The sequence below is a fragment of the Ambystoma mexicanum genome, chromosome 4q, assembly GCF_040938575.1.
Source record: "Ambystoma mexicanum isolate Mex_15411 chromosome 4q, UKY_AmexF1_1, whole genome shotgun sequence".
Classification (NCBI taxonomy): Eukaryota; Metazoa; Chordata; class Amphibia; order Caudata; family Ambystomatidae; genus Ambystoma; species Ambystoma mexicanum.
The window spans coordinates 880,543,511-880,831,868 of record NC_090928.1 but is presented as its reverse complement, the minus strand read 5'-3'; the positions used below and the strand labels follow the sequence as shown (position 1 = coordinate 880,831,868).

The 288,358-nt window shown below is 45.2% G+C and overlaps 1 protein-coding gene and 1 long non-coding RNA gene across 3 annotated transcripts; one reads left to right on the top strand and one right to left on the bottom strand.

Moving 5' to 3' along the window:
* Nucleotides 1–109,834: 109,834 nt before the first annotated feature.
* On the bottom strand, nucleotides 109,835–255,975 carry LOC138468053 (uncharacterized). 2 transcript variants are annotated; one of them, XR_011268190.1, is made up of 4 exons: nucleotides 255,426–255,975; nucleotides 225,951–226,066; nucleotides 218,588–218,831; nucleotides 109,835–110,715 (listed from the first exon to the last, which is right to left on the bottom strand). It is a non-coding gene; the product is annotated as an uncharacterized lncRNA (long non-coding RNA). The 2 variants fall into 2 exon arrangements; XR_011268191.1 differs by lacking the exon at nucleotides 218,588–218,831 and having other exon boundaries at nucleotides 255,426–255,969.
* A 1,518-nt stretch (nucleotides 255,976–257,493) lies between these two features.
* Nucleotides 257,494–264,810, top strand: SIX3 (SIX homeobox 3). Its single transcript, XM_069608449.1, has 2 exons — nucleotides 257,494–259,202; nucleotides 263,319–264,810. Exons 1-2 carry the CDS (start codon nucleotides 258,460–258,462, stop codon nucleotides 263,515–263,517), a joined length of 942 nt encoding a protein of 313 aa, XP_069464550.1. The 5' UTR covers nucleotides 257,494–258,459; the 3' UTR covers nucleotides 263,518–264,810.
* Nucleotides 264,811–288,358: the final 23,548 nt, after the last annotated feature.

The window sequence follows — 288,358 nt, the reverse complement described above, 5'->3', positions numbered from 1 at the left end:
CATTGCCCTTATCTCCCGTCCTCTTCCTCTGCCTCTCGCGTTCCTCCTGCTCCAGTTGCCTAATCAGCACACTCCGTGTCTCCCTCAGTTCCGCCAGCTTTTCCTCTAACGCCGCCTCCTATGCCCTTATCATCCTTCCGTCTTCTGTTGTACCTACCTCACATTTTCCTTGCGCTCCTCCCTCCTCTTCCTTTCCCACCTTGCTGACCGCTTCTTCCTCTTCTTCTGTTAGTTTCCCCCGTAGTTTCACTAACACTTGTGCAGCTATCCATTCATCTGGTCCTATACTTGCAAAGTACATGTGTGTCTTTTGCGCACTCCCTGTGCTCACCTGTGCCTGCTGTGCATCTGCGGCGCTCCCCACACCCCACCCCTTTTGGTAACTATATGCTGGTGCGTACGGCGGTGGGCTGAAAGTGGGGTTTGAATAGCCTTCTGCAGCTGTCAACTGTGATCGCGCCGTTTCTCTTAATTCTCTCATTGGGTACTGCCCTTCTGTTTCCTTCTTTATCTCCTTATTTATAGATGTCTCACCCTCGCTTTCCTGTTTTACCTCTGCTACTGGGTATGGTCCCTCTGATTCTTTCTCGCTCTCCTCCGTGCTGGGAGGTGCTGGAGGCACGCTACACCCGCCCTCTTCTTTCACCTTCTCCTGCTTCACTCCCTGCATTGTTAACATCCCCGTTACCCCAGGCACGCATCCCTGAAACAATTTCCAGAGATCGAAAACTTCTAGGTGGTTTGTTAGCTTCTTTCCTTTATATGTGTTGTGGAGATATGCTAGCAGTGAGTGTTGTGTGTACATATCAAAACTGCCATTGGGCGGCCATGGTGTTCTTATTTTGTTGTCTGTCCCTTGTGTCCATTCAATACTGTATTTGACTATTTTGTCTCTATGCGGTGTTAGTGTAGCGCATATGTGCTGAAGTGGTGTTGTTAGTGTGCTGGCCCTATACCCTGCCCCATTCCATAATACACAGACATTATTAAAACTTGACCTCCTCACCACCGTTACCTGGCCCCGTAAACTGGGGTCTTCCGACTTTACGCTGCAAAGAAAGCAATTGTATTACAATACAGTTGTGCTGGGCGCCACCGCCCTTCTTTCCTTTACTATAGCGCACCTTCCTTATGCCTCTCTTTCCAATGCTTGGTCCCCCTTCGGCCCGTGGCGCGCGAAGCCCCCTACGACTTTGCATCCTGCACAGCGTGCTGTTGAGCTGCCCCGCCTTTCCTGCGCCACTGCTACTCGGCGCACCTCCAATTGTAATTTCAGCTCCTCCCCCTTTCCCCTCTCGTTCCACCGAAAACAACGTCCCTGTTCCTCCTGTTCCCCCTTCCTCTCTCCCACTGTTTCCCACCACCTCCCAGAGCTATCCCTTTATTGAGGCAGGCCGGCGTTCTCCGTGCGCGGCCGCCCCTCCACTTCACTCTTTCCCTTCACCGCGTGCCCCCGATCCGGTCGTAATTCAGGAAACACTGCGTAGTCCTATGCAACTCTGTGGGTGACATCACCAGTTCTAAGACAGTTGGGTACAGGTACGACCCTGCAATACTTCACACATCAACCGCCATTCAATTGCCAAAATCTTTGGACACACTGTAAAGCCACCCGCCACCCTCGTTACAGTTCCTCCCACCACCCACATAACTTTACATTGCTGGTTGCGTGTGCCAAACTCACATCGGCTTTCGTCTGCCGGTGCTGTTGGGCTGCGGGTACCCCTCCTCAAGTCGGCTCCCGACGGCCACTCTCCGGATTGCGCAGTCCGGTTGTCTCGCAGTTCTGTGATGGTCCTGTAGTCCTCGAAAGGGGGTAACGGCGGAGGGTGCATTGTTGTTGGGCCATCTTGGCGCTGGCTGCGCATACCTTTTACCTCTCCCCAAGTGTCAGGTCTCAACAGATCTCAGCAGTGCCTCCAACTTATCGGGGTGATTTCCCGGGGGTCGGCAGGGCCGTCCGCTGACCTCCGGGGTTAGGGAGGCCCCAACTCCTCCCGCAGTACCCAGTGAGTATGAGACACACGCAAGAGCAAGACGTTACTGCTGTTCATTAGACAAAACGGCAGGGATAGGTTCTGGGATCACAGGTCATCCGGGAACGCTTCTCACAAGAGTGGGCTCGCAAGCCCTTTTTCTGCTTGCGTGACATGCGTCACATGGGAAAACTTCCACCAAAACCTAACGCCACCTCGGGTTGGCTCCCGAGTGATAGGATTAGTATACACACATATAGGAACGTTAGTAATTGGTAGAGAAGAGGTCAGGTGGTACACTTGGGTCGTTCCTGAAAATTGTTACAACAGAATGGTTACATAGGGAAGGTTAGTGATTGGCTAGGTTGTGATGCCGTCAGTGGTTAGCCCCGTACCCTGGTTGGTTCATCCATGAGCCCCCAAGCCTGGGACCATTGTTGTTCCCAGCTCACGATGTACCTGGTGTTAGAAACAATGTATGAATATGTGTCAGTGGTGGACAATGGACAGGTCTGCCATTTGCTGCAGGAGCTCTTCTTTCTCACCGCTGTCAGTGTTCAATTTGTCACCTCATTGTTGCAGTTTGTGTCCAAAACGTGAGACCCCAGAGTTTCCCTGGTCCTTGGTATTTGGCAATGCATCAGGTCGGCCTAGTCACATGTTGTGAGAATGTGGCTGGAGCAGATTTATGAGCATTTGTTTTGTATTTCGGCTGTGAGGGGCAGTTAGCTGTGGTAGGTGTAACCTTGGCGCAGGGCGCGTGGCGTGTAGTTGCAACTTCGTGGCCTTGGCTGCGAGGCCCTCGTCAGGGTTCGTTCTGCACGATCAGCGTGTTGCAGCTCTGTCTGAGCTGCTCTGGGCCTGTGGCTCTGGTTTTGCAGCCTACTCTGGTGCTGAGGCCTACTCTGGCCTTGTCTATGGATGGGGGCATATGACTCACGACACGGGGGTCGCACAGGTGACATGGGTCCTTATGTATAGGTGTCTTATGTCACTGTGGATTTAGTAGCAAGGAAGCATTTGCAAGCATGTGCACAAGTTCTTCTTGCGTCTTGCGTTTCCGCAGTAATGTAGCTTAGCCTATGTGAAAAATAACAACGATGCATTAATGAATGTGGCGGTCCCCTATGTCATGGTGCTGAGTATGTTCTTCGTGTGGATTGGTGTGGGTATGACCAGTGTGCATGGTGGCACATGTGTTACCGTCCGTTGGCTATGTCGTCATGGCATCTCTAACGATGGTGGTTTTCATTGTTGCTGTTTAATCAATCTGATCCATATGATCGATGCCGGCGTCACCTAAGGTTCTGACATGTGGTTTGATTAACGGGCAGTTACTCTGGCCGTGTGGGGTGCAGCCACAGTGGATGTTGATGTCCGTGGCATCTGTGAGTGGGTTGAATTCCTCTCATGGTGGGTGCTTTGGTTGTGACGTTCAAGGCCATGGTCTGTTTGAGAATCGGGGGAAGGGAACGTCCCATTTTCCCTCTTCAGTTTATATAGCCCAGGTAAAGTAGTACCAGGGAAAGTAGTTCCAGGCCTGCCAAACCCAAAACACTAGACTGCATGGCTTGGTTCTTAAAATTAGACTGTGTGGGTGCTTCCATGTTGGATTTAAAGGCCCATGTACATAAATGGGACCTAGTTTGAACAGCCTACATATGAGCCTGGTGCCAAAGGTGCCAGGACTGGCTCCAGGAGCCCTTTTGCCATGGTTTTAAGATCCTCAGGGTTCTGGTGGGAGCCTGCTTGTGGCACAACTTGTGCCCCCTCACAGTGGTCATGACAGCACTCCTCTCCAAGGCCCCTCTCATGGTATCCTTCCTATCCGGTCCAGGTTTGGTGGGGTTATTCCGGTGAAACCTCTTAATCAGACATGGTGCGTGAATATGTTCACTTGGTTCCCAAGTTCTGTCTTGAGGCGCGTACCCTTTCCAGTCCACTAAATAGTATAGCTAGATCTGATACGTTTCGAATCGAGGATGTTTTTAACTTCAAATTCAAGCTCTCGATCAACTAGCACAGGTTTTGATGGTGTTAAGACTCGGGTTCCTGGTTGTACAGGTTTTACAAGTGACACATGGAACACCAGATGAATTTGCATGCTTGATGGTAAGGATAACTTGACGGCCACCGGATTTATCACCGATTCGATGATATAGGGTCCTAGATATCTTGGACGAAAGGTCCAGGTCCCTTTTATGGGCACATGTTTTGATGCCAACCAGACTTTTTTTTGTCTGTCTTTGGCTTGCGGTAAATGTTCATTTGCCCTTTTGAAGGCTTGGGTTATGCTTGTGTGTAGAGTCTTTACCGCTGGCATTTCCAAGTTCATGGGGCAGTCTAGTTCAGAGGTACATGGATGTCTTCCGTATATTGTGTAGAACAGGCTTTGTCCCGTGCAGGTGTGTATGGAGCTATTGTATGCGTATTCCGCTATCCATAACAAGTCTTTCCAATTCTCTTCCACTTGATGGAGCATGCAACGTAGATACTGTTCTAATGTCTGATTTGTTCTTTCTGTTTGTCCATTCGTTTGGGGGTGATGGCTAGTGGATAATCGAACATCAATTTGTGCCATGGTACAACATTTCCTCCAGAAGTTGAATACAAATTGCCTTCCACGGTCTGAGATTAGGACTGAGTGGAAACCATGCAGTTTTATAATCTGTTCAAGAAATGCTTTTGCCAGACCGGTAGCGTTAGGAAGTCCTTTCAATGGAATGAAATGTGCCATTTTAGAGAACAGGTCTACAACCACCAGAATGGTATTGAAACCTTGACAGGGAGGTAAGTACGTAATAAAATCAAGAGAAAGAGTATGCCAGGGAGCCGGTGGAATATCCAGTGGTTGTAGGAGGCCAGCTGGTTTCTGTTTTTGTGATTTATTCTGTGCACATATCCCACAGGATAGAAAAAATCGAGCAATGTCCTTACGCCAGGTTGGCCACCAATAATTCCGTTTAACCTTGGCTAGAGTCTCAGCAATCCCGGGATGGCCTTCGATCAGGTAATCATGATAACCAGAAATGACCAATTCTTGCAGATCTTTACTTGGTAGATATAGATGTTCCCTGAAGTAGGGTAATCCATCCAGAACCGTGTGATGTTCATTTTGGGAATTCCATTTCTGCAAGATCTCGGGGTTCATTAAGGTTCAAATCTTATCTTGAAGTTCACTCAGAGTCAATGTGGTGGTGAGTCCCAGTAGTTTATCACTTGGGATGATGACAACAGGGTGCAGGGTACTGTTCGTTTTCTCTTCAACACCCATATGAGACAAGGCATTGGCCTTCCCATTCCGAACTCCTGGTCGGTATGTTATTATATAATCGTATTCTGTGAAGAATAGAGCCCACCACAACTGTCATGACTATTGGGCTTTTGCTGACTTTAGGTATGGAAGGTTTCGGTAATCTGTGATTACTGTGATGGTAAGTCTGGCACCTAATAGATACTGCCGCCAGGCTTTGAAGGCTGATTTTATTGCCAACACTTATTTGTCTGTAATTGCATAGTTAAGTTCTGGTGGTGAGAATGTACGTGACCACAAGACCACAGGGTGTAATTGGCTGTCTCTGGATGTCTTTGAGAGAGAACGGCTCCCATAGCTATGCTGGAAGCATCAGTTTGCACTACATAGGGGATATCAGGGCGAGGATGTCGTAAAATTGGCACAGAGGTGAATCTTTTCTTGAGTTCTAGAAAAGCTTGTTCCACCTCTTCAGTGCATTGGAATTTTTTGTTCTTTCTCAGTAACGATGTGATTGGGTGGACTATCCGTGAGAAATCTGTAATAAATCGTTGATAAAAATTTGCAAGGCTGAGCATGCTTTGGGTTCCTTTAAGTGAAGAAGGTGACGGCCAATTGGCATCTACTTTGTGTAAATCCATCTTGACTCCCTTTGGCGAGAGAACAAAACCAAGGATCTCAACTTCGGTGACATGGAAGAAGCATTTCTCGAGTTTAGCGTACAGTTTGTGCTGGTGAAGTTTTGCAAGGACTGAGCGAACATGTTCCTCATGCTCTCTTTCAGAGGGAGAATACACCAGGATGTTGTCAATATAGATCAGGGGACAGACATCAATGAATTCCCGTAATACATAATTCATGGAGTATTGGAACACTGCGGGAGCGTTGCACAGCCCGAAAGGCATTACCTGATATTCATACAGGCCATACTTCGTGCGAAACGAGGTTTTCCATTCATCCCCTTTCTTAACATGTACAAGGTGGTATGCTCCTCTGAGGTCTAGTTTGGTGTACATTCGGGCATCCTTGACTTGGTCCAACAGTTCCAGTATAAGGGGCAAAAGGTAGCGTTTTTTTACTGTGATTTGATTAAGTGCACGGTAATCAATGCAAGTCCTCAAATCTCCTTCCTTCTTGGGTACAGGCTGTCGGTGACTTTGGCGGGCGGTTAAACCCATTAGCCAGGTATTGATCCAGATAGGACTTCAAGTGGACATTTCCGGTTTCCGCAAGTGCATAATTTCGACCACAAGGAACCTGTGTACCAGGTATCGGGTCGATCTGACAGTCATAGGGCCTACGTGGTGCCCTGTTCCTTCTGAAAAACATCTTGATAATCCTGATATTCTTTTGGTAAGGTGTCCATTGGTTCCACGATCCCCGATGCTATTCCTTGAACAGATTTCAGGTTTGGCTGTGGTATAGATTTCGGGTAGCAAGCGTGGGCACATTAGTCAGAAAAGGTCAGTCTCTTTGCACGCCAGTCTATGTGGGGATTGTGAGTTACTAACAATGGCATCCCTAACATCAACAGGAACTGAGGAGCTTTGATGAGGTCAAACATGATTGCTTCTTGATGTCCGTCCTGACACAGAAGGGTTAATTCTTTTGTGCATTGGGTTACTGGTCCCGAAGCAATTACTGTACCGTCAACAGTAGTTACCTTTTCAATTGTTTGTTTTGTGCATAAGGGAAGTCCCATTTCTGTTGCCAGATCTCGATCTATGTAATTACCAACTGCTCCACTGTCTATATATGCCTCTATGGCATGCATCCGAGACGGTCGTTGGTGATTGATCAAGGATACTGGTAGGGCAAAATGTGAGGTCTGTGACTCATCCTTCTCGCTCGACAAGTGGACCTCTACGCTTGCTGGGCCTGGTAGTTTTCTGAATCCTTTCCACCATCTTCTTTCTCTTTAGTGCCTACCACCTTCCTTGGAGGTTTCACCGGGCATTCTTTGAGGTAGTATCCAATTTACCACACTATAGGCATAACTGTAGCTGTCTCCTCTTGTCTCTTTCATCCTTGGTTAAAGGGGGTCGTACTCCTTCAATCTGCATGGGTTCTGTGGTATTTTCTGATGGACGTTGAACATTATCTTTTGAACATATGTACATGGCACGATTTTCGAGTCTACTTCGGTCTGTTCTTCAATCCTGTAATCTGTGGTCCAACTGAACTACCAGGTTGATAAACTCTGTACAGTCTTTAGGTGGGTCTACCACTTGAGCAAGGTCATCCTTCAGGTCTCCTCGTAGGCCCAATGAAACAATGTGGTTCTTTTATCTTCTGACCACCCCGCTTCTATAAGCAGTCTATTAAAGGTGGCAATATAAGTCAGCAAATCTCGATTCCCTTGGCGGAGGGACAGGAGTTCTTTAACAAGGGCTTGTCCATGCAAGTGTTGAGCAAATAACTTTTCCATCTCCTGTTGAAAACCCCTGAAGTCCTGCAGTAAATGGTCATCGCGGCTCACTAAAGGTACCGACCAGTCTGCGGCACTTCCCCTCAAATATGATAACACAAAGGCCACCCTTGCCTGGTCATTTGGGAAAGCCACAGGGCTACAAAGAGGCGGCACTGGTTCATGAATGTTGCGTACCTTCTGGGGGCTCCATTAAACCGTTCTGGTGGTGCCAGGGATACTGCTCCCGGCAACGTTATCTGTACTGAATTGACTGATGATGGTGTAGCAACGGATGGCGTGAATCTGGGCAATGGAACCTGCCCCGTCTGTGTTTGTAGTAGCTGTTTGCTTAGTTCATTAGTACAGTCTTTTGTGACTATTAACTCTCGTCTTAAGGCATTGGTTTCCTGTCGGGCTGCGTGTACCTCGGTGCGTAATTTTCCAACAAGCTGGGCTAACTGATCAGTTTCAGATGTCTCCATGACGCCCAGGTGGATAAGGTGTCAGGTTTATCTAGGTTGATCGAACGATCCCCTCCTTCCTCCTCACCTGAATCGTCTGTGGACCTCTCTTGTAGTTCCGGTCTCTTCCCAGAACGTCTTCGGGTCTGTACTTTCTCAGTCCTCTTTACTTCTTTCTTTTGACGTAAGTAGGGGCGAGCTCCCTGGGATGCCACACTGTCAGGTAACTAGATAACACGAACAGCGGGGACTCCTGGGAGCCAGCCCCTGAGCAGGGAAAAAGCCCAAAGGGGCAGAAAAAACCCTGCAGGAGATGTTCTGATGAAGGATAGAGTTGAAAGCGTAGTCCAGGAGAATATTCTTTCAGCGGAGGATGGCTCGATGGGATGGTCAAATGGAGTATCACCAGAAGGCAGACGAGACGCCAAAATATCAGCTGTGATAAGTGCACCAATTGAAGCCAGGAGGGCGCACAATAAACTCCAGATAGTAAGGAAGTACCAGGAGGTAAGGATATGGCAACAAGGGCGAGGGAAAAACAGACTGAAAGTCAGAAGGGCAATGGAACGGAGAGAGAGAGAGAGAGACCAGTACAGCCGTACGGATCGAGACAGCAACGGGATTCCAAACGGGAGGCCAAAGGGAGACGAGACACAGGGAAGGAACACAGGAGAGAAAACACACGGAGGAAAGGTTCACTAGCGTTACCTTCAAGACGCAGAGTAACAGTGAAGGTGCAACGCGAGGAACGCCAGAATGAGCCGGCAGTAGTAAACGCCGGCGGCCATCTTGGAAAACACTAGAGCGGTGCTCCCAGACGGCCGTCAGACGTGGTGGAACTGTTAATGGCGTCTCCATAAGGAAAAGAAACGCCGCCCGACTGAAGTCATGACAGTATGCCCTCTTCTACACGGGGGGCCCCCGGGCTTGCCTGGATATAGTCTGTGAAACTTTCTAATGAGTCGAGAGGCGTGAATGTGTCTCACAGGCTCCCATGTCCGTTCTTCGATGGGATAACCCTTCCAGTGGACCAAATATTGTAGAATACCGTGATGGTAACGGGAATCTACCAGATGTGACACCTCATATTCAGCAGGTTCAGACGACACATCCTGGGATCGTCTCTTGGATCTTCTCTTATATGGATCCAGAAGATAGGGCTTCAAAAGAGAGGTATGGAACACGGGATGCACCTGTTTAAGAGAGGGAGGCAACTGAAGGCGAAATGCAACAGGATTTACCTTCTTTATGATTCGAAAAGGTCCAATATATCTTGGTGCGAATTTCCCTAAGTGTGTCCAGCGAGGTAGAAATTTAGTGGCCAACCAAACCTTATCCCCTTCCGACCAAGAAGGTGCAGCCTTCCTCTTTTTGTCAGCCCATACCTTGTAGGTATGACGACTAGCGTCCAAGGTTTTACTGGCTAGTGCATGAGTGTCATTGAGTTCCTTCAGAAGGTGGTCAAGAGCGGGAATCTTTGAGGGTTGAATCTCTGCCAATGGCAGATGTTTCGGATGATAACCAAAGGTGCAAAAAAAAGGAGACATTTTAATGGCTGAATGTTTGGTATTGTTATAAGTGAACTCAGCCATAGGGAGAAAGACATTCCAGTCATCTTGTTTTCTGCTACAGAAACATCGAAGATATTGCTCCAGCGTGTGATTGAGCCTTTCCGTTTGTCCGTTACTTTGAGGATGGAACCCAGATGAAAGGGCTCGTTGAATCCCTATTTGTTTGCAGAGGATACCCCAAAATTGGGAAGTGAATTGAGGACCTCGATCCGACACCACGGTCTCTGGCAGGCCATGAAGTCGCACAATCTCTTTCAGAAAGGTCTTAGCTGTTTCAGGAGCAGTAGGTAATGCTCTCAAGGGGGTGAAGTGAGCCAGTTTGCTTAGAGAATCCACAGTCACCATGATGACGGTGTTCCCTTCAGAATTAGGTAGGTCCACGATAAAGTCTGTAGACACGTGGGTCCATGGTTGTTTGGGTGCAGGTTCCTGTTGCAGAAGACCTAAGGGTTTGGATGAGTGATACTTATTGGTTGCACATATGGCACAGGTAGATACATAGGAATGTACGTCTTGGTTCCAACCCGGCCACCAAAACAGTCTGGACACCAGATCCTTGGTGGCACGAATGCCCTTATGACCGGCCATGGGTGAATCATGACACCATGAAAGGGCCAGTCGTTGGTGTCTTTTGTTGGATAGGTACAAGGCTTGACCTTTGAAAAGAATCCCTTTTCTTTCTTCCAATTTAGAGGCTACTTCAGTCTTCATCGGTACACTGTATTGTTCACACTGGACTTCGCGTAAAAAAGTATTTGCCACAGTCCGAATTTCTTTGCCAGCTAACAATAATTCGTGGCTGGAACTTGCCTCATTGTCTGACCCATGACTGCGTGACAGAGCATCCGCTAAAATATTCAGTTTGCCTGGCAGATAGGTGATCACAAAGTCAAACTGAGAGAAAAAATAAGCCCAACGGGCATGTCTAGCATTGCGACATTCCATCTGTTGAAGTATTCGAAGGTTACTGTGGTCGGTACGGACTGTAAACTTATGCATGGCACCTTGAAGAAGATGACGCCATTCTTCAAAGGCGTGTTTGATAGCTAGCAACTCCCTTTCGATGACTGAGTAATTTCTTTCGCTGGGTGTCAGAGTCTTCGAATAATAAGCCACAGGATGTTCAAGTCCGTCCTTCCCTTTTTGCAAGAGAGCGGCTCCTATGGCTCCACCTGAGGCGTCCGTTTCCACAACGAAGGGAAAAAGTTGATCCGGTTGTACCAATATGGGAGCCGAGGTAAATGCTTCCTTTAGAGCTTGGAAAGCAGAATCCGCTTCCTGTGTCCAAATGAAGACAACTCCTTTCTTCAAGAGTGATGTGATAGGAAGAACCCTGTTGGAGAAACCTGAGATAAACTGGCGATAGAAATTGGCCAGACCGAGAAAACGCTGAACTTCCTTAACGTTTCTTGGAGCAGACCAATGGGTGATTGCTTGTATCTTGCAAGGATCCATACGAATACCCTCATGGGAGAGGATAAAACCCAAATAAGACACCGAACAGGCCTCGAAGACACACTTCTCAGGTTTAACCAGTAGCTTGTTTTCCCGTAGACGTTCTAGCACTTGTCTGACGAGTCTTCTATGTTCAGGAAGAGAGGAAGAGTAAATGAGGATGTCATCCAAGTATACCACCACTGAAGAGAATAGGAGATCGGCAAACAATTTATCCATAAAGCGCTGGAATATAGCAGGGGCGTTTACCAAACCAAAAGGCATGACTCGATATTCGAAATGCCCTAGTGGAGTCCTAAATGCCGTCTTCCATTCATCACCCTGTCTTATACGGAGCAGGTGGTACGCACCCCTGAGATCCAATTTTGTGAAGACAGATGCGCCTTGGACAGCTTCTAATATCTCTTTGATTAACGGCATAGGGTAACGGTCCTTTATGGTAAGGCGATTTAGGCCCCGGTAGTCAATACAAGGACGGAGTTCCGAAGACCCCTTCTTCGGGATGAAGAATAGTGATGCTCCAGCGGGTGATCTGGACTCCTGAATAAGCCCGTTCTGTAGATTACAGTCTAGATATTCCTTAAGAGCTTTCCGCTCGGGTAAGGATAGGGGAAACATCCTTCCAAAAGGAACAGACGCATCTGGTAGGATTTCAATGGTGCAGTCTTCTCTTCTGTGAGGAGGAAGGGAGTGGGGTTGCTGGTCCATAAAGACCTCTGCATACTCCTGGTAATGTTCCGGTACTTGATGGAGTGACGCTGCCAGCATGGAGTCAAGGGAGTATTTATAGTTTAGGCATTCATTAAGACAAAGTTGCGACTGAAACTGGATAGTATTGTTTGACCAATCGATCTTCGGGTTATGTTTACGCAGCCACGGAATCCCCAGGATGATCGGGAAATGCGCTGCTTTAATGAGGTCGAATGTCATTTCCTCCTGATGTTGGAACAATTCGACCCTAAGAGGTAGAGTCTCTTGAGTAACAGGTCCTGAGGACAGAGGCTGGCCATCCACCCCTTCGACAGGAATGGGTAGATTCTTTGGGACAATGGGCACGTCATTCTCCTGAGCCCAGGATACATCGATGAAATTCCCTGCTGCCCCACAGTCCAGCATGGCTAAAGCCTCCCAGAAGGTAGAAGAATCCCGGGACAGTTTAACCTGAAATATCATCAGACGATTATCTTCACGGGGAAGAGAAGATAAAGTGTTAGTACAGGGATTCGTCCCAGCACCCCCGAACCTATCCCTGTTTAGGTTCGGGGTGTATCGTTTCCCGGTCGGCGTGGAGGAACCTCTGGGCAGTTTCGGAGCAAATGTTTGCTAGAACCGCAATACATGCAGAGACCTAGTTCCCTTCTTCTCTTTTTTTCTTCGGCTGTTAAAGGTCCTCGGGTGGTACCTATTTGCATCGGTTCTTCCACAGTAGAAGAGGTTGAATGTTCCCTGGAAGGATTTGGGGAGAAGGTTAGAGGAGAAGGTCGTGGACGTCTTCTTTCTTGTCTTCTTTCTCTCAACCTATACTCAATCTGAAGAGCGAGAGATACAAGTTCCTGAAACGTCTGAGGTCGTGCAATACGTGCCAGTTCATCCTTTATCTCTTCTTGTAAGCCGCGCCGAAACAAAGTCTGTTGAGCAGTCTCGGGCCATCCGACATCTGTGGCAAGCTGCATGAAGGAGGTAACATAGGACTGTACGTCGTGCGTACCCTGTCTGATATCGATGATTGCTTCATACGAGGCATACTGTACCTCGGGTCGTTCAAAGCGAGACTTAAAGAGCTGAACAAACTGATCATAATGAGCGGTAGCTGGATCAGCCTGTAATACCAACGGTGAAGCCCATGCCAAGGCACTTCCCGTTAAGTTAGACACTAAGAAACCCACCTTAGCCCTGGTGGTCTCATACGTACGAGGGCGGAAGGTGAAATATAACTGACAGGCATCCAGGAATACCTTTAAAGTCTTTGGATCTCCGTTGAATTTCCCGCAAGGTAAAGGGAGGGGAGGAAGATCTCCACGAGCATCCTCACGAGCTGCTACCTGTTGTCGCAGGGACTGATTTTCGGACCGGAGTGATTGCACTTCTATGGTAAGCCCCTGAATGGCTGCCACCAATTCTTGGTACTGCTCGAGAGAAGCCATGGAGGTAGTCGGGCGTTGACTCTGTCAGGTTTATCTAGGTTGATCGAACGATCCCCTCCTTCCTCCTCACCTGAATCGTCTGTGGACCTCTCTTGTAGTTCCGGTCTCTTCCCAGAACGTCTTCGGGTCTGTACTTTCTCAGTCCTCTTTACTTCTTTCTTTTGACGTAAGTAGGGGCGAGCTCCCTGGGATGCCACACTGTCAGGTAACTAGATAACACGAACAGCGGGGACTCCTGGGAGCCAGCCCCTGAGCAGGGAAAAAGCCCAAAGGGGCAGAAAAAACCCTGCAGGAGATGTTCTGATGAAGGATAGAGTTGAAAGCGTAGTCCAGGAGAATATTCTTTCAGCGGAGGATGGCTCGATGGGATGGTCAAATGGAGTATCACCAGAAGGCAGACGAGACGCCAAAATATCAGCTGTGATAAGTGCACCAATTGAAGCCAGGAGGGCGCACAATAAACTCCAGATAGTAAGGAAGTACCAGGAGGTAAGGATATGGCAACAAGGGCGAGGGAAAAACAGACTGAAAGTCAGAAGGGCAATGGAACGGAGAGAGAGAGAGAGAGACCAGTACAGCCGTACGGATCGAGACAGCAACGGGATTCCAAACGGGAGGCCAAAGGGAGACGAGACACAGGGAAGGAACACAGGAGAGAAAACACACGGAGGAAAGGTTCACTAGCGTTACCTTCAAGACGCAGAGTAACAGTGAAGGTGCAACGCGAGGAACGCCAGAATGAGCCGGCAGTAGTAAACGCCGGCGGCCATCTTGGAAAACACTAGAGCGGTGCTCCCAGACGGCCGTCAGACGTGGTGGAACTGTTAATGGCGTCTCCATAAGGAAAAGAAACGCCGCCCGACTGAAGTCATGACATAAGGTTTAAAGGCTTTGTGTTCTATTACACTCACCTGATATCCCTGGGGGCGTCTGGAAGGTTCTGAGATCTGGAACCCTAGATGTTGTTGGCGAGCTGCCCGAGTTGCTTCACTGCTGTAGTATGCCTTCCTTGGGCCCAGGCCTGCTCTCACCCCAAATCTGCTGGCAGGCAGGTAGGTTTGTGAATTGTAAGTCTTTGTTCTATTTATGGTGGGAATTCGTTAATGTCTTTATCTCATTCTTTTCGGGTGTGAAGGTCTTGATGCTGGCATGCCTGATGGAGAGTCACGTTTCTAGGTATTGTCTTTTGTAGCTAACCTTTGTTTTCTTCTTCTTCTCCTCACAGGCCGTTGTGGTGCTGCGAGTGGATGAGAGCGCGATGAAAAACAGGCCCCCGGAATCCGTTAAGGTAGTACAGCGCTGTGCGGTTGTTTAATATTGAAAGCGTACCTGAATATGTCTCTTTTCCTTTGCAGATGTTTCTGCGGTGCTCCGGATGGAAGCATGTCGTAACGCAATGGAATTCAAGTAAGACTGATGGAATTAGATGTTTTGTAATCGCGCATTCTAATATTGTTTTTCCCTTTCTCGTTATTGGAGGTCGCATTGTTCGAACAGCAGCTGTGGTAGCGGTTCGCCAGAAGTCCTTAAGCTAGTACTCACAGGTGAATGATGTTTCATCTTCTCTCAGTTTCCACAGATTGCAGCCTAGTTGAGATGCTGAGTGCTGGATAGCGTTTTCTCATGTAAGACAGAATAATCTTGTTCTTGTTCTTGCAGGATTACAGGAAGATGCTGAAGACCAGGAGCTGGACACGGTGAGCGTCACGCTGCTGGTTGCTGAATAACACAAAGCATGTTCTGCAGTCATGGTGTGGTTTACATAGCCCAGGTAAAGTAGTACCAGGGAAAGTAGTTCCAGGCCTGCCACACCCAAAACACTAGACCGCATGGCTTGGTTCTTAGAACTAGACTGTGTGGGTGCTTCCATGTTGGATTTAAAGGCCCATGTACATAAATGGCACCTAGTTTGAACAGCCTTTCCTTCCTTCCTACATATGAGCCTGGTGCCAAAGGCGCCAGGATTGGCTCCAGGAGCCCTTTTGCAGTGGTTTTAAGACCCTCAGGGTACTGGTGGGACCCGCTTGTGGCACAACTTGTTACCCTCACAGTGGTCATGACATCTTATTTATATCACACTCATACAAAAGTGGTTCAGAGTGCGACCAAGGGCGGGGTACAGGGGAGAATATTACTAAACCCAGTGACATTAAGAACGCGCAAGTGCATGGAAAAGGGGAAAAGGGGCAACGTGCATGGAGCGGGAGGTGTTGAAAGTGCGGAACAGAGGAGAGAACAGATTAAATGATAAGTGGAATAAATAAATAAATACATGCAGTGAAAATGGTAGTGCAGCCAGACAAGTGGCAAGTGCATGATGAGTCAGATAGGTTATATCTGATAAGTGCAGAAGAAGAGTGGGGGACGGTATGGAAACAGAATACAGATGCCGGTGCCGAGGGTGGCGCAGTGCAGGATGGAGGCAGGGTAAGCAGGTACCTGGGCCCGAAGGAGAGAGGGTGGCCAGGTGCACAAAGACAAGAGAGAGAAACAGATCAGCAGGGGAGAAGAGTGGCAAAGGCAGAGGCAAAAATGCGGGTTTTAAGATGATGCCAGAACTGGAGATGGTTCTCCTCAAGTTTCAGGGTGGTCGACGCTACCTTGTTAACAACTGGAACAATTACTGGGCCACTTAGAGACTGTGCTGAGGCCTGGGACCTGCGCGATGCCAAAATAGCTTCTGACTACACTGACTCTCTAGAGTGTTGAGAAGCCATGCTTGTCCCCCAGCTGGATTGTTGGTGAGAAACATTGCTCAATCTGTCTTCCTCGTCATCTTCCACTTCCCCCTCCGCAAAATCTTTTCCATTCAGGTACACTTGGCTTAGACCCTCCCCTGCGGTCTCCTAATTAACCACCCCTGCTTCTACCCAAGCTTGGAGGCTGGTCAGTAGCTCAGGTTTATTAACCTTAGACCTGTGGGGAAGTCCCCTCTCTTGACATCGGACATGCAGGATATCCCTAGTCATACATTTTACAGTCTCTATGTCAAGATCCATGATTATTACAAATGCTTAGCAGTGTCTAAATGTTGCCTGCAAAAGTACTTTTATCATTGAGTGACTAAGCTGTACTCATAGTTCCAACTAGATCCCACTGCTGCCACCAATGTGACAGGGCACTCGTGGTCCAGGGATGAATATCGGTTTCTAAACCATCAATCAGCCCCACACCTCTATTACACCAGAAGGGATCCGAACATATTGGAAACTAAAGCAAATTATAAACCTCCTTGTCCAATTTTGGTAACGTGGATGGAACAGCAGCCTTATCTCTGCAAGGCTGTGGATCGTTGGTTAGTTGCAACACAGTGAAAATATAATTATCACCCAATGATAAAAGAGACTGTCCAGTCAAGGTTCTATAAAAGTATCTACTTTATTATTATTCAACAGACATTTCTAGCACACTACAAAATACAACCCACCCTGTAAAGGAATGCAGAGGACAGACAGTTTCAAGAAGGAAAAGGGATGCACTCTGGATACAGGATACTTGGTTTCAGCACAAAGGGATCAATGGGTCATAAAATGTCACTAGGGGCCTTCAGTGAAGGACCAGGGGGGCCACACCACAATGTACCTTGTGCTTGTAGATGTTCTTGGTGCTCAACAGTGTAGAGTTGGTTTCAGGGTGCTTTGCAGCTTCTACGACAGAGTTCAAGACGGGAGACAGCTGTGAGTATCAGGCGGCAGGCAGTTCGGCAAGTGAGGTTGGACGGACAACTGCAGGCTGACTTACACAGCAGCTCAAGGTCAGGAATCATCTCAGTGCTGGTCGGTGGGTTTGAAACACTGGCCGAGGCATCTCGGGCAGCATTAGACACTGCTGCGTAACAACAGTCATCGGTGCAGTCGGTTGCAGCTCAAGGGGCTCGACTGCCTCAAAAATGTTCTTTAAGGAGGACACTGGTTGATGCTTGTTGATGCACTCCTCCTAGCTTCTTCACTGGGCTTGTGTTGTCCTTTAAGGCAGATGGCCCAAAGCTGAGAAGAGTGTTGCAGGCACCAGCCTTGTCCTGTGTTTGGTCCAAAGAATCTCTGGCACTTCCCACATGTGTGCGGGCTGGGTACCAGTTCTGTAGCTGCTGGAGGGTCCTCTGAATTCAGTATCTCCATCTGTTCCGTGGGAGATGATTAGAGGAGTGATCTTGCTTCCCTCTTTGGAAATCCTGCCCTTCCTTCACTGGCAGAATCTGTGGGGCAGACTGTGCCTTCAACCAGAGTTCAAATGAGTCATCCTTGTTACTCCTTGCAAAGTCTTCAGATGATCTGCCCAAAAGAGGGAATAAGCCCTCTTTTAAAGCCAAATGTGCCAGAATAATTATTGTGGGCTAAGCCTACCTTAATGAACCAATCCTGAGACCCCACCAACAAACACCATTATGCATGAGGTCGTAACCAGGGTGTTCCTGGTTTCCCAAAATAATGCAGTTTTTGCTGTGTGTGGCCTCTATAGAAAAAATAATGTCACAGAGGCATGTATATCTCTTCACTGGCTTCCCATCAAACCTAATATCACCTATAAGGTCTTGCTTCTCACTCACAAGTGCCTTACTGATAAAGCATCAGTATATATATGTGAAGGATCATATTAAGCACTGTTTTATTTCCCACACACTTTGCTTCAGGAATTCCAACAGACGTGAACTACTCAGACTTAAGCAAACTTGCTTTGGTGGCACCAGCTTTGATTCCATTGTCCCTCGCCTGTGGAACCTTCTCACTACCTCTCTTCTTCTTTGTTCTGAAGTACTCTCCTTTAAGAGATCTCTTAAAACATTTCTGTTTAATTCTAATGTTCTGGTGTCCTTCTGTCTCTGACTCTACACTGTCTTGCAGCGCACTGAAGCCCTTGGGCGAGTTGCGCCTTACAAAAGTTATATAAAATAACAATAATAGTCTCGGGACCAGTCTGAATTGGGGACAGGTATGGTCACACACACTCATTTTGATGACCCTACCTAATTTTAAAGGGGCTTACCCAAGCACTGAGAACACACAACCTATAGATTTCACTGGAGGTGCAGAGAAGATGCACCAGTTCAACCTGCGCTATTGGGCACAGAATACACTTTATGACCTTTATGACTTTGGGGGTAGTGATAGAGATGCACTATCAATACCACTGGTCTTAGGCCATATGTGGCAAGGTCTATTTAATGTATTTACTTATTGCACTGAAATAACGCAATCAGCCAGTTCCTTTGCCAAAGGTAGACTCACCAGAAGATGTACTTGAACGACCAGTCTATCGCCTTGAGAAACCTAAGATGAGGACACCGAAGATAAACTCTGTCGCGTCTAAGGTATGTATAAATCAAACCATGTCTGTGGACACATGCCAGAGGCACGGCTCCCCATCCATGCACTCTAGAATGCAGCTATGGTTATGTCAAATCCCGCTTCACAGCTCAAATAGCCATACACACTGAAACCCCTGATGTGCCTCAACACCTCTGCCATTAGTATACAGAGACAACCTAGGTATAAATTCAGTCTAGCTGGGCACACGTCGAGCCTCCTGCACTAGCACTCTATCTTAAACCTCCGACAGGCACCTGCCCACATGCCTGACCGCTGGGTTGCTTACTGGGGCCTAGCCAGCCCTCCTAAATCCTAACCTGGCAGAATGCACAGATGCATCTTAAATTAACCTCTTAGACTGTTACCATACATGGACTTCAGACTCCAACGTCGTTCAAACCAAAAAGCATGTTGAGGCCATACAAATGGGGAAATGGCGCTATATAAATGACAACTACAATACAATACATTTTGCACATACTTCCAGATGGGAGAACACAGGAGGGAGTTTGTGACCAGATATTTCCATGCGCTTCCCATGTACATCATTACTCAATTAGTGCGTGATTTTCATGAATGCAGAACACTGGATTGGGTAATTGAGCAAGTAACCAGGATATATGAGGTCCAGAAACCCACTGAAAATAGAAATACCCCAAAAAACCAAAACCATCTACTACACCTGCCTTTGCAAATGTGGCAAAGGTGAGAACTACCCCTCCTCTGGACCTAAAGACAGAGGACCTAAACATATTCCTCCTGCCAACAAACAGAATGAAAGGATAAGAGTACCGAGGGCTGTGGTCCAATCAAACGGTAGTCATACCGGAGTCCAGAACAATGATCCCCCTGACCCTACCACCTATGTAAGCCCTAGATATAAGGGTACAAAATGAATCATGGGGTGTGTATACACTCCCCTGGCACAAAGGGGGGCTCAACCAGGAAAGAACTTCCATGGGAAACTTCCCTCTAAACTTCCCTCAGGAGAGAAGTACTACTCCACTTCCCAACTTGAACGTTTTCCACAGGTACCCTCAGAATCAGAATAATTCTCCTCTTTCTCCCCGGTTCAAGGACAATAGTTCCCTGAACCAGGGAGAATCAGGATGGAAAATTATGGGGGACATTTCCCATACCCGAGCTACTATGGGAGAAGGGACAGTTACCCTTTTCGGGAGCAGCAAAGGTATGAATCGAGACCGCCCTACAATCCAGAAAAACTCTCACAGTTGGAATGACAGGTCCAGCAACTGACTGATAACATGGGGAGCATGCTGAGGGCTCAGTCAAACACACAACCTAACCCTTCTTCCCAGAATTCCCCAACACCTGGATCTGGTGCCTCGGGGGGAATATGATGGAAATAAATGCCTGACAAGCAACATGTTCCCGATGAGGGGGCCCGGGTAGAGGGAAGATGCCAAGCTCTAGAGGAAGATCCCTTTCTCACAAGGACAGAACCTGTGGGCAGCTCTTGGCCTGAAAGTGAATATTCTATCCCCAGGAAGTTAGAGCCCAAAGAGCAAATGGTAAGTAGGAGAAGTCAAAGAAGCACCCACTTTGTGGAGAAACAGTTTGTGGCGAAACACAAGCTAATCCCCTTGAATGGGGGGGTCCCTTCCAAAGAAAGATTTGTCCCAAATGACCCTGAGTTGGACAGGGCAAGTTGGGAGATTGACCCAGATCTAGAAATTCATAGACCCCTAACAATGTGAGCCAGATAATACTGTAAATGAAAAGCTATCCTCCCCCAAAAAGGTTCTGAGAACTGTCTCCAGGTAAAGGGGGACAGCAAAAAATCAAGGGAGAAAGAGGATTCCCCCACTGACACCAATTGCTAAATGTTTAAATATTCTTACAGATTCCTGATCTCCAACAGTGAAAATTGCCCCAAGATCATACAGTGTCGGAGTTAAAAATCAAGAAAATTACCATGGAGCTGGCAAATAACTCACACTTCCTTTGCGCCTTGAGGACAAAGAGTGCCGATTTTATGCCCCAGTCAAGGTGCAGGTTCAGTGTGAATTATCAGCTCTGCTGAATACTGGATCCTAAACCACCCTCATGTCCAAAAAAGCCTTTGACCCGCTAAACTCAGGAAGGGGAAGGGTTACCAAATTCCCCTCATACCTCTTTCCAGACAACTCATAAATGTTGATGGGAATAACATTCCCGTTGAAGGGATGGCCGATATGGAAATCAAAATTGGACGACATTGGTTAAAGTATCTTTTGATAGTCGTGACTCCAGAGGGCACACCTTGTTTACTGGGGAACAATCTCCTTCGGAGGTCATCACCTCCAATCAACTGTATAACCAAGGTCCTCTGAACCCAGACTAACCGGCCTGTGAAACAAAAAATGAGTACCAATTATGTAAGCTTGAATGGAACTGCCATTTAATTGAATGACCGTCCTAGAAATGGAATTGCGTGTCCAGATTAATCAGGTCCCAGACATCACCATCATCTCTGTAGGAGAACATATTGGTGATCGGAACCCTTCTCCATTCTTCAAAATCACCCTTCCTCCAGGTTTTAAGGGTCATTCAACACTGAAAAGGAACACCCTGAAATTTTACACTAGTCCAAAGTCAGAAGAGACACTGAGCCCCATGTAAAAAGGCGATGAACAACCAACTCAAAGTCTGATGGACATTCAGAAAAAGGGCAAACAGTTGGTTTTCTCCTTTCAGATAAATGAGGGGGAGGAGCCTGTGCTCGCTAGAGTATACTTGAATAATGGAAGAAGCTTCATCAGTAAAGGATTATTCAGGAAACTCAGAAAAGATCAGACCATTCCCAAATTTAAATTGATTGTTAAATGGGAAGTAGGTCTGGAAACCCCAAACTCCAAACACATCCTGACTAGCAGTTGTATGCTAAAAAATGTCATTGGTAACAAAAGCATAGAACATAATTGTTGGGTCATCAGAGATTTCCCTTCCACCTTTTCTTTGGGTAGTGACATTCTCAACCGATTCACAATCAATTTGGATCTAATAGTGTAGTAACGACTGGGGAGGGTGGTAACCCTATGGGATTTGACAATACTGAGAAAGCATTCTGGTCAGGTCACTTGCTGCCTTATGCAGTTGAAGTTCAAGTGTGAGAAGAGGTTACCATCCCAAGGCAGGTGCGACAATTCACAATTGCCCTCAAAGTGAAGCAAGGACAGAACCTCAAACATCAGTACGCCTATATACATTTAAATTCCCATATCCAGCAACAAGGTTTGTATTTACATCCAACACTTCTAGTAGATCTAGAACTGGACAAAATTCAAATATTAGTAGATAGCAGCAACCGTCAAAGTATCACTTTGGGCGCAGACACCTTTATTGGAATGGCAATTGATGCACAACATTATTCTATTAATTTAGGTAATGAAATCAACAGACCAATTCCAAACAACTGTTTCGACACCCGCAACAGTATTCCTCCAGAAAAGATTTTTTACCAGGCATGGAGAGGAATTTCTTGGTGTACTCTTCCTGCCCTTATGGGGTGGAAGAGGTGACCTGTGACATCAGGAGGCATGAGGTAATATTCAGTGTCAATAACAATTACCTGGAATCCATGGAACCTCCTGTCCAGGTTAGCACCATAAAAATATATCTCGCCACCCAACTAGAGAATACCGCCAAAATTGCCAAGTCTGAGGACTTTCCAGGTTTCAAGCAGATGCAACAAATCCATCTGGCTGATGCCTGTGAGACTGAGGAGCAAAGACAAAAGCTGAAACAGGCATTCCTGGACTTCCAGGATATCTCTTCTGTGGACTCATTTGACTGTGGATGCAAATCTATTCATTCAGCCATCATACCCATCGACCCAGAGATGGCTCCAGTATGTGTTAAGCAATACTGGTTTCTTCTCATATCCATGGAGTCACTCACAGAGATTATTAAGAAATTATAATCCTGTGCGATAATTTGTCCGATCCACAGTACCTTTAACAACTCGGTACTGGGGATCTAAAACCAAACGGCCAATCGAGACCATGTGCAGACCCGATGGAGTGGAACAAACGGTCCACATGTCAAGATGCCCACTTCCCTACATTGATCAAGAACTGGCAAAAAATCAAGGGTCAAAAGTGTACATGGCCACTGTTACTGGACAGTACCTATGAGCATGGAAGAGCAATACAAGCTTGCCTTTACCTTTGTTGGGCTCAGCAAAATACGTGGATCCAAAACCCCTTTGGCTACATAAACTCTGTAAATGTTTCCAACGTCTTGCTGCATAAGCCCATGCCCGATTTGGCCGAAAGGGGAAACCTGGCTTATGAGATGATGTTCTGTTCAAGAGCTCAACTGTGGAGGAACATATAGCAGACATATGGTATGTTCTAAACCAGTTGCAGAAAGCTGGAGTGAAACTGTCCTTTTAGAAGGCACAATGGCTTAAGACCCGAGTGAACGTTTTAGGGCTCAAAATCACCCCTGACAGTCTCAATCCCCAGGCAAAGAAGGTGGAAGAATTATTGAAATTGAACAACCCCACTACTCTGCGAGAATTAAGAAGTCATCTTGGACTCACTAATTATAGTCGAAAGTTCATTGAAGACTACACATAGGTCACTCAACCTTTGGTCCATTTATTAATGGCCAGAGTCAAGAGAGAGTGGGGTCCTGGACAATCCAAGGCAGTTAAACAACTGAAATGAAGCCTTTCCCAAGCTCTTTGTTCTTGGCTTACACTATCAAGAATAAGGAGTTCTTCTTGGAGATGGGGTTTTGAGATACTTGCCTAACAGTGGTATTGTACCAAAAGCATTGTTGTTCTCTGTGGAGGAAAAATTCAGTGACTGAAAAAAGGCACTCCTGGCGAAGGTGTCAGCATTGAAGAATTACCATCCGTTCATCCAGGAAGAAGCAAATCATCGCAGAAACTCCTCACCAATCGCTGCCATATTTGCAAAGTGACCGAATCCAGGCTGGGAAGTTCCAGAATTACTTCCTGGATATTGTCCATGCAAGGCTCTCCTGTGGAGGTTAGATATGGCCAATACAAGACGAGTCCTCTAGCGCAAGGATTGGCTGACTTGCATGATTGTGCTCAAGAAAACTGTTGCAAGGATGAAAGTCTAATGATCAAAAACAATATTGCGGCATACTTGTTTCTTTGTTTATTTATTTGTAATGCGCACCAGACATAGGGGTATCAAGAATTTATAGCTTGGTTACATTGCTGTACAATGATTTACATGTATATACAGGGGACATAATACATTTACATAATATATTTACATGTACATACAGAGGACATAATACAGGTAAAAGTAGAGGCAAATGCGAGTAGCAGCAATTTACGAAATGAGGTTGAATGGAGGGAGGGGCAGATAGGTAGGCAGAGGTTGGTTAGCAATCATTTTCCTTTATCCAGTGAAAGTAGTTGCGTCTAAAATGTGGGTAGGTTTGGTCTGCCCTTAAGGAAAGTGGGAGAGAGTTCCAATGTTGGGTGGCTTTCACCTGTAAGCTGTTACCTCCAGTTTTGGAGCGTTTAAATCTTGGTGAGGAGGTTGGAGTTAGCTGTTCTGGTGGGTCTGTTGGGGGAGTAACTTCCCCATACAAGGTCTATGAAGAAGACATGTGTCAAGGGATACCCACAGTTTATGTGGGTGGGTGCTCTTACCATGTTGGTAATAACAGGGAAAAAGAACTAGTGGCTGACATTGGGAATGCCTGGGTGAATGATACTCTGCCCTCTGCTGGTTTCAAAATAGAATCCTGAACTAGTCAGTTGGCAGAGTTGTTGGCTGTTTACTAAGCCATCCTCGCTGCAGTGCACCACCAATTCAAAGTGCTGGTCATAATCACTGACTCTGATTATGAGATCAGGAATGGTTTGTTAAACACCTGATTAACTGCAAGAATTGAGGCATGCTTTGTGCCAGCAACAAACTATTAAAGCATGGCAAACTGATCCAGTCGATTGATGAACTGGTGACCTCTAATGAGATGACCAACTATTGGAAGAAGATAAGAGGTCATTCCAAAATAGAGTGTCCAGATAAGACTGGGAATGACCTGGCTGACCAGTTGGCTTAAACCAGAGCTCTGCAGGGGGATTTTATAGAAATGGAATCCCTGCTGGGTGAAATCCAAGTTGCTGCTGTCACCAGGCCACAAACAGGTGCCAACAGTGATCTCTCGACTGCCCAGTGGAGTAAAGATACACCAGATGCAGATTTGATCACTGCACAGAAAGAGGACCCATTTATTCTAAATTTCTATCAACACATTGAAGACCCTGTGAGTTTTCCTCTAACAGAATCAGATTATGCTGATAAAGAGGATCTCCTGATGTTGATGAAGTTTTCCACGATGTTGCGGATCCAAGACTGTTTGCTGGTAAGGAGAGCCTTTTCTGGATGCGACCAGTGGGCATTACCTACCTCATTCTGAATTCTGATGTTGAACCACACCCATAATGTGGCCACTGCTGGTCATAGGTTCTGTCATACAACATTGAAAATCTTGTGTGAGGTTGCCTACTGGTCCCACATGGGCAAGGATCTTGACATTCTTTTAGGCGGTGTCTTGTGTGTGCTGAGTTTCAACACAGTTCACTCACACACAGCGCTCCCTTAAAGAAAAGGTGAATGATACTGCCTTGGTCAGATTTGCAAGTCAATTTCATTCTCTCCTCTTGTGGAACCAAGTACATGCTGATGGTAACATGCTTGTAGAATGTCTTCCTGCCCCTAATTGTCAGTCAGAGACAGCTGCCACACTAACGATCAGCCACATCTTCTCTCATTTTAGCATCCTGCAAAGGATTGACTCAGTCTGAGGAAGTAATTTTACCAGTGAGGTAATGGAACAGATGTGGGAGATTCTAGGAGTAAAAAGAAAACTCTACATTGCCTACCATCTGGCTTTGAACGGGGGGAGAGAGGGGTTGAGAGAACCTCCGGCATGCTTTTGCTTATGCTCATGGCAATTTAGAGAAGTCGACTGAAGGAATGAAACCATACAATGATTCAAAGACCATGAAGGAGTACGAGGTAGGCAAAAACATTTACCTGTACAAGTTGCAGAGGAATCAGACAGAGGAATGGAAATTCCTTCTGCCTTGGTGTGAGAGCTTTAAAAATGTATATAAAATGTCACCTGTGGCCTATAAGCACTGCATCCCAAAAAGAGAACACACCGAAGAGAAATGGGTCCATATCACTCAGTTGAAAAGCTGTCATCCCAGACAAGCTTTACAACTGATTGAGGAGCCTAATGAAGGTAGAACCGAGGAATCATCTGAGGAGTGAAAGGTAAGAATGAAAACCCCTGATGGAAAATAAAAAAGGTATACAGGGAGTAATTTAATTAAAACTCATTAAAAATGTGGAAGGAATATGGTTTGGAAAATGTGGTGAAGGTCATATAATTCTATTAAATGTTTAACTTATATATATGTGATGCAGTCCCATAATTGTCTGTAATGTATTCCGGAGAAATAAGTTTGTAAAAAATGGTGAACATCTCTTTTTATTCCTATCTATAGAAAACTAATCTCATTCCCTTCCCACCGTAGGATCCGAAGTACAGTCCAGGGAGAACCCCAGGGACTCAGGAAGAAATGAGGAAACAAAAGAGAGGGAGTGGTTCCATGACCATACACCAGAACAGAAAATTAAGGAGGCCAGAGTGCCCACTCCCTAAGGAAGGAAAAAGAGCAGGACGTGATCCATGGAAAAAGAACTGGAAAACAAAATCTCACTCTTCCCTGCTCTGTCCCAGAAGGGAAACAATAGACATGAGCAGGGGTGAGGGGCCTTCTGGGATACATTTCACCAAAAATAAAAGGAAATCCCATTGGGCCTAAACAGTACAGACATGGAAATGCACAGAAACATACTGCCACCCAGCCAATGTACCTTGTGAATTCAAATCAATATACTCCTGCAATGGAGGCTGGAGCCAGATTGCAGATAGGAAAGGCGCATTGTTGGTTGAAAGACAAAACACAACATTTTTCATTGAATCTGCCACAAATTAAAATACTGTGCAATCTGAAAATTATGAGTACAAACTGGGCCTCACATGTGAAATTCAAAGCCATGTTATCATCTTTTGTTTCATGTCACTAAGGCACTCTTTTCAACACAGAAACTGACATTGTGTTAAATGGAAAGGTGTGTGCATTTTGCAGTGTGTAATGAATACCTGGAGTAAAAAGGTCCCATTTGCCAAAAACAATGTGTGCCTATCATCTTGGGAGATAAATGTTGGTTGTTTTATGCAAGTATATGGAAACTGTTCAAAGGCCTCATGGACAATTAAATACTATGTTTAAAGTGCAGTTTGTGCATGGGGAGAAAGGATGTGTTTAGACAAAATGACATTTCTAATGTGATGTGAAGGCAAAGGCAAAGCCACCTTTCTCCATTCCTGGCTTTGCTCAGGCTCCCCATCTGAAAGACAATTGCTTTGTGCATTCCAGGACCAAGCAGAAGGGCTTGGTTTATGCATGACAGGAATTTACTTTTGTGCTGCATCAACAGAAAGTCCACACTTCATGGGCTACACTTTGCAAAATCCCCCAAAAATTCACACAAATTGTGTGGACTATCCCTTGCCTGACTGGGGGATGGCTTGCCATTAAGAGTGCCACATGATGTCAGAGACCCATCTGGCTTGAGAGATAAAATCTCTTTGGCATCCATTCACTTTGCTCTTTTGACTTCATGGGAACGATTAAGTATTTCACTCATGACTAAATTAACATTGCAGCACACAGACCTGGACCATGTGGTTTCAAGGAAATGAAAGTAAGAAACTTAAACTGTGAGATGAAAGTCAGAATTATATGTATGTAATTAGGTGACCATATGTTTATATAAGGAATTACATTTTACCCAATAACCTTTTTTATCTAAATTTGAGTTTTGGAAATCATGTAACAATCAAAATTGGGTTTCTAGTGTCCCGAAAATGTTATGAAGTCGAAAGTTGGGGAGCTGGTGGTTTATTAAATTAGATATATGGGTAGAACATTTCACGTTCATAACTTTTATTATTTGAGTGTAATGGCGATAAAACACAGCTTGCATGAGCAATATATCCTGCAAAATGGGAGACATTCCAGGACACCATCATGATTAGGGGTAAATAAATATCCAGCTATTATGATGTGTATTTGTACATTTTACATTTTTGTCATGTTGTGACTTTTTGGGTGACAAATCTGAAAAGTTTGAATGTTAACTCTGGTGGGTGGATTCATCTTTTGAATCAATTCCACTTCAGAACTCCAAGGGCTTATCAGCAGAGAGGTTTTGAACCTTAGAGGGGGAGAGGACTGTGAAGGTCCAATGGAAATTCAAGGCTAATAAGTTAACACCCCCTGATGCACAAGCCAGAGAGGAGAGCACTGCCTAAAAATAGATCTTGAAGGAGACTTGCCTTAAGACCATCTAGATGACACAGCTGCTTGACATTACCTGGTCTGGAAAGGCCTAAAAAATGCTTCATGATTAGCTGCCTGGGAAGATAGCAATTGAGAAAGACAAATGAAGCTGGGATTTTGGCATGGAGAGCAGGAACAGAAGGTTGAATGCTGGAGACTAACTTTGACTGAAGACCCTGACCAGATTTCTGTGCGTCTCCAAAATAGAGTCCTGAAACATTGGTGTCTATTCCTGAGTGCCAAAAACAGGGAGATCCAATGTAAGTAACTTAATCTAGACAAAACTCTGTTTCCCTTTCAAGTGGGTTGGGGGAAAACTGTGTAGCCACTTAGCATATATTATTGAATATTAATGTATTAACTCCTATATAGATGAACACAGGGGGAGTTCAAAACCTCTGCCCTCTTTCCTAGCAGAAGGTTAAGTTATAGTATTTTAAAGTAATTGGGTACATCTATTTTTCCTGTCAACCCCAGAGACTTCTCTGAAAAGGGGTGTCCTTGTCCAAAATAAAATTCCTAACTCTTTCCCCACTCCCCAGACCTTGCCTTTAAACAGAGGGGAGCTGAATATAACTAAAGCCTGGGGTGTTGGTGCTAGGCAGAGAAGTGATTTGCCAAGTGAAACCAAGTGTAATTCTCCATTGGAAAATGCACACTCTTTCCTTAGAGTGTGTAAGTGACCCTGATAGCAGAACAATTTTGTATTACTTTGGGGTGAAGAAGGAAGAAGGGTTCTTTCGATCAAAACTAGTCTCAAAATTCTGTGTGATTTCAAAACTGCTAACATGTTTGAGTGCACAAGGAAACACAATGTGCAAAGCACTGCATGTGTGAATTTGCCTTTGAACATCGAAACAGTTGAAATTGTTTTAAATTTAAACCTTATCAATTAATGTTCTAGTAATGTGCCTAGGTATAATTTAATTTTGACATATAAGGGGTTTGTGGGAAAACAGCCTGGTTCTTGGCTCATTGTTGGCACATGGGTAGAGATCTACATGGCTCTATAAGCGTCATATATACCGCTAGCTGTACAAAAATAATCAATATACTGTGGGTCATCTTGATTGGGGCGAAGGAACTCCCCATGTTAGGCGTGGTCTCTCATATATTGTTACCCAGTGATGTCATTGTGTGATGGCATCAGTGAAGTAATTTGTTATGTCATCAGTTTGCCTAGGGGCAGATATGTGTGAAATAACTGCATCGCAAAAGCAAGAGTCTCAAAGGTGCGAAGCTGACTTGTTCACATTTTGAGATTCTGAAATTATTTTTTGTCATTTGTCCCCTGCTTTGTGTTTACAACCGCTGAAGCCCATAATTTTGAACAAGGGGAGCAGGGAACACAGCCACAAGCCCCCCTCCCGCTGTGCCGTGTTTCGGGCTTCTGCCGTTTTTTCACTATGCTGAATGTTCACAAAATGTGCATTCAGCTTGTTTTTCATCATTTTCGTCCAAACCGCTTTTGGGCTATGCAATGAGGAGCTCATAATAAAGGTGACATAGCTTCCAAGGCCTGCTGAATTTCAGGCATAGAGACAGAGACTGAGTATGGGGCAGAGCACGAAGAGGAGAAAGATAAGAGACTGGATTAAGTAAGAGAGAGGCATAGAGAGAGTAGAGAGAGCGAGAGACACTGATTGCGGGTGTGAGAGAGAAGGGTAGATAGATAAGAGACATGTAGAGGGAGAGGGAAAGAAAGTGAGAGGGGGAGAGGGATTGAGAGAGATGAGATGAAAACAAAGACAGAGTGCAGGAAGAAAGGAGAAGGAGCAGTAGATAAGACACAGAATGGAGATAAACAGGGAGAGAGGGTGGGGAAGAAAGAACAGGAAGATATAGAGAGGGGAAGAGGTAGATATTGAATGAAGGTCAAGAAAGAAGTGCACATTGATAAGAGGGTGAGAATAGACAGAAATCAAGAGCAGTGGTGATAGAGAGTGAGTGTGTGGGTGAGAGAGAATGGGAGATATATAAGTGAATTTATGATGATACAGAGCTGCGAGCAGAGCCAGAGACAACATGAAAAGGGGTATTTAGCTCCGAGATAGAAAATGATAGAGACAAAGGGGGGAGGGTTTGAAAGAAAATGAGTCTAATAGATAGTTGTCAAAATAGAGGGAATAGAAGTGAGAGAGAGCGATAAAGAGAGAGAGAAATTAATTTGACACTTTTGCGGAATGTGATTAACATCCTCTGATATAACCAGACCTGAGTGGATGTGGCTTGCAATAACTCCTAGAGGGACCTGAAAGTGGATGGGAGACACAATTTCTAAACACCTTACTGAAGGATGCCTACGTTTAATATTGGGCACTCACACTGCTGCCTACCCAGAAATATGGATCAGATTTGATGCATGAATTTAAACCAAAAATATTGTTCTGACAATAATATTTACAATTTCATATGTATTACTCCCAGGTTCTTCACACCATTGTTTTGATGGAAATCATGTCATAAAGCATGCCCTTCTTGCATATGCATATTTTCATGGTTTCTGCAATTATTTTTAGATTGAAAACATTTGAATCCCACAAGGGTGAATGCCAACAGTCACATATTTATCACAAAATCCACCAACATACATACATTCATATCTAAAAAGATATTTGTATATATTTGGGCCTCACTTGTTCTATCATGTTACTGAAAAGCAGAGCGACCAGCTCAGGAGATTTCACTGATTGGAAAATTAAAGTTAGTCCTAGTCAATGTTGTGTTCCAGAGGTTCTGCTTGACATGTCTTGTCTTGCCCCGCACACCCTTTTCCACTCAGAGACCAGCCAGATAGACATATGCTAGTGTTTTTGTATGGGTTCTGGTTGTATTTTAACTTTGAATTCAGTGTTATGCTGTAACCTGCAATTCTTGTGTCAAGATGTTTAACCCAAGCACAATATAACCAAGTCTTGCTGCTCATTGATGTAAAGTCAAGTGACTGGAGGCGTTCCCAACGGTTTGAGGATTCTGGCCAATATACAGTCAGATTTGTTGAGACAGTAAGGCTTGATGCCTCCCATATGAGGGGTTCCTGCGGCAAGACCCACGACCAGCGAGTGGACGAGTGGGGTCAGAGCAGGCAGCCCAGGTTCTGCCTTATGCACTGCCGGTCCTCGTCCTTCTGGTGCCCGCCAATGGCATGGTGCTCAATAAAAGTCGGGGCTGACTGGGAGGGGGCATGCTGGGGGTGGCCACTGGACTTTCACAAGCTTTTGCGGGCCAGGTGAAGGCTCAGCAGTGGGGTGAGCTGCCATTTAAGTTTTGCATGACGAGGAATACAGCATTGCCTCCTCCTTTGTGATCCTGCTGCTAAGTTGCCCCACTGGACAGCCTGCTCATAGACTGTTTTCCCTCCCACCCACCCTACATTTCAGGGTTTACATGCAGGTGGTGGTGGTCTAATGGGACTGTGAATTGCCCTATTCGGGAACCCCTGTGCCTGGGGTGGGCCAGTGAGGTGGGCTAACCATCACTTGCCAGAAGGCTATGGACCACTTGTGGTCAAGGGGGGCAGGGGAGCAGGATCAGGAGGCATTTGGTGTAGGTCCAGGGTCTTGGGCCACCTGGTATTGCCCCCCAAAGGTCAGTAATGGCTCCAGTGTATGCCAATACATTTAAGTTGTATTTTGACACAGCCAATGTTTCAGATAAAGGTGAAAGTCACTTGAAAGAATATTTCAGATATATAGATGATTTATTTGATATTTGGCATGGTACAGAAGGTGAAATACAGTCTTTTATTTACCTATATTAATTAATTACATCCAAGTATTCAATTTATGACGTCTGAAAACCAGAAGAGAATTCAATTTCTCGATGGTGAAATTTACTCAATGGATGACTAATTGGAAATGACTCTGTATTTGACTGATAGGAACAGCTTATTATTGGCCAATGGTTTTCACCCTAAGAGGACAATATAAAACATCCTGTTTAGTCAATGTATAGATTATAGAAGAACTGATGATGAGTTTAGACAGAAAAGTCAATCACTGAAGGATACGTTTGTAACACAGAAATATTCATCCAATGTACTTGAAGAATCTCCTGTGAAGGTACAACAAATGCAGAGAGGTGACTTATTTCAGGTTAAAGAAAAAAGTAGGAACCTAATTTGGTTTATGTTACTGCTTATTCTATTAAAAATAAAAAGAACAATTAGAAAAGGTTGTAAGTTAGACCCAGTACTTGATAGACATTTTCCAAATCCACCTGTTTTGTCCTACAAGAAGAGTGACTCATTACAGAATCATTTGGTTAAGGCAGGCATTCAAGAAACGACAAATGGTATACATAGGTTGAAAGGTACACAACCATGTGGTCATTGCCAGCATTGCATTAACATTATGAAGGGGAATGTGTTAAGGTATCAATTTTCTGGTAAACCAACTAAGTTACAAAATTCATGCACTTGTGGTTCTAAGGAAGGGGTTTATGGAATATGATGTCCATGTGGGCTTTTTTATGTGGGCATGACAAAAAGAAAGGGACGGTTGCCTGGACCAAACATTAATCAAATGTGAGGTTGAAGTCTCCTGTTGCTGAATAGAGGTGAGACATACTGTCACCCAAATAAGATGTATTATCTTGGAACAAGTGAAACAACCATTAAGAGGAGGTGATTTAATGACTTTGCTTTTGAAGAAAGAGATTGTTTTGGTTTGAAAATTGGATGCTTTGACCCCCCAGGGGCATGAACATTAAATGAGATTTAACTCCATATTTAAGATCATAGTGGGTTTGCCTTTAAGTTTAAAGGTTATACCCCTGCTCGTCAACAGTATTTAATGAGATGTGGTCCATATACACCTAGGAGTGGAATTACATATAGATTGACCTCTTTAGCTGCTTTATGAGCTAGGTTTGTGATAATCTGGGTTAGTTTATGAGTGTCATTATTCAGAAACGTCTTAGTGGAGTGTGTCCTGGGAAGATTTATAATGGAGTAATTTTGATTTGTTGAGTGTATAGAGGATAATTTGCAGTGAGGTATATTGTCTGATGGTGGTTTCCAATTCAAGTCCTTTTCTCATTTGGGTGTGAGATTTGATTTTTATTTTTTGAAGTTGCATCACACGTTACAGCTTGAGTTTTAATTGTTGTGGTTTTATACTATTTTTTCACAGTGCTACCGCAATGTATTTCTTGAATGATATATAACAGGTCTAAGAGGTAGGGAGAGATTTGTTCTCTCATTACTCAGGACATGGAATGGACCACAGATGAGGTAATTCATTGGTGACATATGTGGATAGTAATATTGATGGATACATTCACACTGGAGTGCTATGTGCATTGAGAATGATTGCAGGTACACTGATAGTTCCTGTTTCCTTTTTTTCATATGTTGTTCATTTTTGATGTTAGGTAGAACCTCACTAGTTGGATGTCTGAAAGACGTTTTGGGAGAGAGTATGTTAGTGACATTATTAGTTTTCCTATAGGTAGTTTACCCTAGCTTGTTTATTACGGGTTGACTGTTTCAGGTATAATATATGTTTTGCCTTGAAGATTGAATTATTCAAAGATAGCACCAAGGTTAGTGATATGTAGTTTGGATGATACATTTTTCCGAGAACTAAAAAGTGTTTTTTTTTTACAATGAGAAAAGCTTATGAGAACATTAAACTAACACTCTTTATGTATCATTTGTTAGAAAGGTAGTATAAATTCTCCTGAAGATGGGAGATAGGTCCTTAAATGCATTGAGATGTTCACAGGGATTCAAGTGGAACTTACATTTGGACAGTGTTTTTTTCAATAAAAATATAATTGAGAAATTGAATTCTTGAATTGTTTTGCTCTAAGTTTCAAATTTTCAATGTACCATTACACATGTTAATTTGATTGTATGATTTTTAGGAGTTACGAGAAATGTACACTTTTTGAATCATTATTGATGTGGAACTATGTACTGTAATTAATACAATTCGATGTGTGAGTATTAATATATGACATTGTATCCAAATTTATTTTTGAATCATAACTTATATTAAAAAAAGATTATACATATGTTTGATTTAAATTACTATATGAACAATTAAGATTGATTTTCATGAACTAATTTAATAGTATTGGAGGCTAAATTTCATGCAGGCTTTTTTTGCCCGATATGAGTGTGTCTGGGATCCTCCTGCTTGCTAGGAGGAATTTGTTTTTGTTTCTATCACCTCCCAAAAGGCACACACTCCCATCACACACTGCATGAGTGCAGAGGGAGCCACCCATCAGCAAATTGCTGTCATCCGGGACTGATATCTATTGATTGATATTGCTTTTTTTAAAAAAATTCAGTTTTATTAAAGTTTTTTAAGGTCGCAACATAAAAGAAACAAGAATACAACCAATGGGATACATACAAAGTCAATCACAACCCCCAACCCCCACTTCCCCATCCCTATTCCACACCTGGGAGTTCTAAATAACAATAATATCGGCAGGGTCCAACACAAGAGTTTATGATACATTGCGTATAAAGGGTAGACAACATATGAACGCTCGAAACGCGGGGCCCCACAGTTTAGGAAATGGGTCCTCTGTATCATCTGGCCCCCTCAATCAGATGGTGGTGATGTTTCAAGGGACGTGGCAAGGTCCTGCGGTGTGTCTCACATTGTCCATGTCCCTCAGGTTGCTCTCCCGTATTTGTCAAGGAAGGGAAGCCACAGGCCCTCAATATTAGTTTTAGATTCATCGATCAGGTGGGTCAAGAATTCCATATCGTATATGGACCGCAGTTTGGAGACCCACTCTCTTTCCCTGGGAGAGCGGGGTGACTTCCACTTTTGGGCCCAACAGGATCTGGCGGCGACTAGCATAACCTGCACCATATGATCGTGTCTCACCCTTGGACCTCACTCCTCCTCAGTACCAAACACCTTCAGCCAGGGGGATTTCCCGAAATAGGTTCTACATTGGAGGTCACGTGCATGGTGCATTGTAAATTGCAAGTTTGCTGCAATTTTACGAGTTTTCTCCCAAGGGGTTTAAAATTGTTAAAAAAGACAAGTTTCCCTTCATTTCAAGGGCCCTGTTTGAGATTGTCAGCTAAACTTGCAGCTCATAGATTGCTTGACTGTCAGATGTTGTAAGCTGACAGGACTCCTGGGATCTTGTAAGCATCCCTGTTCCTTGGTTTACAGGATGAACTTTCACGTTTTCTTCGCACATGGGATTTACTCGAAGATGGTGCTCCCCTCTGAGAGAAATGCCGAGCTGCATGTAAAATTCTGCAAGGAATGGCTTTTAAACTCACACACAATACATTGTACTTGCCATTTTCTATATGTAATGTGCTTCTTTAATCTCACAGTTGCAAAAGTAATGAGTATCACTCCTGGATTGTCCATATGTATAGGACAGTTATATGACAAAACCATGTTCAGACTCTTAAAATCTAGTAGGCACTTCTCTCTGCATACTGTCATTTGGGTGAGGAAAAACAAAAAGGAAGTTCTTTTATTTCTTACAAGTGCAAGAAGCTTGTTTTCAATTAAGATTTCTGGAGCACAGTCTCATGTTCCATAAATATATTATACATGCTGCCATCTCTTTAAGTAAAAGTGCAGCTTTCCATGGATTTAGTAAAACACCATTGTCAGCCATGTGTCTTTCTTTTACTTGCTGAAATGCACTGCACATATAACTTCGCTCTTTTGATCTCCCCAGCATATGTCTCCTTCATTTGAGATTTAGGCCTGTCTTTAGCTCAATAGGCCTCATGTTCGACATCACCATTTCTGTGCTGGCTTTGGACTTTGATGGGACTTTACAAATCACTCTGGCCTCTTTATTTCGGGCATTCAGGGGTAATATTTCACCCCACATGATGATTGAATGTCATAAATTGCAAAAGCTGAGAATAGACTGATTCGGTATTTTTGTACACTGTTTGGAATCATTAACTGGTGAGAGCTTCTGTTATTACCTTATAGAAGGAAGAGTGACTTTAGTCTTGATCAGAATTGGCTTATTTATTAAATACGTGAATTTGTAGTCTAGATTATCTCAATCTTTTATGATTATTATAACTATTACAACTATGAAATGTTTGTTTTAACATTTTTTCTTTTATTTTATCAAATGTGTGTATTGTCATATTGAATGTTTTCTTTTTCTTTTCTTTTTTCTTTTAATGTTTTGATATGTTTGCATAAGGTTTAAATAAACAAAATACAATTAAAAATATATTTTTTTTAAATAGAAGACAAAAACAAGGGCTGCATTTCCGAAAGACAATAACTTCCTGGTGGGGGATACCGGGGATTGGATGGAAGGGCATCCACAACAGACTATCCGAACTGATCGGTTTCAGGGACCCACCGGAATATCTGATAATACACTTAGGGGAAAGTGATTTTACGAGCATGGGAAGCGGTCAATTGCAGAGGGACATATGTGAATCTCTGAACAGCACATCCCACTTCGGGAGGCATACTGAGATATTCATGTCAGAGGTGGTTCCCAGGAAAAAATGGCATCGGGCAGAGTGCAGAACTTAAGTGGAAACATCTAGGAGGATGTCAAATAAGGCGCTGGAGAAATTGTGCAGGAGCACTGGGTTAAACTTTATCAGGCACGGTTTGTCCCAGAACAACCCCAACCTTTTCTACCATGACGGGGTACATCTATCACGAAAGGGATTAGAGGTCTTTATAGACAGCATATTCAAGGATCTATCAGAATGGGGTTGTTTATAAAGGTACTTTTGGGGGGAGCCAGAGCTGTCGGGGACCCACTAAGGTGTGGTGGCACTTGTCAGAGGAGAGAATGCCATTTGGATTGATAAGGGGCACCAGCCAAGACTGGAAGGAAAGAAATCTGGAGAGGCAAACGTCCTGCTTGCAAAACGCCAAAAGGGATGTGCCAGCAGAGCTCAAGGGAGAGTTGAGAGGCCACTGTTGAAGATCGGAGAAGAGCTATTTGAGGACGTGACACGGCTTGTGATGGCCATTCGCTCTCCTTGAACATGAGGAGTCCAAAAGAACAACTTTGAGTTTTGATTTGAGTTCTGGTCAGGGGGTAGCAAATAAATGCGAGTCCAAAGGGCAGGGGCGGCGGGCCAGGTACAGGGAGAGAGGAAAAAGCAGAAGGTATGAAATAAGCAGCAGGGAGGCAGGCAGAGACCCAGCCTCCCATGTACTCCAGACACAATCAAAGGAGAGCAAGGGGAAGGCACCCACATAAAAAGGGTGGCCACAGTACAGAGAACACTTCTCGAGACAAGCACATCCTTAATGGATAAGCTTGTTGGAAAGCGGCCGGATAACAAATCTTGTTACTCACCCCAACAGAAATACGTAAAGGGGGGGGGTTACAGACGAGGAGAGCGAAAAAACTCTGGTAGCAAAACGGTACCCAGGAAAGTCGTTCGCAGCACCTGTCAGAGGAGAGAATGTCATTTGGGTTGATAAGGGGCACCAGCCAGGAATGGAAAGAAAGAAATCTGGAGGGGCAAACATCCAGCTTGCAAAACGCCAAAAGGGACGTGCCAGCAGAGCTCTAGGGACAGCGGGGAGGCCACTGTTGAGGATCGTGAAGAGCCCTGGAGGATGCAACATGGCTGGTGGTGGGCATTAGCTCTCCCAGAACACGAGGTATCCAAAAGCACACCTTTGAGTTTTGACTTGATTTCTGTTTGTAAATAATAAAGTCTACCGCCAAATTATAATGTCCTACTTCCATTGTTACCTGTTTTGTGTTGAGGACGAGTCCTCTTTCTATTGCACTAGTTGTGGGTTGAGACCCACGTGTTTGGGGGCGGGGTTACAGCCAGCTTGTCAGTTCGCGCTGAAATAAAGATTAAGCTAGACGCACCTTCTTGCCTCCGCGTCTCATTATATTATCCTGCCTTATTTGATCTGACACATTGATAATATTGATTTATCTGCATGCCTGAGCGATGCCAGTGCACATATAGCAATGGAGACAAGGATCTTTGCATCTGCAACGAGGTCTGGATAGTGCGGGAGCCACATCGTTCACCCCCAGAGCGCTCGTCATAAGAGCATCCGGAACTCATTACAGGTATTTTGCCTGCAACTCACGTGTGAATTACAACCCGCCGCGAGTAAGGAGGAAGCTCGTCTCGCGTAGATCGAATTTCCACAAGGGACAAAGTCAGCTGGGCCCACAATAAACGCAACGCGTATCACACATGCAAAGGGAGACAATAAACACGCACGTGGCATTACTGCTACGCGATTGTTCTGAATTGAAAATGTTCAGCTTTATAAAGCATTGTGACATTTTCAAGCTGCCTATCAGGGACTACATTGCAGTTTAAGGCCAGATCACAGGCAACAGCACCTGATAAACTAACAGATTCAACACCCAATTGCTAATTTACTGCCACACCTCCAAGGCTGGCATAAAAATGCCTGAAGCCATCGCAGATAGTGGGATCATGAGCCCATCATCCAGCTCTATGCCACGCCACACCACATCCAAAGAAGATGGTGGCTCTGAATCACTTCAACTGCAAGCCGTGCAGACTTTTGACATGGCAAACACCAGCAGTATAGCACCCAGATGGGCCAGGTGGCTCAAGGAACTGCACATCTACATTGATGCCTCAGGTGTGAGGGTAGAACACTGTCTACGAGGCATCCCGCTACACTTGCTAGGTCTGGTTGTACGAGACATTGTGTTTGAAATGCCAGAATCCAATACAGACACATTTCAAGGTATTATTGACTCATTAAACACCTACTTCGCACCTTTAGGAAATGTAGACAACGAACAACACATTTTTCATACGTCCAACCAAGAAAGTGGTGAAAACATGGACAATTTCATGATGAGGCTAAGTAAAAGGGCAAAATACTGTGATTTTGACAGATATTCGACAGAAGAAGCACTAAAGTCACACTCCATTGCCGGCTGCGAATCTCATGGCTTCAGAAAGAAGTTACTCCAGAAGAGCAGAACACTGGAAGAAATATTACACTTAGCACGAGCTGACTCTGCTCTAGCATTACAATTACAGACTGAATCTCTAGGAAACATTAAGATCACTCAATCAGCCTCAACTGCAACAGTAGGTCCTATCAGAACGACAAGGGATGCAACAGAACAGAAGAAGTGGTACAGGTAGGGTTTCAAATTTCCACATGTTGGCCCATGCCCAGCCATTGGTCACAACTGTGACAAATGCGGAGGTGAAAACCATTTTCAGTCTGTCTGCAGGAATATTAATTTCTTCCAACCAACTGAATCAAGCAGAGACACATGGAGACAAGATGGCCAGAGTTCAAGGCGGGAAAGCCCAAGGCCCTGCATGCAACACTCGCCTACCACCACCAGGCGCCAGTCTCACAGCACATCACGTGAACCGCCTCATGATGACAGGCGGCGGGAAGAAAGAAGAGACAACCCCAGCAATCACAGAATCAGATATGATTCACAAAGACGACATTCAAGATTCGATACCTGGATGACTCCCCTCGCAGGAGACTCGAGTCACACTCATCTTCCTCCAGTGGAGACTGCAAAAGGGGTTATGTTCAAGCCATTGCCAACAGCATAGCTGCAGAATACAGCTCCACGTTACTTCTACAATTGAATGGACAGGCTTGGGTAAACTAAAGGATAAACAGATCAAAATACACATAAACCCACATGTTCATCCAACGTTGCAACACTACAGAGGCATTCCCCTTAACATCCAAAAACACATTGAAGATGAAATTCAGTCACTATTGCAACAGGACATCATCGAACCAGCATTGGGACCGACACCCTGGGTATCCCCGATCCTACCGGTACCCAAGAAGGACAACAAGGACAGCATTCGAATATGCGTGGACATGAGGCCTCTGAACGTAGCCATAGAACGAGAGCGTCATCTTGCCCCCAGAATGACTAATATGATGCACTTACTCCACACGGCCAAAGTATTTTCAAAATTCGACTTAAACGTGGGTTATCACCAACTAGACTTGCACCTTGCTTCAAGATATATCACCACATTTTCAACACACCTTGGCTTATTTAGATGTAAAAGACTCAGCTTTGGGGTGTCATCAGTAGTGGAAATCTTTCAAAATGAGATCCACCAGGTAATTAAGCACATTCCGAATTGTTTAAGTTACAGTGATGACATTTTGATCTTTGGCACCACTCAAGACATTCATGATGACACCCTAAGAAGAGCCTGCTTGGCCCTTGAAAATGCCCATCTCACACTCAATCCCGACAAATGTGAAATTAGCAAATCCACCCTGAACTTCTTTGGCCACATTTTCTCGAGAGATGGTCTACAACCAGACCCCAAAAAAGTTCAAGCATTAGTGGAGATTCCCACACCCACCTCTGTATCAGCAATTTGCTCATTCCTTGGCATGGCAAGCTATTGCACGCGATACATACAAGACTTTGCGTCAGTGAGTAAGCCACTCTGACTATTCACGGGAAAACATCATGACTTCCAGTGGTCCAGCGCATGTGATGATGCTTTTCAGGAAATAAAAGAATGCATTGCAGCATCATCATGCATGGCTTACTACGAACCTGACCTTAACACTGAATTGACAGCGGAGGCGAGCCCAGTGGGGCTGGGAACAATATTAGCGCAATCCAATCCAGGCGCATCCCCATACTCCCCAAGAAGAATCGTGGCCTACCAAGCCGCAGCCTATCCACCACGGAATGCGCATACTCTCAACCTGAAAAGAAAAGCCTGGCAGTAGTATGGGCATGCAAACATTACCACCTGTTTCTCTATGGACAACCATTCCCCATAATCACCGATCACCAGGCTCTTACCACCATTTATGGCAAGCCAACAGATAGAATGCCACCACGCATTGCCAGGTGGGGGATAAGATTACAGGAGTACTCCTTTAAAATCTTGCACCACCCGGGAAAGGACAACAACCCAGCGGATTTCTTATCGAGACACCCTCTGTCCGCTCAAGATGAGCGACAGTCAAACAAAGCTAAACAATTTCTAGACTACCTGGTAATCAGGGCACTCCCCAAATCCATCTCCACAGCTCAAATATTCAAAGCGAAGGAAAAGGACCACCTACTTCAGACAATACAGGCATGCCTGAGATCGAACCAGTGGCATAGCAAACGAAAGGGAGACCAAACCCTAACAACAGGCGAGGAACAACATTTCCGCACATTCAAACTTATTCGACACACCTTGTCAACGTCACCAGAGGGTCTACTATGAAAAGAAAACAGGATTGTAATTCCATCTATGCTGCAAGGCCAAGAACTAGCCATCGCACATGCAGGCCACAGGGGCATAGTGTCAACCAAGCGACAGCTCAGGACCAAGGTGTGGTTCCCATCAATGGACGAAGCAGTAGAGCAACTACTAGGAAAATGACTCGCATGTCAATCAGTGGCCCCACGCACACTGCCAGAGCCCATTAAACCCTCCTAATGCCTTTACAAGTGTGGGATGAAGTAGCCATTGACATGTTTGGACCCTTAGCAAATGGCAAATACGCAGTGGTCATCATTGACGAAATGTCACGCTTCCCTAAAGTGCACCTCATCCACTCCACCAGCACAGACGCAGTTATACCAACCCTGGACAAGACATTTGCAGACTATGGCACTCCATCCATATTAAAGTCGGACAATGGACCACCTTTCAGTGGAAATGACTTTGCCATGTTCGCAGAACACCTAGGCTTCCAGCACCGCAGGATCATGCTGTTATGGCCACAAGCCAATGGAATGGCAGAGAGGTTCATGGGAAACCTCAAACACACCCTCCAGGTATGCTCCATCACCAATGGCTCATTCATGCAAGCTATTTGTACACTGCTACATGAATATAGAAATACACCTCATGTCTCGACAGGTGAATGCCCGTTGGTGCTAATATTTGGGTGCGTCATAAGAACCACGTTGCCACACAAGCCGCAAGCCCTGCTAAACCCTATATATGTTGACTGCGCGAGAACCAAGGACAGAGAAAGTAAGACAAGAATTACAGAGTATGCAGACACTCGCAGACAAGCAAGGCCAAGCTCCATTCAGATAGGAGATTGAGTCTTGGTGCAACATAGCCAAAACACCTATGACACACCTGCCTTCAAACCTGAAACAATGACCGTAATGCACATTCACGGCTCAATGATTGTGGGATGTATTAACCAACTTGTTTTGAAATTACAAGTTTGTTTTAAACCAAGAAAAAATGTAACAGAATGACATTGAATTTAAGCCTACCTAAAAGCAATCCAACCAGTCCAACAGCTTCCCCCACGGAGGCCAGGCATCTCCCTTCTGCTTCACTCCACCAGGAAATCAAACCTCTGTGATGATTAGATCAGGCGAGGAGAATTTGGGGCTGCAGGGGAAGGAGACAATGGACATCCTCTGGCTGAAAGGAAATGCGAAGTGTGAAGAGTCATAAATGGCCGGGCCCCGAAGGAACTGGGAGGAGACTGCTTCTGAGCTGCCAGGAGAAGAAGGAGGTGGAGACAAACCACAATTTGTTGCTTCACAAAGGCCAAAAGCACATTTTTAAAAGACTGATAAATTACTGTGTAAAATTGTAAAAAATATGAAAAACACAGATTTGTGAATCTAATTTTTGGCGGCACGTTTTAAGAGGTGCCAGAACTCTGTGAGATGTTCTGGGAAGTAACCGCGGAAAATATGGTTTTACACCAAATGTATTTATGCCAAAAGCATGAAACTTCATCCACTTATGCTCATTTTCAATGCGCACATTTGTACATATTTTCTGATAAACTAGATATTGTGCTCTGGACAAAAAGGGCGAAATTCTGTAAAAAGCAGACACAAGATCTTACAGCAACGAAGTTTGGAGGAGTATCTGCTACACAAAACATGTAATCTATATATGTTATTGTTATAGCGATTGCACACATGTAAATATGTATTTTACAAAAGTAGATTTTATGTTCAAAGAGACAAGGGGAGGATTCTCTGACTCATAAACCCACATCATCATGGTGACACCCTGTTTTTTCCTCCAATCAAGGGAGAGAAGGGACTCCAGCCAATCGCATGCCTAAGGGGCATGCTTAGGATAAGCCAGCATACACCCATTTTATCATAAGCATAAATAGAGACAGCTCAGACTGAAAAAGACAGACAGATTCACCCACTAACCAATTGCTGGTGGAGCACCCTGCTAGAGAGCCATCCATCTTCCTTGCTCCAGACTCCAGAAACTTGGCCAGCAGAAAGACTCACTGCATAGCCGAACCATTTTCAGCTAGGCCTTAAGATTCCAGAACCCACCCCAGAAACCTAAGAGGAACAAAAGAAACAGCCGGGCTGTGCTGTAACTGCTTTCCTGCTAAAAGAATTATCATCAGAACCAAAAGATCCAATCCAGTTGTGCTGTGCTGTGACCAAAACCATTTGCAGACCCGATCCAGTTCATGCCATGCTGTGAACCGACCCAGTCCAATCCAGTGTGCCCAGCAGTCTGACCCAGGACCAGAATCCCTGACTAGAATCCCTGACGGTTCTGTTTGAAACCCATGTAGTGAGTATCTATAGCTAGGACTGTGTCACTAGCATATGTACTGTCCAAGCCCTGTCTTAAACCCATCCTCTCTTGTATTCAGAACTGGTAGTGTTAGGAGTATTTTTGAATTGTTAGAACTGTTTTTGCGCTAAGTTTCTCTTATTTGTTTTCTAAAATCATAAATCATTAGTGTGGTGAATTAATAAATTGAATCCCAGAAAGAAAGTGAGTATCCACCACGTGAAGGGTCCCTGGCCAGGACTGTGGAGATTCATGTGTGGCATTCTTTTTTTCTATAGTCATAATCTAGTATAAGAAATCCCATGTGTCTTTTAAAACTGAATTCCTGTTTCCCATTCTTGCGCTTGTGTCAGAAAAACGACCTCCACTAAAACGTCCATACCTTTCTCAAATTTTATGCTAGAAACAGAATTTCAACTTCTGCTTGTAGCTAACATCCTCAGCTTTCCATAGAACCTAAAACTGCATCCATATAGTTCTCCCGTAATTACGATTACCACGCACTGAAATGTTTTCCGCAAATTTTGTTTTAGGGAAATTCTGTCACACGTAAAACAGCTTTTGATTGCTTCCGACATTGTTTTAAGATTTCACATTGCTTATTAGTATGAAATCATTGCTAGTGTTTGTCTGCAACTATCTAAAGCGGCTCCCATAAGAATTTAAACAATTTCAGCAATTTAAACCATATTTTGTGTTTTACCGAATCCATTCTCCAGATAACTTTAAAAATCATTCAGACCGCTTGCCAATCAATTCTGTTTTTCTCTTGTGTTTGCTGGGGGGAATTGGGATTGATATTTTGTTGAATTCTGCATTCCTGAGTACCTGCTCTCTCTCCTCCTATCTCTTTACATTGCCTGTTGGGGGTTGAGGGGTGTGTAAGGGGAAATATTACCACATTGCTATTTGATCTGAACACACACAAAAGTATTATTTTGGTGCTGAATTGTTTTGCTAACTGTTACTCCTTGTGATTAAAGAGATTGTTTAGTGTTACATCACCCCATTGGTGATTATTGTATACCCATTAAACATGTCGTCATTAATTTGTAACTACATAAATAAATATTTTTAACTTTGCAAATCAGCCTGATTCCTGGTTCAGTGTGATCGGGGGGGGGGAGGGGTTCCAAGAGAGCGGCATGATATGAGTGGCAAGACATAAAGGTGACTCTGATTACCCCTCTTTCCATTACCCCAATGTTCCAAAGTGATCAACAATTACAAATTAAACAAATACCATTTGATCTTGTTACTATAAAACATCATGAACCCAGCACAGGAACAGTAGTTACAGAAAAATAAATTCAGTTTTTATTATCACACGTTGTAATGAATAAAAAAGGCAACAATTGCCACAGAAATAATATTACACATTTAGACAATTCACCATTTGTTAAAAAACCTTATTTTGATGTGGAAGGCAAAATGCATAGTGCACTGCTAGGGCAAAGGGGTGCAAGCAACACAAAGTTTGTATATTATTTAACCACTTTGTTTGCACGAACAATCCCACAATGGATTCACATGGGTATTTCAGATAGCTGTCGACATGTTTCGGCCATTTTTTGTTTCGGACACTATCTCTAGTTTCTTTAATTCTTTCTTTTCTTAGGCCATCTTCAGGACACAATTTCTTCAAGAGAAGTCAACAAAGACTCTATACTCCAAAGGTTGATCAGCATGACCAATTCTAAAATAAATGTATAAAAACAAATACAACATGTAAGTCTAAAGCTGATTCGTTTCATGGGTTCAAGGTATTTGAAAGACATACTAATGCATTATTATATTAAAAGAAGAGCATTCAACACAGTAACAATACCAATGTTAAAAACATTTAAAAAGACACAACAATGCACATGCATCACTTAAAAAAACAGTGTAACACAAGGGCAACGTAAGCAAGCTGTTCATACCTCCAGCTTCTTCAATTAATCCAGAGCTCTTTAATCGCAATGACTCTGTACATACTTCTCAAATGAGATGTATTCAGGACTGAACAAATTCATCTCTGTTCTTACATCTAATGTAAAGACTTTCCCAAAGTCACCTATATCACATTTCACTTGTGCAAAACGATCAAGACATTTCATTTCCCTAGACCTTGAAAACAGGGGTGGAGGAATGGGGGACAGGGCGGAAAAAAGGAGAGGGAGGGGAGGAGAGGGAAGGAAAGGGGTGAGAGGAAGGGGGAGGTGAGGAGAAAAGGAAGAAGGGGGAGCAGAGGGGGAGGAAGGCTGCATTTCATGGAGTGCATCGTTATTTTAGAGTTAGTGTTGAGTCATTGAGCCCATACTCGTAATTAGTCCAGAAGCCTAAATGTCAAAGACAATGCAAGGACAAGTATTACCTCACAGACACATGCTTGCGAAGTGCAAAGAACCATGACTCTAAATTCAGAATTGTTCCATGTCACAGCCAGCAACTGGCAGCATATCATAGTTGTGTACAGCAAATTACTATTGTCAATTGTGAACAATTTTCACATTTATCCATAGGTTCTGGATACATGACTGTCACAGACGACAACGATGCTGCAAAACATCTATGGCATACGTTATCAAGCGGGAGGAGCGGTGTCAACCTGCCGCTGATCTGTAATTCCCTATAGAAACAAGCGAAATGCGTCTAAATCAGTGCCACAAGGTTTGGAGAAATTGGTTCTTGTTGAGTATTTATCTAAGAACCTCTGTTTCCAGAAATCAAGTCACAGACAAGCTATATGGGCACACGTTTATAAAATTGTGCTTAAGAAAGACACTGCGGTTTAAATAGCGGGATGTAAGCCACCCAGACAATAGTGAAAAAAGGGTAGTCGCGCACTTCTCATTCCTTGCGGCACCTGTTGAAAATGTCGGAAGGCTATGGATCTTAGTGGGTGCCCTAAAGGGATCGGTGACAGAAGGCATTTCTTAATTAGAAGAGCTTTACTGCAAAAGTAGCATCAGGCTGACAAATGCAGCAACGGTTTAGAGAAAAGAGCGCAGCCTTACGAGATTCTAAAGAGATCCTCGTAACGGGCCACATCTATGGCATACGTTATCAAGCGGGAGGAGCGGTGTCAACCTGCCGCTGATCTGTAATTCCCTATAGAAACAAGTGAAATGCGTCTAAATCAGTGCCACAAGGTTTGGAGAAATTGGTTCTTGTTGAGTATTTATCTAAGAACCTCTGTTTCCAGAAATCAAGCTATATGGGCAGACGTGTATAAAATTGTGCTTACCCTGTTAGAAGAAAGACACCACGGTTTAAATAGCGGGATGTAAGTCACCCAGACAATAGTGAAAAAAGGGTAGTCGCGTACTTCTCATTCCTTGTGGCACCTGTTGAAAATGTCGGAAGGCTATGGATCTTAGTGGGTGCCCTAAAGGGATCGGTGATAGAAGGAATTTCTTAATTAGAAGAGCTTTACTGCAAAAGTAGCATCAGGCTGACAAATTCAGCAACGGTTTAGAGAAAAGAGCGCAGGCTTACGAGATTCTAAAGAGATCCTCGTAACGGGCAGCAGTGATGAACGAACACTAACAAGCTCCACGACTTTGTTAAAATGATATGAGCGGTACATCGTTCAGAATAAAATAACTTTTAGACACAAAATAAATAAGGATTTCAGTTGTGCATTACACGCTAGGCGTTGATTTAGGTGAAGTGCCGGATTAAAATCACTTACAGATTGGGGGCTCGTCACAAAATGTCTGAATTGGACATACCACTTGTGACAGTCTAATACAGCATGCTAACTGATGGGGTACATAAACCCTGTTGGGCTACCACACTGTGGTACAGTGTAAAAACACCCTTCAATAGAAACACTGTAAGGAATTTGGCCTGTTTTGCAAAAATAAAATAACTCCTGTAAGTCAGAAGGAAATTAATATTTCCGGAATGGCAACCCCAGTAGAAATTAATATGGCAAAAGAACACCTACTGCACAAATTATTTGTCAGGGGTGATTGGACAGAGCAGGATGAGAATGTCTGGCTGCAGGAAAACAAGCAACAAGCTACTGCCACAGAATTAGATATATGGCAGGATCAGGGTCCATTACACATGGCACTCAGTGAATTGCACATGGCTCAAAGGGTAAAAGAAGAGCAATGTAAAATTGCCAACATAGCGGTATACCTGTACCTCCACATTGGAGAAATACAGGAAAAATATGCTGACAACCTAGATCTGGCAAAAAGGCAAGTGCAATCACTAGAAAAAACCCAAACTGATTTGGACTCTGCAGAGCAAAGGCTACAAAAGAGCCAAGAATCAGAGAATAAAATCAGACAGTACCTGATAAAAGTAAAAGGAGATCTGGATATCCTGCAGCAAGAGAAGGTAGAACAAGACACCAAATTACTGGTGCTGCAAAAAACAGTGCCAAGAAAGGTTGCACTCTCTACTACAGAGCTGGAGCAGTAATTGGACTATAATAGGGCCTGCGCAGGGCAGATAGTCACCTTGGAAAATCAGATTGATGAGATAAAAGAAGAAAATAATAAATTAATTCTCAAAGACCTTGAATCTCAAACAGAATTTGATGAAGAGCCCCAGAAAGCTGGTGCATTCAAAAAACAAAGGGACACAGGGTACTCTAATTCAGGAAAGGGACACCTTAAGCCAGGAAGTCAGTTCTTTAAAAAACAAGATGGAAGAAAATCCACTGGCTCTTCAGGGACTGGGTGAGCTCAAAATGGAATTTGAAAAACTGTTAGAGCACACCAGGAGGGTGGACAATGATCAGGCTGGGAAGGATCAGACTCAGGAGGTGACCCTCCTGCAGCAGAAATTGGCCCAATACTCCAAAATTAGACAGGAAGCACAGAAAGACAATGAGGCCCTCTGTGAGAAAAATGACAGGCTCCATAGACAGGTGGCCATGCAGGAACAATTAATAGAGACCAGGAAGGCCTTGATAGAAGAACAAAAGGGTCAGATTCTTACATGGCAACAGGGAGTGGGGGCTGAGAGAGATGAGGTCCGCTGGGAGAGGGCATCCCCTGAGCATAACCTCAGGAACTCTGGCACCAGAGACTTTAATCTCTTGAACTCCATGGACTCTGCCACCCCCATGTCCACTGACTCACATGAGCCAAGGGCCACGCGGATGGCAGACTTCAACCTTCAAATATGGGGCCAATAGGTCAGCACCTCCCAGAAATGGATGGGCGGGCATCTATGTATGGGTTCCCAAGTGCTAGGGCCATCTTCTCTGATCAGGGTGACTCCAATGAGGGGAGAATCAGAGAAATGGATCCTCAGAAATATCACTTATCCAGAGATCAAACGGTAACATTTAGTGGGGAATTCCATGAGGCTAGGCCCACTAAGAGTATATTAAAAACCTCTTCCCAGCCAGAACAGTAGGGGGGGTACGCAGCCAATCCTGGGAGCAAGGAAGAGTCAGAAGACTCTTCTGAGCGCCACAGGACCCAAGAAACTAGGCCCCCACATTCTGCGAGCCATTCCCAAGCTCGCAGAATCTGGGAGAGCCTAGAAGACCAGGCAGCCACCTCTGGTAGCAGTGCCTCTGAGTCAGGATGAGTGGACCAGGATGACCCGAACTAAAAAAGCCAACAAAGTCAAAAGGGCCTTGCTCAAGGATCCCCTGAAACAAATAAAAGCCATTAGGAGCATCATTACGCCCTACCACAAGAATGCTAAATATTCGGTTTGGGGGCAACTTGAGTTATTTGAACAGATGATGGAAACTTTACATCTGAAGGACAGCCAAAGCTGTATTCAGTTTGTAAAGTGGACATTTTCTCCTGAGTACTCCGGGGCTGGAGGATCAGAATCATTCTAGATGGTCCACCTATAGGGCAGCCATCCTGAAACATGTTTCCATTCACAGGAACCCTGAAGAGGCTTGCAAGGCAGCCTACAACTTACAATTTGGGGAAGACCAGGCCCCGCAAGAATTTGTTCAGGAATTAAAACGTGCCTTTGTGCAGACCACTAGAAGGGTGCGCACTGACAGTAAAGAGTTTGTGACTACCTTCTTTCATGCTCTCCCTAAGTATATTATGACCCAGCTAGAGAGGGACTTTCACGAGAAAAGATCACTAAACTGAGTCATTGAACAAGCAACACGCATCTATGAGGTGCAGAAGCCGTTGGAAAATAAAAATAGTACCAAAAACCCCAAAACCACCAACACCCCTTCTGCTGCTAAGGTGGCGGAGGTGAAGGTTGCCCCATTTTTTATATCTGGAGATGGGGGGGCCTAAAAACCTTCCCGCACAGAATCCCAACAACCCCAAACCCAGAAGGCCCTCGGGCCAATCACAAACAGGAATCCAGGGAGGCAACCCCACAAATGGGACCCCTAACTCCCCTGACTACATCAGCCTACGTTACAAGGGAAATAGACCCATCCTGGGCTATGTGTGGAGTCCTCCAGCCTAAGCGTGGGGGGGATCCAACCAGACAGCAGGAAACCCAGGGAAGTTCCCTCCTCACTTCCCCCAGGAGGGCAGTAATCCCCCAAATGCCAGACCAAATTTCTTTCCTAGGTACCCACCAAATTTCAACCCCCAAAACAATCCATCCTTCTTTCCCCACTTTCCTGAGCCCAGACAGCCCAATCCGGAAGAGGGGAGGCCAAGAGTGGAGGGGTACCCAAACTTCCCTAACACGGGGTATTTTGGGAGAAGGGATAGTTACCCTTCCTGGGATACACCCAGGGGGGAACTGAGGAACCCGTACCAGCCAGAGCGGGTGTCCCAACTAGAGCGCCAGGTCCAGAACATGGCACAGGGTCTGGGTCGCATGTTGAGGGCTCAACAGAACCCCCAGATGAGCATGGCGGCTCAGAATGCCTCAAATCCAGGATCTGGTGCAATGACAGGGGAAGAACCCCAGCAACCCACTGGTTCCCAGAGAGGAGATACAAGGGAAAGGGGGATGTAAAGCCTTGGAGGAAGCTTCCTTCCCCACTTGTAGAAAGCCCCTGGAAACCCAGGAACCGGAACCAAAATCTCCTGCCCCCGAAAGTCTGCCACCCATGGAGCAGAGGGCGGGTAGGAGAAATAAAGAGCCCAAAAAGACCCATTTTGGGGAGGAGGTACAAATCTTCCAGTTTGAACGAGAGGGATCCTCAGAGGATCCTGGGAAAAGGATCTTCTCCTTCAGGGATGGGGGAACTCCTTCCAAAGCAAAATGGGTCCCAAGGGATCAATATCCAGACTGGGTAGATGTGGGGACCGAGTTAGAACCGCCCATCATCAGTACCCAGAACGACCAGCACGAAAATCCTCTGGTTCAAACCCATACTGGTGACTGCCTCCAAAAAGGGGGGGCAGCCCAGAATCAGAACCAGTGGAAGCCAAAACACCCCCCATATCTAGCTGTCAATCTTTTCTAACAGATTCCCAAGTTCCCAAACAGAATCCTGCCCAAATCACCTCTCTGTTAGTGTCCAAAGCAAAGAAACCAAACCACAAGCTGGCCAAAAATGTGCACTATCCCTGCTCCCTTGAGGAAAACGAAGGAAGATTTTACGCCCCGGTCCAAATACAAGGGCAAAGTACAATTTTGGCACTTGTGGACACTGGATCCCAAGCTACCCTTCTGCCAAAAAGGGGCTTTTTATCAACTGAATTTGGGAAGGGGGGAGAAGTACCAAATTCCTCTCATGCCTCTTCCTGGACAACTTCAGAACTTCGACGGGAAGGAAATTCCTATCGAGTGGATTGTGGATTTGGACATTAAAATTGGGTGACACAAGGTGAAGCACCCGGTCATAGTTGTGACTCCAGTGGGCACACCTTGTTTACTAGGGAATGACATCCTGCGTAGGTTGTCTCTCCTCATAAATTGTGTAAACAAGGTCATCTAGACCCAGACTAACTGACCAATAAAATTGAAACAGAGTGTCAACCATGTTAGTTTAAATGGCACATGCCACATGGTTGAACAAAAACCTGACCAAATAGAATTTCACTTCCAGAATAATCAAATCCCATACGTCACAATAATTGCAGTAGGACAACAAACTGGTGATGAGGAATCCTCTCTATTTCTGAAAATCAACCTTCCTTCCAGTCTAAGGTGGCATTGCACACTGGAAGGAAAAACTCTGAAATTCTATGCCAATTCACAATCAGAAAATCACACTCCTATAGTTCAGAAAGGTGAGAAATCAACTCAAAGCTTGGCTGATATTCAGAAAATTGGAGAGCACTTGTTCATCCCTATTTAGTTAAATGAAGGGAAGGACACTGTTCTCGCCCGAGTGTGTGTGAACAACGGTAAGAGCTTCATCAGAAAGGCCATGTTCTGCAAACTCCCAAAAGATCTGGCCATTCCCACATTTAAACTGTCAGACAAATGGGAAATGGGCGTGGAAACACCCAATTCCAAACGTATCCTGCCTATCAGGTGTATGCTCAACATTTCAATAGGCAACAAGAGCATAGTCCATAATTGTTGGGTCGTGCGAGATGTCCCTGCTGCATTTTACTTAGGCAGTGACATTCTCAATCGCTTTGCCATTAGTTTGGACCTAATACATTTCAAAGCCTGGTCCCATTAGCGGGTAATCCCATGGACTTTGATGACCCAGAGAAAGCATTTTGGTCAGCTCAACTGCTGCCATATGCAGCTGAAATTCAGATTGGAGAGGAAGTCACCATCCCAGAATGGACCCGACAATTCTCTCTGGGAATAAACATTAAAAGAGGACAGAAACTGAAAAGTCCTGACTCCTATATTCATCTTAATGCTCATTTTTAACAGCAAGGGTTGTGGGTAAACCCAACACCACCAGTCAACATAGAACACAACACCATTCCAATAGAGGTGGATACCAGTGACCTAAAGAGTATCACTCTGGCCGCAGGCACCATTATTGGAATGGCAGATGATGACTAAAATTTTTCCATAGATTTAGGTAATTAAGTGTTAGGAACAATCCCCAAGGACTGTTTTGACAGTGGTAGCGATGATGACGCAACACCAGACAGGATCTTCACCCGGCAGAAGTTTCCAAGAAGAACAAGGATTTCTTCTTGGAGACAGGGTTCACAAATACATGTTGACAGCAGTATTATATCAAAAGCATGACAAGGTCAATAAAGTAATCTCCTATGCGAGTAACACTTTATCCTCTGTGGAGGAAAAATTCAATGATTGTGAGAAGGCACTCCTGGCAACGGTGGGGGCATTGAAGAAATAAGGCCCGTTTATCCAGGGGGAAAACATCATGGTGGAGACTCCACACCAACCTTTGCAATATCTTCAAAGTGACAGAATCCGGCCCGGAAATTTGAGTAATTCCCAAATTACTTCCTGGATTCTGTCAATGCAAGGCTTTCCTGTGGAGGTCAGATATGGCCAAAACAAGAAGAGTACCCTCGAGCAAGGTCTGGCTGACTTGCATGATTGTGCCAGAGAAAACCATCTTGAGGACGAAAGTCTTAAAATCAAGGACAACATGGAGGCATACCTTAATTCCCCACACCAAGTCTATGAAGAAGACCAGTGTGAGGGAATGCCCACTGTCTATGTGGATGGATGCTCCTACCATGTTGACAACAACGGGGAAAAATAACTTGTGGCCGGCGTAGGGAATTCATGGGTGAATGATGCCCCAGAACCCTCCGCTGGGTACAAAATTGGTCACCGAAGTAGTCAAGTGGCAGAGCTGATGGCTGTGCATCAAGCCATCCTAACTGCTGTCCAACACCAACTCCACTAACTGGTCATAATCACAGATTCGGATTATGTACGGAACAGGTTTGTGGAGCACCTGGCTCACTGGAAAACCAGAGGCATGCTATGTGCTAATAATAAACCTTTAAAACATGGAAAATTAATACAGAATTTTGATGATCTGGTCACCTCGAATGGGATGACCATCTATTGGAAAAAGATTAAGGGTCATTCTAAAGTAGAGGTGCCAGACAAAACTGGAAATGACCCAGCTGATCAGCTGGCCAAAACCGGAGCCATCCAAGGGGATCTACTTGAGATCGAGTCCCTGTTGGGGGAAATCCAGGTCACTGCTATCACTAGATCCCAGACAAATGCTCACAATGAACTCTCAACTGTACAGTGGAGTAAGGAGACCCCAGATGCTGATTTGATTACGGCTCAAAAAGGGGATCAAATAATTGGTACGTTTTATCAACACATTGAGGACCCTGAGAACTTTTCCCCTGATAGATACCGATTACATAGGGAAAGAGAACCTCAGAGTGTTGATGAAATGTCCAAAAATGTTCCGAATCCAAGTCGGTTTGTTGGAAAGGAGATCCATAGCTGGGCATGACCATGGGTGGTCCCTACCTCATTCTGAAGCCTGATGCTAAGTCACGTCCATGATGCGGCCACAGCCGGTCATCGGGGGTTTCATACGACACTAGAAATCTTGAGAGAGGTTGCATACTGGCCGCACATGGGGCAGGACCTCGACCAATACTTGAAGGGGTGTCTTGTGTGTGACACCCCTTGAAGTGAAACTTCAGCCAACATCACTCACACACCGTGCTCCCCTCCAAAAGAGGGGGATGACACTGCCGTGGGCAGATTTACAAGTCAATTTCATCGGGCCCATGATCCGCTCCTCTAGGGGGAACAAGTGCATGTTGACCTTGAAATGCTTGTTCACTAAATGGGTGGAATGTCTCCCGGCCCCAAATTTGTTATGCCGTCCATGGGTCAAGCCCCACAAACAGATACCCCTAGTACTCCTGTTCCTTCACCCTCTGTTCCCGGTCCACATTCACTCTCTGCCCACGTGTCCCCAATCCCTCATGCAGTACGGCAGCGCGGCAGGTTGTTCGGCACTGGAAGGGCACCTGGAGACAGCCTGTTGGTTATGGACGCACTAACCTGTTTCGCTCGTCACAGCATTGGCAATTACCCTGGTGCCTCGCAGCCTGGCCGGCGGAGGTGCGGATTCCTCCCGCCGCATCATCACGTGTCTAGGAACCCGGCAGTATGTTGATACTTTGGGTCACGTTACGAGGAAGTGTACAGATTGTGCGCGATCACCTGACTCTCCTCTACCCATTCATAAACTGCGAGGGAATGCTCACTCAATGCTTCACAGCTGTTTCATTCAAGCACTGTTTGGCGTTTTCCTGGTGTTACGATCACGGTACTGAACTACAGTCTGTTTTCCTGGACTTTCTTTGTTAAACCCTTGGTCATCGTACTGCTCCGCTGTCAGGACCTTTTGGACAGTTTTTTGGACTCCTTTTGGATTACCCTTGGCTTCGATGTACACGGCTGGTTTTTGACCCCAGAACTCTTCACGGATTGATTACAAACCCTCGACTTTGCTACTTTTGAACATCTCATCCCTGCCCACGCAGGTATTGCGGTGCAACTCCATCTGCATTGCCACCCAGTGCGACATCTTCCCTGCCGCTGCCAGTCACACCCCTCTGCTGCACGGGAACCCCTTCCATCCTATTCGTGCTACTTAGGACCCAGGCTCCTCCACCTTGGTAAGACCCTCTTTATTAAGTTCCATTCTGCTCTCATTGGTCTGCTTGTCATAGTACTTAACCATTGCATGCCTTACAGCGGTTGGGGGTCTCCGGTGTTCCTGGTTCCTGGAATTTCTGGAATTCAAATACCTGTGGCCTCAAAGATCACTCAGGGAGTTGTTTTGTATCTCCCTGTGTGGTACTTGGGGACAGAGGCCCCATAATCTCATTGACCATCAAGTCATAACAAAATTACAAGGCAGAAACAGCAGGTGCCCTGATGATCAACCACATATTCTTGCGTTTTGGACTACCCCAAAGGATTGAGTCAGACCGAGATAGCCACTTCTCTAGCGAAGTGATGACAAAGATGTGGGAGAAACTTGGGGTCAAAAGGAAACTACACATTGTCTACCGGCTAGCCTCTAGTGGTGGAGTTGAGAGATACAAGACAATTGTAAGCATATTAAAAATGTTTGTGACAGATTCTGGGCCAAGTTGGGACATTCAATTACCTCTTGTCCTGATGGCCATTAGATCTACCCCTTCTTCTGCAACAAAAATGTCACCGTTTCAGCTGATGACTGGACGAAGGAGGGTGCTTCCCCAGCATCTGCTCTACAGAACCCAAGAGCAGACCTTGATAAATGCCTCCATAACTCATGAGTATGTTGAGAATCTGAGAAAACACCTTCAACATGCTTTTGCCTATGCTCAGCAGAATCTAGAAAGATCTGCAGACAGTATAAAGACCCACTATGACCTTAAGACAACTAGAAAAGAATACCAAGTAGGAGACCGGGTCTACTTGTACAATTGCCAAAGGAACCAGGCCAAACAGCGCACATTTCTTCTTAGCTGGTGGGGTCCTTTAGAAATTGTAGACAGACTCTCACCAGTCACCTACAAAATCCTTATCCCCAAAGGAAGTTTGGCAGAAGGGGAAGACAAGTGGGTCCACATCAACCAGCTGAAATGTTGTCATCCTAGGCATACTCTGTGGCAACTAGAGGAGCCATTTGGAAACCCTGAGGGGAACATTCCAGATCCTTAGAAAATCCCCACTGTAAAACCATTCCACCTGTTAAATTCAGTAGTAATTACAGGCGGAAAGATTGTCAATTGTATATCAAATGTATGCATCTGCCCCACTACATAAATAGTGGTGGGTAAATGTCCATAACCATGCTCTGTTCTGTCATCATAGCACTGAAACCATGGATTCTAAGCACCAAGGAGGACCACTCGGGGACCAGGAGGAAAGACCCAAGGGGCTCCATACTCCCATCCAGAACCGGCGAGGAGAACCTGTCGACCCAGCACCGATGGGAGAAGCAGACGAATGTTTCCACTTGGACCAAAAAGAAAGAATGACATCCCAATCTCCTGACTTCCCCTTGACAAGCGGTCAAATTCAAGTCATGGGGGGGGCTTTATGGGATGTATTAACCCACTTATGCTCTGCCCTGCGGCATCACTGTGTTCTGGTGGTGCCAGAATGATCAAAATGGCGGCAAAACCCTGTGCATGCCAAAACCTATGGAAATCGTATTTTACTACACAAAAAGATGGCTGCCAAATCTACTATGCATGTTGTCAGTGGTGGAACAGAGATCTCACTCCTGAAACATGGCACTGGGCTTCACAACAAGTAAAATCGGAGCACAGAGGGAGAAGCAGAGCTTTGCTGAAAGAAAACCAAAATCTTGCTTTTTTTTTATTTTACTTGATTTAATTGTATAAAACAATTTTTACAAGGTTTTAGATCCTTAAAGTCAGAAGGGGAAAAGAAAAGAAAGGAGAAGAAAAAGAAAAAAAAAATCCTTGATGATAAGGGGATAGCACAGTCAAAAGGGAAGACAAAGAGCAGCCGAAGAAGAAGAGGAGGATAAAGGCGAGGAGGACAACAAAAATCCTGCTTGTTCCCTGTTACCTCCCGTAAGGGTAGTAGAGAGAAAAAAGCCGTGATTTCCATTTACTTTCCCCTCCTTATTGAGTTATTAGACCAATAGCACGAAAAAAGCCCACCACTGCTATAACCCAAGACGTCTTTTCCCCGTTGATTAAGCGACACCACCATTCCTCTTCATCATAGAACTGCAAATTTCTGAATAGAGGACCGAGATGTAGTGTACGTGCAGCCAGCACAGCCGGGCAATTCATTAGCAGATGTTTAATAGTTTCCACCTCGTCCCCAAGTTTGCAGAATCTGCACCCTTTTTCTTCTGACTTATTCCTTCTTGACAAAACTTCCTTAGTATGAATGATATTCAGTCGAATTCTCAGGAAGGACTCTCGTACTTTCTTGTCAGGACATTTCAACAGGTACTGTTTTGTAGAGTTGACTTTCTGCCAGCTCAAAGGTAGATCGAGTATCAATTTCGAAGTCGAGGCCTTCTCCAATGTGTCAATCCAGTCTTGTTCCATAATGCGCACTTTCACCTTTACCGGATTGTTAATGAGTTCGTCACTAGAACTACTCGCCCAATCTAGGAGAGTTGTCATTCTTAGTGACCAATCCGACAGCATTTTACACGACCCTGATATTATTTCCTGATGTATTTCCTTTAGTATCAGCAGCGGAGAGGGTAGTAACGTTTTTCGGTAAAGCATAATTTCGTTTCGAGCCACAATGGAGCTCAGCGATTGAAGCGACAGCTCTCTCCTTATTAATACAATTGGAAGCGACTGTGGCAAATTGAGCAGTTTTTTCCAAAAGAGTCCCTCCACTTTTTCCCAGAAGTTTGATGGTAAATTGGGTAAGGCTTCAACTCCATAAATCAGGGTAGGGACTACCTACGCTCTGTAGAAGGTCAGGACTGGCGCTAATGTGAAACGGCCAAATTTGGTCGCTACTGCTCTTGCCTGGGTTGTGAGTAGGCGAGTTTTAGTCATTATGTTGTCTTGCATTGGGACTTCTTTTAAGATTTTATTTAAGATAATCCCAAGGTACTTGAAGTTGGTCACTTTTTCCAGCTGTTTGTTGTCTACTGCCCAGACGAATTTCTCCGCATCACGGGACGCCTTTCCAAACGTCATTATTTTGGTTTTATCGAAGTTCATCTGGAGATGGTTTTCTTTAAGATAGGCGTTAAGATTATTAATCTGTCTCTGCAGGCCTATAGGTGTGAGGTCCATGAGAATAATGTCATCTGCATATAGCAGGCGTGATAATTTGCTTGTTCCCAATGTCGGGGGGAAGCTACGTACTCTCTCCTCGTATTCCTTGTAATCCACTATATAGGCGTTGTACAAGGCCGGGGTCAGTGGGCAGCCTTGCTTGACGCCTCTCTCTGTCTTGATCTCGGAAGAGAGGCGACCCAGATTGTTTAACCGTACACACATTGAGGTTTCTGAGTACAGGGCCTTTATTGGATCCAGGATCTGTAAGGGGCAAGCATGATGATGTAGTTTCTCCCATAGTAGTCCTCGATCAACACGGTCGAAGGCCTGGACCAAATCAATAAAAGCCATGTATATTTTGGGCCGTCCCTCTGATACCTTAGCTTTCAGTGTACTCAAAGCCAATATATTTGCCGTCGTGCCAATGTTTTTCACAAAGCCTCCCTGCAGAGGATCAAAGAGGGCTGATGTTAGTATCCAAGATTGAAAATTGTCCAACAATAGAGCTCCAAAAACTTTACCTATGGAGTCTAGCAGCGCTATTGGGCGATAGTTCGAGGGAGTGTCTTTAGAGCCCTTTTTGAAAATAGGTACCACTAACGCCTTTTTCCATGATAGTGGAATCTCTGAGAGCTTAACACACGTCATGAAAACCTCTTTGATGAAAATTGACCACGCTTTCAGATTTTTTTTCAGATCATGGTTCGTGATGCCATCAGGGCCGGCTGCTCTAGAGCCATTAAGTTTTTTAATTTTCCATTCGATCGTCTCGATATCAATTGGAACAGCCCAAACGATCTTTTTTTGTCTGCTGATCTGGTGTTGGTAGATTTTTAGATGATGATGGGACTCCATAGAGGTCCGAGAAGTGAGATACCCAATTTGCATCGTTTATTGAGTTTTGAAGGGCTTGATTCAGAACTTTCGAATCCCCCTTAATTAGGGACCAGAAGTCTTGCCCGTTCTTACCACAAATGGTTCGTAGCATGAGCTCGGCGTCATCTTGAGCACGCTGGTATTTCGATGACCTTAACCATGATTTGTAATTAAACGCCACCACAATTGCTTCTTCTTTTTTCTCTGGGGACTCCGAAGTAGCTGCTGCTCGCTTCAGTTTTCTCACCCATTTTCTGCGTTCTACTAGTTGTGGGTTAAATACATGATTAAATGGCGTTGCTGTTGGCTGCTTCTTTCCTTTATTAGAGGTGAATATCGAGAGAACTGAGGCGTAGTCTGTCGATACCTTAGCCCCAATAAGGTTCCCGTTTTTCTCCTCCTTATACAGCTGTGTCAACTGGGCGATTGCGGATACAGACATCTTCAGCCGTGTGCCACTTTTAGCGGGCTTCTGCTCTTGGAGAGGCCCAAGAAAAACTCACGATATTATGATCGCTATATTTAGTCCTGGTCACTTCAAAGGATTCTTTTATTATTAAAAAGCTCCTTGATACCTGGATGTAGTCGATGATGGCCGTTTGGTTATTTCTCTCCCAAGTTGGGATAACCTCTGCATTAGGGGCTACTCTTTGTAGCAGATTATGTATATCTCTTGCCTTTATTAGGTTTGTCCATCTGCGGGCTCTTCCCATCGGAGAGTTTAGTCCTTTAGTTAAGTCAACATTCAAATCCCCTACCAGGATGGTATAATTGGCGGTGCTCGAAGTTAGATGATCATCGATGATCGTCTCCATTTGATTGATGTAATTGTCACAGGTCACCCGTTTTGGGTTCCAATAGGTATTCACCAGTAATATCTCAAACTGCGGGGCCTTATCACCAACATTACGGGAAGTGTTCCAAGTGATGATTACCGCTAATATAAACTCTGTTGTTTTGAGTACCTTTTTCAGGTAAAGGCCACTTCCCGATCTGATGGCGATAATAAGCCCTGATCTGGGTCTGCCCTTGTTTTCTTTAAGAGCCGGCGAGTGAATCAGGTGGTAACCGTCCAAAATAGGTTTCTCCCTTAACCAAGTTTCTTGTAAGCACAGCACATCGAAACTTGTGAGGTCGACATCTGACTCCACAGTCAGGTGTTTGAATCCCCTGGTGTTCCAAGACCCTAGCTTTAAAGAGGGGGGGTCCCATGTCGAAGATGCCTTGACATCCTCAAAGAAGTCCGTGATTAATCCTTGTGGTGGCTACTTGCTTCTTTGGGGACCTCTGCTGGATTCCGGCTTGTCTCCATTTCGATCGTTGAAATTCGAGGGCTTTAGATCACGGGGAGGCGCCCTACAAGCCCCTCTGTCACTCAATTTTTGTTCTGCTAGTTGGAAAATTCTACGAGTAGAAGGTATCGGCTTCTCATCGGGTTCCCATTCCCTCTCATTTCTGCCTCTTCCGGAGGAGTGTTGCTGGTTGCTCCTTCTTGCTGGAGGGGCGTCCTCCATCTTGCCAGTGTTAGTGAACCCCCCCTCTTCACTTCGCAGTTCGTGTCTTCGTCTGTTTTGCAGGATCGGCCTTTGGCGTCCGTAATTTTGTTTGTTCGCCTTATGATTTGTCGCATTTCGTGGCGCCCCCTCTTGGGGTGGTTTAGGCCCCAGGATACCGTCTGCGACGTAGGACAGCTCGAAACCCAGTTTGAAAAGGTTTGACCTTTCCCCCCAGATCTGTTGCTGTGTGTAGTTTGAGTCAATGTGGAGATACGAGCTGTCTTTTCTTCCATTGGGATTTGGCTCGGGGATATTGATCTCCTTTGTGATATTAATTTGCGAGAGATGAGACTCGCTAAATAGTTTTGCCAGGGCTCTACGGTTCAGGATCCAACTGTCCTGTTTTTCATGGACCCTTTGGAGTTTGAAAATCCTGGTAGTCTTTTCTTTTTTTCCTGGAAATTCTTGATCCACAGCTGCCCTTCGTGGGAGCCCCTCCAACACGGCTCCCCTTTCATTCCACCTTTGCTCGTGGACTCGTAATTTATAATGCGGGTCTAGGACTGCTGGGGAGACTCTTCCAGCCTTTGATCTCTCCTTACGGTCTCTTTCTTCCTTCAGCAACCTGACTCTTAGATCTAAGGAAGCTCTTTTGTTATCGCTATAACACTTCTTCCTGGTGATAAGCCGGGGGGAGCGCCTATCTTCCCTGGAATTATGTGAGAATTTATCCTTCTTGGATCTCGCTCCCTCAGGACCTGCCCTGGAGGTCTGGCTCGAGTTCCTCTTGTTCTTGGCCCGAGGGGTACTTGTTAGCGAGTCCATGAGGAGGGCTTTTGTTTTTGGTTCTTCCGCGGCTCGGTTTTCGCGAGTCTCTGGGGTTTTTCGTTTTTGCTGGATTGGGGGCAGCGGGTCTATCTCGTCCTCTTCCACCGAGTATGTACTGAGGTCGATTAGATCAATTGAGTCTAAGTCACTACAGGATTCCATGTCAGGGTGGTCCTCCTGATTTTGATCAGCTGGCTTTAGTTTAAACACTTTTCTGTTTTTCACAGGTGACGAGTCGTTTGCCGTCTTTGACACTCTTATGTTATTCGGTTTCAGCGTTGCTGTTTTTCTCGAGACAATTGACGCTGGTTTGGCCGCTCTCTGGGCTTTTTTTCTTCCTTGGGCCTGGTAAGGAGCTCCTACGTGCTTAAAGATTTCAAAAGTTGACGGGACCCTAATTGTTGCAAAATCGGTTCCCGTCGCTGCAGGTTGAATCTGACCGTCTTCCGGGAGATTAAGAACTACCACACCATTTTTCGTGCCTACTAAGCTCTTTGTTTGCGGGTCAGTTAAGCCCACCTCAATCCTAGGAGGCTGGTGGAGGATGGAATTTCCACTTGTGGCCCTCAGATCAGCTGAGCTGCAGACATCCTCCGTTGTTTGGGATTCCTGGTTACTTAAGGAAACCTGTTTGGGCGCCCTCGAGTTGTCAGTCAGGCCCCCATCCGCATGCTGAGGTCTCTTATTACCTAAAACATTTTGAGAGTCATGCACGCAAGTCCTGTGGGCCAACACAAAACCTTCTAGGTGAGTTTGGAGTGCATAAATGCTATTAGAGTGTTTTGATCTTTAAGTGTCTCATGGATCGATTTGTACAGCTTCCCAAACGGAGCCAATGCTATCGTGACGGTGGACAGGATCGTCATTGGATCTAGCTTTTTGACACGTGTTTCTGGCTTCGGTTTGGCAGTAAGTTCGCTCATCCGTCTAGGAAGCACAGGGGAGTTCACGTGCTGATCGTTCCCGATGCATTTGTCTAGGCCGCTTCCTAACCCTATCTCCTTAACTCCCTTAGGAGAAGGGGGGGAGATCGAGTCAAGAGGAGCCGAAGGGAGGAAAGGTTTGGACGAGGAGGCTGCCCCCTCTTCAGGGTCAGATGGAAGAGAGGTCTGCCCCTTCCTCTCCCGCGAGCCCCTCTTGTCCTTATCCTGATCTTCCTGGGGCTGCCGACGGGGGTCCTGAACTTTGGCAGCGAGAGGGCCCTCTTTTTCTCTGCGTGCCACTTCAAGAGCGTCGCTTATCTCTGAAGGATTACTCCTCGCATCCGGACCAGCATGAGTGTCTCCTTCATCACCAAGCCCAACCTCCAACCCTGGTAGCATATTACTGGATGGGTCGTTTACAGGTCCGGTGGGTAACTTCACTGGCACCGTCTTGTTGATAACCTCTTCCACATGAGGTTTAGGTTTTGAAGGTAGAATTAGATTTGAGAGATGTAGGGCCGTGTCCTACATCAGAGAAGTCCTGCTGTCCACGACCTTCTCGGCGCGATTTTTTACCAAAAAAGTCTTTGAGGGTGGTCATTGCGTTTGAAGGGTTCTGATGCTGAGTTTTTTTCCCTCTCTTATACGGAGCTTTTAAACGCGCTGGTCTTTTGGGGAGCATTTTCTGTAAGTTCCCCTGTGTCTTTGAGTGAACAGAGGGTTCCGTCCTCCTTTTGTCAAATTGAGGACTCGATGGTGGAGCATTGGGCAAAGGACTTGCATTCGGCTGAGACAGCGCTGCCGGGCTAAGGGACGCTGTGGTAGCCGAGGCAAAGTAGTCCTGGGAACTTGGAGAGTCCATTAACCTCACCTCTCCATGAGGCGACAATGATCTCGCCCCGGCTACTGGCACCAGTCTCTTCGGGGAGGTAGAAGGACTAGATTCCAGTGCTACGGGGCTAGCCTCTGGGTCGGTTGGTGGTGTAGGTGGGGAGATCTCCTCGCCACCTGGCGGTGTTCGCAGGTCATCCATTTCCCCCATCGTATGTATCATGATGTGCACTTGCCCCCCCCCCATAGAAGGCGAATAGGGTAGGCCCGCCCCCAAGCCCCCCTTCCTTGGGTTGGCGTCCACTGGCTCTCTCTCCGAAGTGAGCGGGCATAAATAGTTCTCAGATCTGATGGGGGGGTTCTATCCATGGGACTGGACTTGTCTTAGATGACGCTTGGGGTTCCCTGCTTCTCCCTATTGTCGCATGGGGTAAAATTTTGGGCGAGGGCGTTTCGCTAGTCATGGAGAAGTCTGTGGCGCCCTTCCCCAAGGTGATTGGTTCCTCCCCCTGGTATTCACTCCTCTCGATCGTGGGGAAATTGAAAACACTCTCTGAATGTTGTAATTGGTTCTTTACATTGTTGGGAAATGTTGTTAGGGGGAGGTTATGATGCGTATCCAACGAGGGGCCATGTTCCATTACCTGCTCAGCTGCATCGGTGGAGCTGCAATTTAGAAACTGGGCACCGCGGTTTCTTGCTCCGTAGATTTCTCGGCTCAAGTTCGTTCACCGAGGGTTTCCTTTTGGCTCTCTGCGCCAACTCAGTCATGGTGGAGAGGGCCCCTCCCTTGAGACGCGCTGATTAAAGTGCACTCCTTCCTCCTCCCGCCGACCGCGGACTGCTGACTGCCCTTGTCAGTCCCTTCGCGGTCCGCTTCGCGGAGGGAAATGGTTATGTGCCAGAGGCTCACCAGAGCACACGCCTCTCAGCACAAGCCTCCAAAGGAAAGTGAGGAAATACTGCGCTCTCGAACAGTGCTCACTGCTCACACTGCTGACTGCCCTTGTCAGTCCATTCGCGGTCCGCTTCGCGGAGGGAAATGGTTATGTGCCAGAGGCTCACCAGAGCACACGCCTCTCAGCACACGCCGCCAAAGGAAAGTGAGGAAATACTGCGCTCTCGAACAGCGCTCACTGCTCACACTGCTGACTACCCTTGTCAGTCCCTTCGCGGTCCGTTCGCGGAGGGAAATGGTTATGTGCCAGAGGCTCACCAGAGCACACGCCTCTCAGCACACGCCTCCAAAGGAAAGTGAGGAAATACTGCGCTCTTGAACAGCGCTCACTGCTCACACTGATGACTGCCCTTGCTTTTTTTAAATCCTTTTTCTTGGTTGCTGAAACTGCAGAATGCCGGTACAAAACACCCTCAAACATCCAATATTCTTGTTGGGTGCTACAAGTCACTTAGTTCAAGAAATCATTATGAACATAGAATGTCCCGAAAAGCTGAATTTGGCATCAAAACATTCACAGCAAAAATGTGCCTGCCTGTGAAATCTGTCAAAATCTGGGCGCAGTACCCGTGGCCGCCTGTATGACAGCTGTCAGGAGCTTGCATGATAGAATTTAAACGTGTACAACTGAAATCTAATGTCTGAAAACTAAGTGACCTGTTATTGAGAGTAACCTAGGATGTAACTGTTTGATCCCATGGTTTAGAATCTGGAATAAATGTTCTACCTGCTTGTTTTGAAATTACAAGTTTGTTTTAAACCAAGACAAAATGTAACAGAATGACATTGAATTTAAGCCTGACTAAAAGCAATCAAACCAGTCCAACAGCTTCCCCCAAGGAGGCCAGGCATCCCCCTTCTGCTTCACTCCACCACGAAATCACACCTCTGTGATGATTAGATCAGGGGAGGAGAATTTGGGGCTCCAGGGGAAGGAGACAATGGTCATCCTCTGGCTGAAAGGAAATGTGAAGTGTGAAGAGTCATAAATGGCCGGGCCCCGAAGGAACTGGGAGGAGACTGCTTCTGAGCTGCCAGGAGAAGAAGGAGGCAGAAACAAACCACAATGTGTTGCTTCACAAAGGCCAAAAGCACATTTTTAAAAGACTGATAAATTACCATGTAAAATTATGAAAAATATGTAAACAACAGATTTGTGAATCTAATTTTTGGTGGCACGTTTTAAGAGACGCCAGACCTCTGTGAGATGTTCTGGGAAGTAACCACGGAAAATATGGTTTTACACCAAAAGTATTTATGCCAAAAGCATGAAACTTCATCCACTTATGCCCATATGTAATGCGCACATTTGTACACATTTTCTGACAAACTGGATTTTGTGTTCTGGACAAAAAGGGCAAAATTCTGTAAAAAGCAGACACAAGATCTTACAGCAACGAGGTTTGGGGGAGTATCTGCTACACAAAATATGTAATCTATATATGTTATTGTTATAGAGATTGCAAACATGTAAATATGTATTGTACCAAAAGTAGATTTTATGTTCAAAGGGACAGGGGAGGATTCTCTGACTCATAAACCCACATCATCATCGTGACACCCTGTTTTCTCCTCCAATCAAGGGAGAGAAGAGACTAAATCAAATCGCCTGCCTAAGGGGCGTGCTTAGGATAAGCTAGCATACACCCGTTTTAACATAAGCATACATAGAGACAGCTCAGACTGAAAAAGACAGATAGATTCACTGAGTAACCGACTGCTGGCGGCAGAGCACCCTGCTAGAGAACCATCCATCTTCCTTGCTCCAGACTCCAGAAACTTGGCCATCAGAAAGGCTCATTGCATAGCTGAACCATTTTCAGCCAGGCCTTAAGATTCCAGAACCCACCCCAGGAACCTAAGGGGAACAAAAGAAACAGCCGGGCTGTGTCGTAACTGCTTTCCTGCTAAAAGAATTATCCTCAGAACCAAAAGATCCAATCCAGTTGTGCTGTGCTGTGACCAGAACCATTGCAGACCCGATACAGTCCGTGCCGGCTGTGAACAGACCAAGTCCAATCAGGTGTACCCAGTAGTCTGACCCAGGACCAGAATCCCTGACCAGAATCCCTGACGGTTCTGTTTGAAACCCATGTTGTGATTATCTATAGATAGAACTGTGTCACTAGCATATGTACTGTCCATAGTAATCCCTGTCTTAAACCCATCCTCTCTTGTATTCAGAACCAGTAGTGTTAAGAGCATTTTTGAATTGTCAGAACTGTTTTTGCGTAAATAAGTTTCTCTTATTTGTTTTCTAAAATCATAAATCATTAGTGTGGTGAATTAATAAATTGAATCCCAGAAACAAAGTGAGTATCCACCACGTGAAGGGTCCCTGGCCAGGACTGTGGAGATTCATGTGTGGCATTCTCTTTTTCTATAGTCATAATCTAGTATAAGAAATCCCATTTGTCTTTTAAAACTGCATTCCTGTTTCCCATTCTTGTGCCTGTGTCAGAAAAACGACCTCCACTAAAACGTCCATAACTTTCTAAAATGTTATGCTAGAAACAAAATTTCAACTTCTGCTTGTAGTTACCACCCTTTCCATAGAACCTAAAACCGCATTCCAAATCCATATAGTCCTCCCGCAATCACGATTACCGCGTTCTGAAAAGTTTGCCATGATTTTTGTTTAAGGAAAATTCTGTCATGTGTAAAACAGCTTTAATTGCTTCCGACCTTAGCTTTAAGATTTCAAATTGCTTATTAGTATTAATTCATTGCTAGTGTTTGTCTGCAACTATCTAAAGTGGCTCCCATAAGAATTTAAACAATTTCAGCAATTTAAACCATATTTTGTGTTTTACCGAATCCATTCTCCAGATAACTTTAAAAATCATTCAGACCGCTTGCCAATCAATTCTGTTTTTCTCTTGTGTTTGCTGGGGGGAATTGGGATTGATATTTTGTTGAATTCTGCATTCCTGAATACCTGCTCTCTCTCCTCCTATCTCTTTACATTGCCTGTTGGGGGTTGAGGGGTGTGTAAGGGGAAATATTACCACATTGCTATTTGATCTGAACACACACAAAAGTATTATTTTGGTGCTGAATTGTTTTGCTAACTGTTACTCCTTGTGATTAAAGAGATTGTTTAGTGTTACATCACCCCATTGGTGATTATTGTACATCCATTAAACATAGTGTGATTAATTTGTAACTACATAAATAAATATTTTAACTTTGCAAACCAGCCTGATTCCTGGTTCAGTGTGACCAGGGGGGGAGTTCCAGGAGAGGGGTGTGATATGAGTGGTACATCGTTCAGAATACAAGAACTTTTAGACACAAAATAAATAAGGATTTCAGTTGTGCATTACACGCTAGGCGTTGACTTAGGTGAAGTGCCGGATTGAATTCACTTACATGATAACAGCCGCAAGCCCTCAGGGAACGGTCACCAGAAACTCTTCCTGTTTCCGGACCTTCAGAGGTGACAATAATCAAGCAAACACCACAGTGACCACTGCAGGTGATTCATCGGACATAGACTCTGAATTCTGGGAGGAAGAGAGAGATGCCGACGACAGCGATAGTGACGGGACACACATGAATGCACAGCCAATATCTCGCAGTCCTTCCAGGAGGGTCATACGGAGAACAGCGAGATGGATTGAAGAAATTAGCTATTTATTCCAGCTATATGTTAAGCAAGGGAGAGATGTAATGTCCTCCTTCCATTGTTACCTGTTTTGAGTTGAGGATGAGTCTCTAGTGGGCTGCAACCCACGTGTTTGGGGGCAGGGTTGCCGCCGCCTCACCAGTTCACTCTGAAATAAAGATTCACCTAGACACACCTTCTTGCCTACGCATCTCATTATATTATCCTGCCTTATTTGATCTGACACACTGATTATATTGATTTATCTGCAAGCCTGCGCGATGCCAGTGTGCATATAACACAAATCTTTATTCCACACAAACTATAGTGCAGCGTGGTTATTGCAGCTGCATGCGGTGTGGATAGGAAGCAATGGATGCCTGCCCTACTCAGTTTAAGCCCCTGAACAGTCACACGGAATCCTCCAGGGTGCCTGGCAATGCTCATGCCTACCTGGGAGGTCACAAACACACTCTGCCTTCCTCTTGACCACACCCGCCTCCCGCACCTGCCGGGGCGTCACCGGATCCTCAGGAAACGTGCAGCAATAGCAGCCGTCCCTTTGTCGAGCAAGTGTCAAGTAATGGCCTAAGCGTGACGACCCCATGGAGGGCTCCTCGCTTATTACGGGTTCAAGGGCAGACAGTGTGCTCTAAGGGACCGGTCGCAGCAGCGGAGGTTTCCTTGTCCCTTTTGGCTAATCCCCCTCCATACTCTCCGCCTCCCCCGGGTGACAGCCGGCTCCGCTTTTGTGGGCAGCAAACTTCAAAGCTCAGCGGTTCGCCTCAGCACAATATCATCACTGCAGTCAGGTGATGTGGCGAAGAGGGGAGGTGGAGCGAAGGCCCTTTAATTACCGTCATTAAAGGACGGGTCCAGAGTTCAGGTCTCCCTCCATATGGGAATACCAACCCCCCTCCCCCCGCCTCCCCAGTCCACCCCAGGCATTGAGCAGCCCCGCACCAGGCAGCCTTCGGCACTCAAGGTGTCCGTCCCGCCCTTGGTAGAGGTAGAGGTGTCTGCAGAGAGCCAGGAGGCTGTCCATCCTCACTCAAACCGTTGGTCTCGAGTGACGTGGGTGTAGCTTTGATGGAGAGCAGCAAAGAAAAAAACAGACTTATCTGTAGAGATCAGCGCCGCCGTAGCCGCTCAATATCTACCCTTTGGCAATAACATCTCCACCGATCGCTCTTTGTAATAATGTGTGTGTTCAGACGCAGAGCATATCGCTGACAGCAGCTGTGTGCCAAACATTCACCCTTGAAAATCACAGCAAAGCTGGGCCCTTCCCGGGTACCATCGCAAGGGCTCGAAGCTGTGTGTCCAAAGTCGGCGCCAGGGGGCAATGCCACTTCACAACAGGAGCATTGCTAGGCAGGGAAGAATGTTACTTTCTGGGACGTCTGCACGCAGTTCTTGCGAGTATCTGGTGTAGTATCGAGTTCATTGTAAGGTCTCGACGCGGAAGAAGCTTAGTTAGGTATGGAGCGTGTGCCAATAGACAATGAAAGTAAACATGCACTTCCCTTCTTAGTTTCTGTGCGTTTAAGTGATGGGGTGTCTATATACAATATGTATTCCAGGATCGTTTTTTGTATCAGGGGAATACATGTTTAGTTTCAGTGTCCAATGGCACACGCTACGTCACTAAACAACTGAGACCCTGCAATTAATCCAAAATGACACTGTATACACGCATTTGTGCTTACATACATCTGATCGAGGTATGCACATGCATTATGATTAACATGACGATAACGTCACTGCTCAATACATGTGTGTTCTAGCATATGCTTACAATACGCTCCAATGCACCATGTCACATAGTACATATGTCCTTTTTCATAAAAGAGTGTGCGCGCAAGTTGTATTATGATTTGATGTGACTGTATGAAACAGGGATGTTCCAGGTATGTGCACGCAGTATATTACGGTCGGTAGTGCACTTTGGCATTGTGTCACTGTTTAGTGGGGCAGTGGTTGTGGAATGCATTGCATTGCTCTGTGGTGGAGTCCTCGAGGTACGTGCATAGCAGCATTTGCCACAATAGACAGTGGAAGGAGGCCTGTATTCCATGGTTCCGCAGAGGACTGTTTGAGGGACATGTGTATGGTACAGGAGACAGTTTAATGTGGCATGTATTTCACTGCTTACTGCATTAGTGTATGTGTGTAATTGGTTCCAATCGATGGTGTAATGCTTCAATTGTTTCCTTGCACCCCTTCTAGTCCCCCGTGATGTCGTGCGGTGCCTCCCCTGTGGTCCCCCCGTTTTGTCTCGCTGTGCCCCCACCTCCTCTCATCCCCCGTGATGTCTCACTGTGCCCCCCCTGTGATGTCTTGCTGTGCCCCCTTGCCCCCCATTGGTCCCTCTTGATGTCTTGCTGTGCCCCCCCTCTGGTCCCCTGTGATGTCTCGCTGTGCCCAAACCCCCTCTCTTGTCTGTCGTGATGTCGCGCTGTGCCCCCACCACCTTCTGGTCCCCCGAGAGTGATCCGAGAGCGAAGTACATTGCAACGCTCTACTGAGTTAATCAGGGGGAGGAAATGAACCAGTAGTCTAGTCTGGATTCTGTATCATGTAATGATGAGTAGAACGTGTATTGTCTGTCTGTTGGGTGTATCCCTCTCCAGGCATCGGTCAGGGCCAGTTCCAGTAGGGCTTGGTGTATGATGGTGGGTGATCTAGTGAGGTTTCTTTGTTTACTCGAAAACCTGTCTAATGAGACATCAAGGATAGTGTTGAAGTCCCCTCCCCACAACACCCATGCATCCACTGTCGAACCAATTTCTGCGAGGAGATGGACATAAAACTCTGGGTTGTCCAAGTTTGGGCCATATGTGTTGACCAGTACCAGTTTTTCGCCTGCTACAGTGCCCCAAACCACAGCATATCTACCCTGTGGACCCCCCCTTCAACTCAGACCCAGCAAGTATCACACTTGCCTACACTTACTACTTACCCCCTACTTCTAATTCTCCTCCCCATCCTCATCTAAGTCCCCAGACCAATCCCACTTAGTTTCACACTTGCCTACCTCCTACTGCTCAGCCCCTGCTGCTAATCCTCTTCCCCTTCCTCCCTGCGTGCCCATAGAGCGCTGTCTCAAAACTTCTACACTGGTCTCTGTTCTCACCATCACCAGTCGCATCAGCAGCAAGCCTCATAACTCCACGTATCTCCAAATACTCTGTTATGCGATCTACCAAGCCTCTTTTTAACCACCCTCTCTTCCCCTCCCCTCCCCTCTCCCACTCTCCCTACCTTCTCCTTTCCCTCCTACTCTCCTTTTCCCTTCTCATGCCCAGTCCCCTCTTCTATCCCCTCCGATACTCCTCCCATCACAATCCCACCCTCTCTCACTGTCCTAATCTTATTTACCCCCCCACTGCCCATCACTCCAGCCAAATGAACATGGTGCTCTGGAACGCCAGATCCATCTGCAACAAGACCGCAGCAGTCCTTGACATTTTATTTCGTCTCAACCTTCATTTCCTATGTTTAACCGAAACTTGGATCCCCCCCATAACACTTCTGTTCCCGCTTCCCTAATCACCTCCTCATCCTCCTTCTCTCATATCTCTCGCACAACTGGCCGTGGCGGAGGCACTGGCCTCCTCTACCACCCCAAATACCTCTCTTCCTTCTTTCCCTACCTTTGAATTCCTTTACAAATCTTTCTCCTCTCCTCACCCTATTTCCTTTCTAATCATATGTCATCGCCCTGTCCCTCTTTCTTCCTTCTATGAAGATCTTGACCACTTTCTCTCGCTTATCTCTCCCTCCCCACTCCTCTAATTGTGCTTGGCGATTTTAATCTTCACTTCCCTTCTCCCCCTCAACCCTCTCCCCTCTTCTCTATCCTCGACTCCTACCTCCTTTCCCCCCTACCTTCTTCCCCCACTCATTCCTCGGGCTCCACCCTAGACCTCATCTTCAATTCTTCTTACCCTTCTTCCCCAGTCTCCACTCTTCCTATCTCTCCGACCATGCCTTACTCTCCTTCTCCCTTTCTCTCCTCCCACACTCCTCCGCTACTAGCCCCTCTCCTCCAATCTTCTTACGGCGTGACTTTCGCAACTTTGATCCTTCCCTCTTTATTGACACTTGCTCTTCTTCTCTCCCCTCTCTCCAAGACTTCTCTTTATTGTCAGCGAATGATGCTCTATCCTCTCTTTCCTCCTCTATTTCCTCCTCCCTTGATCAACTTTACCCCCTTTCTCTCTACGGCCCATCCCGGAAACCCTCTCAACCTTGACTCACTCCTCAACTCCTCTCTATGAGGCACCTTCTCCGATGTCTAGAGAGACTCTGGCTCAAAACCCCCTCGCTTTCCAACCAAACTTCCTACTTCTCTTACCACGCCCTCTTTGACTCTTGTCTTGCCTCGGCTAAATGCTCCTACTACTCAAACCTTCTCCACTCTCAAGCCTCCCACCCTCGCTGTATCTTCCAAACTCTTTCTCGACTCCTCTCCCCTTCCACTCCTGATCCCTCCTCCACCTCTACACTTTCTCCCTCTGACATCGTTAACTTCTTCTCCTCCAAGATCCTTCTTATCCCTAATATCTATCCTCTTCTTATCCCCTACCTTACCTCCTTCTTCAACACCTGTCTTTCCTCTGCTACCTTTCCCTCTGCTTTCAAACATGCCACGATCATCCCTATTCTGAAGAAACCTTCTGCTGATCCCCCTCTCACTTCTAACTTCCGACCCATCTCTCTTCTTCCATTCCTCTCCAAGCTTCTTGAGCATCTCGCCTACTCTCAGCTCTCATCCTTTGTCACCAATCTCTCTCTCCTACCCCCCTCCCAATCTGGCTTCCGTCCTAATCACTCCCCTGAAACTACTCTCACCTATATCCTTAACTCCCTCCTCACTGCTCGACATTCTAAGCAATCCTCTATCCTTATTGTCCTCGACCTCTCCGCTGCCTTCGACACTGTCGATCATCCCCTTCTTCTCCAGACTCTTTCTTCCTTTGGGTTCAAAGACTCAGTTCTCAACTGGTTATCCTCTTACCTCTCTTCCGGCTCTTTTACCGTTTCCTGGGGCGGCCGGTCCTCTCCAACCCAACCTTTAGATTACGGCGTACCTCAAGGTTCGGTGCTTGGACCCTTCCTCTTCTCTCTCTACACCTCCCTCCTAGCCCCTGATATCTCCTTGTTTGGCATCTCTCATCACTTCTATGCTGACGGCACTCAACTCTTCCTTTCTTTCTCCTCTCTCTCATCTGACCTTCACCTAAAACTATCTTCCTGTCTTACTGCCATAAAAAAATGGATGTCTTCCCGCTTTCTCTCCCTCAACACTGACAAGACTGAAGTCGTATTCTTCCCTTCCAACTCTCTCTCCCCTCCCTCTCCTCCGCCTTTCATTCACTTCCCTCCCTCTAATCTCCCTATCTCTCTCCATGCTCGTAATTTAGGCATTCACTTTAACTCCTCTCTCTCCTTCTCCCATCATATCTCTCTCATTTCCCGCACTTGTCGCTATCACCTCTTCAATATTCGTAAAATCCGTCCCTCCCTCACCTTCCATGCTACCAAACTCTAATCTCCTCCCTTATCTTCTCCCGCCTCTTCTACTGCTCTTCCTTATTCTTTGGACTACCTACTTCTCATCTCGCCCCCCTCAAATCTATCTACCATTCTGCTGTTCGTACCCTCTGTCTCCTTACCCCCCATGACTCCATCTCTGCCTCCCTCTCTTCCCTTGCCTGGCTTCCATTTCACTCCCAACTTAAATTTCACTTTCTCTGCCTCGTCTTCAAATGTCTCCATGGTCTTGCTCCCCCTTATCTCTCCTCCCTCCTCTCTGTCTACTTTCCCTCTCATTCCCTTTGGTCTGCGGACCATTTCCTTCTCACTGTTCCCCCGGCCCCCTGTGCCTCCTCCCGTTTCCGCTCCTTCCAACTCCTAGCCCCCCTGCGCTGGAACTCCCTTCCTCTTGCAATCTGCTCGACCACTACCTTTTCCTCATTCCGCACCTCCCTTAAATCTCTCCTTTTCCACTCTCCGCCTTGAAACTCCTTCCTTTTCCTGCCTCCTCTCCCTCCTTTTCCTTCCTCCTTGACCATCCCCCTCCCCTCCCTTACCTCCCTTTCCTCACCTTCCCCTTCCCTCCTCCTACACCCCTTGACCCCTGCCCCTCCACCCCACCATATTCCACTACTCTCCCTATTCCCCTCAGTTAACTGCTCTTCTTGCTGTTTTGTTGATTGATTAATATTGTTATTTGCTTCTACCGTTACTGTTTATGTTTATGTATTAAGTTGTTCAATTGTACAGCGCTTTGGTGTAAAGCGCTTTATAAACCAATAAATACAATGCGCCATTTCAGTGGATTGCAACAAAGCTTGGGGGGAGGGGTCATCTCTTTGAGGGGGTCAGCGCGTGATACAGTGATTGTATTTTTAACATTCAACAAACCAATTAACCCCTTCTCCTGGTGCCTAACTGGGGCTTCTAAAGGGAGTAACAGTGTTCTTAAACAACAGCCCCTGCCCTCCCCCATCCACACCATCGGCCCCAACATGATGATGAGCCCTTGTTACAAACTTGTGGTTCTTCCCTAGGGGGACGAGTGCAGCAGCGCAGCCCCCGTGCCGAGCGCGTCTCATCCGGTCATTTCAATTTATGGGAATTGCTCCCCTTTCTGCACCACACTTGCATCATAAACAATGTAAAAGATATCATGTAGCTGCCTTCAGTCATTGGAGTTTCCCGGTACTTCCACCGGTTGTTGTAGGTTGTCTCTCCCTAGATTCAGAACACTGGAACTCTTCTGGAAGGCAGGAACTCTTTTCTTACCAGGAACTCTTTTCTTACTTAGGCGTGGCTGTGGAAGGAGACACCTAAGCACTACAGGAGGCTATTTAAACCACACCCGGTGGATGAATCTTGCTTTGCGTTATTCTGCAACCTCTGCAGCAGAACGCTCATCGTGTCTTCTGCATCCGGTCCTGGGCCTAAGGAAAAAGGCTTACCATCCTGAATCCAGTCTTCAGCAACACCTATAAAGACAAGAAAGAACAGGTTAGCATTCCGGCATCTGAAAGGCAAAGGCTTACCATCCTGAATCCAGTCTTCAGCAACACCTATAAAGACAAGAAAGAACAGGTTAGCATTCCGGCATCTGAAAGGCAAAGGCTTACCTACTCTTCGGCGCTGCATCCCGCATCTGAAAGACAAAACAAGGTGCGTTTAAAGACATTGGGGAACTTTAATACTCACGTGCCATGACTCCTTTCCACATCTAATCCAGTGGGTATTCCGGCACCCTGCAGCCGCTCCGAACTCGTACCTGCAAAATAAAAAGACAGTTAGAGCGCATAGTGAAGCAGGCAACAAGCGCTTACTTACGTGCTTCCAGGCGCTTCTATTCATCACACGGGCTCCATCTTCAACTCACTTCAGCCCGTCATCCGCCATTGCCGGCACCCTGCAAAACAAGAGACATCATTACTAAAGACTTTAAAGACATTTGAATGACTCGAAACTTACCGTTCGTGCAGTAAACGACGGACAGCAGTCCTCTGAAGTCAAGAGGCCTGCGCTACCTATCCAGTGAAGAAACTGGTTACAGCACCCTGCCCCGAGGCAGATGGAGAGCTCGGCATTCACTTACCTAAGGTGAGAGCGTTAACCTTTGGGGGTCTACAGGAGAGGAGAAGAGGAAAGAGATAGGGACACCCCAATAACCCCAGTTCATTAACCCCATATTTTCTATCTGCAGACATCTTACTCTACACGTCAGGCATACAGTGCACAGAGGTCCAGCCCAAAGAGCCAACCAGGTGCTACACATCACCTTTGAAGATACGGTAGTCGCCCAGTCAAGACCGGCGCCTCTGCGAGAATCAGGTGAGCGTTACAGAACGCAAAGCCTACCGCAAAACTCTCGCCCAGGCGCTATGGAAACCTCGGATACTGACCCCCTAGCCCGGTTACTTGGGGAACTAAGGGCAGAAGTGCATGCAGCTCGTCAGGAAACGAATGCTCTAAGAAGGGAACTAATTATTTCCAAGGAGAGAACAGACAATCTTGCTAGACAAGTGCTACAGTCACAAGCCGGACAGACCCCGTTACCCGCATCAGGGGCAAATCTTCCTTCAACATCCTCTATGAATCCAGTGCAGATCAACCTACCTGGGAATGTACCTCTGGCTCTGCCCGAACGATTTTCTGGTGACCCAAAGAGGTTTGCAGTATTTATCAATCAGTGCCGGTTGCACTTCTTATGCCGGCCAGCAGCCTTTCCAACTGATCAAGCAAAAGTAGCTTTTGTACTTTCGTACCTTAGTGGCAATGCGGCAGACTGGTCGATCCCTCTAGTTAATCAAGATGATCCGGTTCTCCATGATTTTCAAGCCTTTCAGCTTAGTATGGAAAAACTGTTCGCAAGACATTCACAGGGGCAGGCCTTGGACAATGAGCTTCTTTCATTGCGACAGGGTAATCAAGACCTTTTGGCTTATATTGCATCTTTCAATAGGCTAATAGTGGAAACTCAATGGCCTGAGGACAAAAGGATTACGCTGTTTTATAGAGGTCTACGTGGAGAGCTCAAAGACGTTTTAGCCCAAGTAGTGAATCCCCCACAAGACTGTTCGGATTATATAGACTTGGTCGTTCAAACAGATCACAGGCTGCAGAACAGGAAGGCCGATCGTTCCAAGTTTGATGCTCGAGTATTTTCCAAACCGCCAACTCCTTCCAAAGGAGTAGACTCCGGGGAACCCATGCAAATAGGGGGTCTGAAAGGTCCTCTAACACAAAGGGAGCGGGAAAGGAGGAAACAGTTGCAATTATGCCTATATTGCGGAAACTCAGGACACTTTCTTCGAGACTGTCCGGTGAAACCTGCCAAGAAGGCAGTAGGAGCTGCAGTTACCAAAGTTACAAACTCTTGCCTCAGCAGGGGTTTCAAAGAAGTGTGCTTGTCCACTGTGTTGTATACGAAGCTTTGCAGGAAACAGTAGGGTGTATGGTACTTTCCTCAGCCTGAGTTGGCGTTTGATTGGATCGTAGGATCGTCTCTGGGTCTGACTCCAGTCGAGAAGTTGGGGTAGATGTGGATGTTGTCATTTACATGCCTCAGGGTTCCCATTTCTTTCGCCAGTCTCAGTGCCTTGTCTATGTCTCTAAATTTGAGTAGCTTAGCGATGACCGTTCGAAGGGGGGTGCCTGGTTTGGGGGCTGGAGCCAGTGTACGATGAGCCCTTTCGATCAGGAACTGGGGGGAGAAGGAGTCATCGCCAAACAGGGATTTCAACAGGTTTTCAATGTTTGAATCCATTGATTCCTTGCAGAAGGACTCAGAGAGCCGGAAAATACGTATATCATCACATTTGTTCCAGAGCTTTGACATTTCTCCTTTCAGGAGTGTTATGTCGTGGGTGTTCTGGAGAATTGAGTGTTCGTTGGCACAGATTCTAGTTTCTGGTTCTATAATTCGGGCACTTTCTTTGTCGACACAGGATTTGAGCGAACCAATTGTTGAGACAATGTTGTACAGTTTGACGTTGACTGCAAGGAAACCGTTTTGCACCGTGGTTAGAAGGTGATCAAATTTCGTGTCGTCTGCTGACGTTGCTGTGGAGGCGTCGGGTGGGTCCGGGCTACCAGCGGGCTCTTGTGTGCTTGTGTATGAGTCCATCGGGTCTGTCTTTCTGCTTTTTGTGACTTTCTTTCCAGGCATCCCTGATATATCTAACCTATGTGGCCCCAACAGTTAGTGTGTTCAATCAACGAGCGTGTTCCCCATGCGCCAATATGTGACTTTAAGTCCTTGTGGATGCAAGCTGGTTTAGGATGGTGGCACTAGGGGGAACAATGGCGAGGTGCCGGTTGGCTTTCCCTCTTTTCCGTGTAGCTGATTTAATGGTGGCAGCCCTTCTGACCCTTGTTGAGCTCAGAGTTGGGTCCCTGTGCGCAGTTGGTTGCAATAGCAGGACCAGGGTCTGCTGAGTGTTCTTAGTGTTTTAACGTGGCGGGTGTTAGCAGTCCGGGCGTTCAGTTTGTATGCCACCTGGTTGCTGTCAGGAATGGACTGTATCCTCTCACGTATATGTCTAGATCCACTTTGTCGCCACAAATGTCAATGTGAGCTTTTGGGCCAACTTGGGGCTTTGTGGTATCGCTTTCTGTTGAGTTCAGCGCCGGATTGATTCAGAGCTGGCGTTGCCCATCAGGTCTCTGTGCTGGGTGAATATGGGGCTGACCCTGGTGAACGTGCAGCTGGGTGCGTGCTGCGCCTGCTTATCTGTGCAGGTCTAGCGGTTTGGCAACCCCAGTGGTCACAGAGGATGCTGATGTGAGTTTTTAGTCCCGCCTCAGGGTTTTTGTGGCCCTGGTTCCTGATGGGTTTGGAACTGGACAGCCCAGGACTGGCATGGTTTGTTGGGTTACTGCACCGGGTGGATGTGGGTTTGGTCCAGATGCTCGTGATGTTGATCTGTGAGGGTCTGGCAGGTTGGAGCCCCCCAAGGCCACAAAGGATACTGATGCCCATTTGTGGGCCTCCCTTGGCACTTCAAAACCGGAATGGCCCCGTATTCCGCGAGGCGGCGACCTGTGCGGCTCATGTGTGCTGCCGAGTGGTGCCGGGGCTCCAGTGCAATCCCTCGTGAGTTTGGGGGTGGAAAGGGGGAGGAGGTGTCCTTACCGGTTGACGCCGGCTGCTCCCTGGGCCTCGGGTTCAACTTCAGCCCGTGTCACTGGCTCCCACTGCCTGCTGCCCGACTGGCTCCCGTGGGGTCAGTTTCTGGATCCACAGGGGCGGCTGCCGTTGGGGTCGCCTCTCTCCTCAGCCCGCTCTGCCTGCTCCGCCCCCACCAGTGCCTCCGGCGTGGTCTGCGATTATGTAAAAGCCACGCGGTCCGCGTTGATGTCCCCGGCACTATGAGATGGTACGCTGTCTCGCCATGCAGCCCAGGGCAGGGAAAAGGGTATTTCGGCACTGATTTCTTTCGTTCTTTCTGTCGGGGACTGCAGGGGTGCTTATGAAGGCAGCTCCGCTGTCGTGGGCAGTTCGGGGGATGCAGATTCTTGATGTATATTCTATAAGGATTTATGCTGGAGAGGAGCTCGGCTTATAGGCGGCCATCTTCATTGCGCAATAGCGCCCCCTTCTAGTCTTGTTTCTGTTTGATTTCAATACATGGTACAAGGCATGTGAGTTTCTTTTTTTATTTATTAATTTTTATTGAAAGTTGTACGAACAAGAAAGTAATAAACATATTTGGATCGGTATACTCAAGAAACAAGACTCCATTTAAAGCATTACAGAATATATGTAAAATAACAATTGGCATGGAGATCACAATCCCAGTTGAAAAATAGAAATGGAACAGCAAACAAGTTAAAAGTACTCTGCCAAGAAAAAGAAGAGAACATGATCTAAAGGGGTGATGTTCACGAAGCTGGACAAACATAGGGGAGACAAGGACAAATAACAAACCAGGCACAACAGGAGAAGGAGAGGAGAGAGATCTTGCAGAAAAAATACTTAGGTACAACTGATGAAAAGCAAAATAATGTCATCCTTAGGAACATTCAAAACAGTGAAAATTCATGAGCCATGAGTAGACATATTGTGAAAGGTGAGATAATTTGTGAAACACAACCATTTAGCATCATGTTTAATTATTGTATTAAGATGCAATGCCATACAATGTTCCAGTCTCTGTGTGTGACAAATGTTATTCCACCAGCCTTTAGCACATACGTTTTTGTAGTCCTTCCAATTGGCAGTAATACGTTTGATGGCAATAGCAATGAAGGGATCATAAAGAAGAAAGGAGGTGTTGCAGTTTATTAGGCGGTCACACTCACCTCAGGGAGTTCCTTTCCCTCCCAAGCAAGGTGGCGCCCACCCAAAGCACTATCACAGATTCAATTTGCTGAGGCCTACAACCCGTCTTACACCCACCCCAACAAATACCCTATGTCACTAATGGACTAGGAACCAGGCTGGTGTATAGTAAGAATATTTATTTATTTATTTATTTATTTATTTATTTGTTCAAGGTTTGAAAGAATTTAATAATGACCAGACATCAGCCACCAATGCTGTGGCACTACACCCAATATTACAACTCCAAATTGCTTTCTGTTATTAAAACAACACAGTTAACATTCTGAAACATGTAGTCAGAACTCAGAACAGATTTAATTTCAAATGAACAAATAGAAACTATTCACAATACAATGGAACAATCGTTTTGAAATAAACATTCACAGGACAGGCAGTGCATTGGGATTCTGTTTTGGGAGGCAAAGGAATCAATGGGACACTTTGTTTTTAGGCTTTCATTTGAAAGTCACAGTAGAGAAAAGGAACTCAAATGGGGAAATCGTTTTTCAACTTTTATTCAAAAGGCAAACAGGGAAAAGTAACTCAAAGGGAAATCATTTTTGAACACACATTCAAATAAAAAGCAATGCTTGGTGATTCTGGTTTGGGATACAAGGGAATAAATGGGAAATTTTGTTTTGCACCCTCACATTCACTTGAATAGCAGCGTTTTAGGGTTACTTATTTGGGTATTACGGACACACCCCTTTGGGACAGGAGTGAGGGGTTTCAGACGGACAGTCACCCAAGTCTTTATGGTCTATACCGGCTCTAACACACTGGGCATGAACATTGTTAGTTTCAAATTCTAACAACACTTATCCCATTATTCTCTTTATGGGAATTCATTGATTTAACTTCAATTGAAGGCTCTAAGGATCTACACAGCTTCGCTCCTCCCCACAATTTAATGGAAATGATCAAGGTGGGCTGTTCCCAACACAATGCAATTTAAATGGATAGGTTGATTTTCTATGGCAAATTAATTTGAATTGGATTTAATACAATGTGCCAAGGGCCTACCCAGTTTCACCCCCCACCCACTAATGGAAAGGGATATGTCAGGTAGCTCCCCACACAATTGATGGCTTTTGTATTGGTCTACTTGTATGGGAGGCTTTGGTCATGGAAATTAGCAGGCCTCCTCTGAGGACAGCACAGATCTGGTCAAGGGCTTTCTGTCAAGGATTTTCTCCTGCACCCAGACCTCTTATGGCTCCTCTGGTTGGGTCCCAGCTAGTTTCTAGATTTCCCTGTCACTGTCTTCAATGTAATGATTGAGGCCTCTCTGCTAGTTGTGCCTCGCAAGAGTCCCTCAGTAGGCTATATCTCGGAATAAAGTGAAAAGCCATGTTCTGATGCAAACATGCCCTCTTATAGGGCTGATGACACTCCAACATTGTCATGATTCCCACACTTAGGATTGGCTAGCACTCCCTCTTCACATCCCACCAAGACGCCCACTGGCTGCTGATAGGACCAGAAGTTGGCAGATATGTATGATGTATGCTGAGGGAGGAGAAAGAGTTGTCATCTCAAAATGACAAGTGGGTTTAACCTTTTTTGTGTTGTGAAAATCTCATAACATGACAGCTATGCTAATTTTTCAGATAACTACATAAATCTATATATTTTTGGATTCTACATTTTATGTCGAGTCATAAAAAAATACATATTTTATTTCAGCACGGCCATCCTGGGAATGGCCACCATTATTTGCGGTTTGCTATTGCTCTGAAATAGTTACAACTCTGACACTACATAATTCCAACATCAATTTTACTCTCTATTAGTCTATCAATATATCCAATTCCTCAGATTCATGAAAATGCCAGAATCATACTTTTGATCATAACTTAAGTTATGAACATCACAAAAATGACATATTTACATGGTCCCAACTGGCTTTTTATCCTCTTTAAAATGAACTGAGGGTTGGTTCGATAGGACACATTTCTTTTTATTTAGGAAAATGTGTTACATGTTTAATCAATGGCACTGCATAATAGGTGCTCCCAGTTTCAGAAGGCCCCATCCTATTCCTAAGTTTCTATTTCTCCGTAACCATGTGACCAGCCACCTGCTCAAGCCAATGTTTGTTCTACCCTTTCCTATTGAGCTTCAAAGGGTCTATGTTCAGAGCTAATGCATATTTTATGTGAAACCTGACCTTAAAGGTCATTTCTGTTGGACATGTTATCTGCAAATTCCATAATTTCAATCTACTTCTTGGTATATCTTAGAATTTAAATTGACAACCAGGGGGCGCTGTTGAGCAGCCTGGAAAATGGCTGCCTACCCAGAGTGCTCTGTGCATAGCTGACATTAATCCGTCAGCATCAGCGTTTGCTCTACTCTGTCTTCAACCTAGTACACCTCAGAGGACGGTGAAAACCTGGGCCGAAATCGGAGCACTGGTGCCTGAATACAGCCGACTGTGTATGCAGCCCATTTGCGGCCTGCATGGTCCTTGATCCGTGGACCCCCAGCTGTCGGGCCCCGGCCGCTGCTGGAGACTGAGGCGTTGCGGCAGATACTAGACCCGCCTGTACTCCTGCATCTGTAGGTCAACTGTTCTGAGGGCTTCTGGGGCCTTGGCAGACTACCTCCCTCCCTTTAGCCACTGCAGGCTGATCGGGGGGCCGCTTGGGCCAACTTTACCAAGCTGCACTGCTGGGGGGCCTCTGCTGCTGACAGACCACCTGTACCACTGATTCTCCTGCCGGCGGCACTGGGTGTGCCTTTGTGATCCGCACTCGTCTGGGGGCTGCGCCGGAGCGTGGTCCTCGGTGCCCTCCAGCTGCTCCGGTGCCACGACGGACCGTGCGGCAGCTCTGAAGCTGTTGCCGAGCTGGCCCGGGCCCTGCTGTGTGGCTCCAGGCCCTGACGTGAAGGGGGCTGACCAGCAACACAGGTGAGGAGCTGGGGGTGCCTGCACCCCGCTGCTGAACTGTTCGGGCTTGGTCCCTTGGCCTCGCTTCTGTCCCCAAGCCAGCTATTCCCCTAGTCCGGCACTCCCCCCACCCATCTACCCACATCGCGCTGCCCCACTGCGCTATGACCACTGCGTGGCTTCTACCATCTGTTGCTGGGCTGCCACGGGGGAACTCATTATAACACCAATGATCATCAAAGGCTACACCGCGGCCCGGCTTGTGTACGGTTGCCTACCTGGCCCTTGAGGCTTCTAACCCCTGCAATCAACCTGGTTCCCTCCACACAGCCGGACCTACCTACTTGGGCTCCTGCAGATAGCCTGGGGACTGACCCAGGCACTCATATGAGTCCCCGCCGGGGCTCCTTTGTCGCGGGTGCGGCCTGCCAGGTGGAGGATGTAGCACACAGTGAATGCACGCATAATTGTCATCCTCATCGCTGCCTGATCCTCCCACGCTGCTGTGACTTAACCTGTTCCTCCCCCACCCACGTACTTGGGTTCTACTATTTGCCTGGCCACGCTGCTCTCCTTTAACCATCTGAACATTGCTCAGTCAACTCCAACACTTGTGAGACCCTCGCCCTGCTTTGCCTCCTTCCAGTGCCTACATCACTCCTCGCCACAGACACTGAGGGCCGGTTGGTACTACTTCAACGACTGTACAAATTACCTAATTTGGCTACTGGAGCACGCCTGCTCCTTCCATCCCTTGGATCCCCACGCACCGGGGTCCAACTATCTGCCTGGCCACGCTGGTCACCTCTACCCTTGTTTGAACATTGCTCAGCTAACTTTAATACTTGTGGAACCCTCGCCCTGCCTTGCCTCCATCCAGTGCTTACATCACCTCTCGCTACAGACACTGAGTGCCGCTTGGAACTACCTCAACGACTGTGACAAATTGCTCAACTTGGCTATTGAAGCACGGCTATTCCTCACATCCCTTGGAGATGTCGAACAGATCTTGGGGAGCTAATAAAGCAGGGGCCATGGATAAGTTTGCTAAGGTGACACCCAAGACGGAGTCAGGGCACTCATCTCCCAACTCAGAAGAACCAGCCCCACACCCTGGTACACAGACCTCTGATCTTGCCGCAATGATCGAATCCAAGGCCAAAAATGTTGCCTCCTTCCATGAAAAGCTGGACGACATAAATGCCAATGTCGCATCCCTTAAATCCCAAATCGAGTCCAGAATTGGAGCCAATGAGCATGGTCTACATACTCTCCAAAATACAGTTGCATCTCTCAACTGCGATGTGAAGATCGTTAAGGCAAATTGCGACGATTTCGAGTCTAGATCACACAGAAACAACGTACATATCATTGGTGTCCCCGAAAATGCTCTGAAAGGTCACATGGAGCTAGCAGTTGAGAACCTGCTTATAGATCTACTTGAGAACCCCTCACTGTCCTCCTTCTTCCCAGCCATACGTGCCTATCACGCCCTATCGCCACGACCTAAGCCGGGCGACTTCCCCAGACCTGTCATCGCTAGGATTCTCAACTATAGAGATAGAGACCTTATCCTCAGACTGGCACGGCAAAAGGTCGAGGTGCGTCTCGACTCCCACACAATCAGGGTCTTCCCTAACTTCTCCATGGGAGTACAGCAAGAGAGGCACCAATTCCTGGGGGTCAAAAAGCTACTCAGGGAGCAGAACATTCCCTATGCAATACTGTTCCTGGCACGTCTCAAATTTACCTTCAAGGGGAAACTATACTTCTTTACGGTCCCGGATGAAGTGGTGAAGTTCATAGAAGTGCAAATACCACTTCATAACCCCCGTGTAGACCTCATGGACAACGACTAAGCCGTGGCTGGCTGGATATGCCCTATGTCACCTGCACCTTGTTAATTGCTATTCGTCAGTTTTTATTGCTGAGTTGTTGATAGTATCTAACATGTTGGGTCTTCACAGCATATGGGACCTGCTTATGTCATGATGTGTGTCACCTGCTAGGTTGTAACCTGTCACCTCCTGGACAATGTCATCCTCGACCCGAGGAGATGGCTCCTAGCGCTTATACCTATGCCTACATCTCTGGTTACCTGATGGAGTGGAAATGTTAGGTCAAGTATATTAATGTTTGTTATACTGTTCTTCATGTTTGCATTGGCCAGAAAGTTAAATTTACATCGTAGAGATGCTGACCGCAGATTTATGTACCGGTCCTGGTACTTTATTACTCCTATGGTGTCGGCGGCACTGCAACAACATACCCCATTGCAGTTTCAATAATTATGTTGGAAGTCTTGTTCGAGGGTAGCCCCCGTTGGGCTATGAGTGTGGTCGGCCCACGTTGGGATTGGCCCACTGACACCTGCTGTTGGAGGTGTGTCAGTAATGGTTGGGAGAGGGAGAGCATGGGCACCGCCAGCTGCGGTTGGGTGGTGAGGGAGGGGGGAGGTAATGTTTTGGGAAGTCATATTGGAAATGGCAGAGACAGACCAGCATATCACATCATGTTAGAGTGTCTTCAGAGTCACAACACATTCTGCAAACATGGGCCACGACAAACGGGCTGGGATGTACCTTAGACGGGTGAAATGCACACTACAATAATGTCCTGGAATGTCCGGGGATTGAGTAACCACACCAAAGCCCGGAAAATTATGGTGTATGCCCATAGACATGTCTGTAAAATTCTACTCTAGCAAGAAATGCACTCTAAGGGTCGGTTGGCAATGAGCATGGCACCTTCATGGAGTCCTAACAGATACTACACCTCCTACTCCACACAGGCCAGAGGCGTGCTCACACTGATTCATAAATCTATTCATTTCATATTACACAAGAGCTACATGGATCCCGATGGCAGATATGTTGTGCTACATTGTACAATGGTAAACAGAGAGCACCTTCTTGTAAACACGTACGGTCCCAATGTGGATGCCTCCGATTTTGTGGACACCGTGGCCTCCATACTGCTGGGATATGTGGGAGTTCAAATTATCTGGGGGGGACATGAACTTGATACTGGATGCTTGCCTGGCTAGGACTGGAACGGCACCTAGGCCCCTGTCACGGGGGCATGCAAACTACATCAACACTGCGCAATGCTCAACATCCAAGACACTTGGAGGATGCTGCATCCTCAACTGCGTGAATACATATACTACTCCTCTGTCCACAATAGCTCCTCCAGGATAGATCTATTCTTAGTGTCAAGTGAAGTGATAGGCAATGTAGAAGGTGCGCAGATACTAACCCGCACGCTATCTGACCATTCCCCAATTACCCTATCAGTAGAACTAGGTGCGTCCGCCCCAACGTTCAGCACGTGGCATTTCAAGTCCGCAGCCCTTAGGGACATTGTGTTCAAGGCTGACATATTAGCGGTTATTGAATCCTTTTTTGAGTGCAATACCCCTGAGGCCACCTCCATTGGTACCCGGTGGGATGACTTCAAAGCATATATTAGAGGGATGTCCATATCTAGGGAAGCGGGAGTGCTGAAAATGATAAGGGCTGACCTCAGTCTCTCCGAATTTAGACTACGAGAGTTGGAACAGGACTGCTCCTCTGCAGCTGACCCTGCCAAGCTCGCTCTAATTAGCGTGGAACTCCAGACATTCAACGCACACGCCACTAGAGAAGTCCAATACTTCAGCCGCCCACGGGCCGCACGAAAGTATGAAGAGGGTGACAGGCCCGGGAAAACATGAGCATCTCTAGCAAGAGGGGAGTGGGGCCAGGCCCAGATTGCTTCTATCAGGGACAGACAGGGCATCCCACAATGGTCAGATCAGCAGATATTGGATATCTTTACTGAATTCTACACAAATCTATATTCCCTACCCCCTGAACACAGTGATCGGCACATGAGAAATCTCCTTGATCAGATACCTACAACATGTATCTCTGCATGTCTATCCCCCCCCTCCCTGCGTGAAGCAATTATAACGGTGTTGCTCAAGCCCGGCAAACCTGGCGATGAATGCGGTTCATACAGACCCCTTTCCCTTATGAACCTAGACACCAAGATCTTTGCTAAAGTAATAGTGAACCGTTTCCTCACGATTATGACTTACCTGGTCCACGAAGACAAAGCAGGCTTTGTACCGGGGAGATCCACCTCCCACAACATCAGGTGGCTGTTTAATGCAATGGCCCGGATAGACCAGAACGCGAGCGCCATTGCGGTCACACTCTTCGCCAAGAAGGCCTTCGATTTGGTATCATGGAAGTATATGTGGCTAGTTTTAGAGACAATGGGCATTAACCCTAATATGATTGGATACATTAAATTACTATACGCCTCTTCAGTGGATAGGGTCCGGGTCAATTCCATGACGTCCACTCTCTTCACACTCTTCAGAGGCACCTGACAGGGTTGCCCATTCTCCTCGATCCTCTTTGCACTAGCGATAGAGCCAATGGCAGACCACGTCAGAGCACGCCACTCCAATAGGGGAATACGATTGAAAGACACCCCCGAGATTATGTCCCTATACGCAGACGACATATTTCTATACATTAGAGACCCCACCATCCACCTTGACCCGGTACTGCGAGACATCACACGCATAGGTACCTTCTCGGGATTCACAATCAATTACTCAAAATCCAAGGTCCTTCCGCCTACTAACTCTACCCAACAACCGGCCAGTGAATACCCACTCCACTGGTACCCTGGCAGGATCAGGTACCTGGGAGCCCAGGTTTCTCTAACCAAATCCACCCTCCTGGTGGACAATTATCTGGCCGCAGCTCAACTAGCCGAGTCAAAAATGACCCGGTGGCACTCTCTCCCACTGTCACTGGTGGGAAAGCTCTCCTTCATCAAGATGGTCCTGCTTCCTAAGTTGCTATACACCTTTAGAAACATACCCATATGGCCCGGAGGGAAATACTTCACGAGATTACACAAATCATGTGCACAGTTCCTATGGCACTCCGGTGCCGTGCGTAAGAAATGGTCGGATATGATACTCCCATACAATAGGGGGGGGGTTTACCGCACCGGACCTAACACTATATTGGATAGCGGCACATAAGAGATTCAAGAGATACTGCGGAGAAAGTATATGAGCACGTCAAGAAGGTTCTTGAGTATAGAAGGGAGTTAGAAAGGTTACAGAATGATGAAATAGATGGTGATAGTTTGGGTGCTATGTTTGTACAGAAACGGTTCCTTCCTCTTTGTAAATCGATGAGTGAAGAAACGCACATTTGCACAAGAGATGCACTTCGATGGATTTCATACATGTCGGTATCCCCCATAGAAGTATATGACACGTGTAGTCAGTATACGCCAGAAATGCAGAGGAAAGTGATACAGGTTATGGTAGAATACCTGCAGGATGAATGTATAAAAAGAAAGATTTGTTGTCCCGCAGAATTATTGAATATCTATAAGAGAGCTTTTTCGTCTGACACTTGTTTAGCTGCTTTAGTGCTCGATTTGACTCTGTTGTTCAGTAAGCGTTCAGAGTTGCCTACTTCTCAGTTGCCTATGAGAGAGGTTCCTCTGACATTTGTCCCTAAAGTTGAGGTCCCGACTAATGCCACAACGGGTGTAGCCGCCTAGGACATTGATGCACATTATGTATCGCACTTTGTTCACGTCCCATGCTCAAGACAGGAGGTGAATACCATTAGACAATCTATCCCAGATATCAGGAAGAATCCGACAGGGTTTTATAAAGAAATAGAATCTGTCTTGCAGTCAACAGTATTCACTTTTGGTGATATAGACTTGTTATTTCCTGTGCTCCTACCTGCCGATTTCTGGAAACAAATTAGGAGAGTAGACGATGTACCAGGGTTAGGGGACACATGGGATAATTTGGCTAGACAAGATAGAGATAGACCGGCTGGTGAGAGACCACCGCAGGCAATATTAACTTTGCCTGATAGAATAGTGACAAAACTGAAGGCCTTAATTCCTGAGAGAAGGATTGTATGGGACAAACTTACTGTTTGTATCCAAGGAAAATCTGAGGGTGCTACCAAATTCTTTAATCGGTTTGAACGAGTATTTTCAGATTTTAGTGGACAAGATTTAAGCACAGAGTCTGGAAAACGACTATCTGTAGACACATTTGTGCGTGTATTGTTACCTGACATCCAGTCTCAAATTATGACTTCTGAGAGCACCTAGCAAGCCAAGTCTCAGTCTGAAGTTTTGCATATGGTTCAGTATTATGAAAATCGAGTCAATAATGAGAAGGAAAGGATTGAAAAGAAAAAGGGAGACTTGAAAACTAAGGTGTTGTTGCAACAAATTGTTAGAGGTCCTAGAGGGGGTAGTACACACTTTAGGGGTCAGTATGTTCCACACGGTAATGTACCATTGGGTCCTGTACATGCGAACCAATGTGCTTATTGCAGACAGCAGGGTCATTGGCGAGCACAATGCCCGATCCTCCAGCAGAGGTCGAATAACTCATTTGGTATCATGGGTAGACAATCCAGAGGCCGCCCAGGGGCAGGGGGCCCTGGTAGAAATCAGTTTTCTCAGAATCCTCAGTCCTTTTCGCAAGACAATCAGTCACCGAGTATGGATAATAGAAACATTTTTGATCATCCTTCCACTTCTTATCTCTCTGAAGACCTTCCCTTTGATGATATATTGTTTCGCTAGGATTGCCCCAAGCAGGGTTTGGAACCGATGTCTATTCCTGTTAATCAGAAAGGTCCCTACGTTGAAATGATAGTGGGAAATAGGAAACATCTATTTTTGATAGATACAGGAGCACAGAAGTGATCCATTGACCATTCATGAGTTCCAGACATTCCACTGTCAGGGCAAACTAATGTTTCTGTAGGCTGTTCTCTGGTGAGAACTTGCTGGGTTGAATCGGCTGAAGGAATTAAATGCAGTAATTCATTGTTCTTCGGATGGAGTGCATTTGATGATTTCACCACAGCAATTTTCTGCCTCACATTTTCTGACTAGACCTTTGCCGCTGGAATTTAGTGACGTTCCGGAGTGTTTCTGGGCGATTGATGACAATGATGTCGGTGTTCTACAGATTGAGCCTGTTAAAATCATTTTGAAACCTGGAGTAAAGTTACCACGTATTCCACAGTATAAGATTTCGGTTGATGGTGAGCAAGCTTTGAAGTGTATAGTTTCCGATTTTGTACACCGTGGGGTAATTGAAGAAATTACAGGTAGTTTGTGCAATAGTCCGATTTTACCGGTGTATAAGAAAGGAGAATGCAATTCCTTTAGATTTTATTATTGATTTACGCACTATCAACAAGATTGTAGCTCCACAATTTCCTATTGTGCCTGATGTAACGACGATATTAACGATGATTTCAGCTTCTGCTACTCATTTTAGTGTTGTAATTCTTAAGAATGCCTTCTTTAGCATTCCTATACACAAGGATAGCAGATACCTGTGTAGCGTTCACCCTAGGGGGACGCTCGTTTACATTCACATGTGCGCCACAAGGGTACACGGAAAGTCCGAGCATTCACAGTAGGGCTTTGAAAGAACAGCTTGATACACTTGAGTTGCCTGCTACTTGTACATTGCTTCAGTATGTCGACAACCTTCTTCTAGCTGCAGATTCAGAAAGTGCTTGCAAGGAGGGCACTGTGTTGTTGCTTATTCATCTAGCAAAGCATGAACATAAAGTTTCACTGAAAAGGTTTCAATATTGTCGACAAGAGGTTGTCTATTTAGGCTATCTCCTGTCAAAGGAGGGAAGAAGATTGACACCTGAACGGATTAAAATAATTTCTAGAATGTCTGTCCCAAATACACAGAAGGAAGTCAGAGCCTTGATAGGAATGGCTTCTTACTGTAGGCAGCGGATCCCAAACTTTTCACTAGTGATCAAACCAATGTTGGCTTTGACAAAGAAGGGCATTTCTTTTTTAAATTTTTATTTTTATTTTTATTGTTTATAGTTAATTAATTAACTTTTACAATAACATTTTAAAAAAGAAATCAGTTTCAATTTTACATATTTCATTTTTTTACATAATTTATTTTTGACATAGCCAAAAAGAAAAAAACACACTTAAAAACAATTTAAAACAACCAGACTAAATGCCACAGAGATAAAACAAGTTAAAGTTTTTTAATTTTTGACAATAAAGGGTAATCAATTCATGTAAGAAATCGAAATTATAAGCTAGGACAAGATGATACATTCAATGCATTCAGGAAATTAGCAGTGGCAATTCTAATTCTCACCAGACGAGCAGAAAAAATAATTTGCCATTTTAGCTCTTGGTTAACATCTGCAAGAAAGGAATATAAATTGGCAAAATGTGTCTTTGTTAAGGATATTAAGTTAGAGCAATCCATAATAAGATGTTTAATGGTTTCTTGGTTGGATGGCAATTGGCAAAAGCGACAGATGTTATCAGCTTTCAAAATTAAGCGTCTATTGGCTAGAACTTCTTTAGTCGGCCATAGATTAAGGGCCTCATCACGACTTGGCCGGTAAATGTGGCTGATTATCCGCCGGACCTAATTAGCGCTAACGCCCAGGCCCCCGGCGGATAATCCGCCAGATCACGACTCATCGTGCACGCGCCCCGGTCCATGGCGTTAGCGCGAATGGCGCGAACCCTTAAATCCGGCGCACCGTGCGCTACCACCATGTCGCGCGAGAAACGCGTAACTGCCGGAACGGGAAATAAAGCGGCGCCCATCTTGGAAATCACAATTCGTCGGATATCACAGCTACTGGAAGCCATCAACGCTATCCAAGGCCGGAAAATGTCTCAGGAGCGCACTAGGGGCAAGTCTGCACTGGACAGGGTGAGGAAACCCAAGTTCAGTGATCGGGACTCGAGGTACTTGTTGAGGAGGCACTCATATATCATGATGAGCTGCAGCAGCGGAAAACCAGTGCCCAGCGCAGAGGCCAAATATGGCGATCCATCGCCCAAAGGGTCAGTGCTGTGGGGCGCGTGCCCCGGGATGGTGAGGACTGCTGCAAGCGGCTGAATGACCTGTACGTGCGAGTCTGTGGCATCCTGTCACAGCACAGGAGTGCAAGCAGGGGCAATGGAGGAGGCCCACCACCACCCCCACCCAACCTCACACCATGGGAGGAGAAATTGACGGCCCTGATCAACGTCGGAACCATCGAGGTCATCGGTGGAGCGGAGGCAGGGACTGGCATCAACCCAACGGCAGGTGAGTCCCATCCCCAAACACATGCAGCTGAATGAAAGTGAAGACATGTGTCTGAGGCACTGCACAAACCCGTAAGTGAGGCCCACGTCCCTAGAACGGTACTGCTGCCTAGATGACACCGTGCGTGCAGTGCATGAATGACAGGGGCAGAGGATAGACTTCCAAAGCCATAGGACAGTTTCGTAGAGTTGTAGTGTGGATCAACACACCCACAAAAGCCTGAGCGCAGTCCACCCCAACCACGCATTCCCATGCAGTGTACCTCCATGCACATCCAGAAAAAGCACCACATGGCGAGTGAACAGAATGCAAGTTGAATGCGTCATTGTTACTGTCTTCAATCACACTTGTTGGCATGACCTGCATCACACAAATGTATGTAGCATTGAACTCAAACCACCCCCTATGTATCCCACAGGCACACGTCGATCCCAATGGCCCAAAGGTGATGGGGAGGAGGCCACGCCGACACCGCGCCCACAACACTGGGCCTCCACCAGCACCACACAAAAACACCGCACACAAGGGACACAACCCAGGCCAACACCCACCTCACCCCAACGCAGCCCCGCCAGACAGCAGCGGCAGCCACATGGCTGCAGGGAGGCGACCGCCATCTCACCCCAAGCCACCATCCACAGCCCCGATGCTGAGGGAGAGAGGTCTGCATCGGAGCCCGATGTGAAAGCAACACCTCCACGTGGCCATCATGCCGCAGGACAACATTCTCCCAGTAGTAGTGATGGTGAAGGGGTGTCAACACCCCAGGGAAGGCCAAGCCCAGGCAGACAGCATGCAGCGAGTCGTCATGTGCCTGTGTGTCGTTGCAGCACACCGCAGCCGGATGTGGACACACCATCCTATGGGAGCCCAGAGGAGCAGCACTCTGAGCCAGGCAGCCCAGTCCAGGCTGGCGGTATGTCGCCATGCAGCACCCCCCACCGACAGCACACAAGTGGTGGTCCACCACGGGACGCACCAGGGGAGTCCTTTGTCACTGGGGCAGCAGTCATGGGCCGACTGGACATCATTGAGGCCAAACAGGCCCGTGTGGAAGCGATGGCAAAGGTGCAGAGCAGGCACATAAAGGCCGTCAGTCAATCCATCAGGCATGGGTGCAAGTACGTAGTGCCGGACAATGCGCGTACACGCCAAGTTGTCCAACAATGCACCGCTGCCCTGACAGGCTTTGGCCAACAAGTCCGGGAGTTCACGGAGGCAGTCTCAGCACTTGCTGAACAGACACGCGAATCGAACAACCTCATGCGACAGCACATGATGGCCACCGCTTCTGTCCACTCCACTTCGACCACACCCACAGAGGGTTCCCTAGAGCCATCTCCGAGGCGCCGGTCCATGCGCCACCTAAGGGCACGCACACCAGAGGGGCCTGGGAGAGGGAAGCGCCCGCGCCCATCCTAGTGGTGCATGCCATCGTTGTTGTTGGCCTGATGAGACAAATGTACAGTTGGGGGTTCTTCACTGGGGGGGAGGGGGGATTGTGCGCTGGGTGTTCACTGGGGGAGGGGGGATTGTGCGCTGGGTGTTCACTGGGGGAGGGAGGATTGTGTGCTGGGTGTTCACTGGGGGGAGAAGGGATTGTGTGCTTGGTGTTCACTGGGGGAGGGGGGATTGTGTGCTGGGTGTTCACTGGGGGGAGGGGGGATTGTTGGATGTTAAATAAATCACGTTAGAAAAATCAAAATGCATGGACAGTAGTGATTTTCACTGATGCAATTCAATGTGGAAGTGACTTATTCCCGACTTACCCATTACCCATTTCTAATATAATCCATCAATCAATCCCTGTCTGGCCAACCTCCCCTCCCTCAGCCCAATCCTTTGTGCATGTGCAACACATTACGGCACTTCCTCGCCCTCACTACCATCCTCAGGTGGATGCACATGAGCATCAGGGGTCAGTGGCACATTTCTGCAACAGCAGATGTTGTGCAGCATGGCACATGTCAGTTCAATTTAGCCAACTCATTTCGGTGCATACATCATTGCCCCTCCCGCACGGTCAAGGCACCGGAAGTGTGCCTACGCCAGTCAAAATGCACTCTCCACGCAGATACGTGTACCGGCATGGGCAAGGTTGTATGCCGATCCAACGCCATGTGTGGGTGACACACAGGGGTCATGTGCCTCGTGTACTGGGAATATGCAGAATTATCTGCAGGGGAGAGGGAGACGGTATGGGGACAAGGTAAGTCCAGTGGGTGTACAGGGCGCTGTCATCAGTGTCATTTAGCCTTTCATATCATTTGGACTATAACATTGTGGAGTGTGCTGTCCTACGGGCACGATTGAATCAATGGGGTACTCTCCACTTGGTACGCCTATGTATCTGTATGCAAGAGTACTCATTCAGTTGGCGCAGGATAAGGGGGCACTTCCATCTACTTCTGCACGACAGAAGTGGCTGCCTCATGTGTCATTGCAAATCCATTTGGTTATAGTTGCATTTGCTGGCTGTCACTGCTCTGTGTTGTTCTCCATGCATTTCCCTGCACATTTTGGGGACAGTGTTAGTGGGATGAACATCGTCATTACTCGGCCTACTTATGTGTGGTGCGTTTGTGGTTGTGCCAGCTTATTGTTTGAAAAAGAATCATTGTCGGGTGGCCAGGTTGGGAATTCTGTACTGTGTCAGTGTTCAGAGCCATGGTGTAACGCACACAGGTGGGTTTATTGTGGTGGGTTTTGCAAATGTCACTGTGCCACCACGTCTTACATCCTGCATGGGTGTGTTCTGCTGTGTGGCACGTGTCCATGGTTTATCGTGCAAGGTGCTTGATTGTGTATGCTGCAGTAATCCTGCTGACTATTGGGTATGATGGATTCTGTGACAGGCACCATCTGTTGTCGATTGACATGCTTCATGGTATACATTTGTACCCACCCAGTAGCCATGTGTTTTGCACTCAATGAATTTTCATGTACGCCAACAGGGTACTGTTATGCAGGGCCATGTAGTCGTGGATGGATCCTGGTTAGCAGCCAAAGCAGTGGATGAAAGTATGGTTGGATATCATCTGCACGTTGAGGGAATGGTATTGATTCAGGTTTCTGTAGGCAGCCTCATGTGCCTGGGGTGGTACGTGTGCCACATGTGTGCAGTACAGGGCTGCTGTTACATTCGTAACTTGGCCAATGGCATTGTATTGACACTTCTGGTGCAACTGTGCCTGTGTGGCTGGCAATGCAATGTCTACATTCACATGATTCAACAGTGCATCAGGCTCCTGTCCAAGCATGGCACTGAATGTGGACTGGGCCATTCCATGCATCATGTGAATGGTATGTTGGTAGCTGCCAGTCCAAAGTAATTGTGGCACAGTCACGAGCTTCACTAGGGGAGGTACTGCCGTGCTGGTGCCTATGCAGCAGCCAATGTCAGCCTGGATTGTGTCCAACTACTGGGTGATGGTCACCCTGTCCAGCCGATGATCTGTCACCAATTGGCCATCAGTCAGGGCCCAGGGTGTTGGCCTGACCCTGGGGATGGCTGGCTGCCTTGCTGGTGCTGCTCTCCAACTCCTTTTCCTCATCCCCACTGACCCCTGCACTCCCAGGGGCCTGGCCTGGTTGGCTGGCCTCTGTAGCTCCAGGCGCAGCAGCTAGTAGTCAACCTTAAGGCTCCCAGCTCAATATGGCAGCATGGTGTTGGGAAGGGTGTGTTGTGCATGGGTGGCTCCTTTGTAGCCCTCTGATTTGCAGTGGGTCCACCTGGGTCCTTATTTCTGTCTCCTCTCTGCTCCTGCTGGTGTTATGGTGTTGGGGAGGGTGTGTTGTGCATGGGTGGCTCCTTTGTAGGCCTCTGATTTGCAGTGGGTCCACCTGGGTCCTTATTGGTGTCTCCTCCCTGCTCCTGCTGGTGTTATGGTGTTGGGGAGGGTGTGTTGTGCATGGGTGGCTCCTTTGTAGGCCTCTGATTTGCAGTGGGTCCACCTGGGTCCTTATTGCTGTCTCCTCCCTGCTCCTGCTGGTGTTATGGTGTTTGGGAGGGTGTGTTGTGCATGGGTGGCTCCTTTGTAGGCCTCTGATTTGCGGTGGGTCCACCTGGGTCCTTATTGCTGTCTCCTTCCTGCTCCTGCTGGTGTTATGGTGTTGGGGAGGGTGTGTTGTGCATGGGTGGCTCCTTTGTAGGCCTCTGATTTGCAGTGGGTCCACCTGGGTCCTTATTGCCGTGGCCTGTGTTCTGTTACCTCCAGCTTTTTGCTGGAGGTATTTTCGGCAGATTGTCCGCCGCTTTTATGGCGCTAATAGTGCCAACGCCGTACTCGTGATAGGTGATGTTTTAGCGCGAACGGTTCCTGACGCTGTTATGGCCGGCACTTCTACAGCCGGCTGTACTTGCGCCGGCTGTAATGGCGCCGGCGGTATTTGGAGTTGTGATCCGACGGACCCTTAAAATCGGCGCTAAGAGCGTAACCGCCGATTTAAAGGGTTACCGCCCAAGTCGTGATGAGGCCTTAAATCTTAGACGCATGATTGCTGATTGAACATTTGGAGATGGACTTTTGACTAGATAAGATGACATAGTTATAAACTGTATCAAGCATACAGTTGCCATCAAAGTGTTTGTAGGTCAAGCACAATTCTCTAGTACGAATCCAGTCAATGGCGAAAATTAGAGATTTAACTTTCATCAGATTCTTAACTAGAAGATCAATTGATACATTAGCATTCGCAAGCGTGTTATACATGCATTGCAACCATTTTCTAGCAAACACATTATTAGACAATAATAAGTAGGATGATATCGTCTTTAAGACAGTGTTAGGGGTATTGCACATTAGACACTTCCTGAAAAGTGCACATTGGCGCCAGTGGTACTGTGCAGTAAGAGAAATCAAACCTAGTTCGTAACGAATCCAAACAACTGGAATACCTTGGGGAAGATTCAATATCTTTCTCTAGAAAGATGCTTCTAATTTATCAAAAAGGTGTTCATTCACTAATTCCAATGATTCCATTCCATATAACAAGACTGGAGTACATTTTTGAGTATAATAAGTCCAAGCAGGCATAATTGAACATTTTCCATACTTCCTCATTATAATTTTCGTTTGGAATATTGTTGTTTGCAGCTTTTGTTGCAATTGATCTAAATGTATTTGATTGCGTTGTCTCATATCTATAGTGATTCCTAAATAGAAATATTGGCTTACAACATCAATTCTGATGTTTTGTAAAGACCATTTCATTGTATTACGAGTAGTTCTTCTTGGGACGTACATCACAGTTTTGGTCTTTCCCAGATTTATACTCAGTTGATTGATCTGAATGTACTGCACAAGAAGGGTTAGTGAAGTGTGTAAGCCCACCGGGCTTTTTGAGCAAAGAACCAGCTCATCTGCATAAAGTAATGCTGCTATGGGCTTGCCATTCAATTTCGGGGCATCCGTTATTTGATTAATGAAGACTCCTTTAGTGTCATGTACAAAGAAGCTGAACAATGCTGACGTTAGAATGCATCCCTGTTTCAAGCCTTTCATGGTCTGAATTGCTGGAGAGAGTAGACCTTCTGCATTTAGTCTGATCCTTATCGAGGTCTTTGAGTGAAAGGCAAGGATGATATGCTTCAGTGTGTTTGGGCAATTCGCTTTCGAAAGTTTGGTCATTAACAGTGATCTTGAGACCGAATCGAATGCGGCATTGAAATCGACAAAGGCCAAATAAAGGGGTAATTTGCTGGTTCGTGCTTGGCTCTTAATGGCACTTATGCATGTCAGGTTGCTGGAAGTGCCCAGACCAGGGACAAACCCTGTTTGATTCGGGTCTCACTTATCATGTAAATTAGTCCAGGAGTTAAAATCTCTGAGCACTAGTCTGGCAAAAATCTTGCCTGGAGCATCGAGCAGTGCAATTGGTCGGTAATTGCCAGGTTGAGATCAATCACCCTTCTTGAAAATGGGTACTACAATGGAGGTGCGCCAGGAAACTGGTAAGCTTCTAGTATGTATGATATTTCTAAAGATTCTTTCAAGAATTGCCGCCCAAGCTATTGGGTTTGCCTTAAACATCGCATTGTTTAAACCATCTGGTCCAGCTGCTCTTGATCCACTAGAGCGTTTTATAAACTGTTCAATATCAGTACGAGAAAATAATAGGTCCCATTTAGCCGTTTTAGTTGAGTGATGGTTTATGGCTAAAGGGCTCAAGTCACTGTAAAGGTTAGAAAAGTGATATATCCATTGGCACTCCATTACTCTGTTTATTTGACTTTGATTTTGTTTGTCATGTTGAGCATTGTTAAGTAATGTCCAAGTTTCAGTGGTGCTTTTGTTGGCGATTGACTGTAACATACAAGCACTATCTTTCTGAAACATGATTGAGGCTCTGGCTCGAGTCCAATTCCTAAATTTGGTTTTAGCATTTCTCAAAGCTTGGGGTTGTGATTCTTGTGGAAGTAACTTGATTGCTCTTCTTTCTTTTCTTAATGCGATCTTACGATCTTTCACTTCTTGGTCAAAAATATGTGTATGTGAAAAAGCATGCTGATCATTTTTCCAGAAAATTGTTCTGTATTTGTTCATGATGTTTACATATGAGATGTTATTCTGATCTAGCTTAATTAGATCATTTCCAAGAGTATATAAGTTCTTATCAGTCTATCTGAATCTTTTTCTTGCATTATTGACCAACACACTTTGCTTCATGCGTTTTGGATGAACAATAGATTGCTCAACAAACCAGTGCCAAGTCAGCGAAAGCAAATCATGATCGCTATTGGTTTGTTCTACAATCATAAACTTGGTGGCTATGTTGAATAGATTTTTGTCAACATAGATGTAGTCAATGATATTGCCAGAGTCTCCACGATGCCAGTTGTTTCTCAGTGGTACATCTCATGGAAGAGAACCATTGGTTACTTTAAAGTTTCGATCAGCCATGAACTGAATCCATCTTTTTACTTGTTCTGATTGATGCTTATTTTTATTTGTGATAGAATTGAGATTAATGTCTCCTACTATAATAGTTGTTGAGGTGTCTGTAGAGGCTGAAATCAGGTCAAGTAAGGAGGACAGCGCTTCATAAAATGAATCATCTGAGATACCAACAGGATTTCTGTACATGTTTATTAATGCCAAAGACGTACGTTGAAAGTTAATTCTGACTAACTGAAGAAACGCATTAGGGGCCGCCCAGGGCTTGATGGTTAATCCACTACTGAGTTTAGATGCTATTAATAATCCAGATGTCGGTCTGCCCTTATCTGCTTTGATAGCTGGAACTAAGGAAACCTCATGATTATTCCAAAGAGGTGTATCCCTCAGCCACGTTTCTTGTAGAGCAATGACATCATAGTCCTCCAGGCAGTTATCTTTTTCAATTTGAAGATGATTATGTCCACGGGTATTCCATGAAGCCAGGGAAATAATCTGGAGTGGATTATTTGATTGTTATGTGCTCTGGTTCTCTGCAGTATATAGCCCTGATTTTAGGTAGACTTGTGGCACATGTTTTGGGAGCTGATGTGCTTCAGGTTCTAACTGCCCTTTTGCGTGCGGGTCTTGAGCAATTATGAATCCTAATTTGAAAATCTCCATCTTTGCCTTCCATAAGGCATTTAACACAACTCTCGAGGGTAGCCATAAGCGAATGATTGAAAGATCTTTGTCATTCAAAAATTCTATTTGGTCAATGTCAGCTGAGGACAAGTCTTCTAATTCGGGAATATCTCCGAAGATGTTTAAGACACTTGTCCTACACAGATCAAACATGGGGTATGGAGCTGCATGACATTTCATAATTAGTGAGTATCTTTTTTCAGTCATTGTTACCGTTGGATCTTTATTGTTTGTTTTGATCAACTTGTTTCTTGACTTTTCTGAGGGTGTTGGTCGTCATAGCTCGAGGCATATTCACTTTCTTCCTTGGTAGAATTTGTATTACGCCACTCTTCACAGCCAAGTTGATGTTTTTTCAAAAGGCTATCATTTTTTGATCTCCTGGTGTTATTCTGATGGAAGACTTTGGAGTCGCTCTTGGATTCAAATTTCCGAAAATATGCATCTAAGCACGATTTTATTGACATCTCAATACGTGCTTGCTCTTGTATCACGTCTCTAGAGGATTGACTGGGATGATGTTTGGTCATGTCTTCATTGGGCGTGACAGTGAAATCAACCCGTCTCTCACTCGAAAGATCACGGTTATATTCCGGACGTGATTTAGTTGACATGGGCTGTGATTTGTTTGGATATGAGTCACTAATTTGCACAATCATAGCCTGTGTCTCCACTTGTTGAGTTGTCCTTGAGTTAGCATCACAAGTGATAGGCTGTCGTTGATCTGTTGAGGTAGGGCCTCTTGATTGTTGTTGATATCATATAGGCATCAAGCGCCTCACGGCAAGAAACTTCTCGTAAGTCCGGTTGGAACGCCTTCGTCCTTGCAAGTTGTTCTTGCATAAGATCATGAATTGCTTTTAAAGAGAGGTGGTTTTCATGAACAAATTGCTCTGAAACTGGTTGTTCATGATGCATTTCAGGATTACTGTAGTTTTCCAAATTTGTTTGGGGATCGCACAATGGCGACTGCCTCCTAACCTGATGCGTTATGGAGCGGAGTCGCACTGGCCATCATTGTCGACGTTGGGTTTGAAGGAGGACTCTCCTGTGTAGTCAGACTCTTTAAATAAGCTGCAACTTCACTCCTGATATCTAACCTCCATTGTTCAAGGAGTAAGTTATCTACAGAACTCATAATGTTCTGGTGTTTTTCGCAAGATGGTCAGCAAGCTTCTTTTCTTTGAAATTGTCTAGTCGATTTGCTTCCACTATTGCTGGAGAAACAGGAGGATCCTCATTTGCCCGCTGGTCATCTTTACTTAAAGCCTCTACTAAATATGTCAATGGTGCATCTGTTAACATTTGATTATTATGGGCTGTTGCCGTGATCTGATCATACACAACTTCCTGATCCTCTTTTGAAAATTCGAATTGTGCTGACTTGATTGATGGCTTATTCACACGTGACTTGCTCAAAGGTTGTGATTTTTTTCTTCCAAGTCTTGACTTGCGCAAGTTCACCAATAGCTTTTGTTTTTTGTTCTGATTATTTTTATTCTTATAAAAAATCTCAAAGTGTTCTTCACCAATGTGTATTTGGTCAGGGTCTGGTATATCTTCCTGAGAGGTTTGCTCAATGCTTATCCAGGAGTGATTTTTCTTTGAGTTAGGGTCTGAGCATTTGTCTAATGGCATGTTCTGTGGCGAGATCGGTTTGATGACTTGTTCAATATAGGGTATTGCAGACACAATCTCTTCTAATGACCGCTTGCTGGATCTGGCAGCACCAGTAGGAGTGATGTTAAGAACCAGGTTGTCTCTGTTATGATGGTTTTTCTGGTTAGATGCTAATTCAGATGTGATACAATCTGAAATGCCCTGGATAAGCTCCGCTTGTTTGGCGAGCTTAGTCTCAAGAGTTTCATACAATTTAAAGAGACTAATAATAGCCGTGTTCACCGCTACCAATGTAATTTCCAACATGGTGGGAGGAGCGGGAATGGCAGTTGGCTCATGTGGCTCTTCTCAAGGGGCCGTGGGTCTTCTAGGAGTAGGATGCACAAAAGAAATGGCTGGAGACGCAGGAGAAGTCGAGCCATGAACACTTGGCGTGGAGGCAGCACACGCCTCAGAATCGTGGGAGAGATCATAGTCACCCGCATATAATGAGATGTCTGGGATGACATAGCTTGAATCTGGACTTTCATCTACCACTCCCGGCACAGGCATGTCCGCAGGAGGTAAACAGGGGGGCAGCCATGTGTTCCCTAACATTGTTTCATCCGAAACAACCACAACTTTATCTGAGGTTATTTCAGAATTTGTTGTTTCCGGCATTTGTATGGGTACTTGTATGGGCTGAGCGGGACTGCTCAGAGGCATAGCCGATGATTGATAAATATTGCACATGGGTATGTTTGCTGAGGGCACAGTCAAAAAGGTATCTGGAAAGAATTTGCAAATATCGCGGGTAGGTGTGAGTGTAGAGCAGAGATTCACATGTGTTAGAGTGATGACTTTACGAGACACCCATGTCGCACTGCCCCCTTTTGGACCACCTCCACCCCCACCCCTTCTTTGTAAGGAAAGTATTTCTGCAGGCATGTCCGTTTTTAGGGAATACAAACGCTGCAACATAAATAGAATTATAACAGGTTGCCAGACAGAACAACAAACAGAGCAACAAGCAACAAGCAATAAGCTTCTAAGGGTTAAACACACTTGCGTATAAGTAACGGCTGTGTTAAGCAGTTGAAGAACAAAAACAAACTGGACGCTACCAATTCCCTGAGCAGCTCAGCTGAAAAACGTGGAGCAACGGCTGCATGAAGCTCACAACAGAGGTAAAACGAGGACAAAGAGGCATAAGGTACACAAGCACAAGCCACAAGCCACAACGCCACGACGCTGCGGCGAAGTGGCAAAGTGGTCCTTTCCAGTCCTTGCCTCGCACGTTCCAAATTTATTCTCAACGCAAGAAAAAAGGGGCGTGGCCAAGTGAATAGATCTTGGAAGCAGCAGAAAGTGTCCAAGTAAAAACACTCGAGGGAAAGTCAGGATCAACGGAGCAGATGTCTGTGGCAAAGTGGTCCTTTCCGGTCCTTGCCTCGGTGCGCGGGCACTGGTGCGCACACATTCCAAATTTATTCTCAACGCCAGAAAAAGGGGCATGGCCAAGTAAATAGATCTTGGAAGCAGCAGAAAGTGTCCAAGTAAAAACTCTCGAGGGAAAGTCAGGATCGACGGAGCAGACGTCTGTGGCAAAGTGGTCCTTTCCGGTCTTTGCCTCGGTGCGCATTTCTTTGCCATTGCCGTGGAAGTTGGAACACCAGAAAGCTTTTGATTTGCTCAACACTGCACTGTGTTCAGCACCAGTTTTGGTCACACAAATTATGAAAAGGACTTCGAGTTGTATGTGCATTAACATGATAGATGTGCTTTGGCTGTGTTAATGCAGGAACATGGGCGGAAGAATAGGCTGTGTGGTTACTTTTCCTCCACCCTTGATCCTGTAGCATGCGCTTTGCCGAGATGTCTGAGAGCTGTTGCTGCTGCTGCTGCCTCTGTAAAACAGAGCGAGGGTATGGTCCTAGGCCATGCTTTAACCTTGTTAGTACCTCACTCTGTAGACGTTCTATTAAATAGAACGCAAACACAACATCTCACCTCCGCACGATTAACGAGATACAAATTGATCTTGTTTGCACCGCATATTAAAATTAAGAGGTATTGTGTATTGAATCCGGCTGAATTATTACCCCTTCCGCAAGATACTGCTTGCAGTGACGAAATGTCACATGACTGCCTTTATACCACAGAACAAGAAACTAAAGGCAGGATTGATCTGAAAGACACACCTTTGAACTATCCACAAGGGGAGCTGTTTTGCGATGGCTCCTGCTTCAAACTTCCGGATGGTATATCCACTGCTGCTTATGCCATCACTACACTAAGCACGATTGTGGAAACCAAAAGAATTTCGCATAACTCTGCACAGGCCGCAGAGATTATTGCATTGACTCGAGCTCGTGAACTTTCTGAAGGGCTTAGAGTAAGCATATATACTGATAGTCAGTATGCTTTTGGGGTAGTTCACAACTTCGGTAGACTTTGGGCAGAACAAGGTTTCTTGACCTCACATGGAACGAAGATCCAATTTGGCACCTTGATTGTTCAGTTACTCTCAGCGCTTGCACTTACCACTCAGCAAGCAATTATGAAGTGCGCAGCACATCAGAAAATTACAGACGATGTAGGAAAAGGGAACGCTTTTGCTGACCAGATAGTCAAACAAACTACTACTGATCTCTATTCAGATATGTACACTACAAGGGAAGCCACAGAGGTCTGTACTATAGATGGAAGTATTGATGCTATAAAGAATATCCAAGTCGATGCCACTCTAGAGGAAACTAAGCAATGGTCTGAGGACTTGGTGACGTTGGATGATGATGGGTGTTGGGTGGATAACTTGGAGGGAAAATGGATGCTGCCAGATGCGTACATCACTATGATGGTTTCAATGGCTCATGGTCCGACTCACATATGTGCTAGGAACATTTTCAAAATGTTAGAAACTGTCTGGGCAAATGTTAACATCCCGAAAACTGCTGAGCGTTTTGACCAGAGTTGTATGGTCTGTCTACAGCACAATATGGGGAAGGGCACATCAACACCAAGGGGTAGTTTTGGTCCACCTTCTGTCCCTTTCGAAGTGATTCACTTTGACTTTATTGAAATGAAGTGTTGTAATAATTTAAAATACATTTTGGTTGTTATTTGTGATTTCAGTAAATGGGTTGAATCCTTCCCTGTAAAAGATGCCACAGCAATGACAACCGCAAAAACCATGCTTAAGGAATATTTTCCCAGGTTTGGTTTGCTGAGGTTCATCTGGTTGGACAATGGTCCACATTTTATCTCTGCTGTAATTCTACAAATATGTGTGGTATTACTGATCGATAAACAGTTCCATTCTGCCAGACATGATCAGAGTGCTGAATTGGTAGAACGGCACAATGGAATCTTGAAGAACAAGCTCACTTAAACGTGTGCCAGCACCAATTTGAAATGGCCGGACACCTTACCGATAGTGTTACTCTCCATGCACACAACCCCACAGACTAGGACTGGGCTCTCCCCGTATGAGGTGGTGATGGGCAGGCCAGCTAATATTTGGAATCTTCCTAAACTTAGGGCTTTGAGGGATATAGAGCATGTACTTCTTTCTGAATATTGTGGACGGTTAACTCAAAATTTGTATTTGATTCATCAACAGGTGCAAGAAGCCCTCCCAGCCAAATACGAGGGGCCAGGTCATAGTATCTGACCTGGTGAGTGGGTACTCACCAAAGCATTTGAGAGAGCATCTTGTCTCGCACCGAGGTGGAGAGGGCCCCATCAGGTCCTATTGGCCACACAGACTGCCGTACGAGTGACTGGAAAGAAACACTGGATCCACGCTTTGCATGTCAAGAGGATACCTTTCCCTTTGCCACACAACGAAGAAGATAAGGAGAAACTTACTTGCTCTGCTCCCAGCGATCAGTCAGCAGTGAGCAGTACTGAGAGTGCTTCGGAGACACTCCCTGAGCCCGCGGGGCCTGGGGAAACTGCTGCTTCATCTCCTGCAGATCCTTTCAGCATCTTTGTCTGGTTCTGCTGCAAATTAATCACTTTCATCAGGAAGCAACAACACGCTGTTCGCAGATCACACGGTACCAGGAGTCACAAGCTACAATCTGCATCCACGGAGCTAGACTTACTGCACGGTTCGGCTCTGCCCACAGGAAAATAAATATAGGGTTTATCCTTCGCCCCATCTTTTGCATCTGAAGGAAAATAGGTGGCTGGGTGACAGGGAAAGACTAAGAAAACGCGTGATCAGGAGATCACCAGCAAACGGACTACAGAGATTTCGCTTCAAAGGAACAATGCCTGTTATCATCCCTAATCGTGCGGCACAAACAGTTGAGTGTGTGGCCAACAATGACAATGCACGATCAAATACAAGGTCTTTTAAAACATGTTGTTATCTTGTAATTGCGTTAACCAATTTCACAGAATTAGATGCCTTAGGATTTTGGTATATGGAAGAAGTACAACCACTTGAAACATTCTTTCCTACTGAGAATATTCCTACTGTATCTACACCTTTCGTGCACCTGCACACTTTATCTCCTAGAGACTCTCAGCTTAGACAGAGTTATCCCAACAATACATTACTGCTTATAATGAACGCAACTCATGCCATTTTGAATAGGACTAACTGTTGGATCTGCTCCAATTTGCCGCAACATGGGGAAAAAGGGTTGGGCTGGTATATTCATCCTTTGCCTTTAACTACTGCATGTTATGCTTCTCTAAGAGCACTATTCTTCAGCCGATGGAATGATAGCATCTCAGGGAACTTTGATGGGACAAATCTGAATGACTTTGAAAGGCGAGTCCTAACGCCTCTGGGATGCTCACTCTTTGCAAATAGGAGCAAGCTTAATGTTGCTTCTATTAGGCCTTATGATAGATTCTCCCGACCTTTTCAATCTTTGATTTCTTTTAAGATGGCTCCTATAGGCAATAGGGATGCTACGCCACCTTCTTACACTGTTAACCATAGCCCCGACTCAGTTTATTTCTGCATACAGAGGAATGGTACTCAGTCAATGGGTGATTTCAAGGGTTGCACTAGTGTTGCAAACTTGATCAGTGAGGACAGACCTTTGTATGTAGGCGAACCTGTGTACTTCGTTTGCGGTAATGAAGCTTATCCATGGCTACCTAGGGATTGGCAGGGAACTTGTTATTTGGGAATTCTGTTACCTGGGTATATGTAGCCAGTACCACTGAAATCTCTAGGGCTCTTCATAGGCGGGACGAGAATGGCATACTTTGTCACAAGTTCTGGGCGATGTAGCAAAATCCTTTGGACCTTTTTGGGGACAGATTATGAATTCCGAGGATATCAGGAGACTAGCAAGAGTACTGGAGAAAACCATCAACCGTACCACTGACATACTCTATAACATGACTCTAGAGCAAAAGGCAATCATATTGGTGGCGCTACAAAACCGAATGGTATTAGATGTCATCTTGGCTGAGCGTGGAGGTGTTAGGGGGATGTTGTGCACAGACTATGGGAATGTAAGAACCAAAGGTACACACACCGGAAAGAATAACCAACGAATTTGTGATGAAGGAAATTTCCGCCGCAGATCTTATGACAATTGATATATCTGATGAATGTGATTCAGGATGTATGGACATTGAGACGTGGAGTTACTCGTAAAGCGGCTAGTTTTTAGTTTAGCACTTGGCTTACCAAAAGGAGGGTTTGTTAAACGGATATCATATTGTGTCTCCTTTTGTTTTATATTGGCCTAAGCCTAGTCGCTCTATGAAGAAAACTGCATTGCAAAGTTCCGATTTTGGATCTACTTTGCCGGCATTTTAGAATCATCCGCCATTTTGATTTCCGTTCGTACATTCTCTGTTCTAATAATGGTGGACTGTGTTTTCAACTTGCAACCATGCCTGTCGACCTTTGAGTTCTGTTAATGTTATGTTATGTTATGTTATTGCAATTTATAAAGCGCACGGTCGCCCTAGGGCATCATGGCGCTAGAGAGGAAGACTGCTCAGTGAGAGAAAAGATTGGAGGAGACGCCAGGAGCTAGAATAGATTAGTTTTCCGAGCTCTTCTAAAGCACAGATGGTTAGAAATGGCCTTAAGTAACGGGGGGAGAGTGTTCCAAAGTTTGGCTGCGGCAATAGAAAAAGCTCTGCCTCCAAGCCTTTCCCGATTAAATCTAGGAACGATGAGTAAGTTAGAGGAAGCAGAACTGAGATCCCGATAAGGAGGGTATCGAGAAAATATAGACTGCAGGAATTGAGCTCCATGACTGTGGATTGCCTGATGGACGATGCACAGTGATTTAAAGTGAATTAGCTGAGACACCGGAAGCCAGTGAAGTTGGCGAAGTACTGGTGAAATGTGAGCACCATAGGGAGAACCGGTGGCTAGCCTAGCTGCAAGGTTCTGCATACGCTGGAGTCGATGAATAAGGCCGATGGGTTGCGACAGATACAGCAAATTGCAATAATCTAGCCGTGTAAGGACTAGCGCAGCCACCACAGGAGGGCGGAGAGCTTCCATGATCATAGGCATGACCCTATTAAGGACCCTGTTCTGATGGTTAGCAGACTGGCGAACGGCTGTAACCTGATTGGACATGGACAAAGAGGCAGAGAGAATAACCCCTAGGTTCTTCACTTTGCTAACTGGACCAGGTAAAGGGCCCAGGGAGGAGGGCCAAAAGGCAGGGGTCCACAATGAGAGGTTGGGGGGACATCCCACCAACAGTACCTCCGTCTTATCTCCATTTAGCTTTAACCAATTCTGATCCATCCAGACCCCAACTGCCATAAGGCAGTCATGGAGGCAGGCTGAGACCTCAGATTGCTCCTGATCCAAACGGAGCAGGATTTGTGTGTCATCCGCATAAGAGTAGCAGTTAAGACGGTAAGAGCGGATGAGACAAACCAAGGCCCAGATGTATATGTTAAACAAAATCAGAGAGAGAGGATCCCTGAAGGACACCACAAATGAGGGGACAAGAGGGGGAGAGAAAGGGTGGCATGGTGATGGTCTGTGTGCGATCTGAAAGAAAAGAGGTAAACCAGGCAAGAACAGAGCCAGATATTCCAATCTGTGACAGGCGAGCGAGGAGAATGGGGTAGTCAACCGTGTCGAATGCAGCAGACAGATCTAACAGGATCAAAGCCCCAACTCCGCCTGCATCAACCAATCTGGTCATGTCGTCCTGTACAGAGACAAGCACACTTTCCGTGCCTCTCCCAGGCCTGAAACCAGCCTGGGCATGATTAAAGATTTTTGAGGATTTCAAAAAAGAAGACAGAAGAGGTGTAACCAGATTCCAAGAGTTTAGAGAGAAAAGAGAGCAGACTTAACGTTCAAACTGACCAAGAGCCGACTGTTTAGACCAGGTAATGAGGCCTTGTACTGAGCATGAACTGTTGTCCCAGCATTGTTTGTGCTTGCAAGACTAATCCACGAATACACGTCTAAGACAATGCAGAGTAAACGCCAAGCGTGGACATAGGCCGAACTCAATTGTAAACATAGTTGTAAAAGATGCTTGTTGTAGGATTTGTGAACATGCACTGTCATTGCATCACCGCGGAAATACAAACTCATGTAATTCTTCTGCATATTATTGTATAAGCTGTATGTGAACTAGGCACAAACTCTAGACCGCAGATTATTAACATGTAGAGGGGCGGGACAATATTGTTGAGAAAGTATGAAAGTATGAATGTCTAGATGTCCAGCACTCTCTCTTCTCTCTCTGACGGGCTGGTACTCATTGTGGGGTGTTGAGAGCCAGATAGCTATCTGTATCTTTGTTTCTTTGTGAACTGCACAGAATAAAAAATCTGTGAATCTTTACAGCCCATGTGTGGTGTATTTCCTTTTTGTGGTACTCAGCCTCGATATTTCCTTGTTTTTACAAGTTGGGACCACACTGCATGCCTGGGCCCGACTGTTGCACGCAACAGCCGAACCCTAACCCTATTATAAATGACTCCCAGTGTGGGGCTTCCCCGGGTTGGAGCCTACACACGACACAGCCCTGGCCCAGCACTGGGGGGCTCTGGACTACCAGCTATTAACAGACATCTATCCTGATGGAAGGTTTGTAGACCCACAGACATGGAAGCTGGGCCACTCTGGGTCTGCGTTGGGGACCCTGCAATACTATAGGCTACGCGCCGCATTCAGCGTCGTGTGGCCTTCCTTCCCCAACAAGCTCCCTGACACCCAAGAGCTTTCATACATCGCCGATTCGGGCAGTGCTCGCGGCGTGGTCTCCTCATTACATAAATTGTTGTTGGTGGGCGGCCTGGTCCAGCCCTCAAGGACACGCAATGAATGGGCAGAGGAATTGGGCCTGGAGGTCTAGGATCACTTATGGGAACAGATGTGCTCACACACCAACAAAGTCTCCACCAACTTCCGCCATCGAGCTATGCAGTATAAATTCTTGAATAGGCTGTACTACACCCCTCTCAGGATATCGAAGTTTGCTCGCACCAACACACATTCCTGCCCCCGCTGCAAAGCAGAGAACGCAGACCATCTGCATATGTTCTGGACATGCCATGAACTGGGTGAATTTTGGGAGGAGATCCTAAGGACACTGACTGAGATCATTGGGACTGTCATTGATTCTGATCCACTGGAAGCCATGTTTGGGGAATGGAAAACTGACGACATTAAATGCATGGCTAGTTTTCCTAATATAAGCTACATGGTGGCCAAAAAATGTATACTTCAAAGCTGGAAGAGTCCCTCCCCCTGACATTTCTGAAGTGGCTAAATTTGCTTACATGGTCCCAAAACTGCAAAGAAGAGTACCTAACTAGGCTCCTCCCCACTTGCGCTCCAGGAACACATGGGCTGCATTTAACAGCTACATTAACAGTCAGGAGGAGAGTTCATTGGAGGGTGGCTCGTCCCCAGTCCCACAATGAAGCTTTTAAACCCTGTGGTACATCATGTCTTATTGCTCTTTCACCTGCTATTGTATCACACTTGCAGTTGTTGTATTGCTCTTCATGTGTATAATGAATGTACTGACTGCATTGACGTATGTGTTTGTTGTAAACCTCTGCCAACAAAAATAAAAGTTTTAAAAATAAAAAAATTGACAACCAGACCTGTTTCCTTTGTGGGCCCAGCCCAAAAGGTCTTGGGGTAAAAGTTTCAGCTCAGAGAGAAAAACGATTTGCAGTTCACAATTCTGAACGTCTAGCATATTGCATTTACCCACCGTGTACAAGTGGACTACATTTCACTACTGCACCAGGGCCTGTAATTCACAATATAATCTTTCTTTATATACCGTATAAACAGAAATAAGTTCACTCTTGGCATTTTACACAAAATATGCACAGTTACATAAGAAACCAGTGTTCATTTATGCAAAAACAAAATAGGCCTTTCCTTGTAACTGTTGTAATTTCATGTGCTGAAATCAAGGCATTCCTCATGAAGGCAATTTGTCATTCAACTTTAATTTTCAAATGTAATGCATCATTCCTCCTTTTTAGCTTCCAAATGCACAGTATTTCAAATGTATTTTTATTTCCATGTGCACTGTTGCAGCTTTTAGTCTTTCAAAGTGGGTATTTACACAAAGTCAGGATCTGTAGTGACCCATGTCTTTTGGAACCCATTTGACCCAGTGAACAGTATTCCAGTTCTAAGTTGCACTTTCTTCTGCTGAGTGCCTGTACATTTTAAAAGAGTTGAGGGAGGCCCATTCTCGCTCATTCACTAGGACTTATGTTAAAATCAGTGTTCTGTACAGGTTTTTTAAATTTCAAATGGAACTCCACACTTAGCCAGCTTGACTTTCACACTGGGGCCTAGCATGGCCTTTCCATCTCCGTCGCTCAGCGGCTGTCTTTTTAACACACAGACCCCCCAGCCCGGATCTTTGATTCAGGTGACTCAGAGAAAAGAACAAGGGAAGGTTGTTTTTTTTTTCCTTTTGGCTTTGGTTCATTCCTGTCCTGAGGGAGTGGGCCTCGGGTCTGCACTCCACTCTTTTCAGAATTTAGGGTTCTGGTCCTGGACCCCTCCCTTTCCGGTAACTCCAACCTCCAAGCTGTAAAGGCAAGGAGTTATGGAATCTGCCGAGAGTAAAAGATAGGTCAAGTATTTCATACTTCTTTCCCCAGCAAATAGGGATACAACTTGGACAACAAAACAACAGTTTATACATTGCAACCAATTTTTAACATTCATTTAACTTGACAGACACAATTCAACAGCATTATATTTCTCTATTTGTGGTACATTCCTTATTTGTATAAATGGCTTTACTCCCTGTTAATGTGTGATATTCTCCATCCGGGTTTCTATCCTTTCCTTTCATTCTTCAGGTTGTTACTGGGCTCTACCCTCACTGGTTTCTTCAATCAGTCATAACACCTGTATGGGGTGACAACTCTTCAACTGATTGATATGAACCCATTTCTCTTCCATATGTTCTCCTTTGGGGATGCAGATCTTATAGTCGACAGGTGAGATTTTATAGACAATTTCAAAGGCACCGCACCAAGAGGGGAGTAACTTCCACTCCTTGGTTTGATTCCTTTGGAAATTGTACAGGAGGTAGACCCTGTCTCCTACTTCGTACTCCTTCTTGGTAGTTTTTAAGTTGTAGTAGGCTTTCCTTCCTTCTGCCAACTTTTCTAAATTGCGCTGAGTGTAAGCAAAAGCATGCTGAAGGTGTTACATACATTTTCAATGTACTCATGGGACGTGGACATATTGATAAGGGTCTGCTCTTGAGTTTGGTAGAGCAGATGCTGAGGTAGCACCATTTTTCGTCCAGTCATGAGCTCAAACACAGAAATTTTGGTTGCAGAAGGTGGCATGGACCTGATGGGCATTAGGACAAGCGGTAATCGGATGTCCCAACTTGGTCCAGAGTCACAAACTTCTACCTCTCAACTCCCACACTCGAGGATGGTGGCAGGCAATGTGGAGTTTTTTCTTTACCCCTAGTATCTCCCACATCTTGGTCATCACCTCGCAGGTAAAATTACTTCATCTGTCTGACTCAATCCTTTGGGGAAGGCTGAAACTAGCGATGATGTGATTGATCATTAGCACAGCCGCTGTCTCTGCCCTACAATTTGGGGCCGGGAGACATTCTACCCACTTGGTAAACAAGCATGTTATGGTCAACATGTACTTGATTCCTCTAGAGGAGTGAATCACTGACCCAATGAAATCGAGTTGCAAATCCAACCAAGGAAGTGTCATACCCCTTTTCTGTAGGGGAGCTATGTTTGTGAGAGAACTTGGCTGAAACTGAGCACACACAAGACACCACTTTAAGAACATGTCGAGGTCCAGGCCCCATGTGTGGCTAATATGCAAACTCACACAAGATTTCTAATGTTGTATGAAAACCCCTATGACTGGCACTGGTCGCGTCATTGGTGTGACATAACATCAGGCTTCGGAATGAGGTAGGTATCACCCACTGTTCACATCCAGATATGGATCTCCATACCAACAAACCATCTTGGATTCAAAACATTTTGGAAAAATTCACCAACAACCAGAGATCCTCCTTCCCAATATGATGGCATTCTGTCAGAGAAAGTTCACGGTGTCTTCAATATGTTGATAACATTTCCCAATAATTGGATCCTCTTTTTGTGCATTAATCAAATCTGTATCTGAGGTTTCTTTAATCCACTGGGCAGTTGAGCGTTAATTTTTGGCATAGGTGTGGGACCTGGGGACAGCAGCGACCTGGATTTCTCCCAACAGGGATTTGGTTTCTAGGAGATCCCTGTGATTGGCTCTGGCTTTGGCCAACTGGTCAGTAATTTCCTGTGCTTGAGCAGTTTGGTATTCACACACTGCATGCCTTGATTTTTCCAATTAATCAGGTGTTTCACAAACCCATTGTTGACATAATCTGAATCAGTGATTATGATTAGTTCTTTGAGTTGGTGTTGCACTTCAGTGAGGATGGCTTGATGTACCGGACTACTTTGGGCGCCTATCTTGTAACCAGCAGAGGGTTCTGGGGCATCATTCACCCAGGCATTCCTAATGCCAGCCACTAGTTTATTTTCCCTATGATTGTCAACATGGTAGGAGCACCCATCCACATAAACTGTGGGTATCCCATGACACGTGTCTTCCTCATAGACTTTGTGCAGGGAAGTACGGTATGCCTCCATATTGTTGTTGGTCCTTAGACTTTCATCCTCAAGACAGTTTTCTTGAACACAGTCGTGCAAGTCAGCCAATGCTTGCGCTAGAGGACTCTTCTTGATTCGGCCATATCTGACCTCCACAGGAAAGCCTTGCATGGACAGAATCCAGGAAGTAATTCTGGAGTTACTCACATTCCCTGTTCATATTCGGTTACTTTGGAGATTGTTCATGGGTTGGTGAGTAGTCTCCATGATGATGTGCTCCCCCTGGATCAATGGGAGGCAATTCTTCACCGCCCACACCATTGCCAGGAATGCCTTTTTGCAATCATTGAATTTTTCCTCCACAGAGGAGAAAGTCTTGCTCACGTACAAGATTACTTTGTTGACCTTGTCATGCTTTCGGTATAATACTGCACTTAAGCAAGTATCTGAGAACCCTGTTTCCAATAAGAATCCCTTGTTCTTTATGGGGTAAGCCAAACAAGGGGATTGGGAAAGGCTTCTCTTTAGTTGTTTTATTGCCTCAGATTGTTCTGGACCCCACTCCCACTTGACCCCAGCCTTTAGTAGATGGACCAAGGGTTGGGTGACCTCTGCTTAGTCTTCAATGAACGTATGACTATAATTAGTGAGTCCAAGAAGGCTTCTTAGTTCTTGCAGGGTAGTAGGGTCTTTTAATTTCAATAATGCTTCCACCTTTTTTGCCTGGGTACGGAGACCCTCAGGGGTGATTTCATGCCCTAAGAAGTTCACACAGTTCTCACACCACTGTGCCTTCTAAAAGGACAGTTTTGCTCTGGTTTTCTGCAACTAGTTCAGAACATAATATATTTCAGCTATGTGTTCCACCACAGTTGAGCTCTTGATTAAGACATCATCTACATAGGCCAGGTTTCCCCTTTTGCCCAAATCAAGCATGGCCTTATGTAGGAAGATATTAAATGCAATGCCAGAGTTTATGTATCCAAAGTGGGTGTGGGTCCATGTGCTTTCTAAAAGGACAGTTTTGCTCTGGTTTTCTGCAACTGGTTCAGAACATAGCATATTTCAGCTATGTGTTCCACCACAGTTGAGCTCTTGATTAAGACATCATCTACATAGGCCAGGTTTCCCCTTTTGCCCAAATCAAGCATGGCCTTATGTAGGAAGATATTAAATTCAATGCCAGAGTTTATGTATTCAAAGTGGGTTTGGGTCCATGTGTATTGCTTCCCCCCCAAAAGGTAAAGGCAAGCTTGTACTGGTCTTCTCTACTCACAAGTACTGTCCAGTAACCGTTGGTCAGGTCAATGGCGGTATACACCTTTGACCCTTGGACCTGGGCCATTCCCTGACCGATGAGGGAAGAAGCGATCTTGACATGTGGACCCGTTTATTTAACTCCCTTAGGTTTGTGCAAAGTCTCCATTGACCATTGGGTTTGAGTATCCCCAGTACTGGGTTGTTAAAGGTACTATGGATTGGATGAATTATCCAACAGGATTCTACGGTTTAAGAATTTCTGTGAGTGACTCCATAGACATGAGAGGTAACCGGTATTGCTTCACAAATACTGTAGCCATCTCAGGGTCCGTAGGTGTGGTTGTTGAATGTATCTCTGTGTGTCCACAATCATACGAATCTACCACAATGATATCCTGAAAATCCAAAAACACCTGTTTCAGCTTCTGCTTTTGCTCCTTGGTCTCACAGGTATCAGCAAGATTGATTTGTTATTCACACATCTGCTTAAAGCCTGGAACGATCTCGGGCATGGCAATTTCTACGGTATCCTCCAGTTGGGTGGAGAGATCTCTTGTTATGGTGTTGGCCTGGGCGTGAGGTTTCAAGGATTGGAGGTAGTCACTGTTGACTCAGAACACAACCTCATCTTTCCTGATGTCACAGGTCACCTCTTCCCCACCATAAGGGCAGGAAGAGTAAATCAAGAAATTCCCCCTTGCCTGGTGAAAATCTTTTCTGAGGGATACCTTTGTCGATATGGAAGCAGTCATTTGGAATTGGTCCAATGACCTCATTACCTAAATCAATAGAATAATGTTGTGTATCAACTGCCAGTCCAATAAAGTTGTATGTGCCCAAAGTAATACTTCGAGGGTCGCTGTTATCCAGCAATATTCGAATGGTGTCATGTTCTAGGTCAACTAAGGGTGTTGGATGTAAATACAAACCTTGCTATTGGATATGATAATTCAGATTTATATTGGAGTTCTTGTTTTTGAGGTTCTTTCCTTGCTTAATTTTTAGGGGAATTGTAAATTGTCTCACCTGTCCTGGGATGGTAACATCTTCTCTCACTAGAACTTCAACGGCATACAGCAACAATTGAGCTGACCAAAATGCTTTCTCAGTGTTGTCAAATCCCATGGGGTTACCCCCCAGATGGGACCAGGCTTTGTGATTAATTAGGTACAAATTAATTGTGAATCAATTAAGAATGTCACTGCCTAAGTAAAAGGTGGAGGGGACATTTCTCAAAACCCAACAATTATGTTGTATACTTTTTACAATTTTTTTACAACAATGGACATTTTTAGCATGCACCTGCTAGAGATCTTTTGGAATTTGCACTTTCGAGGCCCATTTCCCACTTACCATTCAATTTAAATGTGGGAATGGTCTGATCGTTTTGGGATCGTTTGGGAGTTTCCTGAAAAATGCTTTGCTGATGAAGCTTCTTCTGTTAATCAGGCATACTCTGGACCAGAACAGGCTCCTTCCCGTCACTTACCTAAATGGGTAAAAACAGCTGTTCACCCTTTATCAGAATGTCGCTCAAACATTGAGCTGGTCTTTCTTCGTCTTTTGTCATGGGATTTGGGTTTTCTTCTGATTGTGGATTGGTATATAATTTCAGAGTATTTCCTTCCAGTGTGGAATACCATTTAAACCTGGGAGGGAGGTTGATCTTCAAAAATGGAGAAGGGTTTCCATCACCAGTTTGCTCACCTACAGAAATGACAGTGATGTCTGGGACATGATTGTTCCTGAAATGGAATTCTATTTTGTCAGACCGTTGTTCAATCATGTAGCATGTGCCAATGGAACTCACATAGATTGTGCTTTGTTTTAGTTTGATTGGCTGGTTAGTGTGAGTCCAGAGAACTTTGTTCACACAGGCAATCAGGGGTGATAATCTCCGAAGGAGGTCATTCCCCAGCGACAAGGTGTGCCCTCTGGAGTGACGACTATTATCAGGTGTTTCACCCTATGTCGTCCAATTTTGATCTCCAATCCGCAGTCCCTTCGATGGAAATATCATTCCCATTGAAGTTTTGATGTTGTCCAGGAAGAGGCGTGAGGGAAATTTGGTGACTCTCCCCCTTCCTGAATTTAGTTGGTCAAATGCCTTTTTGGAAAGGTGGGCAGCTTGGGATTCAGTATCCACCAGCGTTGATAATGCACACTGACCCTGTACCTCGACGCAGGCATGAAATTAAAATCTCCCTTCCCTCTCTTCAAGGGGGCAAAGAAAATGTGCATTTTGTGCCAGCTTGGCAGTTAATTGTTTTATTTTGTACTCTGATACTGTGTGATCTTGGACAGTTTTCTGTGTCGGAATTTGGGAATCTGTAAAGAAAATTTGGCACCCAGATACCTGTGGGATTGGGAAACCCCCTTTTTCCCCTTATTGTTTGCTGTCCCCCTTTTCATGGAGACAGTTTACCGAACCTGTTTGTGGGGAGAATACCTTTGTGATTTCAGGGGCATCTGGATGGCATTCAGAGGCGTTGCTAGGGGGGGGATAAGAGGGCTATAGCCCCTGGTCTTTTGGTTGTAGCCGTGTATACAATCTCAGGAGCTCCAACCAAAAGGTTAGCTAGCCCCCAGTCCTGACAGTTCTGACATTAGTGTAGCCCCGGGTCTTTTCAGGAGCTAGCAACGCCCCTGGTGGCATTGTTGGGGTTTATGAATGTGTTGCTCTGGGTCAGTCTCCATACTTACCACGTCGAAATCAGGGTCTTCTGGGACACATTTTTCCCTGGGAGAGATCCCTCTATCTCTGAAAGAAAAGATTTTCTTCCCTGAATTCTCCAGGGTTTCTTCTCCTTTGAAATGGATGATGCAGGCTTCCTCCACGAAGTTGGTTATCTTTTGCTTTCGATTTCTCCTACTTACCCTCTGTTTCCTATGTTCCAGCTTTTCGGGGGTAGTAGATTTATATTCAGGTTCAGAGGTTTACAGGGGTTTTGTTCTGGTGGGAAAGGAAGCTTCTTCTAGGGCTTTGCATCTCGCTTTTACCCGGTCCCCCTCCTCTGGAACCTGTTGGTTGTCAGAGGTTTCTTCCCGTCATTGCTCCGGGGCACCAGACCTGGGTGTCGAGTTATTCTGGCTAGCACTTTAAAGTGGGGGGTTCTGCTGAGTCCTCAACATGTGACCCAGGTCTTGAGTTAAATGTTGGACCAGTCGCTCTAGTTGTGACATTTTCTCTGGTTGATAGGGAGGTCTGGATGCTGCTCCCAGAAAGGGCACATATGTGTCTTCTCCCAGAGTAGATCGGGAATTGGGTGTTTCCCTGATAACCTTCCACGGTATCTAGTGTTTCCATCAAAAAAGTTTCAAGCAAAACCTTCTCCATTGAAACCTATCCATCAAAAATATATGCATCAAATGCATGTATGAGATGGGTAAAGGGTACATTTTTGTTGGGGTGGGTTTTTACGGATAAAAAATGGGGGTTGGGTGGGGGATCCCCCTTCCAAAAAAAGAAAATACAAAAAAATGCATTTGATGCAAATATTTTCAATGGTTGGGTCTTCGATGCAAAAACATTAGTTGGAAAGTTTTAGATGGAAAGACCATAAATCCCTTCCACCCTAGGTCTCCCTTCTCACTGATTCGAGAATCTATTGTCCTGAAAGTGGGGAGAAAGAGGAGGATTATTCTGGAAATTGGGGTTCGAGGGGTATCTGTGAAAGAAACTTAGGTTGGGCGTGCAGTATTTCATCCTTCCTAAGGAAGTTCTCAGGGCCGTTTTGAGGGAGGTTTCCTGAGGCAGTACTTATCTGATTGGACCCCCCTTTAGCTGGGGGAGTTCAAACATACCCCAAGATGTGTCTGTTACCCTTGTATCTGGGACTGATATAGGTGGCAGGGTCATATGGAGCATTGGTCTGGTACCCTGCCTGGCTACCACCCGATTGGGTGGATCAAAGGGTCTCCTCTCCCTCCCATTCTGCTTGATGGTAGGAGGAGTATTTTTAGGCCCCTCCGTTTCCAAGTGCAATGAGGGAGTATTTTTCACTTCAGCTACCTTTGCAGCGGTGGGTGCGCTTGATTGTTTGGAGTTTTTAGGATTGTTTTTGTTTTCATAGTGGTATTGGACCTCATAAATCTGGATGGACTGTGCTATCACCCAATACAGGGTCCCTCGTTCATGGAAATTTCTTACTATTTGGGTCATAATGTATTTTGTGAGCGCATGGAAGTATGTGTTGAAGAACTCCCAGCTATTCGTGTTCACCCATCTAGAGGTCTGAGCAAATGCTTGCTTCAGCTCCTCCATGAACTTTCTAGGTGCTTGGTCTTGCCCACACTGCAGGTTGTAGTCCACCATGCAGGCCTCCTGAAGATTCCCGTGAAAGTAGAAGTGTTTTAAGATGGCCGCCTTGTAGGTGGACCATTTTTGGGGATCTTGTTCTCCAGCCCTGCAAAGAAGCTGGAGTATGCAGAGAAAAATGTTCATTTGACCAACTCCATGGAGTTTCTATCATTCTTAATACCAAGTGAAGTCATCATTTGGTCCTAAAACTCAAGATTATCCCATACTAAGTATTTGGCGTTCTTATGGTAGGGAGTCATAAAGCTCTTTGTGGACATTAACTGCCGAATTGTATCTTTCACAAGACCTCTCTTCTGTTTGGCAGATTTTCTTTTCTACTGCACTTGAGTCCACTCACCCTCTAACTCAGAGCTGCTGCTATTGGTGGGCCGCTCCCTGTCCTCTAGGAGCTCCCTATCTCTATGAGACTGGGAATCCCTCCCAGGATGACAGGGTATGGTCTCTTCTCCCCTGTGGTGCTGTGGGCTCTCAGGGTCATTTCCCTTGTACTCCCCTTTTCGCACAGGGCAGTGCTCATCTTCCTCATCCCTCCGTCTGGGTATGCTGGGGAATTCCCCCCAGCTCCCTAAATGTGTGGAGGTTTTTAAGATGCTCTTTTGCGGTCTGGACTCTGGTTCTTCTCTGTCTGCAAAGCAGACCAGGTGGTCCATTTGTAACTTCATTTTCTGCCAGTCCAACTCTCTGATTTTTTCATCATAGGAGCTCTCCTGGTCAGACATACATGCCAGGGTACACTGGTCCGGCCACCTTCCCTTCTACTGTGTAGAGATGAATATTCATCAATATCCGATAAGTACTGGCCTTCTGGCTCAGTTGGACTATGCCTGGTAGAGTCCAGCTGCCTCATGTTTCTCTGTTCTTGAAAACTGCCAGGTATGAAGTCAACTGCACCCTGTACATATGAGGTGGTGAGTTGGCTTGAGGCCCCTGCTAGAGAACACTTTTCCATACCCTGACTGGTCAGGTGCCTCAAAGCCTGTTTGTATTTGGCTATATCATTTTCCAACCTCTCACATTTGTTTTGCTCAGTCCCTATCTCTTGGTTACATACAGAGGTCTGAGTTTTCAATTCTGGCACCAGAGCTTGAGTGGCTTCTAGCACTTTATTTTGTGCCATTAATCAGTCTATTAGTCCCTTGTACTCTTCACAATGGGACTCATTTTCCTTCTGCAAGGCTTGTATTGTCTGCACATATTCTGATCTTTTCTTTTTCAGGAGACTAATCTCCTCCCCTTGTGCAATTTTGGCCTGTGTTGCCTGCTCTATGGCAACCTCAGTTTGCCTCGCATGTTCTATTAATTTAGCATTTTCTAGCCTCATGTCAGTCAGTTCCTGAGAACATAACTTGCTTTTCTCCACATCCATCCTTAAATGACGCACTTCCTGAAACAGGGCACTATTCTCTTGACTTAATTTTGAACGTTCTTTCCTCAACTGCTCTATCTGCTGTTTCAAGGTGTTCAGATCTTGGTGCATCTGATAGAATTCACTTTGAGAATTAACCTAATGGCTGTTTTCAGCTTTCAGTTGTTCAAACTGTGCTTGAAATGTGAAAATGTCCTCTAAGCAGGGTCTATTGTGAACAACCTGCTCATTTAATTTGTGTTGAATTAAGATCAGATTTTCAACACATTCTTTAAACTCCCCTTGCAGTGCAGAAAAATTGAGCCTCCCGCTCTGCATTTCCTTGCTGTTGTCGCTAACTTGTATTTTGGCTTTCGAAGAACACTTTTTCTAATTTTGACTCTGAATTTTGTCTCTGTTGTGTTTTTTTGTGCTTTTTCTTCTAAATGTTTCAACTCTCTCTGGGCTTGAGTCCAGAGCTCAGACTGGTTTTGCACAGAGGTTACACTATCCTGGTATCTTTATTCCATGATCATGCTGTTAGCTGAGACATTTTAATTTGCCCATCTTTGCATGTCTGTGCCATGTAAAGGTTGGTCAGGGCCTGCGCTAACAGCCCATTATCCTGCCAGTTATCAACATTTGCAGAGGTTACCTCCTGCACCATTTAGCTTGCCATATTTCACCTTCTTGTTCTACCCATTCACCTTTAATAAACAATTTGGATACGAGGTGCTTCCTGGCCATATTGATCTCTATGGTGCTCATTCTGAAAGGTGCTCTGCACCTGATATACTCTCTATGCAAGGGCAACAATCTCAACCCTGTTCCAGCTTGGTTTCCACTGACAATGACAACTCAAAATCAACACTGTTTTATCAATACACCACCCTGAAACTCAGGGTACAGGTCTGAACGGCACCATCCCAATGCAACACAACGTTCCATCCACTGCAATGCAATTACACCCACATGACTAGTATGCTGCCACTGCCAATGGCCTACCCAGTTTCACCCCCTACCCACTAATGGAAAGGGATAAATAAGGTAGCTCCCCACAAAATTGATCGCTTTTTGATTGGTCTACTTACATGGGAGGCTTTGGTCAGGGGAAACGTTCCTCTGAGGACAGCACAGATCTGTTCAAGGGCTTTCCGTCATGTATTTTCTCCAGCACCCAGGCTCCTTCTGGCTCCTCTGGTGGGGTCCCAGCTACCTTCTAGATTTGCCTGTTACTGTCTCCAATGCAAGGTTTGAGGACTCTCTGCTAGTTGTTCCTTACAAGAGTCCATCAGAAAGCTATCCCCCGGAATAAAGTAACAAGCCTTGTTCTGATGCAAATATGCCCTCTTATAGGGTTGATGACACAAACAAAACATTGCAATAATTCCCATGGTAAGGATTGGCTAGCACTCTTCCTTCACCTACCACCAAGACACCCACTGGCTGGTGAAAGGACCAGAAGTTGGGTGATATATAGAAGGTAGGCTGAGGGAGGAGAAAGAGTTGTCATCTCAAAATGGCAAGAGGGTTTAACCTTTTTGTGTTCTGAAAATCTCATAACATGACAGCTATGCTAATTTTTCAGATAACAACATAAATCTATATATTTTTGGATTCTACATTTATTACACACACCCTTCCCAGGCAGAACCACCATTTTTTGTGGTTTGCTACTGCACCAAAATAGTTACAACTCTGAAATTACATACTTCAAACATTAATTTCACTGTCTATTAGTCTATCAATATTTCTAATTCCTCATATTTATGAAAATGCCAGATTCATACTTGTTTACATGGTGCCAACTGGATTTCTATCCCCTTCATAATGAATCCTGGGTGGGCTTTATAGGACACACAATGCTCTTTTTTGTTTAGGAAAATGTCTTCTATGTTAAATCAATGGCAGTGAATAATAGGTGCTCACAGTTTCAGATGGCGCCATCCCATTCCTAAGTTTCTATTTCTCCGTAAGCATGTGACCACCCACCTGCTCGAGCCAATGTTTATCCTACCCTTTTCTCCTGACCTTCAAAGGGTCTTTGTTTAGAAGTGATGCAAATTTTATGTGAAACCTGAACTTAAAGGTCATTTCTGTTTGGTCATGTTATCCGTAAATCCCATAATTTCAATCTTCTTCTTTGTATATTTTAGCATTTAGATTGACAACCAGACCTGTTTCCTTGGAGGGCCCAGCCCCAAAGGTCTTGGGGTCAAAGTTTCAGCTCAGAGAGAAAACAAGTTGCAGTTCACAATTCTGAAAAGCTAGCATTTTGCATTCACCCACTATGTACATGTAACCTTCAATACTACACCAGGGCCCTTTTATTCACAATATCATCTTTCTTTATATACTGTATAAAGAGAAATAAGTTCACTCTTGGTATTCTTCACAAAATATGCCACAGTTACATAAGAAACCAGTGTTCATTTATGCAAAAACAAAAGAAGGCCTTTCCTTATAAATGTTGTCATTTCATATGCTGGAATTAAGTCTCTTTATTCCTCATGAAGGCAATTTGTCATGCAACTTTACTTTTCAAATGTAAGGCATCATTTCTCCTTTTTAGCTTCCAAATGCATAGTATTTCAAATGTATTTTTCTTTCCATGTGCACTATTGCAGTTTTGAATCTGTCAAAGTGTGCATTTACATGAAGTCAGCATCTAAAGTGCCCCATGTCTTTTGGAAACCATTTGACGCAGTGAACAATATTCCAGTTCTAAGTTGCAATTTCTTCTTCTGAGTGCCTGTACATTATACTAGAGTGGAGGGAGGCCCATTCTCGCTCATCCACTAGGCCTTATGTCAAAGTCACTGTTTTGTGCTATCTTTTATATTTCAGATGTAACTCCACACTTAGCCAGCTTCACTCTCACAATGGGGCCTAGCATGGCCTCTCCATCTAAGCTGCTCAGAGACTGTTTACTTATTTGAATTCTTATATGTCACACTACATGCCTGCAGGCCTCAGGGTGCACATGAAACAATACAAAACAAAATAAGACAGATGGAGAGGAAGACAGAGGGGAGACCAGGGCCCAATCAATCAGTGGAGTAAAGCAAGATAAATAGCGCATTTAGTCAGGAAGGTGATTGAATAACATTTTCTTCAGTCCTTTTTTTAAATCGACCGTTGTAGTGACAGTTTGAAGAGTCAGTGGCAGAGAGTTCCAGGCAGTCGGGCCATGCACATCAAAGCTGAGTCCACCTGCTCTGGCCAGTCTGAAGTGAGGCTGCACAAGTTTACGTTGGTTCTTAGATCAGAGGGTGCGCAATGGAGTATAAGGCTTGAGCCAAGCAGACAAATATTTAGGTGCTGTGTCGAGGATAAATTTATGAGTCAGGGTGAGACTCTTATGCATCACTCTGGGCCTAACAGGAAGCCAATGCAAGTCCCGTCTTGTCTGCATAACATGTGTGTGTTTGGAAATATCAGTGATAGCTCACACTGCATTATTCTGGGAAACCTAGAGAGAGGATAGAATATTCTGAGAGCAGCCGCTCAGAAGGCTGTTATCAAGGCACAAGTCTATGAGAGTAATAGTGAGGATGGCAAAATTGTCATGGGACACAAAAGGTTGAATGTTACCACCAGCTTGTTGACATGACCACAGGAGAATCTGTGCCGCATATTGCTTCATAGTTAGCTCAGAGTCATGGGTAAGACCAAGGGTTTTCACCTCATTCTCCAGAGGAATGACAGTGTTAAGAATGGTAAAACTTGCATTCTCCACAGATAAGGATTTGAGATTTGGTGCAGTGGTTACAATAAGAAGCTTGGATTTAGATGTGTTAAGTGGCAACAAATTGATGGTCATTCAGTCATGAATGGCAGTGTAGATCTTATTGAGATTAGCTAGCTCTGTGTCATATTGTCCGGAGAGTTTCATGACAACCTGGGTGTCATCAGCATAATTCGTGTACTGGACACCCAGGTCATCCAGCAATGTCAAAAGAGAAACAAGGGAGATGTTAAAAAGAGAAGGAAAAATGCAAGACCCAATGCACCGCACATGTGATATGAGTGGGCCTAAATTGGGCATCCCCGCTAATGACTCTAGCAAGTCATGGACCCAAAAAAGAAGATATCCATGAGAAAGACAAACTGGAACAGACAACTAATAATTGTAATTGTTCCACCAGTATGGCGTGATCAACAAGATCAAAGGCTGAAGAGAGATCCTAAAGCATTAAAATTGCAGGTTGGCCTTGAGCCATGATGTTGAGCAGATTGGCCTTAAGATTGAGTAGGGCTGTCCCCGTGCCATGACAGGCTTGAAAACCAGACTGATGAATCCCCAAAATGTTATTTTCTCCAGAAAACACTGGAATTGTGCATAGGCCTCCTTGTCCTAGATTTTAATGAGAAATGGAAAGTTGGTGATGGGGCGGTAACTATCTGTAACAAAAGGGTCAAGATTCTCCTCCTTCAGGAGGGGAGAAATCCAAGCCTCCTTGAAGAGGGGGGACATAACCTTCTAAAAAGGAGTGGTTGACAAATTTGGTGACCAAAGGACAGAGTACTTCAATGCACTTGATGAAGAGATTGGATTGACAAACATTCATCCAATCTTTTAACAATACAGTCTTAAAAAATGTCTTTTTACACCACAGAGGGATTCCGCTCATCTTTATCATGAACTTTGCTACCCAACAAAAAAAGTGTGAATGATAGGGGGAATCCAAATGTCTCGCCAGAATTTGTGAACAAATGGGCATTCAAGAACATGATGTACGATCCACATAATTTACCACAGGACCAGCAATGCCCATCAGTACCATATTTAGTTATTAAGTAATCTCACTGGGGTCAAAAAGGCTCTATGCAGAAAGAAAAATAGGTTTTGTGAAATATTAAGTGACATATATAGGGATTTAACCCTTGGCCATAGTTGTTCCCAAGCTGCATCATCAAAGTGTTCCCCACAGTCAATTTTCCACTGAGGTTGGACAGCCCATCTTTCGGTGGGCGAGTCAGTGACACCCAACAATTTGTAGAAATGAGTGGATCGAACATTAGAAGCTCTGGTCATAAATACAACTGTTTCAGGGTTGGGAGTAAACACATTGTCAGTGAAATGAACAAAACAATGCAGGCAATAATTCACTAATTTGTTATAAAAATTAAAGGACGCACTTTAGATTGGCTAGCCGATTCCAAATGTTCTACCATCTTCCAATCCAACTCCCCTTCGCCTTGGTCAGATTATAATCTTATCATATTCACCACTAGCATCACTACCAAAATTCTGAAACAGCCTCAATCAACATCTCCAGCCCCTTCCAGAAACCTTAAAAATATCAACCGAGACAGCATGTTACCACTACTCACCTCTATCCTAGAACTAGCTCACCAGGATAGTGACCCCTCAACCTTAGTTAGCCATTACAATGAAATTATGCTTGCAGCTATAGATAAAACGGCTCTGCTAAAAAGTAGATTAAACCCCGAGCTCATGTCAATACTTGTTTCTCCCCTGACCTTAAAGCTCTTCGAGCATCAAAAAGTTCTGCTGAAAACAAATGGATCAAATCACCAACTCAAGAAAACAGATTTCAATTCCAAACCCTAGCTAATAACTATAAGAATGAAATCATCAAATCTAAAAGTGTAGTTTACAATCAAAGAATGTCTAATGCCCAATCTAACACCAGAGAGCTTTTCACTATCCTCTGTGAATTAGAATCACCAGCACCTACTCCAGATTTTAGGATTAAAGATGAACAATGGTGCTCCAATATATAGAACGTCCTCGCCAACAAAATTTCACTACTACAAAGGAAAACTGAAAAAAAATCCAAACTTAACCACCAACCACATTCCTTATCCCAAAGATGCTTAAGGCAATCGAATTTACCTTTTCCCCACTTACTACCTTAGACACAATCAACATCATCAAAAGTTTAAAACCATCTAGATGTAAAGGTGATATCTGCCCTGCTACCCTATCAAAAGATTGTGCAGCTGAACTGGCACCGTTTGTCACCAGTATCATCAACAGTTGGTTGACCTCCAACACACTCCCTAATGACCTAAAAACAGCCTGGGTCTTACCGTTGCCCAAAAAACCTACCTTTGATCCTAATATCCCAACACATTTTCATCCCATTACTACAGTTCCCTTCTTACTTAAAATATTAGACTGTGTAGCCTATCTGCAAATACAAATACATCTAGAAGATAATCAACTCTTGGGCTTAAGACAATCTGGTTTTAGACCAGGTCATGGCACCAAAACGGCCTTACTCGATTTGAAAACTCAAATGGACCAGCACATAGACAAAGGAGAACTCTGCATCCTCCTGCTGCTAGACCTTACGGCAGCGTTTTATTTGGCCAACCATGAAATAATATGCCAGAACCTTGAAACTGCAGCCCAATTCCCCCTAGACTCCATCAACTGGATCAAATCATTTTTATCCAACAGAACCATGAGGGTCTTCTCGGACACCTCAGCAGCACACTTTAACCGGTAACGTGTGGTGTGCCACAGGGCTCGTGCATATCACCTACACTCTATATTGCTTTCACCAAGCTTTGTTTGATAAACCTGATAATATGGGTATCACATATACAAACTACTCAGATGATACCCAAATTGTCATACCGATAACCGGTTGTTACAATACTGACACTATAAATTTAAACAAAATATACCTTGCAATCCAAGCTTGGATGGCACTCAACGAATTATGCCTCAATAATGATTAGACTGAGCTTATCCTCATCGAAAACAAAACAAAACTTAGTAACCTCCCACAGTACTACAAAACCTTCATTATCGATGTGAACACCATCCCAGTGGCCACTGAAATAAAAAGCCTAGAGGTTTATATTGACTCCACACTTTCACTAAATAGACAGGTCAATGCTGTTGTCTCATCAGCTGCCTATACGGCTAAACTAATAAGAGATAGCCACTCCTTTCTCTCCACAGAAAACTCTATCACCTTTGCAACGGCTTTGATACTTTCTAGGATTGATTACTGCAACTCTCTCTTTGCAGGAACCAGCACTAGAAACATCAAAAAATTACAAACTGTACAAAACAACACCATAAGAGCAGCATTAAACAACCCTATACACAATCACATTTCTTCCTTTAGAATGAACATTCACTGGCTTCCTGTCCAAGATGAAATCAACTTCAAAATCTTGACAATGACACACAAGTGTATTGCCGAGAAGGCCCCTAAAAACCTCAGCAAACTCATCTGTAAAGTCAATACTAATAGACCAACCCGTTCTGCCTATACTAACATGCTTTCTATCCCTAGTTATCGAAGACAGAAAGCAAGAGGCTCAAGATTCCCAGTAGTAGCCCCAAAATTGTGGAATGCCCTCCCCCACCAACTGAGAAATGACACGTCAGTCTGGTCATTCAGAAAAAATCTCAAAACCCTGCTCTTCAGATCTGACGTTTTGCAATAGCTTCTTAGGCTATCATTTTAAGTACAAATCAGGATAAGGATCTGCTACAAAATATAAATATGTACAATAGTGTGATCTATGCTTCTGAACTTAATGTAAACTTACTTTTGGATGTAACTGTCCAACGAGGGCAGGGAAAAGGCTTTTTTAAGATCATGAAAGGATTTCCAGCCTGTATCCTGTTCGATTTGGTGAATGAACCTAATACCTTTGCTAAGCCAGGACGTACGATACACCGACCTATGAGAAACCTGAAGGTGTCCCCCTAGCTAGTCCCCGGGGGTCTATCATCCAGGTCGCCATGACACGGGCATCGCTATTGGATCCAGGTCCTGGGTGTGGACCAGTGAGTGAGGATAACCTGAATGGGGGGTCTTCAGGGAGTGGGAGTGGGATACCGACGGATGAGACGTAGTATCCTCCTTCTTTTAACACCTTTTCCCCATCGTACCACATAGGACATTAAAAAACACTGCCCCCCCTATTTTCCGATACAAACACTTTTGCATGACACAACAGAGAACGGACTAACACCAGACCTGTTAGGTGACATGTCCCAATACAAAGGTCAGGCAAAGTCAGGCAATTGATCAGAATCACACACACCTGACAGCCCCTTCCTTCCCCACAGGGATCAAAGGTGGAGCAAGAGAAAGCACTGTACGAACATGTCAGACAGCACAATGAGACGGCTAACCAGGTGCAGCAGTTCAAGAGAATGAGAAAGATGGCTGGAAGCAGGAGGGTGGTGAGGAGAGAAGCAACCTTCCCCCTTTTGACGCAGGCCCACAGAACCTTTGTGGAAGAGAGCCTAAGACTGCGAACAATAGCACAAGTGTCTTGCAGCAGATGTCAATGGTACACAGAGCATGTCAAGGCTGATAAGGAGGAGTGAGGGAAACTCCTACAACCGTGGTACTGGCCTTGACTCCAGTTATGAAGAAAGCGAAGTGGTTCATCAGAGCCAGTGAGTCAAGGGGAGAGCCGATAAGAGCCAGGCTGTGGTGAATGAAAGTCACAAAGTGGCAAGTTGAACTAAGTACAAAGAACTCTAAATAGTGATAAGGGGAGACCAGCCATAGAGAGAATAGGCACCATGTGGGTGTTAACTCGAGAGACTCTGGTTGATCCCGGTCTGAGTAAAACTACAGAAACCAGCAGGCCGTAGGAGAGCCACCAAAAGAGGTCAAAGTGGTCATAAAGGAGGTCTAGCAAAATCCCTGTACAATTGAAAGACTTTTATCTACAAACATGGTGAAAGAAAAAGGAAGTGAATCCTGTGAACATTGAAAGTAAATACAAATGTGAAGTTAGCAAGTGTAAACCCAGAAGAGGGGTGCTAACGAGAAGGGGGAAAAGTCTAAAGTCCTTAGAAACAGTGTGTTGACAAAGGTAAACCCGGGCAAGGGATGTCCACTGGAACTGTTTGAAAAGACATTAAAAAATTGTGAGTGAAGGTGCTGCGCCCAAAAGTGGGGGACCCGAGTGAAGTATCTGCACCCAGAAGAGAGGAACCCAGGGGTGAAACCATCACCCGATGTGAACTACAGAAAATAACCCTTTTGTGTGTTTGTTTTGTTAGTACATACATCTGGCCCTCAGAGGCAAAAGACTTTCAAGAGGAACAAGACTTGGCCATCGATGGTCTTGATTGCTGCCATTGGAACTGTTAACGCGTGCTGGGAAAAACTTGAGGGTGTACTGTGCTGTATTGCTCTCCCCAAAGTGCACGTAACAAATCACCAATGCAATCACAGAGCAAATACTTTGAACGTAGACAGACGCAATAACTCACAGCCACGCACTCTTAGAAGATAATCAGCTCTTATACGGCTATTTATTCAGTACATAGAAATAACTCACAAAAATAATATGGACATAAATCACAGAAGAAGTAAAGAAGTCAAAAGGAAATACATCACCGTGAGCGTAACAGGATTCCTCATCTCGCTCAGAAGCGGCTGGAAGACCCCGGGAAGAGCCAGGCCGAGAGCACCACAGCTCACAGGAGGGCCGGACATAAGCGTCCTTCTCCGGCTGAAGTCTCACCTGACCACCTCCGGGCTTCCGCATATATACACACTCCACAAAGGGGAGTCAATTCTCGAACCTTCTGGAAATTGCACTTGCACAGTTGAGGAACAGCCGTCGGTTGCCAGCTGGGTCAATCGAGAGCTCCCCCCAAGAAGCGCAGTGCCTCCCTTCTCTAAAAACACGCTCCACGGAGAACAGTAGCAAACCATAACAAAGTTAGCTTTCCCAGCAGAAATGTCCTTGACCGCATACCAGGTTTGGAAAGCATGTTTTTCTCAGCACGGTGAATCTAACACTCAGCAAAATGTGTGCAGCTTTTCACTGCGGCATGAAGTAAATATCCATCATGGCTCCGAGCGCTCCCAGAATGCTTTGTGCATCAGCGCCATTTTAGATCAAGCATAACAATTCCACCCTTGGATATTTACCTTCCATAACCCGGTAGCACATGAACCAGTCTCTGAAACCTACGAAATGTTAAAACTAAATTGGGAATACATTGAATGCAAAAACAACAAGCAATTATGATCGACAATATAATAAAAATGCAAGCAAAAATGTAACGTAGTGTACCCCCAATATCAGGTATCCATGAAAATAACCTATCCCACCAATTTCTATTACGATCTTGAGACACTTGAGAAATGCGATCCCTCAAACCTCGAATATGACTTTCAATAGATCGTGAATGGTCGCTTAAATTGAAACAACACATACCTTCAAATGCGTTGCACCCTAAATTATGTTTTAGCAATAGATAATCTACAGCAGCTCTGTTCTGCAAAGTCGCTTTTCTAATAACTTGACTATCAAGGAGTAATTCTTCTAAAGCCTGCGAAGTGTGATTAAGACTTTTCTTGTAAAGCCTGTGAAGTATGATTAAGACTTTTGACTACTAAACATGCTAATTTCATCAAAGATTTGTAACCTCCAGCAGCTAAACTCCAAACTCCCACTAATGAAAGGGTTAATGCTTGAACCTCAGCTTCTAATAATAAATGTACATGTGAATCACAGTCAGGAGATAGACCTACAGATTCGAAAGTTGACCTTTTACCTCGAGTTATCGCTGAGTGTAAAGGAAACATCATTAGTCCTAATCGAGTTTAAGCACATGGACCTCCAGAAATGTTAGCTGGAATATAAGTGTATGTAATGTTACCACATGAAAAGAGCCATCCTGTTGGAAGTTTCACATGATTCAAATGACTAGCAGTTATCACTGTATGATTGCTGGACATAGTGTTATTAACACTGTTGCATTTGCGTAACACTAGCGAACATAGTCGCCTCTCGAACATCGTATGATTATGCTGATTGGTCAACTCTATTTGTCGGCATTTGCCAATTTCTTGTGCATTGCAGGTCATAACGTAATATACATCACCTTGAGTTATATTGTAAGTAATAAACCGTGTCATATTTCTCCATTTACGGTCGGTCTCTTGGCAGAACCGACAGTATTCATGAACTGAAAAAGATTGAAAAAGATTGTCTAATATCGGAGTCTTGAACTAAAGAATCATTGTGTGTGATGCCAAAGATATGCTTAAAAACCACAACAGGCGTTGGCACCACTACTAAACACGTAGTCAATAAAGCTTCAGCATTGGGCACATCAGTAAGACAAAAGTGTGATATGTTCAGTACTTGCTGTGCCAGATATATCCACATATTCTCTTCTTGGGTGATCATAGGAGAGTGTTTTCGCCTTCCTACGATCGCATCTTGCACGACTGGCATCAAGGTTGTTTTCACTGGCTCCTGATGTGTTTGTCGCATTTCACAAATCCATATCTTCGGTATGGCTTGCTTTTCGGCACTGGCATAAGGCTGCTTGGGGACAACATTACTCATCACTATCAGTATCCCCTTGATCACTGGCACAGATGTGACATTTTTCGTTGGTAGCAGCAGACTGTTTAACTCGCCCAAATGGAGTCCATTTAGTGCCACAGTTACACCAACCAGACACAGGATCTACAAAGCAAACCCAGACAAGAGTTATCAGTGTTGCACATCACTCTCTCAGGTAACATTTGTCTGCGGGTACATATTGCCATTTCTTTCTACCAGGCTCCATAACCAAAACTACTTGATCTTTGCCTGATGCAATGATATCTGCAGGCACTGGTGGGCCACTTGACTTTTCCACCCACACCTTTGCGCCCGGTACCATACTGTCTGAAGAGCCAAAACCGCGGTCCCCACGGGTATTTAACACTGTAGGAGGCTCCCCCTTCTTAATCATGGACAACTTAATGGGAATGACTATCAATTGGGCCACTCGGTCACCCTTGTGGATTGGCAACAATTGATCCCCACTATTCATGAGGATGACTTTAATCTCGCCTTGGTAATCAGCATTAATTACCCCTCCCAACACTTGAACTCCCTATAATGCTAGGCCAGATCTAGGGGCAATCCATCCCATATGCTCTGGGGGAATCTGCACTCCAATCCCTTTTTCAATTACAACTATTCCACGTGGATCTAATCTGATTTCTTCATGGGAATGCAAGTCTACCCCTGCTGACTCTGGAGTTGCACGATAGGGAGCTAAAGAACCTGGAGTAATTTCCCAGTACAATAGTGTTTCTCTGACTGAATTGGGTTGAACCTGTAAAGTAGGAGTCATTAATCGCATCAAAGGAGTTTCATGTTCATATACAGGCCTATTGTTTAATACTTGCACCGCATCAAACACACAATCACGCCTGCCTGCCAAACTGCCGTCTCCAGATTGGCGCAACTGTTCTTTCAATAACCCATGCATACGTTCAATTAACCCTGCAGCAGCTGAATGGTAGGGAATGTGGTACAACCACTCAATGCTCTTTTCCTGACAAAACTCTTGGATTAGTTTGCCTTTGAAATGTGACCCATTGTCACTTTGAATCTGCAAAGGCACTCCATAATGTAATATGATCTGATCTAACAACCTGATGGTGTCCAGTTGGGTTGCCAGTTTGCACAGCAAAACTATCAAATATCCCGAGCATGTATCCACAATAGTGTATGCATACTGACAAGCTCTGCTGATTGACATGGGACCGATATAATCAATCTGCCAAGTTTGACCTGGTCATTTTCCTCTTCTCAATGTACCTCGAACAATTTGGGGTATAGGTCTATGTAATTGGTGTTGGCACACGGGACATTGCAAAATGAGTGTTTTCACTATTTCTAAAGGAAGACCAATTCCTCGAGCTTGTGCCCACCTGATAGTAGCCTTTTCTCCAAGGTGCCCATATTTCTGATGGGCCCATTTGGCCAAACCCTCCAAATTGTCTTCCTAAGCCTCTGCATCCACTGATGAAATCTTGGTGTGTTTGTCTGCAACAGAATTAAACCAATGTTGTAATGAATCTGTGGCACAATGCGCGTCCACATGATATACAATGACTTCACTTTGTAATAACATTTCTGCAATATCTTGCCACAGTTCCTTTCCCCACAACTCTTTTGAATGAATTTTCCATCCATTCTTTTGCCAAGTTGGCAACCAGACTGCCAATCCATTCACCACTGACCATGAATCTGTGTACACATACCATTGACCAGGGGTCTCTTGTTTCAATGCTTGGTAAACTGCGTAAAGTTCTGCAAACTGACTGCTCTTCCCTTTCCCTGTCGTTGTCAACATCTTTTTTGTTTTGGGATTGTATGACACTGCTTTCCAGTATCGCTCAGTTCCCACATATCGTGCTGAACCATCCGTGAACCAAGCATGCTCTGTTTGCTCCACGGTCAAATCGCTGTAAGGTACTCCCCATTTCACGGGAGAATCACGTTTTTCAGACACTTCCGGTGGTATGTAATCTGAGGGCGGTATGTTGGCTACTTGCTCATGTAATTTTGCCACTCCACCCTTTCCTGATTTGGATCTGTCTTGAATATACCATTTCCACTTAATTATGCTGGCTTCTTGAGCATGTCCTATTCGATGTGTTTTAGGAGAGCTCAGTACCCATTGCATGTTTGATATTTCTGGTCTCATGAATACATCATGGCCCACCGTCATCTGCTCAGTATCAACAAGAGCCCAATAACACGCCAGCAATTGCTTCTCAAATGGAGTGTATGAGTTACCAGCGTCGGGCAACTTACGACTCCAAAATCCCAATGGCACACGTTTCCTGTCTTGTTTCTGCCACACACTCTAGTTAGTATAATTGTCTTGTACAGACACATTTAATTCCACCTCTCCTTCTTTCAAGGGCCATAGATCAAGCACCTGCTGCACGGTGTCTTTCGCCATCTCAAAGGCTTTCTGCTGCTCTTCCCCCCACTGAAACTCATATTTCTCTCGTGTCACCTTGTAGAAGGGGGGCAATATCTGCCCTAAATGAGGAATGTGTTGTCTCCAGAACCCAAAAAGTCCAAAAAACTGCTGAGCTTGCTTTTTGTTCATTGGAGTGGTGAATTCAGGTATTTTCTGTCAGGCTTTTGGCACCATTTCTCGATGCCCATGATGCCACTAAATCCCTAGAAATATCACTGTTTCATCTGTACCTTGAATTTTACTCTGATTAATCTCCCACCCTTCCATTTTCAATCCTTCCATAAGGACATCTAACTGGCTTTGTACACTGTGCTCATCCTTCCATTGGATCAAAATATCATCAATGTAATGAGAGATTTGCATGTCAGGTTTACCAGGTATCTTGTCTAAGTGCTCTGCCACCAGCCGTGACAGATAGTCGGGCTGTGTATGTACCCCAAAGGTAGCCTCGTGAAAGTGTACTGACGTCCACTCCACGAAAATGCAAACTGTTCTTGACACTCGTCAGCAATTGGCACAGAGAAAAATGTATTAGCTAAATCGATCACTGCATACCAAGTCCCCTCAAACTTTTGGACATGTTCAATCAATGTAATAGCATCTGTGACTGCGGGCACTAAGGGAGGAGTGTGTTTATTCAACTCCCTGTAATCCACCGTCATCCTCCACGACCCATCTCCCTTTTTAATAGGCCAGAGAGGATTGTTCCATGAGGTGGTAATAGGGCGTAATACACCCGCCTCCACGTATTCTTTGATGGTGTCTGAAATTTCCTTGTGCCCCCCAGGAATGCGGTATTATTTCATTGCTACCCGCTTGGTTGCCACTGGCACTTGCACTGGGGGCATCTTCAATTTGCCTACGGTAATGGGTGTACAGATTAATGCACTTACTCCAAACTGGTACGTTCTACCGCCAAGTCCCAAGGTTAACCCTTCCAAAATGTCAAAGCCAATTATATATTCAGGTATCGGGACAATCAACACTTGGTATTTCTGCCTCTTTAAATTGCCTATTTTCATCTCCACTCTCGTTTGTACTGCGGGGGTCTCCTTTCCCCCTAGACCTGTAATGGTAAACTGTTTGCCTTTAAATCGTGTTGGATTACCATGAATCAAAGAGGTCTCCGCCCCAGTGTCTAGCAATACTCGCACCCCTTGTGTATTTCCTGGCCCCCAAAAAATCTTAACATCAACATGAGGCCACCTATCCACTTCTATGCGGGCAGACACTGCCAGAGCTTGGCCGAAGCCCTAGTCAAACTTAGAATGAGTGTGACTCGACTCCGCCTCTAACATCGCACTCACCATCTTTCTCAAATCAGAGTATGTTGGCTGGTATGGGGAAGGTGTCCCCATAGACCCTTCGTCTTGTTCTTCCGCGGGGGGGCAGAAGGTGAGGTGTCCCTCTGTGGCATGGTGACTACTTGTTTCTCAACCTGTTTATAGCGCTCTTTGGCTGCAAGTCCTCGTTTTTTGCATAATTCATACATTACTCTGGTTTCAATGCCATCAATTTCTTCGTATGGCACACCATCTTTTAACAAAGCCAAAAACATGTCTTTTCGGGACACTCAGGAGTCTCTGCTATCTTGTCGCCTGCCTTCGGTTCTTCTCTCACTACGCCCCTCTCTCTCCTATGGCTTGTTATCATTCTTATCCCTCTCTCCCAGATTTGCAAGTTGGCGAATGGCATCTGCTACCTCATCAGTAGCCTTGCCCGTCATACCTACGAGCAAAGTCATAATGACACTTTTGTATGCGGGTGGCACAGTTCTAATCACCATGTTTCGAGTTGAAACTGAGAGCGGCACGGCTCCCATGTGATCAGGAGCATCTATGTGAATAGCCTCTTTCATAGCATGCTCTCTGACATTTTGAATTGCTTCTCTCAACATATACCACTTCGTTTCTTCACTGGGCCAATCTGTGGTAATAGGGTATTTACGGTTACATGCTTGGGCTACCAGGTGCAACAAAGACACCTGCGTATCTTGACCATTTGCATTAGGGGGCGGTCCTGCTCTTAAGACCTCCTGTACATTGGTGTCAATTGACAGGGGTAAAAAACGCGGTGAATCCGTAGAATCTACCAACAATCCTGCAGCACCCACATCTAGTAATCTCACCATCCATGTCAGTAAAGCTTCCCCTGATTTTTGCCTCAAATGGTAATAATTTCCCCAACCTCCTGCTGTGTGTAATCCTCCAGTGTGGTTAAATCCACCATTCCGGCAGCAGGATTCTGTGGGTGGGGTCCGACTCGCCGTCTTCTAACGGGCTTTGCCGTCACTGTTTTTTGTTTCGCCTCTGTTTTGGGGTCAGACTCATCTGCAGAACTACTTTCTAGACTGTTCGAATCGAAAATATCACCATCCCACTTATCCGGATCCCAGTCTACGCCAGCGGTAGCGATTACAGTTGCCGCCTTTCTTTTGTTGACACCTCCCCGTCTTTTCCTATACTTATACCGGGCTACTCTGACTGCTGCCCTCTCGGCCACCGCCTGATATGTGTCAGCCTTATCTTTAAACAGTTTCATTTGAATCTGCTGCATTAACGCAGTCTGCCGTTCTGCAGCTAGCTCTCTTTCTAATCGCAAGACCTTATTTTTCATTTCCACCTTCATTGGATGGATTTTCCTATAAGCATGCAAAAGAACCCAGCCTCGTCTACCTAATGCAGCACATTCTTTACCACGTTCTACTGGAACTTGTTGCAAACATGCCATTACATCAGTTGGATTGGCATCTCCCAATCCTTGATCCCATGTTTCACTTAAACCGGCACCACATGCCCACGCCTGAGCCAACTTATCATATGGACTGTTAGCCCAGCCTGGAATAACAACATCAGCGGTAACGCTTTTCTTCCTGAACAAACTACTCATTATCACAAACAAAATAGAACCTCGTTGAATCTGTATATTTTCATCTCTCCACGCTACAATCACTCCCACAGGCACTCACACACTGAAAAAAGGGGAAGGAAAAAAAAACTTCACTATTCAAAAACTTCACTTACACGACAACCAAATCCTATCTACGTTTAAACAGATTCTTGAATACTTGGCACAACTCATCACAAGTATCCTGTTCGTGATGCCAAAAATGTATTGCTCTCCCCAAAGTGCACAGAACAAACATAAATCACCAATGCAATTACAGAGCAAATACTTTGAACGTAGACAGACGCAATAACTCACAGCCACACACTCTTAGAAGATAATCAGCTCTTATACGGCTATTTATTCAAAGCTCAGAAGTACATAGAAATAACTCGCAAAAATAATATGGACATAAATCACAGAAGAAGTAAAGAAGTCAAAAGGAAATACATCACCGTGAGCGTAACAGGTTTTCTCATCTTGCCCGGAAGCGGCTGGAAGACCCCGTGGAACAGCCAGGCAGAGAGCACCACAGCTCACAGGAGGGCCGGACGTAAGCGTCCTTTTCCGGCTGAAGTCTCACCTGACCACCTCCGGGCTTCTGCATATATACACACTCCACAAAGGGGAGTCAATTCTCGAACCTTCTGGAAATTGCACTTGCGCAGTTGAGGAACAGCCTTCGGTTGCCAGCTGGGTCAATCGAGAGCTCCCCCCAAGAAGTGCAGTGCCTCCCTTCTGTAAAAACACACTCCACGGAGAACAGTAGCAAACCTTAACAAAGTTAGCTTTCCCAGCAGAAATGTCCTTGACCGCATAACAGGTTTGGAAAGCATGATTTTCTCAGGACTGTGAATCTAACACTCAGCAAAATATGTGCAGCTTTTCACTGCGGCATGAAGTAAATATCCATCATGGCTCTGAGCGATCCCAGAATGCATTGCGCACCAGCGCTATGTTAGATCAAGCATAACATGTGCTCAAAGCTCCCATCATACCCTGTGCAAAAAACATGATATTACAGAATGTAGTAATGGAGAATCACAGTTATAAGTCTGTATTAGAACGTACAAACAAGGGGGAATATAAACACTGATAAAATCATAATCAATAAAAAAAAGAAGGTAAGACGAGAGATAGCACTGGCAGAAGGAGAGGTTATGCCAGGAGATCAAGCAGCCTGTGTTTCCATCGAAGTTAAATGTTTCAAGAGACAATATCGCCTCTGGCTGAGTGCCTATAAGAAACGTTTGGAAAGTGCAAGATGGCAAGAAAATGCATGGCTGGCTCAATCTAATGACTCCTCTAAGATATGGGATGTCATTAGGAAAAATAAGAAAAGAGACATTACGATAAATTGTATATCTGAGGATGCCTGGTGCTCTTATATTAGATCTACATTGGGTTGTATTGAAACTATCAGCGAGAGATGTTTAGTGCCAAATGATAAGTGGTTGTGTAAAGCTTCTATATCTGATAAAGCATAAATAATGGCCAATCTTAAAAAATCCTGTGCAGGGGTCCCAGATGGCTCATGTAACCGCTTGTTTAAACTTAATCCCTACTTGTGGGCCAAAGTTTTCCTTCCATAGTTTATAGAAATCGGACAGATCAGCATAATACTTAAATCTTGGCACACAAGCCATATTTTAACCCTGCATAACAAAGATTCTTGGGCAGAGCCAAAGAATTTTAGACTGCTAGCGATGCAGTTTATTCCCTCAAAAATACTGGCAAGAGTCCTTTTATTGGAACTTAAATCATGGATAAAAACAAACAATATTCTTCCTCCCAACCAAATTGGTTTTAGAGAGAAAGCTAGCACCAATCATAATCTTATGGTACTTACCTCCAGTAATGAATATGCAGGAAAACGTAGGAATCTTAACACTTATTGTGCCCTGATTGATTTCTCACCCGCATTTGATAATGTGCTGAGTAATCAGCTGTGGCTGAAACTTCAAGCCTGGAACATTCCTAGAGGTTTAATTAAGATGTTAATGTTGCTATATAGTAACACGACCATAAGAATAAGACTGGATGAAAGGGGGAAGCTATCTGGTGGAATACCTACATGTTGTGGGGGTAAATCAAGGTTGTATCGTGGCGGCAAACTTGTTTAACCTGTACTTAGCGGATATGGCATTTGATTTTAACTGCTTACTATCAACACATCCGGTAAAATGTGAAGAAATGTCTGTAGGGTAGTTGGCATATGCCGACAACATGTTGCTCTTAGACCACACTCCAGGTGGCCTCCAAAAGCTATTAGATGCTCTAGATGTGTATTCTAAAAATAATGGGGTACGTATTAACATTGAAAAAAGCAAAATAATGGTGTTTCCAGCTAAGCGCTTTCCCCAAAAATATGCATGACATCTGAATAACATTAAGCTTGAAATAGTAAGTAGCTATAAGTATTTTGGCATTTTGATAGATTGTAAACTAGACTGGGAAGAGCAGTGGTTGTCTGTTAAAGGTTGTTGCCTTACGACTACCAACACTATTAGTGCATTCATAGGCTCAAATGTTGGATATTCAGCAGAGGTAGTTTTATTAATGTATACTGCGAAGGTACGCTTAAAGTTTTTGTATGCAATTGAAGTGTGGGGCCACCGCTTCTTGTCTCTTTTAATTAATTTGGAAGCTACCATACTGAGAAAATTAATGTGTCTCCCTAGTAATACTTCAATTGAGTACTTTTACCTAAGAATTCAACATGAAGTGTATCAAAGCAGAATGTTTAAATTGCTCTGTAATGAGTTATGTAAATTTGGTGCAACTAGATAATGGTACTATTGTGGTACCTCACATGGTTGCATCTTTGAGATTTCATAAGTGTGATAATTTGGGAGTCTTAGGCATTGTTATGAGTATGTATGAGAATTGGAAAACCGGCTTTCAAATCACATCTAGTAATGTACCAGTAAAACATTTAGGAGGTGGCTCAAGAGGAAAATAACAGAACATTGTAATGAGTTGCACCTAGTTTCCCTGGCCTCCAAGGAAAACAGTGGTGACTTTTGTCAGTACTATATGAATCGGGAACAACTGCCTAAGTATGTGAAAGCATATCCTAGTCCCTATGTGTTTAGAACCTATCTCATTATGAAGTTCAATCTTTCAATAGCCCTAGAGATAAATAGAGCATGGTTTGGTATAGAGCAAAGTGGACGTTTCTGCAGACTGTGCGGCTGTCTAGAGATAGAATCATTACACCATCATTTGATGTGTTCTGAAAGCCTAAAAGTGTTGAGTATCTCGTTTTTTAAATCATATAATAATCAGACCAATATCACTATGATAGAGGGTTTATAGACATTGTTTATGCAAGGAGATGATCTTAATCTAATATATTTTTTAGATACATTTTGTCTGAGGATTGTAGAGATTTTTAAATGTAGAGTAATGAAATGTCATGTATAATATAATTGATTTTACATTGTTCTTATCGGGTTTGATTATGTAATCGAATTGAATTCATATTTGTATTTGCATTTGTTTTATCTGTTGTATATACAAAGCTTGTTAGCTGTATGTATATTAAATAAACATTCAACATTAAAAATACGGGCAAGGGAGTCCCAGGCTACCGCATCCTGACATATGATTTGAGGACACTTCTTTCTTTCCTTGAAAACCACCCTACACCCTTTTTGTATTAGTTGTAAGGTTTGGCAATAGGTTTCATAGTGTAGGCCTTTATTATTTGACACAACCTCTAGGACTGCCTTATTTTTCATTTGATGTCGATGCTTGCTCCCATCTTAGATTGAGGTTTAGATGAGGTGTTTTTCCAACCTGCATACAGTTTAAATAAGCACCCTTGAACTGTGATCACTTGTGTATGTCTTTACTGTTGTCACCATGAGTATCTCACAGACCTACCGTTAAATGTAATATACTTGTTATTACACAGAAACGGCAAGAATGTTAGATCTATAGCGCCAACTGAGGGAAAAAGGAAGGTTCGAAGGGCACATGTGAAGGCTTTGATAGGGCTAGTATATTTGGAAGAACTGGGCCCAAATACATAACCCCAATCATGAATATTGATATGGGGCCACTAATTCTTTTTTGAGGACAAACCAAGTAGGAAGGTTCTCAACATCAGAGAAGGTAAAACAAATACGTGATTGTTTAAGTGAAAACACATTATGATAGCGCTTGAAATTGGGAAATTTAACACTTCCACATTCGAAGGGGGCTCTGTGTTTGTAAATAGCAATTCTTTTATTTTTACCAGCTCCACACAAGAAATTAAACAACATGGAATTAATATCTGTAAATAAGGAAGTAGGGAGCGGGATATGTAGCATTTGTAAGTACTCAAGAATAATACGTGATAACATCATTTTAATGCAGTGGTCTTCAAACTTTTTTGGCCTGGGCCCCCCCTGAGCAAAGTTTGGGCAGGCCGGGCCCGTCAAAAGTTCCAGATGGACAGTATGGAGAAATCGCTATGAACCTTTGCCTGCCGTCACCGCATCCCACTCCCAGTACAGACCCTGGGCTCTCCCCACCCTACTCCCACCACTATCCCAGTGCTGCCATCCACCCTGCTCCCACCACAGTCCCATAACACAAGCATACACACATCCATACACATTTAAATAAAAAATAAATCGCCATAAACGTACCTCGCGTGGTTGCTAAAATGCCCCGTTCCAGGTTGCTCTGGTCGTATGTGCGAGGAGGCGCAGGAGCACCCCCTCACACATACATACATGCAGTGCCCCAGCCAGCTATTTCAATGAGCAATGCAAGGCTGGCGAAGCAAAACACCCCCAGCGTTGCATGGCTCAGTGATCATCTGCGGCTGGGGAAATGAGCTGTCAAAGGCAAACAGACTTTCCCCTTGACAGCTCAGCCAGCCCAGGAGCACTCCCTCAGCTGGAAAAAGCAGCTGAGGGAGTGCTCAGTGTTTCACTGGGCTGGCTCCTCGGCTCCTCCATAATAGGTGAGGGGGCTAGTCGGTGGACGCCCCTCACCCATTATGGATGAGCCGGCAAGCTTGGACTGGCCTATAAGGCAATAGGGCGATGACCGTACCAAAAATGCAAAATGCTAGTGTAGGCCAGTCAAAATGGGCCACTTTTTTGGCCAATGTGGGCCAGTTTGAGGAGTTACTTCACTATGCAAATAGTAGTTTTGACCATTGTTGATGAATAAATATTCTTTAAATATCACCATTTGTTTACATTTGAACAAAAACACCCCCTTGGGTACTATTCAAACAGTCTGTGGCTAAAGGACTGAATATCCATTTGCAACTGCTGGCCATTTTTCTATTTGTGCCTAAGACCGTTTTATGGCCCAGTCTGGCCATGTGAGCTGCCCCCTCCCATTTCCTCCAATCTAAAAAAAAGAAAATCGTTTAGTACCTATTATAAGCATGGGATATGATATTTTACATTTTTTAGAAGAATGAGAACATCTTCAACATAAGCTACTATTTTAATTTCTTGTTTGCGACAGGCTACCCCAGGTATATGTATATCATTTCTAATGCGTTGTAGTAATGGTAAAAGAGACAGGATATATAGAATAGGTGATAGAGGACAACCTTGTTTTGTGCCTCTTTTAAGAGGAAAAAAGTAGAAGATTGACCATTAATAAAAATGGAGGATTTGGGATTAGAATTTAAAAGTTTGACCAGAGAAATAAAGCCTTCACCACAGCCGTGTCACTGTAAGACCTGGAAAAGGAACTCCCAACTGACCTGATCTAATGTCTTTTCAGCATCTACCCATATTTTATTCATTTATTTGTTTATTTGTATTGCGCCAAAGCCGCAGGCATCAGGGCGCATACAGTAAGACAAAGACAAATGGAAAGGACAGTCGGCACAGGACAGTCACAAATAACAGTACCAAGTGGCAGAAGAGCGAGTTAACCTAAAGAGTTAGACAAGTGATTTTATTTAAAGAGGAAAGTTTTCAGCCTCTTTCAGAAGGCAAGATGGTTGGTCTCCAGCCTGAGGTCAAGAGGGAGCTTGTTCCAATTTACTGCAGCACGGTTTGGGAAGGCTCTTCCCAGAACGTGTTCTTTTTTATATGTCGAACTTGCTGTGAGCCCAAGGGTTTATGATCTAAGAGTTCGGTTGGGTTTGTAGGCCGTGATTTTGTCTTTGAAGTAAGCAGGGGCTTTTCCAAACAAGCACTTGTGTGTCAGAGTAAGTGATTTAAATTGTATGCGTTCTTCAATTTTTAGCCAATGGATTTTGCATCTGGCTTCACTGATGTGATCTGATCTAGTTTTTTGTTTGATGGTTCTGATCGTGTTGTTTTGGACTTGTTGGAATTTATGTATGCTTTGTTTGCTGGCTCCGGCTAGGATGGCATTTCCGTAGTCTAGGCGAGAAAGAATGGCAGCATATCCCTGTTGATCAGTTCTATTTCTCGCAATGAGATGTATGGAGTTAAGTAGGAGTGTAGCATTTCATGAAATATTTCTACCTTTGACGTATCCCACCTGATCTGATTTGATTAATTTGGGAAGAAAAGATTCAATTCTATTTGAAAGTACTTCGGCAAAAATCTTACATTTGACAATTATTAGAGAAATAGGTCTATAGTTTTTAGGAAGGTCTGAATCTTTTAGTGCTTTAGGAAAGATAATCAATAGTGCATCTGAGAATTTATCCAGAAGAGAATTTTGTTTCAGCAAAGCAGGTAAAAAGCATGTTAAGTTTTGGGGATAAAAAGTTGGAGATATGAGAAATGAATTCAACAGATGGACCATCAGGACCCGGAGCATTGTCTACCATCTGGTCTCTAATTTCCTGAATGATTTCATGAATGGAAATCTGACCATCTAGATCACTTCGGTCTACTTTGGAGTAGGAATCCCTTTTAATATTGTGGAAGAAAGAGTGTAAGTTGTCTGGAGTAATAACAGCTTCTGTGGAGTTTAGTCTACAATAGAAGGTCCTAAAGAGTTCCAGAAGCTCATTGAAATTAGTGATAGTAGTACCAGTGGAGTTTTTAATATGAGAGATAAAGGTTTTTTCCTTCTGGGATTTAAGGTAGAAGTTTGGTATATCTTAGATTTACATTTTGTTCAGTTCATGTTTTTTTATTTGAAGACGCAATGATAGAACATTACGAAGATTTGATTGAGAAGGGGAATGATAGTACCATTTCTCAGCATTAGTAAGCTCAAGAAACAGTTCATCAAGTTATTTTTAATGTTCTTTCTTCTTCAGACTGACATACTGGTTAACATGTCCTCCTAATGCTGTTTAAACGCATCCCAGTTATTAACTGTAGAGGTATCTTCATCCCTATTATCTAGAAAAAACTTTTGCTGGAAATTGAGGAATGATTCAACAAATGGTTTGTCCTGTAATGATATATTGTTGAAGTGCCATCTACTGGGATGTTTGTGGATATTAAGGAGAAAGGAGTTATAACTGGGGATTGATCTGAGATGACAATATTGGCTATATGAGTGTCAATAATTGTGAAAGATAGCGATTTAGTAATAAAAATGTAGTCTAGTCATGAGAAGGTGTCATGGGGAAGTTAATGAAAAGTAAAATCAAAATCTGAGGGATGAGGAATCTTCCACGTGTCTACCAGACCCACCTATGATATACAACAAAGGAATGAGCCATGAGATTTAGAGCCCCCAAAAATACACTTAGATTTTCTATCCACGAAAGGTTTGAAAATGTCTTTGAAATCTCCACAAAAAACAAGGTTGATAAGATCAGATTGTAGTATATTTCGTTTTACAGAGTCCCAAAAACAAGGGTACTTTGATTTTGGCCCATAGATATTCATAATAGTTATCACATTAGCACCTATGTGTAGCTGAACCCATACCCATCTTCCCTCATTATCTTATGGGGTACATTTTTGTTGATAAGTATAGCAGCAGCATTTTTCTTTGCTACAGCTGGGCTGGCAATTACATCTTGAACCCACATTGATTTCAGTTTCATTGATTCCGTCATGGATAGGTGGGTTTCTTGAATACAAGCAACAGAGGGGCAAAATCTTTTAAGATGAAATAGAACCTTGTATCTTTTTATTGGTGTATTAATCCCTTTCACATTCCACGATATGCATTTAAATTCCATTATGCACAGGTAAACACAATTGATGAAAACATATGAAAATGCACAGCAAATATAAGGAAAGCGAGAAGGACCATATGAAAAAGGCAAAGAGTAGAAGAAAAAATAATATCATCTGTCAACAAACAAAAATTACCATATTGAGAGCTAGCGCAATACATAGGGTAGGCACATAAGGAGAGTAGAGGTATGTAAAAACTTGACATCTATACAACTGTGACAAATCAACTTCCAGGGCACCAGTGGTCCAGGGATGAATATCGGTTTCTAAACCATCAATCAACCCCACACCTCTAGTACACCAGAAGGGATCTGAACAGATTGGAATACAAGTAAATTATAAAACCTCCTTGTCCAATTTTGGTAACGTGGACCGGACGGCAAGCTTATCTGCGCAAGGTCATAGATCGTTGGTTAGTTGCAACACAGTGAAAATACAATTATTACTTAATGATAAAAGAGACTGGTTAGTTAAGTCTGTATAAAAATATCTACTTTATTATTACTACAACAGACAGTTCTAGCACACTACAAAATACAACCCACCCTGTAAAGGAACACAGAGGACAGATAGTTTCATGAAGGAAAGTGATGCACACTGGATACTGACAGGTGGTAAAGTAATCAGTCGTACAGTTCAAGGTTGTTCGGTTCCAGCACCCAGGAGGCAAAGGGTCATAACTGTCTCTAGGGGCCTTTGGAGGAGGACCGGGGGGAGCAGACCCATAATGTAACTGGTGCTGAAGAAGTTCTTGGTGCTCGACAGTGGCAAGGCAGTTCCAGGGCGCTTCCCAGCTCTTGAGACAGAGTTTGTGGTGGGAGACAGTTGCGGGTACCAGGCGGCAGGCAGTTCAGCAAGCAAGGCTGGACGGACATTTGCAGGCTTTCCGGCGTGGCGGCTCGGGGTCAAGAATCGTTGTCTCTGTGGTAGTTGGCAGGCCTGGAATGCTGGTCAAGGCAGCTTGAACAGCTCTTGCGTCTGTGGCGAGACAACAGTCAGTGGTGCAGCCGGATGCAGTTCAAGGACTCAACTGTTGTGAAACTGTCCTTAAAAGACGGATGCTGGATGATACTGGGGTTTAACTCCTCTTAGCTTCTACGCAGGGCTTTTATCCTTTCAAGGAGGATTGCCCAAAGCTCAGAACAGTGATTGCAGGCAAAGGCCATGTCCTTTGTCCAGAGACTCTCCAGCACTTCCCACCTAGGAAGCTTGCTGGCATAACCTAGCAGGGTACGCTGTGTGCTGGCTGGGTACCAGTTCTGGAGCTGCTAGATGGGTTCTCTGAGTCTGGTAGCTCCCTCTGTTCCCTGGGAGATGTTTAGTGAAGGGATCTTGCTTCCCTCTTGGAACTCCTGGCCTTCCTTCACTGGTGGAAGATGTAAGGTAGACTGTACCTTCAGCCTGGGTACAAATCAGTCCTTCTTCATTCTCCTTTTCGAAGTCGTCAGATGATCTGCTAAGTGAGGGGTTTAGCTCTCTTTTAAAGCCAAATGGGCCCCAGCGATTGGAGCAGGGTAATCCTACCTTAATGAACCAAACCTGGGTCGCCACCAACAATCTTCTGTTATGCATTAGGTCAGTAACAGAGTGCTCTGCACAGGACAGACAAGGGGTGACAACATATGCCTAAGTCCCACCCTTCTACCTGTCTGCTGTAGATCAAAGTGTCTCTCTGGTTAACTGAGTCCTCGGTGACTCTTGATTAAAGTGCAGGTTTCCCTTGAGATTTGTGCTGGGAGCCGACTTCCTGTCTCCCCCAAATCACATAATTCTCCCCTCTGAAAGGTGTCAGCTCTGCAGGGGTTTGCCTACAGTAAATAGTGAACACAGACATGCATTTCACTGCCTTTCATACAGAGGGGTGGGAACTAGCTTCAAGTTGGCACATTGCATACCAATGGAGTGTTAGCCCCGCCTTCCTGTTGGCTGTTCGGCAACCAAGCCCCTCCTCTAGGCTTGCTTCAATTATCTTGTTAGTATGCACTGCCACCAGCCAAATGACAAAAGGAATGCAGATCCATGGAGACTTTGGGCCTCATTACGACATTGGAGGAAGCCATGCTGCTATTTGCGGCATGGCTACCCCCATTCCGGGTACCGGATGCGCGTTCCCTGAATGGGGAAATATCAGGCCATTCAGATTTTGGAGGGCCCGGTATTTCCCCATTCAGGGAACCCGGATCCAGTACATCCACATACCCATTTGAGACCCCATAGGGCTCAATGGGAATGGATAGGATGCAAACAACGGGCTCGTTAATGATGGGCCCGTTGTTTGCATCCTGGTCTGCTCGTGGGTCCCGGTAAGGATGCCTGGTTTTACCAGGCGTCCTTACCGGGCCCGCAAGGAGACTATGTAATGAGGAGGTAGGGGGCTAATGGGGCCGGCAGTTCTACCAGCCCTGTTAACCCCCTACCGCCTAACGTGTAATGAGGCCCTTTGATATTTAAATTAGTCTGCTCATGGCTGGAGGTAGGTGTGCCTTCCCCCTACTTGGAATGCTTTGATGTACCCAGGTCTGTCAAATTCCAGCTGAATATGGCAGGGGAAGACAGCACCTGTAGGCTGTGTATTCCCAGAGTACATGAGACCATTTGTTTTTTGTGTGAGAAACAGATTAAATGTGTGCGTACGGCAGCAGAGTGTGTGCTGCAGTCAGTACAGTCTGTGTGTGTACAGCGAATATGGGCAGCCAGATACAAAGAAGTGTACATACAGCTGCCCAAAGGTACGTGACTATAGGCACGTGGCTGGCTCTGGCGTTGAGATATGTTTTGTTATCTGCTTCTCACAAGTGCAACAGTGTAACATGATAGATAACTAAAATACTAAAGAAAACACTGTCCCAACGACAGAAAAAGATCGGAAGCATAAGCAGATATACCGGCGTACCAGCGTTCGGCATTTGCTTCTAAGGAAAAGTGATTACAGCTGGACGGAGTAAATGCCACTCAAACTAATGTTGTAACAAACAAAACTATGACTGTGCAGTGACTGCGGGCTATTCAGCCTTTGACCCGTAAGCTTATTTACAACATGAGATAACAGATTGGCTCAGTAGCAGGAGCTCATTCCGACACACCTCCAGATTACACATTAGCACAAATGAGCAGGGACTGTGGGCTATCAAGCCCTTGACCCGCTTGGGGTGCTAGGATAAAGAACCTTTTAATCCTTTGGGGCTAAATCAAAAATAATAATAGGTATTTTGTGTCACACCCCGAATACACCAGGTGGCTGATTAACAAAATGATAAAATTTTACAACCTGCGGAGTGCAATGCAAGAAAAAGACCTTAGGTCCGCCAAATTAGATTTCTCACTAAACAACAACGAAAATTCCAGCATGGGGGAAAGAGACACTTTTAGACCCTATAAATCAGGGGGAGGTAGGTTTTATCCCCCACAGAGTATATTTCCTATTGATAATGAAAAACCTACTGGCTCGGGTCTAGGAGGTACTCCGGCAGCGAACCTAAAAGAACTCAGGGAATCCATACCAGCCTATCAGCCCATAAGAGACATATTAACAGTGAATTTAAACTATACATGAACTACTACCACAATGAAAAAAACATTGTTGGCCATTTTCCAATGAGATCAACAGGGCTAGTTGAAGACCATTGGGTTGGCCATCGAGGTAATGAACAAGAAAGAGCTTGGCAATCAGGGGACCGGACAGAGAAAGGCATGAACACCATTGATATGCTCGATGAGGAGATTTTAGAGGTGGATAATCAAATCCCTGCTGATGTATCATACAAACTGAATGTTTTATCGGCATCATGGGAGAATTCAAAGGGTGTAATAGGGCCCGCTCTAATTCTTCACAGATAAATAGGGGTTCACCACCAAAGCAGAAACCATTGGAGTCAATCAAAGAAATATGCCCTCCAACAATAATGGCTCTAAACTTTGTTCTTAGCTCTTTAGTCAAGGTCTTTGAAAATCTGAAAAGTGCAACAGCATTCAGGAATTCTTTTAGAGATTACAAAAGGCATTGAGATAAATGAGACGACCAGGGTGGCACTGAAGTCATCAATCAATGAGTCAGTGGGGGATACAATGATAGAATTTCGCTCAATTTCTAACACCCAAATGGTCAAAGTTCACTCTTTGATGGAATAGTGGAATGGGGCAAAGGCTGAAGTAACAATTTTGACCTCCAAACTGGAAGAATGTATGAAAGGGATTCCACAAAGCGGATTGTCACACGGGAAATTATATTGTGCCTCCTATTGCGATGAATATATGTATATTGGCCTACGCCAAGTTGCTTGTAAGCCACTTGCGAAGAAATCCATGTTGCAAGGTCCTGACCTTAGAATCAATGTAAACAGCCATTTTAGGTCAATACGCCATTTTAGGTTCTCTCTGTAAAGTCACCTTGTGAGTTAAAATGGTGGACGATGTCATTCCGAAATACAACATTTCCGTCTTTACCTCTGCGTACAAACAATATGTAACTTGCCTGCAGGCCACTTGTTGGGGTCATGAACTGATACCTTGTCCTTCGTTGACCTGTGTGTAAAGGTTTACTTGTGCCAATGAAGCTAATCCACAAGCATATGTTAAGAACAATGTATCCAAATACTGAACTGAGAACACTTGTTTAACTACATTGTATTAATGTTTGAGAAGACTCTATGAGGAATCCTAAAATACACTCTTACCGTGTAGACTTGTTGGCGAATGCATTAAAGGCAAACCCTAAGCATATAGATGTGTGAACTTGGCATGAACTCTAGATCAGTAATGTATTAGAGGAATATTAACCTGCATTAGGGTCGGACATCATGTTCGCAAAGGGTCTAATGTGCAGTCCCACTCGCTGAGCACACTGAACCATGCTGGAGTTCGCTGTGTTGTACTGAGGGCCGATAGCTATCTGGTTGTTTTGTCCTTTGAAACTGTTCAGTATAAATGAAAAATCTTTGTATGTTCCTTCGTAACCTGTGTTCGGTGTATTTCCTTTTGGGGTACTCAGCCTCGATATTTTCTATTTGTTTTCACAGTATGTCCTAGGTGCTTGCACCGCCCACCATCAAGCCTTCTAATTAGCAGTATGAATGACACTCCTCTGTCAGCATCAGTGATGGAAGAATTTATTTGATTGGCGCAAATGGCAGAGCAAGAGGATGTTCAAATAGTCATAGATGAAGTTTCCAAAGTGAATGAAATATCACCTCTAGAAGAATCGGGAGATAAACAGAAAAATAAATCAAATGGAAAAATGAAAAAACAGAGGAAAAAGACAAATAAAGATCAGAAGAAAATGCCAATGACAAAAATGAATGGACAAATCAAGCGAAAGCAGAAAAATCGAAGCGTCAACACCAATCGCTTCATCAAAAATCTGATGGGAGCGAATGCTGTCGATCAAAAGACAGATAGAACAAAAGGATCTAATTCTGGGAAGGGGAAAAATCAGAAAAAGAATACTAAAGATAAAGAACTAAGGAGTGAGATCTCAATAGATATTCCAGAAGTAATAAAAGCTACAGTGGGGAGCCAAACAGACTCACTGCAGCCACCTATGAAGATTGCACCGATCTTCCTGAATTTGAAGCGGAAAACCAAATTGCAGAGCTCAGAGAAGAAAATAGCACCAATGTTTCTGAAAATCAATCAAAAAGCAGAGTTAAGGTGCATTGAGGACAACAACCTGGATAGTCGGGAAAAAGAGAAAAGCATGAAAGCTGTCTTGAATATTCAAGTAAGAAATGATCAACAAAATCCAACAGCTAGAGGTAAACTGTCCCAATTTAAGCAGAAGTATGGGGGAGAAGAAAACAGAAATCAAATAAATGGAGCATCGTCTAACTCAGTGCTAATCAGTAAGGATAATGGAATGGTGAAAACAAGTATGAAACAGCAGGATCAGATCTCCAGGCTGAAAGTCTTCCTAGCAAGAAAGAGGTTCCATAAGGATAGAAAATTACCTCTTAATCACAGAAGAAAATAATCAGAAATGAAGTTTATTCCTGCCCTAAAATATTTCTCATCCTCTGAAATATACTGAGTGAGCTTCCCATATTGTCTGAATACAAACACTGTGGAATTGGACTTGAAGTCAAGATTGGGACTAGAGACGTTCCTGGGGGCAAAAGAGGATTGGGAGAGGAGGGTTTTTTTGGTAACCAAAGAAGGCCAGCAGCTAGAGGAAATACCTGCCTGAATCCTGTCGCATCAGGATTTAAGTCAAATACAGCAAAGTAATGAGAGGCACCCAACTTTATCCTCAAATATGTGTATTTGTATTTGTATTTATTTATTTATAATGCGCACCAAACCCAGGGGTAACCAGGCGCAAAGGCAGCAAGAGGGTTGCAAGAACTTAGTTACATACAATAGGGTGAGGTCCCGCTGCGGTTACAGTGCAGGACGTATCACGCCGAATAGGAAGGGAGGAACATATACACTATAAGCAATACTATGTACATATTTACATACAATGAGGTAAAAAGCCAGGTGGTAGTGGCGCATCCAGGCTTCGGAAGGTCGTTATGAGTCGAGTGTTTTAAGCCAGTGGATAGTTCTGGCTCTGAACTGGTGGTAGGGTAGGTCCTCCCTGCAGGTAGGGGGAAGGGAGTTCCAGAATTGCGCTGCTTTAACTGGAAAGCTGTTACCTCCAGACATAGTTCGTTTGAACCTGGGCACCAGAAGAAGGTTGGTATTGGCCGTTCTCACGGGGCAAGAGAAGGTAGGTCTAGTAAATCTGGAGATGAGGTATTGAGGGGCTGCTTGGTGGAGGCATTTGTGAATTAGAGACACCGATTTAAGGAATATCTTGTCCTTGGTGGATAGCCAGTTGACGGATCTTCTGGAGTCAGAGATGTGGGCTTTCTTTGGGATACTTAGGGCCGCTCTAAGGGCATTATTTTGGAGGATTTGGATTTTGTTTGAGATATATTTGTTACATCCTACATATAGAGCGTTGCAATAGTCCAACTTGGACAGGATCAGTGCTCTGGCCAAGGTGGTACAGTTGGTGGGGGAGAGAAAGGGTTTGGCTGCCCTAATGAGTTTGCAAGTGTACGCGGTGGCAGAGGCCATTGCATTCACTTGTTTGTTGAAGGTGAGGGAGGAATCTAGATAGAAGCCGAGGGTTTTAACCTCCTTAGCTACCTTGATCTTGTTATCGTCAATTATGAATGATGAGTATTTGTGGCCCAGATTGTTGAGGTAGTGTGTTGTGCCAAGAATAAGGAGTTCTGTCTTGTCATCATTCAGGCATAGACCGTGTGAGGCCATCCATGCCTGGATGATGAGGTACACTTTATTAACGAAGGCCAAATCCTTGTCATAATCCCCCGACAACGGGACGTGGGATATAGTCCTGGAAATTATATCTCAAATATTTCTTAAAATGGGTATTCCACAACAGAAACTCTAGTCAATAATGTGATTAGAATTTTACTTAACTTTGATCTAATATTGTTCCAGGAAATGTGACTAACATCAGCTTTTTATCAACCGGCAGTAGGTTCTGGTGTGGGTCGACTGAGTGGGGGCCTATTGATTGCATGTAGGAATGAGATTTTTTTAAATTCAAAATTGCTCTCAAATGATATTCAGGGTATCTCAGGGGTTAGAGTGCAAAGGAGTGCGAGGCTTCGATGCTGGGTCCAATTGGATAGTAGTTGATGTATATTGGAACCCCCTGGCATCCACATTAGTATAGTTTTTGCAAAATCTCTCAGATTGTTTAGTAAAGTTCTCATCCCAATTTCCTTCAGATGAACTCATAAGAGTGGGTGCTAAATGGCAATATCAAGGGTGATATCCCGAGTGTCCCCACTTGGCAGAGAGGAGACGATTGATAATTTTTTTGTATCAAAAAAAATATTTGACAATTGTGTCATATGTAATATCTCTGAAGGAAATCCTATTGATCATGTCATGTTAGAAGCTACCTTGAACCTCGATCACAACCAGCAGGTATCCATATATACCCAAGAATTGTCTATGAATACTGCTGGGAATCGAATAATGAGGTTTGACAGAGGAGGGCGAACCCTCATTGATAAATTAGATACTACTATTAAAGATCTGTCCGATCAACAGCTCTCATATTTCTGCTAACCCAGTAGCTTTATACATTTACTGTGGGATATGAACCCCCAAATAACCGCATCCCTAAACATCATACGATTCATAAACACTCTTTTTTTGCACTAATTCAAGATAAGAAAAGGCTCAAAAGATGTCAAAAGGCCTTACTGAAAAAAAATAAGAAGTGTAAAAGAATATGAAGACGAGATTAGAATAATAAATAACAACTAAAGAAATTGGATGAGGTCCCAAAGGTTTATCATATTACAGAGAGATCGGGAGGAAATGCAAAAAGCCATTTGCCCAAGAAACTCTAGAAACTTCTAGGCTATTATTGGGTCCATGAACAATCCGGCCGGTTACTCCCAAAATATAATCATCCAGGAGTAGTCTTGGAGGGACCGCTTTTCTAAAGTTTATGGTAATTCAAGCAAAAATCTTAGTAGACTCGAAACGATCCCTAACTTATACAAAGGAAGACATCCAAATCCTGATAAAAAAATCATCATCATCAAGGGCGATGGGCTCATTAATGCAATCTTAAACATGAATCCGACCGTGTGGGCTAGGGTTTTAAAAATTCTGTTTGATAATATAATCAGAACTAAAAGAATTCCTGATTCAGTGAGAACCTCAATTGTAATCCCGATTTATAAAAGGGGAGATCATCTGGCAGCATCTAATTACCACCCAGTATCACTATTAGATGCTGACGGAAAAATCTTCTCAGGTCTTGTATTAAAAGAGTTGGAGAACTGGGCTAAGCTTAAAGGAATAATTTCAAAACAGCAGACTGGTTTCAGGAGGGGTTTAGCCACTTCTCTGAATGGTCTAATTCTAAGCTGCATCAGTGCTGAGTCTTTCATGAAGGGTGGTCCCCCCTATTCAGAGCATGGGTTGATTTGCCCCAGGCTTTCAATACCATAAGCAGAAATCTATTATGAGCAAAATTGCAAAGTTGGGGTGTACCTGAGAATCTACTAGTTATCCTAATAAAACTCCACCAGAATTCAACTATGAATGTAACAATGTCAAGGTTGGGGAATTTGTCTGATCCTATTAAGATCGAAAGAGGAGCGCATCAAGGGTGCTTTATTGCACCACTGCTCTTTATCCTATTCTTGTCAGACCTGTACCAGTGGATGAAGAGATTGGTTTGATTAGCCCAAAAGTCGGTAAGACAAAAATAAACTGGTTGGCATACGCTGACGACATTGTGATTTTAGACCATACGCAAGTCGGGCTCCAGCACCTATTGACTGCACTATCTGAATATGCTTTATGAAATGATTTGAAAATCAATCCAAATAAATCTAAAATAATCATATTTAAGCATCCTATGAGGGAAATGAAATCTTAAACCTCACAAATGGATAAGTTACTCATTCCAATCACACATGATGCCACTTATCTATGCTCACAGATCAGAGCTTTCCCGACCAAAAACCATCTGCTCTGAACTTTAGATATAAAGATAATAAATATGGGATCACAAATGAAGAAGATCTATTCACAATTCTGTAAATTTTCCATTTTGCCTGTACTAAAATTTTGCATTGGTAAGGTAGTGCCCATTATTTTATTCCGTTTAGACTCTAAACCCAATCTTTCGAGATAGACTGGGATAAAATCGAGGCAAAAAGCTGGAGAAAAAAACATACTCTTCCCAATGGCGTCCCTATAGTGTGTATCAGATATGAATTGGGTCTAATATCTTTGCTGGGATGGTTAGAATGGAAATGGATGTCTATGTACAGGTTGATCCTCGATCCTCCCAAAGCATCCCTATATGAGGACATGTGAATGCTAATACACAAAACAGATAATCTTTTCTTGCATAAATTAAGAACTAAGTGTAACGAAATTTTAACTCAATTAGACTCCACAATTGATACCATGATCCTAAATCCAGCAAAAATAAAAGAATGCATTAAAAGAATGTATTGGATAAGGACTATCGAAAAAATGAGTTTAGAAAAAATGTCATCTTCTCTCACGCCAATAAATAAACCTAGGTCCTTCCTACTACTTTACTTAAAGAAATCATCTGATCCAGTTGCGAGAAGGGAATTCCTTAGATTTAGGTTAAGCCTTCTATCTACTTTAGAAATTCTTTGCATTAGAGACAAAGAAAAATATCAAACAAATATTTGTGATAAATGTGATGAATTGGAAAGTCAATCAGTCCAACATCTTTTGTCGAAATGTACAGGGACATGGAATCAGAGAGTGCAAAGATTTCAAGGATTTGTACATGATGTGAGATCTTTGAATTCTGTTATGTTCTGGGAAAGATTAGCATCAAGAAATGAAACTTTTCTAACAGCAGAAGTAGTGGGTCTCTTGAAAGAACTAGATCTTGGGGAAAGGAGGGTAAACTGAAGAAAAGAAAGCTGTGAATGATTATTATTGTCTTTTTTATGCTATTTCTCATCCTTTTGATTATGTCTACTTTTTCTTGATTTGGTTATTCTGTCTTTTTTACCTTTGAGTCTTTCCTCCCTCAAACTGTATTCTTCCTTCCATCATTGGGGTTTTCATTTGTGATGTTTGATATATATTTTTATTAGATAAAATCCAATTGTTTTGGAACCTCAGAAGTATATATGTAGAGAAATCTAATGGGTTACTGCATTTTATGTTTTATTTGTTGAATGTATGATGCTGAAATGTATTTTGTATCATCGATGTGTATTCAAAAGAGTTTTGTTAAATGTAATGTGTTAAAAGTCATAATTTTGACTATGGCACAATAAAAAAAATTAAAAAAGAATGGCCTCTTATTAAAAAATCAAAAAAGCCCAGGCAAGCGCACGCTCTCCGTGCAGATGGTCGAATTCCTCACAACAACTGCGCATAGAGATGAAGAGAGATGAAAGGAGTGGTAAGCATCAGGCGTAATAACATATAAGTGACAAGACAGATGTAAAGCTTACACAGGAGGAAAGCAATACTAAGTGGAGAGCTAGGTGACACCCCAAAGGACTTCTATAAGAGTCCTACCAGAGGACCGGCACCAAAAACAGCAGTAACCGCACCTGTGACAAAGAGTGAAAAAAACAAAATAAAGTCAGTAGATAATCAATAACTGCAATGCAAGCAGGGACAGTGCAATGGTAGATTACAGAAGCAAATGTGAGGCTTCAGGTATTGGAGGCAGAGAGAGTAGGTGGATTAGATGTGTCCATGCTGTCTGATTTAAGGGATCTAACGAAGTCTGTGAGTTCGGCCGGGTCATCAAAGGCAGATGTGTGTCCATTGGATGTGACTTTGAAAGAACACGGACGAAAAAGGCTATTTCTGACATTGAGTTGTTTAACGCCATATGATAGGAGAGAAACTCTTTTCTTCATTAAGCTGTTTTCCTAGCTACATCCTGAGAGATAAATATTCTGCTGCTATGCCAAATAAGAGAGCTAATATCTTTAGCTTTGGCAGCGATTAGTTGCAATTGAGTGTATTCCAATAGTAAAAAAGTCAGAGTACATGGCATACGGTGAGGTGACTGAGCATATTTCAAGGGCCCAATGCAATGCACTCGTTGAATATTGATAACAATGTCTAACAGGATATGGAGTAGAGCAAAGAGCATTTTTAGTAGAAATGAAATGGTGTCATTCCCTTCACATCCCTCAAGCAGGCCCGAAAAAAAATTTCTTCCGTCTTCCTCAATTTTCCAATTCCTCATTGTACCTCTGAAGCTCTTTAGGACTCTATGTGAAATATCCTTCACAAAACATATTCTTTTTTCAACTTCATCCATTCTTTTTCTGAAATGCACACCGCCTGTCATTCAATTGCTGTAATTTCCGATTGGTTGTTTCAATTAAGGTTTTAGTGGCTTTATCTCTTGCAGAAGCATCTCAATACTGGGGTTGGAGGAACCAGGCGGTGGGGGAGATTCACTCCTGGGCCTTTTATGTGTGGCTGAAGATAAAGTGGCATGGGAGAATTTATTAACCAGTGTAGGCTTTTGTCTACTTTTCCCTGAAGCCATGGTTAACAATAATATATTTTGTTGTAAAAAGACAAACAAGATGGGGCTTGGGCCAACAGGAGGTAAGTGAAGATGAAAATAATGATCCAATCCAAAACTCATGTAGCAGAATTTTAGGAGCATGTGGCGCAAAACACATTAGAATAGTCAAAACAGCAATGAAGATATGTGCCACAGAATTCTCACCTCGTAATAGTACATGAAAGCACTGTGTTGCCTTTTCTTTATATTTTTATCCAGTAGATGGCATGGGAGTGTGGCCAAGCATCTCCTCAGCAGCATCTCCTCCGCAGTAACGTCTCCCTGCTAAGGAAGCGTCTGTAGCGGAGAAAGAAGCTTCCTTAACAACGTTGAGTTCAGCAAAGTTACTGAAAAAGGTGTCGCTCGGAGCTGCAGGTAAGGCCCCGTACTCAGAAGCAGCAGATAATCAATAAAAATGATTGTGAGGCATTGCAGTCACTTATATAGCATTACCACAGGCGGAGGTTGCTGATTCAGGCGGCCATCAACTTCTGTACCAAGCCCCCACGCCCCAGCATGTGAGTTTCTGACTCTTTTTCACTTCAGTGTTTCTGAAGACTTAAATTAAACAGTGGGGTATTGGTGTGTGAGCCAGGGAGTACAGTGTCCACATATTCTATCAAACGTGCAGCGTTTTTGCAGTGGGTAACACGTGTTAGCACGAATCAGGTTGAACATCTGCTTTTTCCTACCTTAACAGCAAATTAAAATGGGAAATTGTTTACACCATGATTATGCATACACCCCGAAAGCGAGTGGCTCCAAATTAACTATATGTGGGTACTTATGAGGCAGTTGCACTCCAGAGTTTGAGATGTGAATATGCTGCGAAAAATTGAAGGTAAACTAAAAAGTGTCCATCTCCATTTTGTATTGCTATTGGCATCAGTGTTTTATTGTGGACGATGTTCTTGGTTGCATCGTGTGTATGTGTACTGATACACACACAAGCACACCGTACAGGTATACATTTAGCACGGGCAAATTGACAAATAACTCACTAAGGTTAAATGGTCTTTAATGCTTCAACCCCATCTCAGGTTATTGAAATTGACTTGAATCAAAAGTCAGTCCTATCTGGTGACACATTATTCTACAAATAACAACATGTCATAGCTCTGTTAGAAGGCGTTTTATTGTGGCGCATTTATTCTCACCCAAATGTTGCTTGTTTTCAGATGGCCTCTGGTGCACATGTGGAGGATTCCATTGGAGAGCCCTATCAAGGCAATATATACTGCCTGCATGCAGCAAGTTGGTTCTCTCCCGTGTTCCCAACACTGGGAGCATGACAGACCTGTGTGAAGCCTCACACCTGTGTGAGGGCACCCCCAACAGAGACTGACCATAGGAGCCCTCGAGGGCAATCACAGGCAGCGCAGCAGTCTTGTGGATTTCAAGAATGCCAAGCGTCAGTTGGGCCTACACTGTATCCTGACAAGCGCCTCTCTCACCTACTGTGCACCTGCACACGCAACCCCGCCGTGACGCACCCTCTAATTGGCGCAAGGGTCTTGAAACAAATATTGCAGATTATCTAACCGGTTTTTGAGGTGTAAATAGGGCTTCCAATGTTTGTAATAGTTTTCCAGGTGACTGCTTCGGGTTTGGTGTCTTCCTGCTACTTTTTCATATGCTTGGGAAAAGTTGATTTCAATTAGAACTGCCTGAGACCAATGGAGGTGCGAGGAGGGGAATTAAACCTTTTATGAACTCCTGCTACCTACACACACACACACACATGAACATGTCCCTCCAATTGAACATAACCACGGGTAGGTGACTTTCTTGCACGCAGAAATAGCATTTTGGGCTTACTGCACAAAAAATCCCAGACTCGCTTAAAGTGGAAAAGCTTGCTTTAATGTGACAGGCCAGAGCTTACAAAACATGCTAACCAAGCTCCCTGGCCTTAAAGACTAACAGATCAATTAATAATCGCCAAAACAAATAAACCACCACCGTCCTATAATATACTACCCATCACAGCTCTCAGACCAGAAAAATCAAAAATTGGGGAACAAAATGGAAAACCAGGATCCCAAGCCAAAAAAAAAAGGGGGCGAGAGGGCGGGGACAAATGCTATGCTATGCTGCCAACCGTTGCTTGCTCCCGAACCTTCCCTGCCCCATTTATACCAAGGAAGAGGTGCTCTATGCGCAGGCCAACTTGATGGCCTGTGCAGTGCCCAAAACAACCCAGGGTGGAAACGCTTGCGTGTACCTCCGATGCCCCTCTTTGGGCTTACTGCACAGAAAATCCCATATTTGCTTGAAGTGGAAAATGTTGCTTTAATGTGCCATGCCCTAACTTACAAAACACACTAACCTGGCTCCCTGGCCTTACAGACTAACAGATCAATTAATAATTGCCAAAACAAATATATAATTAAACAATTTACAATTCATCACTTCCTGTCCCTTGCTCCCTCCCCTCCCCCTCAATTCCTCTCAACCTTCATTACCCTTTCTCCCATCTTCTCCCCAAGGCCACACCCTTCCTTCTTCAATACCTCTTCCCCCTCTTTGTACCCTCAGGGTAGCGTGTTCATGCAAACAGCACCACCCCCCTCCTTTCCCACGCTAGTACCCCTTTTTGCTTCCCCCCAACCCTCATCCAAAGGGCCATATCCCTGGCACCAGAAAAACCCTCCCAAGCAGCGTTCTTTCTGCCACCCACACCCCACTTCTCATCTACCTCCAACTCTTTATAATATCCTCTACTGCCATCTTAACATCACCCAAATAATACTGGTTTCCCATGAGTGACAAGTGTACTCAATTCTCTGAAACAAATCAAAAGCCTCATAAATGATCTCCTGGTGTGTCAGCGTTTGCATCCCACAGGACCTGCAAAACCTCACCATTTCCCTGTTGATCTTTTTCCTCATTGTTCCACAGCCCCTCCCTTAGCAGCCCCCTTGCATACCCTTCTTGGCAACAACTTGGTCCACACCAACGCCACCCTAGGCCATATCTCCCTCAAACAACTAAGATCCCTCTTCATCTCTTTTAACAGAGCCATACCCATATCCCAAACCAAGTTGTTCTGCCCTGCATGTAAATTTCGATCCACCAGAACCCCATGAAGCTTTCTCATATCCGCTAGCATAGGCAGCAGTTGAGCCCCCCAACCAAGACTATCTCAACAACTCCACCTTATAACTACACCCAAACTGGGTCCCAAAAATGCTTTTTGCTACATCTCTCCTGCCCATTTCACTATGGAGTGTCTGCATACCCAGATCTGAGGCAACTCACCACTCCTCTGTGCCACATCTGAAAATGAAAAATAATGTGTGAGCGTTCTCTCCAGCAACTCTGCCACCCCTACCCAAATGTTACCTTTTAGCCTCTATTTCCCAGATCCCTGATGTATCCATTGTACCTTGCCAATTTCCAGTGCCCCAAACTCTATACATTTTCTTCAGACAGACCCATCCTACTTCCTTCAGATGCCACCCCCATCATAAAAGAATGCATCCCAAAATCCTCAGCTTTCTCACACAAAGCCAACAGGGCTCTCCACATTACCTGCAAAACCTGCAAAGCCGTCACCTCTGACCCGTTTTCATGCTGAAAAACTGAATCTTCTCTTCCTTTACATCTTACATCTCTCGCGCCACAATGAACCCACCCTCACTGGACACAAATCCCTACTACCTCTATCCAGATGCACCCAAAATCCACTCCCCTTCTGATATGTTTTTGACCTTCAAATGTTTATATCCATGCTGTTTTCTGACAGCTGAACATCCCTCCACAGCAGATCTCCTTGACCTCTTCTCCCTGCTGCCAGCTCTGACACCCGAAATGCCCCAAAAAACAGCCATTTAAACATGTCACAACAGGGCCACTGAAACTGGTCGTCTCCTGCTATACTTAGCCTTTCTTCGACATCCTACCTGCCATTTCACCCTCACTGGGCTGAAAGCCCTCAAACCACTTTCCATAATAAGCCATGTTCACCAACTTCCCTGATATTGTTGCCCTAGACCAACCCTTGTCCACACACCTCAATATAAATTCAATCACATCCTCCCTTCTTTTCTCCTCTGCATCCTCCCTACCTTTCCAACTGCCCGCCCCCTTTTAAAATGTCAAACCATGCTCTCCTGTATGCGGCACACGATGCTGGTGGTAGTGAACCCTCGACTAAACACAGTGCTCTCAATATCCTAGCCACCACAGGTCCTCTGGGATCTGGTGCCCCTTCACCATTTCTGCCACTGAAAACGAGATACTGCATCAGTGATGTAGTTGTCCTTCCCTAGCATGTGAGTTGCTATAAATGCCACATTTTACTTTAGACCTCGCAGCAAAAATTCTCTCTTTAGCCTGGCTACCCTCTGGTCCCTAGCTGACTGCTTGTTTACAGTATTGACCACTGCTTCATTGTCAACATTAAAATTCACTTTTTTATTCTGCAACTCTCTGCCCCACAGCTCCAGTGCCACTAGCAATGGGAACAACTCCCAAAAGCTATGCTCCTCCCCCCTCCCTGTCATGGGTGAGGCCACGTTTCAGAACACCACCTACCCCTCCAGTACACTCCAAATCCTCCAGAACCTACCGCATCTCCTTGCAGCCACATTGACACTGCATTCAATTCTTCCAAAAATGTCAACCAAACCTTACAATCCTCCCTGACCACTCCCAAAATCATCACCCTGTGATATGGGTACTTTACCCCTGCCATAGATCATGCAATATTCCTTCAAAAAGTGAGACCCAGTGCCACCACCTGACATGTGAAATTGTGAGGCCCTACTAACCTCTTCATGTCCACCAGTATCATTATTTGGGCCGCTATAATTTCATGGTCACTGAATCCTGCTCAATTCCTGGAAACGTCAGAACCACTGCTGGACCCTCAGCCTTATCCTCCACCAGTGGCCCTCCCAACTCCTGCATCAATGACTGAAAAACCTCTATCATCTGCTGCTCTTTGCCCACTTCATTGATGAAACGAAAATTATCCAAATAATGCAAAACTCCCTAAAAATCAAAACTGTAAGTAAAAACCCACTGAAGAAAAGAGCTAAAAAGCCCAAAGAACACACATGAAACTATGCAGTCCATCGGCAATGCTTTGTCATCGGCAATGCTTTGACCCTCAAACTGCATTCCTAGCAACCAAAAATCCTCTGGATGCACCGGTAGCAAACGAAAAGCCGCTTTAATATCACACTTGGCCATGAAAGCACCACACCCTTCCTTCCTCACTAAACCAACTGCCAGATCCACACTTGCATAGGATGCCCCGCAATCCTCCGGTGCAATGAAGTCCTTGATGGAAATGCCCACTAGCCATGATAAATGATGAATCAATATAAATTCTCTGGCTGCTTTCTTAGGAACGACCATAAAGGAGACACCACCAAGTAACCTGGCAAATCATTAAAAGGCCAAACACTTTTCCCACTGCCACATCAGTTTGCAGCTTCAACATTACCACTTCCAAATTCTCCTGAGCAGACTTTAGGTTTTCAGCTCACCTTTGCATCCTCGGACCCAAGTATCCCAATTTAAAACCTTTCTGGAAACCTTCCACCAAAATCATGGCTCCTTCCCTATCTGGGTAAAAACAGACCCATTCCTCCAGCACATCCACCTTAAATGGAGAATAGGCCTTTCCCCACTAAAGGCATGGGTAAACAGCACATATTTTAGCAAGGACACAGACCTCTCAGGAAACATTTCACAGTAAACGCTAGCATATATTATGAAGGCTGGCACCAGTTTTCATTCGTAACCGGGACCTTTGATCTTGATGCTAGCTCCCGCTCCTTTTCCTTGGACACTTCTTTGCCTCTCACCTCCCTGTGTAAGATATTAGCCATGTCTACAAACTCCGCTGCCCATATTTTCTTTTTTTGTCGCCACCATCAGATGCATGCCCAGCAGCTCTGTAATTCCCATATAAGGTAGCTTCTTTGACTTCTCTGTACTCTCACCGGTATTTACTGTGGGTACCTCCACCGCCACTTTTGCAATTAAATCTGTGACCTTGTATGTCTGTACTTCAACTGAGGAAACACGTCTTCCATTTGATCATACCAATGCCCTTGCTGACACAACCTCCTTCTCACCACCCACCCACCCCAAGTGCCCCGACCCGACCCCTGTTTGTTCCCCATCTAGTCCCCAAACTGACCCGTGCTGCACACCATTCCCTTTCTTGCTTACCTCTAGCTGTGTCCTTCTGGCCGCCACACCACTACTCCTAATTTCTTTCCTAAACAGGCTCCTACTGCAGGGACAAAAAAATCTGCAAAATCTCCCGGCCATCTCCAGCTACCCCTAACCCCAACTACCCCTTCAAACATTAAACCCCTTTGCACCTTTTCTCTCCTCTTGGTCACTCTCCCCCCACCACAAACAATCCTCCTCCCCAAATTCATCCTCCCAAGTCATATACCATTCATGTTGCGAGTGCACGCTCAGGCTGGGCAGATCCTCGATGGGCCAGCATGGGGCGTCCACCTTGATGCTCTTGTGTCATCTTCTCGGCAGGGTCACACTAACCCTTTTGTGCTCTTCTCGGTCAAAGCGTTGCCACCTCCACCCTGCGCTCTGTCGTGCTAGGGGCTGTAGTGCACCCTCTAGGCTTTCCGCTTCTGTCTGCCGGAGGGACTACTCTAAAACCCTCTCTGTCCACCTCCTCTACCACCATGGGGAACATGCCATTCCCTCCACTTACCACACTGCTTTGCAAGGGAGGTGGCCCCATAGATTCCCATTTCTCTGCCATCTACTGGGGATTGTGTCCCCCTCCTCCTCCCTGCACTCTTCTGCAGGCATTTTCCATCTCGCCCCCTCTGTACTGCTGCACCCCTTTGATCCATCCCAACCCTCACCTCCTCACTAACTTGCCCCATGCCCCCTTCTACCCGTTATCCTTCCTCATAAGCACCCTTGCCCGCACCAGCTGTTCCCGGCCCACAATCTAGCCCACCGCAGTCTGCTCCCTTTCTCTTTGCTGCCCTCCTAGATATATCCCTCCAGCTCCTTCTGGCCCCTTTGTCCCATACCTCTCCCCTGCCTGCCGATGGGCTGCAAGCCACCAACTCTGCGAGGGCCACGTCTGAAGCAGCTCTGCATTGTGGCCTCCCACCCCTGGCCCCCCTCTACCCGTAACCTTTTCTACTGCCCCTTCAAGCTGAGCTTTTGATGCCCTGCTAATAATGGTAAGCATTACAACTACTACGACTTACTAATATCATACTTACCCAAAATAGCAATATTTGTGTCCAATTTACTATTTCAACTAGTTTTGCATTCATAGATGTCTACGAACATCTGACTCCATTGCAGACCTTCCAGACAGTGCCACATGACCATACACTGGCGCACAGCATGATGACGTGTCCGAGAACCTGTCCGCACTTCACGATAAGATCTGTGCTTTGCGGACAATTTCGGAACTGCATTTTCTACTGATCTAGGAACTTTGAACTTCAAAATTTCCATTTCACAGCTCCAACACCTATTCCTACTCATTATCCATTATCATTCAGGTACATAGTACATACTTTTAGCAAAACTGCTATTTATCTTAAAATGACATCAGCTAATTCCATCCCTCCTCCCCAAGAGCCAGCACTGTTAAGACGGATTTCTGAAATCTGTCCTGGTGGCGCAGACGTTCAGAAGGCCAACCTAATTACTTGGAACAGGGTAACCTCTGGACGAGCCAGACCAATCAAGGTAGCGATCGCGGTGGTCAAGACTAGGTCTCAAGAGGGGTGAGGGTGACTGAAAGCCCGCAATGAGCACACAAAGCAAGAACACTTACAAACTACTCCAAACAGTTGTTATATTAAAAATATATACACATTTATTTCAAGGCCTTTAAAACAATGACCGTAGCGAGAAAATCACAATATAACGAAAGTAAACCAACACATACCATATCAACACAATATATATACAAATACAACAAGTCTCAAGCGTTATATGCACGAAATGTGTAGTCCACCTAAAAGGGAGGGAAAACAGGCAGTGCGCAATAATGCTTAGACCCAGTTCGCCTTCAGAGGCACCTAACTAGATGGAAGTCCGAGCCCTGCGAAGAGTGGAGCCTTGTGCTCAAAAGTACCTGCATGCGCTGGTGCCAACGGGCAAAAGGAGAAGCTCTTCGAGGGAAATCAGGCAGTTCAGTTTAGTGCACAAAAGAAGAAGAACAAGTTCAGCGACTCAAGCGCAGCCTCCACAGTGGGCAGAAGCAGAGCGCGAGCACGGAAAAGGGTGCTGTTTGACACAGCGGGGAAAAGCTATGGGCTCCTGCAGGAGGGCGACCAGATCCTAGCTATGCTACTCACCGGTCCCCGATGCAAGCAGACCCAGGCTTCTCCGCGTACGTTTCAGTAGCTGGCAGGTTCAGAAGAGCAGGGAACGCCTCGTCGTCGTGTTGAGTAAAAAGACGTCCCAATCGAAGAAACCCGCACAGTTTGTTACCACAGCAGGGCAACGGAGCGGCCGTGTGTATCTGAGCCAAATATACACTACTCACTTCAGACCTGGGAACGCCAAGTGTACGAAGCGTGTGAGAGTGACAAGGACTCAATATACTGCACAACCTGGCGGCGGTTACAGAGCAAGACTCCCGTGTAAACTGGTCAGTCAGCTGGATGGCCCAGAGACGCTTCCGGAGGCTTACTGGCAGGAGATGGTGAAGATGCCGAGAATAGCTGTTCCCGCTATTCCAAGGGTCGAAGTACCAGTACAGGCCTTCTGGTTCGATCAAAGGTGAAAAGGGTTTCACAAGGCGACAGCAGTGCAGAGGAGAAGTCCTTCAGCGGGTCACCAGCGATTCCTCGGTCCAGCCTCTTGGTTGCAGGATACTTGGCTCCTGTATTCCTTCATTCGTGAGAACTCAGGAGATCGACATGGTAGTGGTGTTTCCAGCCCCCTCTTATCCACGGTTCCCTTCGCGCCAAAACGGAGGGGACCCAATGGGAGATCCGCTCATCAACACTCACACCATTCGTGGACCAATCACGGACCATGGTGGTCCCAGGCATTCACACCACCCTAGACTCTCTGCCACCCAGGATGTGTATTGGGACCAGACATCCCAGCCCACATCCTGGAGGCACACACAAGACATGTAGAAGACCGCGAAAGCATCCGTGTTTCGCGGGAAAGTACATGCCCAAATAAGGAAGGCCCCGGGTCGGCTCGACCTGGGGAAGGTGAAGGGAGCAAGACGGTCAGCGGACAGGACAAAGGAGCCTCGTGGTCTGGCCATTTTGGGAGCCAGGCCACCATTTTGGGTTAAGCGCGGAAAACGCGCTTAGAACGCCAAAAGGAACTCAAAACACAAGAAACGATCGCTGCCACCATTCCCGTCCCTGAATCACTTGCACCGATCAGATACAATCCTAAACGAGTATCTAGGGCCTGTAGAAGACTAGAGACCCAAGAGAGCTGTAACTTAGCTTACAGTGCCCTCTTGTGTCATGTTGCACGAAAGCCACAACATGATAAAAGAAACTACGGGAAACAGCGTTCCCCGGTACTGACTCTCTTAAGGGCATGTCAGTTTCCCCGTAAGAAAGGAGCGAAAGCCCAGAGGAGTGCAGCAGAAGGCTGCACTTCTCTGGCAAAGTCGAGAACAAGGTGAAAAACAACAGCAAAAAGTTTAGGGGTTGCCACATGGAAGGAAAATTACCTACAATTACGAAATCTTTCCTAACAACCACCACTGCTGTAATCAAGGAGCATGAGAAACACTGCCCCCTAACTTAGAAATAACACGCGCGCAACATTTTCCCCTGTCCACCTACCCCTCCAAATTAGTGTTTGGTGTCTCTTCCGTCATTTCCCTCCCCGCCTTTTGTTCTTAGCTCTCCTGCCGAAAAAAAATACATAAAAAAAAACAAAAGTAATGTTCCTTTAGGAACCACCTTTCACAGAACCATATTTCTCAGTAAAGGACATAGACTCAATAAGATTTTCCAACATTTCCATTTGCATTTTGTGTTATGCTAATGGGAATATTGTGGTGTTCATCCTCCGTTCCAGGGACTGGAATGGTGGACACCGGCCCGGCAGCCCAAGTTACCATCTCAAGCCAAGCGCGGGTGGATTACGAGGTCTCTGGACCATTACCACCGCATTCCAGCCCCTGTAATGGGGGATGAAGGCCATTAGCACCGTAGGTTCCCAAAGCAGGAACGCGGGGTGCTAAAAAAAGATTTTTCTTCCCACACTGGGACGCCTGTGGCGTCCCGGTGTAGGAAGGAAAATCATTTACCAAGATGGCCACCATTGAAAGGGAAGGCGGAGTTCCATACAGGGCTCCTCTTCAATTTCCATGGCAGCCTAGAGAAGGCAAAAAGAGAACTCTATGACCATATTACCACAAGCACATTTTTCTCCCTTTTGAAATCTATACCAATTTCGAATAACTTTACAACAAAGCCAGTCCCATGAGGACATGGCCACTTTAACCCCATGTTTTGCCCCTCATGGTCATGGCCAGTAGCCAAATTGTCCAGATCATTACCCTATTCCATGACCCGGACAATGTGGCTACTGCCAATGGCCACAGGCTACACCTCAGTCACCAAAGGTATATCACTATTTTTTGTACCTACATTATGACACTGGTCAAAAAATAAAACACAGGCACATTTGCAAAACCATGCTTTCAGGTCCTTCTCAATGCTCCTTACACAAGTTTGCTGGAAATCTACCCATGTTTTATTTTTTTTAAAGTGTCAAATATATGCACAAACAATCGTCATATAACCTAGCCCCCACTTGACAAATTCCTTTCAGACTTTATGAAAACATGTATATCTAGATATATAATCTTTTTGCAAACCTTTGTGTAGATTTGTCAAATGGCACCACATTTATAAGCCTTTACAATATTCTGGGACGCCACCTCTAATTCTGCCCCCTCTTGACAAAATCCCACCAAACGTCTCGAAAACATTTATATCTAGATCTATTATCAGTTTGCCAAAGCAAGTGTAGCTTCGACAAATGGCGCCTCATTTATAAGCCTTTACATTATTTTGGGACCCCCCCTGTAATTTTGCCCCTCTTGACAAAATCCCACCAAACTTCCAAAATCATTTATATCTATATGTATTATCAGTTTCCCAAATTAAGTGTAGATTCGTCAAATGGCACATCATTTATAAGCTTTTACATAATTTTGGGACCCCGTCTAGTTTTGCCCCTCTTGACAGAATCCCACCAAACTTTGCCAAGAGCGGTTGAAGTAGTTGCACGTGTGTGCGGTTTTCGTTTGCTCATGTCACTAACTCTGCTGCGTTCTTCACTGATACGTGTTTCCTCCAGCGCGTGTGCTCAGACTTCTCTGCTGCGTGAAATCTCCTATGTGCGTGCACTTTTCTACGTGAACTCTTCTTTGCGTGAGCGTGGTCTTCACCGCTACGTGCTTCCTTCAACATGTGTGCACGGTCTTTGCAGCTGCGTGTTTTCCACAACGCGTGTGAGTGGTTTTCGCAGCTACATGTTATCTACAGCACGTGCGTTCAGTCTTCACAGCTATGTGTTTTCCACAGCGTGTGCACGCGGTCTTCGCAGCTACGTGTTTTCCACAGCACGTGCGTGCGGTCTTCACAGCTGTGTGTTTTCCACAGCGTGTGCACGCGGTCTTCGCAGCTATGTGTTTTCCACAGCACATGTGTGCGGTTTTCACAGCTATGTGTTTTCCGTTAATGCCTGTGTGCGGTCATAATTTCTGCGTGTTTTTCTTCAACGCGTGTGCATGTTCGGATGAAGTGCATGTGAGCTCGGATTCATCTGTTACGAGCACGCGTGCGAGTTTGAAAAAGATACACCGCTACATGCTTCCTTCAATGCGTGTGCGCTGTCTTCTCAGATACGTGTTATCTACAGCACGTGTGCGTGGTCTTTGCAGCTACGTGTTATCTATAGTGCGTGTGTGTGGTGTTCACAGCTACGTGTTTTCTACCACGCATGTGCGTGGTCTTCAAAGCTATGTGTTATCTACAGCACATTTGTGCGATCTTTGCAGCTATGTGTTTTCTACAATGCGTGTGCGTGGTCTTCGCAGCAACATGTTATCTACTGCGCGTGTGTGCGGTCTTTGCAGCAACATGTTTTGTACAACATGTGTGCCTGGTCTTTGCAGCTACGTGTTTTCTACAATGTGTGTGCGTGGTCTTCGTAGCTACGTGTTTTCTACAATATGTGTGTGTGGTCTTCGCAGCTACGTGTTATGTACAGCACGTGTGTGCGCTCATCGCATCTATGTGTTTTCTGGAGCATGTGCGTGTGTCCGGATGAGGGGCATGTGAGCTCAGATTCATCTCATTTCTGTGTGTTTTTCTTCAACACATGTGCATGTTCGGATAAGGTGCGTGTGAGCTCGGATTCATCTGTTAAGAGAGCGTGTGTGAATTTGAAAAAGATACACCGCTACGTGCTTCCTTCAATGCATGTGTGCGGTCTTCTCAGCTATGTGTTATCTACAGCGCGTGTGTGCGGTCTTCGCGGCTACATGTTTTCTACAACGCGTGTGCATGGTCTTCGCAGCTACGTGTTATCTACAGCACGTGTGCGCGGTCTTCACTGCTACATGTTTTACATTAACGCCTGTGCGCAGTCATCATTTCTGCGTGTTTTTCTTCAACACATGTCTGTGTTCAGATAAGGCGCGTATGAGCTCAGATTCATTTGCTAAGAGCGCGCGTGGGAGTTTGAAAAAGAAAGTATCTGCGCGTTTTGACTGGCCCGGTATATGTCAAGAGCGCTTTACCATGTGAACTCTTCTACGTGTGAGCATGGTCTACACCACTATGTGCTTCCTTCGTGTTCGGATGTTTTTTAGTTAACAAACGTTTTTTGCTTCTTGCAGCCATATTCCATCCCATCCTCATCACCCCTCACTGCCTCAAAGATTATTTGATAAGTTTGACAAGGGCTATGTTGTGTTTTTATATATGTTTTACCGCAATGTCCACGGACACCGAACGCAAATCCAAGATGGCAGGCATTTCCAAAAATCTGACGCACTTCACGCTTCAACCCAGCCAATCAGAGAGCACGTTGCATGACGCAAGCCGCTTGGCCAATCCATGACCTGTCCGCGGAGCAAACAGGGAAGTGTGTCCGTAGAGCAGACATAGATATCACTACATTTTTTGCTGTCATGATGCCTACCTCCAAGGAGCCAGGTCCGACCCAGCAACCCCAGAGGCAGGCATCATTTCCCCTAGGGGAGTGCCAGCGGGCCCAAGCTGGGGCCCTTTGGACGCAGTCTTGGCGCCTTAGGCGCCAGGCTCATGTTGGACCTCTGTCCTGGCGCCCTAGGCGCCAGGCTCATAAGGCTAGACATGTGTTCAAGTGTTTTAATGTGCACTTACCTGATGCAGACCATGCTGCCACATCCAGGCCCTCTTGAGGCCTGAATGGAACTACTTTACCTGTGGGACTACTTTCCACCCGGGTGTGGTCGGAGGAAGGATACACACTTGGAACTTCTGCCAAAGCTATTTAAACCACACCCGATCAGCAACTCACGCTTCGCGTTGTTCTGCTCCTCGCAGCTGGACGCTCACCATGTCAGCTCCTGCATCTGGACCTCAGCCACGCCTGTCAGTATCCTAGGTCACCTGCAAAGGGAGACAAAAGACCTTGGGCCTCATTCCGAGTCATGCCGGTAAGTAACTGTATTTTCCGGCATGGCGTAAAGTACGACACCGTGCTAGTTGAAGTCCGAAAATTACGGCCCATTCCGAGCTCACGGACACGCGCTTTCCGCCATGCCGGAAAAAGACTGTGCGGCCTGCTGCAAAATCCCCCGAAAAACCCCTACCGGCATGCAACCGACACGTAAAGTACTACACCGCCCTGTAAGCATTAGCGACACTGCATAACGGTGACCGTAAATTACGGTGACCGTAATTTACAGAAACCATAAATTACGGTCTCCGCCGAAAAACGGATCCGGAAATTACGACATCGCACAGGAACGGGAAGGAGAGCGGCGGCCATCTTTAAAAACACAATCCATTGCCATCCGCAGCTGCCAGCAGCCCTGTGAGGAAAGTAAAGTCGTGAACCGGACCAGGCACCGCAGGACATGCCGAAAGCACCAAAAAGGGTGGCGGATCGCGTCCGCAAGGTGAAATTCTCCACCGATGAACTGCAGGTCATGGTAGACCACCTTGCAGAGCATGCTGATGTAGTTTTCAGCGGCAACATGCGCAGGGAATCAACCCTCCACAAGAAGACCATCTGGGCGGAACTGGCACAGAGGGTGAGCGCTGTTGGAAGCACCCCCCGCACCCCAACGGACTGCCGCAAGCGGTGGGACGACCTGCGGGTGCGGGTGCGGGGCCTCCTCTCCACCAACCGCAGCCAGGCCCTGCAGGCGGGAGGTGGGCCAAGTACACAGGTCCAACTAGAGCCGTGGGAGGAGACCTGCGCGCAGCTTATTGGCACGGAATCCATAGAGGGCGTGGGGACCATGGAGTGCGGCGGAACGACTTCTGCAGAAGGAGGTGAGTGTTCACAGTGCACACTGGCAATGTCCATTGCATCATGTAAACTGACCCAGGGGCCATCGAAGGCACCCTCTCGTGTTGCCCTCCCCCCATCTAACGCATCCCCCCATCCAACAAATGCTGAGGCAAGTGCCGCCTAATGCTGGCCCAAGTGCGAGTACATAACGCACATCAACCATACTGGACTGACTTGCACAGCCCATCATGCACCCAGTCCAGCGTGGTAGGCATAGTACCTGCCGAAATGTACACGAACAGGGCACAACGAATCACTCCCAAACATGTGTATATGTCTTCACCATGCACATGTACCACTGCCATAGCTACCCCCCAAACTGAACAACCCGTGAATGACTGAAATGTCCATGCAACCATGTATGCAAATAGGACATAGCACATACTCTAATGTTGTCCCTCTCTCCTACCCCCACAGGCACAGACCATGACAGCACAGAGCCCCAAGGAAGCCGGCCAAGCACCTCTGCGGGTACTGGCAGGGCCAGGCCGAAGCCAGCAGCCAAGAAAACCACCCCTCAGCCTACGGAAAGGCCACTTGAAGCTGGCAGACCAGCAAGCCACACAACATCCATGGCAGCAGCCGAGCAGACCCCTACCTCAGCACAATCGAGCATTTCAGGGGAGGCTGCCGCTACCGCACCAGATGAGTGGGAGCCCAGCCCGCCACCCATCCAGGGGCCCATGTCGGAGGACGACCAGGAGAGCATGCAAATGCTGGAACCATGCCCCGTGACCCTGGCGTCATGCAGCGACTCCGGGGATGCACCATCACCAGTGCACAGCCTTGAACTTGACCCGCTGGGGTGTGACGTAGTTCCCCCCAGTCCACCCATACAACCCCCTGCACATCATGCTGGTGCAAGTAGATCATCCGATGGCCCCCTTCACCTGACCAGTTCAGAGTCCAGCAATTGAGCGATCTCATAGGGAACTATATTGAGGATAATCGCCAGACCAGGGCTGGACTGCATGAGGAACTCGATCAAATGCGCCAGTCCCTCAACGACTGCACCACCAGATTGTGCGACTCCCTGACGGACAATACAACCCGGCTATGCCATGTCCTGAACCGCATTGCTAATGCCCTTGAGGCAGGGAGTCAAAATACGGAGCCGCAGCAGGAGGGCACGTCCGAGACAAGTGAGGCCACGCAAGGCAGCCCGGAGAGACGCCTCCGGCGTTCCTTGCGCAAACGGGATTTGCTTCCCCCCGGGCTCCAAGGGACATTAGCCATTCCTGCCACATGTGGTCCCAAGATCCTACATGGGACGACTGCTCGGGAGTTGGGGGGAGGAGGGAGGGGGGTGGCGTTGTGTTCTGGAGTTGGGGGGAGGGGGGTGATGTTGTGTTCTGGGGCTGGGGGGTGGGGGGTGGTGTTGTGTTCTGGAGTTGGGGGGAGGGGGGAGGGGGCATGGGCATTTGCTGAAGTAAGCACTTTTTTTCATTTCTTGTTATCTCAATACACAATTGGTGTTGCAAAGTTGAACCATTGTGGACATTCTTCATTGCACTTTTTGTCCATCTGCACATATGGCATGGGCCCATTCGACACCAGATATCAGTGGAGAGGTCAGCCACCAGTCCTGGTTCGCGGGCACATATGTGCATCACGCAAACCTGGTGACTGCTTCATCTACACGCATGCATGGGTATGGCCATGGTCTGGTTGCCCCATGGGTCTGTTCAGGGGGTTCATGACAGGGGTCATGTGGCTTGCTGTTAGGGTACATCCACCAACAGCTGCATGTGTCGCAAAATGAGGTGGGTGTGTGGACTGTCATGGTGGTGAACAGCACTTGGCTGTCATGGCAGGCTTTCGATGATGGCCATATGTACATGTACATAGATATATTCGGCACGATCAGGGACACAAATATGTGTCCGATGCAATGTAATGCTGTGGGGTGTCATGTCTACATGATGGTCCGTGAACGGTGGTGTGGACATCTTGGGGTACATGTTCCTTTGTCGCATGCTGCTGTTCTGATGTCGGATCATTCTGGTGCTGTGTACTGTGTACATTCTCATTTGGCTGTGGATCATGTCCATCATCCAGCTCTGATCCATTCTATGGTGATTCCCAACACTCCTATGGGGGTGCCATGCCGGTGACGTGATATCGTACCCCTGCTGTCCTCCGTGAATTCCACTTCCAGGTGTGGGTCTCCAATGTGGTGCCAGGCTGGGGGATGCTGCAATGTGAATGTGCAGTGTGCCCTCGGATATGCACTTGCGGTTGTGGTGTCCGCCAATGAGTGGTGCTGGTGTAGTGTGCCTATCCCTTGTCAGTTGGTGTGGATGTAGTGTGATGTGGGTGCCTTATTCTGGCAAAGTGAAAATATGTTCATATGTGCCGTTGCCCTGGTTCTTTGGCAGGTTTGTTGTCAGGGTGAACAACGTACAATGGCTCCATCTTTTCTACGCAGTTGGTTCATGCAGGCACCCACCCTGTGGCACCAGTGCACTTGCATGACACAGTCAGACGACTCAACAGCCAGCCAGACAGGTCATCCTGCATGTTGGGCCATGTGGCGCGGTAGCGTGCTGACCTCTTTCCTTTTCAATCGACCCTCCCAGGTCCAACTTGGGGCCCTCACTCTGACATCTTTTCCTCCACCTGTGGTGTTCCCCTGGGATCTAATCTCCCTCCCTGGCTGTTCAACCAGTATTTGGCCCTCCTTGGCCACCGCATCGCCACCCTCTGCCCAAACTTTCGGCGCTATGCGGACGATACCCGGCAAATTTTCGGCCTACCCTAGGCGTCCTCCTCTCCTTCCCTCATCTCTGACTGTCTGTCTGATATCCAGGAATGGTGTGCAGCCAATGAACACTGCCTTAATGCTAGTAAGACTGAGATTCTCCTCATCGGCACACCCACTCCCTCCTTCCCTTAAGTTCAAAACACTATGCATTGTCCACAAGGCCTTCTGGGGCCTGGGGCATGGATACCTTCTACTCTCTCTTCCTGAATGTCTTCCTTCCCAAGACCTTTGCTCATCCGTCTCCGACTCACTCAGGGTCAGCCGCTTCTCAGAGCAACGAGCTGGGGGTAGATCTCTCTCCGCGGCAGGGGCCTCCCTCTGTAACAGCCTTCCTGCATCCCTGATATTTGAGGAGAACCATCTCTGGTTCGGGAAGCACCTCATGACCTTCCTCTTTGCTTCTGCTTTCTCTCTCCCTCTCCCCTGCTGAATTCTTCACTGAAACTGCACAGGATCTGGATCTGGGCCACTCTCGCCGACCTCGGTCCTGGGCCCAGCCACTCTCCACTTGCACTGCCTCCCTGGCAACCCCTGCACTGCGGGTCTGTCTCTCTATCCCTGCAGCCCCCCCATCCCAGCACTTGTCTGCACTTACCTTGCACTTGCCACCAGCTGGCCCTATTAATTTATTTTTGGATATTTGACTTACTTTGTACTGCACTTCCCTCGTCCCCTTGCACTTGCACTTTTTACATTCCCACTAGCCCTGCACTTGCGCGGTCTGTGTGACACCTGGCCTGGTGGGATCGTTGTCTGTCTTCCCCTTGTTCCCCCCTCCCTGCCTCGTCGCGCCTTGAGACACTTGTGTATGGGCGCATTACAAATGCCATTTCATATCATATCATGTCATTTCAGCAGGCCCTTTGAGTCATGTGTAGTTGTTTGGTGTCGGGCCCACCCATGTGTGCGGTTCTTGGTAGTGTTGCATTCCATCTGCACGTAGGGGGAGTGGTATTGTTTGCAGTTGATGTCCGCAACGTGCATGCCAAGCTGGTCCACATACGACCGGTGGGTGCTGTCAGGGGCAACATTGTCATTTGCCATGCCTCCATTTGCTTTTGGTCCAGCTTTACTGTTGTGTGTCTCATGGGTGATCCATGTTGGGGATCGGTGGACCCTTGTGTGTTTGGGGATGTGTTTAGGGGGGTGTAAGGGCACTTAGATATGTGGCCACATAATGGACGGTTGTGACATGCCACTATGTGCTGGTGGGTGCCTTTGGCATGGGTGTGGGGCACAGGCAACACCATCACTTGTGCCGGGTTGGCACTGTACATTTGTATGGTGCTCGCTTGTCTTGTGTCTGTGCCGCAATATGGTGGTGACGGTGTCACAGTCTAGGTGGTCAGGGGTGTCTGTCTGGTAGGCCTTCTCCTAGAGCGTCAAGTCATGCTACGTGTGCATGGGGGCTGCAGGGGTGGTAACGGAGGATGCACTGGTGCTGCATGCAGAGCCTGTCTCCCCCCTCCTTCTACCCCTGTGTCTCCTCAGTGGGGGTGCCTGGTGTTGTTGCAGGGGTTTGTGTGGTTGTAGACTTGATTGTTCAATTGGTGTCATCTTGGTGTGGGAGGGTGGTGGTGTGTGGGTGTGTTCCTTTTCTACTATGCCAGACTCCTGGCCTCCGTCTGTGTTGCATGTGTGCACCTGTGGCTCTGGGTCCCACTGCTCAGGGTTCTTTACTCCTTCTCTGAGATGCCTGTATGTACTCCATGCCGGTAAGGTACTTTACGACCTTGAGGAGGACGTAATTTACGTGTGGTCCTTACTTGGAATCAGCTCCGGTTTACGCCATGGCGTTAATTTCGCCATGGTGGTGCGCGCGCGCGACCCAAGGCCATAAATTACGGCATTGTAGTTTACGGTGCCGTAATTTACGGTCTGAGGGGTCGGAATGTCATGGAGCGGAAAACCATGCCGGTAAATCAATACCGGCATGGTTTGTACCTTACCTCCAGACTCGGAATGACCCCCCTTACCTGCTAAATCAGCACCTCAGAGACATCACACCGACGATCCTGAAAAGGAAGACATCATTTTAAAAGCATTTCACTACGATCGCTGCAGCGCTGCATTTCACTCACCTTTCCTGGACGCCACCATCTTCAGCAGCGATCATCCGGATCCACAGCCACTTCCCAGAGCCTAGAGAGAAAAAGACAAGAACACGGTGAGAGAAGGAAGGGAATAGGAAAAGCTCAGTTTCCTTCTAAGTCTTACCTGTTGGGTCATTCCCATTTCATTTCGGGTCTTGCCGCTTCCAGGCATCCGGACCCCGGCCCCTATGGGGAAAAAAGACAAAGACATTGAATGAGCGAATGCAAAGACATTACCGAGCGCTCATCCAGAACTTACCTGTCATTTACTGGAACTGCACGTTTCACTTCGGGTCGGCGCCATATCTCCGGCATTCCGAACCCCGGCCCCTAAGGGGAAAAAGACAATGAACATTATTATTAAGCTTGGACTTTGGAACTTGCAACAGAACTTTTACTGAGCCTTACCTGAATAGTCAAGCTTACCTGAACTCCCATCAATCCTCAATCCAGTGAAGTAACTGGGTTTCAACGCGCCCCTGCATCAGAAGCAGGATGGAGAGCTCCTCCTTCCTGACCCTAAGGTGAGACTTCACGGGGAATCGTGGAAGGGTATCATGGAGGGTTGGAAGAGAGTGTGAGGCTTGAGCATAACTCAGTCAGTAGGTAATACTCCCTTTTCACGCACAGGGGAATATTCCTGCGAGCCGGAGAAGCCAGAGTAGAGGGGCCCTTCCTGTCCATCTTCAGAGTCCTGCGCTTCACCATTGAAGAAGCATCAGCACTCGAAGCCAGACCTGCGCCTCCGTGGGAATCAGGTGAGCGTTATATTTGCCTTATGTTTTGGTTGTTTTAAAAAATACTAATGAACGGATTTACACCAAATTAACAAAAGCACGCTTTCGGGAACAAGTCGCCGCTCCTGCTGCAAATTTGGTGAAAATCCGTCCATTGGTTTGGGTTGTAGGCATGAGTAAAATTATTCCCATTATGTCTATGGGAAAAACAGTTTTGGAACCCCCCCTACAACCTTGCCCCCCCTGGACCAAGCCTCACCGAAATTTGCATAAAAATGCAGAGTGGGCCATCTACAAAGTTTGGTGAGGATTCCTCCAGGGGGAGCGAAGTTATAAGCCACCCAAAAAGTGCTCTCCCTATGGGATTAGCAACTTAACCATAACTACACAGCCACTACCGTGGCTGTGAAATGGGTAGTACTTTGCATTAGCCATGGTATTTGATTGCAGTCTCCTATTGTGGACTGTCACTTTTATATGTCTAAATAAACTTACAGCCAAGTGCTGTGTTTTTTGCTATAAACCTCACGTGTGCACAGGTCATGTCGATGAATTTGTGATACTGAATACTTATACAAACAGTATCAGCAAGGTATCCTTTTGTCTATACACACACACATACATGTATATAAGAAGACCAATCCTAATACCAGCAAGGAAGTGACTTTATTGAAGGAACTTGAGAAACTACGGAGAAGGGAGATATCAAAATGGTGGGAGGAACATTCTCTCCAAATTACCTTGACATTGGCAGGATACCTCGTGGTCTAAGCATAATGACTACTCCCTCTTTTGAGGATCAAGACCCGTTGATGCTTCAGGAGTGGGGCAAAGCCGGCAAAGACTGCTCTGCTAAGTTTCTAACAATCCTGGTGAAATATGCCAAACTGGATCGTGAGTTGGCACTCAAAGAATTAGTGATAACAGAGACTGAACTTACCAAAATTCCACTTACAGAGGAAGGTAGACAACTACGCATCAAAATCGATGAAGGCCTAATCTCCTATGAAGATGAGATAAAACAACGCAAGCACAGGAAATTTCTCAGGGACAAAATAGATTATGAGATAGGACGTGTCTTTACCTTTGCCAAACATTTTGATTCCCTATGCAAAAGCACTGCCACGCAGTCAGCAGTAATTCAGTCTGGCGACTTAGGTACTGCTACATCTGAGTCAGATATTTCTGCCTCTGAGACTGATGAGCCCATAATAAGATTGAATTTTTTAGACAAAATGCGACTGTTGTGTCAGGATGGGAAAAATCAAAAAAGAGGCAGGTGTCACGGCAAAGCAAAAGGAAGAGGAAAAGGACAGAAATCAAAGGTAGGAAGACTACCCGCCGAGGCGGACGTGGGAAGCGGCTCAAAGGGGCACCAACAGGGTAGATCAACGCGCTCTGGGCTAAAAAATTAATGACTGATACCATGAATCGCTGTCAAATAATCAACCTATCGTCCCATGTCCTTACTAAATCTCAAACCTCGCTTCTTTCATTGGGTCTCAATTTTTGTTTTGACTATGTACAAGCACGCATCGATTTTGACAAATTCCTACGTAAAATTAAACTCAAGAAGTTATTTGCTACTAATTCTACCACTGTCAAACATCCGACACCACGCACCGGTGGCACCGATCTTCTTATTGCAGACATTCCCGAATTCATGGACATAGCTTGCCTCGATGATGACAAATTTGAATCAGCCAATTTTGACCTAGATTTTGACATTAATCCAAATTGGGATATACACACTAAATTGAAGAGCAAATCAATACTTAACCCACAATTTCCAGTGGGGGGTGCTGCATTGAGGCATTACATGATCTTTGTGTAAGTGATTTTAGAAGATTGTGGCAAAAAAAAGTATCACCAAGCAGAATCTCACTCTTGCACAACGCTCAGCGATTGGAGAACTTCAACAATTATCCAATATTGTCATTAAACCAGCCGATAAAGGCTCTAACATTGTGATTCAAGACAGAACGAAGTATGTGGCTGAGGCCAATCGGCAATTGCATGACCGTTTGTGTTACACTGAGCTTTCCAAAGATCCTTTCTTAGAAATATGAGCAGAACTTACTGATCTTTGTACCAAGTGGGCGAGTGAAGATTAGAGGATGATTTGATTAAATTCCTCAGTCCTGCATGCTATACAATACCCACTATTTATTTTCTTCCAAAACACACAAATCACTTAAATATCCCCCTTGTAGGCCTATTGTTACCTTTTGTGGCTCACTATTAGAACATCTGGCTCAATTTATTGATGAAACACTTTTCCCATTTGTATCAGTGCTGCCATCCTACCTGAGGGATACTAAGGATTTCTTACAACACATCACCAACACACCTTGGGAAGAGGGTCTGATTTGGCTACACTTGATGTGGTTTCTTTATACACTTCTATTGACCACACTGTCGGGATTAATGCATGGAAATACTATCTTGACAACCGCTCACTTAATTATTTTGGACACAGCTCTATGATTTTGGATATGCTTCTGTTTTGTCTAAATAACAATGTTTTTCTGTTTGAGGTGTCTTTCGTCAAGTCAGGGGGACTGCCATGGGCAGTACTTTTGCCCCGTCTTATGCCAATCTTACGATGTGGTGGTGGGAGGCTACGTTCTTGTCTGGCCTACTTTCGTCTTGTTTTCCAACACAGATTGTTTCTTGGTGGCGGTACATTGACAGCATCTTTATTATTTGGAAGGGCACGGAAAGTGATTGGCTATAATTTGTTAAGAGTATTAACACCAAAAAGATGAACCGTAGCTTTACGGAATGCCATAGTCGCACTGAAATCATCTATTTGGATGTCATCGTCATGCTTGATAGCTCAGGTATACATACGGCACTCCACAAGAAACCTTATAATACTGGTTTGCCCCTTCATGACAACAGCTGTCACCCTCCTTCATGTAAAAGATCAATTCCGTATGGTGAATTTATCCGTTTTCGCCGGAACTGCACCAACATTGCTTGGTTTGATCACCACTGTGCATTGGCAGCTGCTGACTTTGTGAAACAAGGATATGACAAGAGAACCATCAAAATGGCTTATATTAAGGCACATGGAATGTCTAGAGAGAAACTGTTATATGATACCAACTCTGGAAACCTATTATTAATGATGAACCAAGACTGATCATTTCGTTTGATACTGCCTCCAATAACATCCGCAAAATTGTTGAGAAACATTGGCGTGTCCTCACTTTAGACAATGATCTCAGGCCTATATTGTCTAAACGCCCCACTATGACATACAAACGTGTACCCTCCCTCAGAGACAAACTTGTTTCTAGCTTTCTGTCCCGAGCAGAAAAAAATCGCTCTGCTATGACCTGGCTCTCTGCCTCTCCTATAGGGTTCACTAAATGCATGAAATGTAAAGCTTGCGCACATGCCACTGTGCTGAAATAATTTGTACACCCGGTCACTAAAATTCATCACAAGATAAAATATTCGATCAACTGTGACACTACCTTTGTGGTGTACATTCTCTCATGCCCTTGTATGAAATGGTACATTGGGAGCACGACATGCAAACTCAAATTGAGAATTCTTCAACATCTCAAGCCATCTCAAGCCATCAAGAACTCTGAACAAGAACATTTTAAACAGGAACATGAGAACATTTTCAATTTGTTAACATTCTTTGCAGTGGCACATGTGCCCATTCACCCCAGGGGTGGGGATTGTGTCTTGAAACTAAGACAACTGGAAACAAGATTTATTTTGGACTTCGATACCAAGTATCCAAAGGGTCACAATGTGGATGAGGAACTGTATACATTTTTGGGCACTTAGTGTATTCTCTTCTGCAGTTCTCTCTAAGTCTGGTTTTGATTCTTCCTCTTCCCTTTATCTTGTTCCTGCATGAATATGTCTATTTATGATTTTCATTTTTGTTCCTTAAATGTTTTTTTTTTTAGTTTTGAGTATGATTGTTTTATTTCTCACCCTTTTTTACATTAATTGTTCACTCATGATTTGGCTGTTTACTTTCGCAATCTGTGGGGGAGTGGTATTTATCTTTTTCCTCATGTAGGGGTTTATTTCTGGCTTTCTTACCTTTGTGGCCTCGGTCTGCTGTTTTTCCCTCTCTGTCTTTTGGTGGTCTGCTCTATCTGCTTCATCCAATGGATTGTATTTCTGTTCAACGTAACTTTACCTTGGTATTTATATTGCTATGTGTTTACATAATTACAGGGTTATGATAATAGCCATTGGGGCTTTTTATCTTCAGGACTGTTCCAGTTGCTTCGCACTTGCACTTTATTCTGGCCCTGATAATCTGAGGCCCTGTCGATATATTGCTGCTCTGTTGTCTTTTATGCACTTTATTTGTGGAACATTACCTGTACCTGTATCATGTATCACATACTACTTGCCTTGATTCCTTTTAGAGCAGCGACCACCATCTATATTAGTAGCCTTGGCTGGCTTTTACAGTGGAATGAATCTGTGCATTATTTTATATTATGAGGTGTGCATTAGTCTTACTATTACTTTTGTGGTTTTTTCCATTTTTCCTTACAACCTTGTTTGCAATCAAGTGTGTAGATTTGAGTATTTTTATATATAGGACTCATTATATTCGGCATGTCCTATGTTCAGGTATGGCTGTTTTTTACTGTGACTCCGAACTTTGGGTTATTATTGCATTGCCCCTAATGGAGGTGATTTCACCTCCATTCCTGCACTAGCACTTTAGCCCTTTGCATATTTCTATAATCTTTGCAACCACTATATTGACCTGTAGCCTTGTCTGCATTTGGTTGTTATTACTTGCCCTTTTCTTTTGTGCATCTCATATGTTCTTTTTTGCTTTTTTATTGTTGCATACAGCTCTGCTTTCTCTAACTCTCAATATTTGTAATTCTTCCATACAGCCATTTTTTAGAACAAAATCTCCTGTTTTACTGTGTGCATGTTTATTTACTATTGTGTATATATGGTATTTTGATATGTATGTTGACTTCAGCGCCATACGGATTTCATTGATACCGTGTTTTATACATATTCAGCAGTATCTGTGCATTATGCGCCTTGTCTGTGGTTTTGCCCCTTGATCCGTTTCTGCGTAGGTTTGATTCCAGCCTCCTATGTACATTTATGCTCCTGACTCCATTCCATCATGGCTGCCACTGTTTCTATCTACTGCCATGGCACTTCTAGGGTTGATTGACAGAGTTGTAGGACTGCCGGTGTTGTTGATATTAATACCAGCTAACCCTTTCTCCCCCCACGTGATCAAGCGCTCAGTGTAGCGCGAAACGCATTGTGTTGCAGGTCGTGTACCACAGTGTCCTGCCTCTTTCTGTGTTTATGTTGCTGCTCGTTGGGTTGTATATTGTTTTTGTGCAACTTTTTAAATATTAAAAAACATCCGTATTCACTACACTGTGTTTTTTTGACTCTGTCCTCAATTTTGGAGTCTGCTATTTTGCATTTGGCCCGCTGGAGTGCGGTTTGCTTTTCCTCTTTTCCTTTGGATATTCAATGAAAAAACTTTGTTAAAGGGACGTTATGGTTAAGTTGCGCTACTAAAAACCTATGAAATTCAGTGAAAAAACGTTGTTAAAGGGACGTTATGGTTCCAAGTAAAACGGAAAACCCCCTGAAATTCGCCAGTTATGGTAAGCTAAGCAACCATAACTCGCGCCACCACCATTCACTGCTAAGACTAACACCCAGGACATCAAAGATGACATCACAAATATAATTGATTATATAATATAATTAATATGGTTCCTCTTCCCTCATTTCCCTCCCCACCTTTCGTTCTCAGCTCTCCTGCCAAAAAAAAATACATCCAAAAACAACAAAAGACATATTCCTTTAGGGACCACCTTTCACAGTTAAAAAATAGAACTAAAAAAAACATGTATAGACTCCATCTCCTTTATATTTCTCAGTAAATTACATAGTCTCAGTAAGAATTTTCCCATATTTCCATTTGCATTTTGTGTTATGCTAATGGGAATATTGTGGCCTTCAACCTCCGTTCCAGGGGCTGGAACGGTGGATACCGGCCCAGCAGCCCAAGTTAGCCCAAGCGAAGCGATGGTGGATAATGAGGTCTCTGGACCATTATACTCCCATTCCAGCCCCTGAAATGGGGGATGAAGGCCATTAGCACCCCAGGTTCCCAAAGCAGGAACCCGGGGTGCTAAAAAAGAGGATTTTTCTTCCTACACCGGGACGCCTCTGGTGCCCCGGGGTAGGAAGGAAAATCCTTTTCCAAGATGTCCACCATGGAAAGGGAAGGCGAGCGTTCCATACAGGCCCCTCTTCGCTTTCCATTGCAGCCTGCACAAGGCAAAAAGAGAACCCTATGACCATATTACCACAAGCACATTTTTCTTCCCTTTCAGATCTACCCTAATTTTGAATAACTTTACCACAAAGCCAGTCCCAGGTGGACATGGCCACTTGAATCCAGATTGTCTGGATCATGACCTTATTCCATGACCCGGACAATCTGGCCACTGCCCATGGCCACAGGCTACCCCTCAGTCACTAAAGGTATACCGCTATTTTTTGTAGCTACATTATGACACTTGGCAAATAATGAAACACTGGCACATTTGCAAAACCATGCTTGTAGGTCCTTGCCAATGCTCATTACGCAAGTTCGCTGGAAATCCACCCATGTTTTATTTTTTTCAAAAGTGTCAAATGTATGCACATACAATCGTCATATAACCTAGCCCCCACTTGACAAAATCCGTTCAGACTTTACGAAAACATCTATATCTAGATCTATAATCGTTTTGCAAACCTTTGTGTAGATTTTTCAAATGACACCACATTCATAAGCCTTTACAATATTTTGGGACCCCCCCCCTCTAATTTTGCTCCCTCTTGACAGAATTCCCACCAAACATTGCAAAAACATGTATATCTGGATCTATTATCAGTTTGCCAAATGTAGTGTAGATTCGTCAAATTGCACCTCATTTATAAACCTTTACATTATTTTGGGACCCCCCTCTAATTTTTCCCGCTCTTCACAAAATCCCACCAAACTTTGCAGAAACAATCATATCTAAATATATTATCAATTTCCCAAATTAAGTGTAGATTCGTCAAATGGCACTTCATTTATAAGCCTTTACATTATTTTGGGACCCCCCTCTAATTTTGCCCCCTCGTGATATGATATGATATGATATGGCATTTGTAACGCGCCTATACACAGGTGTTTCAAGGCGCGACGAGGCAGGGAGGGGAGGAACAAAGGGAGACAGACAACGATCCTACTAGGCCAGGTGTCATTCAGATCGCGCAAGTGCAGGGGTGGGGGAGGGGGAAAAGTGCAAGGGGAAGGGGAGGGGGGAAGTGCAGTACAAGGTAAGTGGCGTAAAGTAATAAATAAATAGGGCCAGCTGGTGGCAAGTGCAAGGTAAGTGCAGAACAAGTGCTGGGAAAGGGGGGAGGGGCTGTAGGGATACAGAGACAGTCCCGCATTGCAGAGGGGTTCCAGTGCATCAGTGCAAGTGGAGAGTGGCTGGGCCCAGGACCGAGGCCGTTAAGAGTGGTCCAGTTGCAGAATCAGTGCAGTTTCAGTGGGAATCCCACCAGACTTTGCATACTCCTTCAGAATCAGGTCAGGAATATACATGCAAAATTTCACCAACCCTGTAATGCTGAGGTGTCCGCGAACTTTCACAGGACTGTTCGCGAACATCCGAACTGTTCGCAGACTTTTGCAGCAAAAAACGCCTGTTTTTTTGCTTCTTGGAGCCATATCCCATCCCATCCTCATCGCCCCTCACCTCCACAGAGATTATTTGATAAGTTTGACAAGTGGAATGTTGTGTTTTTTAATATGTTTTTACCGCGATGTCCGCAGACAGCAGCGAAGTCCGCGAATCCAAGATGGTGGGCGTTTCCAAAAATCTGATGCACTTCACGCTCTTCACCATCCAATCAGCGAACACGTCGCATGTCCGCGGACATGACGTAAGCCGATTAACCAATCGGTGTCCTGTCCGCGGACTGAACAGAGAAGTGTGTCCGCGGACCGAACATAGATATCACTAATTTTTTGTGACCTACTTTTTGGTCATTTTTTAAAAAACTACTGGACGGATTTTCACCAAATTTGCAAAAGCACGCTTTCAGGACCAAGCCGCTGCTTCTGGTCCAAATTTGGTGAAAATCCGTCCAACGGTTTGGGCTGTAGGCGTGAGCAAATTTCTTTCACCACTCAGTCTAAAAGACAAAAAAAAGACATTTTGGGACCCCCCCTATAACTTTGCCCCTCCTGGACCAAACATCACCAAACTCTGCAAAAAAATTCAGAGTGGGCGATATACTTTTTTCACAGAGCTTGGTGAGGATTCGTCCAGGGAGAGCAAAGATATAAGCCGCCCAAAAAGTGCTCTTCCTATGGAAACAGCAACTTAACCATAACTACACAGCCACTAGCGAGGCTCCACATTGAGCCGAAGATCGCTCCAGCAACTGCTCGCAAGTCACCACCTCCTCCTGCCTCCCTCCCCGGCTGCTCGCCGGCCCAACCTGCAAATTCCTGGCTGGCCGACAGAGCTCACAACTGGCTCATCATTGCCACCTCTTTGGGGGGAAGCTAGTGCCTTTTAACAAGGACCCTTGCCAGGGCAGAGTTCACCGGGGGCACTGGACAACATAGCTCTGCCAGTCAGTTGGGTGCCGGCATCCGATGCCCGTGCATGTTTAGAGACTGCAGGGGTAGCGCTAAGCATGGTTGTTTCTCATACCAGTGCAGGAGTTAGCATGCAGTATACTAAAATCAGAGGGTATTCTCTGTAAAACAAAGGTGAGAATCACAGCTGATGCCTTCGCTGTGGTTTCCCTCACCATTTATCCATAAGACCAACGACACCCCATTCCTTCAAAATCAATCTGCTTTTGCTACTAATTTCGAACTTTACTTTCTTGCATCTAACAAACCTCTAGCCATTTCATTTTACCAATACAGGGAGTGATATCACATAATTGCATGAATAAAGCTATCTATCTATCTATCTATCTATCTATCTATCTATCTATCTGTAGATAAATAGATATGCACATATAATTTTGAAATTGTCCTAAAACATCCGTGGTTGATATTTTAATCTTAATCTTTTAATTATCTATCAATTTTACAACCTATGCGAGTACCTTTGTGTCAGTTTATCTGTCTATAGGTCTATCTATCTCTCTAGCTATCTAGCTGTCAACCTATGTATGTGTCTTTTGGACTCCCTATGTCTCTGTCTCTGTATCTATCGATCTATTTTTTTGGGGTCTTTCTATCCATCTAGCTATATATCTAGCTACCTATCAATATATATATATATATATACGAACATCATTTTGAAATGGTCCTTAAAATTAGTGGTTTATGTTCATTACGACTAACAATATGCCCAATTGTCTGTGTTCATGTGTATACTTCTTAATATTGTTGTAATGCATATGCATTTTTTAATTTTTTTTATTCTTTTTTTAATATTAGTGTTATACAGTTTGCAAAAGTCAACTTTTAATACAAAACAAGAAAAAGCAAAAATCTTCACATAATTAAAACATGTAGACATAAAATAATCAAATGTCCAAATCAAATATTACATAAAAAAGAAAGGAAAAGAGGAAAAAGAAAAATCCTCACGTAATTTAAACATATAGACATAATATAATCAAATGCCCAAATAAAACATTTAATAAAAAAGAAAGGAAAAGAGGAAAAAAGAAAAATCCTCAAATAAAACAAAAATATTTAAAATGTTTTTGATTTTGAAACCAAAACTTCATCATATGATAAATACAAGTTTCACTGTTACCAGATGTTATTATATTACAATCTTAGACCTGCTGCAACAAAATATTTAATCCTCAAATGTGTTACATAAGGACAGGTCAATACGAGGTGTCTTACAGATTCAATTGTCTGTTCTCCACAGGATCTACATGATCTCTCTTCCTTCTGGATCCCACAGCAGGCGCCCAGCACTTCAAGGGTTATATTGGTGTTACATTTTATTTTCATGTATTCTCATACTGAGAAATTATCTAAGTAACCTTGGATGCATTTAGGCAAAGTCACTCTGCTAGCAATGTACTGAACCTAGATCCCAGAGAAACTTTTTGTGGCCAAATCCACATAGATTTGCTCCCAATAAAGTGTGTGCAAAATTTCGCAAACACTCCTTCTATAAAAAGTTAAAGGTTTGTTAAATACGCCCTCTAGCAACCATGTAGGTAAGTGCTCACAGTTTTTCAGAATGTTAATAATACTCTTTCTCATATGTTACCTATGCACAATAACATTCCATAATAGCCCTTGTATGCTATCACCAGTGGCATTACGTAATATCCAAAATAGCGTAAAGCAGCGTAGAAGAAACTCAGCTTGAATATGGACAATATCAAACTCAAGCTATATGTATTCAGCTGGAGTCACTTTTCGTGAGGCGTAGCAATCTCTTCATTATAATCTGCCCTATTTCTTCGATTTCAAGGCTTGTATTATTGCCCCAAATTTCGGAGGAATATACAATATCACCAGTGACAGCTTGGCCAAGTATACCTTAACAATCACCCCAACTGAATATCCTCCATATTGATGTGAGACTGTATGACACCCATCAGTTGAAATACCTGGAGCTCAACCTGTTCCAAATGTGTCTTCCGATTAAGGGAGTAGTCCAACATAATCCCCAAATATCGATAAGTGGTCACCTCTTCTGCAGGTTCTTTGGTTGAATTTCCAGGTGTGTTTTGTGGGAGCAATAGAGAATATCAGACCAAACACCATCATCTTGGTCTTCCCATTATTAATCCTAAAAGAGTTTAGCTCTGCATTTTCAGAGAGTTTGTTCAATATGATGTGATACTGCGACCCGAGGTGGCTTGAGGTCTGTGTCTGCTGAAGACACCGAGAGCGGGAATGGCTTGCCACAGTGCAGAGGGAGGAGAGTCTGTGGGCAGCCTATGCAGCAGCTGCAGTGCCGCTCAGAACGACGAAGACGTCCACCCACTTACATGACCTTTCTGTGATGAGTGAGGTGCCCTAAGGACAGTGCCCCACTGCTCAGATCAGGAGGATGCCAGCAACTTCCTGTGGCAGTTCATTGTCCTGGGCAGCTGGTGTTGTGTGTGCAAGATCAGGGCTCCCTGAGGAAATGGCTACTCTACTGTGTGCTGCAAGTGAACGACCTAGTGTTTTGGTGGCCTCGATTTCAGGGGTTGTTAATGGGGGAATGACTAACTAAATGGAGTTCTGAAAAATTGGCAGTTTAGCAGTGCAGCTCTCCACATCAACCCATTTACCCCCCCTGTTCTATGCCACTGAGCCCAGTCCTAAACTTGCAGTGACGGTTCACGTACTCATGGTAAGCTGGTGAACATACTTCTGTCACAACTGCGGGCTGGGGCACTCCTGATGGTACCATCCGTGAGAAGATATCGGCCGTCAGCAACCAACCTGAAAATGGAGGACGTGCCTCTGGGAGGGAGGAGCAGGCTGCCTGATAGCAGAGAGCACTGTGATACATTGGATTGAAGGTAGTGGGACATCATGAGCTGAGTGCACCAGGCAGCTGCCTTGCAGGCTCTGCAGAGGCAGGAGAAATAAGGTGCTGCGCCTGAGGTGAGGAGGCAAGAAAGGTATGGACGAAGGCACAGGGATTCGGGAGAGACAGCAGGTTGCTGAAGTAGCCAAAAAGTTGAATGAAGAAGGTTAAAGCCAGGAGTCAATGATCAGGGAAATGCAACGGCGACCACATGATCAGAGCCCTTAGAGGCCAACATCTACTCTATCTGGTAAGATAGCTCAGTGGGTTGAGCGCTCGCTGCTGCAATCTGAGTGTGTTCTGCAGGTCGTAGGTTCGAATCCTGGCAAGGCCAACTCAGCCTTTCATCCTTCTGAGGTCGATAAATGAGTACCAATTTCTGTTGGGTGATATTGTATGTAAATATGTGCTCTGTAAAGCGCTTTGGATTAAGGTGCTATATAAATAACACATTATTATCATTATCTAAATTGCACCACTCGTGCAGCAGACTGAAAATTTAAAGTTTGCCACATCTGAGGAAATCATTGTGGGCAACCCTTAACAAAAGCTGTTTCTCTCCTGCTGTGGCCCTGCCAGAGTCTGGGCCCTATGACACCTGAACAGCAATGCTTCCACACTCTCAGGGTGTTCTGGTAAGCTTAATCAGCCTCTTTTTTTATCAGGCCAATGCACAAAGATCACTCAGGGTCGTCCCCACATCTGAACACCCTGGCGAGGGATGGGTAGCTTGGATCAACCCCAGCAAGAGGGAGCATGGGAGCCTCGGATTGGTCTCTCCTCAATGTGCCTGGTGAAGTGGCCCCAGTGGTGGAGGGCTCCTGATTGTGCACACCACCTGGCAAAGTCTGGGAGGCCCTGCTACCCCAAGCATCTAATAAGAGGAGACGCTGCATGCAACAAGCAACCCACCTTGTTTTCGGCAACCTGGCATTTTTCTTCTGCACCTGCTTTGTATACAACTGTCTTGCGGCTAGGCTGCCTGGTGAGTTTATCATACATTGTGCAGTTTCTCGGTGCATTTCAGTTTCTCCATCTCTCTCTTCCCTTTCCATCTTTCTGTTTTCTCCCTCCATGGTGCTCTCCATCTCTCCTATTTACTCTAACTGCTACTTCATCACCTATCCCACCTTGTTAAATAAGATCTCATAGTTTCCAATCATACTGGAACCGCAGGAGAAGGCCCTGTGTGAGACTCCATGTGTTATGCCTATACCTCATCAAGTGTATGAGAGACAATATGCATTCAGATAACCGTATCAAATGTATCCTCGCACTGGACATCATGGAGCGCTGAGTTAAATCTGACGAGGGAAGAGTGATGTCATAAGAAAATATACGAAGCCATGCTGAAACGATGTGAACATACTGAAGAGTGATGATGTGACTGAAGTGACAAGAGAAACATGTACAAAACGATAAAGTAATCATGAATGCAAAAGAAGATAAAGTAACTTGCTGACCAATTAGTGTAAATAGGGAGTAACGCAAGGTCAAAAAGATACATAGAAGCTTGCTATAGAGGAATATATAATGTGGCAAGGATGGCCATAGTTGGAAAATGGACGTCGGCTCATGTAAATATTCCATTCAACTACCTCAGAAGCTAATCATGGTTGAAGAGTCAGGAGATGCTGGAGAATAGCTTTGTGTGCAAACCAAAGAGGACTCAATGTTAGCTTGGGATCAAGGATGCTATTTGTAAGGAATAGCTGTAAAGCACAAAGGAAGGCAGACAGATGGGTCATGGACGTAAACACTATTTCTTTAAGATGAAAGGAGAAGAAAACATTTACAAGAGCCAAGTATCGGACAATTAAAAGTGTATGAAGTCTATGCAAGGTACAGTGAGCAAGTCTCTAGAAGACAAGAGGCACAAGGACACCCAGTATAATTAAATCAAATAGCAGTAAATAAGAGGCTGAAATAGACAAATTCGTGGACTCTTCACATGTGACTCAGAAATCGAAACCAAGGGCTATTAATTAAGCCTTGAAAGAATATAGTGATGTGCTTTCACTCCCTTGAATGTCCTAGAACAGAAACAGGCTACAAGTCAACTATAGACGAGAATCTTTGACTCATGGCCAGACTGATGAGAGATGACTGAGATGATGGACTAATTGGGAAAGTAGGGTGTAATCTGAAGTGATCCAAGCACCTGGTTTTCGGTTTCCTTACATGCTGCTAGCCGAGTCGAATATTAAATTGAGAATAAAGTAGTTCTTTGCCATATTCCTTGAGTCTGTCCAGGTATTTGGTCTAAGATCTTTATTGGCAATTCCATCTAGCACAAGAGACGCTAGAGCACATGTTGGTAGTGGTGCGGATTGTTCATGTGTAATCGACCTAGACCCATATCCAGATTCTCTGACTTTTGGCTACTCCCACCATTAGCCAGAAGACCGCAAAGCTTCTTGTGGAGAATGTCACACAACAAATCACATAAAAAAAGATACGGTCGGCAGATCCCCCTTTGTTGCACTTCCTGTCCAGTCCCCGCAGGTGCCCTGTGGACGGAAGCCGAACTGGTCGGTTGAGGGAGAGCCAAGGGACTCGAACTGATCCATGGATGTAAGTAGAACATCGAAAGTGGCAAAAATAAGGGGGTGCGGCTGTGTTTTAAATAATATATATATATATATATATATATATATATATAGGTAACAGGATTTCTGGGGATTATAAAGTAAAGAAGTAGATACCTCAATCCCCCGTTCCAAGGGGATGGAAGGTTATGCACTAAAAAGACTCCAAATAGGGGTGTTAAGGATATATGAGGCAAAGCCAACACGTAGAGTGCATCTGAAGCTCCAAAATAGGGCAAAAATGAGATGAGATACATTTACTAAAAATAGTAAAGGAAGGAGTATGCTGGGGAAAAAGTCTTAAAGTGCACATTTTTTCTCTGTTTATAAATATGTCAGTCTAAAGCTTTTGTTGTGTTTAAATGAGTCGATATAAAACGAGAGTAAAAAATTAAGGTGATTTTTAGATTATTTGACCAAACGATTGATGTATATTAGAAGGATAGAAATTAAAGGCAACTAATAAATAACTAAAAACGATATCCTTAAAATGTCAATGATAGAACGAGATATTAAAAATTGATAGAAAGTGTAAACGATGGAACAAAAAGAATATTGTAGTGTAGAATTTTAAAAGCAAATAAAATATTTTGATTTTCAGATAATCAAGAAGCAATTGATGGTGCCTGCTCAATTTGATGTGTGGTATATTTGATTACTTAAATAGAAGAATAAAAAACCATGTAAGCACAGACAGTCAAAACCGACTTGTCATCATGGGAGACACACCTAGTCTACATTTATGCAGTACATTGCCAAGATACACAGCTAAAATAAGGAAATATAATTCGGAATGGGTCTGAGGCACAACAAATAAGACTCACATGCCGTGGCCTCAAGAGGGTTTGTTGTCAAAAACACTATTGCAACACATGGAAACATATTAGCATGCTACATATAAGGGAACAAAGTTACAGAAAAGGCTGGCTGTTTTAGAGCTATGGAAGATGTATCAGAGTGAGAAAGAAGATCCAGCGGAGAAGGAGTGGATGCTTAATGAGCACGAAAGGGAAGATAAAACACCTTTGGCTCCCCTTTAACCTCCTGAAAACAAGAGTGTAGACACAGAGGAGAAGGGATTTTATCCTTTAAAGGAATTGAAAGCAGCAGGGTACGTTAATCTGACATATGAACCCCCTGCTTATAATAGCGAGGACAATGCGGAAGAGAGAAAAAGCAGAGAACGCAAATATATATCAACAGGCGATGAAAGTAAACAGTCAAGTGAGAGAAAGGACAAACAAGATGAACAGATGGAGAAGGAGGAAGTGGCAAAGAAGCAGAAAGAAATCAAGGACAAAGCTAAGGGAATAACAAAAGTACAGAATTAATGGATGGTAGCACAGATATTACTCAAGCTGGATGATAAGGGAATTGATGGGATTCGAGGAAAATAAGAGAGAGAAGAGCAGGAAAAGAAAGAAAAAGAAGACGAGAGAGCATATAAAGAAGAGAAAAAATAGAATGCAAGCAAAGGGAAGAACAAAGATGGAAGGAGCAAGGAGAGAAAAGGAGAGGCTAGGAGAAGGGACAGGAGGAGGTAGAAGTGCAAAGAATGAAAGAATGTAGTCTACAAAGAAGGAGAGAGGGAAATGAATTAAGGGAGATGAGGAGAATGGAAGAAGAAATTAACAGAATTAGGGGACTAAAGGATGATGAGGTAGAGTATCTATGTCATAGAAGCATAGTGCCGATCGACGCACAAGAACGACTTGAGGAAGAGAGAGGGTCACAAAAGCCCCACAGAGAGCTGCATGGGGTACTAAGAATACCATCATGGGCTGATGTGTGAGATACATAAGGCATAGAGAAATTATTTGGGGATTTAGTTAGGAAAATGAGGGATAAAGAAGTGCATAAAACCCAAGAGAACGTAGAAGGATCTCTCTCAAGGGAAACAGGAGGTAGGTCAGATGACGTCATAACAGACAAGCATAGAACGCAGTCTTTAAGTACAGTAGATCTTGATGATGCAGAAAAGGATAACAGTCATACAAGCTGGGGCAAATTAATGTCAGATGAAGAAAGGGAAGAAAATGAGAGAGCACAAAGGGAGGGCGAATGCAGATTTTCAAAAGAATCAAGTGTAGAGAAAGGAGTAAAATCGACAGATTTAGAAGGCCCCAAAGAAAGAATACCAAAGTCAACACCATACAGTGAGCGACCAAATGTATGATTGTTCAGTGTAGGGGGTGTATCCCTGTAAATATGGGAAGTATTGAGTCAAGGCTATCTCTCCCTTTGACGCTGGGGTAATGTTGACAAAGAACTACAGGTTGGTAAGGAATATTTCCATTACGCTGTATGTGATCACACTGTCACAACAAATTAGTAGGGTTAGTAACATGAGGTGTTTATGTGCTGCATAAATATTCATAGCACATTTCAACTGTTGACACTGTTTAGTGTTTCTGGTTCGGATACTGCACAAAACAAGGTTTTTAAATTTTTAACAATTGACTAGAAACTTTCATCAGGGCACTAGGTATTGGAAAGCATTGGAAAGTTATTAGCAAAGATGTGTTGAAATGGATCTGGATGTCATCCATAAGTGGTTGGCTATGACCAAGCATTCCTTAGCAACCTGCAGTACTTTGTCAACATTACCCAGCGTCAAGGGGAGAGCTAGCCTTGACTCAAATCTTCCCATATTTGTATTTATTTCACCTTGCAGGTCAGGCCCCCCGTCAACAAAAAAGAGGGTATCTGCCCATCTCTTTATGAGGATGTATCCCCGCCTTATGGAAACAGATTAAGGGTACTACCAGGACGGAAACAAATGGGTGAGACTATCACCGCCTAGAAGATGAGAAGTGTATGTAGGTATGATTATGGACCAGGTTTTTCAAAATTCCCATTTTTAGAAAAAGGTGGAGGAGGGCTACAATTTATACTGTGGCCAGAAATGGATAAACATAATTTAAGATGTAAATTACCAAGTTTAACTTCTGGTGCGGGAAAATTGATTTATGAGTTAGAGAGGATGATATCAGGAATGACACTGGCTATAGGTGATATAATAGGCTTAATAGCAGCAATTATAGGGGATAGAGCTGAAGACAATTGGAAATGAGCAGGGTACACAGGTGTGACTGCACAAAATTCGACACATGATGGAGTGTCATTTAATAATTGCAGAGTGCTCAGAGTACTGACGATTAATGAAGGAGGGGTGACACAGGAGATGCAGTCAGGGCAGCAACACAACATAGGGTATCCCACAGATCAAAGTGGATACAACTTTTGGCCAAGGGGAAGGGGAATGGACCTAGAGGAGTAAAACAAGGTGGATTTCAAAACTCATGCAGAAACATTGGACACATAGCTAGAACATGTAAAAGCAGATGAGGCATCCAGCAAAATTGGCAAGCTCCAAAAGGGGTTATGGGCTATGTTCCGCAGTATAATACAGAACCACAGGAATATTATGCCCAAGATCACACACATGTTCAGACCTATGCACCACAACCACAGCAAATGCAAACGCCACAAGGGCAATCATAGCATGTACCCATGCAAGCACAACAGGTAAAACCCCAGCAAGCACTGACACAGCAGGCCATGAAGCCACAATGAAATATGACTGCAGGAGACTAGCAACCACCTGCACTCATATTAAGGAGTGTGGCTGTGGTAGGAGGACATTCTTTCACAGGTACAGGGATGAATTTATATCCACAAAAGATCAGCCCACAGAGCGACCTGATGTGTTCAGTACTATCAGTCACACTGGACCCCGAAGAGGAATGAAGGGTCAAGGTGACGATAGGAGGCAAAACATTTTCATTTCTGTAGACACTGCAGTAATTTATTCCTTTGTCCTTGAGAAAAAATACCCAATGTCAGGTATTGCAATGAATGTGCAGGGATTCTCTGGGCAATGAATTTAGTTCCTTTTACAGATGAATTACCAATCTTTATCGGAGAACACAACACATGTCTACGCCATTATTATATTCTAGGTCAATGCCATTTTACATATTAGGGCGTGACTTATTGATAAAACTTAACATGATGATATCTTTTACGGTGAAGGAATAGTGTGTTCCACTCCAGGGATACATTAAATGAATGTGAGAGAGAGAGCTTATAATAGAATTTAAAGTCCAGAAGGCATTACAAGGTGTCCATTTGGACCCAGAAGTATTTCGTTATGGAGTGACTGTTTTATCATCATGGTTTCCCAGATTGATAGGTAAGCTGTTAAGAATACCTGATGAGTTTTTGCTCAGACCAGAAATCCCTATGGATGATGAAGAAGGGCAGATTATTCCCTAAGAGCTAGAAGGAGCAATAGTTAGAGAGGAAGGGTGGTTCTTCATGTGACAGATGATAAGGGAAGAGGATGGAGAACATTGATAGCCCTCAGTAAGGGATATAGGCTGACAGATTTGAGGATAGTTATAGTTGTTTAAGGATGAGTATTCAGATGATGAGTTTGTATTTTTCATAAGTCTCACTTATTGGATAAAGGTAGAGTATATAGAAATACCACAGAGAATGGTGTTGGCATAAAAGACACCGTCCTTTTTTCAGGAAGATTTAGAGAAAGTGCTGAAGATGTTATGGACCACAAGTCCATATGATGTGGGTCTATTAAAAGGAGTAGGAGCAGTTTAAATCAAACTTAAACCAGGAGCACTTTTGCCACGTGCAAAGCAATATCCCATGTTCAGAGTGGCAGATGAAGGTATATTCAGGACCATTTACGCTTTGATGAAGGAGGGAATATTGATACTATCCGATTATCCATGTAACATGTCTGTGTACCCAGTGAGAAAATTGTAGAGAAGCAGGTGGAAAGTTTTTCACTGATCTCTGCACCCTCACCACTGTTCTATTGGAATAGTAGATGAAGAGCTACAATTGGAAACCCATGTATGAATCCATGCAATATCCCTATGCTGTGCCGAGTGTATGAGATACCATATTCACTCAGGCAACTATTCATAATGTATTCTCAAGTTGAAGCTGTAGAAGGTTATGACTGAGAAGGATGTCATCTGGCTAGCTGTTGTAGTACAGCTGTGAATAGTGAGGGTGTACGTTAAGTAAAATCAGATGACAACAAAGTGATATCACAACAAAGATGTATGAACCTAAGATGTAGTATAAATACTTAAGGATGATGATGGAAGTAGAGTACTGAGAAGAACAGGTATAATGTAATCATGAATATAAAGAAGATGAAGTAACTAACTGATCAATAATTGTAAACATGCTGTAATGCAATGTAGAAAATACATCTAGAAGGTTGCTCAAAGAGGTTTATAATTAACATTTAGAATGACCATTGAAGGATGATGAATGACGGCCCATGTTAATTCAACCCTATTATCTCAAGAACGGGCCTGGGATTGCAATGCAAATAAATGTTTCTGAAGCTGTTTTCCCTGTGCAGAATAAAGGAGTACTCTGGCTTAGGACCAAGAAGGCTATTCTAAGAAATAAGTGCAAGGTACAAAGAGGAGTGAATGAATAGATCTTGTGCATCAGACATATTTCTCATTGATTAAATAAGAAGAAAACATTTGCAATGGCCAAGTGATGCTTACTTCCATTACGATTAAAGCATTATTTTACCATCTTCCTTGAGTTTCTACAGTTATTTTCCCTAAGATGTTTTTTTTGTGATTCCATCTAGCGCATAGAGTATGAATCAAAAGTGCTACAGCACATTTGGTACTGGTGTGCATGTTTAAAGTCTAGTCAATCTAGATTGAGACCCAGATCCAGAACACTGGAGGATTGTCTTCACCTACCACTAAACCAGATGATCGTAGAGTTTCCTGTGGAGTGTGGCGCATAAGCAACAAGCACGTTTTTGATATTTGAAGCAGTAGATGAAAGGTGAACTGGTCGATTGTGGGAGAAGCGGAGCCGAGAAACTGGAGCTGAGTAACGGATGTAAGTAGACCCGAGAAAGTGGTAAAAACAAAGGTGGGAGGGATTGTATTGTGGTTTGATGTATATATATGTTAAGAGTAACTGGATTTTGGGGATCTAGAAAAGATAAAAAGATTACCCTGATTTCATGGGTCCGCTAAGGATGGAAAGAATACATGCCATATAAAAACTCAATATATCGGGGTGTTAAAGTACTCCTGAGGCATAGAGTCAATCAGAACGGCAGGTATTCAGCTTCAAGATGGAGCTTATTAAACAAGGGGATAAGTTAAATTTACTACAGAAAAGTAAAGGAAGGCGTACATGAGGGGAAACAAGTTAAAAGTGCACATGTGTATGGGGAATAATATGTTTGTATGGAACTGCTTGCATGCTTAAACCGAAAGATATAGAACTGTATGAAATAAATAAATAAAAGTGCCTTTTTCTTACATCTTTAAAACAAAGGATTTATGTCAATCATGAGGTTAAAATTAGATTAAATTACAAATGAAGTAAAGAATCTCAAAATAATAAGAAACCCAGAACGATATAAAAATAATTGTTAGAAAGTTTAAACGAAGGCTAAAGAAAATAACATTAAGAAAATGTTCTAAAAAAACGTAGATAAAATACTTTGGTTTACAGATTATGAGTGGCATTTGATGGTGCCTGATCAAAAGGATTAAACTGATACCTTTGATAAACGCAGAAAGAAGTGTTACAAGATAAGGTGAGTATTGGCAGTCTTTACTGACTCATCAACATGGAAGACACACCTCTTTTACACTTATGAAGAACATTGCCTAGACATAGAGCTAAAATTAGACAGTACCATTCTGAATGGGTGAAAGGCACGACTAATAAAATGCTTATGTGGTGGCCTCAAGAGAGGTTGTTATCAAATACATATGTTTCATCATATGACAACATATTTACATGCCACTTATAAAGAAAAGAAATTAGATTAAAGATTAGCAATTTTAGAGCTCTGGAAAATGCACCAGAGTGAGAAAGAAGATCCAGCTGAGAGAGTGGAAATGTACCCCCACTTTCCTTGTACACAGTCAAAAACTGCATAAAGGTGAGAATATGAAGCCTTCGGCTCCTCTTCGCCTAGCAGAAAAACAAAAGGGAAAAATTGAAGAGAAAGGACTTAATCCATTAAGAGAATTAAATGCAGTAGCAGGGTTTGTTGATCCAAAGCATGAACCCCCTGCTTACAGCAGTGAAGACACTGCAGAGGAAAGTGCAAGTAGAGAACGCAAACACATAGTAACGCGTGATGAATTTAAACAGCATAATGAGAAAAGGGACAGACAAAGCAGACAGAAAGAGAGAGGAAGAAGCAGAGAAACTGAAGGGAGCAAAAGAAGCATCTAAAGGAACGACAATAGCATGGAATGAATGGATAAGTGGACAGATATTGCTCAAACTAGATGATAAAGGCGTTGATGGAGTTTGTGAGAGAGTGAAAAGAGAGGAATGAGAGAAAAAAGATAAAAAGGAAAGGGAGGAATGAGAAAACAAGATAGAGAAAGAGAAGAAGAGTGAATATGCAAGCAAGAAAGGGAAAAAGAATGTGAGTGAAAACATATGAGATGAGGAGCGAGAAGGAGTGGCTAGAAGAAAAGAAATGAGAAGAAGAGGTAGAAGCACAAAGATTGAAAGCACATACGTTTCAATGAAAGCAAGAGGGAAAGAGCTAAAGGGGATTAGTAGAAGACAGGAAGAAATGAATAGAAGTAAAGGATTGAAAGATGATGAGATTGAATACATATGTCAAAGGAGTACAGTGCCTATAGAAACTCAAGAACGAGTTGAAGGTGAGAGAAGGTTACAACAGTCCTGTGGGGGACTGCAAGGAATATTATGGATACCAGCGTGGACAGAATAGGATATAGAGAGTATAAGGATGAGAATTGATAAACTATACAGGCAAATAACAGATAAGGAAGGATATAGAACCCAAGAAGGTGAACGAGAAGCTTCTGGAAAGGGAACAGAAGAAGAATGGGATAATGTCCTAACAGATGATCATAGAATGATATCCTTAAATAGGTTAGATCCTGAGGATGTAGGGGACAATAGTCATAAGAGTTGGGACATAATGATGTGAGATGAACGGAGGAAGAAAATAAGGGTGCAGGAAGAGAGGGCGCATATGGATTCTCAAGAGAATCAAGCACAGAGAAAGGCATGCAATCTTCAGATTTTGAAGATCCCGTAACAGAAATGCTAGAACCAACGTCATTTACTGAACGATCACAAGTACGATCCTGCAGTTTGGGGGATGTATCCCTGCCTTATGTGAGCAGGCTAAGATCATTACCAGGATGGAGACAATCACGTGAGAGTAATGCAGCATTAAAAAACAGAAGTATGGGTAAATATGATTTTGGACCAGGGTTTTACAGTTTCCCCACTAGAGAAAGTGGGGGTCGGCGTCAAATTATACCATGGCCCCAGATAGATGAGAAGAATTGAAAGTGCACGTTGCTAAGTTTAACTTCCGGTGCAGGAAAGTATATTGAAGATTTAGAGAAAAGAAAGTTGGGAATGACGTTAGCCATAGAGGACATTAAAGGCCTATTGTAATCTATTCTAGGGGAAAGATCTGATGACATTTGGAGAAGAGCAGGATATCCAAAAGGGACTGCACAAAACACGATACATGACTGAGCGCCATTCAACAATTGTAGAACAGATATAATAATAATAATAATAATAATAATAATAATAATAATAATAATAATAATAATAATAATAATAATAATAATAATAATTTGGCACTTATATAGTGCTACAAACCCTCAGGTATCTGAGCGCTGCTTATTATTACCCACGGTGTGTGGTGCTCATTTATCGACCTCGGATGGATGAAAGGCTGAGTTTGGCCCGCCGGGACGGATGTCAAAGCGAGTGCTCTACTCGCTGTGCCACTTGACCGGCGTAATCTGGCAAGCACTTAGAGTACACTACTCAGACACATCGGATATTGGGGCAATTATGACGAGATAGATGGGAGAGAGTGAAGATCCCATTGCTTTTATCCAAGATATTCCGGACAGATGGAGGTTGGAGATGCATGAATCATGGGATAAATCAATAGCATTATTTTACCACATTTCACACCAAGGGCTGCCAGAGCCAGTGCAGTTAAAGAAACAGGTAGGAATTTAGGCGAAGCCATGGCATTATTGTAAATTGTTAAAGGAGAAAGACAAGAAAAAGCCTGAGGGTAGAAAGTAAGAAGAGTCCATAAAAATCCTATCAATATGTTTCAACATCTTTTTAGTAAAATTCAGAGGAAGAGATTGTATGTTGAAATGTATTGATAGGATTTGTAGGGATTTTTCATGCGGTGTGGGAAAACAGCCAAAGATCCCAAAGTTTATTTTGGTGCATAGTGTTAGAGATGGAGGTTTTGGTTACCCAATCTTGGATAATTACTACAAAGGGTTTCTTATAAAGAAAGCTTCCCATTATTTTAAGATGATGAGTGTCCTGATCCATTTTGGCTTCGGATGGAAAAAGAGAAGTTGAACCCACTTCCTATCGATTGTTTATATTCGTATGGAAAGCTTCCGAAACCCAGATTGAAAATGGAGGCATTGGAGGCTACAAAAGCTCCTTTGGTTTCGGTCATTCAGGGATGTGGTCAAGCATTGTTTTTTTTACACTAATGCTTCCATTTGGTCAAACCCGGGTTTGCAGATTGACACACAAGTGTTTCAGAGCATGCCAAGGCAAGGGAGGGGAACGGGGGAGAACAAAACGATCTTACTAGGCCCAGTGACATTGAGATCGCGCAAGTGCATGGGAAAGGGAAAGGGGAAAAGTGCATGGAAGGGGGAGAGTGGAAAGTGCAGAGCAGAGAAGAACATATAAATAATAATAAATAAAAATAAATAGATAGGAGAGGCAATAAACAGTGATTGTGCAGTCAGAAAGTGCTGTGTTTAAGGCAGCAGGTTGGGTAAGTCTGATAAGTGCAGAATAAAAGAAGAAAATGGGCGTGTGGGGAACTGTATGGGTACAGATACAGTACACCAGTGCAAGGGGTGGCCAGGAGGCAGTGCAGGAGGGTGGCAGGGTGAACAGGTACCTGGGCCCAGGTGACAGAGGGTGACCAGGTGCACAGTGCCAAGAGAGCAGTTCAGCAGGGAAGAGGGAGAGCAAAAACGGAAGCAAAGAGGAAGGCCTTGAGGAGCTTCTGGAACCGGAGATGGTTCTCCTCAAGTTTTAGAGTGGCAGGGAGGCTGTTCCAGAGGGAGGCCCCAGCCGAAGACAGAGATCTACCTCAGCTTGTTTCTTTGAAAAATGACTGACCCTGAGGGAGTTAGAAGTAGATGAGTGAAGAGCTCGAGAGGGGAGGTATTTGCAGAGGGATAGCTGAAGGTATTTTGGACCCAGGCCCCAGAAAGCCTTGTGGACAATGCAGAGGGTTTTGAATTTAATTCTACCATCCACTGGGAGCCAATGGAGAGATTTCAGAGCTGGAGAGATACGATCCAGGGCTTGAGGCCAAGGACAAGTCTGGCAGTCCTATTCTGGATTAGTTGCAGAGGGCGGAGAGTAGAGGCAGGTAGATTTAGAAAGAGGCTGTTACAATAGTCCAGCCTAAAGAGAACTAGAGCTTGGGAGACAGTGAGCTTCTGGGGGAAGGAGAGGAAAGGCAGAGTACCTCTGAGGAGGTGCAGTAGGTAATTTGACTTTTTAGAGACCTCAGAGGTGTGGGTGGAGAAGGAAAGTGTGGAGTCAAAAATGACCCTGAGGTTCTTAGCCTCGCAGGTGGGGGTAGGAGGCGGGCCAAGGGAGGCCGGCCAGAGAGTGAGGGGAAAGGATGGTGAAGGTGTGCCGATAAGGAGGATCTCCGCCTCTCTGGCATTCAGACAGAGATCATTGGCGGCACAACAATCTTGAATGGCAATTAGGCAATAGGAGATGAGAGAGGGAGAGGTGGCGGCCGAGGGAAGCCTGAAAATGAGTTGAGTATCGTCAGCATAGCACTGGAAGTTTGAGCAGAAAATGGCAATGCAGTGGGCGAGAGTTGCAAGGTATTGGTTGAAAAGCCAGGGCGAGAGGTTAGACCCCTGGGGAACACCACAGGTAGAGAGGAAGATAGATGATAGGAAGGACCCAAGTTGGACCTGGGAGGGTCGATCAGAGAGGATCGAGAATAAAATGTGGTACTGGCGGAGTTGGGCTAACAAAGGAATCTTGAAAATTGAGGATCTGTCGAGAGGTGATCGGATGGTGGCTTTTGAAGACGTAGTATGCCAGTATGGATTGGGTAATAGTGAGATTAACAGGTATTTGTCCCTAAAGCAATTATTGTCAGAAAGGTACCTAACGCTTTGTGAACCGTTGGGTGATTGTCCACAAGTATGTGTGTTCTATGGTGCTGCTACAAATGTAGTCTCTACGTTTACTAAATTGATGCCTATTCAAGAATGTATGCGGGTCTCTTGGGAGACTTTACGTATGAAATGGGTAACTGAGTTGGCTCAGGATTTGTCAGGTAAGGAATGGGATAGAGCTTGGAGGGTAACGGTGAGAGATAAAATGGATTTGAATTTGAGATATACTCATCAAAGAATCTTGGGACGCATTTATTGGACCCCAGTGAGAATGAAGGAGAGGGGTTTGATAGATTCAGATTTATGTTGGGGTTGTACTCGTTCAAGGGGGACTTATTTACATATGTTGTGGGAATGTGAACGGGTGCTCACCTTTTGGAAGGATGTTTTTGACTGGGTAGATTTGGTGTTATGAAGTCCATTTCCTCTGACTTTTCTGTCTGCGGTTTTCCTCTTGAATGGAAGTGGGGTTTGGAAATTTGTGGTGGTGCTGATTGGGTTAATAGGGCACTGATGATGGCAGTAAAGCATATTATGAAAGTATGGAAGTCACGGAAAAAGCCACATGTGGAGGGTTGGTTGGTAGATTTGCGCTTGATGTCAAGATATGAAAAATCTTGTGCTTATCACTTACATCGGGAGACTGAATACTGTGAGAGTTGGGATTCTTTTAATGATTTATTTGGGTAAGGTGTAGAGAATTGGGATTGGAAATTGTGGGGTTGGGTGGGGGTTGATGTTGTAGTGTTTTTGTTTGTTTGTGGTTGTAGTATGTATAGTTTAGTATCGGAATTGGGACAGGGGGTGGGGTTTTTGGAATAGGTTGATTTCTAATGGGATTATTAATATTTGTATATTTGAGGTTTTGCCTAAATTTGTCCATGTTTTGAGATTCTTACTGTAGTTTTATTGATATGTTGATTTAAAATTAAATAAAGATGATAAAAAAAAGAAAGTAAGAAGAGTTGAAGTTGGTGCAGAAAATGTGACCTATGCCACAGATCAGAGTGGGTGTAATAATATGCCAAGAGGCAGAGGGAATGGGCATCGAGGAGGATGAGATGGATTTCAAAACCTGCATGGAATGGGAGGATTTAATGGTGGTCAGCTACTGCAATGTTGGAGTTGTGATAAATTGGGACATTTAGCCAGAGTATGCCAAAGTAGGAGAGGCATGCAGCAACAGAATTGGCAACCTCGATTGGATATGCTCCACAATATAATACAGAGTTGCAAGGATATTATGGCTAAGATCACACGCAGGCTCAAACAAATGCACCACAACCTCAGAAAATGCAACAGGTACCAATGCAAGTGCAATTGCCACAAGGGCAACAACAGCAAGTACCTCAACAAATGCAGCAAGTACCGACACAATAAATACAATATATCCCCATGAAACAGGAAAATGAAACACCATGGCCCATGAATACGGGAGCTACACAAAGAGCCACACCCAACTCAGGGATTGTGACTCTGGTAGGAGGAAATCCTTTCACAGGCACAGGGTTAAATCTAGATCCACAATAGGATAGCCCACGGAGAGACCTGATGTGTTCAGTACTATCTGTAACACTGGACCACAAAGAGGAACTAAAGGTCATGGTGATGATAGGAGGCAAGACCTTTTCATTTCTGGTAGACACTGGAGACACTCTTTCCTGTGTCCGCGAGGGAAAATACTCAATGTCAGGCAATGCCCCGAATGTGCAAGGGTTCTCTGGGACTAAGGGCCTCATTACGAGTCCGGCGTTACCGTGGGCATTACAACCCCGGTTTTCCAGGAATCACACAGGCGGAATGGTGTAAATCCCCATTCCCATGGAAATGGGGATCATGGAAACACCGGCAGCATCTCGTAATGCTGCCTGTGTTTCCTCGTCCGCCTGCATGCGGGAGGTGTTAAACCCGCCAGGTCAGACCTGGCGGGAACATCACCTCCCGCCTGCAGGGGTCAGACTCAGGTGGTCCAGAAACAACGGTGGCAGCGGGTTTACCGCCACCGTTATTTCCGGACCGCCTGGGTCGTAATGAGGCCCTATGTCTTTGGTTCCATTTACAGAAAAATTACCTATATCTATAGGCGAACATCACATGCCCATGCTATTATTATACTCTAGACAAATGACAGTGAATATATCAGGACGTGATTTGATGGCAAAACTGATGATATATTTTACTGATGAAAGAATAGTGTGCTCCACTCCAGGGATACACTATGTGAATGTAAGGGAGTGTATATTGGCATTTACAGGAAGGAAAGCTCTGCTAGGAGTGCCTCCAGATGAGGTAGTGTTTCTATATGGAGTGACTGTCTTCTTATCATGGATACCCAAATTGATTGGCAAGTTATTGAGAATGCCTGATAAGTTTGTGTTCAGGCCAGAGATACCTATGGATGAGGAGGAAGGGCAAATCATTCCTTTGGAATCTGAAGCAGTTGTAGTGAGGGAAGAAAGGGTGATGCTGCATCGGACAGACGATGAGGGAAGGGGATGGGGAACAGTAATAGCCTGTAATAATAACAGTAATAATGAAGAACATGTGTTGACATATTTGACAGATGAGGAGCTAATTAAGGATGACTATTGGAATGATGAGTAGGTTTTTTTCAGAAATCTCACTTATTGGATTAAAGTAAAGAGTATGGAAATACCACAGAGATTGGCATTGGTGAAACAGAAGCTGCCATTCTATCAGGAAGACTTGGAAAAAATACCAAGTATTTTATGGACTACAGGTCCATATGACATGGGTCTACTGAAAGGAGTAGGAGTAGTGAAAATTAAACTAAAACCAGGAACCATTTTGCCACTTGCAAAACAGTATCTGATGTACAGATAAGCGAATGAAGTGAATGAAGCTAGGCATTTTGGTGCCATCTGATTCTCCATCTGACACAGTGGTGTACCGTGTCAGAAAATCAACGATGGTGTTGTGGAGATTTATACAGGATTTAAGACCGTTCAAGCAGAGTTTGCTTTATCCAGCGATATTGTGCAACATCCGATCGATACCCAAATATTTTGCTGTTGTTGATTTAAAAAATGCTTCTTTCTCCATTCCCCTTCATGAAGACTCACAAGACTTGACTTCTTTTTCATATAGAACAATTAGACTGGAACATACTTGTTTGCCCCAAGGGTACTGTGAGACCCCATCAATTTTTATTAGAGTCCTTCCGATGGACTTGGGCAATGCTCAACTCGAAAGTGTTCTAATTCAATAGGTGGATGACATTTTAGTGTGCAGTGAGACAGAGGAAAGATTCCGAGAACACTCTGTCAAGCTCATGACTATATTGGTAGTTAAAGTGTATAAAGTGGGCAAGGAATAATTACTATATTGTCAAAAAGAAGTACTGTATATTGGACAGTTGATATCACATGAAGGGTGAAAAGTGACACCTGAGAGAGCAGAGGCTATCATGAGGACCAAACAGCCAAAACAGTGAGGCAAATGCAGCAATTTAAGGTTTATGCAACTATTGCAGGGCCTGGATCTTTGAATACAGCATGTATATTCCATCCCTTTCGAAAGGACTTAAGGAAGCACAGATAGTTGAAACTAAATTAGTATGGAAAAAAGAGATGACTAAACGATTCAATGAGTTAAAGAATGCCATCAGAACAGCTCTGGTACTAGGAATTCCAAATTATAATAAAGGATTTTACTTACTTTCTCATTCAAATGGAGAAGTAATGACAGCAGTGCTCACACAGAAAATGACAGTGGGGCATAGTCACAAACTATAGGCGTATTATAGTGGGGTCTTAGATCCAGTTATTAAAGGACACTACTCTTGTAAGCAATCAGTATCAGCTGATGCATTTGCGATTGAAAAGGCTTCAAATATAACTATGGGGTGTTCCATAATGCTGTTCGCACATGCATTATTTGGAATTTTGGAGAAACCAAAAAGTAAATTAACTACACAAAGAGCATCAGGGTACGAGGTAATTATCTCAAACCCTGCAATTAAAATTGTTAGGTATAGCACAGTAAATCCTACAAGGTTTATAGCTGAACTAGTGAGAGAAGATGACGATGTGCATGACTGTGTAACATAGACTGAATGCTATGAGGATCTACCCCATTTTAATAAAATGATCTAGGAAGGGTGGAGGTGGTTTTCCTTGATGGTTCATCAAGAATCGACAAGAGTAAATGGATGTGAGGTATTCAGGGTCAGCAGTAGTAAAACTAAATTCAGAGGGCAAATTTGAAGTAATGATCAGCAGGAGATTGTCCCCATATTATTCAGCACAGGCTGCAAAACTATCCGCGCTTATTGATGCACTGCAAAGCTTTGAGGATGAGGAACAAACCGTGTATTCTGACTCCGCCTATGAGACATCAACCGTACACGCAGGCTTATCACATTGGAAAAGGAGGGGCTATCTCCATGCTAACAGTACTCCAGTGCAGCATGCACGTTTATTACAAAAGCTTATTGAAACATTGAGTTTTCCAGATACTATAGCAATCGTAAAATGCGCCACCCACTCAAAGAGAACAGACTTACTTTCCTGCGTAAATGAAGCCTTAATCTTAGAGGCCAAAAAAGCGGCCTGTTATCCAACTACATTTGAAAGAGACATGGAAAATATAAACCAAGTAACAGGGCGATGCATGCTGGTTAGGAAATTATTTAACACAACGTACATTGTACATTTAATTGAAATACAATGATGAGCATTGCAGGAAGAAAAAAAATTATGGGAGAAGTTTGGGTGTTCTTATCCCCCACTCAGGTAATTTAGAGACAAGACAGTACTGGAAAGACAAAATGAGGTTTCGGGATATAAGAGGCTCATTGCCATCAAGAAAATCGATGAGTTTCCATGGAATAATAATATTGGTGTCACTCTGCATTATGATTTGTGTTTTCCTTGATTGTTATGACATTTAGAGAAGTTATAAGAAACAATACAGATATGGTGAATGACAATGAAACATTTACTGTTGCCCCTGATGAAATCATGAACACCATCTTTTATAATCTTACTAGGCATTTATTTTGATGTGAAAGTGATGTTGGGGAAATTCATGAAGGTATAAATACGTATCTTGACAATTCAGCTCATTAAAAGAATAACCTAAGGTATCAGCACATGAAAAAGATGGGAAGGAGAATGTCAGATGAAAGCTACTCCGTGTGTTTTCTTATATCTTAAGCTTAGGGAACCACTAAACTATTCATAGCAACAGAAATATCAGTGAAAAAGGTGCATTGCCTGACACATCTTGCCCTTTGCCTAACCAGAGGACCATTCTGAGGCAGAACAGCATCAATAGTTTAGGTGAATAAAGTGACATCTCATAGGGAGGATAATTATGTACCAGACATAAGTTCAAGAGACAAGCCAGAAACAATGCATCAAATAATAAAATACGAACAGACTGGAATAAATGGAGCAGGAATCAAGATTGAAGAAAACAAGATGCTACAACGCAAGGATAAGACAGGGAAGGAAATACAAGAATGCTGGGAAAGAGGTCAATTACAGGTTAAAGGAACAGTGCTTAGTCCTGAAGGATGGGCTGAGGGACTGGTTGTGTGCAAAGCAATAGCATTAACCGGACAATGGGAAGTAGCTGTGGCCAATGCAGAAAAAGAACGCAAAACCCAATGACCTAAGATTGCAAGATTGTTGACATGGGTTGACGATGAGGGAGGACCATTGGAGATATTACCCCTGAAGAATGGGTCTTTATGCTTCAGAAATAATGGTACAGTGAAAGTTGGAGAGAACCGCAAGTGTGGCCAGGTTTTCGATGTACCGGGCATGAAGAAAGGAACAGCAGTCCTGATGGACCATTACTTGGTCTGTGGATCAAGAGCATATATAAAGTTGCCACCAAAATGGGGAGGAGTTTGTTCATTGGTGCTGATAAGTAAACCTGCCTTAGTGGGACCACAAAGTTGCCAGCAGATTGCAGACTTCACAAAGTTGAACATGTACCTGAGGAAGAAAAGATTGTTTTACCGAAGCAGACAGAGGAGAAGCAATCACTTCTCAGCAAAATCAATAGAAGCCTATTATGACATTCAAGATGAGCATAAGTCGTTCAGCAGAAGAACAGTGATATTTACAGCTATATTCCTGCCAGTAATTCAGAAGTGGCTGCATATCACCAGCTGGGAGCAGCAGCAAATGATCAACATGCCAATAAAAGTATTTAATGTGATCAAAGAAGCTTTGAGGGAAATCTGGCTTATGGCCCTCCAGAACAGGTATGTCCTGGACTTAATTACAGCAATAGAAGGAGGTGTGTGTACCAAGATCGGGCCTTTTTGCTGTACATTTACAGCAGCCCATGATGAAGACAAAGGGACTTTTACAGAAGCAATAACAATATTCTCAACCCTGCATATGAAAATGGAGGATGAAGTAGACAAGATTGAGGACGAAGGCTGGTTATTGTCTCTGTTTTCATGGATTCCAACTTGGTTGAATAACGCCTTCAAATTACTTAAAGCAGTACTAGTGTTGGTATTGCTAGGATTTTGTCTCATACGGATCATCTTGGGGCAATGCAAGAAGACAGCCAAGAAATCTACTGAGATGAAGATCATGATTGATATAGATGCTAGAACTGGTGAGCAGATGAAAAATGAAGAGGTATCTGTGAGAATATAAAGAAACCACACGTGCATCTCAGGAACAAAGTTCTACTATTGCAAGGAGCATACAAAATATGTAGTATGGTGGATATTCTGTCCACCATCAGGAGATTGCTGCCACATGACTGAAGTGTGGATGAACATATACAAAATGCAGGTCACCTGAGGGGGGATGGCAAAGATATCAATCCCAAAGAAATTATCATATGAAGAGAAGATGAAGGGGAATAAAAAGGAGAATGAAGAGAGGAATGTGGTCAAGAACTCGGCCAGAAAGGGAAATGTAGAGGAGCAGTTGGACGCATTTTCCCTAATTCCCATCCTCTCACTGCCATCATACTGGAACAGCAGGAGAGGGCCCTCTGTGACACTCCATGTATTATGCCTTTACCTCATCGGGTGTATGAGCGATGATATGTATCGAATGTATCCTCTCACTGAAAGTTTGAAAAGATGCCGTATGGAAGGATGCATTGGACATCATGGAACGCTGAGGGAAATCTGACGAGGGCAGAGTGATGTCATAAAGAAGATATACAAAGCCATGCTGAAATGATATGAAATACAAAAGAGTGATGATGTGACTGAAGGGACAAGAGAAACATGAACAAAGCAATAAAGTGATCATGAATGCAAAAGAAGATAAAGTAACTTGCTGACCAATATGTGTAAATATGTGGTAACGCAAGGAAGAAAAGATACATGCTATGGAGGAATATATAACGTGGCAAGGATGGCCATAGTTGGAAAATGGACACCGGCTTGTGTAAATATTCCATTCAACTACCTCAGAAGTCGATCAGGGTTGAAGAGTCAGGAGACACTGGAAGAACTGCTTTGTGTGCAAAACAAAGAGGAGTCAATGTTGGATTGGAATCAAGGATGCTATTTTTAAGGAATAGCTGTAAAGCACAAAGGGAGGCAGATGGATGATAGAGCACACACCTATGTCAATGCTTCTTCCAAGCAGACTGTCACATAGATCTTCTTTGTCGCTCCCTCTCTGGCCCTATGGACTCCCCACATGGTCTCTGTTCTCTCCCCTTTCTCTTTGTCACCCATTAATGGTGGTACCAGATGGGAAGTACTCTTGGCATGCGTCTCATCCTCTAGGTGCATCATTAATGTCTATCAGAATGGCACTGTCATGTCCTAGGGCTCTCAGCCCAACCTCCTCCTTCTTGAAAGGCGTTGTCTGTCTCTCACCAACTTCCTTCCTTCTCCTGCCATTCCTCCATCTGCCACCCCTCTTGCCCCACCTCCACTACTGACAGGCAAACCACATCCCTGTACCACTCTTTGGAAGACGTTGAAAGGTGGCAACCAGCTTCACGTAGCACCCATCAACTCTTGTTCTGCTGTTAAACACTCCTTTCATATCTGTCTCCTTCTTGAAGACTTTGACCTTTACGTTTTCGCTCACACTGAGACGTGGTTCACTGCCAGCTTGACAATGCTTTTGACACATACCTCCCTGAGGGCTAAATTATTCCCTTTAAGCCCAGGCCCAACCAGTCTGGAGGCAGAGTGGCCTTTATCTTCCCTGAATGGGTCTCTGCTACTGTCATTCTCACTCAGACCTACTTTTCCTTTCAATGCCTCGTCTGCAGTCTTGGTGTCTCTCCAACCCTCACATTGACTCTCACCACCAATTACAGGACCCTTAGTCTGGTCTCCCTCTTCCTCCAGGAGTGGTCTGACCGCACCTCTTCTCTTCTGGCCTCCAACTCCAAGCTTCTCCTCAGATATTTCAATATTCCCCTTGACTCTCCTGATTCAGCTTCTGAACACTTCCGCAGCCTCTGTGATTTTCTTTCCCTCACCATTCATTCCACCGGTCCGACATGCTCAGCTGGACATACCTTGGATGCTCTCATCTCAGCAGAAATCCTCATCTCCAATCCTCTGAATATACCTCTCTGCTGGTCTGCTCATGCTCTCATGACCTCTCACCTGGATCTCTTAGGTCTGCCAGCTAAGCCTCTGCCTGTACTGCCAGTCTCCTTCTCCATCATTTGACCGATGAAGCGAGTGTCAGTTGCTGATTTTGCCACCACTTTCATTCCGCCTCCCACTCCTGCCATGAACTCCCACACTGACCCTGCCCATGCTAATATTCACCTCTGTATCACCAAAACCCTTGATATCCCTGCTATGCGGATCTGCATGAAGCCTGCTTCCAAGCATAACACCTGGTATGACTGCGACCTAGCCTCTCTGAAATGCAAGTGCAGAGTTGCTGAGTGGAAGTGGTGGGCATCAGGCAGATCCAAGCCTGCAACACTGGGAACATTAACAACACCAGCAAACTGTTTAAAATCTGCAAGGAACTCACCAATCCTTCTGCAGTCTGCACGTCTCTCCTGCCATCCCTGACCCTCTGTACTTCTCTGGCCTCCCACTTTTTAACCAAACCTCGGGGCATCCTGTCCTCACTCTCCTCTACTCCCCTTCCTCAGTCCTCCACAGCTCTCAAGCCTCCCTTGGCCCCCCTCTCCTCTGCCTTCAACATGGTCAATCATGCCAACCTGACAAATCAGCTCTGAGATACCCTTGGCATCATGGGCCTGGCACTGGACTGGTTGACCTCTGTCGTCTCCAACTGACATTCCCAGGTAGAACTGGACCTTTTTCTCTCCATTATCATCTCTCCACCTGTGGTGTCCCTCAAGACTATATCCTCTTGCCATCTAATTTGCCCCCCTGGCCCACCTGATCTCCTCCTTCTCTCCTCACTTCCAGTGTTATGCAGATGACACGTAGCTCTCCTTCAAGCTTCCCTCTACCGCCTCCTTTTCCTCCTCTCTCATCCCTGACTCTCAGGCATGGTGTGCTGTCATTGATCTCTGCCTTAAGGCCAGTAAGACCGACATCCTTCTCATTGGGACTCCAGCTCCTTCTTTCCCTCCTACCCTCTAGCCACCCTCTATGGGTTCCCTCCCCTCAACCTCTTGTGAGGCAAAAATCCTTGGTATCATGTTTGACTCCTCTCTCGCCTTCTCTCCTCGCATCACGGACCTTGCCAAGAAGACCCACTATAAACTGCACCTTCTCAGATGCACTCTCCCTTTCATCAACTTCCCCCAGAAACTCAATGTCTCCAGAGCTCTGGTCCTCTCTAGGCTTGACTACTGCAACATTCTCTTTCTCAACCTTCCTTCATCCTCCCTTTGCCCCCTTCAACTAATCTAGAATAGGACTGTAAGACTTCTCTTTGGCCTCAAGCCCAGGAACTGCATCTCTCCAGCCGTAAAATCCCCCCACTGGCTCCCGGTTGCTGCTAGGGTCAAGTTGAAGACTCTCTGCATCATCCACAAGACTTTCTGGTGCATGAGACTCAGCTACATCCAACCTTCTCTTCCTGAACACCTCTGTGCTAGAGCCCTTGGTCTTTTAGCTCCAACTCTCTGCAGATTAGACACTTCTCTAAGCAGAGGGTAGGGGGTAGATCTCTTGCCCCGCAGGTGCCTCACTCTGGAATGGTCTCCCTGCCCCTCTCAGGCTTGAGCTGGATCTCCTTAAGTTCTGGAAGCTCTTCAAGACCCTCCTTTCCTTTTCTACCTTCCCTCTCACGCCCCCCCTGCTAACAACTCCATCTGCCACAGTGACTGGCTGCCTGGCTCCCTCTGAGTTCTACATGCCCCTCTGCCCAGTCCACCACCCCCTCCTTGCACTTAGCAGGTGGACCCTCACCCCCTGCACCCCATGCATTCCTTGGCACTTTCCATCCTGGCCTCCACTTAGCACTCACATAACCCCTGTTGCCCTTTTTTCCCCCTATTTTACCCCCTCTTTCAACTGCACTCTCTCCTCTTTACCCTGCACTTTCCTTCCCACCCTAGCACTTCAGATTTCGTCCTATTGGCACCCTCCTCTCACACTTCTTGTTAGTGCACTTGCATGATCCGAATGTCACAAGGGCTAGTAAGACCGTTATTGTGTTTAGGCGCATTGTGTACCATCATAATGATATGTCTCCTGAGTCATCAGTCATAGCCCAAATCCGTGCTCTCAAACGCTCCTACTGACACTGGCTTAAAAAACATAAAAAAGAAGTGGAGTTGCATTTATCGCAAAGAATCGCCAGATCAGCCCTATTGGGTGATGGCAATCGGATATGAAATTGATTGCAAAGAATAAACAACTTGAACTAACTTTAAACTGTATCAATGAAGATACATGGGCCAAACACATCCAATCTACTCTTGGTCGAGTTGAATCCACTAACTCGATCTTACCGATCCCTGCAGTCCCATGGGAATGCAAAGACTCTATATTAGATATTATAACTATCATCGACAGATTAAAATCTTCGCGCGCAGCCGGTACTGATGGCATATGCAACCTTGTAATTAAAAGAGACCCCCCATTATGGGGTGCTGCCTTACATCTACTATTTTCTCACATTGGCCAGCATGGTATACTTCCTCCATCTTGGAAATCCAGTAATATGTTAACTGTCCACATGAAAGGGGCTTGGGATGACCCATCCAATTTCCGTATGCTAGCCATGCTTGATTCCACCTCTAAAACGTTCACAAAAGTCCTCCTATTTGAGTTGAACACTTGGATTGCAGATAATAGGATTCTGCCAGTAAACCAAATTGGTTTTAGGGACACGTCAAGCACATCACACAACCTGCTTATATTGACCTCTGCCATTGAACACTCTTGGCTGTGGCGTAACCTAGATGTACACTGCATTTATTGATTTTTCCGCCGCTTCCGATACTGTCTGTAGGAATCGGTTGTGGCAGAAATTGGATACCTGGGGGATTCCACCTGGCTTGCTTCACATGCTGATGATCCTACATGCAGACACTACTGTTCGTGTGCGCCTAAATGCAGTGGGCAGACTATCGAAATCCATGGCTACCCACTGTGGAGTCAAACAGGGATGCATTATTGCGGCCATTTTATTTAACTTATATTTAGCCGATATGTCTGCTGCATTTGTGATCCATGCTGCAAACCCTGTAAAAATCAAGAATGTCACCGTAGGCTGGCTTGCATATGCAGACGACCTTATCCTTCTAGACTACACACCAGCAGGACTTCAACTGATGCTGAATGCCCTAGCTACATACTCGGATGCTAATGGTCTTAAAATTAACATCGCCAAAAGTAAAACAATGGTTTTTACTAAGAAACATCGACCTAAAAGATTCCGATGGACTCTATCTACTGAACCTCTTGAGCAAGTATCATCTTATAAATATCTAGGCCTAGTAGTTGATGACAAATTGAAATGGAACCTGCATTGGTCTGAAGTGAAAAGGAAATGTGTGATATCAGTTAATGCACTTAGTACATTCATTGGACACAACAATGGCTATTGTGCATCTGCTGTTCTGACCATATACAATGCAAAGATTTTGTCTATTCTGTCGTATGCTGTTGCAGTTTGGGGCCAAAAATACAAGAAGCGCATGATTGTTTTTGAAGCTGAAATACTGAGGAGGCTATTTTGCCTCCCCCAATGCATCAGCGTGGAGAACCTATTCCTTGAATTTAATCTAAAGGGTATATGGAATGTATACATTGCTCAATGTTTACTCCTCCTTGAATTCTTACTTACAGTACAATCTAATACAATCATTGTCCCCTATATGAAGGCCTTTTTAAGTATCGAAGATACTATTTCAATCGGAACCATTGGTGTTTTAAAGTGTATTCTTAACAAATGGTTACATGAGGGAAACATTTAATTTCTATCTGGCAATGTAAAACACTGGTTGAAGACTAAATTACGAGAGGCTGCTTTTGTGCAAAATATGATGCATGTTGGGAGTATGTCATTTACTAGTGATTTCTGCAATGAAAGAATGGTACGTACCTCCTTTCCGAGGTACATTACTGCCTATCCGAGTCCGTATATATTTCGTACTTACCTTCTAATCAAATTTTATGCGTCAGTGGTCCTTTCGTCTAATGGAAGTTACAACTATTCTCACTATTCACACACCTTTTGTCGATTATGTGGAAATTTGGTATGTGAAACAGTGTCTTACTTGATAATAGAATGTGATAGCTTAGACTCACTACGCATGAAGTTTTTCAAAGCATATGACAATGCGACCACTATTAATGAATTACCATCTTTATGGTTGGCTTTTATTCAGGGAAACGATAGAAATTTAATATATTTTATTGTTCGATTTTACATGCACTTAGTCGAAATTTTTAAATGTCTTATTTAAGTCTTGATCATTCCGTGGCGTTTCTGTGAATCATGACATTTTTTGTATATGATCTGTATGTTATGTGTTATACAAAGCCTTGTTGCTACATGTATATCAAATAAAAAAATTGAAATTGAAATAAGTTATTGTTTTCTTCTCCCTGCCCCCCCCCCCGCTTTTTGTCTTGTGGTGCCTTAAAACACCATTTGTTGTATAAGCGCCTTACAATGATCAAATAAATAAATAAATATGACTTGCAGTCCCATTGGCGTGCAGTCCAAGATCACAACATCATCGACATATGTAAGCCGCCATGTGCTTATGCCCCCATTATAGGCAGATAAAAAGCAGATTTTTCCTGTCCCACACCTAAATCAGCCAAATAAAGGTCGAATAGGGCGAGGGCAAGTATACACCCTTGCTTCAGACCAGTGTTGTTGTTAATCCAGGCAGTTGCGGAGCCATGATTGTCCATTCATATTTTAACCCGGGTGTTATCATTTAGAACAATGATTATGTTAAGTAGACAAGGTGGTACCAATTCTTCAGCTTCATCCAAAGTCTATTTCTTACCACAGTGTCGAAAGCCGCGGTGCAGTCTATGAATGTCACATAGACCTTTGTTTTCTTATCAGACAGGCCTGCTGAATAATAGTGACTAATGCCAGAGGAGTAATAGTCTTACTGGCCCCCTTCCTAAAACCAATTTGATTAAATGGTATGATCTTGTTATCTTCAATTGAGTTTTATGTGCAAAGATCTTGAAGGGGGCATCGCCAGCAAACGATAATTACTTGGGTCTACTCGAGACCCTTTCCTGTGTACTGTGACGATAATGTTCTTGGTCCAAGTGACCACAAGACTATTGGATCAGCTGATCCAATAGAATAACCATTTTAAAGCCTTAGCCCAAGTAATGGAACTCACCTTTATTAACACACTACAAAGCCCCTCAGCGCCAGGCGCTTTGGAGGATTATTCGTGCCAATGGTTTTGACCAGGACCGCATACTTCAAAGTGTATTTCCATCAATCCTTACTGAGTGGTACAGCCAGTTGTGGCACAGCTACAGTACCAAGTGCACGAATGATGTGTGCTATCCAGTCATTCTGGGGAAACTCCACTTATAGTACTAGGACTATTTCTGGCATTATTAACGATGTTCCAGAATGATTTAACATCATTCCTTTGCGAGCTATACATCAAAAGTTCGCATTTGTTACGCTCAATGTTTTTTTGTGTGGCTATTTAACCACTTCCGGTAATCCGAGCAAATAAACCGCACTGCAGATGTATGCTTATCAGGCGTTGTAAATTCAGTAGCAGCTCTACGTAGTTCGGCCTGCAGAATCTTTTTTTCTATCACTTAACTCATTATCAAAATGATGGCGGTGAGGGGCGTCCTTAAATCCACACCAGAACTTGCCATGATGCTGTGGTTTCCCAGAATGCAGCATTTCACTTCATCAACGCAGCTCGGATAACTATTGATGCATTTTGGATTTCTGAATTCTAGATAGATAGATGATTGAGTGGATGGATGGGTTACTGGGTGGATGCTTAGATAGTTAAACATACCTCTGCCTCTGATTTTATTACGTCATTTGCAGGTTTCCTATGGGCGAGATGGAGTTCAACTGCTTTTATTTTGTTTCCCTCACAGTGCCATGCATGCAGTACTACTTGTATGCTGTACGTTACTACTATCTGTGATGAAACCCTCACTGTGACCGTATGATACTCTAAATGTATAACCACCTCTGTACGTATTCTACCTTATTCACTGTTAGGCTAAACGTACATTGAAACTATGAGCTATGCCTTCCTTGTGAAACACATTTCTTAGCATACTTATACATATGCTAAGAAATGCCTATTGTTGGGCAATGTAACCCTAAACCAAGCCTTCTTACTTGTAACCAAGACAATCTCATGCCACAGCACCTCGATGCCTTTGGGCTGTAGCGCACTTTACAAATCCAAAAATTATGTTTTTTAAAATCATTTTATTATTCTATCCGGGACGTGTTCGGGCAGCAATTGACACACCGTGCACAGTCCTTTGTGACGATACACCATAACTAATACAAGGATATATAAGCAGCACAGTCTATGGTTAACTCTCACAGCTGACTGTTGGGGGACAGGAGGTTGCAGGTATTGGTTGCATTGCCTCATGCTACACCCTTTAAACTGCTGTTGTTATCATGATCCTCGTGAATGCATGCGTTATTGCATGGCCAGTCGATGCACACAAGCCTGTAATACATGACATAGCATACAGTTGGTGCACCAAACCTGTCAACATTCACCCTTAGAAGAAAAATGTCAGCAAGACAGTTCAGAGATCATACAATCTGCGTGCATGCATAGGGCGTCACAGTGTAATATTACAAGAATGTTTACATCACAAATTATTTTCTTTGAATGATTTCAACCAATGAAATCCGACTGGAACAAAAACCTTACATCAAGAAGAAACTCGGAGGAACCGCTTTCTACCACCTAGCCGCGAAAACCTGGAACAGCATCCCAAAAATAATAAGGAACACCAAAGATCACCTCAAATTCAGAAAATTACTAAAAACCTGGCTCTTCAAAACCAGAGACTAAAACCGAAACAACAATAAGACAAATGACTCAACAAAAAGGACCTTGACACAGGGGTCCACCTGCGAGACCCAGGGAGACGGAGGCAACGACTCCAGCCAACCCTCACCATCCCCCATCACCCGTACAGCCACAACTAGGTACCACGAGCTGTGGAACGGACAAGACACAACTAATCACCACACAAACGGAAGTATGGACACTAGCAGCTGCGCTAGTCATGTGGGGGGGTGAGGAGCATGCAAAGTTATTAAGGGAGCGGGCGGAGGGAACAGCTAAATCCTCAAATGGCCTCGAATAGAGAAAAAAAAAAAACGAGCACGTACCTCCTGAGGCACTGGGTGTACAAGCATCCCGTCGTGTAAGATTACACGAGCCCAACCGGCTCAATCCAGGATAGAGATGCCAACTAACCAATACCACTAACAACTTCCTTCTCTGCATACACCTCTCAAACTCCAAACCAAACACAACCACAAACCTCCAGCACAGCAAACCGCACGAACTTCACTACACTGCAACAACAAAACAAAAACACACATAGACTCGCACATCAGCACACGACGACTACCGGCCGCATACACCCCAGGCCCAGCCGACGGAACCACCGGGCTGAGGCTGCCAACAGCACATCACTGCAATCTTGCACTTTTCCAGCCTCCACCCACTAACCCACCCCTCCCTCCCTCTTTCAGAGCCGCCAGAGCGCCAGGGGACCACTCCGGTGGTGATAGTGCGCGTTACAAATGACCTTTAACATTAACATTAACATTAACATGGGGGCAGGGGACAGCCAGGTGTCTTTCGAAATGAAGGAGGAGAATTGGGGTGGGGGATAGTATTACCAGTCTCCTTTCCTCTCGTGGCCCTCATTATTTAGCTCTGGGTGCAGGGCCATCTTACTCACTTTTAAGGCCCGTGGCACAGACCTCTTTTGGGCCCCCCTGCCACCGAACCAAATTAATTAAGGGGTCCACAATATCTGGTCGTATACCCCCCCACCCTCATCACAATACCTCTCAGCAATCAAAAAGAGCCATAGTTTAGGCACAAACTATGTGTGCCACAGTGTTCACAGAAAGCATTACAGGATGAATTGACTGAAGCAGAATGTACGTGTCAACAACAGACAGGCAGTAGGTTTAAAGCCACAGCAGCAAGCCATAGAATATCCTGACCTGTGCTATTTAAGCCTGGTGAACAATGGAAAATGACTTCTTTGGCTCAGGCAGCCTTGTGGGGCTCCCCTCTAAGGTGGGGGCCCAGGGCAAGTGCCCCGTTTGCCCTTCCATAAAGACGTCTCTGGATGGCTTCATACGTTTCTGGATAACACAGACCGGAAGCGTTCCTTCAAAGTTCTTTTGTTGTTTTTGAACAAATGTATTCCACTTCTTCTTCGTGGATTAAGACAACAGTTGTTCCCTAAAGAATAACACATAAACACGGTTTAGATTAAACGCTCTTTTATGACAAATAATTATTACTGTCTTATCTCAAGCATCAAATGGTTCTTGGGAAGGTATTTTCTCATTTTCATTTCAAAGGTTTTTCTAGGATGGGAACTATACAATTTACCTACTATAGGTATCTTTTTTATGGCCCAGATTCTGAAGCTGTATTGTTATTATACAACGATGTCTCTCTTGTTTATGTAGGAATTCCCAGTACCACTATTATTGGTAGTTTGGCCCATGCTTGGACGGATCCTCTTATAGTGGTCCTGTTTGTCAATCTTCAAGAAGTAGAAGAGAAATTCCTCACTGGAGGTCCACCCTTGTTTTTATTTATTTTCTAAATCTTTGGTGCAGCCTGGTTGTGTGTAGCACGCAAGGGGGTGACCTATTGTCCTAGTTGTTTAGACACTCACAGGATGTGGCCGTGTGCTTTCGTATTCTGCCTTAGTTACTATGCAACCAGTCCCGGCATTCCTTTTCATGTCGTCTGATTGGGTTCGGTCTCAAGCCATGCTCTATGTGCCAAGATAAAACAATGAATTTCCGTGTTTTCATTTATATCTACGTAAAGCATTCTACTTCTTACTAAGAACTCTTTGTTTTAATTATCCGGTCAACACGCATTCGCTTTCTCCCTTCTTATCGTTTGAATCCACTATACACCCTTCACTCCTTGATCGTGGTACTACAGGTCCTCATTAGATCAAATGGTTGTCTTGGTTACCACATTTCAAACACTTTGTATTCTAGGTGCTTTCTTCTAATTTACTCGCGTTTCAAGCTTATGCATGTTGCTATGAGTACAGGATAACACAGAGCTACTGTACTTTATCTGTCTGTAAATATGGCATTTCGATAGAGACTGTTTTTTTATCTTATCCTAGTCCACATCTTCATTCCTTTGTTCATGGACGTATATTGCTGTACTGTATTGTTGTATTCAAATTGAAGGTAGGTAGGAAACACATTTCAACCTGTCCATCCTATATCTTGTGGACTGCGAACCCACTCTAACATATCTGTATTGTGTCACCTTTTTCCTAACAGGCCAGTTTCTCAATTATACAGAGGCTCTTGACTGTGTTACGCTGTTATTATCATGTGTGAACAATTGTACCACACCCAAAAGGATAGAAAGAACTTATTTTATATATTGTTCTTACAGCTCATAATTAAGGGTTTGTCTCTACTACTGAGCTTCATTTCCCTTTATGATTCTCTTTAGCATGTTTATTCCTCTGTACATTCAATCAAACCTGTGACTGCACTTTTTGTTAGAAAGATAAGTTATTTTTCTTTTCATAACAATTTTCTTTTGTCCATGTTCACCTCTCCTCCTGTTTTACTTGATAGACTATAGTCCACTTCAGTTCATCGGCTTTATGTATGAATTCAATGAAGTGGCTTACTACAGGTGCTGTGTGTAGTCTGTTTTTAATACAACTTTTATGTTGTTATCCTTGTTTTAATGTTTCTCTCAATGTTTTCGACGTATAGTTTCCAGCATGGACACAATATGGCATAGACTACCATTCTCAAATTTCAATTTGTCAAAGTTTGTTGTTTCCACATCCTTGGTAGACCTAGATTTTTTTCCACGCTCCTACTTGTTTGACTGCAACTAGTACAATGACCAGAGGGTGTGTGTCCTATGGTGCGCGCCATGCCGCAGCTTTCAGTAATAGTTTGTTGTTTATTCATTTTAGGGACAATATTGTTTCGTGTCACTTGATCTCTGAAATATTTGCTTCTTTTGTAAACTATAAGGGGTCATTTCAGTCAGTGTTTTCCTTTCTCCATTATCTTCCATTTCTTATGGATGATTTTCTTGATCTGATTTGAAAGGTGACTAAAAGTGTTCACAAATACCAGAGTTTCTTCCTTTCCATCAGCAGCTTTTCTACACAGGACTAGAACCACCCGAAACTCTGGTGGTCTGACCTTTGCTCAAACTAGTTCACCCAGCCCTAGTGATGACCAAAAGTCTAAATTCCTTTTAGATTGGTGGTACACGGAGAGCACCACCAATGTTTGGAAAGCAGGTGGGGCATTGATGTATTTGATAAGATTTGCAGATATGAACCAAGTCTTTCACTGGTTTCATGAAAGTTACCAGATGAATAGCCCCATATTTCACAAGCAGTCAGACCTACCTCTTATATGATGCCTTAATTACCTATATGGCCTTTGTTTTTTAGGAACATGATGCCAGTGCCATTTGATGTGGCATTTAAAAGGATTTCAGTCGAGTCTTGCGCACGTGGGTTAGCTCTAAGGATCATACATCTGCAGGTAGTGATGTGCACTTCACAAACAATGGGGTTGGAACATCCTGAGTTGTGGTTCACAATTTGATGTGTTTGATTTATGTTTCGGATATATGTTTAGGATATATGTGAATAGATTGTTGAACACGTTTTGGTATCTCTGAGCCGGTGAACATATCTTTATTGTCAAATCCGTACTTTCTATGTTCAGTTCCTGAAAAAAAGTTTTATTTACTTAGTGGTCAACACTGGTTCACCAGTATATTTTCGGGCTTGTCAGAGCATTTTCACATGTCAGAAACAGTGAGATATTTTGCCAGCTCGCCCATCAGCCGAACGGCCCCAAATGAGTTAATTGTGCTTTTCTTAATCCATTTCATGTGTGTGCATTAAAAAAGATATATACCCCTGAAATATTGAAAGATGCATCCTAGGACTTCAGGTAGATGATACAAGGAGCAGGCACACCAGGATACACAGTAGGTATAAAGAGAAACGTCTTTATTCATGTTACAGAGATAAAATGAGAAGTTAGGCAGGAGAGCACAGGTTACATCTATTCAGTTGCAGCCCCTGACCTGAGGTCCTGACCAACGCACTTCACTTGAATGTGGGGCCTCCCAGATTTTCCATTCCAATGCACCTTTAAATATATACTAAGTGCAGTCAGTCAGGATGTTGCACACCTCCCTTCTTTACACCAAGGTGAAACACAACTCAGGATGCTATAACCCCATTGTTTGTGAAGTGCACTTCACTACCTGCAGATGTATGATCTTTAGAGGTAACACACGTGTGCCAGACTGAACTGAAATCCTTTTAAGTGCCCAAAAGAGAACACGTTTCCCAACACCCAACATCTCGGGAAGCATTGACTGCACCAATGACATTAATTCCTTTATTGCCACTAAAGCTAGGGACAGGGGAACTTTGTATGGCCTCCTGTGGGGATGACTTTGGCTTATTTAGAACTGGCTCCAAAGGAACTCTTAAGGTTGGGATGTATGCCTTTGTGATTTTTTTTAACTGGCCGAGGATGGCGAAATAGCCTGGGCATTTCCTGTGGTAGCTGAAGGTTCTGGCCATGTGTTCTTTACAGGTTTGTATTGCACATGGTAGCGATGGCAGTAACACTCTTGTTCAATTGGGTGGGCAATACACATTATTGTCGCTGCCCATGAGCATGGTTAATGAGTTTTCAGCTGTAGGAAAGTCCCCAATGAAATGTACATTATTATCATTCCTTAAAATAGGACTCATTTGCAAACTTTTCTGGAGTAATGAAAGTAACAGTGTCTTATATGTAGAGAGACATTTCCTGATCCACAATTCCATTGAAAAACGATTTGTGAATCACGCCCTAATAGTGTGCCAAATATCGTTGTTGTTTAGTAGTATTATGAAATGAATTCAATCAAATGCAGTAGTACCGTCAATCCAGATAAACAACACGCCTGCCAAGATTATAATAACAATGCTTTAATATTTTAGAGATGGTACACGTGATGTTATTAAATTAACTTAATGTTTTCGCCAACAAATCAGATTTGAAAATGATATTCTTTTCATGTATGTTATTTAATTGGTTATATGTGCACATCAGCGACCCACATTGAACATTTTATTTATTTCAACTATTTAATACATATATATGTTTTTCTTCCACTCGGATATGAGACAGCTTCTGGTTACAACACTAAGGAACAATACATTTTTGTCAATTGCACACGTCCTACAAGTGTTTCACACTTCCTCTGTTTTGTCGCATGCAAAATGTGCTTCTTCAGGGCCATGAAACAAAACATATTTGCTATGTTGTGATAAACTCTCCTCTGTGTGCTATCTTTTTTATTTTTAACAAGATGTTCCCACATCTTGAGATGCTTAGATTACTTTCTTATGAAAATGGTTTCTGCTTTATATTATTTTAGTTTCTCCTACAATTCTTTGATCAGCTATTTCTTAAACGTGGTGGTCCCATTAGTTCAAATTAATTTGAAACCTGTTCAATGTATAGATTCAAGCATGTATGCTCCCGCAGCCTGTAGACTGCCCGGTTCGGCGTGCCCCAATCTAAAATAATTTAACTCAGAAATCACGATTGAATTTGGGGTGTTCAGGGGGACATGGCATAGTTGGGCTTGCTCATGATTTCTTCCTCCTCTGTAATTTCCTGCCCAGCGGACATGCCACCATCATGCAGCGGATGTGTTGCTGTATAGATTACAATGTGGATTGTACAATAGCAGCACATTGTAGTGGTTTGTCGTCCTTCCTGGGATTGTCTTGCTTGAATCCGTGGCATATGTGTGCTTTCATTGGCCAATGCGTGATTTATTGTTCACAGTGGCCTTTTTAATGTACCTGAATGTTTTAGCCTTGACTTTAATTGTGTCCACACAATATGAATGAAGGTCCTTGTCACTCTGAAGAGGTCTTATGGTTCTGTGCTCACAGACATACACCCCTTCTAGTCAGAGAAAAAGGGGCAGAAGCAGATATTTGCATTTGTGTCTCAGGCTTTTGATACCCGGAACCTCCCCTATTTATTCAGTTGGCTACCCCTCTATCCAAACAGCACCACTTTTTAAATGTTGCCTCAAATATTGTATGCCACAAAGTCTAATCATTCAAAGTTTTTATTTTTTATTATTGCATCATTTGTTTGGTGATGACTGTCTGAATAATTTTTTCTCTGCTTTAGTCTTCTGCCAATCAGTATGAGGAAAATGCAACCCACCACATTTTTGGAGGTTGAAGGTCCCTTGAATATTTTGAGGAGATTTAGATGAAAAAGATGTTCCTTTGTCAGCTCCAGCAGGACCGCTCAGACTGGAATATATTTTTTTAAAGTTTGTGTTTTAGTTCTTGAACAAGCAGCTCTGCATATGCTGAATGTAGAGGGACTCCTTGCTATTTTAATGCTATCGCGCACACATGTACAATAAGTAGAAAAATACTTTAACCACAAAGGGACAAGAGGATAGCTCTGTGGCAACGTGTCGGTCTTGGAAGCAACACCATGCTGAGCAAATTCAGGTTCGAATCCTGGATCCGCGCTTGGAAAAAAACAAAAAAAACGAAACAAAAATCAAGCGCGTTATTTAAACTAGCGCCTAGACACCTATGGGTTATGTGCAGTGTAAATAAATGCAAAAAGAAAATAAATATTTTCCAGTGATTGTATGGGCATACATTCCCACACTAAATAATACCATATTTGCAGTGGGCATGATGCAACAATGTGCTATGAAGGGTGAAAAGACCAACAAGAAAACACAAGACCATCCTTCCTTTGAGATAACTTGGCCGCATTTAATTTAAAAATACAAGAGGTAATTAGGATAACCTTTCACATCACAAAAATTAGTCATTACACTTAAATACATATTAATTTGAATCCTTCAAACATAATTTGGCATGGCAGAGTGTGTTCTCCAGGCTCCGAGGAGTGATACCAGGAGACAGTCAACCATAAACCTGAACTGTCTCCCGATCCCAATCCTTCTGCCCCTGTGGCCTCTACCAACTCAGAACCCTTCGGTGAATGCCGGTGTAACAACTTCACCAGGCGGCCACAATCACTGTAGGGCTAAATTCTGCTAACAAAGGAATCCTGTTGGAGTGCTCATTTTCCACAGAACCCACCCCGCTATTGTCAACCAAAGGGCAGGGCCAGTAACTTGTGCAGGCAGGTCATCCACGGGCCCAGATTGACGGGGTGGCAGAAAAGGCGATGCAGTCAGTGCAATGTCACTGCGCCTTTTAAGCCTAGTTTCATGCCATGTTGCCTGCCCCCACAGCCTGCAAAACCCCAACTTCTGGTGCATCGGCAGGTGATGACATCACGCCCCATGGAGCTGGAAGTTCTTTGCTACCCACACTGGTCCCACTCTCCCTATCGGGCCACCCAGACATCCAGCGAGGGCTTGCCACCAATCGCCACAAGGGCATGTATTTGCTGGTTTTTGGATTAAGAAAAGCACAATTAACTCATTTGGGGCCGGTCTTTTGGGGTGGGGGGATTTGAACATGCCACCTTTACTTCATTGTCAATGTTTTGCTTACCACAACCAAACTAAACATGCCATGGACCGTAGTAGTTGCTTTATCGCAGTTCTTGGTCTATGGGAAATTTTGTGATTACACAAGGTTTAAGGGCCCTGTTAAGGAGTAACCATTAGCTCTAGCCAATCATGACTGTTTTTCCACTCTATTGTGTATTACAGTCTGAATATTAAAAAATAATATGAGTCTATATTAGTTGTTGTGTGCCTGTGCCTGAAATTGCATGTTTTGTGTTTATTCTATTTCATCGAGGTGTTTCTCCCAGAAGCACTTAACCAACAGTAGGATGGGTAATGATTAGGTTCACCAGTGGATATTAGGGAAATAGTGGAACAGAAACCAGGAACAATACAGGCAAGACACCGGCAGGCTGTTACAGGGAGTACTATTAACAGGGAAAGGGCCATAATGCTTGGGTATGATGACATAGATTGCATGAATGGTCTATAACGCAATTGCAACTTGTTCCAAGCTATCCACTTGAATGTCACTGAGTCAAGGCATGAGTCAAGGGTTCATGATTTATTTCTAGTCTTGTGAGGGAAGGCTGTCCAGATGGGGGTCACCTCTATGTAAAGTTATTACTGCTGAAGGAAAATGTTAACTCTGGGGTGTATGATCCATATCTGTTTCTGCTGCATTTAACTGGCCAGATAACTTATGGTAGCACATCTGGATGGATGAAAAGGAAGCCCAAGGTGAACTGAAGGAGCAGTGGCCATGAGCACCAGGAGACATTGAGAACATCTTACCGAATCATCATGGTTGGATAAGTGGCCATTCTTCTCCCTGCCGAGCACATGAATGATGCATGAGGGGCTGAACAGGGTCTTCTCCATCCTGGAATGTCCAGAGCATGATAACAAACCTAAAAGAAGGCAGGGGATTGGAATGAAGGGTTTATGGAAAGGTAAGTGATGTAAAGGTTAGTCAAACAGCCATAAAATCCTGCAGTGTCATTGCAAGGACATCAGACAGTCCAAAACGTGAGGCGAGTATTCAAAATACTGCATATACACCCATACCCCTTTTCAATGTTATAATAGTATCAGTGTGTGAAAAATGTTCAAAGAGTAAAAAAAGAGTTCAAGCATGGCCACCATGAAAATGGCAAGGGCTTTCCATCGGCGTGGAAGATGCTCCTTTAGTACCCTTTCCATTTGCTAACTGGACCAACAGAGGATGAAGAGATGATCAGGACCAGACTGCAAAGCAAGAGGCACCACCGGTAATGGAGTGAAACACCGGTGAGGAAGCGCGGAACCGAGATGAAAGCCGGGTCCTCCAGTTGCTTAGAAGAATGGAAAAATGGCACCCATTATTGACAGTGTTCTAAGAGACTCAGTTGGCCGAGGCACATATCGTGAGTACTAATACGAATTGTCTTAATTTTATGTTACTATACTTATACCGCTCCAAAGCCTGTGGGCATCCAGGGGCTGAGAGACAGATAGGTGACAGGAGAGCTGCTTACAGTATTTATTCTAATTGAAAAGATACGTTTTCAGCTGCTTCCAAAAAGCAAGATGGTTATCTGTTTTACGCAGCAGTAGGGGTAGAGCATTCCATGCCTTGGCTCCTTGAATGCAAAAAGGCCGACCAAAGCCACGGGCTCGTTTTACCTGGTGCAATACCATTAAGGAGCCTTCTGCTGATCTCAAGTTTCTTTTAGGCTGATAGGTATTAACTTTGTCTTTCAAATAAGCTGGTGCATTACCAAAAATTCACTTATGGCATATGGTTAATAATTTAAACTGGATTATAGCTCCTACTGGGAGCCCATGTAGCTTTTTCCTTTCTGCAGTAGTTGGCTCCAAGCACTTCATCTAAAAGATGATGCGTGTGGCTGCATTCTGGATTTCCTGTAGTTGTTGAACATCGGCCTTGTTTGCACCTCCTAGAAGTGTATTACAATAATCCACACGTGGGAGGATAACCGCTCTCACAGGTTTAGTGTGATTTTCGATTCAGACCAATGGTGCTACTTGCCTGAGTACTTTAAGATGGTAAAGGTACTGGTGGTAATGGCTGCTACATGGGCTTCACAGTCTAGGCTATTATCCATATATGTGCCTAGGGTCTTTCCTTTTGTACTACATTTATTTGGCTGCCATCTATAATAAAATTAGTGTACTCCTGACCTAGGTTGGTTTGAGCCTGCCGAGGGCCAAATAGCATAAGTTTGGTCTTAGTTGCATTTAAACAGAGCCAGTTTGTAGACATCCAGCATTTTATGATATGATACACTGTGTCCAGCATACGTTGGTCTTTCTCATGATCACCAGTAATATCAAGGACCAACTGGAAATCATCAGCATAGTTACAAAACAATATCTGTAGTAAATCTAGGTCACTGCAGAGGGGACAATGGAAATATTAACCAGCAAGGGGGAGAAACATGCTCCCTGGGGCACTCCACACGTTATGGTTTGTGACTTGGAAGCACTGTCACCCCAGTGCACTCGTGACTGGCGGCCCTCAAGAAAGGATCTCAACCAAGTGATAGCATCCATAGATAGGCCACCAACAGTTTGCATCCGATCAAGTAGTATTTTATGATCTAGCAAGTCAAAGGCTGCTGATAAATCTAACAGCATCAGCAGCCCCGAATTTCTATGCTCCAGCTTAGAGAGCATGTGTGTCTGTAGGTCCAGGAGTGCACTCTCCGTGCCATAATAACTTCTGAACCCCGACTGTTTCACATGTAAAATACCGGCAGTCTGTATATTAGACTGTAACTGAGTAGTGGCTACTTTATCAATGAATTTAAGAAAAAATAAGGTGTTGGTAATGGGTCTTAGGTTCGCTGTATCGGTGGGTTCTAGTCCGACTTTTTTTTAGCAATGGAGTAACTACTACATTTTTTATTGACTGGGGAATAACACTAGTCCGAAAAGAGGAATTCGCAAATCTACAGAGGAAAGGAGCGAACAGTTCCTTATGTTCCAAAATGTATTTTGATGGGAGCAATTCTCCCGGACAGTTGGTAGGGTGCAGAGTTTTCAGTGTGTTTAACATTTCAGCTATAGTGATTCCTTACATCTAAATCCTGTGGGCACATCTGTAAGGTTACAGTTTCAGATGTTTGATTTAAAAACATTTCTAGTGGATTAACGCAGGTTTCTGGTGTCTCAGTCAAGGTTTGGTTGGTTATCGAGATTGGTAATGGGGATGCCAAGGCTTCCTTCTTAATTTTGTCTTGTGCATTCAATCATTTGTACAGTCATTGGCTGTAGGTTTAATAGAAGGGCTAGAAACAGAGGGTTTCTCCCATGATCTAAAGAGACGAAAGAGTTCTTTCGTCTGGTCTCCAGCCAAGCTAATTTGGTCATTATAAAAGGTTTTCTTTGCCTCAATGATCTTGATCTTATACTACTTCTCTTTGGATTTTTTGTGGGGTTATCCTTGTGCCAAATATGTTTGGCCTGTCTTTTACTGGTCCTGGGCTCCGCCAAGGCTGGAGAGAACCATTTGTGGCAGTTATGTAGATCTCTAACGGTTTTATCTTTCATCGGGGCATGTTTAGCAAGCATTTCTGAGATTTCCTCATTACAACTACGTATGAGTGTCTCAGGGCCATCAATGTCATTGGTTTTAAAAGCTCACTAAAAATAGTTCCTCTCTATTTTGCTCCAATGTCCAACTTTACTGCATGCCTACTCTCCCTTTAACAGTATGGTATTTGCCAGGGAAGGTAGGCCATTTCAGAATGGGGGATGCTATTCTCTCAGAGACATGTGGCATTGAATTGGCCATACATTGGGTTCCTTTTGAGCTTATGTTGGATATTATACATGGCAATATGAACCCATTACTAGGTTAATGACCATATTAATGACCATATTAAATGGTTCACATAAGCACACATAAGCACACTACTTATTATTATGTTTGATGTTTATTTAATGTGATTTTAATCCTTTTAAATCATTTTTCCAGAGGTATTATTGATCACAACAAATACTATCAAAAAATCCCCCTGGATGATGAGACGTGAGTGAACCGCAGGAAATAAAGATGTCACAAACCCAGAACCTCTGGTTGTCTGTAACACCTATCCACTCATCAATGGCATTCTATCTTGAAATATCCAATCTTCAAACCAGCCTTGATGCTTCCAGTCCTTTAATTGGTATCAGGTTATGAGGGAGCTGACTGATTCAACCTGAATTGTTTAAACCAACCTTAAATTAGTGTATTTACAATATCACCCCTTTCACGTAATACGCTCCACCAGCACAGGCATTTAAACATGTCAGACCATTTCAGAAATAACTTTATTTTAAAAAAGATAGTAAAGCATCATTACTTGGGTATGAACAATGATGTGAAAATATATAGTATCAGAGACAAGCTTTCTTTTACACTTTTCACTTTTTAACATTATTATATGTTTTGAAAAAGATGTGAATGTCTTTTCTTTTCACTTTTCATTATATATGTGAAATATATTTTAAGTATTGTTTTTAGGTTTAGTTTGTACATTGGGTAACCGAGATTAGTGGTTATGTGTTTTTTTAAATCAAGAATTGTACTTTGAGAACTGTATTATTTCTTCATAAACTAATTAAAGAAATAGAAGCATCAATGCTTCTTTCAATAATAGATATTTCAATATAAAATGCCATCGATCAGCAAATATGTGAACTACAGACATAGAGGATTTTTCTGTTTGTGATGTAATATAGACCTAGGATATATAGTCAATGGGGCATTTCAATTGGTCCAACCCTGGGACAATTTCCAGAGCTGTTACACGTTTGTGTTAGCCAAAATGCAGAACTACAAAGCCCAAATAAACATATGCAGCACAAATAAAAATACTAACAACACACACACAGAACATTTAGCATATTGTTAAAGTAAAATAGAAAGATAGATAGATAGATAGATAGATAGATAGATAGATAGATAGATAGATAGATAGATAGATAGATAGATAGATAGATAGATAGATAGATAGATGTTACCTGATCTTTCAGCAGAGGACTTTTGAAACCACTTGTGTACAAGTGTGAAATAAATAAAATATAATTTCATTTCATTTCATTTTACCATGATTGACTCTTATACTTACCAGTGAGGAGTGCATTCAAAGGGCCCAAACAGAAGTCCCTTTCACATGAACAGCAGGATTTTAAACCAGAGGTCAAGTCTGAATAATTAAAGTGGGTGGACTCATCTACAAACGCAATAGGATGTGACATCCCCAGAAATTAGCATACCAAGGTAAAATGTGCACATGTAATTAAATTGGCTTTCCATAACCACCCAAATTGCGCAGGACGAATGGCATTTGCCTTTCAGAAAATCAACACACACACAAAACCAACAGAGGATATTTTCTTCTAATAGTGTTTTTGAAAACGTTAAAAGGTGTGCATGTGTTAAACTCCAAGAGCCAATACAAATGTTTTCCCTGGTACTTGCAGTACCAAAATGGGGCATGTCACCTTTAGTTGTTTGTAATTTTTCCTTAGGTTATATGGTGCAGTGTTGAAGTGTCCAGCCTGCAAACCTGATAACTGCAGTTTGATCCCTGAGGTCAGCTTTAATTCATAAATTCAAAGTGGACATTCAATGTTTATAATTTTAGCTGGGTGGCATGGAGTACACCCTCCAAAAAAAGTGGGTGGACTCCATCCACCCGTGTGTACCCTTGACTTGAGCCCTGTTTTAAACACTGAAACAAAAATGTCTTGGCCTTTGTTTTTTCAAGTATAATTGAAGAGCCATTTGGAAAAGGGGCCTACATGTCATTATCAAAGGAAAAGGAGCATTTTAATTTCCAAAAAAATGAGCAATCAAAGATCGCCTTCACATGCAAAACAGGAGTTTTAAACAGTGACACAAAAATGGCTTGCATGGTTGTGTGCAAATAAAGCAGTTTAAATGTGAAAATGTATCACTGCTAACAGAAATATGGCATGGAAAAGACTTGATGTGATGGTTGACACAAAGCAAGGTATATTACGTTTCACATACAAAACACTAGTGACTTTTGAAAATCCACTTTGTTTTCATGGAAATATGTTAGCCCAACACAAACCCTTCTGCTGGCTGGGGGAAACTTCACAAGGGAATGTCCCACTCCCAGTCTGGATGTTACATCTCCCATCTAATTCCCAACTGCAATAAAGTGTCCTGCTAAAGGTGTCGAAATTCTGTGTTCTCCAGACAAGCTGACTCTATAGGCATTGACTGCAAGAGAAGTTCCCCTTGGCTGGAGCATGACCAACATGTTTGAAAATGGGGGCAACAACTTCAAAGAGCAAGCTTCCAACACAAAGAGACTGATAAAAACAAACTCTGGGTACAGGCTGACCCAGTGAAAACAAATGGCCGGAAGGCAGGAAGATTCAGAATTAATTAACATTTAGGCCTCCATCTCAGCAACCTTAAGCTGTACAGATTTCATTTATGAAGCATTTTTATTGTAATTTCCAGGTGATATTGGAGATATAAAATGCATCCACCTGTGTCTCAGAGAACTGTAATGGCCAGTTAAACTAGGTTTCTGGCTGATCTGAAGATGTTCCAAATGTGAGAGTGGTGAGCGAGTGGAGAATAAAATTAGCGGTATGGGTAATAACTTTCATAACTGTTATCCTTTTTATGGAAATGGTAGAAAGGTGCCACATGGCCGTGTTACATGGTACAGACTTGGTGGTTGGCTTATCTAATTGCCCATGATTAGCTGAATCAGAAAATATAATTATTATGCCAGTTGCTTGTAAAAGTATTAAATTGTGTGATACATTACTATGTTTTGCCAAACAATTGAAAGGAGAACAAATGGCAATTACAAATGGAAATTGCCATATGTTGCTCCAGAACCATAACCCAATCCTGACTTGGAGTCTGGGTTTGAGAGGAGGGTTTTAGAGGAGAGAGAAGGAAGATTGCTGAGAGTGCATCTGGGTGGAGCCGTCTATTTCTAAGAATGCCCCAAAGCTAACTGGGTTGTATAGTGGAGAGCGGGAGACCATCTTTGCGAGTGGAGTGACCAGACCCCTGCTCCATCTTTCCAGAGCTTCCTGAGATGCGTCTGGCTTTTCTGAACTTTAAACAGAGGCTTTCGATGTAAGTAGAACTGAGCTCTGGGAAACCAAAAGGTGGGGGAGTCTGCATGCCTTGAATCCTTTCCCTTTATACTGGGTGGGAGCGGGAGTGGGCAAAACTGTGTAGATCTGTAGCCTATTTAACTAAAAATATTAATGTAATTAATTCCCAATTTGGCAGAACTCTACGGGATGAGTTTTGTTAAAATTTGAAATTAACAAAGCTCACTACCCAGTGTGCGCTGAAAACTATAGCCTATCATTTAATTGGGTGAACCTTTTTGTCCTGCTGACCCTGACTTCTTTAAGGGAGAGGGGTGTCTTTGTTCTTAAATCAGTCCAACCTTTTCAACCAGCTTCCCCAATGCAGGCGTTTCAGTGGTGGGTGGTCTGAAATCCAAAATTCCCCAAATCATTCAAATTTTTCTGTCTGACTTCCCCAACACAGATCAAAGTATGGCGGGTCTGAAAAACAAACCGCCAAATCACCCTGTGTTTATTTTAAACCAAAGGTGTAGGTGAAATCATAATTGCCATGTGTATTTGTACCAATTTTGAAATCCTACTGCTAGCCTTTTAGGCCTGCAGAAAAATCAAAATCGCACAACACGAAATGATAATTGCTTTCGTTATTGATCAGTGTAATTATTTCTTGAAATGAAATTTGCAGAAAGTGCAGAATTGAGATTGCGTTCTTAACTCACGTTTGTGATTTATTTATGCTGAGTGAAGTTGACTGTGCTTTGCCATTGATAAAGTGGTGTTTGACATTTTTGTGCTAATTTCTATTACTAGCTCAGGGGCAGTGAGCCAAGGGGCAGGATATGCATCAGAAGTAGGGCTGAAGAAAGGTGTTTGTTAAATAGTTTGTTGCATGTCACCTTGAGTGAGGAGGGAAGAAACTCTCTGTGTTGAGGGTGTGCTCGTAAGGGATTTAGCTGCCTATTTCTGACCCAGGACAAATGCACTGTGACAGACTATACATTTTGATGCAATAGTATTAAGGTGGAGGTCAAGTCATATTTATTTGTTAAAGTGCTGCAAGGACTTCACCTCTGAGTTCCGGGGAGATCTATAGGTGAATCATTAAGAGTGTGTACAAATGTATTTGTGTGAGGAAATCAAGCAGGCACATGGTGATTTCTAACCCTGCATAAAGAAGGTTTTAGTGAGGTGCAAAAAGCCAATTGGGGAAATGACTACTGTACAGATTGGTGAAGCCAGGGAGTATCAATAAGCTAGATTATTTCTTAAAGGAGAATGGGTTGAGGATGATGCAGGAAACTAGCAAATCAGAATTCTGCAGGAGAGGTTACCTCAGTAAGGATGATATTTGGTTTGAAGTTGGAATATTGCACAAAGCACCTGAGCCATTCTATATGACCGCAACTGCTTGTGATGAACAGATACAAATGGCTCAGCTAACTGCTCAGTTAGATTTTCATTTGCTGTTAGTAGATGAGCGTTGGAAAAATATTGAGTCTAATAGGATGAATCAGTCTGGAGACCAGTCACAGGCCCAGGCCCAGGATCTTTTTCAACAACGCAACGCTGAGCTAAAAACACTGCAGCATGAGTGTGCAGAAAATGCGAGCACACTCCAAGACAAGCTAATTGACCAGGCTTCTCATAATAGAGTCTTTGTGGAGGACATTATCGCATTACAATCAGAAATAATGCAATTGAAAACTGAAAATAGTCAATTCATTATCAAATGGGTTGATTCCCAAAATGACTTTGTTGAGATACATCACCAGGTAAGTACTCTGAAACAACAGAGGACGCAGCTGGCTCAGGAAAAAGATTTCCTGAATCAGGATGAGAGCATCCTATAAATCAGTTGGAAATCGAGGTAGAAAAGAGTCAGTCAGGGTCTCAGGAAATTACCAGAATGAGACAGGAAAGGAATGAGCTAGAAAGGCATGTGCAACAGATAGAAGCTGAACTATCAGAGGCAGCAAATTGTAGGGATGAGCAAGAGAAACTGATTAGTCTCCTGAATGAAAAGTGTCTTGAATATGCACACAGCATACAAGGCTCCCAGAGGGAGAATGAATCACTTCTGCGTGAGGTACAGCAAACAAAAGATTAGTTAGAAGCTCAGAACAGGGTACTTAACACTGATCAGTTCTTAGTGGGAGAATTAAAAGCAACCTCTCTGACTACCAACAGCTAATAAATAAAGAGAGACACAGGTGTGAGAGCCTCACCAAGGAAACAAGGACATCGAGAATGATAAACAGGCCCAGAGTCACCCTGACCAATCAGGATATGGGAAAAGGCCCACTGATCAAGGTGAGGTGTGCTTTCCAACAGGGGCCTCATTCCATTCATTTACAACCTAAAACATAAGGGTTCGGGTGCCTGGTTGTACGGGCAATAGAATGGGCAGTTTATACAGGCTTGAACAGGAAAATAAAAACTGCTGCCTCAGGTTGATACCTGATGGTTACTAATTCAAAACCTTATTGTATCAACCAATGATTTTAATACTGATTCAATCAAAGCGAACAATGTATGTTGTACCAGACAAAAATCACACAGATCAGTAGTAGGTGTGCAAGAAACATAGATGTATTGTGATACTAATAATTTGTATCTCAAAATGATACAGTGCACTTCAGAAAATCAAAGCTCAACAAATTCATATCTAGTGTTGTGTATGTACATATGCAGCAATAGCTCTGTTGCAGTCATCCACAGGTGCAGGTAGAGTGGATAGATACATTTGTGAGAAAAGGTGCAGAAAGTCCTATGCTGAAACAGGTGTGAACGTCAGAGAGGAAAAAGTCAAATAGGGAGATATACTTAAAAAATGCACTCTTTTCTTACAAAGTTCAATTTCCATTCATTTGATTCAAAAAGATCGTATCTTAGGTACTGCTATTCGACAAAAACATTTTGATCTCAATTTCTAGCTGAAAAGAGCACTTAATGTTCTAATTTTTGGATATAGGTGGTGCAGGTGGTGCACTTTCCTAATTTGACTATGTTGAAATACTGGTTTCCTCGGCTTGAGAGGTGTATGTCAGACAGGGTCTGCCAATGCAGAATGGGGCACACACATGACAGAGGAAAAACTGTCCGATGATTTGCAGAGATCGCCAGCAGTAGGACCGCACATGTGACCCCGTCGAGGTCGCGTTTCAGCAGCAAAATAGTAGTATAGGACGCCTTTGTCAGGGCGTCATTTGGAGACCCTGTGGAATGCATATGAAAATAAGAGTAGTTTCACTATAAGGCCCACTGATCAAGCTGAGGTGTGGTCAACAACAGGAGCCTCATACCAGTCATTTACAAACTCTCATGCACGAAGGGGTACCAGCATCATGCATGCCACCTATCAAGAACAGGGTGACATGAAGCAGTTAGACTTTCCCAGGCCTAGCCCAACTGATCAGGAAGGACAGTCCCTGTCTGATATTGATGAGTATTCATCTCTACCACACAGAAGGGAAAGTAGCCAGACCAGTGTGTCCTGGGAAGTAAGGAATAATATTGTACGTACTTCAGACCATGAAGACTCGTATGATGAAAAAGTCAGGGAGTGTTACGCTCACCTTAGCTCTGCGGGAGCGCCTGGAACCTCCGTGCGGTGCTAACCTCCTGACTGCCTCCTCAAAGATGACTGCGTCTGGGATGGGGGTTAAGAATACAAGGCAACTGTGAATACTAGGGAACTGGTAGGTATCTACACCCCTCCCCCACTTCCTGTGAACCTCCCACCTGTGAATGTGCTCACCTTGTGTAAATAGGAGGTAGACTCTCCGTCCTGCTTTCATTCCTCAGCAGGGGCGCAATAGTCCAGTATCATCGGTTGCTTCACTGATGTTAAATTCACGTCCAGGCCTGCTGTGGCATTGGATGACTGCTTGCTGCACTATTTCAGCGCGTTATTAGTTCAATATGCACATGCCTTTCCTTCCTGCTTGCTTTCTTTGTAGACTTCTTTTGCCTATTAATTCGGTATGCCTTTCATCTTGCTTGCCTTATTCTCTTGCTTATTGCAGTCATTGCACTGGATTTGTGCTAGCAAGCTCTTACTGTACTATCGGTATTCAGCTCTGCCTTCTTGCTTAATGTAGGTTGCGCTGTATGTCCCTTTAAGCATCTGATCCTTTCAGGCGTTACCTGGTAATGTTCTGGCTTAACTCGTGTTAATGCTTTCTTGCAGGATTCCGGAGCAGAGAGGAGTTTGTGTATGGAGCTGAAGACTGGTAGCCGGCGAGCCGCGGTATGCTGGCGGAGGAGCCCTGAGACATCACGGACCCGAAGATTGGAAGCAGGCGAGCGCGGGATGACAGAGGAGCAGCCCAGAGACGTCGCGGGAACTGGAAACAGGTGAGCTGAGCCACGTAAGAAGCTGGAGGTGCTCAGCAGTAAAGCAGTGACACTGTGACTGCTACGACAATGATATTGAAACTTCCGGAGCACAGTGAGCGGTCCGCTGCCTTGGGGCAGTCTAACGCAAAGCGTGGAAGCATGCCTGGGTGTGGCTTAAATAGTCAGCCACACCCAGAGACTAGATTGATGTCCATGATTTAGTTCAGGGCTGATTCCCCTCCATGTTGGGTGACTAGCTCAGTGCTGAATGATGCAGCTGGTGCCAGGAGCGCCATGACTGGGTCCAGCTGGGTTCCCTCCAGATTCCACATGCTGTGCTGTGGGAATGTTGTGATGCTTTATGAAACCAATGGGAGAGTCCTGGAGCACATATGTGTGAATGGGTTACCGGGTTGGTGGGGACAGGTGCTATAAGGTTAGAGGTTGTGACAGGGAGTTAGATTGGCTGACAATGCGACTACAAAGAGACCACCTTGCCCGCTTCGCTGGCAGAGAAAAGCCAGACCCTTAACCTAGGAAGGGAATTCAAAAACCTCTGTATATTCAGGGGAAGGGGGGAATTCCCCAGACTCCCTGGTAGGAGATATGAGGAAACTGGGTTCTATCCTAACCCTGAAAGGAACTCCAGGGAGAGTGACCCTGAGAGTTCACTTTGGTCCGGCAAGATGAGTCCAGACCCTGTGGTTCTGGGAGATATTCCCAGTCTCATAGAGATAGGCAGGGCCAAGAAGACAGGTGAGGGAGTACCACTAGCAGATCTAAGTCAGAAGGTGAATGGACTGGCGGACCTAGTCCTCATAAATAGTCCACCTATAAGGAGGCCATATTGAAACATTTTTCTGCCCACCAGCTCGCACAAGAGGCCTAGAAGGCTGCATATAACTTGCAGTGTGGGGAAGATTGGGTGCCTTGTATGTTTGTGTAGAAGTTTGTGCAGCGGGCATTTGCTCAGACTTTCTGGTGGGTGAACACCAATAGTAGGGAGTTCATAACTACAAATTTCCATGCTCTCCCCTAGCACATAATGGCTCAGTTGGTGCCTGACTTTCAAGAGCATAGGGCCCTGGAGTGGTTGATTGAACAGGCCACAAGGATTTATGAGGTCTGAATGAAGCCTGCTGAGAGTAAACATACCACCAAAGCCCCCAAACCATCTAACACCCCTGCTGCTGCAAAGGGGAAAGAGGTAGTAAGTACCCCTCCAGTAGATCTGGACATGGGGAGGCCTAAAAGTAACCCTCCTGCCAACAAGAAAAATGGAAAGGGACCCCTCAACCCGGCCCAGTTGAATGGTGGTCAGGCAGGGGCCCAGAACAATGTTCCATCTGACCCTGCTACCTATACAGGTCCTAGGTACAAGGGTACTAATCCAATCCTGGCGTATGTATACATTTCCCCGGTCCAAGTGGTAGTACTAATCAGGTAAGTACTGCCCTGGTAAACTTCCCTTCAAACTTCCCTCAAGAGTGAAGTGTCACTCTGCATCCCAATATGAACTTTTTCCCCAGATATCCCCTGAAACAGAACTTCCAAAACAATCCTCCTCTCTCTCCCCAGTTCCAGGACAATAGATCCCTGAACTCATGAGAAGGGAGATTCAGGATCAAAAATTATGGGGGGAATTACTAGTACCCGAGCTACTCTGGGGGAAGGGACAGTGACCCTTTTCAGGAGCAGCAGAGTTATAACTTGAGACTTCCCTACCACCCACACAAGGTCTCGCAACTGGAGCAACAGGTTCAGCAACTGATCAATGATCTGGGGTGCATGATGAGGGCTCAGTCCAACTCTCAACCTAACCCTGCTTCACAGAATTCCCCAGCACGAGGTTTGATGCCCAAGGGGGAAATAGGAGGAAACCTCTGACAAACCACAGGTTCCGGAGGAGGCGCCACGGTTGGAGGGGAGATGACAAGTCATAGAGGAAGCTTCCGTTCTCACCCAAACAGATCCCTTAAAACGTCTCAGCCTGAAAGAGTCTCTTCTACCCCTGAAATGTTAGAACCCAAAGATCAGAAGGTAAGACAGAGAGGCAAAGAAGACCCCACTTTGTGGAGGAACTCTAAATTATCCCCTTTGAAAGAGAAGAATCCCTGGAGGTTTCAGGTAAGCAGACCTTCTTCTTAAAAAACAAGGGACCCCCCCCCAAAGAAAAATGGTCCAAAGAGACCCTGAGTGGGTCAGGGTAAGTATGGAGACAGACTCAGACCCAGAAACTATTCAACCCCAAACATGTGAGCCAGATAGAAGTGAAACAGAGGGGGTGCCATTCTCCAAACAGGCTCTAAGAACTGTTGCCAGATTCACAAACTCTGACACAGAAAACTGCCCAAGATCACACTGTCAGAGCTCAATATTAAGAAAATAACCATGGGGCTGTCAAATAATGCACACTTTCTTTGCACCTTCGAGGAGAAAGAAGGCTGCTTTTATGCACCGGTCAAGGTGCAGGGTCAGTGTGAATTATCAGCTCTGGTGAATACTGGATCCCAGGACACCCTCCTGTCAGTAAGGGACTTTGACCAAGTAAACTCAGGATGGGGGGCACAAAATTCCACTCACACCACTTCCCGGACAACTCCAAAATTACGACGGGAATGATTTTTCCAAGGAAGGGACTGCAAATCTTGGCACAAAAATTGGATCGCACTGGCTGAAACATCCGGTGATAATTGTGACTCCAGAGGCACACCTTGTATACTGGGGAACGATCTCCTGAGGAGGTTATCACCTATGATCGACAGTGTAAACAAAGTCCTCTGGACTCTGCCCTATCAAATTAAAAATGAGTACCAGTCTGAATGGTACCTGTCATGTAATTGATAAAAGTTCTGAGAATGTAGAGTTCCATTTCAAGAATAACCAAGTCCCAGACATCATTGTCATCTCTGTAGGAGAACAAACTGGTGATGGGAACCCTTCTCCATTCTTGAAAACAACCTTCCTCCCAGTTTTAAGTGGCAATTTGCATTGGAAGGGAAAACCCTAAAGTGTTACACCAGTCCAAAATCGGAAAACAAAACATTGAGTCCTGTGAAACCAGACAAGAAACAACCTGCTCAAAGTCTGACAGACATTCAGAAAAGGGCAAGCAGTTGTTTTTCCCCATTCAGTTGAATGAGACGGGGAGGGGTCCAGTGCTCACCAGATTATGCCTAAATATTGGAAGGAGCTTCATCAGTGAAGAATTATTCAGGAAACTCCAAAAATATCAGACCATTCCCACATTGAAATTGATTGGCAAATGGAAAATAGGTCTGGAAAACCCAAATTCTAAACATCTCCTGCCTAGGTGTATGCTAAAAATGTACTTAGGCAAAAAAAGCATAGACCATAATTGTTGGGTCCAGAGAGATGTCTCTTCCATCTTTTATCTGGAAAGTGACAACCTCAACCGGTTTGCAATCAATTTGGACCTAATTAACCATAAAGCCTGGTCCCAACTGGGGGGTAACCTTATGGGCTTTGACAACATTGAAAATGCATTCCGGTCAGCTCAATTGCTGCCTTAAGCTGTTGAAGTTCAAGTGCGAGAAGAGGGTATTCCAGATCCCAGGACAGGTGCGACAATTTACTCTTCCCCTCAAAATTAAGCGAGAACAGAACCTCAAACATCAGGACGCATATATAAATCTAAATACCAACAACAAGGTTTGTATTTAAATCTGATACCTCTGTAGACCTAGAACACAACACCATTTATATATTGGTGGATAACAGCGACCCTCGAAGTATCACTTTGGGTGCAGACAACTTTATTGGAATGGCGGTTGAAGCCCAACATTAGTCTATTTATTTAGGTAATGAAATTATTGGACCAATGCAAGATGACAATTTCGACATCAGAAATGGTATTCCTCGTAGATTTTTACTAGGCATGGGGGAAATTTTCTGGTGTACTCTTCCTGCCCCTAATGTGTGGCATTAGGTGGGAGTGGGTAATGTTAGAGTCAAGGACCACTACCTCGAATCCCATGTCCAGGTCAACACCATCAAAGGAGATCTCTCCACCCAACTGAAGGATACCGCTGAAATTGTCAAGCCCAAGGTCTTTACAGGTTTCAAGCAGATGTTCAAGGAAAGGATCATTCTTGCTGATGCCTGTGAGACCGAGGAGCAAAGCAAAAAGCTAAAACAGTTCACCCTGGAATTCCATTATATCTTTTCAGTGGACGCACATCCATTCATTCAACCACCATTCCCACGGACCCCAAGATGGCTCCAGCATTTGTGAAACAATACAGGTTACCTCTCACGTCCATGGAGTCACTCACAGAGATGATTAAGAATTTAGAATCCTGTGGGATCAATCGTCTGATCCACAGTACCTTCAACAACCCAGGTATCATCAAATCAAATGACCAATGGAGGGTATGTGCAGACCTGAGGGAGTTGAACAAACTGGTCCACATGTCAAGATTGCCCTTTCCATAAATCGATCAGGGACTGGCCCAGATCTAAGGGTCAAAGGTGAATACCACCAATGACCTGGCCAATGGTTACTGGACAGTACCGTGAGTAGGGAAGACCAGAACAAGCTTGCCTTTACCTTTGGGGGGGCAGCACTACATGTGGACCCAAACCCCCTTTGGATACATAAACTCTGGCAATGAGATCAAAATCTTCCTACATAAGGCTATGCCAGGTTTGGGTGAAAGGGGAAACTTGGCTTATGTGGATGATGTTTTGATCAAGAGCTCAACTGTGGAGGAACATATAGCAGAAATCTGCTATGGTCTAACTTAGTTGCAGAAAGCCAGAGCAAAACTGTCCTTTCATAAGGCACAGTGGTGTAAGACCTAAGTGAACTTCTCAGGGCTCAAGATCACCCCTGAGGGTGTTTATCCCCAGGCAAAGAATGTGGAAGCCTTATTGAAATTAAAAGACCCTACCACTCTTTGAGAATTAAGAAGGCTTCTTCGACTTACTAATTATAGTCGAAAGTTCATTGAAGACTACACAGAGGTCACTCGACCCATGGTCTATTTATTAAAGGCTGGAGTCAAGTGGGAGTGGGATCCAAAACAATCCGAGGCAGTTAAACAACTGAAAAGAAGACTTTCCCAGGCTCTTTGTTTGGCTTATCCCATGAAAAACAAGTTCTTCTTGGAAATGGGGTTTTCAGATTCTTGCCTAACAGCGGTATTGTGCCAAAAGCATGACAAGGTCAGCAAAGTAATCTCATATGCAAGCAAGACTTCATGCCTCATTACGAGTCAGGCGGTCTGGAAATAACGGTGGCGGTAAACCCGCCGCCACCGTTGTTTCCGGATCGCCTGATCTCGAGTCCTGCAGGCTGAGGTGTCATTACCGCCAGGTCTGACCTGGTGGGTTTAACACCGCCTGCCTGCAGGCGGACATGGAAACACTGCCACCATCATGAGATGGTGCCGGCGTTTCCATGGTCCCCATTCCGATTGAGTCCTATCAGACTCAATCGGAATGGGGATTTACTGAATTCCGCCTCTGGAATTCCCGGGTCACCGGGGTTGTAATTCCCCGGTAATTCCGGGAATCACAGAGGCGGAATGGTAATACGAGTCCGGCGGTAACCAAGCCGGAAAAACCGGCAGGTTACCAGCAGACTCGTAATGAGTCCCTTTGTCCTCTGTGGAGGAAAAATTCAATGACTGCGAGAAGGCACTCCCAGCAATGATGTGGGCGCTGAAATATTTCCACCCATTCATACAGGAGGAGCACATCATTGTCAAGACTCCTCACCAACCCTTGCAATATCTACAAAGTGATAGAATCCGGGCGGGGAACGTTAGTAATTCTAGAATTACTTTCTGAATTCTGTCCATGCAAGGCTTTCTTGTGGAGGTCAGATATGGCCAAAACAAGAGGATTCCCCTGGCATAGGGGTTGGCGGACTTGCATGATTGTGCTCAAGAAAACTGTCTTGAGGACGAAAGTCTAATGACCAACAACATGGGGGTGTACTTAACTTCCCCACACAAGGTCTATGAATAGGACACAGGTCAAGGGATACCCGCAGTTTATGTGGATGGGTGCTCCCACCATGTTAATAACAGCTGGGAAAATGAACTGGTGGCTGGCATTGGAAATGCCTAGGTGAATGAAACCCCAGAACCCTCTGATTATTATAAAATAGGACTCACAAGTAGTCAAGTTGCAGAGTTGATGGCTGTTTATCAAGCCATCCTCACTGAAGTGCACCACCAACTCAATGAACTGGTCATAATCACTGACTCCAGATTATATCAGGAATGGATTTGTGGAGCACCTGATTAAATGGAGGAACAGAGTCATGCTTTGTGCCAACAAAACACCCCTAAAGCAGGCCAAACTGATCCAGTCAATCAACGATCTGGTGACCTCCAATGAGATGACCATCTGTTGGAAGAAGATAAGAGGTCATTCCAAGATAGAGGGGCCAGAGGAAGACTGGGGATGACCTGGCTGACCAGCTGGCTAAAACCGGAGCTCCGCAGGGGGATTTCATAGAAACAGAATCCCTGCTGGGTGAAATCCAAATGGCGGCTGTCTCCAGGTCCCAAATTCAGGGTAACAGTAAACTCTCAACAGCCCAGTGGAGTAAAGATACCCCAGATTCAGATTCTTTTATCACTTCACAGAAAGAGGACCCGATCATTGGGAAATTGTATTGACACATTGAAGACCCCATGAGCTTTCCACTAACAGAGTCGGATATTACTGGTAAAGAGGATCTCCGGGTGTTGATGATGTTTTTCAAGAGGTTCTCGATTCAAGGTGGTTTGTTGGTAAGGAGAGCCCTGACTGGCTGTGACCAGTGGGTGGTACCTACCTCATTCCGAAGCCTGATGTTGAACGACGCCCATAACGCAGCAACTGCCTATCTTAGGGAGTTTCATACAACATTGTAAATACTGCACGAGATTGCCTACTGGCCACACATTGGCCAGGACCTCATCATTTACCTAAAAGGGTACCTTGTGTGTGTTCAATTCCAACCCAGTTCATTCACGCACAGAGCTCCCCTACAAAAAAGGGGGAATGACACTGCCTTTTTGCAAGTCGATTTCATCGGGCCTGTGATTCGCTCCTCTAGAGGAAACAAATACATGTTGACGGTGACATGCTTGTTCACATAGTGGGTAGAATGTCTTCCAGCCCTGAATTGTATGGTAGAGACAGCTGCTGCACTAATGATCAACCACATCTTCTCTCGTTTTGGCCTCTCGCAAAAGATTGAGTTGGACCGAGGAAGCCATTTTACCAGTGAAGTGATTGCAAAGATGTGGGAGATGCTAGGGGTAAAGAGAAAACTCCACAGAGCCACCCACATTGCCTCAAGCAAGGGGGTAGAAAGATAAAAGAAAACAATTGTGAGTATCTTAAAGAAGTTTGTGGCAGACTCTTGGCACAGTTGGCACATCCGATTGCTGTTTGTCGTGATGGCTATTAGGTCTTCACCATATTCTGCAAAAAAGATGTCTCCATTTGAGCTCATAGCCGGACCAAAAAAGGTGTTACCGCAGCGCCTGCTCTATAGTACTCTGGAGCAGACACTGATAAATGTGTCCACTACTCATGAGTACATTGAACATTTAAGGGTGCACCTCCCACATGCTTTTGCTTATGCTCAGCGCAATTTAGAAAATTTGGCTGAAGGAAGGAAGACCTATTTAGGCAATAGGCCACGAGCAGGAGGGGCATTACCACTTCAGGTAATGCTCTTGGGTCCATAGTTACAGGCCCGAGTGAAGCGAGGGGCTTAACGAAGGGCCTGGGCATTTCCTAAAGTGTTAATGCCCCCGGTGAGGGGCACATTGCTATTAGTACCCCAGCCCATAAGATCAGGGTACAAAAAGCACTTTTTTTCTGTTCCAAAATGCTCTGGCATTTCGAAACAGAAAGATAAATAAAATTGGAAAAAAATGGCTTCCGGGGAAGGGAAAACAAATTCCATTTTCTCTTTCCGTGGCAGCCATTAAAAAATGTAAACAAAAAAATGGCTGCCATAGAAAGGAAGAAGGGACTATAAGAAGTTCCTTCTTCCATTCCATGATGGCCTGTCGTAGATCGTCCGCATCTAAAAAGGAGAACAGACAGAAGAAAATTAAGTCCACATCAATCATTTGCAAAGCTGTTGTCCCAGACATGATTTACGACTGATTGATGAGCCAAGTGAAAGTCAAGCAGAGGAACCCTCTGAAGAATGAAAAGGAAGGATGAAAAATCCGATGGAAACTAAGACGACTATATATATATATAAGAGGGACTAGTTTACTTGGTGTTATTGTACAAATGAGGAAAGTAAATCAAATGTGTTTTGTGAAAGGGTGAACATGCCATGTTATAATTGTATGTTCTTGTTGTAAATTCTATGTAAATCTTCTGGGGAAATATGTGTGTAAAAATTACTGAAACTCCTTTTCTATATTTTATTAGAGAACTAACCTCCTTAACTTCCATCTTGGAGGTGAGACAGGAGTCTGGTGAGAACCCCAGGGACCTGGAAAGGAAGGATGAAAGGGGGTTCTGTGCCATACCCACCAACCCAAAGATGCAAGGGGGCTGGAGTGCCCACTACCAAAAGAAGGAATAAACAGGGGTGCCATGCCATACCCCCAACACAGAGATGGAAGGGGAGACTGGAGTGCCCACTCGCTGATTAAGGAAATTGCGCCTAATGAAACCCCACTCTTCCCTGCTCTTCACCAACAAAGGGTCATGGAAGAATGGGAGGGTTGTGGGGTGCATTCAAAGGCCCCAAACAAAAGTCCCTTTCACATTAACAGCAGGATTTTAAACACTGAAACAAAAACAGCTTGGCCTTGTTTTTTATTCAAATAAAATTAAAGAGCCATGTGGAAGAGGGGCCTACCTGTCATTATTAAAGGAAAATCAGGATTTTAATTTACAAAAGATGGAGGAATCAAAGATCCCTTTCACATGCAAAAACAGGAGTTTTAAACAGTGACACACAAATGGCTTGCACAGGTGTGTGCAAATAAAAACAGTTTAAATATGAAAATATATCACTGCTCACAAAAAATGGCAGGGAAACGACATGATTTGTGGGTTGACAAAAAACAAGGCATGTTATGTTTCATATATAAAACGCTGGTGACATTTGAAAGCCACTTTGTTTTCACAGACAAATGTCAGCCCAAGACAAACCCTTTTGCTGGTTGTGGGAAACTTCAGAAAGAAATCTCCCACTCCCAGTCGGGATGATACATCTCCCATTTAATTACCAACTGCAATAACGTGTCCTGCTAAAGGTGTCGAAATACTCTGTTCTCCAGACCTGCTGACACTGAAGGCATTGACTGCAGGAGAAGTTCCCCTTGGCTGGAGCCTGACAAATATGTGTGAAAATGAGGATGACAACATCAAAGAGTAAGCTTCCAACACAAAGAGACTGGTAAAAAAATAAAACTCTGGGTACAGGCTGACCCAGTCAAAACAAATGGCCGGAAGGCAGGAACATGGCCATTTGGCCCACATGAAGATGTACAATTAACTTAAAATGACTATTATCATTTAGGCCTTTTTCTCAGCAGCCTTAAACCATACTGATTTCATTTATGTACCATTTTGTATGTAATCGGCAGGTGATTTTGGAGATACAAAGTCATCCAACTGCGACTCAGGGAACTGTAGTGGCCAGTTAAACTAGGTTTCTGGCTGATGTGAACATGTTCCAAATGTGAGAGTTGGTGAGCGGTGGAGAATAAAATTAGGGATATGGGTAATAACTTACATATTCATAACAGTTATGCTTTTTATGGAAACGGCAGAAAGGTGCCACATGGCCGTGCTACATGGTACTGACTTGGTGGTCGGCTTATCTAATTCCCCATGATTAGCTGAATCAGAAAATATGTGTAGTATAGCAGTTGCTTGTAAAATTATTAAGTTGTGATACATAACTAGTTTTTGCCAAAAATGTGAAAGGAGAACAAATGGTGATTACAAATGGTAATTTACATATGCTGCTGCAGACCCCAAAACTAATCCTGACTTGGAGACTGGGTTTGAGAGGAGTGAGAAGGATAGCTCTCCAATCCTAGTTGCAGGAATTATTGCAGGGCACCCCCTCCCAAGATTGTAAAATTGGTGATATCATCGCTGCTATATAAGGGGGACTGCACTAGGAGGGGACCCACGGGAACAGGAGACATACACAGAGATACAGAGGGCTGCTGAAATGTACCATGTGACAGCTCAAAGGAAACACCAGAGGAGATTTCTGAGAGTGCATCTGGGTGGAGCGGTCTATTTCTAGGAAGACCTCAAAGCTGACTGGGTGCTATAGTGGAGAGCAGGAGGCCATCTTTGAGAGTGAGTGACCAGATCCCTACCCCATCTTTCCAGAGTGTCCTGAGATGCAGCTGGCTTTCCTGAACTGTAAACAGAGGCGTTCTACGTAAGTAGAACCGATCCCTGGGAAACCAAAAGGTGGGGGAGTCCGCTTGCCTTGAATCTGTGCCCCCTATATTAGGCAGGGTGGAGGCAAAACTGTGTAGATCTGTAGCCTATTTAACTAAAAATAAATATTTAATTAATTCCACATTTGGCAGAACACTAGGAGTGAAGTTTGTTAAAATTGAAAATTAACAAAGCTCACTTTCCAGTGTGCACTGAAAATTGTAGCCTATAATTTAATTGGGTAATCCTTTTTTCCTGCTGACCCTGACTTCTTTAAGGAAGAGGGGTGTGTTTGTTCTTAAATCAGTTCAACCATTTTATCCAGTTTACCCAACGGAGGCCTTTCAGTGGGGTGGGGGGGGTCTGAAATCCAAAATTCCCCAAATCATTCCAATTTTTCTGTCTGACCTCCACAACACAGACCAACGTAGGGGGTCTGAAAAACAAATCATTACATCACCCTGTGTTTATTTTAAACCAAACGTGTGGGCAAATTAATAATTGCCCTGTGTATTTGTACCAATCTTGAAATCCTACTGCTAGCCTTTTAATCCCACAGGAAAATCAAAATCGCACAACATTACATGACTATTGCTTTCGTTATTGATCAGTGTAATTATTTCTTGAACTGAAATTTGCAGAAAGTGCAGAATTGTGATTGTGTTCTTTTCAACTCACTTTTGTGGTTTATTTATGCTGAGAGAAGTTGATTGTGTTGGGCCATGGATAAAGTAGTGTTTGACATTTTTGTGCTAATTTCTATTACTTTTATTTAAATAAATACCAATATATTCCCCGTACACCGGCCTGGTTTTTGGTTCATTGTTAGCTCAGGGGGGGGGGGAAGATCCAAGGGGCATGATATGTGCTTGAAGTATGGCTGAAGAATAGAATATTTGAAATAGTTTGTTGTGTGAAACCTTGAGTGTGGGGGGAAGGAACTCGCTGTGTTGAGGGTGACCTCTCAATAAACCGTTACACCAGTCACATTGGAGCATTTGGATATTAGTTTTAGTAAATATCACCAATATTAGTCTTCTTTCTTATAGAGCTTTAGTCACATCCAGAGCCCTGATTCAGGATTACAATGCACAATGTGCATGCTCCATTAGTGTCACACTAGCAGGAATGCTGGTCCAGACACTGCAGAGACAGTCAAAATATGTGTAAATAACAATGTCACAGAAGTACATTTCTCTAAAAAAAAACACTTGAAGGGCATGAATAGAGCTGTAGATTGACATGCCTACTTTTTTTGTTGAGGTCCAATGTGCATCGTTTTATTATTTGTGCCATAAATAGGTAGAATGAGACTAAATGCACTTTGGAATGATAGTGGCTTTTCCTAACTTCTACCAAACATCTATTAACTTCTACCAAATATTAAATCTCCCCCATCAGGTCCTACATACATCTGATATATGTTCCTTTGTGAGGAATTATCCTGGGGCAGACAATATTTAGAAAAATACTTTGGCAAGCATTGGCCACGTACCATTTGGCCTTAGTGCCTTGGGATTCTAAATGGTCTGCTTATTCAATGTGCAAATAATGTTATTCGAGCATCATTGTACATGAATCATTCTAAGATATAAACCCGGGTATGTTGCTAAACCATATGTACAGGTTTTTTAAATCGTGTATGTTGAACCTTATCGAAATGCCTTTTAAATGATAGGAGAAATATATGATGTCCTGTTTTGTTTTTTTAAAACGTTCACAGGTAAAAGAGCTAGCCTAGGTATGGAAAGAACGTCGAGTCTTATTCCCGCCGTTCTATACAGCCCGCCATATTCTTCACAGTCACCACATTCAACATAGAAAGCGGCTCTGTTGATTTCTATGAATCCGCTTAAGAGCCATAACGATGGATTTCTTTAAATTCGTCACGCCCAAGTAACGCTCTTCCTCTACCACAAGCACAATCATAAAGCGTTCGTAAATTTCAATTGCTGAAGCTACATCACTGCAGAGCACATAGGAAACATAAATAGACCCATGTGAACATGGCGCCCGTTTTACCAGGAGACGCCGTTAGTAAATACTGCTGCCCTGAATCGGTATAAACGTTCCTATTTATTTCCGTGCCTGATGAATGTGCTACTCCAACTTACATATGCGTTTCTCTAATCACAGATTAATATCGAGTTTCCCCGTTTATGTTCATATTTTCGGGACAGCTTTTAAAATAGTCTGCTCCTACATATATATTTCATAAGTATGCCAGAGATGCCGGCTCCCTAATACAGTCTCCCCTTTAACAATGTTCAGAAGAGGAGGGATGTGATCATGTGATGCATTTGTGTTAGCCAAAACGGAGAAATGAAAAGCACATACAAACATACATAGTACAATACAAAACCTCCCCGAAGTGTACACGCTCACAGGCAAATTGACATTTGTTCGAGGTGGATATATCTGGATAGACAAAAAGAAAGACAGGGGTAACCTGCTCTTTCAACACATGACTGTCAAACCCACTATGACTGACAACTATTCTGATTAATCGGGACACACATATATATATATATATAGTATCTGGGTTATCGTTCGTCACATACGGAACTTTACTTTAGGAGTTAAATTGACTTCCCTGGAGGAAGCGATTGAAACTCCCATTCTCTACCCTCAAAAGGGCGCTTCTGCAATGAACATACGAACTGAAGAACCTTCTAGAAAACAAACTATGTGTTTCTTCGTGTACGGCAGAAACTGCAAGAAAGGGAGGCGTGGCGGGGATTCAAAAGCCTCGAACTAGAAGTAACCAACTCCCTGCATGGCCCGAAAACACGACTAACCACACATGCCTCTGCTTTCTTTGCTAGTACTACGTAGTTTCCGCCATCGTCCGTTCAAATTATTCAAGAATTCGTTGCACCTTGCCTGGGTGCTCGACACCCCTCTGCAGCCTCCTCCTTCGAGGATAAAAGGCTAGAGACTTCCTAGAACGCCAGCCAGCGACTGCCTGTAAACAACTTAATAAACATGAAAACGTGTTTTCAGATTTTTAGTCAGTATTAACAGGCGCGGCCTTCCCTTCGTAAATGTGCCTGAAATCAAAAGGCTGCTTTCACTGTACACATTTTAGTACAAATTCCATCACAGGCTGGGTGTCCCTTAAACTTTGTTGGATAAAAAATGCTTGATAACATCCTGCTCGATATTCTATGTTTAAACTGTTTTCTGAAACGCAATTGTGTGACATAAACAAACAGAAGAGGTGAACGCGCCTTACACTCTCATTAAAGGGCGCGAGAAAGGGGGCATGCCAAGCCTGCCCTTTGCCCTTCGAGAAACCGTGCCTTTTCCATCGCCGGAAAAGGCAAGACGCGGCGTAGGGCGCCATCTACCGGTGCACTGTATATTTCTGTATGTACTTAGACAAAACATGTACACTTGTGGGCATCTGTGTACATACGCCTAAGACACACAGCTTCATACGTCAATGCAAACAACTGCACTGCAGGGAACCTTGTGAAGCGTGTATCGTCTTTCAAGTTCATGAAACTTAAATTTAAAAATAATTTTAAAAAAGAACATTGAGTGCTTGGGCTCATATACCACGCTGGCTTTCTTCTGGTTCGAATATTGTAAAGGGAACATTCGGTTTAAATGGGATATTTACGTGGAATTTAGGCGAGCAATAATGACAATAATGAGAATGGCGAATGATCGATTGTATTGTGAGCGTAGACGGCTAATAAGTAGACACAGTGAGTGTGTAATATACTATCGCAGGAACATCTCGAACGCCAGGCATAGAACCCAGGGTCCTCCCGGTGAAACGGTATTATTTATTTATTTATTTATGATACTGTATTACATCAACCAGAATCAGCCGGGGCGGGTCCACGGCTTCGAGATGCGTTCGAAATCTGTAGAAAACGGCAGAGACGGGCTTTACACCACAGAGACATAAAGTGGGGGTGCCAGAATCGCATATTCAGGGGAAAGCCCACAGCCAAAATTAGAGACCCGCCTCCGTGTTCTAAAGTCCATTGAAGGTGACGTAAATGTTGTTTTCCGCAAAATATGCCAATAATAGTTATACTGGTTATGAAATACAGGCGACGCGCGAAAGAATAAGCATGACAGCTCTCTCAGGTGTGGGCAGTATAGCGTGCGTGTGTGTCTGCTCGCACGTGACGACCTTTGCCTGGCCTTTAGTGGACAGTGTAGAACCTCAGAATCTGGGCAAGGTTCCGAATGAGAAAACACATCCATATGTCAGTGGCTTCGCCGTCCTCGGGCACAGGGAAAGGCGAAACTGCGCGGCTCACGGTCCCAGAGCGTAGGAATACCTATTACCGCAGAGGAGGGGGGAGGCGGCCTTTTGCGCCGGTCTGATTTGCGGATCGAGGGGAGCATGGCTGCTGGTCCCGGTTCGTGCTGGGGAGGGTTGGGCAGGGCGGTATTGCCACGGTAGTGGCTTTGTGATGGTGGGCTCTAGTTCGGCTGTGGGAGAGGAAACATGGATAGCAATGCACCGATAGGTGTAGAGGCAACGCGCATTTGCGCGATGTAGGCCAGGGTTTGCGCTACTGCGCTTCTTCATCGTAGAATCTAACCAGCCTTCTCCACCTGCGCAAACATGTCTGAAATCCCACAATACGAGGGCACACGAGGACCCCCCCCCCCGAACCCCCCCTGTCACCCCCACTTAAGTGGGGCCCATGTGTCGCAAGTCTGCAGTTTCCTTTTTGTTTTGCTTCGCTTGAGTGAAATAACCCTTTGTTTTTCTCGAATCCTTCCATACATTCGCCTGGAACAATTTTCTGCTAGATTTGAAAATACTAATTGATTTGAAAGTAGTTTTGACCCCCGGGGAGAGCAGGGGCCGTGGGCGCCTGCTTCCAGCCACACACCCACACGCATGGGCAGGGCACCTCGCCCACCGTTGGCCCTTGTGTGGCTAGGTTCGCGCGGGGGCAGGATCCGCCATGGGCCTCTGTGCTGACACGGTGTGGAGGAAAAGCGAGAGCCGATCGGACGGAGATCGACCCCGGGCCCTCAGGGGCCTCTGGTGGCGGCCCGTTTCCACTCCGCGCAGAGGCCTTTTGCGGGAGCCCCTCCCATTCAGGCCGCGCTTCATTAGAAGTAACGAGTTGACATAAGGTAAACCTGCATTGAGGGGGGGCTGTGCGCCCAGTGTGGGGGGAAGCTTCATTAGTCATCGCTAACAAGGCGTGCAAATGCCTTGAGCGGGCCTCTTTCGTGTGCCCTTGGGACCCCCTTAGCAGGAAGCCCGCTTAATGAGGGTCACTAAAAGCGGCTGATAACATATTCAAATTTCCGTCTCACCAGGAACTTTTTTTTTTCTATCAGCGGGATGAAGTTGAAGCAACTTTGTGTTGTTTACCAGTCGCCAGCACGGTTGCTGGAAAGACCAGGCCCCATGCACGATTCACCCTCTGTTCCCCTCCCCCCTTTTAGCCCGGCTTGTTCGGGAACATTTCGGGTGCCTCAGCTTTGAGTGGCTGCCTGTCCGGCTCCCGATATAATTATATTTTTACAGGTTGAATGTGCTTAGAAGAAATGTCGACAACAATTCTCTGCGCTTCTGACAGAATTATTAAAGGCGGCGTGATGGCTTAATGACGCGTCAGTCATGCGGGGACTGCTGCGTGCTGTTAATATGTCAGCATCTGGGCTCGTTATCATTACACGAGCTATTCTCGTCACTTTACTTCCAGTGCGGTATTAAGTTGGGAGGTGGGTGTTTGTGTCGGTGGCTTCGGCTTATCTTCTCTGCCAGGCCTCAATTTCCAATTAATCGGGAGGCCGTGGAATATTGAATTTGCATGCAAGAGTCTGTTTCTGGGCGGGGCAATGGCCAATGCTCTTGGGTTAGATGCTGTGTGTGTACCGTGTCACCTTACTCTATTCTATGCAGGCACGAGGCCTTCCGAGGTGCGTCCACTCAGAGATACAACACGTGGCCAAGTCGCTAGATATGTCCAAATACGCTGTTCAAAGCTCCAGGAATCAATATGTTGACCATGTTGCTTGATTTTTCTACGTCCATTGCGACTTCTACTCATACATCTTTGCACCCGTAATCAAAGCTCTGTGCGGATAATATATCAGGTGGTTACTGTGATTATCTGCAAGTGTATCTGTCATTGCACGTGTCTCTGTGCAGGTAGCATCTCCGCCTGCTACTGTGTCTCCGCACGTTTCTCAGTGCGGATATTGTTTCCCTCTGTTACCGTATCTGAGTAATGTCTCTTGTGCGGACAATATATCCGCTGGTTACTGTGATTATCTGCAAGTGTATCTTTCATTGCACGTGTATCTGTGCAGGTCACATCTCCGTCTGCTACTGTGAGTGCCTCAGCAAGTCTCTCAATGCGCATATTGTATCCCTCTGTTACCGTACACGTGTTATGTCTCTGTGTGGACAATATATCCGCTGGTTACTGTGATTATCTGCAAGTGTATCTTTCAGTGCACGTGTCTCTGTGAAGGTAGCATTTCCGTCTGCTACTGTGTCTCCGCACGTCTCTCAGTGCGGATATTGTATCCCTCTGTTACCGTATCTGTGTATGTCTCTGTGCGGACAATATATAAGCTGGTTACTGTGATTATCTGCAAGTGTATCTTTCATTGCACGTGTCTCTGTGCAGGTAGCATCCCCATCTGATACTGTGAGTGTTTCCGCACGTCTTTCAATACGGATATTGTCCCCCTCTTACCGTATATGTGTTATGGCTCTGTGCGGACAATATATTCGCTGGTTACTGTGACTATCTGCAAGTGTATCTTTCAGTGCACGTGTCTCTGTGCAGGTAGCATCTCCGTCTGCTACTGTGTCTCCACACGTCTCTCGGTGCGGATATTATATCCCTCTGTTAGCGTATCTGTGTATGTCTCTGTGCCGATAATATATCAGCCGGTTACTGTGATTATCTAGGAATGTTTTGTTTCTGCTTGTATTACATGTATGGACGTGGCTTTGGGCGTGCGGATAGCCCAACCGTCCAATGCTGTATATGTGCACCTCTCTCAGTGGACAGTGTGTACACCTGTGACCGCGAGTATCTGTGTAGGTATAACTGTGTGGATAGTATATCCGCTGGTTACTGTTTTTATCTGCAAACTTAACTTTCTGTATATTATATGTATGTGAGTGTCTCTGTGCTGATAACATATTAGCATAGATATTGATGCTATCTATATCTGTTTACATCTCTCAGTGCGGATATTGTGTCTGTCTGCTACATCTGTGCAGATAATGCATGCGCTGGTTACTGTGATTCAGGCTCGGACTGGCCTATAGGGCAACAGGGCAATGCCCGAACCAAAAACGCAAAAAGTTCTCGCATGGACCAGTTGTTCGGCCAATGTGGGCCAGTTTGATGAGTTTCTTCACCATGCGGGAAGTAGTTTTGACCAGTGTTTATGCACAATTTGCATCCCATTTTATCAAAACCTCCCCCGTGGGTACTGTTCAACTAGTCTGTCGCAAAAAGAATGGGGCAGTTTTTCATTCGTGCCCAAGACAATTATATGCCCCAGCCCGACTCTTCTGTGATTATCTGCGAATATATCTTTCTGCTGCTATTATATCTATGAATATGACGGTGCTGATAGGATATCCCTCTGGTACTCTGCCTATGTCTCAGTGCGGATATCGCACACGTCTGTTGCTGTATCGCTTGTACGTCTCTCAGTGCAGATAGTGTATCCGTCTCTTACTGCAAATGTCAGTGTGCGTAGTACTGTGAGGATATATTATCCGCCTGTTACTGCAAGTATCTGTACACATAGCTATCAAATTATAATCAAGCAATGATTTTACAGTATGCCGTTAGACACGCTCAGCCCCAAATACACCCGAACGCCATGTGTAGGAGGCATGGCGAAGCTCACCTTGGCAAAGCATTATCGCGCACATGCACCAGCTGTGCGTGTGCTGTTCGGGGCAAGGCCAGGCAGACCCCGTCCGCGGTGGCCGGTGTGGCCTTTGGCCTTGGTCGCGCCGCAATAGGTGAGCGCCCCGGCAGAGTGAATGCACTCGGAGTGGCGGCGCTTCCAGGACGGCTTCGCGAAGTCCCGTCCAGAAATCCAGATCAGACGGGGCGCTCGCCGGCACGCGGGGCATGGCACAGCCGCCAGCCACAGTGGAGACCACACACCTGCCGCACCGCGCACCCGGAGGAACAGGCCAGAACTGGGCGGCCTTGGCAGTGGCACTCTCGGGCAGTCCAACAACCCTCGCCCGGCTTTATTTTCAGCGGGCGTTCATTTCCAAGCATGTGCTGGAAAACAAAAGTCAGCAGCGACGTAAAAAGTAAAAACACCCACATTGACTAGTATAGACGAACTCACTGCCCTACACAATACATCTATATGGACCCCCCAATAATCTATACCAAAAGCAGAGCAACGGAGAAGCCGGCGGCAGCAGCTGAGCGCAGCGTTCAATAGGACACTTACAGGATCCGGAAAGGATTTCCGAGGTCCGGGGCGCCCGGCGTCCCCGTCCTCCTCCTCCTCCTCCTCCTGTGGGCCGTCTCTGCTGGACGTGACTCGCTGCCCAGTCCCTGCGCGCCCTGGCCCGCCGCCTCCGACCCCTGCACGGCTCCGGCGATGTGTGGAGCGGGCAGCAGAGTCGGGGAGCCGGATTACCCCCTTGCAGGGACAGCCCCCAGCCGCCAGCTGCAGTCTTTAAAAGTCATTTACACCCTGGCCTCGGCTCAGAAAGATGGAGCGTCGACAATTATCTGCTCGCAAGTCTAAGGGCTTGAGAATGTGTCCCTAACAGGCTTAGGAAGGGCCGCCTGCAACCGAAGGCAGAGTTGCCTGTACAGGCTCCGCAGCGCGAAGAACAAGACACACGTTGCACATCTGAGATGGAAATCACTCGCAATCGTCGCCGGAACGCCCTTTCAGGGAACCGAAGGCCTCGGATTCACGGGAGAGCTTCCAGTCACTGTAGCACAGAGGCCCATGCCGTATTCAGTGGACCAGATGAGCGCTCTAAAGCGCCAAGAGGCGTAGGGCCTGGTTCACAGCGCGTTTTTTTTCTTTCATGGGTACAATTCTTTGTAAATCAAGGACATGGTTTTTGCCGAACTCTGACGCCATACCAGAGCAGGGCATAACGCCTGCTTACATCTTAAATGCTTACAGAGGCAACTCGCCCAGGTGGCTCGGCTCTGGTGACTCGGCTAACGTTCTGCAGCACAACTTACAAATCATACACCAAATATGGGATATGATTATTCATATTCAGGGTATAGCCCGTCCGCGGCCTTCCAACCACAGGTCTTCGCCAGCGCATGGGTGCAGTAAATTCCCGGGATGAAACATGATCACCATGCTCTCTCTCTCTATATTTATATATACTGCGCAGTAGACTCGGAGGTGAGCATGGACCCCATAACCCCCCCCCACCCCCCACCAGGAAGTGGTGTAGCGGTGTTGATGACAGTTTAGTGGAAATGCGATGCGCGCCCTGATTCGCGGAGTTCTTTCCGGACCATCAGGCGCCCATTGCAGCCATTCCCCCTCCACTTGGGATTATTTCCCCAGGAGCGCCCCCTTCCCCTGAAAGGATCGCACACGGTTCCGGAGAGCGGCCCGAGGAGACCCGCCACCAATAGCCGTCATTACCGCCCTTCCCGGCGGCCGAGTCACGCCACGTTTTCGCCTTTTAATTGTCGTATCTCTTTTCCCGGCCTATTGAGGCCGGAATGTAATTCGGGCTCCGTGCATCGGCGCTAGAGCTGCATCGGAATGCAGAAAAGACTGTTTTTTTAAGTTTCTGAATTCCTGTTTGAATTTTTTTTCTTCTTCTTCTAGGAAGGCGGCTTAGGATAATTATTTCAGCGTTATTGAAGGCAGATTAGTTCAGGTCTGGACGCTGCATTTCAATACGTGTTGTACATGGCCGTACAATGCGGCCATTGTTTGCCACTGTGTGTGAACCCATTGAAAACATACACTTTTTAACACCCAGCAAAGTCCTCTCTAAATATACATAGTGCGGCTGGAAAGGCGCTCCTGACCCGTGCAAATCCCTTGATATCACCCCCCTACCACCCCCCCCCCCGACCCCCCCCCCCCCGCAGCGTCAGTAGCTCAACAAAAGAACCGCCAGCTCCTAGGGCCGATTACAGCTCCTTAAGAGCAGCGTCTCCCCCAACACCTAGCGCTGCACGGAGGCCAAGTCCAGCGGCAGCGCCAGCCTGGGGACGCCCGGGGCCTCCTCGCGCGTGCACTCCTACTGTGTGTGTACACATTCATAGTTCACTCAAGCATTCGGGGTTCAGGGTTGCACGAGTCCAGCTGAAAAGCGAACCCTCCCTGGACACATGGTCCAAGAAAGGTTCCGAAATTCAAGTCGCCTGCTTGCTTCCAGGCGCAAGTGGGTCGGTCAAACGAATACCATTTATTGGAAGCTAGAAGCCAGCAGCTGAGCGAGCGTGCGCTGGAGCCCGAGTGTGGGGGGTGGGAGAGGGGTGGGCAGAGTGATAAGGGAGGCCCTGGGATGGAGGAGAGAGTGCGGCGGAGCTGCAAGTGAGACATCAGAGAAAGATCAACAATGTCAGACTCACTGGTGGCCTGGCGAGGCATGGGCAGCCGGGGGCACGGAGGGGTTAAACTAAACAACACGGGGGCGTGGGCTTCCGGAAGCGCGTCCCAGACGCAGTCCGGGGGTGTTTGTAAACTCCCTCTGCAGGTATGGACGCCGGGCAGCGACGAGAGGGGTTTGCAGCCCGCCAGCCCCCTAGGATCCGCGGCGCCGGGGTCGCCGGCTGCAGGGGGGCTGCTCCAATGATCTCATCGCCCCTTTCTTCCCGGCACTATTAGTGCTCAGATGGGCAGAATGAAGTGAAGCTACGTGCACATCATGTGTAAACTGCCTCAGCCAGAAGGCCTTTATCCGAGCGTGTACCCCCCCCCCCCCACACCCACCCTGTCACAGACCCCCGCCTCGCCCCTAACTCTAACAAGCCTCCTTAAGATCGCGATCATATCCCACCCTCTAATTGCTCATCCCATTGAAAAAGCAATGCGTGTGCGCCCCGCCATATCCGCGCCCCGCCATCCCCGGGTGCAAGGGGAGCCCTGTGCAAGCAGGAGATAAAATAAGCCATACCGACAAAAAAAAAAAGCAAGCGCCCTCCTCCGCCCGCACGCCCCCCTCCTCCCTCCCCCTGCTCCTGGGCCCGAGCGGTAACAGCCTCTTACGTACGAGGCCATGATTGGCACGCCTGACAGTGATTGGCAGCGCAGCCATGGCAACCCCACAACGACACCGGGAAGACCAATAGAAAAGCGAAACAAAATGTTTCAATGCTGCACTCACGGCGGATTTAGGGGAGATATCATGAGGCTGTTGTCATTAGGCGATTGCCAGTTGAATCGCTGAAATCTCGCCTGCCCCTCGTTGGCTGCTTTTTTGTGTGTGTGTTGCATTGTGCTTTTTCCTCCCTGGTTATTGCTCCTCTCTCAGGTCATTCCCATGGTTTTCAGGTCTCCTCTAGAGCTCTATCCCACCCATTTCTTCTTGCCAAACTTCCCGGACCGCTCCTCGCTGCTCCTGGCCGGCGGCAGTGGAGGCGGTGGAGGCGTCGGAGGTGGAGGAGGTGGAGGCGGCGGAGGTGGAGGCTCCCGGGCCCCGGAAGAGCTGTCCATGTTCCAGCTGCCCACCCTGAACTTCTCCCCGGAGCAGGTGGCCAGCGTGTGCGAGACGCTGGAGGAGACGGGGGACATCGAGCGGCTGGGCCGCTTCCTGTGGTCGCTGCCCGTGGCGCCCGGGGCGTGCGAGGCCATCAACAAGCACGAGTCCATCCTGCGCGCCCGTGCCGTGGTGGCCTTCCACACGGGCAGCTTCCGCGACCTCTACCACATCCTGGAGAACCACAAGTTCACCAAGGAGTCGCACGGCAAGCTGCAGGCCATGTGGCTGGAGGCGCACTACCAAGAGGCGGAGAAGCTGCGCGGCCGGCCCCTGGGGCCCGTGGACAAGTACCGCGTGCGCAAGAAGTTCCCGCTGCCCCGCACCATCTGGGACGGCGAGCAGAAGACGCACTGCTTCAAGGAGCGGACGCGCAGCCTGCTGCGGGAGTGGTACCTCCAGGACCCCTACCCCAACCCCAGCAAGAAGCGCGAGCTGGCCCAGGCCACCGGCCTCACCCCCACGCAGGTGGGCAACTGGTTCAAGAACCGGCGGCAACGGGACCGGGCGGCTGCGGCCAAGAACAGGTATGTGTCCGCAGCGTACTGCAGCGAAGCCAGGGCTCCGCGGGGCCAGATATCCGCGGAAAACCGGGGCTGCTCTGGGGGGTAGGAGTAGAGGGGACAGAGCCCTCACTGTGCAGACAAGCAGGCTCACTCTCCCCCAAAGACTGACAGCACATAGCGGGCGTGCCAGCCTCTCCACTTAAAAGACTAGATCGCATTAATGGTGTGAAAATATTGATATGTCGTAACTCTAATAAATTGAGGCTCGCTAGACAGTTATTCCATTCAATGAAAGTCTTTGGATAAATAAAGGTGCGCCTTCTTGTGTGTTCTCATAATTTAAAACAACAAATCCGCTTAGATTGCTTTTTTAATATTTGTACAGCAGTGTATGCTGCAGGTAAATAAATAATTTTAAAAAACACAATATAGCACGTGCTCTCAATTCTGACATTGAGCCAGAGAAGTTGGAGCGAACTTTGCCAAAGCAGCACATGAAACGGGGCTACACAAATATAAAAGAACCCCCCCCCCCAGCGCCCATTTCATCATAATTAAATGTGAATGTTTCCCTCCTCAACTTTATTTGCAATTATTGCATTCCGAGCTGAACAGGACCTGGCATCCGCGCGCCCCCTCGGCGTGTGCCCTGGCGCAGCCACACGTCTGCCGGTTGCAGTCCAGGGGGACCGTGAAAAGTGGAGTGTATTGAAACTTTCGCGTCTGTGCTGTTGTCTTTTCACAGCATCGGGCGATTTCGGTCTCACAGAAAAAAGTTGCCTTGTTTACACTCACGAACAGATCAGTTTCACGCTCATTTCTCGCCTATTAGTTTTACCCAAGAGAGCTCTCTACTGTTCGTAATGAAATGTTAAATAGATTTGTGCAATTTGCGTGCGTACATTTTTGCCTGGACGCTGGAAATAGAGCAGACTATTGTGGCCAGTTTATCGTTCTAGTTTCCCGGCTCAACTGCAGGCAGTAATTAAAAGAGATTTCCCAAACAATGTTTTCCTAATTAATTAGCACAGCGGGACTGTAAACAAACGTGTTCCCATTGTTTGACAAATTAACCCCCTGAGATTGACAGATCGCTAATTTAAAAAGAAGAAAAAAACACAGGATCAGCCGTGTATACAGAGGTGGTGTGTACTGTATTTAGTAAACAGCGCCGCTTGCATATTGGGGACTCTATACGCGCACAACCATTCTTCTAAACCCAGCGTTATATTGGGGACCGTAACCACGTCTCTCCACATCGTTTTTTTTTATACAGACATGTAAGCATAGGTACACGGGTGCGTATGGACTGCCCTGTGCACAAATACAACGTGTACTCCAATTATAAACAAATACAGCAATATGGTCGGGTACGATTGTGGACTGTGAGGCCCTGATTTACTGAAAGATTAGACTGAAAGCGGGTGAGAGCGAGGCGAGTAGCTCTGAGCCGACTGCTCAGATTTAAATGCACCTTTCGGTCACCTGAAAAGCTTTCCCAAACACAAGTGCCTATCGTTTGAAAAGTTTTGCCAAAGTTAATTGGCGATCACTTTAAGGGCTTTGTCCGAGCTTTTTCAGTAACAATCTACTGGCATAAAAAAAAATATATATATTTTAAGAAGAACTAAAACCAACGTGAGAGCGGGTGTGAGTGCGCATGAGGGCCAACCCACCGCGCGGCTTGCATCTGCGTTGAAATAGTTGCATATTTTGCTTGGATGTGCTGCCATGCTTGCTTTTTTGTGCATGGTGCGTCTGGCCGCAGAATGCACGCTGTTTGCGCCGTGTGTGTGTTCGGTGTGAAATGTCAACACGGTGACAGTTTGGTTAGGCCCAGAAATCCCAGGAGCCGCCTGTAAGCAGACGCCGAGCACTGTTTACGGTAATTACTGCAGGCCCACGAAGCGAGCAAAACCCACACCGGGGGTCCCCGGCTCGTGTGTCTCGCTGGGGGGACCTCTGCTCGTGAGAAGGGTGGGGGGGCGGCGCGCGGGAAGGTGCGGGGGAGGCCCGGTGGGCGCTTCTGCGAGAGGGCAAGGGGCACATTGTGGGCTGCTGTGGAGGGGCATGGCTGCTGGGCATGTCACTGGCAGAATCCAGGTGGCGGTGCACGCCGGGTGCAGGGCACAGCGGGGGAGTGCGTTTTTTACTTTGTAGGCGGCTGAACAGCATGGCTTCCGCGTCTCTCAAACACCCGGGCCACACGCGGGTGCTGTGTCCCCCGTCCCAGTGGCTCTTTGCTGCAGGTGGCAGGCTTTGAGATGGTTCGCCGTGTGGGTTGGCTCAGAATTTAGCCGGGGTAGCCATAGGGAAATAAGGCTGCCGCTGCAGGGTATAGCGCCCTTGTCCTGTTTTTGCCCTCTGCCATTTAATTGCCAGGGTGGTATGTGGCCCAACACACTTTGTTCTAGTGTGTGAGGGACCACTCCGTTTTTGTTGTTTCTGTACCCTGTGCTTCACATGTTGTGTGCGTGCTGTGACCCTCCAGGGTCTGTTTGGGCATTCGGTGCCTGTTACATTATTTGTTGCTGTGCGTGGTGGTGCATTGCTGCCGTTTAAGACCTTTCCCCATGTATAACAAAGAGTCGGTATCTTCTGGGGTCTGTTTGGGCATTCGGTGTCTGCTAGGTTCGTTGTCGCTGTGAGTGTTGGTGCAATACTGCAGTTTAGCACCTTTCCCATGTATAATGGCAAGCGGTATCTGCTAGGGCGTGAGGGTCCACTCCGGTTTAGTGGAGTCTCCCTGTTCTTGAAATGTTATCTATGTGTTGTGACCCGCAGTCTGTCAGGTTAGTTTTTGCTGTGTGTGTTGGTGCATTGCTGCAGTTTAGGACCTTTCCTGTGTATAATGGCGAGCAGGTATCTGCTAGGGTGTGCTTGGGCATTCGGTGTCTGTCAGGCTAGGGATTGCTGCGTGTGTTGGTGCATTGCTGCAGTTTAGGACTTTTCTTGTGTATAATGGCGAGCCGGTATCTGCTAGGGTGTGCTTGGGCATTCAGTGTCTGTCAGGCTAGTTGTTGCACTGTGTGTTGGTGCATTGCTGCAGTTTAGGACCTTTCCTGTGTACAATGGCGAGCAGGTATCTGCTAGGGTGTGCTTGGGCATTCGGTGTCTGTCAGGCTAGGGATTGCTGCATGTGTTGGTGCATTGCTGCAGTTTAGGACTTTTCTTGTGTATAATGGCGAGCCGGTATCTGCTAGGGTGTGCTTGGGCATTCGGTGTCTGTCAGGCTAGTTGTTGCACTGTGTGTTGGTGCATTGCTGCAGTTTAGGACCTTTCCTGTGTACAATGGCGAGCAGGTATCTGCTAGGGTGTGCTTGGGCATTCGGTGTCTGTCAGGCTAGGGATTGCTGCGTGTGTTGGTGCATTGCTGCCGTTTAGGACTTTTCTTGTGTATAATGGCGAGCTGGTATCCGCTAGGATGTGCTTGGGCATTTGGTGTCTGTCAGGTTAGTTTTTGCTGTGTGTGTTGGTGCATTGCTGCAGTTTAGGACCTTTCCTGTGTATAATGGCGAGCCGGTATCTGCTGTGGTGTGCTTGGGCATTCGGTGTCTGTCAGGCTAGGGATTGCTGTGTGTGTTGGTGCATTGCTGCAGTTTAGGACCTTTCCTGTTTATAATGGCGAGCCGGTATCTGCTGTGGTGTGCTTGGGCATTCGGTGTCTGTCAGGCTAGGGATTGCTGCGTGTGTTGGTGCATTGCCGCAGTTTAGGACTTTTCTTGTGTATAATGGCGAGCCGTTATTGGGCATTTGGTGTCTGTCGGGTTAGTTGTTGCTGTGTGTGTTGGTGCATTGCTGCAGTTTAGGACCTTTCCTGTGTATAATGGCGAGCCGGTATCTTTTAGGGTGTGTTTGGGCATTTGGTGTCTGTCGGGTTAGTTGTTGCTGTGTGTGTTGGTGCATTGCTGCAGTTTAGGACATGTCCTGTGTATAATGGCGAGCAGGTATCTGCTAGGGTGTGTTTGCGTGTCGCTACGCTGTGGATGTGCGGTTTGACTGTGGAGGTAATAACGTGCACTTGCTGTTGGGTGACTCCTGGCAGATGATGCAGCCTTGCCATGCCAGCTCTGTTACTTTTCCCTGCGGACCCCAACAGCCGACCTGACCTTGTCCCTATGTTTCCCTCTTCTTCAGGCTCCAGCACCAAGCGATCGGACAGAGCGGACTGCGCTCCTTGACAGACCCAGGCTGCCCGACGCACAGCTCGGCCGAGTCTCCGTCCACGGCGGCCGCCAGCCCCACCACCAGCGTCTCCAGCATGGCCGAGAGGGCGGACACGGGCACCTCCATCCTCTCGGTCACCTCCAGCGACGAGTCAGAGTGTGAGGTATGATCCGGGCCGGGCCCAGACAGACACGGCAAACCCCAGCCCAGGCTGCTGGGAAGAGACTCGACAGCCGCCGCACTGGCCCTGAACTTGGAGACAGACTCCTGGGGGGGAAAGTGACAATTTGCACTATTAGAGGACAAAACTTCTCCCCCCCGCGCCTTCCACGGACGCTGCCCCACTTGCATGATAATACAAAGATTGGTTTCTGGGGCACACGTATTCCAGCCCAGCTCCGTTCCGACTTTCCAGCAGAGAACTCCACAAAGAGGGAGATCAGGACTGTTTTTATCGGCTCGCTGTTTTTTTCTCCTCTCTCTGTTTAGTCCGAGTGATGGTCAAGCAAGATGCAATCTCCCCTTTCTTGTTCTTTTGGTTCAGCAGACAATCATTTTATTCGTAAGCACCTTTTTTCTACACTTCCGTCACTGCCTGTGTGGGTACTGGTCAATGTGGAAAAGGAAAAGTTTATGACTGTAAACAGATTTTTATTTTTATTTCAAAATTTTATATGAATTATGTATATCTCAAATGATTGCGGTCATTTACTAATTTGTAATATATGTGTAGATAGGCTTGTAAATGGACGTCGCCGGCCCCTAATTTACTGTCGCCCCTCCTCGCCATCTTTGGACCCCCCCCCCACCATGTTCTAAGTCTCCGATTCCCCTGCACCCCCCCTGTTTCCTTGTTTTGTGACAGCCCTTGTCTGCGTCGGGCCTGATTCACGGACACTTTTTATAATGGTGCAAAGCGCTCTGTGAATCAGGCCCACTTTCTCCCTTGCACGATTCCTCCTCCTCACGCGTTCTTCTTCCCTCCCCCTTCAGTGTCTCGCGCTCTCACCTGTCTCCCTATCTCTGCCCCCCCCACTCTCTACCTTAATCTATTCACATTTCACCCGCGCATATCACTTAGTAACGTCTTTTCTACGTGGGGGAGTCTTACTCACTTTCTCTATCTAACTGCCCCTTCTCTGTCCCACCCTTAGCTATCTTTCTATCATCACCCTTCCTTGCCCCACCCCCTTCTGGACTCGATGTTCCCGCACTTGGCTGCCAGGCCCCCCTCGCCTTCTCTGGGTTCTGAGAAGATCCCCCCCCCCCCCCCAGCCAGAGAAAGTTTAGGGTGCAGTCCTAGTCTCATTTTATGCAAACGCTATGCTGGGCATCTCATAGCAGCTTAGGGTTCTCCGCCCTAAGCCCTCCCCCCCTGGCGCTTACAATGCTTTCCTTTACTTGCGTGTTTATCTATATGTAAAAAAGAACTTTTTAAACGAAATACAGTGTTCCACTTTCATATCTTGCCAGCGCTCCTTGTGTGTTTCTTGATGTCTATCCGGGACACAGCATTTCTCGGCCTTCTCTCCTGTAGGGTGATGGGGACGATTGGGCGGGGCGGGGTGGGGGGTGGGGGTGTAAAAAGGTGGGGAGGGGGACAAGGCCTTGCCTGCCTGAGACAGGCTTGCGCTTTCGGCCAGGCGACTGGTCTGGCTGGCGCACCCGCCATGTCGTTTTGGAATTGCCTTGTACATAGAAAACGTGCTGTGTTTCTTCCCCGTATGTACAGCGGTGTGCAGTGCCGTGTTTGCTTCACAACCTGATGGACACCCGGGTGCAATTGTAACTCCCCCCACCGCCCCGTAACAGAAAACTATTTGTTTTTGGGGTACACAATCGTTCTCCCAAATGAGCCTTTCTTTCTGGACAGCGACCGTCGCCCTGCATCCGCCACCCACCTCGTCCCAATAGACCACGTCCCTGTTTCCGTGAAATCGCCCCGTCCTCTCCGGACCCACGGCCCCCCCACCCCCTCCCGAGCCACACGCACTTGTTTCAGGGGACATTAATTAAGCACTGCTTCCAAAGGGATATTTAGGCCTCTGCTGGTTTGTTTGTAGCTAAAAACTCAAACGGAAAAATAAGAAACCTCCGTACCCCTAATCAGTGCCGAGCCGGACCCTCGGATCCTAATACATTGCAATGCCCTGAACGGGGCCTTGATTTGCATGGCTAGCACAGTATTCGGCCGCAGCGCCTTCTCTCGGGTTTAAGTTCGCTTTGCCCCGGGCGCCTGAACGCGAGGTGACTCCAAAGGCTTGTCTTTACTTGAAAATACGATATTCCCGCCGATGGGGGCTGGGGCGAAACGTGCCAGGAATGTCTTCTCCAAAGCCCAACGATATGTTGTTTACGAGGTGTCTGTATTTATTTGGCCACTACAGCAGCCTGTCTGGGCTTCCAGGCGCTATATTGTCAGGAAGGACTTGTTCAGAGCAGGACGTTCCTGCAAGCGGCTGTCGAAAGGCAACTTCTCATTTAAAAGCCGGCTGAGAAGGCATTAAAACACGGCGCAGGATATTTTTAAAGGTAAAACAATACTTCACAGGCACCTTGTTGATCTCATTCATTTAGTGGGCTAACCTCACCTTTCTCTGCTAAGGTTAAGAGACTGGGCCACCGCTGTAAAATAAGCCAGACAAAATGTCCACCCGTTTTTTGTTTTTTGATTTTTTTTAGAGAGTGGCCTGTCAAATAAACGTAGGAATACCAGGTTAGCCAAACAAACAGTGCAGATATGTTTTAAAAGAGCATACACAACAGAGGCTCTTGGAACAATAATGAACACAAAAGTATGAAGAGAGTGCAATCAAGATATCATTGCATTGAGATAGGCTGGATTGTTTATTCTTGTTTTTTAAAAAAAAAAAAAAACAACAACAGGCTGTCCGGTAAAACAGAGCATTGTTAGGACTCCCAAACGCGCCGCGGTGTTATGAGGCTCTAAAGAGTAACATATTTTTAAACGTGCATCCAAAGTAACACACTGTTAGTATCACGGAGGAGGGGGAGGGCATGCAAACGATTAAAATACGCACAGGGCAGAAATCTAATTGCGTGCGCGTGCGAGTGTGTGCCTGCGTGCGCGCGCGTGTGCAGCACGCCATCGAGGGCCTGATTCACAGAGCATTTTCCAATGGAATTGAGCCATTATAAAAACGCGGCTGTGAATCAGGCCCCACGCACCTGATTCGCTCTTATTTCTCTCTATGTTGCTGACCGGAAAGGACCTTGAAATTAGGTGTTTTAAAGGGAACTCCTCCTCAGTACGTCCTCTTTGTTCGGCTACAGTCTCACACAAAAAGAGGCCGCGGAAGCCCGACAGCACTTCCCACCTTTTTTACTGTCCCACCCTCTCCCCACACCACACAGCTCCTTGAATAGAAAAAAAACTCGTTCCGTTTTAAAAAAAAATATTTAAATAATATATATATATATATATATATATATATATATATATATATATATATATATATATATATATATATATATATTGCTCAAGCAGGTGGCAAGATGAAGGTGTGTAAAGTACAAGGAATGACATGAGTTCTATTTCAGAGGTCACGGCCACTCCCATTTGTTGAAGCCAAGGAAATGCGTTTTAATTTATCCTTTTGTAAACGGTCTGCTATATTATATTTAGTCTAATTATTATTGTTATACCAAAGTCATCGGAAATGTTATTCCTGAATGACCCTGTGTTGGAATCTAATAAACAACATGCTATTTTTTAAGGGTGCTGTGCTTCTCCTATGTCTATGCCATGGGTGTGATGTGAATGGGCGTGGCGGGCACTCCGGGGCAGCCGCAGCGCCCCCTGCTGTGCCGGCGCTTGCTGCTTGCCAGGTGTGTCAGCAGCAATGTGATTGGGGCGTGCTGGGGAGAGTTTCTTGGTCCCGGGTGGTGCGGGGCACGGGCGTGCAGTGCAGTGTTTCTCTTCAGTGCGCGCCGGGTGTTCTCCTTCAGGGCCGATCTAGTCCAAGGAATGTGCATTGTTTCAGTTCTCGCGAGGCGTAGGGGTGGATTATAAAATCGCACTGGCAAGGAGATGTGTCTGATTGCAGACCAGGGGTCCTGGCTTCTGACCTCGGGAACTTGAGCCAGTGTGTGCCGCTAGTCACGGCTGTCTCCCCTAACAGCAGCTTGGCGTAGGCCAATATACATATATTCATAGCAATAGGAGGCACGATATAATTTCTAGTTTGACAACAGGGGAGCGCTCGGGCCCCCAGGTATGTCTTCCAGTGGGGTGGGGGTGGGGGGAGGGTTGGAGTCGCCCACCCCATCATTCAAAGTGCTGGGCTTGCTTTTGCACACGGGTAACCAATCAGACGGGCATGCCTTTGATACCTCGGCCTCTGGCTCTGGAAGCGAAGGTTAGGAATAGGAATGCAAGCGTCCCGGAAATGTGAACCCCCAATCCGAGCCTTTAGAAAGCAATTGTGTCAACAGAGGCCTTGAGGGGTGTGGGCGCTGCCAGCCCATAGGGACAGACTCCCGTGTGGGTGCACGTGCCGTGGACGGGTTTAAAGGCGAAGGGGACGGTACTGCCGTGGCCTTCAAAAGAGCTATGGGTCACATGCAATCGCCATACGGGCACCCATCCACACCTTATGCCCACACTGAAATTGCGACATTTCCCTTTCCCCGCTACTGGCGGCTCCATAGCCCACTCCACAAACATTCTGGTGAGTGTCGCCCCCTGGAAGAGGAGGGATAGCACAGGGGCAACGTGTTTGTCTTGGAAGCAAGATAACGAACACAACGTAGTTCGAATCCCGATCCCGCGCTTGGAAGCCACTCCATTATAAAATAAATATAATTTATTAATGTCAGCATTTCGTGGGGAAAGGGCTAAAGGACAATGAGGGGGATCAAACAATAAGTAACCTGTAACCCCGTTTTTAGAGCACGGGAAATACTATGCTTCTCTCCGTGACATTTCAGTGTTGTATACAGTACACACGTGCGTTCCCATCAAACCTAGTTGTCCGTGGCCTGAAGTGTGTGCTCGCGCTGTGCATGGCTACGGGCCCAGGCGTGCACACACCGCACACGCTAGATGAGGCCAGAGCTCGCTCTCAACCCACCCTGCCTCCAAGCTGGAGCCGGGCTTTGTCTGTAAAACGTGCTTAAAAGCCTGGAAGTGTCCCGCCCGGCCACCGTCCTCGGGCGGCGGGCTGCAGCCCCGCTCCCCTCGGCCCCAGCATGGGTGCACCTCGCACGAGGTTGGAGCCCCGGCCCGGGCTGAAAAGAAATGCGCGCTTCTGTTCCCATTTCCTCGGTTAGCTGAGCACGACTTTCCATTCGAGTGTATTCATGCAGCGCTTATTGAGCCGAACAGTGCGCGCTGGCCTGGATTCGCTGCCGAGGCAGCCGAGTCCGGCTGCAGCCTCCGCCGGTCCAGGATGTGTACACAAAAGGGGCTCTGTGCCTGTGTTTGCACCCGGCCACAGCTCGACATGCACATGTCTCCTTCCTTGCATGTTCTTACGGGTAGGTGTGTGTGCAGTACACGTGCATCTTTGCTTATATATGTGTATATGCATGCGTCCATTTACATGTAATGTATATGCATGTAGATGTATAGGCATATGTGTGTACACAGTTGCGTTTGTGTGTGTATTCATGTGCATATACACACACATTCGCAGAGGTATGTGTGCATAAACTGCGGTGCGTGTGCACACACAAGTTGTTTTTGCTCCAATACTTATTTGCCCATTGCATAGCTCTGTGCAAAACCGGTTTTATAACTGAAAGAGCATAGTGATATGTACATGCGCGAGTACACGTGTGTAGAAGTACACTCGCGCGTACACCAGGTACTGTGTCCATGAGATGAAAAGTGCAGTTGTTTTCACAAAGGGAACCATAGGCGCGTGCCGCAATTGCGGTGAGTTTGCCTGCACAAGACTACCCCGCCCCGCTGCGCGCTAGATGGGAACACGGGAACTCTTATAGGACGTGCTCGTATGTCTATATGCGCCGAAATGTACATGCGTGTGCATATACCGACAAACAGAATTCATTGTGGCATTTCTATGCGCGTGCGCTCGTCTGCCTACGAGTGTGAATAAGTGCACACGCCTTCCTATATGCAAAATCATGTTCTCTTATACGCACACATGCATATATGTAGATATTCACACGTGTGTATGTATGTGTGATACAGATATGCCTCATTCGCGCAACCACTACACATTATCAAAGTGCGACTCCAGTCTGACAGTGGACACGTCTCGTCTTTTATGGAGAGGGTGGGGGGGGGGTGCGTGGGGCACACGGCATAACCTGGCGAGATCGGGACAGAGGAAGAGGACGGGAAACATACTGGGAGTCGTGTGAGCATGCAGGGGAAGTGTACTTGTTGTTTGGTAGACACACGAATATGAAATATATACTCATGCGTATACGAGTTTGTATACACACGTTCGCACAGACACCAGGGGGATTAGTACAACATACGCAGCGCAACCTCAGCCGTATTTCCAGACCATGACTTAAGAGATGAGTGACATGGCGCCCTGAACCCGGCCCTCAGAATCACTTCCCTCGGGCAATAACTGTGATATTGCATTGCCTATGTTTCTGAACTTGGCAGTGTACAGGGCAATCGAAGCTGCTTTTCTTTTTAAGTATATCGTTCTTTGGGGCGCACTTGTTCCAATACAGGTAGCATAGGACGTATTGATAGTGTGATGGAAAAGGCCTCGATGGTCACTGATATATATTTTGGCATGCCAAAATGTCGGGGAGGTGGGTGCCCCTGGCGTGATAATGCTACTGTAATGGTGGCAGGTATGTGTTTACAAGAATGGGTAGACTGTGTCCTCCCGTCGCCCTGATGTTCTCCCTGCGAACAGCCCACTAGTTCGATAGCTCTTCCTTTCCAGGTGTGTATCCTCTGCGAATGCCCCCCCCTCTCCCGTTCGGGCTCTTCTCTTGTCAGTGTGTATGTGTTTGTCATTCGACCGCCCCTCCTCCCCCACAACCCACCCCCAACAGCCTGTTGGTTTCTATGTGTCTGTGCCCCGGGAAACATCTCCCTGCCCCCACGCCCCCCTCTCCCCGATTCGGCCGCTTGTTAATTTCCAGGTGTGCGTCCTGCAAATACCACCTATGTTCGTTTCTAGGTGTCTGTCCCCGGTTCATGTCCAGGTGCCTGTGCCCGTAGCCTGTCCTTACTGGAGGCCGTTTTTATTTTCCTACAGCACAGGGTGCTGCTGCTGCTTTTGCTGGAAGATTTCCGAAAGATGCCTCGAAGGCAGGGCCTTTCCCCGCAGAAAATGCATCCTTGCGTCCAGGCTCACATAGAAATATAGTTCCTTTCTTGCAAAGTTCGCTCTCTAACGCGCTATTCCTTCCCAAGGGCCCGCGGGCGCCGTACATAGGGCCCGCACATCACGGCGCGGGCTGCATTGCGCACTGCCGCGGGAACAGGCCGCGGTTGCACTTGAGAGAAGATGGGCGCCAGCTCGGCCCTCCTTCCTCCCCTCTCTGGTCAGACATTATTTTAGAGTATGGGGATTGAATAGTGTAATTCTATTAAATAGTGATCGAGGGGTCACGGGCCGAGTCTGTGATACGGGATCAGCGAGGCATAAGCCGCCCGTTTGAACCCTGACGCCCTGACACTGGCGGGGGTCCCGAGAGGCCGGCAGAGGGCGCTGCAGTGTCCCCCGCAGCAGCGGGGCTCTGCCAGCGCCCCCGATGGGTGTGGGCTGCAGCTGGACACCGCACCTGAAACACATCGCCTGCAAAGTTTGTCTTCCGTGAACATCCGCTTCCAACGTGTTGTCAAATCCGGATAATTCTTCGTCATTTTTGTTGTTGAGGGAATTGCATGTTGTGTTTTCCCTACCGATAGGAATTCAAATGTACACTGAATACGAGTTAAAATGACGAAGGACACAGCCACTCTACGCGCAAAGGAAGGCATGTCCCAGGCCAGTTCCACGTGCTTGACCTACCTACCACACTGTGTGTGCTTGATAATTGCACTCATCCATTCATTCATTCCCCCGTCCGGCCGACCATCCATGCGATTACAATAATGTTTTACTACAAGCCTGAATGCATTAGTAAAAGGCTAAGCTACCATACAATATCATTTCTCCGCATAAAACACACTTCGTACACCTTCCATACGTCACCCAGACCGGGCATGGGTTGAGGAGAAAGGGGGTCGCATTTCACTCCACGATGGACTCGTTTGCGTCTCTATAAAACAGGCTGCTCGTGTGTAAATATCGCTAAGCAGACAGTTGACACCGCAGGCTAATTAACACATCCCCTCCGTATGTTGTTTTGAGGGCGTGGGGGGGGGGTCTGGGAGCACACACCTCGAAGGTTGACTGTGTGTGGGGGGCGGGAGGGGTGCACTGCCGCTGGACCCCATCCAGCTCGGGGAGACGCGTCGACGTCGGACGTGGAGACGTATATTTGCCCTCATAACTGATTTAAGGCCGTCATTACACAGGCATTCTCAGCAGGGCCCCGTAATGAGTCAACACGTTGGTAATTACAGAGTTTAGCCTCTGATTTGGCGGAGCAGACTACGGGAGTGCGCGTGCGCGCTGCAGGCAATCCAGCGTCAGGGTCTCGTGCACTCGCCCCCTTCGCTTCTTGGCCCCTCTCGAGCGCATAGACGGAACCAGGGAGGCAATGAGGGCTCGGTGCTGCGGTTGGAAGTGCTCTTCACCCTGGTCAAGGGAACTCATTGGCACTGCAGCACAGGGAGCCCTCCAACTCAGCCCCCGCAACCCCCCATCACCCCATGCTGGGACCCAGCAGTGAGCGCTATTGTTCGCAGGTTAGCGCTGAGAGCAGCTCCCTGCAATTGACTATTTCAGAGGTGCAGCAAGAAACGATTGCCGCATGAACGCAGGGGGGCGAGAGGAGGGTGCGCTAAAAGGCGCGCGTGCTCTGCTATTTTGACAATCTGTCTGTAAAATGCACATCTTCATTTCCCCATTCCGGGGGGTCACGGCCTGGCGCACGTATGTTGCGCTGCTGATATGTACTGTGTGCATATCCGCCTTCTCAAGTGGGAACACTCGCAGCCACCGCCGACAAGTTCCCCGGAGGCAGCGTCGACACAGCCTCCCCGGCGACCGTATCACTGCCTCATCAAGTAGCCTCTCCAATGCACGCCAGTGCCCGCTTCTCGCAGGTGTGCAGCCACTGCGGGGATGGCAAACGAAGGCTGCAGGTTCCCCGCTTTTCCTAAGCGGAGTTAGACGACACTGCAAGCACGTTCCCTTCGGGCCGTGCTGGTTTTCCTCTCTTTGCAATCTTCACTCGAGTAACCTCTCGTGTCCCCGTCAGGTGTACGAAGGCCGCGGGAGATCCACACAGTACGCTGCAACCAGGGCGTATACTCATAATAATAATAATAATAATAATATCGCGATTTACATAGCTCGTCGTGCCGGGTTCGTCCAGCTTCTACCCGCTCTATTTTACTTGTTACAATTACTGAGTCAATGTTGGTCACCTCGGGACCGTGGAACAAGGAGAGGCTTCATCGGCCTGCCGAGACTCGAGCTGAGTACCCACATCTCTGAGGCGGCATCCTGGGCCACTGAGCTACCTCCCCACTAAAAAAAAGCACTGCCCCATACATGTTAATCTGCAATTGGCACCACGCGTCCAAGGCTATGCCCACCGCTGATCCTGCTCTTACTTTGCTCTGTGCTAAATGCTGTATACAACCGACTCTCCTTGTGTGTTCATGTGTTTACCAGACATGTGTGTAGCATGTACAACACGGGATCGCCGGTGTCCCGTGCTCAGGCCCATCGGATTGTTGTCCTTCTCTTACTCCCAGAAACAAGCCATGCGTATTTTCTGTTTTTGTAACTGCGCCGACGTGGGCCTGCGTCTTGGCACCCTGTTGCCCTCTGCACCGGCATTCTTACCCCGTGCCGCACACCCGCACGCAGCTCTGTAATGCATGCACCGTGAATAGAATTTCACCGCATAAAACACACTTCGTACACCTTCCATACGTCACAGTTCCGTGTCCGACCAGGCCCGCCTAGGTGTGCGCACGCGTGTGCGTGCACGCACATTCATTGTGTGTGTTACTGCGGGGCCGGTGAGGTAAAGTGGTGTGCCTACAGATGCTGTCCTGTGCCACCAGTGCAACAGCCAGCGCATGGTGGGTGCCCCCCCCCCCCGCTGCTTCCTGTCGGTCGCACGGAAGGACACCAAGGCCACACAGCCTGATGACTTGGAGAAATGGCGCAGGTGGCCACTGCACTGGGCGCCCCCTTGGTAGGCAGACGTGTCGTATTCCACACCCTTACCATGCACATACAGCACAGCCAGATGCGTTGCTAGGGGGGGGGGGGCTAAGGGGGCTATAGCCCCGGGTCTTTTGGCTGTAGCCCTGGATAGGAGCTCAGGGGCTACAACCAAAAGGATATAGCTAGCCCCGAATCCCGCCAGTCCCGACATTAGCTTAGCCCCTGATCTTTTCCATGCCTAGCAACACCCCTGAGCACAGCTACAATCGCATGCTGCCACTACATAGCACTCGCTGCAAGGCTATTTAATTCAATGTATTAAAGCGCGACACAGACCCGAGGGTATCTTGGCACTGTCGGGCCATTATCCACCGGTAGGCCCCCCCACCCCCGAGTAGGAGGCGACACGGAGACAAGATCGGCAATACCAATACCACAAAGCCTTGTGTTATATGGCAAATGCACACTCTGCCGTCACATACTCGCAACACAGCGCCTAGTGCAATCTTAACAGATACAAAACAACCACAGCATCAGAGAAGCACTATATACAGTCAACGCCCTAGACCCATATCCCCACACACTCCAGTGTATGTTAACGCCATCAAACAACAAACACACAGATATATAATACTATGACCTAAATGCACCACAGCCTATGTTGATGTAACTCCTGTCCATGTTTCTCCAGTAACTACATGACGTAGGTCCGAAACACACCAACTGTGTCGCAACAAACACACACACCACTATATAACAATGTATACCAGCCCATTACACGGAGTAGGTCAAATAATGCGACATCATGTCAACATAAATGCCGCCGCACTCCTTTCCAACATTTCTCTAGGATATGACGTAGCACAATTCGGACATCTTTAAGCCAGAACCTCGTGCACTAACACACAAGAAGACAACCTGCCTTTTGGCACTTGGAAGGCCTTATGCCACGTGTCGGCATCATGACCTGTGTGTTATATACACACACACACCACTGACCGACCAATCATCTGGTTATGTTACCCCCCCACTTCTCTGCGCCAATGACTCTGTAACTGAAATGCAATCATGCTGTGCAGAGAACGCGGACCGCACAGTGCCACCGCAATACACGGCGGCCCAGAGTGGACACACGCATTCTCACACCGGTCCACTAATGCACACGCACCGACAGAAGAAGCCATTGGAATAACCGAAGCACAGGGGCCGTTATTATATGACAATAACACCCTCGTGCCTATCAGTCCGCCCGCCCGGCTCACAAGTCAGAATACAGCTTCGCGTGCCCGCGGTCTATTTGCCAACTGACACCCATGCACAGAGCTGGTTTTGTGTTCACATTTAGCAGTGATTGGTGCCACAATCCTTTGCACATCTCTCAGGGACCTGCTCTCCTGAGAGACGAACAGGCTCGGACTGGCCTATAGGACAATAGGCTTATGGCCAAACCAAAAACACAAAATGCGTGTGTGAGCCAGTTTTTCGGGATCAAAGTGGGCCCCTTTTCTGGACAATGTGGGACAGTTGGACGAGTTACTTCCCTATGCGGCTAATGGTTTTGACCAGTGTTGCTGAATACATTCTTTAAAATGTCCGATTTGTATCACATTTTATCAAAAACCTCCCCCATGGTAACTATTCAAACAGCGTCACAAAAGGAATTAATTCCCATTTGGAACGGTGGGCCACTTTTTTGTTGGTGCCCGAGACAATTGTATGCCCCATACCAACTCTGGAGAAGGAGCACCCCCTTAAGTTCTTTCTCTATCAACATTGCTGCCAAGTCGGCTTTTCAGGAGTCAGACTACATTTCAGCTGCGACGTAAAAACCGTAAAGTTTCAGCACAGCGTGTGACGCTCGCGGACTGGCGGGAGTCCTGGCGGTGGGCGGTCGCAGACTGTAGAGCATGCGTGGAAAGGTGCCGCACACTGCTGGGCATGGGTGGCTCAGATGGGCAGTTGTCCTCTCCCGGGCTATGACAGGGCGGCATGGCCCCGTTTCCCTCAGAGGGTCCCAGCTTTGCTCCTCGGGTGTTTGTGTGCATTCAATTATCCAACAAAAATGCGCGTATCTTACTGAACAGCAGCGGGGAAACATGGTTTTTCAAAACTCTGTGTTAAAACACACCCACGCTCCTTACACTGACTCCTGCACTTTACGCAATTTCACGAGAATGCAGTGTCATTTTTATGATTTTAAGCAAGACAATTAATTTGATGAATGTGGTGGATTTTCAGCCTTAGGTCACATTTGGCACGCTCAGCTCTGAAAATGAAACGAGTTCCGGTGTCTGAATATTTAGAGCGCCGCTTCATGCAGACGGACGGACTGACGTGTTTTGTCATTTGAGCTATAACGTTCGCCTGTCTCTTGCCTGGGGTAACGTGCAACCGTCCTGTAACATGGCCCCAACGTTTCCAAACAGAATCCGCGAACACTTCGCGGATCGGCGGTTCGCCCTGGGAGTTCGGAAAATAGATCACATGCCGGGTGCTTCTAATACCCGGTTCCACTTACTCCTTTCATTTAGCAAGGGCGGATGAAATGTTGGTTTTACATAGAGATACTAGTTTCAAACTCGAGACATGGAAATTAAAACGTGGACAAGGTAGCTGGCGCTCAACCCACTGAGCTGCCTCACCTCTAATCTATGCGATTCCCTTTCAACGCCAGCATTCTCACTATTTCTTCAATGTTGCTGGCAAGTTTCTAAAACCGACAGGAGGCATGCACCGCACCTGCGACGCCTCTCTTGATTGCCATAATCCACAACACAACGACTGGGGTTCGGTGGAAGCACGAGGGAGGGCGCAGCCCTTCCTCCAAACAGTCAAACATCCCCAGACCCAGGGGATGAGCCTCAAAATCCGACGCGGATCCAAACGGACACAGCCGCCTTCACAGGCCCTTACAATAGCGTTTCTTTCCAGGGGTCGTTTTCCGGACGCTGCTGCGCCACCTGCGTTGTGTTTGTTGGCTGGGTCTCGTGCTGACAGGAGGCTTGATGCACACACTACTTTTTGGTGATACCCCCCCACCCCTCAGTGGGAGTTATGTGCGTGCTTTTTCCAATGCCTCCACAAATCCCCCCCGCCCCCCCACCTACTTCGATCCCGCCAACGAGCAGGACCACCTTTAGAAACGGGCTCGTTCTGTAAATACTCTTTGACGTTCCCACAAAGACGCCGCCCGAGAGGAGTTTATTAGCAAGGAGCCATTAAAACAGATGTCATGTTAGCTTTTCTTTGACGTTTGGATGACACGTCCCCAAAGAATCGCTAATTGTCTTCTGCCGGCAGTAAACACTCCGCTCCATTGTCCGCTGTGGAGTGAGCGGTAGACACAAAATGAGGTCCTTTGCACGCAGCCTTAAACAAGAGGCCTCAACAAGCATCTCCGATGCGCGGAGCCCAGCCAGACCCCTCATCCTTCAGCCTCCCCGCCTGCCTTCCAAGGGCTGCTGGGTGCATGTAAACAGGGAACCAGAGAACACCAGGAAGTCAGGCACTCCATTGAGACTGATCCCAACAACAGGATATCCCAGTAGTGCTTCATGATTGGGGGGATGGGGGAGTTGACGTTTGTTAGAGTTGTAATGATAACTGCACAGATGCCTGTTGTGTTGACCCCTTGGGGTCTTGCGCACTGCGTAAAATATTACTGGTGCCTGACTTCCTGTGCCACCAGGCGATTCTGAGTCCAGCGGCCGAGAAGTTAGGCACCAGTAATTTTGTAATTCCCCATTCCCATTCAATGGGAATGGGGAACACAGAAGCACCAGCACCGTTATTAACTGCGCCAGTGTTTCTGTGAAACTCTGCGTGCGGGTGTCGTTCAGCCCGCCACGTCTGACCCTGGCGGGCGGAACGCAACCCACCTGCGGAGTCATAGTGTGCCGGTCCATAAATAACGGTGCCGGTAGGCTTACCGGCACGTGGTTTATGGACCAGCACACTCATAATGAGGCCCAATTACCTTGTACGTAGCCAATGCGGAACAACTTATTGAGGATCCTCATGAATCGTTCTTCCTCCCCATTCACTCTTGGCCATATCAGTGTAATCTTCCGATGATGTATTCCATATTCCTTCATGGGTCGGCTGAAACTTTCTCCTTGAAACGACGGCCCATTGTCAGAACACACCACCTGGGGAAGGCCGTGGGTGACAAATATCTTCTCTAATGCCGCTGCCACATCAGCAAATGACACTGATTCCAGGAATTCCACCTCTGGATAACTCAACCACTCGCTCATCACCACAAGAAAGTGTGTGTTTCGCCCAGTTGAGCCGAAGTACACATGCACCGCCACCCACGGTTGTGTGCCTCGAGGCATGGGTGCAACCAGGGGCTCTCTCTGTATCAGGGCCACCGCCTGGCACCATACGCAGCCCTCCAAAAACTCTTTGACCTTCCTCTCCAGGTCGGGAGACTCGACTTTCAGTCTCAGGTGGGCTTTTGTTTTGGCTATCCCCTGATGACCCTGGTCGGCCAGGTCAATCACCTGCTAGATTTAGCAGGTATGACCATTCTGTCCCCGTGCAGCAGCAGACCTAGTCAGCAAATGCTAATTTGTCTTGGACCCTCCATAGTTGTTCCAAGGTCATGCTAGCCTTCTGAGTCCTTTTGCTAAGGCCTTTCAGAATGGTTTTCCACTCCCCCTTCTAAAGGGCTCCTCAGAGAGTAGGCTAAAACATTAATCCCCTTCCTACACCTTCTCCAACTGGTGTACAGGCACAGAGTTCGGAGTGGCAGACTCGATGATTACTTGCACATGTTCATCGGCCTCATCCACGGCGCTTGCCCTGCCGGTCTCCCTCCTCTGGGGGTGTCTTGACAGATAATCTGCTGCATTCTTCGCCCCCGATTGGTACACTTGCGACACTCTGTATTCCAAAAGAGCCAACATCCACCGCTCAATCCTGGCCGGGGGCTTGGAAGACGAACCTGCCAAGATTGGTAGCAGGAGTTTGTGATCTGTCACAACCATCACAGGCCTGCCCAACACATATAGGCGAAAATGCCTGCACCCCCAGAGCACTACGAGAGCCTTGCGCTCGATCTGAGAATATCTTTGCTCCGTGTCGGAGAGGGCGTGTCTGGCAAACACAATGGGCCTCACCTGGTCCTTGGAGTCCATCTGTGTCAAGACCAATAATTAGGATGGGAGGGATGGGCAAAGAATGCCATTGTGTCTTCAGGCATGACAGCCAACTTCACGTCATCGAAAGCGGCTTGCTCGAGAGGAGCCCAGTGCCAGTTGTCATCTTTTCTCGTTAGGCTCCTCAGTGGCCTTGATTGTGTGGCCAGGTTCCTTATAAATCGCCCGCAATACGTTACCATCCCCAGGAAACTCCATACCTCTGTGACTGTTTCTGGGGGGTCTGGCCTCTGTGATGTCCTTAACCTTGCGGGATCAGGCAGCACACCTCCTTCTTACACACAAAACCAACAAATTCAATACTGGTTTTTAGAAACTCGCACTTTTCCTTGTGGAGCGTGAGGCCCAGTGCCTGGATGCGTTCAAATGTCTTGACTAACCATGCCATGTTTTCACCTCTGACCTTGTGAACACCAGAATATTGCTGATATTTATGAGCCCCTCCAAGTCAGCCAGAGCAACCTAGTTGATGTTTTGAATCACCTCAGCAGCCGACGACACACCGAAGCTGAGGCGTTTGTATCTGTAAAGGTCTCAGTTCGTCGTGGAGGTGGTAATGTACCTGGATTCGTGGTATAGCACAACCTGGTGGTACCCATCCCTCAGATCAAGCTTCAAGAAAACTTGTGCACTTTGCAATTCGGCTATGATGTTGTCAATTGTCAGAGTTAGATGCCTCTCCCTCTTTATCGCCTTGTTGGGCAGATGTATGTCTACACAGATTCTGACAGAGTTAGGTTGTTTGGGCTTCCGTGCAATGACAATGGGCGACACCCAGGGTGTTGTTGAGGATTTCAAAGAGGCCTCACCCTCCAGACCGGGACTCTTTATAATGGCCAGGGATGCAGCGCACAATCAAAACACTTTTAGATTTATGAATTTGTATTCAGCTTTAAGAAGGCAGCCAAGGCGTCTCACACCCACCTTAACGTACACCCCGTGTCGCAATGGACCATGAACCAGGCCGGTGTGCAATAGTAGAATATTTATTTATTTCAATTATGAATAAAAATCAAACATATTCAATATGGCAATCACCAGAGTGGTGATAATTACACAGTAACATGATAGAACACACTTAGTTTAACCTTCTAACATAAGAGACACAATGCACAATTGAAAGAAAGCAAGATTACTTTTGGGTAGTGTTTTTAAATGGCACCACAGTTAAGCATTCCACCTGCAACACCCCCACAAATCCCTGTTAACCAAATTTTATGTGGGTGGAGTGGAGTAGCAAGGAGTCAGGTATACTAGGCAATACCAGAATGAGAATCTGACCTACCACCCCTGCATAGGAGGCAGAAATCTGATGGAACTCCCTTGAAAAATGAGCAAAATGGCACTCAGAATTACTGAATGGTGATTTTACATCTGCGGTTGAATGGATAAGGCAAGAATGTGGATGGCTGTATCAAAGAAGCAGGAAAACTCGCAAGCTACAAGGCAATGTACTAAACAACAGGAAACGGGTGTAGAAAATCAACTATGGAAGGAAACACAGTGCAGCAAGAATCACACGTGGCAAAATTGCAATTGCTACGTTTCACAGGTTTAAAATAGCGAGATAAACAGACAAAATCGGAATGCGGTTTTAATGCTAACGTACAAAGGCACATAACAGGTATGATATGAAAGTGAAAGAGTGATTCATGATGGATGACAGTATGGGATTCTTAAAGGGAAAGGAAAAATCAGCTTTTTAAAATGAAAGCAGTGGCACGGGGAAAATCGGTTTTAAAAGGAAAATGACAAGTTTTACTCAGCCTATATTTAGTGGCTACAAAAGAGGAACTCTGCCCGCGACAAAGGTTAATTTGCAATTTTAATCCCTTCACACCGTGTGTCTCTTTATATGGGAATTCATTAATTTATTCAAAATAGTACTACGCACTTATATAGCGGACTGAAATGATTTGGAAAGAATGGCGCTAACACATGGAAATGAACACAGATTTTCCTAAGGACAAGATACAGAGAGGATTCTGACAACTGTAAGGATTTTGCTAGGGTATTTATTGGATTTCTATTGGATTGGACATAATACCAGGTAACAAAGCAAGGGATGCAGTATTTGGTTACTGGGGAAGGGAAATACTTACAGCAAGCACTTGAATGCAATAGTTTGGACAGCCAGCCGAGCCTCAGGACACGGGACAAAGATCTGGTCACTTGGGCAATGGCTAGGCTATCCTCTAAGGACACAGCAGGGCAACCGGGGTCTGGTCTCTTGGACAGCAGGATGCATCAGCTGGGAAAAGCAGGTAGTTGGTCAAAGCAGGTCTGGTCACTGGATAATCCCAAAACTGTTCAGCATCCTTCTCCCATTTTCCCCTGAATTATTGGGATTTTTGTAGGGTTTAATACTGGATTAGAGTTTCAGCCTGAGTAAGAGGTTCTGCCTGGATCTGCTCTCGGCTACCCCTGGCCTAGCACTTGAGTCTGGAATCTTGCAGCGTGAATGTGGAATGTCTGGATCTCTGGATGTTGATTTATGAATGCTGTATTTTCTTGCATCTTGTATTTTTGAATTTCCTGACTGTCTGTATGTCTCCACCTTATATAGACCGAATGACATCAGACGATTTTTACTATGTGGGCAGAACTAAGCTAGACATACCTCTAAATAACATAGGTCAGCCTGTAACTGTCACCGCCTCACTGTAAGCAGGTTGGACTGAAGGAAGTGACTCAGTTTTAGTGTGTGTGTTTTTACAATGTGCTTTATTCTACCAAAGTTACTTTTGCCAAAATCAGTTATGGAGCAAAACACTTATTTATACAAATGTCATCATCCGGAAAATTAAATAAGCAGATTCCATATTTCACAAGGGACATTTCTGTCCAAAGGCCAAGTTGGTGCGATGCTGTTTAGTCATTCTGGCAATCTTTCACCATTTCCATGAAAAACATTTCAGCTAAAATTCTACAATTGTCTACACATATACATATTATCACTGGGCATATTTTCATTAAATTCCTAAACTGTACCATGTACGCTTTCCCCAGAAATGACATTTTGCTGGCGTTTGCGTCCCCCAATGTCAGAAAAACCTACAAAGTTATTTTAACGGTGCAAAAATGACATTTAAAATTATCATAATTTCATAATTACTGTTTCTTTAGGTTACTAAAATAAATACTTTGATATCAGAAGTCCTTTAAATCAAATGGATGGCATCTGTCACTGGATGGTGACCCTTAAGATTTCCCCAGTCATCCTACCCCCACTGTGGCAGCTCTGGGCAGCAGGGCTACCATAGCAAACTTTCATTCTGGCAGATGCAGCTGAAGAGAGGTTTCACCAGGAATTCACAATTGCCTGTGACAAGGCCATTTGCTATGATCCATTGTGCCCGGCTGGAGAAATGCCAGGAAGTCTGATGAGGTTGCAAATTCCCACATCTTGGCCCATTCATAGTTTGTGGGGAGATTCTTTTCCCAGGAAGGTTTAGTGCCTTTGAATTTCCTGCCCAGGCCCTTTTATTCTGCTGTTTTCAAACACACATTTTTTTTCTTTCTTACTTTCTTTCACAGAAACCAGGGGCCCAATTCATAGAATACAGCGCAGAAGTAGCTCAAGTGCAGCGTGTGCCAGCCATGGCACAAACCAGCAATTGTGCAGCACGCGTATTCATAAATTTCCTGAGGCATCAGTAGCCGTGGCGCAATGAACACCAAGCAGCACCAGTAATGCCCCGAACAGGCCCTTGTGTGCAGGAAAAAGACAGTGAAATGCCCAATACGGTGCAAGGGCCTGCGCCATCCGTGGGCCAGCACACATCCCCCCCATAGTTATCATGTGAAATATCTGTGCGCACCCCGCTCGTACCATCCAAATCACATGGAAAGGTCAGCACGTACCCTGTTCGTACCCCAGTGAAATCGCGCACCCCACTCCACCAGCCAAATTGCATGGAAAGGCCCACGCATACCCCTGTCGCACCCCAGTGAAATCTCGTACCCCGCTCGCACCAGCCAAACACGTGGAAAGGCATGCGCGTACCCCTGCCACACCCCAGTGAAATCACGTACCCCGCTCGCACCAGCCAAATCGCGTCGAAAGGTTGTGCCTACCCCATCCGCACCCCAGCAAAATCGTGTGCCCTGGTCGCACCAGCCAAATTGCATGGAAAGGCCAGCAAGTACCCATGCCTCACACCAGCATAATCGCATGACCCGGTTGCACCAGCCAAATCATGTGGAGAAGCCCGCGCGTACCACTGCCGCACCCCAGCGTAATTGCTTGCCCTGTCGCACCAGCCAAATCGCATGGAAAGGCCCGCGCATACCCCTGCCGCACCCCAGCGTAATAGTGTACCCCGGTCGCACCAGCGTCCTTCATTGCCGACTTGTGATGGTCCGGGGAAGAGGGCATCGTAATGCCCCAGGACTTGCTCCACCAGTTTGCCAACTTTCCTGGCAGAGAAGCTGATAGCCCTCTGCCTCACTGCCAGGGGGTTGCCACTTGCCTCAGATTGTGCTGTGTCAGACATGGCAACCCCCGAGGCAAGTGTGGGTGGGCAAGGTGGTCCTGGGGCTGGGCTGTAGAGCGGTGGTATGGCAGTCGGGAGTCTTCAGGATCAGCAGAGGTGGTCACAACGACAAGATCACTGGCAATGGCTGATGAGCAGGCACAAAAATGCAGGGCACGTGAGCAGCAGGCACACACAGTGGGATGGCTGCAGCAGATGGCTCGTAGGAGGCACCTCAGGGCAGTTATAGGCAGGTAAAATGGCAGGTAGGCAGGAGCGTGGGTCTTCTGTGTTCTTCGCATGGCCAGCCGGAAACAGAGTGACTCTGCACATGTGGAAACAGCGCGTTAGTGTGTAATCAGAGGAAAGGCCCTAACCGTGTAAGTTACGTGACACTCGCTGAACGTTGGGCGTTGCCGTCCAGTATCGGGTTAAAGGTGTGTGTGGGACAACATTACAATGTATGTGCATTTCGTTGTGGATGGACATGTGGACTTCAGAGTATTTTGGGGTCCCACGCAAATTGTTCAATACTGTACGAGTGCGTACTTCTTCTTTTGGCGGGGGAGTTGTCTGCGCATGTAATGTTTTTTCTTTCTACGAGGCATACGGTGAGTCACGCATGCTTTTTTCATACTGTGGTTGCCCCTGTGTGTCACATACCCCATTTTCGCGGTCATAGTACCCTACGTGTTCCTCGTGTGTGCATATTTTTGTGTTGCTGGGTTCTGCATGTGCTACCGAGGGGTCGCGTACACGTTAATTTTTGTTTTTGGGGTGCCTGAGCATTACGCGACCCGTTATTTTTTCCCCAGGGGTTGCACAGTGCCTTGCTGGAGCACAGTGGTACGTTTTCCATCATGTACATGGCCCCTCACTCCAATTGCCCAGGACAATTGCTAGCTGCACCTCCCATTGCGCTAGTCCATCAGTGCCATCATTGGGAGGGCAACAAGTGGGAAGGGAGGCAAAGGTGGGCGACCTGGCAGAGGTGGCCAACGTGGGCGAGGTGTCCGAGGTGGTCAAGGTGGCTGAGGTGGATGAGGTGGACAAGGTGGGAGAGGTGGGCAAGGTGTACGAGGTGTCCAGGCCCGTGCAGGTAGAGCTATGACCCCACCCAACAGGGTCAGGAAGATGCAGCTGATGCTCACATCCTCAGCACCAGGGGTCCCGGAACAGCAGTGTCATCTGCTATCCAGAGCTGCCAGGGTGTGGAAGATGCAGGGGCAGCTGCGGCTACCACCACTCATGCTCAGGGTCACCCAGCCCAGACTGTAGTGGTCCCTGGCCCAGAGTGACTCTGGTGCAGATATTCCTGTCCATAAGGGCAAGGGACGTGTGCGGAGAAAGCTACCGGGACCAGCACCCTGGTGCAGATACCTGCAAGCCAGCCTACTTTCATTCCATCTGTGGCTGATGCAATGGCGCAGTCCACCACTACTCCAGCCCCTACTGGACCACCTTGCAAGAAGTAACAGCATGCAGTAGGGCTACAGGCTCCAACTCAAGGTACGGCACAGGAGGCCCACACTTCGAGAAAGAAGAGCTTCTGTAATGAGGAACTCAACATCCTCGTGGACTTCGTGTTGGAACACGGACGTGACATGCTTGTGCATGCAGGGAGAACACATACACATGCTCAGCATATGGCACACTGTCAGCACGTCATGAATTGTATAAACACCATGGGTCATGAGAGGCGCACAGCTCAGGAGGTGATCAAGCGTTGGAATGACCTTAAACACAGAGCCAAGGATAAGCTGGGTGCCAACTACGCCTCTACTCTGGTGAGTGAAGCTGGGACACAGCCAGAGGAGGAGGAACTCACTCCACATGAAGAGATTGTCAGTGATGTCATTGATGTGGGGCAGATTCAAGGCGTGGGAGACCTGCCAATTTATGTGGGATCATCCTTTGAGTGTTGAGGCATGTGTGTCCGGGACATGTGTATGTTGCTTTGATGAAGTGTCATGATTGATTTGCAGTTATGCCTGCTATGTGTTGACCGTGTCATGGTAGACTGATATGTGCTTGTTGTCAGGCAGACTGCATACGGACAATGTGCTGTACACCGGGTCAATGCTCATCACTACTACTGCTCACTCATTCCATGTCACTCTCTGTCCAACCCCACTTGCCCTTCTTCCAGCTACAACCTGTTGTGGCGTATTGTCTGTGATGTTCTTCCTATGCAAACTCGCATTGTCTCGTCTTATCTCTTGACATCTGTGAGAGGTCACCCTGCCAGCTGTACCTCCTCAGAGGTATCCTACCTTTCATCTCCTTCCCCCAGCAGCTCACTGTCTCCCGGGGACTGGTAATTCCTTTGCTGGCCTACTACGGCACACTATACATATATTTCTGTGCTTCTACTCTCTTCCCTCTGCAACTCACAGAGGACTGGACTGTGTGAATTGTCCTTTTGTTTTGGGGCCAGGTATCACCCTAGGACTGTGATGATGGCACTGGCCCCCAGAGACCACCTGCACTTGGGGTGTATTTCCAATATCCATACAATCCACTGACAACGCTTCACGCGTCAGTTCATTATTCCATGAATCGGGCAGCAAGTATTTAGTAAATACATATCATGTATATCTTAGAGCAAACCCCCATCTTCCATCACATTTCTGTGCAAGCTCAGGGCATCATTTTAACATTTCACTTTCAAACAGCATTGTCCTGCTTGGCAAAAGCACTGTTTTGCACGTGGGTTACTTTTTCTTGGATGTCACTTTACAAATGTAGTTCTCCTCGCATCTTTATTCTGACATTTCCATAGCTCGCGTCAATTTCTAACACACACATGAATCTGTTAAAAAACAAAGTGTTAAGACACACAGTTCAGACTGCTCAGGATACGTAATGATGGGTTTTATTAAGAACAACAGCATAAACAAGGACCTCCAGCTTAGAGGGTGTTACCGTATGAATGCCTTTCACCAACGAACAAACACAGAATGATTAGTACACGTAGCAAGTACATCACAATCCCTAAGAACGTTGTTTCTTGAGGCAGCATGTATAACTTCCCCATCTAACTAAGTTACTGTGCACTACATCTATGACGTACCTACATCAATGCAATATAACGTTTTTCATATCTGTATAATCTTAAGTAATACAACTATATAACACATCTCCCTCTTTTCTTTTCTATTTACCGTTCAAACCATTTTTATCATAAGAACATTTGCTATGTATGTATAGACTTAAGAAATAACTATATAACATTAAGGTTATAACTTTATCATCACACATATCCCTTCTTTCTTTTCCATTTACATTTCAAACCATTTCCACCATAGCGACTTTTACCATGGCCACACGGTTCAGATTCCATACTTGGCCTCCCGTTACCCGAATAGCACCCGGTAAAACAACCACCACTTCCACCGGATCAGAATAGAGAGATTCACCCTTCTTTTTCAAGACACCTTTCTTTATTCTGACTAAGCCTCCACATTTTATACTTAAAGGTTTCTTTCCACTCTTCGCATTCACTCTTTCCACCCATTTCCCTTTCTTTTCCTTCATTTCTTTTTTTACATCTTCCGTGACATGGTCACATTCTCTACTTCTCCCTAGCCATGGTCGACTAACCACCGTATTGGGTTTTCGACCTCTCATTAGTTCAAAAGGTGATATGCCTGTAACAGAATGGGGTGCGACGCAAAGACCAAATATCCTATCCTGGATGGCAACCTTCTTATCACATCCTGTCTCATTCGCCATTCTGATGCTTTCCATAATACACCTGTTCATCCTCTCCACACACCCATTTGTCTCTGGGTGATATAGAGATGTTTTCTTGTGGTTGATTCCACATTCCCTCAAATATCTCTTGAAACAACCACCTGTAAATTGTGGTCCATTATCCGTCAACACACTTTCTGGAATACCTTCCCTTGAGAATATTTTCTGCAATATTTTCACCATAGCTTCCCCCGATGTATCTCTAACCACATCAAATTCGCACCAACGTGAAAATAAGTCTATAATTACCACAACAAATTTTCCACGTCCATACCCTAACTCAACCGGACACAGTATGTCAATGGCCACATCCTTCCATACTCCATTAGGTACCTTAACTTCCACCATTGGCTGTTGTTTAGCAACCTCACCTTTTCCTACTTTCCTGCACATGGCACAATCCAATAGTCTCCTCTCAATGTCTTTATCAAAGCCAGGCCACCAGTAATCATTTCTTAAGATACCCTTTGTTTTGGTAATGCCTATATGTCCCATGTGTGCTAAATCAACCACCCTGTTGCGCAAAGACTCTGGTACAGCATCCCGTTCCCATCTAAACACAATGTTCTCCACCACGCTTAGTTCATTTCTAACTTCCCAAAATGATTCCAAACCATTTTTATACTCCGATTTTCTGGGCCACACACCTGACTGAACATATGCTTTTATCAATGTTAATTTCTCATCCTTACACAGCTCATCTAGCCATTCCTCTTTGGAAACTATGCCATCCATGTTGACGAATACCATTTCCATTTCTTTATCTTCGCACTTCTCTTCAAGTCCTTCCTCACTCCTCAATCTAGATAAAAAATCTGCCAATACATTTTCTTTCCCAGGTATCACCTTAACAGTAAATTCATGCCCTTGCATTCGAGTGATCCACCCCGCAACTCTCCTGGATACTTTGTCCAATCCTTTATTTTCTAGGATTTCCTTTGACGGTTTGTGGTCCGTGCACAACACAAAATGTGTACCCCAAATGAAATTCCTGAATCTTTCTATGGCCCAATGGCAGGCAAACGCCTCCTTTTCCAATACAGAATAGCGGTACTCTGCACCCCTCAAACCTCTTGATGCATGAGTTATAATGTGTTCTTTCCCACTATCATCCACTTGGGACAATACTGCTCCAATCCCCATCTCAGACGTGTCCACAGTAAGATTACTTTTGCGACATGTATTAAAATGGCCTAATGGTTTAGCTAAGTTTATTTCCTTCTTCAGATTCTCGAATTCACTCTCACATACAGAATTCCACACAAAATTACACGCCTGCTTCAACAATTTTCGTAATTCAATCACCTTGTCTGAATAGTTTCATACACATTTTGGTAGAATTCGGTCATTCCCAAAAATGA

What these genes read in the sequence shown, in the direction of transcription:
- SIX3 (XM_069608449.1), top strand. Translation starts at nt 258,460, where the DNA reads ATGGTTTTCAGGTCTCCTCTAGAGCTCTATCCCACCCATTTCTTCTTG. An exon ending in GCGGCTGCGGCCAAGAACAG is followed by an intron (nt 259,203 to 263,318) that starts GTATGTGTCCGC and finishes CCTCTTCTTCAG; the next exon opens with GCTCCAGCACCAAGCGATCG.